Here is a 204,664-nt window from a genome sequence, read left to right on the forward strand (position 1 = left end):
ACCAAAAGGAAGCTTTAGTAAAAATGTGCTTTGATCATCATGCTAACTGTTCGTGCCGCCCTCGCGGTAGGGTATCTCTTGTTTTTATTATTACCTTGATGCTTTTTGTCAGTAATTGTAATGGCTGAAAGCCTGGCCAACCACTTAAACTTCAGACTGTTTGCCTCTCTATAGACTCGCCGGCTGAGCTGAGTTTCTTGCTCGTTTAATGATGTGTGAGCCTGGAATTTTGCGCGCGGTTTCTGTGAAGTAGTGGCCGGTGCCTGGTCCTGGTCCTGGTCGCGGTCTCGGTGCCGACTGACTGGCATACCAATTTATAATTTCTTTTAATAAAGTTGACATTCAGCTCGGCCTGCTGGTTCTTGCCTCTTTGTATTTTATTCTCTTTTTTAGCGTCTGGCCGAGTGGATCATGATCGCAAGAGCGTCGCCTCGCCTCGCCTTGCCAAAGGTGTTGAACTTCTCGCGCCTGGCATTTCGGCACTTTTTCCCCAATCCCCAACGCTTGCCGACCGTCACAGCTGCCAGCTGGGCGTCGTCTAACATATGCGACTTGGCAGCCACCCTATTGAGCAGCCCAAATGTCTTCCGCTGAGGCCATTTGTTTCATCCGCAGGACTCACCCACACACACACACACACACACACACGTGTCTGTAAATTCCGCAAATATCCGCTATCCGTTTCCTTTATACGAGATTTATTTATTGTGCTTATCAGCATGTGCAAATCTTTAAATTTAAAAAAAAAGACTCAAAAGAATTCGCCTGCTTCCGCTTCGCACATCGGTTACAGTCCAAAGCCCATCTATTCAAGCGCAGCGCTTTGACCATATTAGCACCCAATTCCGATTTCGAGTCCGTCCCGCACCACCCTCCTCCCCGCCCCATGGCTGTGTGCGTTTATCTGTTATCCAAAAAAACAAAAAAAATGTATATAAAAATTGCTTTAAACTAAGGCACTAAGCACTTTTGGCCCGGCACAACTTTGTCAAGCGCACATAACAAAGTGTTATGTGCCTTCTAACTAACAGAATGTGCCCGTAAAAATACCCTTTCAACGCACCGCAACCCCATTTCACACACCTATAAATGTACCAGGCACAGTGGTAAGAAGCTGCTATTTTAAAATTATTACATTTATATTAGATATATAATACGTAACTGAGCAGAATTATAAAAATATCCCTAAAATTTGCACATGTTTTCATCTTAATTATTTATTCTATATACCTCCATATATATACATATGCAGTCCCACACATATTTCAAGTTCTATCGACATTGATTATAGCTCCTATTATAAAGATTAATTGAAAAGAAGCATATTTAATCTTCGGCGAAGAGAGCAATTCTCCTTCGTTTACTCATAGTATTTCCTCAGATTTTCAATATAATATATCTATATACAAGTATTCCCTTTTGAGCATATTGACATAGTTGGTAACACTGTGCGCCAGGCAATGTCACCACAGTTCTGCGGGGTGGGGATGGTAGTGTGAAAAAAAGTACATTTTTCAAATGTAACGCTTTTCGTAGCATGCTTAGCGGGGCGAGTGAAAGTCGTTGCCACAACTTTTGAGTGTGTTCGTGTGTATTGAGGGAGAGGGAGAGGGGGGGGGGGGGGGGGGGAGGGATGGACAGAGACGGGGTATTAAGTCGTGGGTGTGTGGATATCATTGTAGCTCTCTGCGCTGTGTTGATTTTTATAGTTTTGTCTAGGAAAACAGTTGCAGATACTAAACCGCCCGTTTTTGTGGTCGTTTTGTTTTCTGGACCATTTGCGTTTTGCTCTTGTATTGTGTGTCTTTCTGTGTGTGTTTATGTGTGTGTGTGTGTGTGTGTTTGCATCAAGTTGTAAATTTGGCGATTAGCACCCCTTTGTGAGTTGGTCATATGGGGCAATCTAACAGCCAAAGGCTGGGCAAGATGCGCGCCGTCTGATAAGTTTGCTCAAAATTAGCATAGGCCGACGGCTGGGCCCGTGGAGCAAGGAACAGGAGCTGCAACTGGACGTGGCCAGAAAGGCAGCAGCAGCAGCAGTAGCAGCAGCCAGCGGACACTCAAAGCAACAAACGGCGATGATCTTGTCGCTGCTGCTGCTGTTGCTGTTGCTTTATGAATAAAACATTTTGGCTGGGTGAACGTGGTCCACAGTAGCAGCCGCCTCGGAATCGCAATTGAATCGAACTGCGGTTGCAACTGCGAACTGCGGCTGCAACTGCCAGCAGCAGTTGCTACAAATGTTTTACAAGCTTTTCAGCGCTTCGTTTTTCTTGTTGTTGTTGCTGTTGTCGTTGTTGTGGGCCATTGTTGTTGGTGTTGGAGCAGCAGTTCCCGGAAACAATTCAGTTTGAAAAAAAGGCGAGCGAAAAAAAAGTGCAGGCCCGGTCTTGTGCTCGCAGTCGCAACATTATGAACATGGCCAATAAATCGTGAATTGTTCGAATGCTCGAAATGTTGCATGTTTGATTTCTGCGCCACTTGCATTTACTTTATGATATTATAACCCGGACAACGTTTGACATTTGGCGCTCTTTATTTATGATAACAGCCCACCAGTTTTTCCCCACAAGCTCGCCAATTCGCAGTTTGTCAGCATTTTGTCGCCGACTTTCGTTGAAGAGTCTTTTATACTTATTTCATTTCTCTCATCTCGCGACCCAAAGCTGCAGGCGTTCATTTCCAGCTATATAACTGAAAAATTCGTCGCACGGCAGGAAATGAGTCTTAAATCTATATACATGCCCTGTAGTCGCGTAACAAGAAGGGTATACCCATTAAGAGACACGTCTTTAATTCTCTCTACTGTCAGTCAAAACCTCAATTCGTATACTCAGAAAATTACTCAAGCTGAGTAAAAGTTATTTTATTTTTATTTTTTTTTTTTTTGACAATTTTTCACTTTATCTTTTTTCTGCCTGCAGGCGCCACAGGACGGGGTTTGTGGGCGTGGATGCATCGAGGCTTGCTCGCCATCGTCGTGAATCTCACGTTCTCAAGGGCTGGGCAGCCAGGGAGAAGGGAGCCGCAAATTGGTTTAAGTGTGGCAGCAGTTACAGTGTAACTCTTGCCCGCAGGCAATAAAAAAATATTTTTATTTATGTGCATATCATATTTTTTTTAAGTGTTTTTCTAGTTGTGTGTCTGCCGGGCTAGCCCGTTAAATGAGCCGCGAAAATAGTTTCCGTCGCTGCGTCCTGGAAATTGCATGCTAACGGTAAAGCGGAAAAATTGCGAGTTTTCACTTAAGCTGTTCAACTGATTGAGTTCCGAATAGCGAAGGGCGCGTCTCAGATGTTTTCAACGTGAAATTTGTACAAAATGCAACCAATAACCTATTTTCGTTAAGTATTTCTGCATATTTTTATAATTAAATTTTTTCTATTTACCTTTGAAGAGAGTATTATAATTTGAGCATAAAATGTTTAACGGTTAAAAGGACATTTATGGCAGGCAGTAAATATTTATGTCGGAACCGGCCGAATCGGACCACTATATCTTATTTTCTTTTTCATTTTTCAACTTATCTTAAGAAAAGTCGGCTTCCCTGGTAGTAAATTCTTATTAACATATAAAATCTTATTCTACAATTGCCATAAGAATGATCGGTCGAAAAACAAGCTCTTGTGTTAAAATCATTTTCTGTTATACAAAATATATTAACCAAACTCAGAAAATACTTCTCTATTTTTCTCACATATCTACATTGCTATAGGACATTATTCTAAAAAAGTATTCAATCTTCGATCTTCTGCCAAAGATATCCTTAATTCCCTTGTAGACATTTTCCTTACGGCTGAGTTCGATGAAAATATCATGGAAAGCAGATTCTTTCAAAGAGCTTAATAATATAGTAATGCGATCTTGAAAAGATTTGGATCATAAATAATAGCATTATTAAAATAGTTAATTCCGGGCTTGGTCAATTTACCTTGAAAAACAAAAAGTTATTCCTACAAAAAAGAAACCTACTTTTTGACCGATCGTTCTTATACAGCTATACGAACCGCAGCTATAACTTTTGGTATATGTACTGCCTGCGATAGAAAGAACGACTTGTGCAAAGATTCAAGACGATAGCATTAAAAATGAGAGAATGGCTCGCATAGAATTAGACAATCGGACAGACGGACGGGTGGACAGAAGGACGGATGGGCAGACAGAAATGGGTACATTAGCTAAACTAGAATATTTATACCTACTGGAGTAGGAGATGTCATAAGAGCTTAAATATTGGATGCATTGCTTCACAGGAATAGTAAGATAAGTAGGTGCTACCCAAGCTTAACTAGATATATATTAAAATTACTTATAGAGCAAAAAATTATGTATCAAGTTATATTAACCTTATGAAAGGCGTAAAAGTTGAATTCAGACGAGATATAACTATTAAATCTCTATAAAATGGTGCCAAGTTTTATCAAGATAATAACATCAGCGAGTGTATATAAAGCTAAGCGATAGGTAGCTTAGAACTATACTCATGGGTGGAATATTTCGTATTATTATTAAAATTTGCCCACCATACAAGTTAACCAATTTGTGGGTAGTACCTGAAAGCCCACACCCATATTTGATTTAATTAAAACTCACGCACTCAACCGTTGAGAACTGGATGCAAATGAATTGCAAAAACAAACAGCTAAACAGAATCAATCAAGCGTGTCTCCATGCCGAACAGATTTCGCCCTGGGCCAGAGGTTGCGTTTATCGAGCTTTCTCTTCGTTTGATTAGCTTTCAACGGCTTCGAACTTCCGCCTGAAAATGAAAATGTTTATTAATAATTTTCACTTTTACATAACATTTGGTAGCAGCAGCAGCAGTAGCAGCAGCAGCAGTAGCAGCAGCAGCAGCGGCAGCAGCTGCTGGTTAAGTAACCACACCCAATGCGCCGCCATATGGTGCTGGGCCCGCCCCCAATGCGTTCTATGTACAGAGTAGGCAGACTATTGTCGTCTCGCTCACGCCGCCTGCCCATTGGATGCAGCAACTAAACCGGTTTATGCCCGTTTCGCAATCCGTTGGCCAATGCCAAGGAACAGCCATTTTCCAGCGACAGCTGTGGTGCCTGGCTAAATAAGAGCAGCAACTGTTGTGTCATATGTATATGCAGCATATAAACGGAGCCAACTGTCTGCGGGTTGGGTGGTCTGCGCAAGTGCTCCACTTGGGCACTTGGGAGGCAACTCCAGTTCGCTGCGTTGCTCAGCAGTTGTCCAAATGTTTGTGCACAGATGCTGCTAACTGGGTGGCAGCAAACGGAGTCAAAGCGCTGTCCAACGTATGCGGCAAGATGCTACATCAACTGCTGAGTACCGCCAGTTGCATTGATTTTTATACCCTGTCGACTTGAGTGCAGGAGAGGTACTTAGGTGTCTGCTATATGGTGGGCTTGGATAAGTGTTGCTACAGTTGTCCTGTTTGTTGATTAAATTTCCCGGTCTTAAGAAAGAATTTTCCATGTTGAGGTATCCTTCCAATGCAATTAGCACCAAAGAGTAACATGGAAGATCCAAGGAATATTATCTAAGTATTAATATTAACACTTAATTTTTCTTCTTTTTTTTTTTAAATATACTATATTCTGCGTTCACTATTTTGCTGTTCCATTTCGTAAGTGTACATATTAAGTTTGTTATCAGTGTTTTTTTTTTTTTTTTTTTTTAACAATTTTGAGTTATACATTATTTTTTGTATATACAAAAAAAGTTTTTTTTTCGTTGTTGTGGGTGTGTTTGTGGCGAGTTAAAAAATGATAGGGATAAATCATAAATCAAATTAATAATCCAAATCATTCTTGAAAATAACACTTAACAGCTAAAACGCGTAACGCATTCTAGCCATATTTGGAGTCCATCGAGATCTTGATCTCTGCGTCCTTCGCTTGTTTCTAGTGATTACGCAGCGCCTCGTTAATGACCCGCAATATCTCAATTTGCAGATCAGTAAAAGCCACGGGCTCCAATTGGGCACTGCGTATTTTCATGGCAACGGCCTTGAAGAAGGCACCGATTTCATCCTCCTCTGCAGCCATAGAACAAGCGCCCATTGGAAAGACAGCCTGACTAGATGTTGATGGCGTATTGGCCGTATTTTGAAAGCGTGTGCTGGTCGAGGTGGGCGTGTGCACCTCCAGCTTTTGTGTATATTCGCCAGCTGCTTGTAGTTGTTGTTGCAACTGCTGCTGCTGCTGCTGTTGCTGCTGCTGTGGCTCTAGGCTGCTGCCCGTCTCATTGAGCGGCTCCGACTTGGATAGGGCATTGCTCACGCTTTGCACGGCCAAATAAACGGAATCATCATTATGCTCATAGTTAACTACATGCTGTTGTTGCTGTTGCTGTTGTGTAGGTTGTTCGGGTGTTGGCGTCGTTTCCATATCCTCGTTTTCGTTCTCCTCACCCTCATCATCATGCACCACATCGCCGTTTATATAGTTTTCTATATCCATTTCATCGTAACTGGCCACGCACAGCTCGCTGGGCTGCTGCACATTCTGCTGCTGTTGCTGCTGCATTGAGGCAGACAGTTCGACTTTGTGTGGTCCCGATAGCGGCGGCAGTGTGGACATATTAAGCTGGGATGAGCTACTGGGTGATGTATCCAAGTTGCTCGACTGCGGCTCGGAATGCTGCAATGGCGATTCGGCCATATGCTCCTCAAGTTCGTGCTTGGGCAGTAGCATGTTCAGCGAATCTCCATCACTGCAATCGCCATTAAACAAATCACAATTAGTTACTCGTTTGTAAACTCCGTATACATTTAACTACTCACAGCGACTTTTGTTGAATATATTTCTGTAGAAAGCCGAGGGAATCATAGTGCTTCCAACGCGACGTGGCGTCGATATGCACCTGCGTTTTCAGACGTTTGTACTCCCGCGCATATTGGTCCCGCAGTGCCTTCCACTTCTGCCGGCATTGCTTGACTATAATTATTATAAGATATATTTAGTACAATGTTGAATATTAAAATGCACTAGAATTTTGGGCAACAACCTGGCTTCTTAAGTTTTCGCGCTATTTCATCCCAGATTTCCAGCTTTAGTTTGACATTGCGATAGTTTTGATTGCTATAGTTGTAGATCATGTCCTCCTGCTGTATCAGTGTGATCAGCTCCTTCTCAAAGTAGCTCTCCATATTGAGAAATGTGTGTATTGGATCATCGTCCTCCTCATCGGCATTCGTTTGATGATTGTGCGTTGACGATTGACTCACAACGTTGGCAGCATTTACGCAGTCCACAAACTCATTGTAAAGCGTATTCCCAGAAGTCTGATTCGGCGTCTCGCAGGTGACCGTTATGGAGGTGGTAGAGCCAATGGCATTGCCACTTGCATCAGTCAAGTAATTCCAATTGGTTTCCTGCTGTGACGGCTGCTGCTGCTGCTGCTGCTGTTGCTGCTGTTGCTGCTGCTGCATGATTTGGCTAGCGAAGAATGCGTTGATGCCGCGCGACGTATCCGGTTTCTTATCAAGAGCATCCGTTACTGTTGTCACCGTCGTTGTTGATGTCGGCACAAAGCTGCAGTTTTCCAGCAGCGAGCTACTTCGTTCCTCTATTTTGATGTTGGCAAATTTGCCGCATTCGGTGGTCAGATTAAGATTTTGGCTGCTGCTATTGCTGTTGCTAAATGAATTGTTATTGACGTTGGCCCTGCTGCTGTTCGTGGCTGTGCTCATATTGGGCAGCGACATCGACGACAAATTTCCATTGCTGTTCTGCCCGCCACGTGATCGATAGCTGCAAGTGCGCATTTATAGACACAGATGTGACATAGAAATTATGTGTCCGTACGTGGCTCAACTTACTTGCGTGAGAGCGCATAGGGACGCAGAAAGTCCAGCTCCTTGAAGTACTTCCATTTGACGTTGCCTTTGGTATTCGTTTTGGAGCGTTTAAGCTCGCGGCAATATTGGTCCCTCATGGCCTTCCACTTGGCCTTACATTGAGCATCTGTTTGTCGACAATAAACTGTTTAGCATTGATTTATAATTAAAAAGGGCGGCACAGCCATATCACCTGTCCAGCCGACATGGCTGCCAATTTCACTCCACTTTTCATCCTTGCTCTTAGTGCTGCGATAGAGCTGATGCTTGGGATTGTAAAGAGCCTGCTCCTGCGATACCATCGATATGAGGATTAGTTCCTTGGGTATGTTTACCACATTCTCGCAAAGGCTGTCCATGCTGCTGAGATTTACAAGCTGTGCCTGTGCCGCGACGCCAACCAGACTTCCCGCGTGCTGCTGCTTCTGTTTTAGCATTTGCGCCACATCCTCGGCTTTCGTCATATCCGTGTCCATGGGGCTTTGCCGCTCGAAAGGCAGCGAAACGCGTTTTATATTAACAAGGGTTTCAGATTGTTGTTGCTGCTGGTGTTCCTGCATTTGCGCCACTCCACTTGCACATGGTATGGTTTCCATTATGCGCTTTAAGATTAGTACCTGTTCCTGCGGCTCATTTTGGCGACTGGCTGTTGAGTTAATTATTAAAATCAAATGCAGCAAATCCTTGCGGCCACAAATTCTCTTGCGACTGAACAGCTGTCAAATAGCACGCTTAACAGCTGTGCGTTTGTGCTCGCTTCGTATCGATATATATCGATTACTTTTGCAATACTAAGTTACGTATATTATATGTATTATCTCTTATTTTCCATACAAATGACAAATGACAAAATAACTGTCACCAGTTTTGGAGTTTTTGTTAAACTTGATAAAAATAAAATCTTAGCTTGCGCTACCTGAAAGATCGATTAACATTCTGTTAAGCAGGCACGAGTATTTCTGTTAAGTGACCATGCAGTGCTGCAAAGTGCTAAGTTCTGAAGAGTTGGCAGCCCTCATTATTGCGCATGCGTGTGTTTGTAAAGCGCGCGCAGGTTTTGAATATTTCTGAAGATGTGTAATTGCTTTTGTCCAACTACTAATCCAATTAGTTAATTGCATTAACGTCTCGGTTAGTATCATAACAGTGTAACTTAAATATTTATTTCGACATTAGTTTGTGTTGCGACGCGTTCTTGATTGGTCTTGTGCGCTGTAACGTTTATTCGCTGCGATTTAAAATTTAATGCGCAATCATGCCGAAAATTGATCCAGAAACCCAAGGCCTCTACGATGAGATCAATGGCATGATACAAAAGTTTAAGGTTACACCTTGATAATCTCTTTAAGAATTATAAAACTCTTAATTCCATCTAATTGTTATTTAAATTCCCTAGGATGATCAAAATGCTAAGGCGGATTGCACACTGGCAGACAAATGCGGTGACATGGGCGATGTGCCCAAAATACGATTTTCTTCGAAAAAGATCTTAAAAGGGCACATAAACAAGGTGAACTCGGTGCATTTTGCGGGCGATTCACGCCACTGTGTCACCGGCTCATTGGATGGCAAACTGATCATTTGGGACACCTGGACGGCCAACAAAGTGCAAATTATACCATTGCGCTCAGCTTGGGTAATGACCGTTGCTTTCTCGCCGTCGGGCAACTTTGTGGCCTGCGGTGGCATGGACAACCAATGCACCGTCTACGATGTGAACAATCGTGATGCCTCTGGAGTGGCCAAAATGGTGCGTGAGCTAATTGGCTATGAGGGATTTCTAAGCTCGTGTCGTTTTCTGGATGATGGCCATTTGATAACCGGTTCGGGTGATATGAAAATGTAAGTTGACAACAAGTTCAGGCATGCTGGCCTATTAGGCCTGACTATTCACGGATTACAGCTGCCACTGGGATTTGGAGAAGGGCGTCAAGACTATGGACTTTAATGGGCATGCTGGCGATATTGCGGGTCTTTCATTGTCACCCGATATGAATACTTATATAACCGGCTCAGTGGACAAAACTGCCAAGTTGTGGGATGTACGCGAACAGGGACACAAGCAAATGTTCTTCGGTCACACCATGGATGTGTCCTCCGTTTGCGTAAGTTACCCAAAATTATCTGCCTATTGTTCGATTCCTTTTCGATTTGCATTTGTGGTTTCCAGTATCATCCAAGCGGTTTTGGCTTCGCCTCCTGCTCGGAGGATCAAACGGCACGCATGTACGATTTGCGTGCAGACCAACAAATTGGACTCTATGAGCCGCCCCAGAAGAACACGGGCTTCACCTCGTGCGGTGCGTGTTACCATTATTGTTGTTATGCTTTTATGCTTCTCTTTTGTGCTTCTTGGTTCGCCTTGACTTTAGACAGTTTCTAATCTGATTTTGTGCCCATTAGCTCTATCGACCAGCGGTCGCTACTTATTGTGCGCCGGCATTGAGGGCAGTGTGCACTCGTGGGATGCAATGAAGCAACGGCACACGGGTAGGTGGCAAACGTGGACGGCTTCAATTGCCATTTGACTGGTATTGATTTTCGTCATTTACCATTTTCGTTGTCTCTTTCGCCAGGCACGCTGTCTGGACATGAAAATCGGATAACTTGCATCAGCCTGTGCCCCAATGGCATGTGTCTAGCCTCGACCAGTTGGGATCAACAAGTGCGCCTGTGGCTCTAATTGAGGCACATTCCACTTTCGACACTCCACACTTGGTTCAATTTACATAGATTAATGGCATTATTAAAAAATCTTTGTAGCTTATTACTTGGAGTAACAACCACATGATATTGAGAATAAAGTGCATGAAAAATTATCACCAAAATATCCAGGATGATCGCTTAAACGCGAGCTTAGGTAAATTTGGTAAGGATAGCTAATACAGTAGTAGAGACATATATTTTTATCCAGCCAAAAATTCATTGACGCTTCATGCATGCAAGCATACATACATGCAAGCATACATGCATGCAAGCATACATGCATGCAAGCATACATACATGCATACAAGCATACATACATGCATGCATAAGTACATACATGCATGCACTCATATATGCATGCATACATAAATACATGCATGCATGCAAGCATGTATATATGCGTGCGTACATACATGCATGCATAAATACATGCATGCGTACAAAAATACATGCATAAATACATATGCATACCATAAATACATATCAACCAAAGCCTGAAAAACTTTTTTCAATCCATGAGTACGCAGAGAAGGGCAATATTAAAGGGTAGGTAAAAAGGCATAAAATTGGTATAAGAGGGCATGAGTAAAAACACACATACATACATACATGCTAGGAAATATATGCATACGAAAATACATGGAAAATAAAAAGGTACTGTTCAATTATCCATTCGAACTTATAAATCATTCATAATTCAAGATGAAAGAATTACTACGATGCCTTCTACGAATCTTACTAATCTCTGAGGATTTGATGCAATGGATATTGTGGTATATAAGACTCCAAACGTTGATGGCGACGCAGTGAGCATTCCTGATAATCCATCCATTTTACATACTTTTTGTCATGGCACATCTCCGAGTTGGCCTTGATGAACAGATCGTGGCGCAGTTCCATGTAGAATGCACGATTCGAATGCTCGTGCTTATGTACATGACGATCAAGCCATTTCATCACCTTGTGCTCACCATATGGAATAGTGGTACCGGTGCAGACAGTGCTCAACTTGATGTTTATGGGATCATAATTCTTTACTGGATTTGAGGCAACGCTAACACGTTTATTTTCCTTGCGGTCCTTGGTGTGTCCGGCGTCCATTAGTTGATTGCCAAATGTTATAACCCATGGATTATATTCCAAGGGACCGAATTGATCCTCGCTAACTTTAGTCACTGTTTTCTGCTTGCTTGACATAGTAGTCTGTTTTTTTTTTGCGCTTAGCGTCCTCTTATCTGCTTTCAAAAACAGATCTTTTTTATTCAGTTCGAGCTCCAACTGTGAACCGTCCTCTGTTCGTCCGAAATATGACATTCTGCTCCAATTAAAATCGTCTGTGGGTCTTGCTTCCGGTACGCTTACCAATTCAGGTATGTTAAGGGTTACCTCTGTTTCCTGTTTGCCAGATATCGTAGTCAGTACACTTCCTGAATTTCTTTTCGCATTGGGCTCTATCTCGAAAAGGTCCTCTGTCGGTCCATTGAAATCGACCGTGGTTCTGGCTATCGGTAAGCTTACCGCTTCAGGTACCATGAAAAGCTTTTAAGCACATATAAGTTGGAAGCAGTTCGATCCAAGCATATACACAATACCTACACAGTAAAAAATCCCAAATAAAAAAACATGCAAATTTAGAGTATTCATCTCTGTCACTCTGCAGTATTAAAGCTCAAAATGAAGATTCAGTTGTGGCCCTTTGTGTAATGTATAAAAGTATTAGAATTAGAATTTACTTTGAGTGTAAAAGTTCTGTGTGATGTGTTTTGAAAAGAAGCTTTTGCATGTTTAGAAAATTTACATCGCAAGGCTAACTTGACTAGTCAAAATCGAGGCTCCAAACCTGCTCTCAATTGGACCGGTTCGAAACCGAAAGAAATGTGATTTGCTTAAAAAATAAATTCTAATAGTAGGTGCATATATATATATATGACTTGCATATATCTAAGTATAATTGGCAGATGCCAATTTTGACTAGAAATAAAATTTAGCCCACAACTTCTATATGAAAATATATAAGTGATGCAATATTTTCAGTAGAACGGGCAGTTATAAATTAAAAAACATTTTAATTAAGAACTAAGAACATGTGATATCGAAATTTAAAAGCCGAAGTTGAAGCCAGCGAGTTGGTTCCAACCATAATCAGACTTTGATGCAGCTCTAATAAAAATAAAAGGAAAATTTTGATACGAAGAGAGCAAAGGAACAGATTTTCCGCTGCATGCAATTCAAAATAAATATATTGGTTTATTTCCTGTTAGATTTGTAATTTGAAATAAAACTAATAAAATAAATATATGTTTTTTTTTTTTAATATATTTTTTATATTTTTCTTATAAAAAATACTTATATAATTACAAAGAAATTTAGCTGCTGCGAGTTTTTGGCGCGGTTTTTTGTGAAAATTGTTTTTTTTTTATAACAAAGTAGCAGCTTTTGTTGATGTTTTTTTTTTGTTTTGTGTAGTAAATTAAAACAATCCACTTTATCATTCAACATTATCAAAAGAAAGAAAGAAAAGTGGGAATACAAAACGAGCTGTGAAAGTAGAGAATGTTGAGAAAAGACGAGAAATACGCAGGAATAGAATCAATAAAAAGAAAGATTTGCATAAATAATAGACGGAAGGGGAGCAGAAAGCAGAGCAGAGCAGAGCAGAGGAGAGGGAAGGGAGATAGATACATTTATTGCATTGTGTAGGTTTTTTGTGTTTAGTTTATCAGACTCTCGGTTGAACTACTAATGCGTCGTTCTCTTGTTTTGTTTTTGTTTTTTTTTTTTTTTGGAAAGGAATTAGAAAGAGAGCTGTGCTCTGGCCTCGGCTTAAACGGAGAAGCCATCGCCAGTGGGATCGAGGATCCAGGGATAGTTATTGGGGCACTCCATGCAGGTGAACAGACGCAGCGTCTCGCCGGGCAGCTCGCGTGTGGTCAGCGGGCAGGCGTTGGGCAGCGAGCAGTAGGGCTGACCCTTGACATCGCATTTCTCCTTCCACTCTTGGAAGTCGCGCAGCGAATTGAGCTCTGTGGGATTCTGCATCCACTGAATGACCTGCAGATTGGTCACAAAGAACACATCGTTGCGTCCCAGCATCTCCTCAATGAACTTGATCAGCTCATCGCGATACTCCTTCTTCGACTTGAGCCACGAGGCATGGAAGTGGAGGCCAAGAGGGGCGCGGTTGCTATTGTAGTGGCGATTGAAATTGTGGCGCAGCAGACGTGCGAACTGCTCGCCAGAGGCGACGTTCGAGCACGAGTCAACCATGTGGCAACCGGGCAGCGACTCATCAAAGGTGGGATCATCGCGACGATCCAGCTCATTCATAACCATCTCCCAGACGGGATGGCTACGCGATGGGCAGTTGTGGGCATTGCCATTGCACTTGTGCGGCATACGGAAGTACAGGGTATATGGCCAGATGGGCACGCGACCCAGCGAGGCGGTAATCGAGGCATCGTACACAAAGAACTGATCCGCCATCATCTCGAACTGCTTGTTGCCACCCACACGCAGGTAGGGTGCACGCATGCCAATGATGGAGCCATCTGTGATGTTAGCGAAACGCTCGACAATCAAACGGGAGCCCGCCATCTCGGCCAGCCAGTCATCGTAGCTGCCGCCCGTCCAGTAGTTGGGATCATCCTTGTGGGTCAGCGAGAAAACGGAGATCTCGTGTCCGCGACGATGCAGATCCTGCACAGCCGAGTAGTTGGTATACTTGTGCGAGACAAAGAATGTACCCTTGATGGAGCAGCCATTGGGATTCTGGTGCTGGCCATTGAAGATGTCATCGTACAAATCAATATTGTCCACATTGACGGCACCGTTGAACGTAATGGTGATCATCTGTGGCACCTGCTGGGGCTCAATGCCGCCGGGAATGCGTGTACCGTCCGCGGAGCAGAAGCAATCGGGCAGAGCGCACTGCGTCGGATCGCACTCAGGTGCACGGTTGGGATCCTCATCAACAGCTGCCAACAGAAATGCGCGTCAGTTAAGAAACTGTTTGGCCTGGGCATGCACAATTATTGTCACTTACAGCAGGCATTCTCATCGGACTCATCCTTGCAGTCGGACTTGCCGTTGCAGAAGAGCTCCTTGTCCAGGCACTCGCCATCGCCGCAGGAGAGCTTGCCATCGGGACAGATGGGCTCATCTGTCTTCAATATGGGCTGCGCCTTGCGGGGCTCTAGAGAAGTGGGTGAAGAATTCCTATGTTAGATTTTGGCGCAGGACTCTGATTTTGTTGTGGCGTGTTAGTGACAATAAATGTCTAAATTTTGAAGTGAGAAGTATACACGTGATTGTGAGGGAGGTTAGGATTGTTGTTTTTTTTTTTCTTGTTGTTGTTCTTCTTGTTCCAAAGTTCACTATATCTATATATATATATATACATCTGTCCAAGTGCTATGTACAAATGTGTTTTTTGTTTGTTTTTGTTTTGCTGGCTTGCAGACAATCGGGACACTTACTCTCTTTCTCATCGCAGTTAGTCACCTTGGCCTTCCAGTCGCAGGTCTGCTTAATAACGTCAAAGGCCAGGCCGGAGGGACACTGAATTTCTTTTAGGCCCGACCTAGTACATCTAAAAAATAAAGTTGTTTTTGTTGACACTTTTCGTTGTTGCTTTTTTTTTCAGTTTTTTCTAAACTAATTTTATTTTGCTAGCTAACAGAACTTTGGCACTTTCTTTTCGAGGAGGGTTTGGCGGAGCTTGGATTTGGGTTTGTTTTTGTTTAAACAAATGCAATGAGACGAACGTTTGGTTTTAGTTACAGATAGATACAATGAACTGTGTGACAAATGCACACACTACACACACAAGCACACACACACTCACACACACACACACACACCTGCACATAGAGATAGATAGATATAGATAGAGAGAGATAGACATACAGAACAGAGTGTTAGACATTGTGTAGGAGAGTTTTGGGTGGCACAGAGTCGAGCTCTTCGAAGTATACTTTTGGGCTCTCGGCTCAATGCCTGGCACGGACACACCCCACTTACTTTGATCGATATCGCAATTCTTAACATTCGTCTTCCAATCGCACAGCTGACGCAACACATCGAACGCCAAGCCGCCGGCACAGCGGATCGGTGCCAAGCGATTGCTGCCATCTTCTCCGGCACTGTCGCACCTTTAGTTTCATTTTTTTATTTATTTTTTTTTTTTTGTTTTTTTTTTTTTGGAGTAAGTGCAATAAAATTGTTGATGTGAAAACAAAACGAAAACCCCAAAATTATCATTATTTTCAAAGACTGCAGAACGAGAGGTTTCAGTCTAAGAATCTATGACTAAATGCTTACCTGTAAACTTCACGGCAATCGCCCTCCGTATCTAAACGGAAATATTCATCAGCGGGACGATCCGCGCACACTTCTTCAACATCAACGCCCTCGAGCTTGTCCTGATGTTGGGCTAAGAGAAGGGGCAATAAAAAAAAATTAATTAATTAATTGGATTAAGCACTTCAATTTTAAAATCTTGTGTTAACACTTTTATAATGAAAGTATTTTTTTATATTAAATATAAATACTTTATTTATTTGTTAATCATTTAAACTAAAATAACAAAGACTTTCTCTAAAAGCCGTCAAAGAATTTTTGGCAATTTTTTTACTTCATATTTGGAAATTTATATAATTTTTTATGTTTCTTTTTATATACTTATTAAATTTCAATAAATAATAACTGTTCAGCTCTATAGTTAAATGTAAATTTGTTTTTTAAAGTTTCTTGGCAAATAATTGTGGGATTTTAATGTTTTTGGTACTCGTTATATTGTCATTATTTAATTATGCGCATAATTAGTGCTAATCGACAGCTCGAAGCATTTATGGCCTGTTCGCACTTGTTTCATTTTTTTTTATTAATTCATTTTTAAGCGGCCCCGGGCAACAGCAGACCAACGCTTAACCGGTTTACTCTAAACGACTTCTAAAAGCAAAACAACTCTCGTTTTTGTTACGTTTTCTACTTTTTGTATACATCTATCATCTCGCAGAGTCGGCAAACGCAAACGAAAGGGCAAGCGAAATTGCGACTGCCCGAAGTGTAAGTGAGAGACGTCTGCTAATGGAGCCTGTTGTTTACATGGTAAGGTGTAACTGCTGTCGCCAAACTGGTTTGTGTATTGGCTAATGGCTGTTGTTGCTGCTGTTGTTGTAGCAGCAGTCGAAACACGTTTGCAGTTTAACTTAAAAGGTATTGCATAAAAAACCTGGGGAGTTGTCGCCTCCAAAAATAATAAACGGAACCAAACGCGTTCGTATCAAAAGTTGCCTATGCTAATTTTTTTATGGCCAGCTCCGGCATCAGTTTGGTCTCTTGCCACAGTTTCTTTTTCCTATTATTTGATTTTTGTTTTCGTATTTAAGGAAACTGTTCAACTTGCAACAGCACTGGATCGACTGATCGAACCATTAACTATTGCATGTTGCTAATAATTTATAACAGCTTTGACACCTTGCTATATTTTTCAAGTTTATTTACCTTGGCCAACGACTTCTCTTTTATTGATTTCTTCTTGTATATCTTTTTGTTTTGCTAATTTTGCGCATAAAGAAACACAAATATTTATTCGCTGCTTATTCAGCTGGTAAAGGTCAAGTGGGCCGCCTGCCAACGTGGCCAACTCCAAGTCTAGCTTATATCTACTTATTTATGTATGCATGATTATAAAAATAATAAAAAAAAAACTATATATATATATATATGCACTCGGATTGCTTTTGGTACTTACCAGCTGCACAGCAGAACAGCAAAAAGGTCACAATTGGCCACCAACGCGCCATGTTCGGAACCAGCGCTGGCTGCAAATCGAAGAAATCGAACAAAACTTTAAATTAGCAAAAAACCACACTTTAGATGATCACTTTTAATATATATTTAGGTTGGTATTTTATGGAGAGACAGAGATATGCATCTGTCTGCTGCTCGTATGTACTGGAAACTTTTAAATTACTTTTAGCGCTCAGCAAATGTTGACGTTGGACAGAGGTAGGCGAGTGAACAGAGGGCACTCTTCCAATACACAGCCACGCTTACACTAGGTGTTGTCCAGCAGCAACGAGTTCTATTTATTAAGCCGTGGTGTGTGCGCCATTTTGGGCTGTGTGGTGAGTTTCGAGCTAACGACGGCGCCGGCGCAACGCAGTGCAAAGCTTTTTTGAGGGGTAAACACAGTTTGAGGCTTTGTGTGGATTCCATTTCGAAAATGCCAAGGCGGCTTAAGCTTTGCCTTTGTTTCTCTGTGTGTGTGTGTGTGTGCGAAGGTGTGCGCCAGTTTGAAGAAGAAAGGTTAATTAGCTTGGGCGCAGGTGTGCGCCGCATTTGGTATGTGTGGGTGCCCGGCCGTGTCTGGAGCTGCACCTCGCCTCGCATTTACACCTTTCCAAAACTGCCAGGTGGGCAGCACTGTTCCACCAATTCCGCTGGACTGCCAACTCAGCTGCATAAATCAAATCTTCAAACATCAATCATTTAATGACCCTGAAATTGCGTCTTTGGCTCTTTATTATCTTGTTATTCTACGAAGACATGACATCTCGATTTCGTAACTGTCGTTATACGCTGTTCGCGCAAGTGAAAAGGGCATGCTCGGCTACATATTGGCATGTAATCCTATAAAAGTGGTTTGAGATTTTCTTTTTCTTATATCTGCAACATAAGCCGCAACATTTTATTATGCTAATTCTTTTCTGCATCTTGCATATTCTTGTCCATCTACATTGCCCTTATTATCTAGGGAACAGGGCATCTGTCAGTCGACGGCAAGGTTCCGCATGGCTTTTCTTTGTGTGGTACCTTTTGAACGTGTTTCTTTACACGATTTGTTGATGCCGCTTGTTTAGTTACTTTTTATTTTCACCTACGCTCGTGCGGCATGGCAATTGGTTAGACATTGTCACACCATCTGCATTTAAACGGCTCGCTTGAGCCGCTTTGCCAGTGAATTGGTCATTCCGCTCACAGCACGTACATTAAATTCTTGTTAACGTGGCTAAGACGGCAGAAAAAAAAAGGTTAATAAACCTCCTGGCGACTCCTCCTTCCAGTTGCTTCCAGCACCAAGTGGCAACACTTTAACTGTCGCTGACTCACACGCGTTAAATTTACCTTTAAGATTTTTGTTTGGTTTGTTTTTAATTTTCTTTGGCTGTATCGCGAAATCTTAATTAATGGCAAATTGATTATGCGCTTGTTCAATTTTGCAGTCCCCTTTAGTTATGTAAAGATATGCAGGCATACAAAACAGACTGACAGACGGACAGACAGACAGACGAACGGACGAAGCAAAAAGGGCTGCGTACCAACTTACCTGGCTGGAACCAGCCTGTTATTCAATAAGTTAAGAGCTCGTACGAGATGATGATGACACGATGATATGTACTCCGTCCCTCCATCCGTTCCTCCGGCTGGATGCATGCGCAAAACGCGAAGCATGTTTGCGGATATGAAACTGATGTGGGCATGTTGAGATTGACATAAATAGGGAATTTTCGAATTATGTAATACAAGGTTCATTGCCATAATTAAGCACAATAAAAGATAATGGAAATGGGTTCTAAAAATAAAAACAACTTAATTATGTGTTACATTTATTTTACAAGCTGAGAAGTTAATTTAACTTTTTGTTAACTCCAAAAATATCAGTATATTGGTTAATTCCATTAAGTATCTTTGAATCTGTGAATCATTAACATTATATATTTTAAAATTCAGTGTAATAAATAAAGTATGTCCTCTTTGGGAGCTATTCCCATAAGTCCTTATTATTTTGTCAAAACTAGAGGTTTGCAAAGACAAATTATTCCAAATCAACTTGTATCCAATTTGGAAATATATATTTAAAGTAGCTCTATAATATTGTGGACTTTTTACAGATATTTAGATACTTTTAATAATAGATTTATATTAAATTAGCTGTACTACAAGTTACATATAGTATAAATTATGATGAAATAGAGGCTTATGATCATTTCACTTCATACTTCCATTGAATCAGAGCTCAGAGTAGAATTCTTCTTTTATTAAATACAATTAGTAATAAAAATATCTGTGTTCAAAATAAATATTTGTGCACAATATTTATGCCTTTTGGCATTGCATTTTTTAAGTGAAAAGTGACAAAATATTTTGGATTCTGTTCAAATACACTTTTAGCAGTCAACAAATATTTGATTTAATTTTGACTTGCAAATCTTAAGATTTGCACATTGATCGATTGTTTTGAGTGACAAAATAATTGCTTAACAAATTATTTGAAGGCTACGTTGAATGTGAAAGATGTTGACAGAAAAACAGCGTTATTTTTCTACCTATTTGTTTATTTTTTTATGAATAGTATATATATTTTTTTAATTGTACCAGATTTTTTCCGCAGTTACAAATCAGTTTTTTTTTTCAGCTGAAACAACACGATATTTTTCTGTACAGCTTTCCTTTTGTACAGTCTGTAAACGAACTTGCCTCAGGTTTGATCTAGAAAAGAATGGCAATATATACAATATACACTTATGTGTATGTACATGGTTGCCCAGTTATTTCCTGAACTTGAAAACACGTTTGTCTTGTACTAGAACATGGCAGCAAAAAGTCGAATAAACGCTAAGTGCTGCAGACAACATGGCGTATGCGTGGTTTTTTTTCTTTTTTGCTGGAGAATTCTTGAAATTGCGGTTCATTACAATTGCATTTTAATTGCCGCAGTCAATTAACGGGTCGTGCGTCAGTGAAGGGTGCGACAGCTGCGATCCGATCTTAAGACAGTTATATATATATATATATATATATATATATATATATAGTGCTATGTGTGCGTGTTCGTCTGTGCAGAAGATGCCACAAAAAAGTTGTTTACCTTCTTTAGCAAATGTTGATTGCAGTTTTTTTTTCGCTTTTGATAGTTACAATTAATTTTAGTTGGCAACGGTTTTTACACTTTGGTGATATAATCGCCCGCATATTCGAGCAGGCTGATTATTATTATTACCTTTTTTTAATCAACTGTTAAACTGGTTTTTCAATTAGAGTGAAAATGTTGATGATGGCACCTCAAGCGTTCGACGGCATTGAAATTCATTTTTTTTTTTTTTCGACGAGTGAAAACCTTTTTTTTTCGTATGGATTTACATAATTTGAGCAGGCAAGATTGCCCCCAATCTTCGCATATGGGATTTGTATTTGAGTATTATGGCCTGGTAGACAAATGCAAGCGAGTTGAGCTAATTTTTATTTAAGCGAAAAGTTAGCAACTTACAAACATTTGATTTTTATTGAACTGTGGCCCTGCAAAATCCTTCGTTTAATCAACGCAAGTTAATTTCATACTAATTAAAGTAAATTACAAATTTAGTCGCAGCCACAAGAAACGCTAACAAAGATCATCAAGCAGATCAAGAGAAAAAGAGAAATTGGCTTTAAGAAAACTATACAAAAACGGAATTGTTAATGAAGGAAATGCTCGACGAGCGCTTCGAGCTCAAGATGAGCCTGGTTTACAGGTAAACAGTAAACTGTAAACTGTGGACTCTAAAAGAAATGCATAACCATTAAAAAAAAAACACAGACACACACACATACACACAAGTTGCATAAGTGTTAGCTCCCTTTCACCCTGAAGCTCTCCCCAAATCTATCCCAGACCAAAGCGAAGCGAGCGGATCGCAGAGATTGCTTTTAATTTATGGCAAGTGGAGAGCACTGAAGGCCCTATGGCCACGGCAACGGGGTTTCTGTTTCGATGTTCAATATTGAAATGCGAGTCGTATTTAAATATGTTTATTTTTCAATTTCCATTTGCTGATCATTTGTGCATCTGCTTCGCTTGCCTTTTATCTATCCGTTCCCCCTTAATTATGCAATCAGTGAACTTTTCAAATCACCTGTCCGTTTACCAATTGTCAACTCTGGTTTCCGATTTTGAATATTGTTTTTTTTTTCTCTCTTTAACGGATTTCATATGTATAGCATTTAACACACTCTGATTCCGTTTCTTGGAAACATGTCTGGCCACATGGAAATCCAGTTAACTGGATACATATGCCTGGCATATGACATACGTGTGTCTACTTGATGACCGGTTGACCAGCTCGAGGCTCTGTCCCCGAAGTAGGAAGCATATTCGAGAATTTGTGTGCCGAGTCGCTGTCAAGACAAGGGCGCCTACGTCAATTGGAGGTGGCGCTATGCACAGTGATTGAAAGCCTATGCAAATGCATTGAATATTGATTTATATGTTGCTTAGATAAAATGTTAATTTATGTTTGTTTCTCTGATTGATACATATGCGCATATTTTTGTAAATTAAAACAATTTGAATAAATATTTATAACCGAATTTTGTTGTTTTTAAAAATTAAGCAGTTTGGACATTATCAATATATCCAGCATTGACACATAAGCTTTACGCTTTGCCTAGTTTTCGAGCAGTTATATTACACTTTGGCCCACTGTGCGTTCGCTTTTCATGCACGATTTATGCAAAGCGTCCACTTTACAACTAGTTCACCTTAGCAAGAGTAAAAGTTTGCAAACACACACACACACAGACACACGTGTGAATACGTGACGTATTAACAACAACAGAATTTTGAACCACATCAAATGGCATAGCTCACTGTGCGTTTACAAATTGAATAAGCATATCAAGAGCATGTCTTCTGCAGCCGAATTCAAAGAATGCTAACATAAATCATAAGAGCAGAATGCCTTCTGCAGCCAGGGAAAAATTCATAGCTGATAAAAAATCACGCTTGTGAAATAGTCTTTTCAACTTTTCAAACGAAAAACGACGTTATTTTTGTTTAATAACATAGTTTTATGTTTGTGAATATGAGCGCATCGAATCTCTTGGAAACTTGTTTTCGCTGGCAATTACGTCTATTGAATATGTAAGGATTGTAATGGCAAATATAATGGCACGCAGATCTTTTAACTCTATGGAAATTATATGCTTTTTTTTTATTTGATACTTAAGATTTGTAGCAACAGTTACTAAACATCTGATTACTGAAGGCTAGATTAAGCCACGCCACAAAATTACTCATCTTCTCAGACGACATATTGTTGCTTACTCTCGGTGTCTGTCTATGCAATCACCTTGGCTGCTGAAAAAACTTAAGCATGCATCAAAATTGGCATATAAAATTTATATTATATATGAATTTAACCACATAAAAGTGTATTTATTTATTGAGTCAATTTTGTGGTGCGGAGCACAAAAAAAAATGTGTAAGCCACATCAATTTGCATGGGCACGCATATAACTTTGGTATTTCCAAGACAGAGTCGAAATTCGCAATGCTTGAAATTAATTATCGACAATCGTGTGATTTGTTATGATTGCGCAAAGCGCCAGCGGGGGCTGTCCAAAGATTCCCTATATGAATTAAGAACCTGTTGCCGGAGACCACTTCACAATTGGTGCCATATGAGCCGGCACTCATTTTGTGTGCATACAAATTGGCAAGAAAAACCGAAAAACCGAGAAGAAAAAAAAATACATAATAAGAGGATTTTTAATAAGCTTAAATTTTGCATTTTAATAAATTCATATGCTGCCCAGCAATATATATAAATATATATGCTAAGTATGGCTAATTCTAGACCGGTTGCTTCGCTTTAAAATTGATATGAAAACCAGTCTAGGAAACACTCGAAATACTAATAAAATCAATAGAAGAAAAAAAAAAACTTAAATTTACATATGAAACTGAAATCGAAACTGAAAACCGAAATCAAAAACGCGTTTTGTTATTCAAATTTTTGTTGTTTTTTTGTTTTTTTTTTTTTTTGGTTTTGTTGGGATAATACAAAACTGGTTAGTAAGTCAGTGGGTAGCGCACACAAATTGGGTTGATTGTTGGCTATACTGGTAGTTGGATATATATATATATATATAGTGGTTGGGCCGACTTGCGTCTGTTGCCAGGTAGAAGAGAGACTGTTGCTAAACCCATCTTGTGCATTATAATAGCATTTTTATGGCTGCCGCTGCTGCTCAAGATTAGCATCACAATAATCAAAATGATGAAATATACTTTTCGTTTAATTCGTTTTTAAGTTTGTTGTTTTGTTGCTTTTTTTTCGTTTTAGTTTTTTTTTTTCGATTTACTTTATTTTTTATTAGGTATTTTTTAAATATACACATACAAATTAACGTAAAACTACAAAAATGAGTATATAAAAACACAAGTTTTGTTTTGTTTGCTGTTTCTTGTTGTTGTTGTTGTTGTGTTGTGTTGTCATTTTGTCAATTTTGTTGTTCTTTTTGTTTGTTTTCATTGTTTTGTTTTGTTTTTTTTTTGTTTTTTAATAACGTAACACAGCAGACTTAGCCGAGCGCGTTTTTGTAGCGATTTAAAACGCGGCACAGTCAAAATAAAGAGTACAATATAAAAGAAGTCTTGAGTATATTGAAATAATAAAAGTCGAGTAGTTTGTAGGTGACTGTAGGAATTTGGATTGGGGCTGCTTGGATGCGGATGCGAACGCACTCTTTCTCTCTTTCGCTCTCTCACAATTGAGCTCTCTCTCTCGATCTCTCTTACTCTCTCGCACGCTGACTTAGAAGAAACCATCGCCAGTGGGATCGTTGACCCATGGGTAGTTGTTGGGGCATCTGACGCAGGTCTGCAGGTTGATGGTCTCCCCGGGAACCTCCTTGGAGGTCAGCTTGCAGGTATTTGGCACCCAGCAAGCTTGTCTGCCCTCCACCACGCACCTCTCCCTCCAGGGCTCGAAGTTCTTGACCTCGCTGATGGTACGTGGATTTTGCATCCACTGTATCACCTGTGTCATGGTCACAAAGTACACATCATTGTGATTGGCCAGGATCTCATCGATCCAGTAGAGGAAGGCGTCCAAGAACTCAGGATTGTTCTTCAGCCAGGCGGCATGGAAGTACAAACCAAGCGGTGCACGATTCTGATCGTAATGGCGATCGAAATTGTGATTCAGGAAATTGTAGAACTGATCGCCCGTCAGGATATTTGAGCAGGAGTCCACCATGGCACAGCCAGGCAGATATTCATCATTGGCGGGATCCTCACGACGATCCAACTCATTCATCACCATCTCCCACACGGCATGCGATCTCGTGGGGCAGCTCTGCAGATTGCCATGACAACGATGGGGCATGCGGAAGTACATGGTATATGGCCACAATGGTGGGTTCGACAGCGGAGCTGTAATGGTCGAGTCGTAGAGGAAGGCCTGCTCCTCCATCATGGTGAACTGATTGTTGCCGCCGACACGCAGATATGGCGCACGCACACCCACAACTGAATTGTCCGTAATATTCGCATATTTCTCAATGATAATCCTCATGCCGGCCATTTCCTTGGCCCAGTCATCGACCGTCGCATTCGACCAGAAACGCTCCTCATCGTTGTGCGTGATGGAGTGCACAGCAATCTCATGACCCTTACGCGATGTCTCCTGCACCGCGGAATAGTTGGTGTACTTGTGGGAGACGAAGTAGGTGGCCTTGATGTCGCAGCCATTGGGATTCTTGCGACCCTTGAAGATCTCCTTGTACAGCTCAATGTTGTTGTTGTTGATCGCATCATCGAACGTTATCGTGATCATCATGGGCACATCCTTGGCTGGCAAATCACCGGGTATCGAGGTGCCATCCTCCGAGCAGAAGCAGTCGGGCAGCACGCAGACGGCAGGGTCGCAGGGTGGCGCGCGATTCGGATCGTTGTCGATATCTATAAATGATGCAAAAATCCGAACATAAAGACAAAGATCAAATAAAATGCTTTGCACGGCGAAAGAAATGTATCATATAAACCGTATTAAATACCCAACAATTTTATTCTTTATAAATTCAAATTTCTTATTTAAACATCTAAACTAAAGCTGTTAAGGAATGGCTGTTAATAGCTACTTAACATAAAATGTAAATATCTATAACAGTTCTTTGTTAACTCCAGACCTATCCCTTCAAGCGGAAAACATTTTTGACTTCTGATAGTATGAATAAGGGCTCCTTGCTTTTGTAAGCAGTTCAAGAGAATTGGGAAATCTCTTAAAAATCACACGGCCGGCCTAGATATTAAGAAATTCCACATTTTTTTGGCTTATACAATTTAATTACATATATTGTTTTCGGTATTTTTTTTCTCAGCGCACTTGGGTCTTGGCTAATCATTTATATTCTGTACGGGGCGTTTCAGTAAAGTTCAATCAACTTTATGGAAAATGATTTCAAACAATTAGCTAACTGTACATGGGCGGCAGCCGGTTCAATGAACTACGTCAGGCCTGGAAAACCAATCACAAATCAGCCGGGTGTCGGGAAAACCGCCGTCGCCAAAACGCAAAGTGAATGGAAAATGTCTGCACAATTTCAGTATCTCATATATATGTATATATATTTATTATTATTTTGAATCTATATTTTTCTCTGTGTGTGCTTTTTTTTTGTTGTTGTTGTTTTTGTTGAAGCCAAGTCTTCGTCAATCAAGCGAAGAGCTCGACTTGGCAACTGCTTTGGCATGCAGCCAACGTTCACCTGGGCCAGGGCAGAGGCCCACAATGTTTAATCTATGCGGCGCTGTCTTCGGCTTTCGGTCAGCCTCAGTACACGCCCACGTGTTTGCCATTCATTAGCGGCCATATGCAAATTATATATACACTACTTGCCAGCGTCATTTGTAAGCCTTGCACTTGCATAGAGCATGGTGCTTGGAGCAGTAGCTCATCATCATAAATCAACTGCGAAAGTTTGCAGTAAAAGAAACTCTTTGACGTAATTTTTTGTTGCTTTGGCACTTGCCAAAGTGAAATGCCAACGAGACACGCAAAGGCCAAGCAAATAAAATAATAACAAATAAAAAAGAAAACACTTTTGTTTCTTTCCTTCGTTTTTCTCGTCAGGTTTTTTCTTTTCGAATCAGTTTTTGCAAGTAGGTCGAACCCGGCTTTTGTCTCCGCCTGACCTTTTATCACTCCGCCTGTCTCTCTCACTCTCTCTCACTCTCTCTCTCTCTATCCCTCTTTCTTTCACTCTGCTGACACACACACAACTACTGACTGCCAGCTGTTGGCATTTCTTGTTGCCAATAATCTGTCGTTATAGCCAAGTGTTATGTCATCGAGCATCGAACCGGTTGTGCAGCGTCGGCTCAGCCTCTGAATATTCCCTGGCATTTAAGCGACTTTAGGGTTTGTCTTTAGTTTGCATGCCATTTCTTTGTCCGCTCCCCGTTTCGCTCACATATTTGTGCTCTTGTGTTCACATTGTTTATGGCCAACAGCAAGCTAAATGTGAGCTGGCTTTACATTTCGTTCAAGAGGATGTGCACAGGCCCAGGCCGATTACGTGATAAAGTCGGCCAAGTGGCATATGAAATTACAAGTAAACAATCACGGATCTTATTGTGTTGAATTAAGAAACTCAAAAAACACTTTAACTGGCATGAAACAGTAAAGAGAATCTTGGGATTACATTCACATTCCTTCGAAACACCAGTCTTTTGCAGAATTTGTGTTATCTGATTACAATTATTCGATTCTTTTTCAGTAAGAAAGAGGAAACATTTAAATATCTTGCGCAAAGAAGAAAACAGAACGAAAAATTTGAACATTATATTGCAGTGTATAACGATTGAGGAAAGAAACTTGTGCTTACTTTCTATATTTTTCGATTTCTTGCACGCTTAGAAAAACGTTTAAGAATGTTGAGCAAAGAAGACGACAGAAAAGGGCAAATTCAGACAATAGCTTTGAATTTATGAATATCTTAGGAAATAAATAACTTTATATCTCACTCAAAATCACATAATCTATAAGACTACATAAAAATCTTGATTTCAGCAACTCTTTCAGTAAATCGTTAATGAAAGTAGCACTAAGCAGATTATTGAAAAAAGAAAATTGAAAGTGCCAGAAAAGACTGTATAAATTTATTTATCTAAGTTTTTTAAGTATTTAACAAACATATCGTTTATCATAATTTTGTATATTTGGTTTCTGCATTGTTTTCATTATCGTAAATACTGCTAAGCTATTATCCGGGGCTATCTATGCGTAACACTCGTCGCTTCACACACCTAATTGACTTCGCTTCGACGCTTTGCTGCACATTTTTGTTGATATATGGATTTATAATCGCAGCAAAACTCTAGATGGTTGCCATTTAAATTGGCTCATACTGTGGCTTCCTTATTGCCTTCGAGGCGAGCAGCGAGCTGTGTTCAGTGAGCAAGTGCCTGCATTATTCAATTTCAATTTTAAATTCAATTGTTTACAAATTAATGGCTCGCTGAGCACTTGCAATGTTGCCGCCATCGCCAACGGCTGTGAAACGTGCCAATTTTCGCATTAGCCAAGACACGATCTGCCATCTATGAGCTGCGATCTATGGCGGAGGTCTTAGAATTGAACTGCCGTAGCTCTGGCAATGGCCATTTATTTCTTGACTATTGTTTGGCATTTGATTTGCTCATTAATGCACATTTATATGCGGGCGCGTCTTGAGAAATGTCGGCATCGTGTTTTGCAAATTATTAATGTAAACTCAGTGAAGACAGAAAAAAAAAAAAATGAAGCGAAATGAAAACAAAATCAAAGCAAAAGCTAAGAAAGACTCCACTTTGTTGTTATTTAAAATTAGTTGCGGTTTTTTACGCTGGCTGCTATTTTAAAGAAATAATAAATAAATAAATAACAAGTTGCTGGCTCTTTTGTTGCTGCTGCTTTTTTTTTTTTGTGTTTTGTGATTGTTGTTGTTGTTGTTGGTTAGTCGGCTTTTTGCAATTGCTAAAAATACAGCGTTTTAAGCCGATTATGTAAGCCTAATTTACACATGAATCGAACGGGCTTTGAAACGCCTTTCGGTAGCTCGGCCCCATGCCAATAGCGGCGAAGTGGGCAACAACGGGGTAGATATACGTACATTTGCTTTGGTTTTATTTCTTTTAAGTCCAAGGTTAAAATTAATTATTGATTTATTTAACATTTAGATGTTGCATGCGAGATGTGTGTGACTTAAGCATGGCCTAACCACCCGGTCCCACTCAAAAATTTATGTATAATGAATGGTGCAAAATGCACGACCCAACCCAGTTTTGTGTCTTGTGTGTGTTGGATCAATGATGAGATCAGCTCAAAGTTCGTTTCTTTGGCATTTGCTACCATTTCACACTTGACATTTCCCATCCAAAAGAAGTCGAAGACGAAGAAGAAAACACGTATTTATAAGAAATAAGCCAAAACGAAATCTAGCGGCATTTTATGGGCTCACGATCGCTCCCTCTGAAGGGCTTTACGAAACCGGTCTATACCTGGTGCAATACCTGCATTGCACGTAGGCGGCAACCCCCGACCGCGCCAGCTCCCTCACAGACACTTGTCTGTTGCATAGTGTTTTTCTTGAGAGATTTTCAGAGTGGTTCCACAGACCGAACAGCTCCAAAAGTAATGTTAAATGCCGTCGACCGGTTTTAAGGTGCGACTCTGACTGGGACAGGCTTAAATCCACTGAGCAGCTCAAAGAAATTGACGCGCCACACAAATGTAAGCCACTAGAAATGTTTTTTTTTTCTTGTTTCTTGTTTTTATCTTGCCCGATGATGGGGTAATATCGGATTTGAAGCCAATCCTATGTAATGCTGGCAGCTTATGTCTCGAGTCTTGCTGAATCATTCAAGTCAAACCTTATGTGGCACCGGCATTACATACACTTATTAACCATTAAGCTCTCCAAGTCCTACTTATGATAATATTATTAAAAGAACTGGTATTTATTTCGTATTATTTTCTGAATGAGCTCTGTTTTGTGTTCTCCCTTCAGTCCTACTTATATGCTCCTTTCACTCTCTGTTGGTTTTTCCTCAGATTGTTTCTTGTCTTTTTCATCCTTTATCTCGGATTAATCTATCGATCTATTTATATTTTCGCTGTTTAGCTAGTTCCAAGTATTCCCCTCCATGCTCCCCACTGTGCTCTTAATTATAAGTCCACAATTTTGTACTTACCGCAAGTGTTCTCATCGGAACCGTCTGAGCAATCCTTCTCGCCGTTACAGAAAAGGCCGCGCTCAATGCAGTTGCCATCACCGCAGGCGAGGAAACCATCCTGGCAGAGCGGCTCGTCTGTGTGCAGCAGAGGCTTCACACGACGCTCCTTGTTCTTGCTCTTGCAGTTCTTCACCGACTCCTTCCAGTCACAGGTCTGCTTCTCAATATCGAAGTACAGACCAGCTGGGCAACGAATGGCTTGCAGGCCCTGTAAATCATCAGAGCAGAAGCGGAGCAAAGCATTTTAGTGTATGAAGAGCTGGGCTAGTTTGTAAGCAAACCTACCGATGAGGTGCACTGAATGACATCGCGACAGTTGTCACCCTCGCCAGCTACCAAACGGAACCATTCGCCGGCATCTTTGTCCTTGCACAGCTCCTTCTCGAAAGACTCCTCCTTCTTTGGCTCCTCGGTTGTGGCCTGACGCTTAACGCGCACTTCTTCAGCATTGGCTGCAATCGGGCAATTCGAAATTAATTGAGAAAAATTACGCAAAAAAAAAACCACCAAAATGAAAATGCAAACAAAAAACAAAACGGTTTTGAAAAGTGCAAATATTGAGGGAAAAATTAATTTAAAGGAAAAACAAGCTTTTAATGAAATTTACTGAAGCTTCGAATGAATGTTAATTATTAACACCTCAAATTTGAATAATTTGCAGTATGTAGAATTTAGTTTTAAATTAAATTTAGGAAAGGAAATTTGTAAAAATCAGCCCAAAGCTTGGCTATTTTCTTTGATTAATGTGATTTCAAAACCGGAAGAATTTCAGCTTTGCATTCGGTATGGCAAATGTGGGTTGGTTATATGTCTGTTTGGCTGGCACTTCCTGTTATATATATACAACAAAATAAAAAAAAAAAAGATATCGATATAGACATACGACATATGTAGATGCAGGCCGGGGACTAACGGCATGTCGTCTAGCTGGTTGTGCCTCTTGGAGCTTGGGGTTGGCCAAAACACGTTTGCCATTATGAAATACGATGTCACCAATACCAATGCAAAGAACTTACGGCACGGGCAGACTCCATGAGCCCAGGCCAAAAATAACAAATATAATAATAACAGCAACAACAAAATAATATATAGAAATACTTGTTGAGCTCGGCTATAACTTTGACATTTCGCAGTCACAGTTGGCAACAGTGAAAGAAACTGTTGCCATATTTGCATAACTGTTAACGGTTAATTGACAGTCGAACGGGCAAAGCCGCTGGGCAAATTACACACGACAACATACTTGGGTACATGAATTGCATGTACTTAATCACACATATTGATCGATTGCCTGTCAGAGTCAACAAATGCATTCCACAAATGTCGAATGTCAAACTCGACTTGATTCGAAACGAAGTTACATTTATTTTTTTCTTCAGCTGAATACTGAATATGCTGTTTTTAATGTTGAATCTCAGGATCTGTGCAACCCTACAGAAATGAAAGTTGTTTTGCAAGTGCAACAAGTTGTTGTTGTTGTTATTGTGGCCAGGCAATTGTCTACGCGTCCTTTTTTTTTTTGCATAATCAAGGTTACAAACAGGCTACGACTTTAATTTAGTCAGCTTTCAGTTTTTATATTTGAAGGCCAGTTTTTAATTTTTTTTTTTTTAATTGATTGACAACTTCCGCTGCAGCAATGCAAATTATTCAGACAGACCAATTAAAACAGGCCCACACTATAACTAAGCATTTTTTAATATATGTACTTAAAAGCATATTTTGTGTTTTGTTATTTTGTTTTCTATTTCAATGAAAATGTTGTGCTTACCTGCGCCAATGGCCGCCAAGGCCAAAACGGCAAAAACAACAAAGAGTTTTGCCATTTTGTAGAGTTAAAAAAACACACGCACAGTTTCTATGATATGTCAGCAGCAGTTTCTAATATTTTTTTTTTGTATTTTCACTATGTTAAAAAACACTCGAGTTGAGATCAGCTTTGAGCAGCGGCAGTAGTTTTGTCCTTCCGTTCGCTATCAAAGCTCCATTTACACTGTTTGCTACGTTGTCGCGCACAATTTCTCGAAGCTGACGCCAAAGCCCAAAACCAACTCAAATTTGCTTCTTTTATTACACGCGACGACGTCGGACGCCTCTCTTGCTGCTGCTGCTGCTGTCGATCTGCAGCTGCTGGTGCTGTGGTGAGTTTTGGAAAGCGTTCGCTAGCTTCTTTTTTTTTTTGCTTTTTTTAACAGCTAAACACAAGCACTGGCAACGGCAGGGGCGGCAACACGATCCACACTCGTGAGCTTTTTAACGGCTTTCGTTGCTCGGTCGGTTGCACAAGTGCCGTTCAAAATACGCTCGTGACTTGACTGTCGCCCAGAAAGAGAGAAGTGCGGCACGTACGCGACACTCTTTTATATGCAAAATGGCAGCCGTTGCTTGTATTGGTTGGGCTGGTGCCTGTTGGTGTCTGCCTCGTGGTGAGTACCAGCTGCAGCACACCTCTGTGGACTGCAAGTGTGTGGACAGCATTCGCTATTGTCGCTGCTGCTGCCCACTTGCTGCTGCAAATTGAATTCTTGGCTTTATGTCTGAAGCTTTGAGCGCTTCGTTGGCAAATTCCAGAAACTTATATCTGGGCGTATCCTCATTAAAATAAGTATGCTCACATAAGTTCACACATATCGAATAACTCGAATTAACAGTTACTTTTGGGTTGTATACCCTAGCGATAATACGACCGATATTCAATATAAATATATTCAATATAAAAAGGCACACTTGTCACACTTCGGACAGGGTCCCTGGGTCATATCTTATATATTTCATATAAGAATTTCTCAATACTTAATATAAGCAGAAAATTTACGATAATGATAATGAAAATAATAACAATAATATTAATAATTATAATACTAAAAATATAATCATACCCATAATTATAATCATACTACTAAAAATAACAATATTAATAATAATAATAATAATAATCCCTGATATTTATTCAGTTATGTTTAATACATTCAGAAAAGTTTGTGTTAAATTATTTCAATCAGTTGGGACCTGTTTTTTATTTTTAATAACATTTTAGAGCATCAAATTAGAGCAATAAAATGTTGAATGTCATTATCCACTTCTACCCGTTCTGCAGGCTACCTTAACTGTTTTATAATAAATTATACAATTAAATTACCCACATAAAATGCCACTTTAAAGTTCCCCCCAAATCGTGTTATTTGTATATTATTTACAATACAAAAGAATTTTAAAAATGTGTGTTAATAAAACATTCAAGTTACTTGGAATGAAAATTGTTAAATAATATCATCTATATTTAAGATATTTGTCCGACAAGTAGCAAAAAAAACATGTGTTTCTTTTAATTTGTCAAATAAAAGAGCCCAAGGTTATGGAATTATATTATCTAAGCCAACTTCTATCTCTTTGTCTCTCTCTCTCCCACTGTGGTCTATCAAAATCCTTCAGTTTCAGTCATAACGAAAAATGGCAGTTTAAAATCTAATCTGTAATGAAATTAAAGCAACTTATTGCTGCATTTTATTTTTTTATATTAATTACGTTAATAGCAAGCAAATCGAATCCAAAGAATATCGTTTAGTTAGACTGTTTGGGTGCTTGTCGCCTTGCCAATGGCAGCATTTCTTTCCATGTGGCTAACTATCGTGTCTGGCATCTTGGCGTTCCAATTTAAATCCGCTTTTTTGTCGCTGCGACCTTGATCAGTTTAAAGCCAAATTAAAAACAATAATGGCCCATAGACGGCGGTTGCTAAATGACGGTGGGGCGTCGAAAGGCGTGACGAACTGCCAACGTCGTCGCTTCAACTTTAAAGTGTGCCAAACTGTGTTTTTTTTTCTGATTTTTTTTTTTGTGTGTGCTGCTTGTCATTCGCATAAGACTAGAGACCTTTTTGAGCTGTCATTGTCTATTTCGAGTCGCATAGTTTTTTTTTTTCTATTTTTCGTGCCACACTTGACATTTGCGAAGAGGAGCAAAAAGTCAGCCAACACGTTGTTGACTAGCGCTTAGATTTACATATAAAATTAAATATCGCATAGATATTTGGCTGCCCGGTTTCCGCTTCGCCAAATCACACTTGACGAAATTTACGTCAATTGTGGAACCAGTTTTCGTTTTTCATTTAAATGTGATAAACTGTTTCAACAGAACTCCTACAAAATCATTAATTTCGTTAATTTCAAGCGAAAAGCTGCATGCAAAATTGCAGCACTTAAAACAACTTGAATCTAAAGCATTTAACACTAAATTGCTCCTTGGGGCACTTTTGACCATTTATCATGCGGTTTGAGTTCGTGTTTAAGCTAAATATATTCGTATATTTATTAAGCAAAGTGCTATTCGGTACCAGGATGTTTTGTTGTCTTAAGCTGTTAGTCTTGTGGTCTGTTGCTTTGTCTCAAAAAACCGCAAATCGATAGTGTAAATATTTTATATATTAAATATATGCACCATAAACACTTTATATAGTATTTCTTACCCAGTCTGGCAGCTGCTTGTAAACTGGGTGATTTTTTAATGAACATTTTGTCCACAATATACATAACATTTTTGCATCACCCTTAAGAGACTTAATTAAAAGCAGGTTATCCATTCACTGGCCCTATAATATGAATAAGTAGCTGTTTGCATCAACGCAGACATTCAATAAACTTCAACTGCATTAAGTATACGCATATACGCTTTGCTAACTTTAAGCTGAACAAGCTCTAGAATATTTTCTGTTGAAATATATATAAAATATACCGAAAAACAAAATTAACACTTGGTACCATAAAAACTAAATGTCTAGCCTTTACAATCTCTCAGGGCGCCTAACTTTGTTGAATATCTCTTAAATATATAATATAATTAATTCTTAGAAGCATTTAAACGACCACTTTTAGATATAAAAATCAGTGCTCAGTTAATGTTGGCCTCGAAAACATTTTAAAAGCCTTAATGGATTAACAATTTGAATGATTTAACAATAAGTTACACGAAAGCTTAGCTTAATTCGATTTAAATACGCTAGGTGGAGCCGCTAACTGGGAAAGCTCCCTCGTGCGCAGTTATGGTTTAAAATAAAGACAAAATGTACTCGAAATCATATTTAATACAATTTGTTCTACTCCAAGTGCTCATGCAAAATGTAGCTGTATCTCTGGCATGAATTTATTATTCCTTGGCAACACCCAAAGAGGCCACATTCAATTATATTGCAATTATTTTTCAATTATAGACTTTTTGTTGCGAAAACTGAAAAGTTGAAAAGTTTTGCCTGCCACCTTGTCCTTGGCTAAGTATTAAAACATAAAATGTTATGGCCTAGCAAAATTTATATATTTTTCTACTTTCCTACTTACCCACAAGAACTCGAACATATATAACGTAAATGTATACAAGTATTTTATTTAGTGCCAGCTGAGCGAAGCGGACAAATTGCTCCGATGACCTTATGTGTGCATAAATATTTCAGCCGCTTTGGCTTTAGCTAGTTGCCAGTTTCAAGAGCAAGGCAGAGTCCTTGATGTAGCAGAAAACTATTTGCAAACTGTAAGGACAAAAGCCAGCATGCAATAAAAGCTTCCCCCTCGGTCCCACTGTATCATACCCTGGGCGGCACCCAAGCACCGCTGTGGTGGTCAACAGGTTGAGGGTAAACTATTTTTTTTTTTTCTCCGTTTGCAGCGAGCTTTTTTGCTTCCTTTTAGTAGCCATGAAAATTCAATTAACAGCACAGGCGCTAATTGATGGCGCATTGAAAAGCTTTCCACTTGTTGAGAAAACCAATTGAATTGGCTCGGCCTCACGTGCTGCGCCGAGCAAAAACGAAAGCTCAAGCTCAGCACGTGCCGTGTGTGGCGAAAGCACAACAAAAACTCCCACAAATACAAATACAAACACAAACAGAAGCACGAGCTCCTCGCCAGCGGCGAGCTTTACACGAGCACGCACTTGAATTTCAACTGGCGACAACAGTTTGTTGCTTAGCCTGCACGCCAACGGACGTCCACAGCACGGAGCCGATGTGTGTGTCTGTGTGTGTATGTTCGTTTCAGTTCAGTTTTCCCATTTTCGTCTGCCGCTTTGCCAGTTCTTTAAGCAACGGTCAGTCGCGGAGCGAGACGGGAACGCGACGGGCAAGACACAAGTCGCCGTTAGCAGAATTGAAAAAAAAGTAAAACAAAAAACGAAGTAACAACAATACAAGGAAAACAACAACAACAACAGTGAAAACAAAATGGAGTTTCTGAGAATTTTAGTTGAGTGAAGTAAAGTGAAGTTAAATAAAGTAAAGTAATGCGAAGTAGTAAATATTTTAATGCCCCATAATGCAACCTTAAATTCTTGCAAAGGGGCACAGAGAGAGCGGAAGATTCTAAATGGAAGCTAGGGAATTGAAACTGTCTGAAATTAGAAAAGTCGAGAGATTAAAATGGGAATTACTCATAAGCCAGGCTGCGTAAATTTTACGCCCTGAAGCACAATTTGAGAAAGTTTCAAATCTTTCTGAAATCTAAATTTGAACCATAATAAATTGCGCTCATAAACTTTTAATTTCAAACGGGACCTTCAGAGCCTAGAATTATATGCAAATTAGAATCACCTTCAATCCGAAACATTATAGTTTTTATGGAACACGAAACTGCTTGCGAGAAACAAAGTTAGCGCTATATGGTTTAGTTCTTGCCAAAGTGCGTTGGGTAAACAAACAGTTAAAACGTGACTTTGGCCAGGCCGTGTGGAGACCTAAATAGGCTTCTTTGGCTTCACACAGGAAGCAGGTGCAAACAGGGCAAAGTCCCCACACAACTGGCTAAAGCGTGTTACCAATTGCTAAGTGGTCGACTAGTAAGCTGGCAGTGACAGTCACCAGCTGAGACATGTAATCAACGGGACCATCAGCCATTTTTGGGGCGCGTTTATCGTGACTAAGTTAAAGCTCATATTAGGGCACAAGGTCAGTGCTGAACTGACCTGCGGCTAGTTGAATAAGGTCTACTTTTAGGCCGTCCAAATATGTTGATTCAATCGTGGCTTAAGGGCAAGCTGCAGCCAAATATGGGATATGTTTTAAAGAAGTTCTACTAACTTGTAAAAATCCTATACATTTTATGCTGGTGGAAACATTTTTAAGAAAAAGTTTGTTAAACGCAATCAAGAAAACATTTACCCAAACATAAAAAGTGACGATTTTATTATGAAAACTGTGATTATCAAAAGCAACGCTGTGATTGGACAGTTTCTGATTGAAGTTTCCAATGCCTAATGAACATTCCGATGTAAATATGCATTTAAATTAGAATATCAGATTCTGTCTAAAGAGCTATAGATAGAAAGATATATACATAGCTAGATCGATAGATATATCTAGTTTTGGCGCGAATTAGCTTTAAGCCCTAACTTATGAAATGCTCAATTCGCAGGCCTATAAATATAGAGAACTTACTCGCGTGATGTATTTCAGTCTATGGACGTACGCGCTTTAAGCGTATAGCCGAGGGACACTTTGTGCTTGTGAACCAAGGCTATATGCATTTCAAATGGGCAACACTCTCGCAACAATGAAGGCAAAAGTAAACAAAAGGGGCGTGTCCAAAAAAGTAACAACAACAGTGGAAACACAGCAACAAAAGAGACCCCGCTCCCCCCCAAAAAATAAAAAGGAACGCAATTGTCGCATGCGCCACTGGGCTGGGCCGTAGTGGGGCCCAGGCAGTGGCAGGCATGCAGGCCAACAGACCGTGTACATGACGTCATAAAGCATATTAAATGAGTTAGCACGAGAGCTGCACTGCATACTTTCAGGCATGTGAGCTGCTGTCGCTGCCGCTGTTGCTGTCGTAGCTGGCAAATGGCGACACTGAAAACCCATTAACAAACGCCTAATGACGCACTCGAGACACGGACAGGGTCGCCGCGGGGGGCGGTTGGTTGGGTTAGTCAAGCTGATAATGAGAATGCTGAGAGGTAACAATTAAATGGACATGTGCGGCACCACAGCGCACTTAAACTCTTGCTATATCTCCGTTCTGCTCTCTCTCCCGCTCTCTCTCGCTCTCTGTTTTTGTCACATAATGAAATTGAAATATTAAATATTCATCTAATGCAAGAAAAATCACATCATCTTTTGCGTGCCATATAAAATGTTCAACAAAAGAGCAATTTATCAGCATCCCAGAAGTATGCTACAGAATGTGTGAACAACAACAACAACAACGACTAAAAAACAACAACAACTGTAATAACAAGAAAAGCACACGCGTGTAATTTGTCAAACGGCAGACACAGGCACGCACACACACAACTCACACACACACACACACAAGCACCTACGCATAAAACCGTGTCAGGTGCGCGCGCGTGCCTGTGCGTGCGTCTAAAAACGCGCGCGCTTTTTAACGCTTGCACTTAAATAATGGATCCGGACACAGGATTTAACCGTGTAACCTGTTAAATGGGTAAGTAGATAAACTGGCATCCTACTTACCCTGGCACTGGCAATCAGAGCAAATAATTAGAGTGTACCCAAAAATAAACCTAATAAGCCAATCAGTAATATCGAGTTGGCAAGGTAGGCGAGCACGCATGTGTGTGTGTGTGTGTGTGTGTGTGTGTGTGTGTGTGTGTGTGTGTGTGTGTGTACGCGGGGCTTATGAAGTCTGAAAAGCACATGTAGCTTATAAAATATGCAAGCCAATACATATTTTAACAGCTACATACACGCTGCACAACCAAAAAGAAGAAGGAGACGCGAGAGCAACGCATACGCGACTTTATAAAAGCCTGCGGCCAGCACTTTTATCTTTGCCTGTGTGTGACAGCGAGTGTGTGTGTGTATGTTTGTTAGCGAGTGCTGCATACCTTTTGGGCACATTTTTCATAACAAGGTTTATGTGTGTGTATGCGAAAGATTTACCGTAAAGGAAAGCAGTATGGGCCCTGCCCAGTTTTGGGTTGGGCTTTTTGCTTGACCTGATTCAGGCGCAATGACAGGCAATATCCTTACGAAACGATAAAAATAAGGTCTACCGAGGCATCGCACACTAAGTGCCGAAATGTGAGACAAACTACATGACAGACAGCTACGCTGAAATGCTTTTAAGTAAAAAAGAAATGCTTAAAGGTAAACAAAATGCTCATACACTAAAAAAGTTGAAATAAGCAGATGCGACAAACTAAAAGACAACATTATATTACGCATTGCAATTTACTTTGATTAGCCAGGCTTTCTTGGAATTCAACTGAAATAATTGAAATGTAAAAAACGCTCTTGCAAAGAGAATTTCAACAGACTGTCACAATTTAGTAAATTTTGCTTACGGGCTGAATATTACTGAATTATAAGGAACAGATACAGGTGAATTTTAGCCAGCATTATTTGCTGTGTTAGATCCTACTAAATATTCGCATTTGTTTTAAATTCTTTCTGAAGACACCAGTTATGATTTTTTTATGAATATTACGCGCGGCTTTCTATCAATCTAGACAAAATAATACGCAGCAATATTTGAATAAAATTTGCTGCTGTTTTTCAACCAAGTCTCTTCCACAAAAATAACTGCAACAAAATCCTCAACGAAATTCCAACAAAACCGGAGGCACAAAAATAGCAGCCAAAAAATTGTTTAGTGTTTGTTGTTTTTGTACTCAGCCAGTAATTAAAAGCAAATCCATATTCATTTCGTGCCTTGCACGTCGCCCCTAAATGCCACAGAGGCAGACCGCGCACGTAAGTATGCTACATAAAACGAGAAAAAAAAAAGAAAATCCGAAAAAGTGGATACAACAGAAGCAGAACTGCAAAAGACTGGTAAACGGTGAAAAGCAGGTGCAGAGTGTATCGCATGCCGCTATATGCGAAGGCGCGCGTGTGTGTGTGTGTGAGTGTATATACATGTGTGCGCCTGCCAGGACAGAGAGGACAACGCTGCCTGAGCAGCAGATAAGCCACCGGCTCACTGACTGTTTGCCTGGCTGTCTTTTATGTGTGTGCCTGCCTGCATGTTTGTTTAGCCGCCAACTGGAGAATGGGTCGATGTCAGCGTTGGGAATGCCCGGGGCTCGGGGTCGCCGGTCTTGGTCTTGGTCCTGGTCTCTGGCTATGTCGGCCTATTTGCGGGCCTTCGCTTTGCATGTTGCAAACAATTTGCTGCCATCGCGGCGAGCTCGGCTGCCAGGCAGGACTATGTCGCGGTCGCCTTTTTCCTGCCATTTAGTGCCACAACAGCAAAATGTTCGTGCGACTAATTTGTGAAAAAAATCAACAGCAACAACAATAACAACAATAACAGCAACTGGCACGAGACGTTAAAATCAACGGTTCGTGGGCCATTAAAACGGGGCCAACAAAATGCGCAGCTCGCTTGTTGTTAATGAGAAATAAACACAAAAAAAAATATATTGGCAGCAATAACAACAAGAGCAACAACAACAATAATAACATGCATGCGTACATGTGCAAGTGTGTGTGTGTGTGTGTAGCGTCACTTCAAAAGCCAAAGGGATAAAATTGCGGTAATCGCCAGCACAAAGCTAATAAAAAATTGTAAAATATTCAACAATTGAAAAAGCTTTTAAAGATCCCACATAATCCCTGCGCGACGTTCTCCACTTCCATAAGCTGGCATATGGAACGCATTGTAAGCCGCCTCCACAATTGGCGCCAGCCACCGAAAAGTATGCTACACATATTTGCCCAGAAGAAATCGCACTTTGGTTTTGCTTTTGTGCGTGGGAAACGCCACAAATAAAATGTGCACAGGATGTGTTACAAAGGAAAAGGAAAGATCAACTTGCTGTGGGCGCAAGTTATGCGATATCCATATAAAAGCGAAGCGGACGCGAGGCATTGTATTGCCAAGCAATACTTCAGAAAAGCTCTGCATAAAATCTTTTAAGCTGTTTATCATAAATCAACATATTTATATGGCACAAGTGTAAGGGAACAAACACTGAACGCATTTATATAGGGCTTACTTGAATGTCAACTCAATATGTTATTTATTGGCCACGGATACAATGTAAAAGAAATGGAGCGGAGTTTTAATTTTGATGAAATATAATTTAGTTCCTCACATTAAAGTGTTTCTTCAGCAACTCTAAAGACTCTTAAGTTACGCAAAACAAAGATGTTTTGTTTTCTCCTTTGACTGAATACACTGAGGGATCTGCTTATGGCTGCGGAGAAAATCAGCTATAAGCCGAATATGCTGACATGGCCAATTGTGTTTCGGGTGTTCAATGTCATACACGTGCCTCTTTCAACAGATATTCCATTGTCTGCCATGCGTCCTTCGACAGATAAAACCCATACACAAAGGCTAAGAAGCTTTTACGCTTATAAATAGCCAACACTTGAAGCGTTGCTCCCTAATAGATAAGCAAGGCCATAAATTACGCACCAAGTGCGAAACAAAAGTGGAGAAGACAGATCCGGAGAGAGGAACTGTAATTTACGTAGGTATATAATTAGCATGCAGATTACAAAGCAGATGAAAACAAGATAACTTTACGAGACTAGGCGGTACCCTGTATCTATTAGTCAGTTTAATTTACCCATTAGTACACGAACATAAAATTATTCTAAAAGACAGCACTGAATGTGTTATTATTTAATCAATAAACATGCCAACAAGCCTGAGGGCATACGTAAATTCTAGATAATCGCATAGAAACACACTAACGTGTAAGTATTAAGCGCAAAAAAAAAAAATAAAAGCACAATTACACAAAATATCTCCGTCTTTATACTGCATTCCTTTTACGTTATTTTTTATGGTTAAAGGGTATCAACTGCTGGAAGTTGTAAGTAAAATTGTTGTTAAAGATCTGTTACGTCGGCACAACAAATTGAATGCATCAAATTATGACCAAAAATTGCAAATTAATTGAAATGAATGAGAAACTTTGTAGGAACAAGAACAACAACACACATGCACAAACCCACACACATTAACAGTCGCATATGCGAGAAGCAAACAGCAAATAAACATTTCAATTATGTCGCTGTGGAAAAACTTTTTGCGGCGGGAGTTTCAAAAACTTTGCTAATTAAGCCGCTCTCTTGCTCGCCTCCCAGCAGCAGAGAGATAGAAGGCAAAAGGGCGCTTTGCCAATTAGCTGGAAAAAGTCTAAACAACAACGCCGGCAAACTCCAAACAAATGAGCCAAAGCCAACATAACATCACCGCAGAGCGAGTGGGGGGTGGTACGTAATGGGCTTCACGTAAGTGCACAATGAAAGGGGAACAACAATGGCAGCAGGCCATTTCCGGTAGGCATGTGTGCGCGCGGCCATCTCCTGGGGTCGCCTGCTCGTGCTCGTCGTGTGTAATTGTGTGGGTGCAGCAACAGTTTGTTGCTTTGTTTGTATATTTGCCAGGACAACGGCAATGACAACGACAACAGCGACAACGACAAGCTCATAAATTTTTAATTAAATTGTTGTCTTTTTGTGTGTGCCAGCGACACTGTACAGGAAAACGCACTGATTGCCTGTCTATCTGGCAAAGTGTGCGTCTGTATCTGTGATAGCTTAGCTGTAGATAACACACACACACACACACACACACACACACACACACACACACACACACACACACACACACACACACGCACACACACACATCGAAAGCCTGCTGTGCACTTGCCTCGATTTGTTTGCCGTCTGCCTCGAGGGCAAATTAAGTTGTTTAGCCTGCAATCGAAAAGCCCTCGAGGTAGCAAGTAACTCGATCCAGAGAAACCATATTAAATATTTATTATTGACTACACATTGGCCGTAAATAAAGTATCGTCCATTCGAGTACTATGTGTACTGCAAGCCAAGTATCCCTTCTTTCGCTTACTTTACACGCAAGCCAATCGATAAATGAAAAGCAATATTCGTTGTTGGGGCTTACAGCGTGTGAACAAATATATAAACTACTTCTAACTGAATGAAATACATATGTTTCGTATCAATGTATTTTTCGTTTTTTTTTTTTTTTAAGATACACAAAACACCTTACTAACAGGCTTTAAGCCTCAGTTAGAATTGGCCCGAACAACGCCGGGTAATTTGTTATTGAGTATCAGACAGTCTACATCGGACAGCCTCACAGGCTAAATGATATTAATACATCTATAAAATAAAGCACAAAAATTGAGTACTTACCTTGTAAGCCTTATTGAGCTTTCAACAAATAATTTTCGTTTTTCTTTATGTGCTTCAAATACATTCTTTTTTATATTGCTGCTTCTTTTTGCAACATCTTGCCCATGATCTGCATTTCATATTTTTGTTCAAGCACAAAATGATCAAGCACAAAAAAAAAAAAAAAAAAATTGTGTCACCTTCTACACAAGGCTGCCTCGCAGCTTCAACTGAGGACCACCTTCAATAGGCAGCCTTATTTATACTGCTGGCTCTTCATCTTGCCAGTTTACACACATGATCAGCATTTTATATATTTTTTTATTCAAGCACAAGAAAAAAATCTAATATATTTCAATCAACTGCACTGGCCCGCTTCAACTAACACCCAGCTTCGATGCGCACCCTCTTTTATACTGCTGGCTCTTCTTCTTGCCAGTTTACACACACGATCTGCATTTTATATTTTTATCAAGCACAAAAAAAAAAAAAATAATTTGTCACCGTCTACACAAGGCCGCCTCACAGCTTCAACTGAGGCTCAACTTCAATGGGCAGCCTCTTTTATACTGCAGGCTCTTCTTCTTGCCAGTTTACACACACGATCTGCATTTTATATTTTTATCAAGCACAAAAAATAAAATTTATATATTTGAATCAACTGCACTCGGCCGCATCGCAACTTCAACTGACACCCAGCTTCAATAGACAGCCTCTTTTATACTGCTGGCTCTTCTTCTTGCAAGTTTACACACATGATCCACATTAAATATTTTTATCAAGCACAAAAAAAAAAAAAAAAAAATTTGTCACCGTCTACACAAGTCCGCCTCACAGCTTCAACTGAGGCTCAACTTCAATGGGCAGCCTCTTTTATACTGCTGGCTCTTCTTCTTGCCAGTTTACACACACGATCTGCATTTTATATTTTTATCAAGCACAAAAAAATATTTTATATATTTCAATCAATTACACTCGGCCGCATTGCAACTTCAACTGACACCCAGCTTCGATGCGCAGCCTCTTTTATACTGCTTGCTCTTCTTCTTGCAAGTTACACACATGATCCGCATTTTATATTTTTATCAAGCACAACAGAACATTTTTTGTCACCGTCTGCACAAGGGTGCCTCGCAGCTTTAACTGAGGCTCAACTTCAATGGGCAGCCTTACTTATATTGCTGGCTCTTCTTCTTGCCAGTTTACACACACGATCTGCATTTTATATTTTTATCAAGCACAAAAAATAAAATTTATATATTTAAATCAACTGCACTCGGCCGCATCGTAACCTCAACTGACACCCAGCTTCAATAGGCAGTCTCTTTTATACTGCTGGCTCTTCTTCTTGCCAGCTTACACACGCGATCTGTATTTTATATTTTTATCAAGCACAAAAAAATAAAATTTTGTCACCGTCTACACTAGGCTGCCTCGCAGATTCAACTGAGGCCTAGCTTCAATAGGCAGCCCTTTTTATACTGGTGGCTCTTCTTCTTGCAAGTTTACACACACGATCTGCACAAAAAAAATGTATATATTTGAATCAACTGCACTCCGCCACATCGCAACCTTAACTGACGCTCAGCTTCGAAGCGCAGCCCTTTTATACTGGCGGCTCTTCTTCTTGTTAGTTTACACACATGATCCGCCATTTATAGTTTTATCAAGCACAAACAAAAAAAATTTGGTCACCGTTAACACAAGGCTGGCTCACAGCTTCAAATGAGGCCCAGCTTCGATAGGCAGCCCTATTTATACAGTTGGCTCTTCCTCTTGCGAATTTACACACATGATCTGCACTTAACATTTTTAAACAAGCACCAAAAAAAAATGTTAACTTTCACACTCTGCACTGGACCGCCTCGCGACTTTAACTAAAACACAGCTGCAATAAACAGCCCTTATATACAGCTTGTTCTTCTTCTTGCTTTCATACATGCGCGATCTGTATTTTATGTTCTTATACAAACGTCAAACCACACCATCTGCACCGGACCGGCTCGCGACTTCAACTGAAAGTGAACCCCATTTTGCAGCCACTTATATACTGGTCGTTCTTCTTCTTGCTAGCATACTTGCATGATCCGCTTATCTCATTTTTATACATACACACATACAACGCACATGACCGGCTCGCCACACATATTCAACTGAAAGTCGGCTGCAATGCGCAGCCCTTTATATACTGCTTGTTCTTCTTCTTGCGAACATACATGCAATAGAAAAAGGACTGCCTATTGGCTATGGTTTTAGTTGCAGCTGCGAGTATAAAAGCCGATCATACATGTATGTTTGCAAGAAGAAGAGCAACCTGTATTTAAAGGGCTGCCGTAAATGTAAATGTGCGTAACAAAGCTATGAAAATCAGATCATTTACATATACTAGCAAGAAGAAGCACAAGCAATATATGTATAATGGACTGTTTTAGTTGATATCGCCAGGCGGCCCCGTGCATGTAATGTAGTTGTGTGAATGTATGTGCGTAGCATGATTATGCATGTATGCTTGCAAAAAGAAGAGCAAACAGTAGGGTAAATGAGTCTTCTATCAATTTCAATAATATTAAAAAATTAAATTATAAATATTGTTTCTTTGCCGGGTTTCAAAATAGTTTTTTTCTTTTGTTATAATCGATTGATTTAATCTATCCAAAATAGGAATCTATTATATAAGCCGATTGAAAGTCTATTTGCAATTGCTCGTGATTAATTTGTTTCGTTTGTTGGCCCACGAGCTCCAACGCAGCTGTCAAACTCCTGATATTTGTGTTGTCTGCAACAGGTTAGCATCTTAGTGTGTGCTTCATGTGCTGACTTGGGAAAGGGTAGCAAACATACATACACCGTATGTTTATGTTGGCATTTCGCTTACTTGAATTATATTGCTTTATTATATCCAGTTAGCTTTGTATACAACTATTCCGTGTACCATCGATCGGTTTTACACCCATTTTGACAAATTTATGTTTAAATACATTTTATAGGTGTTTCACACATTTCGTATAATTCATCTATTCGTGGTAGAAAGGGAGTCAAGACAAGATAGCTCCAGTTTCAGATCACAGAACCATGATACCAACTGTTAGTTCTTAATTTAATGGACTTCACATTTAGATGTAAAATATAGAGACATTCAGCCAGACGGATTCATACGTTACCGGTAGCTTTTGATGTTGAAAATTAAACGTTAAAAACTAAGACCGGGAAACACCAGCTAGCATTATATATATTTGTAAGCATATTAAATTTGTAATTCGTTCTGTATCTTTTTAGTTCTTTTACAAAATTGGTATTTCGCTTGTCGAATAATGCAACAATGAGCCGTAAATAATTATATTACAATAGTCTAACAACGTTTGCGTAAGAAACTCTATTTACTCCCTATATAATGGTTTCGCTCGACACGACATTAGTTAGTTCTTCAATAATGGTTAAGGTCTATCGTCAAGTTTTAGTGCAGTTAGCACTTATCGTGTTCTTTGTGGGGCAGACGTTCGGATTCATGAAAGAACTACAGAACGAATACCCCTCCGACAATTTTATCATATCGCCATTTCTGTTAGCCGAAGGATTATCACTTCTATATTTGGGAGCGCAAGGCGAGAGCGGCAACGAACTTAAAAGTGTCATACCCAATTTTCTAGCGAACAAGGACGCGGATATAGAAGCGTATTTGTCCGAGAATCGAGCCACATTAAAGTTATCTGAGCAGGAAACATTGAAATTCGGTAATCGGCTTTTTGTGACAAATGAAATGGACATTTTAACTAAATATGAGAAAAAGATAAAGAAAGTATTCAATTCTAATGTTAATCGAGTTGACTTTAGCAACCCCAAAAATGTTAACGTGATCAATCGCTGGGTATCCCAACAAACTAATAACAAAATCACCAAACTAATTGACAAATTTGCCGGAAATGAGAAAATTATAATTGCTAGCGCGATTTACTTTAATGGATTATGGCAATATCCATTCGAGGAGACTCTTACAGAGAAGGCTCCCTTCTATTTACCAAAGGAAGGAGAAACCACGAAAGTTGTTAAGGTTGACATGATGAACAGAGTTAGTTTCTTTTTGCGAAAATTCGTTAAGGAACTAGATGCGGATGCCATATCGTTGCCATATGCCAACTCAAATATTACGATGGTTCTTCTTCTGCCAAGAACTATGGATGGCATCGGCAAACTTCTCGATCACCTCTCGGAAGTGAATATCAACAATATATTACGGGAGAGCGAACTAAACCGATTACATCTGCATTTACCAAAATTCCAATTCGAATTTACGATCACTCTAAATGATATGCTTAAAAGCATCGGCTTGAACGAAATATTTACAGAAGCCAATTTAAAATTAATGACTGACTATGAAAGTCAATTAAAAGTTGCTGAAATAGTTCAAAAGAGTGTTATAACGGTTGATGAAAGGGGTACAAAAGCAGCAGCTGCTCAAGGTTTGAATTTTAGAACATTAAATTTTTAAATACTAAAAAAATTTAATTATTTCAGAAATAAATGCATCTTTAAGGGGATATCTGGACCACCTAGAGTTCAATCATCCGTTTGTATTTTATATTATTGACGAGGAAAGAATTTACTTTGTCGGACAAGTTCGGAATCCTCTACTTAAATAAAAAACATTGGCACTTCTAAATCATTGTACTCTTTAATTCAATTCAATCAACATTCAAATATATCAGACGAACGTTTTATATGAATTAAATTAAACGGCTGTTTTAAAAGCTTCTGCCATTGGCCGCATGGCAGCTTCAACTGCCAACCTGCCTCGATGGGCAGCCTTATTTATTCTGCTGGCTCTTCTTCTTGCTGGCCTACACACATGATCTGCAATTTAAATTTTTATTAAAGCACATGAAAAGAATTTCCATTTTAATACCATCTGCACTGGACCGCCTCGCGACTTTAGCTAAAACACAACTGCAATGAACTGCCCTTTATATATCGCTTTTTCTACTTCTTGCTAGCATACATGCATGATAAATACCATCTGCACCGGACCGGCTCGCGACTTCAATTGAAAGTGAACCCCATTTTGCAGCCACTTATATACGGTTCGTTCTTCTTCTTGCTAGCATACTTGCATGATCCGCTTATCATATTTTTATACATACACACATACAACGCACATGACCGACTCGCCACACAGCTTCAACTGAAAGTCAGCTGCAATGGGAAGCCCTTTATATACTGCTTGCTCTTCTTCTTGCGAACATACATGCAGTAGAAAGAGGACAGCCCTTATATACTGCTTGCTCTTCTTCTTGCGAACATACATGCAGTAGAAAAAGGACTGCCTATTGGCTGTGGTTTCTGTTGAGGCTGCGGGTATAAAAGTTGATCAAGCAGCAGATAAAGGGCTGCTGGGACGGTCCACTGCAGATTATGGTGTAAGCGATTAATTTTATCTATCCAAAATCGAAATCTATTAAATAAACCGATTGGAAGTCTTTTTGCAATTGCTCGTGATTAGGTTGTTTAGTTTGTTAGCCCACGAGCTGCAACGCAACTGTCAAAGGAACTTATTGATCACAACTCCAGATATATGTGTATGTTGTTGATGTATGGGCCAGAAGCGAACACACTCCACACTGTAACCGCTTTGTATCTAAGTGTGTAGGCGTGTGCTGACGCCCATGCTGTGCGCTTTGATTGCCACGTGCGTTCAGGTTTTGTGGCGGCAACGGCCAGGGGTAGCAAGTGCGTAACTGTGTCCAGTAATCGGGGTCGTATGATAAATGATACCGCCCGGCAATTGCGGTCAAATAGGGAGGCCGCTCTCAAAAAAAAACTAAAATTAACATAATTTACCTTTATAATTGTGTGAGCTAAGAACGCCTCGATGTTGGTTGTGTTTGTGCTGGGTGTTGCTAGTAGCTGGTTGCTGCTGGGTAATTTTGCATGCAAATAACTGGAAATTAGTGTAAGTGCTCACTGACATGCCACACCGTGGGCGATCAGACGGCCAACTGGCAAAGCGCAGCAGGCGACTGGCACCTCGTCTACTCCAGCTCCAGCTCCAAGGTGAGCAGCAGCGACAAAGATAAACAGACAGACTAAGGCAAAATAAAGTGGCAAGCGCCTGGGCTAACGTTCCCTGTGTGAGCGTGTGTGTGTGCGCGTATCCTGTATAAAATGTGTGCGCATTAGCTTAGAGAATATATATGTTAGCTGCATCTCTGGCTGCTGTTCAGCGCTTCATAAAACCCATTAAAATGCAATAAGCGCATAAAACGTTTTAGCCATGGCGTGAGCGACTGAGCTCACATTTAAAATGTTGTAGGGGTTTGTGGATAAAACATATTTTACTATGCACATACATATGCATCTCGCCCGCATTACTTTAACTTAACGTGTAGCCAATAAATACCTATCATGAATGTTTACCTATATCTTCAATATATTACTTTTCACAATGAAACGTTTGTGTAATCAATATACTAGCTAGTGCTTATTATATACAAAATTGATTGACTGAATTGAAAGTATTATCTAAAGTATTAAAGGTTGATGCCAAGACTGTTTTGAATGAAAGAAACTGTGAAAGAAACTTTTGTGTCGTATAGCTTCATATCACAGAAGAATGGTACCAACTTTTGTTTCTTAATTTAATGCAATTCAAAAATAGATTTAAATTACAGGCTTTGCGGCTAGTTTTTAATATATTATTATATGCATAGGCAATTTGTAATTCGTTCTGTAGCTTCTTTGTTGTTTTACACAATTAGTATTTTGGTTGTTGAATAATACAACAATGAGCCGTAAATAATTATATTACAACGATTGCATAACCAACTTTTTTCCTTCCCTATATAATGGTTTCGCTCGACACGACATTAGTTAGTTCTTCAATAATGGTTAAGGTCTATGGTCAAGTTTTAGTGCAGTTAGCACTTATCGTGTTCTTTGTGGGGCAGACGTTCGGATTCATGAAAGAACTGCAGAACGAATACCCCTCCGACAATTTTATCATATCGCCATTTCTGTTAGCCGAAGGATTATCACTTTTATATTTGGGAGCGCAAGGCGAGAGCGCCAACGAACTTAAAAGTGTCATACCCAATTTTCTAGCGAACAAGGACGCGGATATAGAAGCGTATTTGTCCGAGAATCGAGCCACATTAAAGGAATCTGAGGAGGAAACATTAAAATTCGGTAATCGGCTTTTTGTTACAAATGAAATGGACATTTTAGCTGACTATGAAAAAAAGATAAAGAAAACATTCAAAACTTGTATTAATCGAGTTGACTTTACCAACCCCAAAAATGTTAACGTCATCAATCGCTGGGTAGCCCAACAAACTGATAACAAAATAACTAAACTAATTGAGAAACTTAACGGAGATGAAAAACTGATACTTGCTAGCGCGATTCACTTTGATGGATTATGGCAATATCCATTCGATGAGACTCTTACGGAGAAAGTACCCTTCTATGTACCAAAGGATGGAAAAACTACAAAAACTGTTAAGGTTGACATGATGAACAGAGTTAGTTTCTTTTTGCGAAAATTCGTTAAGGAACTAGATGCGGATGCCATATCGTTGCCATATGCCAACTCAAATATTACGATGGTTCTTCTTCTGCCCAGAACTATGGATGGCATCGGCAAACTTCTCGATCACCTCTCGGAAGTGAATATCAACGATATATTACGGGAGAGCGAACTAAACCGATTACATCTGCATTTACCAAAATTCCAATTCGAATTTACGATCACTCTAAATGATATGCTAAAAAGCATCGGCTTGAACGAAATATTTACAGAGGCTAATTTAAAATTAATGACTGACTATCAAAGTCAATTAAAAGTTGCTGAAATAGTTCAAAAGAGTGTTATAACGGTCGATGAAAGGGGTACAACACCTGCAGCTGGCAAAGGTTTGCATTTTAAAAAACTAACTATTTCAATTATTTAAGAAATTTGAATCTTTCAGAAACGGATAAAAGGGTGCGACTGGAGCACCTGGAATTTAATCATCCATTTGTGTTTTATATAATCGACGAAGAGAGAATTTACTTTGTCGGACAAGTTCGCAATCCTCTACTTAAATGAAAGAAATGAAAATAACTTTTCTCATTTTTCTTCTTCATAAATTGCATATATCAATTAAAATGCAAATATATTGACGAAGCAATTTATATACAGCTAATTAAAATATATATGCTTTTTGGGTTATTGCAAGCTAGATAATGCTATCGCACCTTTTCACACTAGAGTTTGTTTTCCCGTTTTATTTTTTTCTAGATTTTGACTTTTGCAATGCACAAAACATGCAAATTGCAATTGCAAGCTAGAAATTAAACTTGCCAAATAATTATCGTGGCTAACCGCTGTTACCACAACAATTTTACCTGCACACGTGTGGCCTGAAACTGTTCTGCGAAAAGCTAATTAAATTAATTAAAAATTCACACGGAGCGATAGAAGACATGGCAACAGCAGGGCAAAGGGCGAAGTCATATGTGGCGTATGCGCAACGTCATGACTGTGACGAATGGCGACAACTAAAAGCCAAACGAGAGACAAGCAAAATTTGCTTATACTCGCGCCATTAGCAAAATGAATTGGGGCATGCGTAAGGGGCGTGGCCGGGGCTGAGCGCCACAAATTGGCCGATTCCCGAGCGGCATTGTTTACAGCGTTGCCACGCATATTAATTGCCTGTTTAAGCAAATTAAGGCCACAAAACAGCAACATTTTTTCCCTTTGAACTTATTTTTTTCCATTTATGCTCCTGCTGCCTTTCGCTCTTATACACAATTAATCTGCAGTGCAACGCTGACAACTGCAATTGCATAAATAATTAAGAGCCAAACGGATGAGTGTTGGCTTAAACCGCAAACAAATTGACAAAGCTGCACAGCAGCTGCCCAAGAGCCTGTCGTTGCTAATTGCCGTAGCAGAAAATATCAGCCGGACCATTTGCAAAAGGATTACGGAAAGCTTCAATTCCTGGAAAAAATTAAAAGCTCCAAATACTTTGTGGCAAACGTTGAATACCCTTTCACAGAAATGTTAGCCCTTGCTTTAAGCTGATATAGTTATTGTATTTATTCAATATATATATTTATCCAAATATTTAAATTCAATTTCAACAAATTAAAAGCTCTCTCAACGCCCCAGCCTGTACTGGCTTATTGCAAATAGCTCTTTATATGATGCTGCAGTTTTTATGGGTTAAGATATAAACGGAATGGCTTCAGTTTTATGCATGGAGCTGTCAGCCGTGTCCATGTCCCGCTCTGGAGTATGGGCTGGCTATGTCAGGACCATGTAACCGACATTGTAGTATACAGCAGACTGCCGGGCGTCTGTGGCATGCATGGGCATTCATGCTGATTCTGACACTCGCTTTCAAGTATGCGCAAATTAAATTTAACAAAAGTGGGCGGGGAAATTGAGTCGAAATTAAAATGTTGAACAGCGAGCGACCACAAAAAATGTTATTTTCAATTAACCTAAGGCGAGGAATGTTACACTTTAAGTGTTGGTTGCCACATGACTCAAATTGAAAAAAAAAACAGATGCTCAAGGACACAGACACACAATCTGAACACAAATACAAATGGAAAGTCAAACATCATCGAAGCGGCAACCTTGATGAGTCCAAATGAAAACAATTAAAAGTGGCAGATAGATTTTCGACGTGTTGGGGCGTGGCAAGCAGCAATCGAACTTTTTGCGCAAAAGTTTAACTCACGTAATTGAATTGAATGCCAAAGGATGTACGGGATGTTGGCAAAGCGCAGTCAAGTGCAAGACGCAGTTTATATTCTTGCTTTGCTCAACAATATGCCAAATTGATTGTGTGTCTGTTCGTGTTCCAATGTATGAGTGTGGGCGTGTGTGTGAGTGTGTGGGTGTGTAGTGTGGAAACAATGCTTAGATTATGACCTGGTTACCACGCCATATTAGCGTGTCAAAATGACATCTACTTAAATCAACTTTCGGTCATTGTTTGTGCCATTGTTCTATAGACATGGCATAAAACGATAACAACAACTAAAACGCCAAAAGCTAAAGTCAAATGTCTTTGGACAGTTGCACTGGGTAACTGGTGGAGCGGTATTTTCGGAATCTCCTTGGTTATAACAAAGACCCTCCGGGCAATAGCAAAAACAGGCAAGCGAGCTTTCTCCAAAAAAAAAGGTTGTGTAAGTTTTGTAACTTGACATTGAGTTTATTTCAACTTATTTGAGAATCGCGGAGAAGGGCGGCTTGGCATTTTTAAAAGTTATCTTATCTGACAAAAGGTGATGGGATCAGATTGGCAAATAATCTGATTATAATTCTACAAGTGTTTTGTTTTCGTTTCATTTAAAGTTGAAGAACAAACTATTCCAGTAAATTGTATTTCCCCATATGAGCAAAAAATGGAATTCATGTTAACCACATTACGTTTTTCGTTCAATCGACCTTAAGTTTGATTTTTAACATATAAAATATAATTTAAACTTATTTCACCGCCAGCGGAAATTTCTAGTCTTACAGTTACCTCTAAGGAAAAGGGAAGATTTCAATTGTTCCATGAATGAGAAATGAGTATAAATAAATGATTTTAATTTATTCGTTGTATTTATGTGGGCTTGTGTGCGTGTTAACGAAAAAATTACCTCTTCTACGATATAAATTAATAGGAAAAGTATTTCTGTGTGGGGTACTTCTATACGATTCTCATGAATTCAAGTAAGACATACAGGTTTCCATGTATGTGTGCATGCATTTATTTTATTTATTTATTTATTATATTTTATGAAAATACACTGTATGTATATACATATGTTATCTTATGTAAATATATATCTTCCGCTAACCTGTTCTCTACTTCTTTTATTATTTCAGTGATCCTAACATATTAAAGTATTTTACACCCCTCTTGCAAAATGGCGATGAAAATATCGTACGTGTGGATGTGAATTTCCGGGTAACTACATGTTTGACTATATATTCATATATAAACAAGAATATAAATTAAGGCAAGCTGGTCACCAACAATTTTCTATTTAGTAAATATGTTTTTAATATTCACATAAATTTCACATAACATTTAATATTATGTCTGAAGAAATGTAGTAAGGTATGTGCACAAGCCACCCTCGCTAACTGTTGACAGCCTGGCTAAAATTTGGCCTTTGTTTATATTAGTTCTTCGCACGAGACTGTGAACTGACGTCTGGCCCCAGTCCCCCCTTGATCCCACGTAGTCGTGGCGACTTTAACACATTCGCATTCGATAAGATAAGAGTACGAGGGGCTAGCGATACGATAGGGTTGACAACGACCAAAGCGAACTGCGATCCGCGACGCTAGTTTATATAATGGGCAGAGTAATAAATTTAATATGCTTGTTAAAAGCATTCAGCGACGACTATTGATAAACCGGAAGGCAATTCGTCGGGTAAAGGCAAACCTTTACCCTTTGCAGGGCATCTATCTTTTGTTCTGCATTATCAATTAAAAGCCAATTTATCGTATTTTGCATGCAAGTAGAACAAGTTGTAAGCCCTAAAGTCGACAACGACTAACTTGTCTGGCAACAGGCAGTACTCGTCATTGTTGTTGTTGCGGGCATAAGTTTTTGGCAGGGCACAAAAGTCGCCTCGTGCCACGCAAAGTAATTGAGTTGCCCCCAATTCAAAGCATTGCTGTTATTGTGTTGGCCACAAAATGGTTGGCACACAACAACACTTAAGTTTAAGTGACTACTCGAGACTTTTTGAGAGCGCACACAATGGTGGCAGCAGCAGCAACTGAACTGAGGCTGTGGCAGCGGGGCAAAGGCGGCGGCAGAGTCGCCAAACTGCGTGACCGGAAAGTGTTTGGCGTTTCCGGTTGACGCAGCCACCAACGAATGAGTTGCGGCGCTGCCAACAACAGCGGCCACACCGAACGGAAGCTAACCGCCTGGACAGCAGCAACAACAAAAACAACCCGCTGCCACAAATGCTGCACGTGTTTGTGCCACAGGAAATTCGCATAAAAAGAGCTGAATGCGACACAATAATACACTGACCCTGCGCAAAATCGTATTAAGCATAACCTTCTATTCTGCATTTTTTATACACACATTTTTCAAGTTCAAATTCGCTTGAAGCAATGGAGCATTACTAATTAAATTATATTGCCAAAAAAACAGAAAGAATTCCATATTGAATTTATCAAACTTTTACTTATAATAAAATCATAGCATACTTTTTGGGGTTGTGCATATGAAAAATTCGTCGCAACTTTCATTTTAGTACTCATTGATGGACTAAGTTCCTTAGAAGAAATGAAGTACTTATAAACGTAAATACAAATAATTCCATTACATTAGCTAAAAAGAGAATTCCATTGAGTTTATAAGACATTTAATAAAAATAAAATCGTGGCATATTTTTTAGAAGTTTCCAAATGTAAAATCGGATGGACTGGTGGAAAGGGGATGGATAACAAATGTCAACAAATCTTTAAAATATATATAAAAAAAAACTCTTTCGAGATGTAGTAAAAGCACGCTTGGCGTTCAAGGAAATTATAATATTTACTTTGCAAGCAAAATCCACAATTTTATCTCTTGCCCTTGTTAAAGTATTTAGTCAGCCCGCTTATGAGAATACAGAAAAACTAAACTTTATGACGCATGAGGCAGACGGCAGAAGTAGGGAACGAAATTTGGGACAAAGCAAAGAGTTATTCTGAGTGAAAACTTGACACGTTTTCGTGGGTTTTCCTTTAGAATCGCATTCCGACCAAGTGAAACTCAATGCCAACGAATGTCACGTTTTGGTTATAAAATGTGTTAAAATGTTAATACAGGACAACAAACAGTAACAACAATGGCTGCAGAAGCCCTAAAAACGAAAGAAACCCACAAAAACCCACAAACGGGTCAATTGGTCGCCTTTATTTTAAGCTAGTCCGTGACGACGACGCCATTTCCCGTTTGGCATGTAAATTTCAAGCCGGCAAAATGTGCCTTTATATTGAATTTATACTTACTTGTAAGCGAAAGCTCTTCCATAAGGTAAACGTGCAAAAAACAAAAAGGTAGCCAATGGCCAGGCGAAAAAAAAGAAAGCTAAGTTAATTGCTTTTGCATGAAGCGGCCCTCAGAAAACAGCTGCGCCATTTGGCCGTTGAGCGCGGGCCGAAGAAAGCAAGTGAAAGCAAAAAGGTGGGCGAAAAAAAATGAAAGAAATATGTGAAACGAAGAAAATGGAAACTGTGCTACTGAGGCTGCCAGCTGAATTGGTGCTCAATTGTGCGGAAAAAATATTTCCATTGGCGCGGCCCGCGTAAAAGATGAAATACACTAACTGGCTGGCAGGTGAAGTCCTTTCAAAGTGCCTTCTAATAAACGCATGCAGGTGAGATGCTTTGTGAGAGCTTTGCTCAAAGCGTGCCAGATTTAAGCAAACCAACCAGATTTAAGCTGACCTTTTTGTAATTTATGGAAAACTTCCAGCAGCATTTACTGATTTGTTCAAGTTTCGCACGCAGCACGAGTTACTGAAGACAAAAATTGTTTGATCGACAAACAGATTGAAAATGGTAATTATCAAAATTATCAGTGAAGTTGAATAAAACGATAAAGTAAGGATATCTTCGGCTCGCCGTAAATTTAATACCCTTGTAGACATATTCCTTTGCAAATTCTTATAAGTAAACGAGGTAAAAATGCCCAGAGATGAAAAGCAAAAAGCTTAAGCCCGATGATTGCACTTAATTAAGATTAGACAAGACTCTCGCAGCCATCGACAAACTGCTTTTTAACCGTACACGTTAATCACAGGCTAATCTTTAAGCTGTTGCTGACAGAATGAGAGAAGATGAAAGCGAACCAGGTAAACATACGTGCTTTTAAAATGCCTCAGCAAATGAGCGGTTTTGCAATGGACATTTTACAAATGTGTGAGTTTCTTAACGCTTGTTTTTGAAGGGATTAAAGAGCTTAAAGGGTGTTGTACTAATTTGTTGTTTGGGTCTTCAGTCAAGCCCCAGTTACAAATTAGGGTTTGGGTGGGCTTATGCTTACTGATAGATGTCAATTGGGAGCCCTTAGACTAGGCAAACTATACTCCTGGGTCAACGTCCGATTTGATTAGCTTAACCCAACTTAATTTGATAAATTAGGGTAGGAGCAGCACAGCCAACTGACTCCCAGAGGAGAAGTTAATAGCTGCCTTAAATTCTGTTGGTTCAGGGCACGCATTCACTGAACTTTGTAAAATAATATCATGCAAATATATATGTATGCCGTACAGTAAACACAGCGTCTTAACGAACAAAGACTTTTGCTGCCCGCAAAAGTATGCAACAACAAATTTATACACGAAAACGCAATGCGCCATTTAGTAGACAAATAAGCATAAAGTGCTGGAATAACAAATACCCTGTAGAACGTTTGAATCAATCAACTTTACAGCTACTGTCAATCTACTGATTTACTTAATTATTCATAGGAAGTTAAAAGGACATTAATTTTAAATAAATATAAATATAATAAATATGTAAATTCGACATTACAAATTTTTACTTAAACGGGCAGAATATACCCTAAGTGTCGCCAGCACAGAGGGTATATAAAGCACATTGTTCGCCACACGGGCTACATAAATAATTTACTTTAACACGTGTGTGCCTGCGGATCTGTGTGCGTGCGTGTGTGTGTGCGTGAGAGAGATATATATTTGTTGTGGGCACTTTGACTAAATGGCGTGTAATAAAATTTCAATTGCTTTGTCTGGTTGGCATTGTTTGAGTTTTTCATAGAGTAGTGCAATCGCCCAGAGCCTTATCACGTGTGGCCATTCAATTAGGAAAAGGCCAGCCAAGCGGTCAGAGGGAAATCGAGCGCCAAATGTCCTTGCCCGCATGCTAATTATGCATAATTGCTGCTTATTAAATATAATTTGGGGAATCCGACAGACAAGGACGACGCCCGGGTCGCTTAGCTGTCAATATCGTACAGAGGCGGGCAGGAGTAGTAGGATTCCATGCTAGTGGCAACGGCATTATTGCGATGTCCTTGCATTCACACAGACACACTCACACGTGCTTTCTATGGCCCTGACCTTTGACATTAGCAAACTGGGAGCTGAAACCAGAACTGAATCGGCCTCGGCCAGCAAATTTGCTTATAATTCAAAAACATGCCGAAAAAAAGAATACAAATACATAAAACAAAAACAAACACTAAAAAAGATGTATAACGAGCGGCAAGAAACACAAAAAAACACGTTAAGCAAACACGATAACGATACTATATGCATGTTCAGATAGATATATATATAAATATGTGTGTCTGTGTGTCTGTGCGCAACAAGGACAGCATGGACAACAAGGACAACAGGCGACAAGGCGTGCACACACAACAAGAAGCACAAGAAATTTATTTCAATTTAAAAATATTCGTCACGCGCAACACAAAAAGCGAGTTAACAGCTCGTCCAAGCACCTCTTCCCTACCCTGGCTGGGGGCGTGGCCATTTGTATAATTGCCAAGCTTAAGAGCAGGCGAGCCGAGAGAGACAACAACTGGCTGGATCAGACGTGCAAGGAGCCCAAGTTTGGCCCGTTCGGTTTAGTTTATGCCATGACACGCTCCAAGGACGCGCCGCTAAAGAAATGGACATTATCGTGACAGGCATTGGACTAAAAAGTTTAGGGCGCTAACTGCGAAGCTGCCGTAATTGAAAGAATACCCACGATTTATGACTGCATATCAATGATATGCCGGGCCGGGCCACTCACAGCAACTCCTGCAGCCGAATCCTTGACCATGGCACTGTGAGCGCTTGTTGACATCGATTGACATGGCACAGAACAATGGCCAACCGGACGGCACACAACTATGAAGAATCAAGTCCGACTTCGGAAAACTTTGAATAAAACGCACGCAAAAACGTGCAGGTTTTTATATATCCTGAGTTTGAGGTCGAGGCTGAGGTTGAGGGTACCACGGATTGTCCTTCAATCGGCATGGAATGCAACAAACACTTGCTGGACTGAGTCGAGCACGGGGCCAACGCAGGTGAAACTACTTGCCTATTGTGTGGGAACTGTCAACTTGGTTTGTTGTGGCTATTGCTGCTTTTTGTAGACAATATATGGGGCGGTTAGTAAACTAGCCGCAGGTGGACAAGAATTTGTTATATTTTTCATATACCCTTGGAAATTCGTATACCCAAAAATGTTGTGACGATTTCAGCTAGACTTCTATCAGGACAATAAACTAGCTTACCTCTGTAATAGTATGATTTTCTTCGTTGATTTAACTTATGTTCGGGTTGCCTTTTTATTTTTAACAACACGTCTTCTTACTGCTAGTACTGTAGAGAGACTGCCTTCCACTTCTTCTCTGCAGCCGCTTTTCTTTATCGATATTTACTTATCGTACTGTTATAATTAACATAGATAGTGACACTATAATACCCTGGCTAGGGTTACCAATGATGCTCTTATCCTATTACAACTCGGCCATCCTGACAAAGAGAGCTCCCGATCTCTGTCTTTTATATGTGTATCTATCTTTATAACTAATGCTTATTGCCTATTTTCGCATCCAATGCTTAAAGTTTTGGCTATTCCAGATACCAACGTACGGGTTGCGAGATAATTGAAAGCCTTCTACATCCTTTAACAAGTATCTATCATTTTTTAAAATCTTTTCTATACTATAAGGCCCTTTATATCTTGGTATTAACTTTTTTGAAACTCCTGGTGTGCTATCAAAATTTTTTACCATGACATAGTCACCTATTTTATATTCTACTGATACTTTCTTCTTTTTATTAATCCGCTCTTCATTTCTGATTTGAGCTTCTTTTTGATATATTTCTCCACTCTTTCTTATATTTTCTAAATTTCTTTTATCACACGTGTTCACCTGTGTAAACTCTTCTAATTTTTCTTTTAATTCATCAACAACTTTTCCTTTCTGTTGTAATCCGAATAACATTTCGCTTGGAAATTTCTTTATGCTTTTGTGTTGTGTGTTGTTTATTGCATATTCAACATTTTCTATAATAACATCCCAATGTAAACCATTTTCTGGCTCCGCCATTTTTGCCATCATCGGACCCAAGTCTCTATTCAACCTTTCCACCTGACCATTTGCTTGCGGACAACCCGTTGCTATTTTAATATGCGTTACTCCCTCATTTTTTAAAAATTCATCAAACTCTTTTGCAGTAAAACAACTCCCTCTGTCCGATACAATGAACTTAGGTCTACTATACGCTCTGAAATAATCTTTTAATGCCTTAATCGCTTCTTTCGTACTTGTTGTCTTTGCTGTATATAGTCTAACAAATTTTGAAAATCCGTCAACCACCGCCAATATATATTTATTAGCCCTTCCTGCATTAATTGGTCCATAATGGTCTATATGGATCATCTCCCACGGTTTGTTTCCTTTCGGTATGCTATGTAATAGTCCTTCACTCTTACCCGTCTTGGGGGCGAAGGCAATGCATTTTAAACAATTCCCTATATGCTTTATTGCTTTTTCCTTAATATATGGGAACCAGTAACTCTTTCCAATGGCATCGATCATCTTATCTCTCCCAGCATGTCCCAACTCATCATGATATTTGTAAAGTACATGTTCTTCCATATCCTTTGGTACATAAAAAACTAATCTGCCATCATTTGTTTTTCTGTAAATGACCCCATTTCTCATTTCGAATAGCTTGTGCTCTTCTTTTTCTAACATCTTTCTAATATCTACCAGTTTGTCATCTTTGCTTTGGCAAATAACTAAATTGTCCTCAAAACTATTGGATTCAATAACTAAAATGTCCTCATAACATCTGCTTAACGCATCCACATGTTGCATTTGCTTGCCCGATCTATGCACTAACTCAAAATCGTAATTTTGTAGTTCTAACGCCCATCTAGCAATTCTCGGATTTAAATCTATTTTGTTAAGCGTTAAAGTTAAAGAGTTGCAATCTGTCATTATTTTAAATCGTTTTCCCTGCAGATATATACGAAATCTGCGTAATGCGTAAATGATGGCTAGCGTTTCTAACTCAAAACTATGATATTTAGACTCTACTTCGGTTGTTCTTTTAGAAAAATAAAAAATCGGGTGTAATTTCCTATCTTCTTTTTTTTGAAATAAAACAGCCCCAAATCCCACTGCGCTGGCATCACAATGTAGTTCTATTTCTTCTTTGTAATTATATATTGATAGTACTGGCGCCTCTAACAATTTATCTTTTAACATATTAAAACACTTAAACTCCTCTTCTCCAAACTTGAATTTCTTATCTTTTTTCAATAAATCATATAAGGGTTTAGCTAATATAGAAAAGTTTAAAATGAACCTCCTGAAGTAGGAGCATAACCCTAGGAAACTTTGTACTCCCTGAATTTTGTTTGGTATTGGAAAGGATTTAACCGCTTCTAACCCTTTTTCATCAGCCCTAACGCCTTTACTATCCACCACAAATCCTAAATATTTAACGCTGCTTTTAAAAAATTCACACTTATCTAATTTCAACTCTAATTTGTTTTGCACCAGTCTTATAAACACTTCCTTTAAGGTCTCCATGTGTTCCTTTATGTTTGTACTTGCTATCATAATATCATCCATGTAAACAATTACCTTATTATCTTTTATCATATCACAAAATATGTTATTAACAAATCTTTGAAATACATGTGGCGCAGTTTTTAAACCCATGGGCATCCTAAGAAATTCATATTGTCCTAAAGGGGTAACAAATGAAGTGTATTTAATAGATTGCTCATTAACAAAAACATGAAAATACCCGTTTTTTAGATCCAACTTTGAAAATACTGTTTTTCCGCATAGTCTGTCTAATAAATCGTCGATCAATGGTAGCGGGTAGTTGTCTCTACATATAATTTTGTTCAGTCTTCTAAAATCAATACATAACCTCATGTCTCCAGTTTTTTTCTTCACTAGTACTATAGGTGATGCATACTCTGAACAACTTGGCCTAATGATTCCATCTTTTAAATAGTCGTCTAATAATTCTTGCAACTTTTCTTTTTCCATATAAGATAACCGCCTAGGTGTACAATTAAATACTTTGTCGTTTTCTAATCTTATGCTTAACTCATGTCTTAATTTTGGCTGATTTGGCCTTTTCGCTTTTACATAAGTATTTTCAAATAAATTTTCAAATTCACACTTTGTGCTGTAATCAATATCTTCACTTAAAATATATATATTTTCTCTTTTGTTAGAATCTTCCCAACTTATTGTTAAGATATCCTTCTCAAAATTCTCTTCTAACACTCCCATGATTTCGCTATTCACTGGCGCTTCATTAACATGATTATTAATTTTAACTGCACTGTTTCCTATATCTTCTATAATCACTTTTTCAATCCCGGTTTGATTATAGATAATTTCATCACTAACAACTTCTTCACTATCAGGTTCGAGCTTAAGCTCTCCATAACTAACTATCTCATCACTAACAGTTTCGATCCCAATCACTTCATTTCTAACTATTTCACCACTAATTATTTTATTTCTAACTATCTCATCACTACCAACTTTATCACCAAGCGTTTCCGGACTAACAATTTTCTCACTAACTAATTCATCACTAACAGTTTCATTACTGACTATTTCCTTATTAACGATTTTATCATTTAACAATATAGTTTCATTTTGCTCGTGTTTGATATCTTCATCGTCCACTTTTTTTTGTTTTTCTTTGTAGCTTGTAGCTATGATATCATTTTTACCATTATTCTGGTGATCAACTTTATGCCCGTTCACAATTTTTAATGTTCTTAAATCAATATTTAAACCAAAAGAATCCATAAAATCTCTACCAAGCACAGCGTCATACCTCATAGACTCATTTGCCACAATTATAACATTAAAATAAACATTTATTAACTTTTTCTTCATAAAACATAAAATTTTTCCAAAATTTTTCAATTTACTTTCATTTAAACCTACATACGAATTTGCATCTGGCATACGCTTTACTTTTAATGGCACAAACTTTTCCTTTAAAAATGAAATAGGGCTGCCAGAGTCTATAAGGCATTCTGCAATTATTGATTTGTTAAATGAGTTACTAAAATGAATTCTTAAGTATCTTACATATTTGTTTTCCATATCATACTTTTTATTTGGACATCCTGCTATTAAATGATCCTTTGAGCCGCACGCATAGCAAGATCCTGCCTCCCGTTTGGGCTTTAAACAATCTTTGGCCCAATGGCCCTTAACATTGCAATTGTAGCAACGTTGTTGTTTGTCCGCCTGTGCTTCCTGTGCAGTTTGTTTCACTACATGGTTTCGTACCCGTTTAATTGGCAACTTTATAGCTGCAAACGCACGTAAAATTTGAGCCGGATTGGTAAAGCAATGCATACTAGCTTGAGTGCGCAAGTTTTCGCAAGGTATGCCTCGAATAATACCCTCCATTAACTCCTCTACATCAATGTTGATGTCCTGTGCCAATATGCTTTTTTCGCTAAAATATGTGGCGAACACCTCATCTGGTTTCCAAACCCGATCCTCGAACTTCTGTCGTAGTTCCGACTTCGAAAATCCTCCCCCGAAGGCCAAAACCAATTGATTTAGCATCTCGTCAATCGGAGCAATGATGCGCATAGGGTCTGCATGCAACCACTTCAAAGCACCGCCTTTCAATTTGCTTATACAAAGCAAGTGCTGTTGCATATCATTTAGTCTGTAGATCTTGGCCACATTGAAGAATTGCATTACCCATTTACGCACCTCACTTTCTCCAGTAAATTCTAATAAAATTTCCTTGGCTAACATCATCGCTCCAGTTTGGATGCAATTATTTAAGTTGCCTCCGACAGCGTTGCCACTTTCGTCGATCCTTCCAGCTGCCCCAGCGTTGCCCGCTGCACCAGCGTGATCAGCTGCACCAGCGTTGCCATCCGTTCCAGTGTAATCAGCTGCACCAGCGTTGCCATCCGTCGACCGTGGTCTTTCTTCAGTGTGACCATCCTCTAGCTGCAATAAATCGCCGACTTCACTTTCTTGCTCTCCCCCGTCGCTCCCGCCGATGTGCGAGTTGCGGTTCACCGTTACTTGAAATTCTTCTAGGAATTTTCGAGACGCTTCAATTTCGAGACGCATCAATTTCAGCATCTCGGCGCCATTTGCTATTTCTTCACGCTGTTGTTGCATTATGTTTTGCAACTCATTTTGAGCCTCAATTGTCTGTTCCTTGTTACGTTGAACTTCAAGTTCCTTTGCAGCATCGTCTCGGATATCCACTGGTACCTTATTTAATCTCGCCATCAGCTCAGTTTTGGTACCCTCTGTTGGCAAATTTAGTAATGCCAACCAACTTTTCAATGTCGCTATTGACACGTCATTTATATTTATATTTTCCATTTTGTTGTGTTTTTTTTTTTTTTTCTGAGTCAATCCCACTTCTGATATTGTAATAGTATGATTTTCTTCGTTGATTTAACTTATGTTCGGGTTGCCTTTTTATTTTTAACAACACGTCTTCTTACTGCTAGTACTGTAGAGAGACTGCCTTCCACTTCTTCTCTGCAGCCGCTTTTCTTTATCGATATTTACTTATCGTACTGTTATAATTAACATAGATAGTGACACTATAATACCCTGGCTAGGGTTACCAATGATGCTCTTATCCTATTACACCTCATAGCTAGAGCTGAATAGGTCTTCTATGCGATTCTCATGATGTTGTCTGTCTCACAACCTCTGTCTCGCTTTCCGTATACCATTTAACCCGTTTTACATTTCTTGCTCACTGTCGCCTTTCTACGCGATTTTCATGAATTCAAGTGAGAGTTTTTTTTGTTACATAATTACATAAGTTACAAGTTACATAATTTGAGCAGAAATTAAATTTTAATATGTATATAGCCTTGTTAAACTTATAAAGAATATCTTCCTGTCGAGCACTTTTCACTAGATAAGTCTTGCTTGGTTTTCAAGTTTTTTTCTGTATTAACTTTGATTTATTTTTTATTTATGAACACACATCCAACTTTAAATGAAAGTGAAAAGACTTTTTCAATTTTAATGAAATCACAGTAAACTTTTTATGGATGAATATTTGTTTGAAAAGCTATTAGAATTGATAGCTAGCCTTGGTTTCTGCTTCATCGGTTGTTTAAGTTAACCAGACCTTCTGCTTCTATAAAGAGCCATCTCCAATAACAGTGCATTACTGCTTCCGACCCGAAGGCCAGTGCCTACGCAATTGCCAAACTAATTATGAGCATCAAGTTCGAACTCGAGCACTAACTAGGCCAATCGAAGGCAAAGCTCTGACCAAATCCAATAAACCAGACGCAGCAGGATCTGTGAAGACGCAGCTGGGGCTGCAATTGCTGATTTATTTTTTCTGGATTCGTCGAAGCGTTCATCCATGTGGTAGATGCGCAGAGTTTGCCCTTCAACTTGACCAACAGCTGGCTGGTATGGGGTGGGAAGGAGCGGTACACTATGGTCTATGGCCGTGCGCTTGCATGTTGTTTCAGTCGAATGTCCTTGTCGTACACTAATGGCATCGTCGCCGTTCTTCATTCCCCATTGTCCTTGTCATGTGTTAATGTGCGACAGCCAAGGCGCGTTGCCTGCTCCGGCAAATGACGCCGTTGACGAGCTCCTTTCTATTTATGCCCTTTGGTAGCTTGCTTAAATCGAATAAAACATGCGAAATGTTTGTTTGTATGCGGCGAGTAATTGAAATGTTGAATGTGTTCCGTGTGTGCATGTGCATTCCCCTTCCGAAGGCATGATGCATCTCCTGGGAGACAACATGATGCGACCGAATGACGATGACTCTCTTGCTTGCTTGACGCTCAACCCATTCTATTTTTCTATTTTTTTTTTCAGAATTTATGCCTCTGCAGTTTTCCATCGATTTTCATCTTGCGCCAACAACAGACTGGGGATGAAAAGCCAAACATATAAAACGGATTTGATATTCAAAAAATATGCAGGTAAATTTTGTCTACAGCAATGCCTCGAATTTTGCAATAAGTTCTTTAATTTCTAAGATTTCATTTTAGAAATTTGTTAAATATTTAAGCATTATTTTAAATTTTACATACTTTATATAATTTATGCACTTTAAACTGTAAACTGTGTGTCTTAGTTATTTTTAGGGCTCGTTTGCCATAAACCGCAAAAGGCAGTGCGTAATTGTGTATCATATTGCAGCGAGCTTCAGTTATTTTCAGAACTTTATAATGCAGTTTTAATTTATGCAGTTTTTATAAATAACTAACTGCCATGCAGAGCTGCAAATGGTCAGGACACGGAGCAGCCGTCAACTATTTGCATGTTGCGGCAACTCGCGCTCGAATGCTTAATTAATTTGTTTTATTTTAAGTACTACATCATATTTAAGGATAATATTACATTAAAGGCAATTTATGATGTTAAATATGTATATATACTAAGAATTAAATATATTTTTTATATACTAATGCTGCAATGTAGCTATTCTTGTAGACAATTTCCATTCATATGCAAAATTATGAAAATCTAATCTCAGTTATCTTTAAATCTTTTAAAATGTAGCAAAAAATTAAATAAAACGAAAGTATGTCGCTACTCTATCTGCAACCCTAATGTAGCTGATGGACTTAAAACCCAACATTTAAAAAGTTGCAATACTTTTCCCTGCTCTTCGTTAGCCCTCCCCCAGTGGACGGTCGCACAGATGCAGCCCAACAACACACATAAATTGCAATAAGAAGTCGCACAAACACAAAGCTGCCCTTAAATTGAAAATAATAACGCACAGCGACAACAGCATGGGCGAAATCCCAAATGGAAAAGTGCCGACAGGTGTTTCACATAAATAAATACGTGTATATCGTATTTATGTGTGTGCAAGTTGGTGCATTGGCAACTGCGGGACAAACACAAATATTTATTGGCCACGTAGAAAAACGACAACAATAAAAACAGCAAAACACACACATACACACAAAATGTGGTCAGTTGAAAATTGGCAGCAGAAGGCAGGGCTACTTAAAACTGTTATAACACATCATGATAACAAATCGTGCTAACTTGTCGTGATAACTTATCGTGATATGTCAAAAAGTTGGCTTTCAAATTGGTCACGAAACTTTTGCATCGGGCCCTTAACTGAACATAGTCAGAATTAAGTGAATTTATTACAAATTAAAAACAAAACTGTTTTTCATTTTTGTTTTAAATAAGCCCAGCTAAATAAAAATGTTAAATTACTTAAGGCCCTTTTGGTTAGGATATATTTATTGCAATTTTTATAAACAATATTTTTTATTTTGGTTATAACAAGATCTGAAAGAAATCTCGATACAGCTCTGTTAATCGATTTCGGCTCGTTTATCTTTCTGTTGCAGAAACAAGAAAAAAGGCGCGAGCTGCGCCTAAAGCGATTCTGGCGCTCGCCAAAAACAACATCCTCGGAGGATTCGAATGGCTATGAGAGCCCGACCCGAACAAAACCAGCCAGCGATGCACAGCGTTTCAATCATCTGCACTACACCAGCCTCTCCCAGGGGTCGGGCACCACCTCATCCTCCACAGCGGCAGCAGCAGCTGCAACGGGCAATGGAGCATCGAGTAGCAACAAGCCATCCTGTTCGCTGCCGCTGCTGCAGGTGTGGCCCAGCCAGGTAGGCACAACCAACACACACAACTTCTGCTTTTATGTGTGTGTGTGTGCATCTGTCATTGTACATGTGTGTGTGTGTGTGTGTGTCTGTGAACTGTGAAATGGCAGCAATAGTTCGGATAACGAAAAATGATTTCTGTTTCACGTTCTGTTGTTTATTTTTTTTTGTTCAGCTTTTTTCTTATTGAGGTTATTTTGTGCGTTTTGTGTTAATTTCTTTACAAACTTTTTTCTCTTTCACCCCTCTACCCCTCGCCCATTCGACAAAAAAAAAAAAAAAACTCTCTGCCTCTTGTGCAACAAATACTATACAATGTGTTTCTGTATGTGCGTTGCGTGTTTGGTTTGATTTTGATTCCTGGTTTGCCGGTTTGTTTCTGGTTTGGTAGCCGCTTTTGCGCCAGGAGGGCTTCGTACAGTTGCGCCGTAACAGCGGCCCCGAGGGCCAGCGGGTATGCTTTCGTTCCAATAATACAACAAGTCTCTCTAGTTTACTCTTTTTAATACTCAATACAACTAATACTTATACTAATACAATAACTACTACTGCTACTTTTACTTCTACTAATAACAACTAAATCGTAGACTTTTTGCATGCCTCGATTAACATATATAAATATTCAAAAGTCACGAGCTTCTCGCTCGCTTTGCCCAAGAACATTTTTTTGACTAAATTGTTGTAAAAAAGTAAGCCAACAAATTAAGCCTACCCCCTACTTGAGGCTTTTACGTATTTAAACATGTTTATTAATTAGACTAGGTTTTTTTTTTTGGCCCATTTCCAAGCACAAACATTCGGGGGTTTTTAACAGAATAACGCAATTTTGTAATTTGTGTTTATTTTTATGATAGAAAATAAAATCTATTTTCTTTAGATATTTCATAGTGTTGTTTTGAATTCACAAAACTTTCTGCACGCTTTTCAAATTTATTAAATATTCTTGATTTTTTTATTATTATCATTATCATGGCCTTTTGCTACAACAATAACTACCATATGCACTAGCCTCACATACGAATCCGATTACTTATTACAAATAATTCGCAATAACTAACAACAGACAAAAAGTTTTAATAAACTTACTTAATATCAACTTTTTTTATGGCTTGTTTCTCAGAAACCAGAACAACAATATTAATTAAAACAATTTTTAGCCCGCGGAAATTAAAGTGTGTTTCGATGCATTTTATCAAGCAGAAAAGTTTTGTTTTATGGGATTAAATGAAATACATTTGCATTTTCGTTTTCGTTTATTGCTGGACACGAACTCTTGTGAAATGTTTTAAAAATGTATATTCCAACGAATTTTTATTTAAAATAACGAACATGTCGAAATGTCAATTGAAATTTAATTAAACTGTACGAAAAACTTTTCAATTGAATTTAATTAAATAAAAAGGTCACGCTCATGTTGTCCAAAATTTTGCTTGAATTTTGTTAATCCTGGCACACACACAATTTAAACATTCCAAGATTTAACTACACACCTTGTATATAAGTATATGAAACACAAGTAAAACAAATATTATTAAACACTCACCAATTCACTAAATAATTATGAAAACTGACTCCCACAGCTGCTCCCAGCACACATGGCTTAAGAATTCCCGAAAATCTTCCTAGTGCACCCAAGGAACACCCTGCGGCTGTTGAATATCTAAAAATATTTTGCCATTTACAGGACTCACCGCGCGGCGAAGCGGATGGCCAATCTTTCATCTTTCCCGCCATTGTGGAGACAACTGTCGGCAGCACCAATGTTGCATCCACCAGCAGCAACAGCAACAACAACGATAACAACGACAGCAACAATTCCGGCAGCAGACGCAGCAACAATCACCTGACACTGAGAACAGAGCGGCGCAGCTCCTTGTACTGTGATACCCTGCACGCAGGCGATTCTGGCATAGATTCCGTGCAGGCATCGCCCTCACCGAACGCGTTTATAGCGCCGCCGGGCGTACATGGACTGCCCAGTGGCCAAACGGGCGGCGGATCGTGTCATGTGTCGCCGACAAGCACGCCCACGCAGGGCTCGCCGAATCTGTCGCTGGGTCGGCGGCACATGCGAAACAGCATCTGTGTGGTGTCCAGCGGAGGAGGTGCCAATTATCGGCGGAAATCGAGTGCGCTGCTGCATCCGGATCATGCGCGTCTATTTGCGCTCCGAATGAAGCATGCAGCGGCCCTGGAGCGGGCGCAAACCTCACCGGATCAGACATCCATTGAGGATGCAAATGAGTTCCATGACAATGGGCTGGCCACCAATTTGCGTTTGTGCTCGGCCTCGTCGTCGACGACGTCGTCGCTGACATCCGTGGCAGCGGTCAGCCTGGGCGGGGGTGTGGCAGCTGCTGGTGTCGGTGGCAGTGGGTGTGGCAGCAGTGGCGGCATTGCCACCGCCAGCAGCGGCGCCTGCTCCTCCTCCGCTTATGCTGTCGGGGCGGCGGGCGCACAGCAGCGAGTCTCCGATCCTTGGCTGCAGCCACAATCCGATCGTGACTCGCGACACGGACATCAACACGATGGACGGCGGCGTTCATCGACAATGACCGCCCGTTATTCACTCTTCGATGCACTCGATCTGGAGTACGTGCTGCTCCGGGCGGCGGCGCGCGGCTCTGTGGGTCCCTACTCGCTAAGCGAGTCCATACACAAATTGACCTTCACACAGTCGCTGGCATTTCCAGCGCTGGCGCGCGGTCTGGCCACCAAGCGCCGGAGATCGGCTACGCACACCAGTTCCAGGCCGCTAAATCCGCACGAATCGGGCTTGAATACGTGCGCAAAGGTTGTAACCGCTGTGGTCCTGGTGGCCATCTCGTTTATGGTCTTTTTGATTGTGTACAAATTTGTGCGCACGTGAGGTTTGCTCCTGGCCCCGACGCCAGATTTCTCCGTCACATATCAGACGAGTCCAAGCAATGGGGTGGATGCCTCCACCTCATTCTTGTTGTCGTCCACAACGGCGGGTCGCAGTCTGGGCAAACATTTGTCGGGGTTCAGGAGCCAATTGGGCCTCAAAGAGGCCGACTTTGAGTAACACTCAGCGGAAATTGTAAAATGCAGTAACGAAAAATTTGTGATAAACTTTTCAAATGATATACAAATTTCCACACACACACACACATGCACACTCTCACACACACATACAAAATTAATATAAAAAACAAGGCTTAAAACTAGTAAAAGTTAATCGCTTGCAAGAGTTTCAATTGCAGTAATAGCATTATCATAAATAAGCATTTTAAATTTAATTATTTTTATATATAAGTAAACTGTAAGTGCTTCAGCTCGCTGCTAAAATCGCGCGTGCTCTTCAAAATCGCTAGGAAAACGCGCAGGCGTTACTTTTCGCATTTCTTAGCGTAGGAAACTTATTTACCAACAAAATATTCACTTCATTGTTTAAAGTGCCTAACTAACTAACTGTTGAGCTATAAAATGTTTGATTTCAAAAACGAATTTACCATTTTGAAAGTTCCATTATTAATTGGCAGCAGGTTCGATAAACAGTTTATAAAACATTTTCTAGTCAAAACAATTTTTAATCAAATATTTCGTACGCATATTTCGAGCTCAAAAAATTGTGCTATAGTTGCAAAGCCTTTTCTTAATACTCCTATATATATATTTATGTGGTTCGAAGTTGGAACGATTGGTAAATTTTGGTATTGAATTTCAAAACAATAAATACCCTTGAATAATAATCAATTATTTTATATAAATTCGGGACAGCAGATTTTTTAAATTGGCTTGTTTGTTAAAATTTATTCGAAGAAATTAAATAAATTATTTTGTCAAAAATATTACCAAATAATAATAAAATTTTACACTACTAAAAATTAAAAAAACATAATTAATGCATATAAGGAATAAATTTCAAATCTTTTTCAACTCTATTTTCTTATTATATTTTGGTTTATTTATTTATTTAAATTTAACGTTCTAAAAATTGTATATTAAATAGAAACAAAAACTGATAACAATGTCCCTTCCAATCTCAATACCCTGTAAATGCAATTATTTTGCTTAGAAATTAGCATAAGGCATCAAAACATAATTATATAAAATTATATTATATTGAAATCAACAATTAGATGTGCATTAAAGCTATTCAAATTTGTACTGAGTTCTTCGATGGCTACATATTTAATTAAATTAATTAAAGCGCATAAATTTCAATAATTACGGTAGCTATACATAGTTATACATTGACAAATATATCTAGTTAAATATAAATGTTTATAAATGTACATTTAAGCGGCTTAATTGTGACAAAGCACTTGCTGAATACAGAAATTAACAAAATCTCTCAAATCTTAACTTGCTGCCTTACTCTATCCAATGACAAACCCAACTCACAATTCATTTATAACTTGCTGCCTTACTTTCCTACAATTTTACAAAATAAACAACAACAAAAACTATACAGAAAAAAAAAGAGATAAATAAAATTAAAGCACACCAAAAATCTCAGAGCCTTTTTCCAATTTCCAATTTCTATGAGCTTGGCTTGAAAGTTATGCAAACGTTTTATAAAATAAACTCAAAAATGTTAAATTAAACGTTTAAATGCAAAAAAAAAAACACAAATCTGCTGGCGTAAATTTAAGTTTTTTTCTCTTTTTATATTAAAGTGAAAAACATGCATAATTTATTTGTATAATGATTAAAAGTGTAACATTAAGAATTGGTATGAATACTTGTTGCAAGGCTCGCCGAGGCTCAACACGTTAATGCATGTTTAATTAAGGCCTGTCGTTTGGGTTTTTGGCATAACTAAATATTTATACAACGCGACGCTGGCAAATATGTAAATGCAAATAAATATTAAATGTCCACAACAAAAAGCTGCCACAGCAGCACGCCAAGGCCCAAACACTCAAAAAAATAAAAAATAAACTATGGAAAATAACAACTGTAACTGAATTAAGTTTGAAACGTGCAACAATAAATATTTTCAAAAGAAATTGTTTACTTTGCTCAATTCAATCAATTCAATATCAAAAGTTCGCACTAGGCTAATTATGCTTTATGAAATGAATTGATAGCAAGGACAAGGACGTGTGTTTTCAGGGGAAAACACAAATTGAAACGACCAAGAGAAAGCCGAAGAAACAATTCAAATTAGTGGCATATACATTTTTGAAATTTCTCTGCTGATGTGTAAATTACAAATTACATCTCACTTAATTTAAATGAGGCTTCCACGAATATAAATTGTTTCAAATAGCACTTACAATTTAAACGGCTTAAAGCAAACTTTTGGCAATTGCTTGACTCGCATATATCCTGCACAAAGGTTGACGACTTGCAAGGTAAGCCATAAAATGATTGAATATTATAATAATATAATTTAATAATAACACCATATGCCAGCATATGCCTGTTGCATACAAGCGTTCAACTAGAGTCAGCCCTTTAGATACGCGAGTATAGGGTATAAAGCCCAAGCACTTTCATTTGCATAACAACTCCTGCATACTCGACGTACTTACATATATATATATATATGTAAAATCGATTTCAATAGAGAATGCAAAGTTTAAATTGCAAATGCATGAAATTGGCAAATGTTGCGGTGCAATTCACAAACAGACACGTTTAACCCAGCGGCAAATACGAGCACACACATGCACACATATCCACATATCCAGATCCAATCTCAGCCTGGACTTCTTCTCAAAGAATTCTCATCTATTATGCTTATCTCGACCCCCGATGTCCCTGTGTTTGCTGAACTTAGCAGCTTAATACCATTTCTGTGATAAATTGCTCGTCCTTGCCGGGCACATTTCCTGCCAAATCGTAATCTGAATAATTAAGCAAACTCAATTAGATTTGTCAGTAAATTAAACAGTCACAAGGCTCATATGTGCCTGTATGTGTCTCTCTCTCTGTCTGTTTGTATTTCGACCAGACTCAATGAGATGGAAGCTCTGCTCCATTTTTGCGTTGATTTGATGCCCTGCAAATGAAATTAAGCTGAAAGATGGCCAAAGGAAATGGCCAAAACAGCGCAGTTGGGAGCAGCGCAGGATTACCACAGCAGCAATGGCAAGTCTTTGCTCCGCTACAAAAACTATAAACTATATATATATATATATATATATATATATACGTATATAACTCACAAGACATCTATCAAGGATGGCTAACAACTGTCAAAGAGAAATATTTAGTTTTCTTTCTCACACAGTTCAATGGAAGGAGCTCCAACATATTCTTAAGATGAAAAGCGTATGGTATATAAAAATAACTGACGCTTCTGTTCTCTGGCGTGCCATTTTTGTCTTTTGTGCGGATCTAGTGCATAATTAAACGCAAAATAACCGCAGCACAGAGCGAAAAACAGAACCAAATGCTGCAAACAGAGGCAACATTTCAATGGCAATACCCCAGCCGGAAACGAGACATTGTGGTATACAGTGTACGTGTGCCCGTGTGTGTGTGTGTGTGTATTGAGTCACACAGACACATATATAATACGAGTATCGATGTTTTTCAGAGCTCAAATGAAACGACCATCAATGTTGTTCTAAGAAAAATATTCACCAAAGTATTTCACAAGAACCGCTTATTTTCATTTTAAAAAAGCGAATAGAAAAACTAGTTTGCTATTTAATCTAATCATATTAATTAATAATTAACCGCATATTAAAACGGATTAGTTGAATAAAGAACAGCCGAATCAAAAAGCCGAAAAGATTAATTCTTTTTGCTATTTGAAAATATAAACCTGGTTTTACAGATGCGAAAGACCAAGTCCACATTCGAACCGTGAATCGAACCACTGAAAAGTTTAGTTGGGCTTGCAGCTATGATTGAAATCTTTCGAGGCCTATGACTGAATAAGTTTGTAGGCGAAACTCAATCTAAGAATGTCTCTGCCGTATGTAAATATATGCATATGTACAAGTAATATAAATGTCCATTTTATGCGGCCTCTCCGTTTGTGTTTAGCCGACGCGGCACTTGCATTAAAAATGCTCAACATTTTTGCCTTTTGATATGGCTCGGCCTGGCAATATTTTTAGCTCTCAAGGTTGGCAAAGCGACGGATGCGAATGCGGATGTGGATGATTTGAAAAGTGGTAGGCAGCAGTTAAGCGCCCGGCACGACGTGGGTTAAGCACACACACACACACACCTACTCACATACAAAAAAAAAACACACATACACACACACACATACGAGACGCCTTGAGAGCAAAGCAAATGCAGCCACGTGGCAGGTGTTGCTGGAATTTTTGAAACTTGTTGCAAAACGGACTCTGCACCCGAATCAACCTTGACTCTGAGCATTGTCCTTGAGCCATGCGAGCCTTGGAAAATTGAAAAATTGCCGAGCAGCCAAGACAAGCAATGTAGCAATATGTATATATATATATATATTTTTTTTTTTTGGGGGGAGTGTGAATAGCGAGGCCAATTGAAAGGACACAGATATGAGTATTCGTCTACAAGTGAATTAATCTTGAGAGTAGACCCATATCAACATATTTATAAATATACTCAGTTCATAAAAATTAATAAGACTTGTTTAACAATTTAAGGTTGGACAACATTTATAAAAAGGTTTAAGTATCGAAATTTGGGAAACTCCTACACAGCTTTAGTTTCTAAGACCTTTTCACATTTCATTCACAAATAATTCAAGAAAGGGTAAAAAGACGACCGCAGCACAAAATTTTGCGTATAAACAATTTTTTGGTAAACACAAACACAACATTTTACTTGGCCGTTTGGGAGGCTGTCGTCCATATCATTGTCAGCATTGTGTGCTGCTCGTGTGTGTGTGTGTGTGTGTGTGCGTGTGTGGGGTTTGGGCTACAGAGACACATATTTTATGTATGCGCTGTGGCAACAAAACTGCCATCTACTGCTGGAATATTTATGTTACGAAGCACAAAACATGCACATGAAACCGTTGCAACAGTGCAGCAGAACAAAAAAAAAACAACAACATTGTCGCTTGTTTCCACTTACACGACTCAACGAGGCAATTGGAAAATCTTCACCGCACAAAAGTAACTGACTTGGCTGGCAAACGAGGCGGCCGGGTGAAGTAACAGAGACTACACAGCGACACAAAGTCTACCGCAGGATGCCTGTCCTGACATTTTTCGCATTTCGTGCACTCGCTAGTAAAAAGTGGAAAGGAGAGTAAAGAAGGAAAAAGCCTAATAATACTGTTTAACATCTTAAAGAGATTGATTACAACTTAACTAATCGTATAATTTAATCACTAAATAAGAAATTAATAAACAGCTGTTCCTTGCTGCAGTCAAGATCGTGCATGTTACCAAACAAGAAAGTGAGCGAGCAGTATAAATACGGCTGTCCGTTAAAGCTGGGCATTCATTTGACGTTGCGAAGCCGTCTAGTGCATTTGCATGATCATACATGTATGCTAGCAAGAAGAAGAGCTGGCAGTATATAAGAGGCTGAAAACTGCACAGCAATTTTAGTTGCGTGCGCGGGGTGGCCCGGTGAGGGTGGTTGACGTTAAGCTGCAGATCTTAATAGAATTCGAGCAAGAAGAAGAGCAAGTAGTATATAAATGGCGGCGAATAAGAGAACAGTTTCAGTTGGGCACGCTAAGCGGCCCTTTACAAATGTGTGCATTTATTAAAATATGAAATGCAGATCATGCAAGAAGAAGAACGAACAGTATATAAGCTGCTGCAAATTGGAGCTCAACTTCAGTTGAAGTCGCGAGGCAGTCCGGTATAGGCGGTGCGGTAGCGTGAATTTGAACGTGTGTGTTTTTTTATAAAAATATGAAAATTAGATCGTGCAATATGCTAGCAAGAAGAAGAACGAACAGTATATAAGCTGCTGCAAATTGGAGCCCAGCGTCAATTTGAGTTGCGAGTCGGTCCGGCTAAGACGGTGCAATGGTGTGTGTTTTTATAAAAATATGAAAATTAGGTCGTGCAATATGCTAGCAAGAAGAAGAACGAACAGTATATAAGCTGCTGCAAATTGGAGTCCAGCGTCAATTTGAGTTGCGAGTCGGTCCGGCTAAGACGGTGCAATGGTGTGTGTTTTTATAAAAATATGAAAATCAGATCTTGCGTTAATGCCAGCAAGAAGAAGAACGAACAGTATATAAATGGCTGCAAATTGGAGCTCAACTTCAGTTGAAGGCGCGAGGTGGTCGAATGCAAACCGTGAGATGTCATGAAAGTGAGAGTGGGTGTTTTAATACAAATATGAAATGCAGATCGTCCATCTAAGCTGGCAAGAAGAAGAGCGAGCACTATTTAAGCAGCCGCCAATTGGAGCTCATCGTCAGTTTATGTTGCGAGGCGGTCCGATACAGACGGGCGTGTTTGTGAATGTGTGTTTATTTTTTATAAAAATATGAAAATCAGATCATGCGTTAATGCTAGCAAGAAGAAGAACGAATAGTATATAAATGGCTGCAAATTGGAGCTCAACTTCAGTTGAAGTCGCGCGGCGGTCCAATGCAGGCCGTGAGATGTCATGAAAGTGAGTGTGTGTGTGTTTTAATACAAATATGAAATGCAGATCGTCCATGTAAGCTAACAAGAAGAAGAACGAACAGTATATAAATGGCTGCAAATTGGAGCTCATCGTCAGTTTAAGTTGCGAGGCGGTCCGATACAGACGGGCGTGATCGTGAATGTGTGTGTTTTTATAAAAATATGAAAATCAGATCATGCGTTATTGCCAGCAAGAAGAAGAACGAACAGTATATAAATGGCTGAAAATTGGAGCTCAACTTCAGTTGAAGTCGCGAGGCGGTCCAATGCAGACCGTGCGATGTCATGAAAGTGAGTGTGTGTGTGTTTTAATACAAGTATGAAATGCAGATCGTCCATGTAAGCTGGCAAGAAGAAGAGCGAACAGTATTTAAGCAGCCGCCAATTGGAGCTCATCGTCAGTTTAAGTTGCGAGGCGGTCCGATGCAGATGGGGCGATAGTGTGAGTGTATGGATGCACGTATTTGTAAAAAGTATGAATCGCAGATCATGGATGTATGCTTGCCAGCAAAAGCCTCCGTTGGAATTTTGATGCGGTTCAATGGTTTCATGGTGAGTACACAAAATATTTAATGTACATCTCTCAATATCATACATCTATGTTTTTTTTAATACATATGTCAGAATCTGTAAAAGTATACAAATTAATTTTGAAAAAGGTTGATTGATTTTAAGATTTTAGTTTTTTTTAAGAAAAAGTACGCATATATTTTATTTTTCTTAAAAAAAGAAAAAAACAATTATTTTTTCTGGATTTGGGCCATGGGAAAGAATATTTTTTATTGCTTCTTTTTAATTCACTCACGCACAAATACACACACCTGAAAGTATTAATTTCTTAGTATGATATACACCATTCTGCTTTTATTGTTTTTTTGTTTTCTTGTCTGGCCCCTGGCTAAAATCTGGCTGTGTTCTGTTTTTAATGAATTTTAAATTGCACTTCACTTGGCAAGCGGCGTAAAAACAAAATTTAATAAACAATTTTGATATGTAACTTCACGGGCAGCTGCTTACAGATACAATGGCTGCTTGCCCCCAGCAATGAACTGAGGGCAAAGACAAGAATAGTGCCGCCCTCGTTTATTTGGTAGCTCTGCAATCCACAGGTTGTCCAGGATGCGTTCTTGTTCTCTGTGCTTGACAGCTAATTGGGGGCAAGTCTCCCCTTACGACTCTTTTATGGCCGGCACACAAAAGGTCCTGTCCGCGCGGACAACAAGGGCTCCTTGTCGGCAACTGAGTTTTCGTAAGACAATTATGAAATGACCTTTTTATAGCCTATTATTACTTTTGCCCAAGTGGGGTATTGTGATTGTGTTTGTACCGGGCTTGCTCGAATAGAGGGGCTAAGCGGGCAGGCCATAATTTTATATTGGACTATATCCCAAGTGCCTCCCATTACGTCAGTAATGTTGCGAGTTAGTGCATTACATAAATAAATTAAGAATTAGTCAGCAGAGCACAGCAAAATAAATAAATTAAATAGAAATGAATTCGTTAATTTAATTGTATGCAGCATATAAAAATATGCAATATGTATGCGAAAGTGAACAGCTGTGTGTAAATCTTAATCCTAATTTGGAAATCTCTTGATAGAAATGCAAGAAGTTGTGCGTTCTTATTAATTATTTATTTGAATCGATAAATTCAGTTGGCGGGCTATTCCTAGTGGTTACCCAAAATATCGCTTAAGCTATCGCCAACTATCGATAACTTCTAACCCAACGAAGAGCTAACGCTGATTCAACAAGACGTATATAAAATTGAGTTTAAATGTTGGCATTCAACTTAAATGTAACATAAATACTTATTTTAGTATTATGATATTAGACTGTGTTTTGAATTTATTGTGTTGCCAAAAATCCCCAGCTGAAAAGTGACCCGTGAACGTTCACTAATGCAGATGAAATAACGCTCATCGCTAATAGATTTAGTTTCGATTCGATAAACAAGTTTTGCCGGCTAAATAAATTAACAAGCTTCATAAGAGCAGCATTAAAATGCAAAAAGCAACAGAAGAGGAAACATTTCAGTTACAGGCACTGGAAATACGTGAGCCAGATGACAATTTTGATCCACAGAAACCGCCACAAACGGGCGAGGAGTACCTGATGCACATGCTCTACGAGCGCAAACGTTGCCCGGCTGTCGTGACCAAACGCTCCAAAAAAATCACATATAATGTGACCACCAACGGATGCGAAATGCTACACAGCGTGAGTCGCAACAGATTTGCGAGAACTGCATGTTTATTTAATGTATCTACCTTAGCCGCCAATGCCGCCCCACAGATGTCTGCTGCCCACGCCGGAGTGGCGGGACGCTCAAGTAAAAAGCTTTAGCAAGGCGCGCGCTCGCGTTGTTGCACTGCGTCTGGAGTTGAATGCACAGCACTATGATCAAAGCATCGAGCCGCCGCTCACCACGGACGTGGACAAATGGCTGGAATTCTGCCGGACGCAGCAGCCGCTGCTGAGCACTCTGCTGCGCCTGAGCCAAAGCGATTTGGAGCTCTTGCTGGAATTGCTGTGCAAGTGGCTGCAGGAGCCAAACCAGCCGCCAGTTGAAACCGCTGAGCCAAGCACTTCCGCCGCCGCCAAGCCAATTGATTTGCTGCGCGATGCTTGGCTGGCGCGCTGGCTGTACGCCAACCTGGTCTGTCTGCATCTGCCCTTGGAGCCGCATGTGTTCAGCACCTTGCGGTATATAGCGCGCTCCTGTGTGCTGCTGCGCAACGAACTACAGCCGCAGGAATTGGAGCGTGCGGCGCCCTACAATCTCATTATAACATTGATTGCTCTGTACTTTGCCCAAACCGATTTCTCCGTCTACCTGTAAGCCTGGCCGTGTGGTTCATGTTAAATATAAGCGCATGTATTTGTACCTATTAACAAGTCTCAAACGATCTGCTGTATGCCTGACAGATGGGGCAGCTGTTCTGATGCTCGGCAGCACCACCCACAGCTGATCTGTGGCTGCACTGCGTCAGGCTGGAGCACTGACTGAGCGTATGCGATTGACTACTGAGCTGTGTGCTGCTCGAGCATGTGGAGAGCCTGCGTGGCGGCATGCGACTGCTCAGGGAGGGTGCGTAGCTGCAGCTGGAACTGCTGGCCCTGCATTTCGATTGCCTGGCATGGCACACGGATTGCTGCTTGCGCGGCAGCTCCAGGCGACTGAGGCAGCGACTCGCTACGTGGCGATTGTTTAGTGGCCGCTCCAGGTCGAGTTTACAGCGTCGGCGTTGATTGTCCTGCGTGCTCAGTTCCGCGCACAACTCCACTTTCGGCGCCAGTATGCCCGGAAAAGCGGACGTTGCCTTCATCAGCAGCTGCACGTTGGCGGTGTGGGCGCAGCTTGGTTGTGGAATTGGCGGCTGCAGTACGTCCGTTAGTCTGCCCACGTAGTAGGCCAGCCGGCGTCCATTTTGCCACAGGGTTATCTCCAGCTGTTCCGAGTTGAGCATCTGCCGCATCTGTTCCAGCGAGTTGACGCTCCTAAAGTAACCTTCCATTGTGAACTGGTCATGGCAGAGCATGGGAAAACGTGGCTCCATGGCGCCAGTGCGAAAATAGTAGCCCAATGTCTTGACAGTGGCCTCCAAATAGCCGTGTGAGCACAGCCAGACGCCCGGGCAGGTGAGCTAGAAAGTGTAAGCTTTTGATTAGGATCAAGTATTCCTTGTAAATCCAACGATACCAACCGCATGTAGCTGCAGTTCGAAGCGCATATGAAATCTCTTATGTGACATTGTGCACGGCTCCAAGTGAGATTGTCAGCTTTTTCTCAAACATATTCTTATCAAATTGGGGTTTGGGGCATTTGAGTTTTTGTTTTGGCTGGCGTGGCGTTGCCACGGGCAGCAACGTATCCAATTTCAAATATTTGGCGCCTAATCACAAAAAGTGGCAAGTGCCGCGAAAATTATCGATAACCATTAATCGACCATTTTGAGTTTTTTGTTCTGTGTGAATGTCAAAAATAGGCGAAGAAGCGCATTGATAAATACAGCTATATATTCAATTATCACACGTCAGGTTTTTGATTACTTTCGTTGAAAATGTTGCGGCAATTGTTTGCATTTCTATTGCTAGTCCAGCTGAGGGGCTTGGACTGCCAGCAAACACCGGAGGAGGAGCAAGGCGTGCGCTATGCCAATCGCTGTGAGGCCTGCAAAATTCTTGCCGCCGAATTGGAGGCGCGTCTGGGCGAAACCGGCAAATCGCACGATGTTATTGAGATCGGCTACTCCGTGGACGATGTGCGTCCCAAGAAGCGCACCGAATACCGACGCAGCGAGCTCCGTTTGCTGGAGTCCCTGGAGAATGTGTGCGAGCGTGTGCTCGAGTATAATTTGCACAAGGAGCGCACGGATAGCACGCGATTCGCCAAGGGCATGTCGCAGACCTTTCAAACGCTGCACGGCCTGGTCGACAAGGGCGTTAAAGTGGACCTGGGCATACCCTACGAGCTGTGGGACAAGCCGCCCGTCGAGGTCACCCAGATGAAGAACCAATGCGAGAACATGCTGGAGGAGTACGAGGATGCCATCAGCAATTGGTATTTCCAGCTGCAGCAGGACAAATCCCTGCAGCAGCATCTGTGCGAGGATCATGTGCTTAAGCGTCCGGAGGAGCGCAAGTGTCTCAAGGAGCAGCTGACGCAGCAGCCGGAGCGAAAGAAACAAAAGAAAAGTACCAAAGGCGACAAGCAGGAGCTGTAGCTGATATGGAACTAAGCGTGGATGACATCCCAATCAATGCTAAGCATTGCCGTCTCGTGAACAAGCGTATTTAGTTAAGCTAGAAAACTTACTCTCTGTATTCCGAATGCTTCCAAAAAACCGACTGAACCAGCAAATGTTATGGCACGACCTGCCCACTATCGATTGGCAGCCCATTAAATGTGGGCCGCAAGGGCCTTAAAAAGTAATGTCCACCGTTTGTACGACTGCGTTTATACGAAGCTTTTTTTGTATCGTGATTATACGTTTAACATGTAGTTAACTTGTAGTGTAAAAGATTCCTGAATTATTGTTCATTAATAAAATAAGCTGAAAGATTTTAATTGGTTGATTATATTTTCAACCTAATGCCCTGTTAAAGATAAATTTAACAGCAGCTTTAACATGAGCTTTGTCGCCTAGTTTGGAAGTGCTGTGGTGAATTGTCCCTGAATTATTGCTCCTTAATAAAATAAGCTGAACGATTTAAATTGTTTGCTTAAATTGCAGTTTTAAATTTTTAACTTAACATGAGCTTTGTCGCCTAGTTTACAAGCACATTGCAAATAATTGAAGTCGATTTCTCTTTGATTTTATTGCGTTAAATTTATAATCACGCTTCGTATAAATGTAGAATATGTGTTGGAACTGTGTGTGTTTGTTTTGCTCTCCTTTTTGTGTATAATAAATACGTCACGTATGTTTATAAATAAAAAATAAGTAGTTTTCTTTTTAAATTAGCATTGGGGGTTAGTTCATATGGTTGCTGCGGTTGTGGAATCACTTTGAAGTTTCTAGCAAGTGTCAGTCGAATCGAAAAGGGGAAAGGATTCGTTCCAGTCTTTATGCTTAGAGCTTCATCACGTCCCACGGATCGTCCATGTAGTGCAGAATTGCCTTCTCGTGGAGCTTGTCGCCAAAGACTTCGCGCAGCAGTCGCAGCACCTGCTCCTCAATGAACGCCACCTGATCCTGTGGACAGTAATCATCTTGGGCCGAGTGCGCCATGGTAATGGCGACGGGCGGCACGGGTAAACGCTGCAGGAAACGCTTAAAGTTCGCAAAATATTCCGCTAGCTCCTTGCTGGTGCTTATGTGATGCGGCAGTCCATTGTTGTCCGTGGTGCTGCCCGAGTCGAAGATGAGCAGCCAGTCGATCTCGTCGTCGGGATACTTGGCCTGCAGCTGCTCGGCCAGCTGGACAATTTTGGCATAGATCTGTGGTGTTATGACTGATTCGTCTGGCTTCTCCAGGCCATCAAAGCTGCGCTGCTCCTCCAGATGCCAAAAGATGCGCTTCAGTGCGTCCAGCTGCTTCTGTCGCGTCGCTGCCGTGGCACAGTAGTCCGCAATGGTCGCTGTGCCGGCCTGCTTGGCGGGCTCCACGCTTTCAAAGTGAAAGATCTCCGTGAGCTGGGCATAGCAGTTGGCATCCTTGTAGATTTCCAGAAACGGATTCGATGTGCTAAAGAAATCCAAATCGATGTCGAGCACAAAACCCGCCGCATCCTGCGCCGTCAAGAATTGCGCCGGATCCAGCGATTCGCTGTCCGCATCGTGCACCTGCAGCTGCACCGCACGCGTCTCCTGCAGCTCCTCGCTGGTGCAATAGTTGCCCTCGGCTATGAAATAGTCCAGCGGACAGTCGACACCGATGCGATCCTCCTTGTGGCCAATTTTGAAGTCGTGCTTGCCCGTGGGTATTTGCTGGCACCACGAGTTCTTCAGCCAGACGACGCGATCGAAATGACCTGCGCAGCGAGATTGGATAACAGGTGTCTCAGCTGTGATCTGGTTACAACTCACCTGCATATAAGGTGGGCATAATCCAGTTCTCGATGCTCAGCTCGTTCAGCATGATGTCCTTGTCATAGCTGGCACTGGCGGGTATATCGCGAGCCACCACCAAATCTGGATGCGAGTCGAAATGCACCAAAATGTTACGCTCCAGCGGCAGATGCCGCGTGGCCAGGCAACGATAGATGAACTCCAGCACATCGTTGTGATAGTCCACAATGAAGACGGGTATTCGGCTAAATTTACGCAGGCTGCTCTGCGTGCTCTGTGCCCGCTCCACAGCGACCAGCTGTGGCACTGTCTCCTCCTCCTCCTCCTCCTCTACCACCTCCTTCTCCTTCAGTTCGTCCACTTGGTCGTCTGGAATCGCAGCGTCTAGCGCAATTTTCTGGCGCTTGTTTGGCGGCGGCGGCGTCGCCTCGCCTTGCCCCGCCTTGCCACCCACGACGCTTTCACTTTGCAGCGGCAGCGACTGCAACTCCGCCGCCGTACTTTCTTTTTCCGTTGTATCCGATTCCATATTTGCAATTAGAATTGAGCTGCCTTTTGTTAAATCTTCAACTCGCTTGCTGCAGTTGACGGCGGCGGCGCGTGCGAAATGACGCAGACTATTTCAAAAAATATCGTGTATATATTCACAAGGCAGACGACCTCGACGCTCGACGCCGTTTGTTTTAATGCAAACAATACAAATACAGTCGAAAAACGATTTTTGGGGGGAAAAGTGGGATTGTGCCAGTGGGAGGCAGAGAGACGAGACAAAAAGCTAATGAACCCATTAGTGATGGAAAATATCGAAATTGTTGCGTATATCGATTAATTGTCGATGCTGCTCGACATGCTATCGCTACCAGGGCTACAGTAAAAGCAACAAGTGGGCAGCTTGCTGTGCTCAAAACTTTGCGGTGTGTGTATCGGCTAGAAGTTGTCTCTGCTAAAATTGGCGCAACTTTTGAATTCAAATTTTGTTTGTTTCTAGAAAATGGCAGACACAGCCAACAAATCGGTCAAATTAGAGACTCATAAAAACATATTTATATAGCAAGTGGCCTATATTACGCTAGATAAGTATACATAATTGTATCAATAATTATTTGTTAATCAGTGGGCGAAATGGTTGCGTTTATTAAACAGCTCGCCAACAGCAAATCAATATTTGTTCAGCCTTACATTTAGAGTACACAATTTAATTTCGATTGGGCAGCAAGCAAAAGCTTGCAACGCACCAATCAGCAAAAGCTCTGCCAGCCCACGCGCAGCGGCAGCTTTTCATTCATGAGTTTTTTTGCCGTTTTACGATACACACGCACACACGTGCTTATATACAACTGTACTGTATGCACACACATACATATGCATACATATAAACATGGTGCCGCTGTGTGGCAGTTAAAAAGGGAAATGGAAATCGCCCACGTTGGCATTTTTGCTGGCTGATTGGAATGCGTAAAATGCTGCCGCTGCCAACGACGCCGCAGTCGCAGTCGCAGTTGCCGTTGCCGTTACTGTTACTCACTTACGGTATATACAGCTTGGTGCGGGTGGAAATGAATGGCGTGCTGGAAGAGACGTCGGCGTCGGCGTCGCTGCTTGCGTGCCGGGCCTGCGTGGGCGAGCAATTCCGCAGCGCGTTATCAAAAGTAAAATGTACACAGGCACACAAACACACACACACACACACACTTACTATTTGGCCAGGCCAACGGGCGAGGCTGCCTCTGCTGCTGCCTCTGCTGCTGCTGCTGCGTGGGCGGCAAATTACAATATCCAAGTGGCAGCTTGGGCCGTTGATGACGGCGCACTTTTATGTGACGCCCACACGTCCGCACGCTCCACATTTGATTTTAACAAATTACGTGGGTCAACATAATTAACGGCCCTGCCAACCGAATCCGAATGCGAGTGCACCAAGCAGCGGAAGTGCCAGAAAGCAGCGCAGTAACAGCAACAACAACAACAGCAACAACAACAAGAGCAAAAGCAATTTCCATTTGAAAATTAACTTGGAAAGTTCACAAGTTTGGTTTATTGATTCAATTGGCTGCAATTGGCAATGCCCGTTTACAGTTATTGTTGTTGCTGCTGCTGCATTTGTATTAATTACAGTCACCCCGGGCAAAGGCAAAAGGAGCCCCAAGCACATTACGATCATCGTCGTCGTCGTCATCGTCGTTGTCGTCGTCATCAACTGAATTTCTCATTGCGCTCTCAATTCTCGCAATTAATTTGCCTTCAGCTTGACCCCAAAGGTCAAATACAGCCGCATTAACCTTCGTTAGCCCCTTACGGCCCAATTGAGCAAAGCAGGCGGCCACACAATTTTCTGCTCGACGCTCTACTTTAAACATCCAACATACTCATCAAATGGAAAAGCAACCAACCAACACCCAAAAGAATGAAATACAACAAAAAAGCAGAAAGAAGGCGAGGTTTGTTTAGTTAATTGTTGTTGGGTAATTGTTGGATAAATATATATATTAATGGCAGATCTTGAAAATGGGACTTTCTGCAGTTCTGCACTGCAGCCAATATCGTAAGATGGTTCATGAAAATTAATATCGTAAAAGTGAGCGAGCTAGATTGGATTGTGGCATAAACCTATCGAGGTGACGTGTTATCGTCATTTAAACCTTATGGAAATATAGAAAATTGCCAATATCGTAAGATGCTTCATGAAAATGAATATCGTAAAAGCAATCGAGCTAGATTGGATTGTGGCATAAACCTATCGACGTGACGTGTTATCGTCATTTAAACCTTACGGAAATATAGAAAATTGCCAATATCGTAAGATGGTTCATGAAAATGAATATCGTAAAAGCAATCGAACTAGATTGGATTGTGGCATAAACCTATCGTTATTCGGAACGTGACGTTTTATCGTCATTTAAACCTTATGGAAATATAGAAAATTGCCAATATCGTAAGATGGTTCATGAAAGGGAATATCGTAAGAGTAAGCGAGCTGCATTGGTTTTTGGCATAAACCTATCGATATTCCGAACGTGATGTGTTGTCCTCATTTAAACCTAATGGAAATATTGAAGACTGCCAATATCGTAAGATGGTCCACGAAAAGGAATATCGTAAAAGTAATCGATATTCGGAACTTGACCTATTATCGTCATTTAAACCTTATAGAAGACTGCTAATATCGTAAGATCGTTCATGAAAGGGAATATCGTACGATTAAGCTAGCTAGATTATGGCATAAACCTATCGATATTCGTAACGTGACGTTTTAGCGTCATTTAAACCCAATTGAAATATGGAAGACCGCAAACTGCTTTCAACTTTATTTCACATTACAAACGAAGCATTCAGTAAAAGTGTTATTAAGCCATCTAAGCGTCTTTACAGCAGATTCAGTTGAATAAAAAATCGCATACAATACGTTTCGTTCAGCTCGAGCTTGCCTGCCAGCAAATGACGTCAAAAGGATTTGTGGCGTAGGTGTCGCAAGGCGTAACGCAGCAGCACGTGGAGAAGCTGTCGGCTGGCTGAGTCATCCACCTTGCTGAAAGAACAACACACAATGAATTATATGTATTTGGCATACAGAGAGTCGAGAGTCAGTCAGTCATCTGGCCCGGTCGTCGTTTGTTTCATATCAATCGCCAGCTGAGCTGTGGCGTCATATTGGCCCACAACAGTTTAAACAAATGCCCAACAGCGCAGCCGGAACAGCCGGCTCTGGTCAAAACGTCAAAAGCTCCGATCGTCGATTGCTCGACTGGCGCCCACAAACATCCGCTGCATGAATCAGTTTGGGTTTTATATGTATCTAGCTCGCACTCGCACTCGCACACAGCCAGGAAGTGGGAGGAACGGGCTGGGGGGGTGGGGGGTATACATACATACATAGACTGTGGGCCGATGTGGCCTGGAATGCTGCGGATCAGACCGGAAGTATGCCAGTTTGTGTGCACGATATCGCAGCTGGCAAGTTCTTAATCCCTTTCGCATTACTTTAGGTCAGTAACTTTGGCGATAGTGCCACTTGTGGCAAGAGGCAGCTGCCTCCGACAGAGGCTGGTCGCAAGATAGCAACGTGCATGTGACTCATTTTATGTGGAAAGCGAATCAACTCGAGAAACTGAAAGTTATGCCTGCGCCTGACTATCGGCTTCAAGAGATACAATACTCAGAATGTGCGAATATGAAGATATATTTAATTTTGTTTATTTTTTCATTTTTAATTTTGATCAAATTGTTAAAATAATGTTAACTGAAATAGCTCGATTTGATGCATTTAAAAAGCCGATGAAAGAAATCATTTTTAATTATTTAAATAATGCAAATTTAATTAATAATAATTCAGGCATAGTTTTTACTACGATCTTTCGAATATGCATTATTTTAAATATTTAGCTTTAGTAAAAATATTAAATAGCTGCCATGGAAACAACCTCGCTTTTTTAATCAAAATTTTTAATTTTATTTTGCTATTTTATTTTTCATTTATTTTCCAGATTCACAAATGCTTTCTGGCAAAGTGTTATATAGAACTTGTTGGGTTATTTTGAAAATTTAAATATCGTCTGATTTAAGCAGCAACTCATCGTTTTCAAATCGAATAAAGATATTCTGTTCCTAGAATTCCTTGTCAGACTTGAACTAAATTTAGATATGTGTTTCACTTTCGTTTCGGTGTTTCAGTCAAGCAACGAATTGAATTCCCTTTAAGCATTTCGAGTTCTCAGAATTTTGAAACATTTGAATTTGTGAAAATGCGTAAATCAAAACGATTCACACTCAATTTATAGACTTTTGGCATGATGTTAGGTGAGCACAGGTAAAAGATACAAATATAATCGAAGAAATTAAGTCAAGCTTGGCCATGATTAGAAATTTACTATATAATTTACTATATACTAAATTGTGCAAAGAAAGGTAAATTGAAAATCTTAATTCCAACTTTGGAGTTCGAACCCGAAACCTACTTTCATTGATAAGCAGCTCGTCGTCATTGTTCGCACATATTTGGCAATAGATTAGGCATTGCGTCATTTTAACAATAGCTCAATGCAATCAACAATTGGCATAAAAATCACGCAATTTTTAATATATTGCCCAATTAAAGTTGAGCGTTTCAGTTGGCGGCAGGTGAAACGCAGGTGAGTCAGATGCCTTGCCAGCACATTAGTCAGCGGCCAAGTGCATTCGAGAACTGGCTAGCTGAAGCTGTGCAGGTGTAAATGCCGGCTTTGGGGCGCGTCCCTGTCCGGGCTGACCTTGCTTTCTTTCTAGCTAACTGGTTTCAAGGCCGTGGCAACATGGACTGCACTTTGATGTTGCCAGGTCGCGTAATTTATGCCGCAGGGCTTAACTAATTTTCAATTTTCTCTCGACTTGTTTCGAGTCCCACGCATTTTTCGCAGCCCACCTTCTATTTTCGAGGCGTGTCGCATCCCCTTTGGAAAACTGCGTGGGCTACACTTCGATTGTATAGCTTGCGGGCGTGTCTAGGGGGTTCGGGCGCGTGGGGTTTGCTCGAGCGCTTAACTGTATTTGCCTTTGCGTGGGATTTTCATTCATGAAAATATCTGTTTCGAGTCACACTTTTGCAGCTGTCGCCCGTCGCCTTTTGTCGTTGGGTACATAAAAAAAGCACGTTGTGTCTGTATGTGCTCGCATGTCTACATATATATATGTATACATATGTATGTATATGTAATGCTTGCACACATACACATGTATATAAGCTTGCGGCCAAGTTTTGCCGCTCTGCCTTCCTTTTCAAGGCAGCGCATGCGCCCTGAATGCGTGTGTGTGTGTGTGTGTGCGAGAGAGGGCGTGCGTGTGCTGGGGTAGGGGGTCTGTCGCTTGGGGCCGTTTTTGGAGAAATTTTCTGCACGCGCATAGGCATATCCTTGAAATGCTCAGGCTTGGCCCTTGTTGTTTGTTGTTGTTGTTGTTGGTGTTGTTGCTGTTGTTGTTGGCTCTGTTGCTGCCTTTTTGCAAATATCAGGGTCACGGTTATAAATTTAAACATTCTGCCAGTCTCCAAAAACGACCCTGCTGGCGACCATGTCCTTGTGCACATTGTGTGCGTGTGTGTGTGAGAGAGAGTTTGCTGAATGTTTCAACTTCATTGATGAGTTTTGGGCGCAGCACAAGTTTTTTTTTTGTATTCCCATGCCGTCTGCCAGCCGCCCCGCGCTCAACATTAACGTAGTTGAGCTTCAGCTGCCCCCCACCCCATCCACCGTCTCCAACTATTGTTGCTCCAATGGCTTCGCATTCATAAGCGCTCACTGGAGTGTAGACTACATACATATGCATTGTATTTGCACATACTTTTGCACATAACTACCTAGCATACATAAATTGTTTCCATATAACATCCCAGCGAGCACACACACACACACACATACGTGCACACTCACCCGCACTGCATATTCAGAGTAATATATTAGGCAGCTAGTTTGCGCCGAACTCAATGAATCAACACACACATTCAACGCATACCAATGCACAAAAATATCAATGAACTTTACACAAACTTATGAGCGTGTGCTGTGCGCACATGCGAGGTTTCTGCTGCTGTTGTGGGAGAGTACGAGCAAGGTAAATGGAATGAGAGCGAGAGAGAGGCAGAGGCTGTAGGGTGAGCGAAGAGCAGAAGACAAATCACCAAAGAGGCAGGTTGGAAATTTGAAGAGGCTAAATTGAAAATGCCATAAAATTAACTAATAAATATAATTTAATTTGAAAAATATGAATATTTTATTTACTCAATTTGAAAAATCAATTAATAAACAATTTGGATCGCTTTCTCTTTGAATCAGCATATCACAAGCATCAACGCCAGGCAGATCCGATTTTCTAGCGAGCACATTGTGCAAACTCACCTTCTGTTACTCTCTTTTTCTCTCTCTGCTTTGTGTGTGTGTGTGGGTTCTGCCGCTGCAGTCGTCCGCTCACTTGTCGTGTTGCTGCCACAACAATGTTAACACAGCAGGAAATTTGAAATGACTTTTGTAATTAAATTTATTAATATAATTGTCAATTTTAAGTATAGGTTATAATATATTCCGTTAAAATGCAGCACTTGATGCATTTAACTACATTTAACTACATTCAATTTTTGTTTGTCATGTCGCATTCAGTAGGTTTTTTCGTACACGACATATCTGTTGTTGGGGCTTGGAGCGTTCAGAGTTCTTTTTAACAGACTCGACAAGTACACCCGCTTAACAGTTTGATAACAGCGCACGCTGAGCAAAACACCTCACTACAGAATTTGAGAAATCATTTGCACAACTTGAGATAACATGTGCGGCACAATGACCAACAAAATCGACCCGAGAGAGAGAGAGAGACAGAGAGATAACAGTAGAGGAGAGCTTAACAGGAGAGCAACAGATTCATAACATTTTGTGAGCTGTGTGTGTTTAACAGTCTGCTTGCTGCAATGGCCAACTGTAAACAATTTGTTCGTTTATTTTTTCATTCCTTCAGCGTATCTGTATCTTGTCGCTTGTAGCCCGCTCGTACGGTCTTCGGTGTTCGGTCAGTGCGCGTTTTTTAGGCTCTGTTTATTTCATTTGCTCAACACTCAACTTCGACATACACATACAGTTACAGCGATATATTCACGGTAGTGATTTGGCGGGCTTGTGTGCGTGCGAATGGGGGCCTACAACAAAACATAAAAAAGAATTGAAGTGCGATACAAAAGCGCAAAAAACACACAGTGTAAATAAAATTTCAAGCAACTAAAGCCAAATGAGGAAAACAAATTTAAACAAATGCAATTTTAGTATTAACAAACGCTTTTAGTAGAAACAGCAGAAAAGCGCTTGGGAAATTCTACACAAAACGTAGCTGGAAAAAGATTTCATTGTAAAAAATTGAAATTGTGTTGCGCTGCTTGCGTGCGTCTGCATGTGTGCGTGTGTGTGTGTGTGTTTTTTTTTGTGAGAACGAGAAGCACAACACAAAAAGGAAAGCAGAAGCAGCAGAAATACAGAAAAATGTGCGCCAGGCAAATGAACCAACAACAGCAGCAGATGATGTAAACTTTGTTGTTGTTGTTGTAAGCCAAGCTGTAAAGTTGGTGAAAAACTTAACGACAAGGAGCAAAAACAAAAAAAAAAACTAGAAACGCTTTATTAAGAGCGTGTGTGTGTGTGTGTGTGTGAGCGAGCGAGTGAGTGCATTTGCCAAGAGCTTTTCAAGATGCCGGAAACGGAGTACGAGTGCTGCAGCAAAGAGTGGCTCCAATCGGAGCTGAGAGCCAACTGCGACGCCGCCAAGAAGCTGATCATACTCGACTGTCGCGGCTCTCAGGAGTACAGCGAGTCGCATATACGTAGCGCCGTTAACTTTAGCATACCCAGCATTATGCTGCGACGTCTTGCCGCTGGCAAGATCGATTTGCCCTCCACAATTAAATCGCAGGAGCTTAAGGAGCGCATCCAAACGGGCTACAAGCTGAGCCTCTTTATACTCTACAACGATGTGGGTGTGCCCCAGCAACAGCAGCAGCCCCCTCAGGATGTGGCCGGAGCATTTGCAATGTTCGGCAATGGAAACGATGCCACGATCAATGTGCTCCATCGCCGGCTCAAGCAGGACGGCTGTCGCGTGGTCTCGCTGCAGGGTAAGTTCCATAAATCAATCAAAACGAGCAGAGCGAAAAAAAAAACGAAAAAAAATCGCACTGCTAAATTCCTGAGCCTAGGCAAAAGTATTTCAGAAATTTACGCATACAAATACATGCTCGCAAATAAATATACACGAATGTGCGGCATTTTTAGCACGAAAAATAAGCGCACAATCAAAACAAAGTCTAAAAAAAAAACAAAAAAAAAATAAAACAATAATAAATAAATATATATATATAAAACAAATCATAATAATGCATAAAGCATGCCATAAATAAACATTTGCTCGGCTTTATGTATTATTATAAATGTTATTCTTAGTCGTCGCTACAGAAATAACAGGAAAGAATGTTGCAATCAGAGTCCACCTGACTGTGATATACCCTGGAAAGGCAATTCAACATCCACTTTGTTGACACTCAAACTGCGGGCATATATTTGCTATAGATTTATGGGATTTAACTAAAAGTATGCACAATAATCTAACGGTAAACATAGTATTCAAATGAAAAAGGAAAATGCGAAACTCTTAAATATTATATGTGAGAAGGAACTCGTCTATAAGGTGATAAGCGTAGCGCCGGGTTCTATAAATAGGCATAGACCGACAGACAGTCCGATGAGTCCCTCTCCCTCTCTCTCTCTCTCTATATATATAAATATATGGAAGTATATATAGTTTAGAATGATCTTGCAAATGGCACGTTAGAAATATTTTTGTGGCGCCTATTAAACGATTTGATGCTTTGAACTTGTTTGGGTGGCTGAGCTCTACGGCTGATACTTTGAATGATTTGCTAATGATTTGAGTAGATTATCGCGCATTGATTATATTCGTATTATTTATAGCTCAGGGTTCAGTTTGCGAACTTATTTCAATCGAATTAAATTGATTTATAAGGGAAATCTATTCAGATATTAAGATATCTCTACTCGATCTTAATTTAACACTTCAGCGGCTGCATGACTCTAGAGAAACCTCTACATGTGCTTGCGTATATATTGTATGCCTACACACATATAGATTTCGGAGGAATATATTATTATCTGACTAGTCTGTCTGTCTGTCTGTCTGTCTGTCTGTCTGTATGTCGTCTGACTCTGGCTTCATATTTATTTTTATCACTTCAATTTCCGTTCGCTTACAAGCGCCGAAATGTGCCATCCGTTGCCAGCTGTCTGTACACTGCCCCCCCTCACACCCCGCTAGACCAACACCCGACTGTTGTTAAAAAGCTTGCCGTAGCTGACGTACGCACGTTCCATTCAAAGTGTGCTAATATCGCAAATTGACAATAGGGCGTCAATAAATGGACCGGCTCTTGGTCGCCCTCATCGAAACTCCGGACACACGACTCCTGGCGGGCAGAAATGTTGCTTTCTGTTTATTCGTTTCATTTTGAAAAATTGGACAGACAGAAATTAGCATAACATAAGGTCATCCAGAGGCCGTGACGTCAGGCCCTGTTGCTGCGCCTACCTGTGCAGCATACGCAGGTAATTTTTAACGGCGTACAGCAACAGGGACAGCCAGACAAACAGCTCTATGTTTTACGACTGGAATTTCCTCGGGGCTTAGCAGAAAAACCCTCATATGACATTTTGTCAGGCGGCTAGCGGTGAAAATTCTGGCACCTTTGTCGTCCCTAAAAAGGATTTCTCAAGTGTGTCGCCCATTGTCGGGCTCTGCTAATGAACCCAGCCAAATAGTTGTAAATGGTAAATGAAATGTCTCTGAATGGTCCTCTGCTCTGCGAACAGCGGGCAGCTAATTCCATTTGTGCTGCCATTTTCATGCATTCACATTCTTGTGAATTGCCTTAGTTTTCAGTTTATTTCATGGCCAGCCCTGCATGTATCAGTTTTTGTTTTTCGTTCGATAAGCGATTTGTATTGTTAACCAACATTATTCCCGTTCAACGTTTCCATACCGTTCCCGTTTCCACTTGGCCCAGTCGAAAGTGGGGCTTATCTTATCGTGCGAGGGGGGGTTGGATCGCAACCGCAGTCGAATCCCCTTTTCTGTTCGTTGAATGCATATGCCAAATGCCATTTATTCCGGTAAATATGTATTGAAATGGAACCTGATTAAAATATCAGTTGGATATAGGCGTCAATGTATTGATTGTGATACGGAAACAAAGGAACTCAACTCAACTCAACGTATAGGGACCTTAAATAGGGAAATTTGTTCTAATTGCCCAACGACAATTGTATACTCTTTACACAACTCATAGGCCAAGTTGGCAAACTGTTAAACCGCCCTGTGTTTACCGTGCGGCGGCAACAAAGCGATTCAACAGTTTCCCTTGCAGCTCATGCCGCTAATTAACCTTGAAATTCAATTAAAACGGGCAATTATGCGGCTCTGTACTGTCTCTCTCTCTATCTCGCTCTCGCCCTTTGACAGGATTGTGTGCAAGCCAACTTCATTATGACAGCCGGATGCACTAAGCATAGATGCAGCTGATGCGAAATTCATTTTAATTAAATGCCACTTTGTATGCATTTCTCAGAATTAAAACAATTAAGATGGGGGCCAAGTGTCACAGTTATGCGAAAGAGAGCCGATGCTTGAGTGGGAGAGAGAGAGAGAGCGAGAGAGAGCAATTGCACACAACCAGCACTTGTCAAGTTTCGTAAACTAAGCGCTTCCGTTGCATGAAATTTAATTCAATTATATTTAGCAAAGTTTCAAACCCAACAATCAGTAGCATTTACGCTCCTTGACTCTTAAGCGCTCTCTCACTTGCGTTTGTACTCTCTCCCGTTCTCCCTATGTTAGCCCTAGAGCACGTAAAGTCAACGAACGATGCGTTGCGGTCGGTCTCTGCAGCCGCCGACGCTGACGCTGACGCAGCCGCCGTCGCCGTCGCCGCCGCCGCTTTTATTGGGGAGTTGGAAGTTGAGTTAAAATTATAGACAGCAGCGGCGTCGGAGAACTTGTCTGACTCTTCTTCTTTCATTTTTATAGCCAGGCGGATACAAAGCTGCTCCACTGTTCAGAGTCTGCCTAGTCTGTCCGTCTGCTTGTCTGCCCGTCTGCGACGACTTCTCTCTGCAGCGTCGACCCTTTTATAGAAATTGAACTCGGCTGCTGCGCATGCGCAGCGACGTCGCGTCGTCGCCATAAAAACAACTCTGTGGTATGCATTTCCACGCGTCGTCGTCGTCGCCGCCGCCGCCGCCGCCGCCGCATTCGCATTTTCCCCAACAAGCTCTCCAATGCATATACATATGCATGTATGTATATAGGTATGTACATGTATATGTGTACACACACATGCACGCATCGATATGTATGTATGTATTTCTCAGCTTGCGGCTCATTGGAGAGTTGTTTGCCTCATTTGTGGACAAGTTGCTTTAATTTTGTTTTTGGGCCTAAGCAATTTTCACAAGTTTTCTACTAGTGGCGCGTTTTCTTGCTTTCCACACACAACACACGTGGCATTTGACAGCCCAGCAATACATACAGCCTCCCGCACACACACACACACATACACGCACACACATACACACATACACGCACACACATACACACTCTCTCCCACGATCGTATTCGTATTTGTATTTGTATTTCCAAGGCCGTCGCTTGCCTCATTACAATTTGATGATAGTTCATCAGAAGAAGCTGCACACGTCTCCCCTTGCCCGTTCCCTCGTCCTCGTTCCCGTCGTTGCCCCTCCCTTAAGCTGCCACAACAGCTTTCAACTGGTCTGCCTTCACCGAAAAACGTAAAATTGCCAGCAAAGCAGATGCCTTTGGCGTTGGCTCATGTTGCTGCTGGGGCTTTGGGGCTGCGAACTTGCAGCAGGCAGCTACATACACGTACGTACATACGTATTCACACATACATAACCTAAAAGTCGCTGGTAAAAATTAAAATTTGTTGCACTGTGTACTGAAAGAGATAGAACCCACGGTCAATTGGTGTAACAGCGAAAAGTCTCCAATGTAGAAAAATAAATAACAGTTATGCGATATCTGAGTAAAACTTACGCACATTAAGTCGCATTTAATATGCACAGGAAAAAAAGTCTTATACTGTTTTTTTTTTATTATTGATTTTTTTTGCCTCATTCTTCACTTCCACAAAACATAACAATCAAATATAGGTGACAATAAAGTTGCCAAAAGTAAAGAAGAAAAAGAAAAGCTCTTGATTTTGGACACTGTGCGCCGCTTTTTTTTTTTTGTCGTTTTGTGTTGACACTAAAACACAAACAATAACAGCAGCAACAACCACAAAATAACTGCCCACATGCAAAATGGACGTGAGCGTGTCCAGATGCAGACAAACAGACGGACGGACGGACGGACGGAACGACACACAGCATCTCTACGTTGGCGTCTTATTAAGCAATCACACACACACACACACACACATGGCCGGCAAGCACTCGAAAAAACATTTGACAACGTTTTGGAGACACGTTGGACAGCTGGAACGGTGGAACAGTTGGTTGGGTTTGTTGGTCTGTTGGTCGAATTGGAGTCGGCCTACGGCCTGCTCGAAGACAAGAGACAAACATTTTTCTTGTTGTTGTTGACGCCGGATTTGGGTCAAAGTTTGTGTGGGTTTTAATTAAGCAGCCGCCTAACGGCGAGACCCACATTGACTCTCTGTCTTGAGCCACCTGCGATGGCGGAGGCTGAGCTCAACACACACACACACACACACACATACACAGCGCAAATATGTGCAAAAATTGATGATCGACAACAACAACAACAAAGATGGTAAAGACGACAAGCGACTTCCGGTCAAAGCGTTGCGAGGGCGTTTCGTGGGTATTTTGTGCTGCATACCTCGGCGTTCCTCACATGAATTCAACGGAAGTTTTCAGGGCGTGTGTTGCACAAAACATAAACCGAAAAGCGCAGAGACTGGAAAGAGTCAAAGAGTCGAAGAATCAGTGGCGCATTGCGAAATACAAACGATGACGACGACGACGTCGACGTCGGCGCAAACGTCTTATACCCCACTCCCTTTACCAAACTCCTGCTTGCCTTGGCGGGGGAGCTGGACGCGTAAATTGTTGTATTCTTGGAATTAGCAAACAACAAAAACATCAAACAGCGACAAAGCAGAAAAAAAAAGAAGAAAAGAAGACAACGATTGAATTTTTTTGCTTTGATTCCGTGGGGCGTAAAAGGAACAAGAAATATGCACACACACATACAACCAGACATACATACACACATACATAAGTAAAGGCGGCATCGAAATGAAATGGAGCTAAAAGCTGCTGTCGACGTCGTCGTCGACGTCCGCATTGCGCGCCTGCTTGCATAAATCTACAGTAATAGCAACAACAACAACAACAACAACAACGACAACATGAACGCATTTCATCAAAGTGCAAATTAGCAGCGTATTCCAAACGAGACAGCAGCGGCAGCAGCTACCAGAAGAAGCAGACAAACGGACAACAAGCGAGAAGAACGGGCAAGGAGACAGAGTGAACGCAAGAGAGAACCAGCACCCGACAATAATTCTGTTTGTCAGTTTCCTATGCATGTGTGCATGTGTGCATGTGTGTGACTGGGAGGTTCATGTCTTCGCTTTAGGCGAGCGGCGAATGCAGTTTTGAGCTATTGTTGTTATGCGCTGCATAAAATGAATGAAGCAAAAGGCTAGCTTTGTGTACTGGGTGAGAATGTAACGGGAATTCAAGTGGGAGAGAGCTGCAAACGTAAAATTGCCTTCAGTTTATTGAAGCGCTTAAATCTGTAGACCAAAGAAAATAAAGTCTTTAGCCAAAAGGCGGCATTTATTTCATTTGCTAACAATCTGCCCAAATTGAATCATTTCAATAATTGGAAATTCAATAACGCAATTGATATTTTCTTCGTTTGTGTATTTTAATATTTTACCGTTACATTCTCTTGTCCAATTGCTTCAATATTGCTCATAAATTCAGCTTGACGTACTTTGTAGCTTTGAGCTTTTGCAGGATCTTTGCTGCATATACGTTTTTCCGTTTTTCCCGCTTTCATGTTTTTCATCTTTCTCGCATGCAATATTCATAAATGCCAGCCCTGCCCTGGCTAGCCCCCGACCCCTACCTCCCACCTGTATTTTACGCCATTTCATTTCGAAATGGAATTCTGAGCACGTTGCCCATTGGCGGCGCATTCTGATTAACTGATAGGGCGCTCTTCTTCTTGTTGTTGTTGTTGTTGCCAGGTCTTTTGTTATGTATTGACCATTGTCCTGCTTTAGCTGTAAACAATACAACTTTGTTACCCAGCACTTGGTGTAATAACAGGGTATATATTCCACTTTTTTTTTTTTAAATTATAATTGAAGTTTACTTAAGATATGTCTTTGCGCTTTCATATTAACTAGAAATTAGCTAGGAACACATATTATGGAGTTGTAGCATAACTGGGGCACACAGAGGATATCTCGTAGTCGATCAGCAACCACTTGTTACGTATTTGCTTCTTGCGCGTGGCGCTCTCTCCCAAGGAAGTGTTCAACTGCGTCCAGTGCAAACAGAAAATCAATAAATTTGTAACCAAATGCAACTCCAACTCTATCAGTCTGTCTCTTTCTAACTTGCGTGCTGCACTTGTTGCATGCCCCGGGCGGAGAGTAAATTCATTTGAGTGTCCTAACACAGCGGCAGCAACAGGAAGCTGCACATTAAACTTGACCCCATTTTTGCGAAACTTCCAGACCAAACGGGAGGAAGTTCCCCAACTTCCCTCCAACAGCCGAAAATACTCTCAAAAGTTTGCAGATACGGATTTACAGCTGTAGATACAATTACAGTTTCAGCTACAGTTACAGATACAGATACAGTTACAGTTACAGATACAGATACAGATATAAAGATACTGTAATTTCTCTCACAGATGGGAGCGCAGTTCCAATTATACCTGCGTTCTCTGCTCTTCTCTCCACGCTTTGATGTAATTTTGGGAGCTACTGTAAAATCGTTAGTGTATGTATGTGTGTGTGTGAGGGTGTCTGTCTGTGTGTGTGCGTACTTGTGGGTGTTTTGGGGTTAGATTCGACAAACAACGTTGCCAAATTTCATAAATTGCGTAGCCTAGCCAAATTATACATAATTAATTATTAATGTGCGGCAGCTTCTAGGAGGCAAACAAATAACGGATCTCTCCGGATACTTGGCTAATACCTTGAAATTTATTTATAGCTGGCCTAGAGAACGGGCAGGACTTACGTTTAGTCTGAGAGCCTCTGCGTATTTACATTTTGATTGAATGGCTTAAGCAGTTTGATATTTTACCAGGACAGCGACAAATTTGATTAAAAAAATGTATTTTTAATGGATTGTCTTTCGGTTAACTTACCTTTTTTATTTTTTTTTTAATGTAATTGATTATTTTGTGTGCCTTGAAGACAGACATTTAAAATTCGCAACAAGTTAAAGCTTGAAAGCAGTAGCAAATTATATTACGTATACGTGATATAAGATTGCAAGTAAATGAAACTACGTATACGTAATATAAGGTTCGCAAGTAAATGGAACTACGATAAATCTTATGCTTCTTCTTCTTCGCAAGAAGTATATTCAAGATGCAACCGCTGCATGCGTCGCCTCTCTCGCCGCTTCTCACACTCGCTTGCGCGGCTGTCGATTAGCATGTGCAACAATGTAGAACGACCGCCTGGCTACTTAGTTAAGCCGACTGACTAAAATCGCGCTGCTCAGCTGCCACTTGTCGGCTTTTAATGCGGAAGCCGTCGTTGCAGCTACAGAATAGCTAAAAATTATGTCGCCCATCCGCTTAGTAGTTGCTCCCCCCCCCCCCCCCCCCCACCGCCATTTCAGTTGAATTCCCGCGCAAACTTGCTGTGCAAATTGCATCAAATTGACTAAAAATGTGGCAACGTATTCAATTCAATGCATGAATGGAATGGAAATGGAATGAAAAAAGAATAGAAACGATATGAAAGAATCAACCGAGTCAAAAGCAAATAAAGGGTATGCTCGGCTTGTATACATATGAAGTAGCTATGTCTTGTCTAAGATATGTTATCTCTGCATATTCAAAAAGTTAATAATATTTAAATTTTATTAAAGAATATGGCAATACGGTCTTTGAGTGGCATGAGTAAAGCTCTCCTCCTTTTGTGTGCCGCCTAGAGTATCTGGCAGTCGCGTTAGTCAAGTTCTGGCTTGCTCTATTACAGCTATGCATTTATTTTGTAACTCTGTGTCCGTGTGTGTGTGCAAGTCTTGTTTTCAATGCGAAATTTCTGTTTAACAAATAGTTAGTTTGCGTGCTAAGCGGCGACTGTCTCTATGTACGTACACATGCAGCTCTCTTTCGCTCTTGCGCTCGTTCTCTGTCTTGCTATTTCCGTTTCGTTTTTTCATTCTTTCGCCATTGCGCATAGTTTTTCTACTTTCGTGGCGCATTCATTCATAAAAGCATTTGGCATTTTGGGCGCCCAAGCTTGAAGGCAAGCGGCTTATGTAAAAGCAAACTCTTTCTTTCATTTTTGCAATTTATTTTGCGCGCTTCTGTGTGTGTGGGTGAGTGCTTGTATGCGAGTGTGTGTGTGTGTGTGTGTGTGAGTTTGTATAACAGGTGCACACGCCCCAAAGTCCAATAACTGCAGCAGCAGCATAAATAGCTGTGAGCCGGTTCTTGTCTATGCTAAAATTTTACTCAGCTCAGAGCTCAACTCTCCGCTCTCCGCTCTTAGCTCTTCTTATTGTCCCCGCGCCTCTCTTCTCAACTTTCCATACAAAATATTTAATGCGCGTGGGCGTTGGTTTACTTAGAATTTTGGTTTATTGTTGTTGTTGTTGTTGTTGTTGTTGTTGTTGTTGCATTCGTTTTAAGCTACGTTCAGTTTTGGTTTTATGGCCGTAGGTGGTTTTAGCGGCTGTGGCTGTTCTCTTTGTTGTTGCTCTGCCGTCCGCGTGGGCGACGCTCTTGTCGGCAGCTGCCGCCGCAAGCTGCTGTTGTAACTGCGTTGTCGACGTCAAGTGCTCAACCGCTGCACAGTGGGGCAAGACCATAACAAACCAATATTAATACTGTATAATTCTTTGAGATGTGCTAGAAATGTATAAGATATATGTGTAATAAAATGCATTAAAAATTCCAGGTAAAACTACACAAAAGCACAAATGTATAGAAGCCCAATGACTAAGAGGCATATTTTAAAATGTAGAAATCGCAAAACTGAAATAGCTGCAAGTCAATTAAAATTCACATTTTAATTTAACCTATTTGCATTTTAGCGTTCTTCAATGTTCTAAATTATGCATGCAAAATTGAGTTTTGTTTATTTGTTATGATTTAGATGCACACACTTCTGGTATAATAACAGGCACGCACTATGAATTTCGCTAAATAAATTTCAAATAACATTTCGAATGGGTTTTAGCTGTGAATTTCATGTGCTTGTCCTGGCGATTTGTGTGGCATGTTTGGCATTTTCGTACATAACAAGGAGAGGGGAATTGAATATGTATTACGCATACGCCATGTGTGTGGCCATGTTATTTTTTTGTGCTCCGTCTTCCGTCTATGCGCTCACACATCATCAGCACTCCTCCCTCACCCCGCCCTCGTCCATGGCTCATCTACCATTTTAGAAATGCAATCATGTGTTGCACAATAGCTGCGACGGACGCGTACTATAAATACATATGCGTATGCATACATACATATATCTAGCAGTATATAACTGGGTATATAGCACGTCTGGCTCCCAGCTCCATGAATGAAAAGACAACGACGACGGCGACGAGAACATCGCCTGCAGTTCAATGCTATTTGTCAATGAGTCAGAGTCAGACGGAATGGCAGGCATTATATATACTTAAAATAAAAAAAAAAAAAAAAACAACCCCACACAGATGCACATGTGTTTGTTGTATTTGTGTTCGCATTACGAAAGCAATACAATAAACACTGAAAACAAAATGAATCAAAATATAAAAAGTAACAAAAAAAAAAAACATCCAACCCGACATGGCCCCATTTTGTTTACATTTCCACAGACGCCCCAAATTTTCCAGTTTTGGCTACGCTTATTTTTGGAGCAACATTTTTTAGCTTCCCGCATAAACAAAGTGCAAACGGAAAACGTTGGGGAGGCAAGAATAACAACAACAAAAAAGTTGTAGAAAAAAGAAGAGAACAAACAATATACTGGCCGGGGGAAAATGAAAGCGTGTGCCAGCTAAAAGGCAAAAATATTAATGACTACCACTTCCGCTTTTGATGAGAAATTATTTAATGCATTGCTCAAGATTCTTATTGGGTTGAGTTTGCTTTTTGACTCAAAAGTTGTTTAGTTTCCAGTTCTTTCTGGGTTTTGCTTTTCTTTTCATTTGGCCGCATGTGAAAATAATGTCATGAGAAATTGCCATTAAGCAAAGCGCCCAAAAAGCTTCTTTACGCCCACTGCAAAAAGGCAAGTTGATTGATTTCAACATGATTGATTGACCACGAGCCACAGCCCAAGCCCACATGTCTATGGAAAATGTCAGGCTTCTGGCTTCTGCAACTCCTTGAGCATCTACTGGTGCCTGCTTAGACGGTTCCTAAGTTTCCAATTTCAAAAGTAAACGCTGGTCTGTAAGGTTTTTACCGCGTCTCTGTTCAAGGCGTAGTAGTTAAGTTTATCTTTCTCTTCACTTCCTGTAAATTGCACTTTCTCTTTAGATTTCCTGACAAAAAATTAGACAAGTTACATTTATTTGCTTAATTAAATGCATGAAAATCGTATAGAAAGGCGATTTTATATCTCCTTTGCATTCTCACTCTATCGAGCTCTCTCTCTCTCCCTCTCTTACCCTTCTATGCGATTCTCATAAGCTTAGTAATTGAAAGTTTAGCGAATTGTCTTTCTAACACTTGTTCTCCTTTGCTTTGTATATCTAGCTCTTCTCTCTAAACGCTTTTCATTTCCTCACAATAAAATTCTACAAGTGCAGCTATATTGCCTTATTTGACTACATGTCAAGCGCTTAAAAATGTGATTTTATGTATCTGTGCATTCTAACTCGCTTACTTCCTCTATTGCCTTTCTATGCGATTTTCATGATTTCGTATACCCAAGGCAGCGCCATTTTCGAACGTTTACTGTAACCGAAAACAACTGTTGCGAATAGCTCAAAGGTCGTCATCTCTTATCGCACTCTGCAATTGTCTCTACAGCCAACCATTCATATCATTTGTCTAAATTCATAATGTATGTGCGTATGTCTGTCTGTCTGTCTGTCTGTCTGTCTGTATCTGTGGTTATCAAATCCACCACACCTGTGCCATTATTGCCTTAAAGTATTGCTACAAATGTGAGTGTGTGTGTGTGTGTGTTGTGCACACACCATATATGCACATTTGTGTGTGTGTGTTGGGTTCTCTGTATTGTTTCATTGATGAGTTCACACAATAATCGCAACAACAATAACACTGACAAGAATCGCGTACAGTGGAAACGACCTTCAAAACGTGAAAAATGTAAACTTAAAATAAAAAAAAAAAAAAAAACAAATACAGAGACAAATAACAAAAAGAAAACGAAAACAATAAAAAAACAAGAAGAAAAAAAAAGGCAGCAACAAATGACACTAACAATTTGTGAGCCGAGCGAGAAGCGCAAACTACTTCAAATACATACATATCGCCTATTTATTGTCATTCCTATTGTGGTCTTTAAAACCGGATTTGTGCTAAAGCTTTGGCCGCGGTCAGCCAAGCTTACAACTCCCTCTATGAGACACCTGGTTCCCCACACACTCACACACTCGCACACACTCGGAACACCCACCCATGGCGAATGAGTTTGGGCTTTGGAATATTTGCAGCCACCGCCCACGGGATGTGCTTGTCATGCTAAGCGCAATATTTGGATTATTTATTTATTAAGGCAATAACAACAAAGCCGAAATAACATTATAAATAATACATGCAAGTTTTTACAACTGCCGCAAAAAGTCGTCGCATTTGTTCGCTTCAATACCCTGTATGCAACATATGCGTGGAGCAGGGCATGCATGCCTGAGACCCAAAATGAATAATAACTTTGAATTGAATAGGATTTATGCGTGGCATTACACATCCGATTACAGGGTATCTTAGTTTTATCTGTTTCTGTGGGTTAACTTTTCCATTCATTGTTTTTGCCACAATTGCCATTGTCGCTTATTTGTTTGTTTGTTTGTTTATAATTTTATCGTTTTTATATTTTTAAATTATATTTTATATTGTCTTCTTGCCTGGCTTATCTATTGCCTCTATTTGCCTGCGATGTGAGCGTGAGTTATAAAATAAATACATAATTTAACAAAGTGAACGAAAACATTTTTACCATTTTCGTACCGACTACGCAATGCCCTGTAAACTGTTGTTGAGAGTTGAGACTGTAAAAAATGTATCTGGTTCGTTCGGTTTCCAAAAGTAGAACTTAAGATAGGAAAGACTTTCATTCAGATTGTAATATATATTTCTTTTAATATCTTTTCGATATGTTTTTTTTTTTTTTGTTATAAATTTCTTTCGGAAGAGTTTGCAATTGTTGCGTAGATCCCAGACAAACACTTGTGCACAGGGTATTAAAACGTGAGTTAAGTAACTTTTAGCTCAGTTTGCCGCTGCTTTAACTTGAGATACAGAAACGCACACACAGATACACACACACGCCCACGTAATCATTGGAGCTGTGTATTCATTCCATTCACATTTACCTAGTTATTACTCCCCAATGCCGCCATTCCCCTGCCCATGAGAGCGGAAATGACGTAGGCGAGCTTCTGTCGCGCAAACACAGTTAGACAAGCGGTCGACTTGGTTTCCAGCTTGGCTGTGGCTGGGCTTCGTTTCGGACTACCCTTATGCGGGGCTAGGCTAGCTAACACATGTGTACAATTTGGGAGCTAGGCTAATTAATTTGCCGCACAATTGGCTCTGCGGTTGGGTTGCGCCCTCATCCCAGGCGGATGACGCACTGCACTCAAAGTGTGCCCTTTAGTGGAACGCCAATCCGTCGAACCGTGCCACCGGACACGTACGTCCGTCCGCTCGTCCGTCCGTCCGTCCGTTCGTTTTGACTCTCATGGAGCAAAACAGGAAGCGCAACACGCGCAAAAATTATGGCAAACAGCAAAACAACAAAGCGAAGAAACAATTGAATATCAAATAAATTTCTATTTATAAAATTTCTATTGTCAGCACATATTTTATGTGGAGTGGTCACAACATGTGTGCAGAAAGCACTCAACACGGCCAAACTGAAATATGGCAACGACATGCAAGTCGGCCAAGCAAACAACTGAATGCCCTTACCAAGACCAAACATTCTGATAACATTTCGATCGCATTTCAACCTGTCGAACCTTTGAAGTTTGACTTCTGACATAAATATTTTGGATTTTTAATGGAGTTAATTGAGTTCAGCTGAGTAAATAAAAATTAAATAATTCACTTTTTAATAAAAGAGATGGTTTATACGATACGATAGATATAGATATAGATATAGATATAGATATAGATATAGATATAGATATAGATATAGATATAGATATAGATATAGATATAGATATAGATATAGATATAGATATAGATATAGATATAGATATAGATATAGATATAGATATAGATATAGATATAGATATAGATATAGATATAGATATAGATATAGATATAGATATAGATATAGATATAGATATAGATATAGCTATAGATATAGTTTCGAAGTTATAAAAGTATTTTTTGAATAGACAGATAAGTTCTATGTTCACTTAAATTATCTACAAAATCATATCAAATCAAAGATCTAAGATCTATATCATAAAGCTTACATAGAAACAAGCATTTGGATATGAATCCATAAAAGCACATTAATGCGATATGTTTACAAGGGTATTTCAGCTTCGGCTTGGCGTGGCTTATGTTTTGCTATTTGCAACGGAAATTGCTATGAAATGCAGTTTTGAGTTTTGTCATGGCTCCGACCCGCCTGGAGCCGCAACTTGAAGTACTTTGGACATATTTGTGCGGGTGCCCGTGCCCTTTACGGCCCGGGCTCTCCTTCTTTCTCCTTTGGACCCGCATGTTTGGGCTATTTTTAAAGGCAACGCGGGCTACTTGATAGCGTATACAGCCCGTTGGCCCATTGGCTGATAGCTTTGTGGTTGTTATTTGCTGTGGCTTCTCTGCTGGTGCTCAATTTCAAATGCGGAATCGCATTTATAATGCGCCAAGTAGGAAATTGTAAGCTTCCGTTTTGTGTTATGACAATTCGCAGTCATCATATTGTGGCCTGCAAGCTCATGCATAAATATAGAAAGAGCATTTCCGTTTTGCCGCGATTTTCCTTTGCGTCGCGTCGCTTTGCGTCTCGTATGGCAGCCACTTCCGTTTCTAATTGGAATAAAAACAACGACGCCGACGACGACGACGACGACGCCCAATGAAAGTCGTATTTTATGAATGAGCCACTCGAACTGCAAGAATTTCACGCACGCTTCAGCGCGCCGGCAGATGGGTCTAGTATTTGGTGTGGCAAAGGGGCAGATCTGAGGCACAATAGGTGTTGTCTTACCTTGCCTGCCCATCGACCAAAAGGACACACTTGGCTAAGCATAACGAAATATTTTTTAAGCGTACAAAAGCCAAACAAAACACGACACAAACGTTGCGCATAGTTCAAAAGCATACTAAAGTTGTTGCCATTTGTATCTGTATCTAAATTTTGCATATGTATCTAAAGTTTTATATTTATGTTTCTCTCTCTTTCACTTTGGTTTCAGATGGTTTCTCCAGTTTTCGCCAAGCATTTCCGGAGTGGTGTGAGGATGATAACCAGGCGCACAACAAAGAAATGGAATCTAGTCGCAATGCACAGGCCGATCAACTGATGGGTCTTAGGTAAGTTTCAACTAGAGAATGGGCTAGATATCATTTGCATTTGCATCATTTATTATTCTGGCCATAAACATATCCTAAACAATGTTTAATGATACAAACAATATTCATTAAATAAAGGTTTAAAATCGCCCTTCTCTGCGATTCTCAACAGTTCAAGCAATGCCTATGTAGCAAGTGGTACAGAAGAGAAACTAACTAATAATAAACTTGAAATTGTTTTCAGATCGCTACGCATTTCCACGCCACATTCCGATTCGGCGTGCAGCAGCTCGGCCGAATCCTCGGACTGTGAGAGCACCACACATCATCATCATCATCACCATCATAATTTCAATGAAGCGCCCGTGGAGATAATACCCGGTCTCTTTCTAGGCAATGCCTCCCACAGCTGCGATTCGAATGCTTTGCAAAAGTACAATATTAAGGTAGGTTCACCAAATTTCATCAGCTCTAACATTTTAAGTAATTTTGATTTGCGTTTCAGTACGTGTTGAATGTGACACCAGATTTGCCGAATGAGTTTGAGGAATCGGGCATTATCAAGTATCTGCAAATACCCATAACCGATCACTATTCCCAGGATCTGGCCATGCATTTTCCAGCTGCCATACATTTTATAGGTGCGTACATAAATATGCATAAATTTTATGATTTGCTTATGCATATGATTCCCAACTTGTTTACAGAGGAAGCGCGCTCTGCTAATTCGGCGGTGCTGGTCCACTGCCTGGCGGGTGTCTCACGCTCCGTAACGGTGACGCTCGCCTATTTGATGCACACGAGGGCGCTCAGTCTGAACGATGCCTTCATGCTGGTTCGCGCCCGCAAGCCGGACGTCTCGCCGAATTTCCATTTCATGCAGCAGCTGCAGTCCTTTGAGAGCCAGCTCCGTCTGAGTCCCTGCGATGGCCAGGCCATGGATGAGGGCGGCAGCGTCAATATCATTGGACCAACCGCTGGCTGCTCTTCGGCCACGGCGCTGACTGCCAATCCCAGCCTGGTTGCACGCTGCGGTCGTGGCTCAAAGTTCTCATGCAATTGCATTGCACCCGACTGCAAGTGCATGCAAACGGGTGGCTTTATAGCCGCGCATCTGGCCAAGGCGACCGGCGTCTCGCCCGATTCGGGCATTGAGTTCGATCGCTGGACGCCATCGTCGGATACGGGTCTCAAATGAGATCAGTGTGTGGGAAAGAGTTTTGTTCTGCCGCCCAGTCAATGTCAGGATTCAACAACAACAGCATTTGCGGTGGCGGCCAGCTCGCCGCCACCCATGGCCCTGACATCCAGCAATGCGGACAACATGTCACCAGCCAGCACCACCAGTTCATCCACCTCGACTACAACCACAGCCGAGGCTGTTTCAGTTGTTGAGCTGGTGCCTGCCAGCGCTGTGGATTCCAACAGCGAGTAGCCGTAGTTTCTGGATGCGGACAAGTAGAAGCAAAACTCATTTTCCTACTTTGGTTGTCGAATACACACAGACCTAATAAACAAAAGAAACACACACACTTATCTATGAAAAATAAAATATAATATAATTATAATAATAATAATATATAATTTCTAGTTAATTTTGTAAGTCTAACAAAAAAGAAAAACAGAAAGAAAGAAAACAAAACAAATACAAAAATGTTGAAAAGCTACAAAAATATGAAGAAAACGAAAAGATTTGAAAATCATTCACACTAAAAGAACATATATAAAATATATTTATATATAATGTATACATACTTATAAATATATAAAAAAAAAACCTTATGTACATGTTTGTATTTAACTCGTAAGCCAAGTCAAAACAAGTTGAATATAAAAGAAAAAAAAATAACTTAATCATAATAAAAAGAAAAACACGAAACGCGTTATTTATAAAGTTTAAACTTAAACAACAACAAAAATCTGTTTTTATGCGCATGGCTTTTTTTTTAATTTTACTAAAACCAACGTTTATAAATTACATAAATGTATAATTGTTATATACACGTAAATAAGAATACAATTTATAAAATATATTCTCTAATACAAATACGGGAAGCCAGTTTGAATGTTACAAAAAAAAAAAAAACAAACATTTGAATTTGGCAATGAATCGAAAAACTGCAAGCAAAAAATTAAACACTAAAATGAGAAATAAACTAAAAAGAAAACAAATATTTTTTTTTGCTAAAAGCAACAAATACCAACAACAGCAATAAAAAAATAATAGCAGCAACTTATTGTTGTTGGGCTTGGTTATTTTTGCTAAGGTTTTAGAGGCGGGATTTGGCAGCCCTCCAACCAAAAAATAAAATTAACCGAATTAAAATAAGCTAGTTTTGAACTAGTTTTTAAGTGTTTTTAAACAAAACAACAAATTGAAAATGATATTCTAAATACGCTGAAATGTGCAAAAGTCGAAGAACGAACTCAGAAGTCGCAAGGCAAAGGATTCTTATGTGCATGAACTATATGCTAGCTATATATATGCCTATATAGCTAGTTATATGCAGTCTGGCAATGTTGGTACAAAATATGATCAGGTGGCGTCAACGCGAAGAACGGTTTACAAACATAATCCATAACATAAATAAATATTTATATATTACGAACAATAAATATACACAAAGAAAAGAAAAAGATGGAAAAGAAAAAAAAAAGAAACAGAAGTATTTCGAGTAAAAAGGCTGTGCGCAAAATATAAAACAAGACACAACACATATAAAATATATATGCGATTTTAAAGGAAACAAATCCATTAAACTAAATGCAAATGAAACGAACAACTTTTTGCATATATGACAAAAGATAGAGAATACAACTAAAGTTCGGCCTATGCCGAGGCAGGTTTTTGTTACGTATAATTGGGTAATTGAAATTGAAACGATTGCGTACATGTTTGAAATGCCGAAAGAAACGTAAGAAATACGATGTTTGTACAGAATTTCTTAAAATTAAAATGCGCATCAATTGGCAAAAGAAAAAATAAAATGTAAAGTATTGGTAAGTTTGAGAATCTGGCGAGCTAGAAACACCTCGAATCTGTTAGAGTTAATTCGCTGGCAGGCTTTTATGTCTTTTATGTTAAAGAGCTGTTAAATTGCTAACAGAGCAAAGACAAGGCATTATATGAAATACAGTTTGATTGTAAAAGAACTATTTGAATTATACTATTGATTGTATGCTGGAGATCTATAGATCTGTAGATCTATATTCACTTGGCAGATTCCTTAAAAAGTTCATGACAAAACAGGCTGATATTTAAATTAAAGAAAGTGAAGTCCTTAAATGGAGCTTGTAAAGGCAGCTAAAACGGAAAGAGTTCCTCCACTGTAAGTTGAAAGAGTGCACATAGTTTGCCGTATATAGCATACGATATTGGGACATAAACCAATTTAATAATGAAATTTGCAATAATTTTTAAGCGCAATCCAAGCCATTTAATTGTTGAATGCCTCAGTCAGTAAATAAATAACAAAAAAAAAAAAAAAAACAATGGCAAAAGAAAAACCTTAAACAATTTTAAAAATACATTTTAAAGTCCCAAAAGGATATTTTCGTGTGTCGACAATTTTGCAAAGTTAATAATTATTGATAAATATAATTAAATGTTTGCTGATTTAAACGGCACTCACGATAAATAAATACAAATATTAAAAAAAAATAAAAAAAATGATATATGCGACAAACATATAAAATCGAAATTGGCTGCCAGGCAGCGCGTTTGTTAATGAGTCCTCCAAAAGTTTGAGGACTTTTACAGCTGAGCGAGAGTTAGTTTTTAAAGTTATAAAAACACACACAATTTTACATATTGTACATCTGAGTGTTGAATTTTTCATCAATGTTTAGTATTTTGCGACAGTGCCAACATTTTAAAACAAATAACTATAAAAATCAATTCAAACTGTACCTTGAAAATGTCCAAAAACAAAAACAAAAAACGAAAACAAAAAAAGTTATTTAAATTATAAATTTAAACGCAATATGGCGAAAATACATTTCGTACATTTGTTGTAGTACAAGAGCACAAACTATGAGTAAATGCCCGATAAATAGTCGAACAATAAATACGAAAGTCTCCACGTAATTAACCAAGAATCAAATCGAAAATAATCTAACTAGTTGTGTTTTGCACATTTTGTAAATTTTACAACACAATCCAGTAAAAAAACAAAACAACAAAAGAATCCGCGAAAATTTGCTAATTACAATATATATATATATGGGGATATATACATATATATATATCTTTATCTATATATACACCATATACCTAATAAAACCGTTTATAAGCCCACAGCTCAAGCGATGTTTTAATCAATTTCTATTTAAATTTATTTCGTAATCGACTTTTAATTTGTTCAACATTTAATATTTAAGGTATTTGCAATGGCTTTTATTTGTTTTCGAATGATATATATATATATATTATAATACTATCATATAAAGTGAGTAGAACATCATGTAGAAAATGATTTATGCAAATTACACATTCATACAAATTCACACTGTCAAAATACATAGAATTTTGAAACGAACAGGAAACTCATGATATGATGTGACATAGAACAAGGAACAATACGTTGCGCGTTTCTGTAAATGCACAAAACGATGATGACAAGCTAAAATTAACATTTTATTGTCTAAGCGTCGAGCTGGCCTATTGCCAAATCCATTTTACAGGCCCTTGTTGAAGTACACACGATTGGGCACCTTGTCTCCAGTACGCTTGACCATATCCTTATAGAGTTCCGGCTCAAAGGTGCGCATTGTGGAGGTGTCCAGACTGCATTGTTGCGGGAAAATCGCACAGGCCGTGGGCACCATGAAACAGAGGCTGCAATTGATAAAGCAACATTAGTTTCCGCAACTTTAATTGAGGGCATGTCGTGCGAGTCACTTACAAGCAGCCCACCATGAGCGTTTGGAAGGGTGCATTGATCCATTTGATGCGCCTGTATGCGGGCAACTTCTCCAGTCGCTGCATAATGACGGGCAGCAACAACATGCCCGGCGCTGCCATTGTGATTCTCGATATGGTCACCTCGCTGATGCCTTTAATGGCAGCCAGTCGACTCTGGCCGACAACCTCGCCGTCGGCATTCTTCACCTCAATGCCATTGATGATCTCGTTCTGGCGCATAAAGGGTATATTGACACAGTTCGCTGCCGCCACAGCCGCAAAAGGCACATACCGCTGCAGAAACGGCGACGCATTCTTCGACCAGTAATTCTTGCATCCAATGGCGGCAACTAATGCCGCGGTCGTGGCCGACACAAAGGACAGGCCCAGCTGCGTAACACTGGTGGGCGAGTTGGCATTACGATTCGTATAGTTGACGACCGCATTGAAGGACTGATTGAGAAACTGCCAGAGCACCACGGCGGATACGGTGCGATAGAAGGCCAACATGCCGCCCGTAATCAGCATGCCACCGGGTACCTAAACAATGAAAACACATCACAGCATCAGTTGGCCAAGAAACTTGCACAAATGACGTCAGCATTTGGCTATATATAACGCTAGAGAGTGCGACTGCAGCTGACTGTCACGCGACTTGCCTGAAAACTCATCCGGCCGGCAAAGTTCTGCAGCTCCCCTGTATCCGGATGGAATGCCGAATAATACAGCTTCAGATTGTATTTAACTTCTTCGGGTTTCAGATTCTCCTTCTGTTTGCCAGCCCGATAGTTGTCCACCATTTGCTTGGCCTGCAGCAGGCGCTCGTTGGACACGACCACCGTGCGCGGATCCGTCATCCAGGCATAGTACTTAAAGCGACCCGTAAACGTCTGCAGATCGAACAACCGGTTCACATCGATAATTGCTGCAATAGGAAAGTGTTTACAAAAGCGGTTGAAGGTAATTTTCTTTACAAAAAAACTCACATAATTTCTCCGACATGTTGTTTGGCCTTTTGAACTGCGTCGGATTTCTTTCAGTTACGTAACAATTTGATGCCCCAATTAAGGCTGTTATCCTATCTATATAGCTGCCGGCGAGAATACACTTGAGTTGTGTGTACTTAGGGCCGAGTCTTTGTGTCAGTGCGATTAATTCCGAGCAGGTGTTACGTTCTCACCTGGCTGCTCGAATTTATGCCGTCTAATGCAGTTCAATGCTGCAGTTGTTGTTGTTTTGGCGCAGCTCCAATAAGTCACATAAATGTTGTTGTAGACGGCCAGCCGTTTGGCAACGAGATTGCGCATCTGGTGGACATTACACAATTGAGTAATTGCTCAGCTTCAATTTTGTTATATATATGTATGTATGTATCTCTATATATATACGCGCGCGCACACACACACACACACACACACACCCTTAATTCGCAGTCGCAATTTATTTTATTTGTATTGTATTATTTTTATTAACTCTTTATCCAACGGTTAGCCGGATAGTTATCGATAATCTGCAATCGCGTCGTTTTAAATAATAGCATTTTCTAACGGCTGGTGATATTTATACCATCTGACAGTTAATCAATTGTTTTGTATTTATATCATCTGCTTTATTTGGCAAGCTATGCATACATTTGCACAAATACAGGCACCTTTTTTATATTGTGATTCAACTGCCATGCACAACAAATGTTTTGTTTCCAGATAAAAGGCTTAAAATTAGCAACACCGAATCAGCTGTGCGTATAGAGAATTTAATTATCGATTCATTGTTTGCCTATTTTTATATCGATTACGCATGATTTTGCCATTCACATGTTGCAGCCGCAAAGCGTCTCTGCAGCCCTGGCGCAATCGTGTTCATATTGTTGTTGTTGCCGTTCTTTTCACTTTCGTTGCGCATTTTGTACACAAATTTCGTGCTATTTAATAAATTTGCATTAATTAACGAAGCGCTTAAGCGCAATGTAGGGTTGTGTAAGATTAAAGTGCAAGCGTAGCAAAAATGAAGTCTAGTTGCAGCGGCAGCAGATAATAATAGCATCTAGGCAGCGGCACAACGCAAAGTAAGGAAGTGGCTGCAAACCGGAAAATAGAAACTGGTCCGGGGCCGAGGACACAGAGGTTCATTGCACTTCGAGATGCGTATGCTGCAGCTTTTGTCGCTTTGGCTGCTTTGCAGTCATGCAACAGGCGCCAATATCCTGGCCGTGCTGCCCAGCGTCTGGAGATCACATTATCTATTCGGACGTCGTTTGATGCAGCAACTGGTGGCAGGCCCGCAGAACCACTCGGTAACGCTGATTAGCCCGCATGCAAGGGGCGAGGCTGATGTGGCGGCACCGCTCTACAAAATACGTGAGATACGCATCGAGGATCAGGATCTCATGCAGAACTGGCTGGACATGGGCATGAGCTTCGAGGCGGAACAGATGCACGCCCAAAGCGTCATGGAGCGCTTTACCCGTATGATCTATGCGGGCACCACAAATGTGGATCTCCTGCTATCGGATGCACAGGTGCAGAAACTGCTCACCAGCGGCGAAAAATTCGATTTGCTAATTGTGGACTTGTTTTTAAGTGATGCATTGCTTGGGTAAGTTAACAGCAGATCAGGAGCATATCGTACGGCGGAGAGAGTTTAATCTTTACCGTTCTTTTAGTTTTGCCTATTACTATGGTGTGCCCACCGTCGCCATCAGTCCCACCGGTGCCAATTCGTGGCTCAACAACATGTTTGGCAATCCCCAATCGGCCTCCCTTGACCCGAGCAACTTTTTACCCTTTACGGAGCGCATGAGTACTCGGCAGCGCATTGCAAACACACTGATGAGCACCTTTGAGCGCCTGACCTACAAGTGAGTGGACGATTTTACCTATTTAAAATCAGAACTCATATCCTTAATTTTCTTCCAGCTTTTTCCATCTGATCTCACAGCAATCGGTTTACTCCAGTCACTTTGAGGTGCTGGTGAATGAACTACCGAATTATCGCGATTTGAGCAAGAATTTGAGCCTCGCACTGATCAACTCCCATCCCGCCATGGATTACCCTCGCGCCTACTTGCCAAACATGCTAGAAGTGGGCGGACTACATTTGCGGGATCCCCAACAGCTACAAGTGCCAAATGTAATTAAATTTGTTTTAAGAGAGCGTTTCGAAACTAATCCCAGTTTCTATTTAGCATGTGCGTTCCTTTATGGAGGCCGCGCCTGGCGGCGTCATTTATATGAGCTTGGGTGCTGAAGTGCAAACAGCTCAGTTGCCCAGCGAGAAGTTGTCCACATTTCTGGACGTCTTTACGCATCTCAGGGAATTTCATTTTCTGCTTAAATGGGAGACTGAAGAGTTTATACAGCCGCTGCCCGATAATATGATGATAAACAGCTGGTGGCCACAGGAGGCTATACTGGGTAAGCTTAACCTTTTTATAGTCTTGTAATTTTGTCTCGAAGAACTCTTTGAATCTAAAAAAGCATATTCTGGTTCAGTATGAACAGCCTAGTCGGTCCGTCTGTTTCTATGCAAACCAATTTCTCAGTTTTAATGGGCAGACAGAACACAAATGATATCAAAGAAGTTAGATGTCAACAATTAGGTTCTTGTACAACAAGTTTTTTAGTTGTTTAAGAGAATTTGATAAAATTTTGCATTTGCGAACTTCACCCGAAGACACTTTGGATTGGATTATGGTGTAGAACTTGGAGAGGAAATAAGTGCGGTTTTATGCGGCTTTTTATGGTCTCTGAAACAAACCCTTGGACTATACAAAAACAGCCTGATAATCCAGGGTGCTCAGTTTACCCAGAAATCAGGTCATATTTCTTATGAACATGGGATCCACGGTCGATTCTGTTAATACCCGGAGTTCAGACTATGCTCCTTCCATATGACGAAAAACTCATCAATGGACTGTATCATATAGCTATATATAAGGATTGTCGATAAATGGTTGTTTTATAAGGATACCTGTTGGATGCTCAGCAGCTTTTTACGAGCTACACTAGTCCCTCAACATATCTGCAAACCCGCATCAAATTGGACCTCCATATAACACGGCTGTAATAGGAAGGATCGGACGGAAATCAGCTTTTGTTTTTCTACAAGGATCTTTAATCTTCATGTTACATATGATGTCATCTCTTGAACTTATTTGCCTTGCAGCGCATCCGCAGGTCAAGCTATTTATCAGCAGCTGCGGCCAGCTGAGCGTTTGGGAGTCGATTGCGGGTGATACGCCCATACTTGCCATACCCATATTGGCCGAGCAGGAGGTGCTGGCCAAGCGGCTGCAGCAGAAGGGCGCAGCGCTAACGGTCGACTACGATGCTATTGCTTATGATGCACTGCTTCACAGCATCAGGCAACTAACGCTCAATTCGAGCTATGTGCAGCATGTGGCCAGGCTGAAGGCGCGCTTAAACGTAGGCAACTCGGATGCTTCAGCCAGAGCGCTCGGCTACATTGAACTGGTATTGGGCACTGGAGGCGCGGATTTTCTCAAATCGCACGCAAACTCTCTCAACTTTTGGCGTGCCGAGGGCTTGGATGTACTATTGCTGATTGGGCTAGGCATTTTTGGCATACTGACGGTACCGTTCGTGGCCACTTGCTGTATACTGCGCAGATCCTACTACAGCCAGGCGGCGCAGGATCAACAGCAGCAACCGTATCGCACCACGCTCAAGGCCGTGGGTCGTATGCACAGCTACGGGGATCCCAGTAGCTGCACAACTCCCGGCACATCGGAGCCGTTGCGGAGGACGCGTTCGGCTCAATCGCTATCAGCACGCTCCAGCTGCTCCAGCTTTAGTTCGGCAACACCGTCAAGCAATACGTCGAGCAATTCGACAACCCCGCTCGATCTGACACCACCGCCGCCGTCGGCCACAGTCGTGCCGTCCCTGCAGCTGTACGTCAACCAGGGAGTTTATGCAACACAAAAGACATCACACGATGACCGGATGGAACCAGCGTTTTTATAGCCATGTGTATAGTTATTAGCATGGCATAACGATATATCTCTAGACTTCACACCTTACCACTATACAGACATATTTACTTATATATATGTATGCATATATAAGAAAGATATGTATTTGTCTAATATCTCGTATATCTATTAATTTAAGCATGATTTTATGTATCTATATTGGGTTGTGTTCCCAGATATTGTTTTTATGTTAGATTACAAAATTAGTTCACTTACTTAGAACGTAGCCGTGATACGACTTTAGAAATTATTTTGTGTGTTTTTAAGGTATTAAGTGTATGGTCCGACTATGTTTAACAACAGTTTAAACTAACGTTGTTACTTATTTTCTTATTGGTATGATTCTTAATGCAATTACAAATCGTTTAACGAAATTGTAGTTGATCGATCAAGGCCACGGGGAGGGAGAGGGAAAAGGATCAAAGGTTTACTAAATTGAAATATTTGTAATCATTTTGGCTGAGCGATATTGTATATTTTCTTTATAATTTTATAACTTAAGCTGGCTTCAAAATATTATATATATTTGCAAATGAAATGAACATGGTGTATGTTCGATTTTTAAGTGGGGAAATTTCTTGATAAACTTCGATTGTAAACAGTTTGTTTTATATTTAATCTTTTATTGAATATTTAAATATTTATGTTCCTGTTAAAATTGCTGACAGGAGGTTTAAATTTGGTTTCTGATTCCTAGCAGGAAACATTCTGGCAACGCTGCGCCGCCAAGTAGGCAACGGCTTTTCATAAAATTGTCACTTCTATTTTGGTAGGGCAACTCTGTAACTAGTTCCTCAATTTGATAGGTCAGATTCTATTAAACTTTGCTTCAACGAATTCAGTTTAAAGGCGTGTTCAAGCTTATTTTCGATTTTCGTTCTGATCATTATTTTCCTTATTTTGGTTTCAATCAATATCTACTTGTTTTCGGAAGTGTTTTCCTTGCATTGTTGGAAAGAAAAGTAATTGAGAAAATAAAACAAATTGAATTATTTGAATATTCAAGGTATTGAAATCTATTCATGAATGTAAATGCGAGATAGGTTTAGTAAAAATGTACAACAAGCATTTTAGAACATTCTGCTCGATTTTGGCAATTTCCTGGAGCACGAGCAACAATTAATTATAAAAAGCCCATTAAAAACGAATAACTTTTATAGGTAGCACCTTGATTTGGCGTATAAAACGAAATTAACATTATTGTTCCCTTTAATTGTTTTTTTTTTCTGTGTTAACTTTTGTTATTTCTCTTGTGCAACAAAGCAGAAAAAAACCACACCCAGCGGATATTATTAAAACAAAAAAAAAAAAAGGAAAGACAAAACAGTTTTTTGTAGCATTCAAGTGTGAGTAACAGTTAATGTTAATTATGGGCGGCGATGCCAATGGAGGCGTGTCTAATTAGCTGCCACAGCGGCGGCGGCGTCTGTCGGCCCGCTTTGATGTGCATGACGGCGTGTGCACTTCATTTAAGCCGAGTGCGCCTCAAGTGTCTCTAAAGGATGTGAATGCCAAGCGATGCGATGCCAAGCGATGCGATGCGCTGCGATTCAACGGATGCAGCCAGCGGGCCCCAACTGGGAACGGGGTGCAAAGGGCTGGCGCTGCGCTGGCACCTGTTTGCATTCAACATTCAAGCCACGCACAGAGATACACACACACACGGTCGTAGAGAGAGAGAGAGAGGTTGCATATGCTGAAACAAAACCAGGAGCAGAAACACGGCTAGAAGTATGAGTTTTGGCAGTTGTTTGCCGTTGGCTCCGGCTGGGGAATGTGTGCGGCATAGAGCATAGAGCAGCTGGTGCAATTATTCAGTTGGCTTCTCCTTGTTGCATGTTAATAAAAGTGTAATTATGCAGCACGCTTATGTGGCTGGCATCTGTGGCATAAAGGGCTGGCTGACTTTTCAACTGCAGCACAGAGTGCACTTTGTGCATTCACTTTTCCACTCCCGAAGCCTTTTTGATGCGCATATTTTTGGTTAGACATGGGAAATTTGATATGTATATGCATGGCACAGCTTCTCCCGGGCAGATTCCACAAACTAGGCGGCATAATATAAATCTTCGTTGGAGATCAAACATGCAGCTCTCAACTTACGCTGTCAAGCCTATATTATTTGCAGTCAAGGAACGCGCATATTGGCACTCTGAAGGTCGAGCGAACGCACTTGCCAATGTGGCCAAAAGGCGTAGGCCGACGAAAAGCCTGCCAGCCGGGAGCAGCATGGATGTCATGGATGTCAACCAGAAAATAAGCAGAGTCAAGTCTTGACTTTGACAGGCCAATGCATTGAAGCGCAGCCGCAGCGAAGAGACGGACATTTTGACATACCAAAGGTCTCGGGTTACCGCTGGGAACACAGATCGAAGCCGGGCCCAGGCCAGACCATTAGCGCGACTGTCAGCTGCCGGCGTTGGTGACAAATGCAAGCGGGTAAGGATTGAAACGGGGTACACTGCATCAAAGGCCCATTGACAGCGGCAGTTCTCCACACCCTCTCTGCCTCCCGTTCAGCTGCAGCATGCGCAGCGGCTTGTGGCGCCTTTGAAGTGCAAGCTACAAAATTAATTGCATGCTACATGCGGCCGCAGAGGGTGCTGCTGCAGCGACTGTGCAACTTGAGAACTGTAAATCAACAATCATCATAACTATAACTTTTCGCCCCAGACATGGACAACACCGACCGACCGGCTGTACCCTGCCGCAACGCCCTGGGAATGCTGTCAACAACATGTTGCCAGTTCTGCTCGGCTCGCTTCATTCCCTTTCAACACGTTGTACTTGCAGCACTTGACTTTTGTCATGCCAAATCCCATGCATATACAGTGAGTGGGCGTGTGTGTGTGTGGGCGTGTGTGTGTGTGGGCGTGTGTGGCCCCTTTGTGTGCAGTTTGCAATTTAATTACTTTTGAGTTATGCAACAAACAACGGCACAAAGTTGGCCAAATTCAGTGCAAACAGGACCCTGCAGTGCAGCAGGACAGCAGGCAGTAGCCAGATTAAATGTGCCCGGCTTCGAGTTTAAAATTCATAATTCCCAAAATTAAAGTTCATGTTGCGTCAACTTGAGCAGTGTGAGAGAACTGCAGCTACATATTGCGCATCTCTGTGTATCTGCAAAAACTTTGCCAGTTGTTGTTCACATTTGCATTATCGATCGCTGGACACTGTGTGCGACACACACACACGCACACAATAACAACAACAGAATTTGCATAAATGTTCACAAATTTAAAAAATATCGCATATATATACATACAGACAATGTGGCAGCTGTTGCAGCGGCAACAAAAACGATACAACAAAGTCAGGGGATACGTGTGTGAGAAGTTAACCTGAGAACAGCAGAAATCAAATTAAGCAAATTGACTGAGAGTATTACACTAGAAACTACCCTGTACCCAGTTCTAAAGCAATTTACACACATGTGAAACTGTTTGTTCCGATTGATTGACTGACTGGCTGAGTGCTTGGCGATCTATGCACTGTCAAAGCCCTCACAGGCAGCGGGCGGACTTTCTTTTCTGTAGTTACTTTACTCTAGAATATGTTTACGGGCATGGTTTTTGTATATATCCACCCATATTTGACGGGCACTTCACTGGAGCTGACAAAAATGGTTGAAAGTATTCACTGATCTCAGCACAGCTCGGGTTAGAGGGTATCTGCTAGTCTTGCACTCCCCATCTAGCACAGCCCTTATTATGTATGAGCTTGTGTTGGAATTTATACGCTCTTTTAACAAACGCATATCAAGTTGAGTTTACTTTTTTGGTAGTCTGCTGCGCTGAATAAGAAGAAAAATGATTGTTAATTACAGCCCTACTCTGCGATTCTCATGAATTTGAGTATTTTTATTATAAATATTTCAATGATAAGCCATGTTTGCTCTCTATTGTAGTTTTTCTTTGCTCATACTTTCACTCAAGCCTACTCTTCCTCAGTCTCATCTCATTTCTCTCGCTTTCTTTTGTTGTTAGAATGGAGTGTTTCTTAAAAATCTCTGGAATGCTCAAAGGGATGGCAATAAAAACTCATGCGTGAGATTGTGAATATGCAGGTGAGTACACATTTACATATATATAATTCGGATTATTTGTTAAGGATATTAGTTTAGAGGGTGATTAATAGCTGTCTCTTCTTTTCCATACATAGAATAAATTGTTATTTTATGGATTTGCCTACTCCTAAATAAAATTTAAAAAAATTTGCTTTATTTTACAAAAAGTTATTGCTTGCCAATCTACGTGATGAAATAACAAAATGTATTCAACCATAATCGATAGTTAATTATAAGTTATTAATTTTGAAATTCCCATTTGCGGTCAGCTAATGCATTTGCCACGTGTGCCCAGCTAACTGTTAATGCCGCATCGAAAGACTTGGCCATGCGATGATCTTGCTTGATTAGCTTGATCGCCCGCGCCAACTGCCAGACTGTGTGTGTGTGTGTGTGTGTGTGTGTGTGTGTGTGTGTGTGTCCCGCCCCTTCCCCACTGCAGCACAGTTTAATGTGCATGTGCTCATTTTAGCTTGGCCCGAAGGCGTCTGTGGCCTGCACCTTTTGATGTGCCGCCATCCACATCGCCAACGCGGGAACAGTCGACTGGCTAGCTGAACTGGTCAGTCTGCCTGTCTGCCAGTCCCTCTGTCTCTCTGTCTGTCTGTCCGACCCTCGGTCCGTCTGTCTTTGTGGATGTCCGCGCCACCCGTGCGAAAAGTTTGCTGTCGGCTCGCTCTTATCAACTGTCCAAAGCTTTTGCGCTCGTTCAAATCAATTTGAAGCGGTCGCCATCCGCGCACCACACACAAAGCCAGCGGGAGCAGTCGGCGAAGGGGGGACCGGGGGATTGCAGTGCGCATGCGCGGCGTTTAAAAGCAAACTCGAATGACTGACACATAGAGGGCGCTCGCGCGCCTTGCAAATGCGGGACATGAGATACTCGTGTATCTGAATCTTCATCTCCATCCGCGATCCGCCATCCGCCATCCGCCGTCCGCCGTCCTCGAATCGCCAGCTGTTGTCGGCGGCCTTTTGGCCTGAGTTACTGCCTTTGTTCTTTGCCGTCAGCGTTAAATGCTTTTTTTGCGGCTTTTATTAAATTATTATTTACTTTTATTACAAAGCGCGACGGCCGCATGGCAAATTGATGTGATATTTCAATTTGTGACGCTTGACGACGCTTCGTGTATTAATCTTTGATGTGCACATACCTACATAGTTATATCATACATATATATATATATAAATATATGTACACATCAAAATATTAATGCTTCAGTCGCTATACTTGAACTTCAAAGCGTTCGGCCAACCCTTTGCTAATAAAATTGGTCCAAAAATAAAACAGAGACAGATGCAGATACAGCTACAGATACAGATACAAGTACACAGATACTTTTGGACAGGGAGAGAGAGAGAGAGCAACTTCAAAGCGTTTTTCAGCATTGCCTCGGATTGGGTGGGCGAAGGGGTTTCTTGCTCATAAGCATAGGCAATTGAAATGCTTAGCAAGAGCGAGCGGGCCACAGATTTGCCAAGCTTTACGTTTCGCTGTTGTTGTTGTTGATTTTGTTGTACATAAATGTATTTGCTGCCTACTTAAGTTGGCAGCCCCGTTGCCACACCCCGCGCCACGCCGTCACATTTTAATTGTTGTCAACCCACACGGAGATGGACACAAAGCAGCCGCACCCAAAAGCGTCGCCCCTCTCTGCCGGCCAGTCCCTCCATTCGGTTCGGGCGGCTTTGGTTCGGTTTGGGTTCGGTTTGCGCCGCTCGACTCTGTCGGTACATGAAAAAGACATCAAAGCAAATCTTGACAGCATATATATGCCTGTTATCTGCATCTAACAGGCATACACTGAACGGCATGCATGAGAGGTGCGGGTAGCGGGGTGCGGGGCTTGTGTGTTGCAACGGATGCAGGCCACCACCAATCCCCCCTCTCTCTCTCTCTCTCCCGCTGTTCCACTCTGGGTTGACTGCTCCTTGCGGAAACTCGTACACTTCCTGCTCTTCTACGGCTCTTGGCTCGACTTGGCTCGGTTCGACTGCACTGTCCACTTTCAAGTTGCCTTTTCACTCATCCAAACAACAAAAACCTTCCTTCGTTAGCCAAACCAAATGCAACTCTCGAATAAATGTGTAAAGCATGTCAAATTGCGTACGTGTAGGCAGTTGGGCTTTCATTTTGGTCACCCGGTTGGCCATAATGAAAGTCTTGCTGGTACTAATTTGATTTGCATTTGCAGTTTCTACCCAATCATGAAATCTGAACCCTTTGACGTTCATCTACAGAGTAAAGTAAAGCTCGCCGCAATTCATAAGCTGCCCGTCTCCAATTGAAATAGAATTGGTTTATCGAGAAATGCACGAAGATTGTATACCCTTACTGAACTACGTTCGACCTATAGAAATACTTCACTTTACTTTTCAGGGAGTGCTCTTCTATACAGAGAAGACTCTCTGGGGCTGTTGAAGCTTTTAATAGCTGAGGTCTTTTTCTAATAAGGAACTCACGATAAGGTTAGGTAACATAGACGTTCCTTGAGAAACTTATTCACACCTAATCATTGGGAATGTGCAGACATGTCATATCGGCTATTAAACACCTTTAGAGTTGAGACAGGCATATATATCTTCATCATTCAGCCAGTGGTTGAGCTTTGAATGGATTGCGAGACTGCGCATGCGTGAGCCTTGAGTTATGGCAATCAAATGGGCCCATGTGTGGCCAGCACCAGAGGCTAGTAAATCAAATTTTTGGCGTGCCGTGTAAACAATGTTATAAATCAGAAAGCCGCAAGACAACAGTCAGACAGCAGCAGGAGCAGGAGCACTGAGCTGGGGCAGGGGCTGGGCAGAGGTATGTATGCTGAGGCTGAGGGAAACGCCCACGCAGACAAGGAAAACGCAGGCGGATTGCAATGCGCCAGGATGCATATGACGCATAAGGCTATTAACATATGAGACAGGGGCACGGACAGCGCCATATGGAACATATGAAGCGGCAGTCGTGGGTGTGCTAAGTTAAGATTTACTGTGCCGACAAATAATTGCAATTGAGACAGCGACAAGCTGGTTATTTAACTTCAGTCTCTGGGCGCTTACCCAAAAGATATCTCCAGCTAGCTCAATTAATTTTCGACAATTGAAATCAGACAAACTGAGGCGCAGCTATATATTTTCATACAACTTCAGGCTAACCCCACAGCGCGTTTTATTTTTGACTCTTGCTCAGCCGTTTAACAAAAAGCGCGCTTTGTTTTGGATTTTTTGTTTTTGTTGTCGCCGGCATACAAGAAAATACAAATCTGTCTGGCTTTCATGGAGACGCATAAAAAAGAAAAACAACAAGACGACCAGCCGCAAAAGTCATTAACGCCCAGTCAAAAGACCGAAAAAAATAACTTGCAGAGGGAACCAATATTAAAACACAGTGGCGGCGGCCAAGGGGGCCAAATAGGGGCTTAATAAAATTATAGATATAATATATGAGAAATTATATTATGTTTAAGCTGAAGTAAGATCTATAAGCCAGAGCTGACAAGCCAAAAAAGGATCTCGGCTCGGTGCTTTTAAGCCAGGTTTTGGCCCTAATTTTGAAATATTTATTCTATTTGTAATTTACAATTGCCCGTTACACTGAAAATATCGCAAATCATACGTATTTATTTTACACCCAAAATTGGCGTTAAATTGTAATTAATTAAATTACATTAACTATATCAATGAAAAATAAAAGTATTCGCAATAAAATTGTTAAGCGACTTGAAAAAGTTGAATTCAATTTATGAATATCGATAACCTTGGCCAGGTTAACTGTGTGCTTAGCCTTACAGTACACGTCCAAAGTTATTCATTGGCACGTATTCAAAAGTGTACTCACAAATTATTAAAAAATAAGTTTCATCAGCAACGTGCGGGAATATGCTATTCATATGGTCATAAACGAGGCATTTGAAGTGTTGGCATTGTCTCGCCGTTTCTCAGTCGGTTCGGTTTGTCTTCGTGCCGCGCATTGCACAACAAATCAATTTTTTACGTTTAGGAAATTACAATTTTTTATACATTTCGTTTTGTTTTTGTTAAATAATAAAATGTCGAAAGATGTGCCACAAAGAAAAACTTTCGAGCACACTGAAAACGCAGCAGAAAATTGATTTTCGAGTCTTGGGCCACGGACAGCTAGACAGCTGGATGAATGCTATGGGCTGGATAGATGAATATGGATGGCTATACGGAGAAACACATTCAACTGGGCGGGGGGGCGCTACTCTCTTGGATGGCGGCCGCCTCGAATGCTGCGTGTCCGCTGAGTGATGTGCGCATGGACAATGAAGCTACGACGGCATGAACAACAACTGAATGAGGCGGCAATCTCTGTGTTGTTGCTGTTGTTGTTGTTGCCCCCGCTTAATCATGTCTACCTCTCCGGCTCGGGCTTTGGGTGTATGACACCGAATGAAAAGCGTCAAAGAGCCAGCCGACGCAGCACGACTCGAAGACGAATTGAAGACTCAAACAACTCTCCGCCCCCCCTTGCCCGTGTCCGTGTCCGTGCCCGTCTCAGACGCCCGCCGCAGCAGCGGCTTCAGCGTTTAATTAAAAGGCAAAGGCGGTGGCCAACGGTTGATCATTATCCATGACAGTCAGATAATGCCCGACTCCGGAGGCTGCCACATCGCTTGGAGATTGTGTGTTCGGGCTGGGTTTTTTTTTTTTTTGAAGTTTCAGTCTGGGCTGGAGTTTGAGTTTCAGTTTGAGTTTAAGTTTCCATTGGGTTGGGCATGGGGCACTTTGGCTGTGACTGTGGCAACGCCTTCCAGTGTTTGGTGTCCGCACTTTAAAAAATTATATTTTATTTTCATTTGGCCTTAGAGCTCGCGCTCTCTCTCTATCTCACTATAATTTACCGCGAAAATGTAGCATATATTTATTTGAATATGTGTTTCTTTTTTTTTTGTTGGGGCTATCATAAAAATGCATAAATTATTTGTAGCTAGCCGAATAGAGTAACAAGTCGGAAAGCTAGTTTTTGTGCAAGCAATATATATGTGTATATATTATTTTTCAAAATTATATGGTTCAGTGTAGGGTAAATAATTTTGGGGCAAAAACTTGAAGTGTGTGTGAGAAGAAGACAAAAAACTACATATAAATTATATATTCTACTATGTGTATAGCAATGTGTTGCTTTATACAAAGTTTTCCTGGAATATTATTTCAGTTGCCTGTTTTACATTTAGAAAAATATTCCTAAAAAAGTGTCTATTAGTATATTATACAATTGCTTTGAGAACAATGTACATAAAAGATTTTGAATTATAGCTGATAACTATTTGATTATTTATATGAACACCGATTTTAAAATATATATACTTAGCTGAATTCAAAATCTTGTTCTCCAATGAAAATATTTTGGGTAATCTGTAGACAGCTTTTTTCTGATATTCAATTAATTTCTTAGCTAATGAACACAAAGTATTTCATTTTATTTATTTATTTTAAAGTTGCTTATTTATTTTTCTGTATTAATTTTCTAAACAGAAAATTCTGTAGTATTTTTATTGGCCATAATTTTATTAATTGTTTTGAAAATATTATCATGTCGAACTTGCCACAGAGATTGCAAATCAAAACAAAAATTCCCAGTCATCTACACTTCATTGATTTCCTGCTCAACTGTTGCCCATAAATTTCAATTAGTTTGAATATTTGTTGTATATTTTCAATGTGAGCGCCGATCAACAATTCGTGCATTTTATTTATTTAGCTAAATGTTTCGAGGGTGCAGCAAAGCGAAGCAACAAACCAAAATTTATCAAATAACGAGAAAGTAAGAATATCTCTGAAGTTGAAATACTCTTACAGATATTTCCATTTTGCAAATATGTGAGAAGATTGCAACTCCAAGCCGACTTTCCCATTGTAGCTATATTATATAGTTGTCCGAAGTTGATAAGAAATTGTATATATGAAGAGAGAATAGGGAGACTTACATTTCTTAATTTAGATAAGAGTAAGATATTTATATAAACAAAGAAGTTTATCATACCTACCTTTGGGCCGATCGATCCTATGGCAGTTATATTATAGTAGTAGGCCGATCCGTCCGGTTCCCACATATGCCTGCGGACAGACTTATATGAATATATCAACTCGGCTCTTGATGCTGATTTAGAATACATATAGCTTATGCAGTAGGAGATGTTTCCTTCCATGCGTTACACATTTAATGACAAAAGTATAATAGCCTTTACAAGGGTATAACAATAAAAACATTTTCAATAAATTATGAGTGGAGCGTAAATTAGATACGCAGATAAAATGGGATAGATTGCGCCACAACGACATTTACAGGCCGTGCTGCTCATTAAAAATTATTTCCCAAAATTAAAAGCAACAACTGATCGTTGTTAGAGGGACCCTAAAGAAATTATATATATATATATATTTTTTTTTTATAAGTTTTTCGACACTCGTAAAAATGTAAAATCGAAAATGTAAAATCGAAACGATGTACGCATGCAACTATTAAATAAATTAACTTTGTTGTAAGTGCTGGCCATAAATATTTATGTATATGCCTGGCCTGTCATAAAATTCCAAATTCAAATGAAGTTGTCGTCGGTCAGTTTGCTAGGTGCGGGGCGAGCCGATAGACGATTGGGGGGGGTGTGTTTATAAACAAATTTTGAAAACAATTATGAATTATCTTTGGCCTCGTCCGGCTGTGCCACGACAGGAAATTATATTGTTGGGCCATAAAAGTGACAGGCGAGCCGAACCATTCATCGAATATCCAAAGATCTCTTAAGGCTGGCTGGCAGAAACATGTGCAACTTGCCCCGTTTGATGTTTGTGCCTCATTTTCCAAATGACTTTTACGCAGAAGTCGTTAAAAATCAACGAAAATTTCCAATTAATTTTGATAAACACTCCCCTCGCATCGCTTATGCATGCATGCGCAACTCCTACCCCGAAAAAAAATTGAAAAAAAAACAAGTTACAAAAAAAAATTGTTGTTCGAGTTGTTCTATTGATTGCTTGGCAGAGAGCAAAGACCAATTGTTGCTTATTAGGCCGAAATCGTTAAAAATCTATTCAAACACTTACGCACACACGCAGACACACACACACACAGGCACAACCAACAAAAAATTGTCTACAAAATGAAGCCATTCAATAGGCTGGCACATTTTATGAGCTTTTTTCGGGCTGATTTTTGGCCGCCTTTCTTTGATTTTATGATTTTCAGTTACAAGAGTTTCCAAGAGTCCGCCTCATGTCCGGAGGTTTATCAACAAGCGATTAGGCCACATAGAGCCTCCAAATTGCGGCTGGGATACTTTTATGGCGAGATTAACGATGCCAAAAACACGCTGCCAGCAGATAAATTTTTGGTATTGAAAACAAGCGATTGCAGCGTGAGGGAATTCCGATTTTATGGCTTGAAACTCCAAAGCTAATTTGGTACTAAAGCTAAGGCTCAGAGGGTTTTTCAACTAATTCAACGGGAAACTAATCTAAGAGGCTAATTAAAATCAAATGTCAGCAGAATCTAGCATCTCCTTCAATCATACTCAATTACTTTGGTGCTCAAATCTGTCTTAACATGCATCTATAAAATTAATTAGAAATCATATAATGAAGCTGTACAGATTTACGTGACGATTACAACGTGTATATATCTGTATGGTTTTTTGTAATCTCAGAATTATAAGCCTATAAAGCTTTCTTTTCCCTATCTCTAGCAGTATCCATTGCAATTACTTGATTTTTGTAAATCTCTTAGGTCTTCAACTGTTTCTTTCAGTTTCTTTTCTTGTTTTTTTTTTTTTTTTCGTACCGAATAGTTCGCTCTCTGACGCTCGTTTGCTTAAGCAACGCCTTTCTATGCGATTTTCATGAAATTGAGTAAGCAGCTCAAACTTTAAGGTTGATATTCACAAAAACAGGGATATTAAAAAAGTTTTGTGCCTTCCCTTTCTATTAGTTTACCCCACACATCATAGTGTATTGTAGTGTGCATCTATTTGCTTAACCTGTACCATGATGGACATTTATAAAGGGATGCACTTAATTTTTATTGGTTTTCCCAACGAATATCTCTTTCGAAAACTAATTATAAAATGCCATTTAGCCTAATGAAGTTCCATCAACAAGTAAGGCCCACAGAAGCTCATCTCTGCAACACATGTGTGACAGCCAAACCAACCAGCTTTCCGTGCCTGGTTGCAGCTACGGCCCATGTCAATTAGAGTGACAGTTGCCGGGGCCAGCACTCAGTCAGCGTCGGGTGTGTAGGGATTGTAGGGAGTGCTAAAACTCTAACGCAATGACCTATCCAGCTGCAGGGCCACTCACACATACACAACACGCCCACTTTTTGCGCCTGTTTTGGGTAATTACATTTGTGAGGCAGCAAGGGATGGGAAAAAATATGAAATGACGGCCGGCGACATATGACAGACGACCATCGACAGAGGAGTGAGGACAGACAGGCTGTTCCATCAGCTTTTGTCAAACGTATTGCGAAAATTGTGCGAAATTTAACAGAACATACAAAACATAAATCAATAAGAGGCTGGCAGACAGAAAACAGAAAACTGGCCGGGAATGAGCAGGACAGACATTGAACCGACATCAATCAAAAGCCTGTAGTTGGTTAAATGAGCGTATGGAACAATCAAAAATTGCCCGCATCCCCTGTGGCTGGAGCTGCACAAAGGAGGGAGCGAGCGGTTTCAAGTAGGGGGCCAAAATTATACAAAAGAACGCCATGAAATTAAGACGACTAGCGACGGATCATTGATGCTGCTGATGATCAGAATGATAATGATAATCATGCTGCTGATGCTGATGCTGATGATGATGATGATGACGCAAAAGAAGCCAGAACAAAGGCGCTGCAGGAAACGAAACCAAAACCATAACCAAGACCAAGACCAAGACCAAAGCCAAAGCCAAAGCCAAAGAAAACCGAAAGAAGCAGCAGTCAAAAGAAACCCTTCTACTGCCCTCTGGCTGTTGGAGAGGGGTGCCAGCGATGCGGGGCGGGGCTTACTCCTTTTGCGGGTCCCGCTGCGATCGCGTGTTCTTCTTCAATTACAGCGCCATTATACGAATGCGGAACGTTTACGGTGTCGGCGATGGTGCTGGAGCCGGTGCCGATGCCGATGACGATGCCGATGACGCTGTGCGGTGCCGATGCCCGGGCCTAAGGCTGTGGGATGGAGGCCTCTGGACGCACAAAGCCGCCGTCGCCGACGATTTCTGGTACCGGCAGCTTCTCCACTTGCCAAAGACAACACTTTTTTTTCCATTTTCTCTTTTTTCTCAGTATTTTTTGGTGTTTGTGGGCTTGCAGCGTAATTCAGGATTCTGGTTGCTCTGTTATTATCGTCGGGCTTGGGCCTTGGAGCCGGGGCAAGTTTTTGGCGGCTGCTGCTGGGTAATTGCCCCGATGTCGAGCACAGCGGGCGGCGGCATTAACAACAACAACAACAACAACAAAAACAATAAGAACAACAACTGAGCTCTTCTACTCAGAAGCCAAAAAACTGAACGTCTGATCAGTGATCCTTCAAATTATAAAACAATTAAATTTCAAAAAATTCTTTGAAGTCCGAGTAAATTACATATATGTATATGTATTTGTATTAAGTTAGATCATGAGACATTTTAACTGATATTTTGTATAGTGTCTATATGAGATATAATACAAAGGATAGGATATCTCGTGGTCTAAATACATAGATCTAAGAAACGATTATATAATTTTTCGTGACTGACTGAACGATTGTGTTATAAAGCACGATTTAACCTATGTGTTATTATATTATGATAATACTTGTTTGGGCAAGGACAAGGTGCTGTATAAAAACTTATTTTAAATAGTGCTTTACTATGCGATTCTCATAAATTCAAGTAGCAAGTGTTATATTATTTACTCTATCTGTGCTGATACTTCTTGTATCACTCTTTATAATTTGATTTATTGCATTCTACCTCGCTCTCGCTCCTCATATTCCTTACATTTTTTCCTTTTAAAACACAATCATACACAATATTTAATAATTAGTCCTTTACCAAAAAAAGAAAATAAAATGATGCAGAAATTAAGATTATTTACATTTTAAATACCTTATTAATACCTATTTGTGGCTACAGGGTATAAAGCGCACTGCCACAGCCCAAAAGAGCAAGTGAAACTCTTAATTGGCAGCTCTTAAATAAATAAATGTCAATGCCGAACATTGGACTGTTGTGTTTATGAATGTTAACAGGAGCATTGCTAGTATGTTACGGTTAACAGACGCCGAGCCAGTCTTCCGCATTGTATTTATCACTTGCTTGGGCCAACAGCGGCTGCGATTTCTGTAATAATATTACAGAGCAACATGTTCCGTTTCCATGCGTCGCGCACTGTGACAGCGATAACAGCAGAAGAGAGTCAATGTTATTAACGCGCGCTCTCTCTCTCTCACTCACAAACCACTTTTTGTTTTGGTAAGCGTCGAAGGCGCCGTTAAGTGTTTCGCGTTTTCAGTTCGTTTCTGTACGCAAGTCGAGTTGGTCGTGTTTGTCCGCTAGGTAGCGCGTTGTGCTTGTCGTCTTCTTCTAGAAAATACGCGCGGCAAATGTGCGTCCTTTACAAAACATAAATAAAAACAACAACTGACTGAAAAATTGTGTTCGTAGTGAATGAAGTACGGTATGTTTAGTGTTTGCGAGAAATATTAGGCTAAAATATTTGCAATTTGTGCGGTGTGCAGCGAAAAAGCAAGTGCCGTTAAATACAAAACCGCCCCGCAACAACAACAACAACCGTTACACCCCAAAAATACGCTGTCAACATCGCAGTCGCTGTCGTTGTCGCGGTCGCCGTCGCCGTCGCAGTCAGCGTCGCTGTTCGCATTTGGAAATACAAATCGTGTTTTGCGCTTTAGCATTTTGCAGTTGTTGTTGTTGTTGTTGTTGCCGCTGTTCACTCGCCAAGTTATTTACGTCGCGTCGCGCAAACAACAACAGCAACAAAACAAAAATTTACAATTAAAATTACGCGCGCTACGTCAAAAAGTATCTGCGAGATACACACACCCAACACACACACCAAAAACAACAACTAGAGAGAGAGAGAGAGAGAGAGAGAGAGGAGGAGAGAAAGAGAAGGAACAAGTCGCACAATATGCGCAAAATTCAACTAAAATGCAGCATATCCCGGCTGTAAAAAGTTTTACGATCCAACCTTAACGCAATTCCCCGACCCGCACAGCCCCGAAATAATGCCAGATACAAATTAAGGTCGCTACGTTGCGCCGTGGCACCTGAGAGCAAGTGTATTAGTCTCAGCAGCAGCAGCAGCAGCAGCAGCAGCGGGAAAAACAACAACAAACAAGGATAACCCACCCACAAAGGCCGTAAAACATTTTGGCCAAAGCAACATTTACAGTTACAGTCGCTACAGGCTCGTAAATTGCCAGCAAAACAAAAAAAAAAAAAAACAAAAGAGAACAAAAAACAACAACAATTGTAGTTGCAACCGTAAGAGGCGGCAGCAGCAGCAGAGATGGCGGGCAACATTGTCAAATGGTGGAAACACAAGATACTCGGCGGCTATAAACAATTCTCAGGTAAGCTAAACTTAACTAAATATTTGGGCTATCCGAGCAGACAATAAAAACAAACTTTAAGATACTTGTCATTTTGTTGTAAACATGCACATGAAAGTTAAAAAACTTAATAACATAAACTTTTCGCACAACTCGAATAAAAAACACACACAAAAATGTGCTAAAATGTTGCTTTGTTTCCGTTTGACATTTATTAGAATATTTTATTTGTATGCCTTAAGCTGTGTTCACACCTAACAATAAATTGAGGCATAGAATGCTAGTATATGCAAAAATGATATAGAACAATTAGTAAAAGAATGAAACACATTTGTTTTCTTCAGTCATTGCCAAGAAATTTCGAAAAAAAACATACATTTTTGTCTATGTTTTTTGAATAATAATAATAAAAGCTTATTATAAAAGACATATTTCTAGATGCTTTGCAGAATGAATGAAACATAGGTGGAAACATTTGGTATTTTAAATAAACAAAATGTATGCTTACTTATTTGTCACATATATGACGCTTAGGCTTGTCTACAAATCCCATACGAAACTAAAAGGTTTCATTTAGGACAAGAAATTCTCAAAAATTCGATCAGATATTTTGTGATGGTCTTATGTTGCGGCACTCGGTGCTGTTGTCTATGAAATAAATTTGAAGATTCATTCAGTCAAGGGCTTCTCCCACATCCTTTTCCAATAATTACACACACACACACACACACGCACAACAACAACAAGAAAAGCAACGAGAATAACAACGGCAAATGGAAAATGTAGGCAATCGACAGAGCGTTGCGTTCTTTATCTGCAAGATACACAGAACGGGGCGGCGTTCGCTTGTGGTCGGTCGGTGGAGAAAAAAAGGCACACAAAAATAGAACGTAGAAAATCCAAAACAACAACAACAGCAACAGCAACTTACTGAACATCAAAAGAAAACGACGCACGAAAAATAAATAGAAAATGGAAAAACCAAAGAGCATCGGCCAAGTGGCCAGGGCGAGCCGAGCGGCAGCTGGAGGAGAGGATACCAAAAAGGGAGAAGTCTCTGTGTATGTACTCGAAAAGAGATCGAATTCGTGATCAATAGAACAGGGCCAGAGACGCGACGCGACTCGATTCGACTCGACTTTGCCAACTTTCTGGACACACACACAAACACAGATATAGACAAAAGCGTGTATCATAATCGTAAATATGTATCCAAGCTGGGAAAGGGTTTCCAAGTGGCGGCCAATCTTGAGGGGCGACCTTTCTGCACAAACAAAACGTCGCGTTGAGAAACATCAATCAATCAATGTGTATCTTTTTTGTTTTTTGTTTTTGTTTTCCTTCTTCTTCGTTTTTATTTTTTTGTGTCAGTTCGGTGGAAACGTTTTGCTGCCATGCCGAGCAGAGTGACCAGGGCAGGGGAGGGTAGAGGATTGAGAAGTCGGGTTACAATTACTGCATCAATTAAATGCCAGGGCAACACTTTGAACCCCAGCCAAGGATCGAGCGGGAACCCTGGCATACCACAAGCCCCCATACACTAATTGCTTGCAGATGCTGTCAGCGAGAAAGAGAGAGAAAGAGAGAGGGTGAGAGAGAGGGAGAGAGAGAGAGAGAGAGAGAGCGAATTCAAAGGAAACCCAAAGGCACGCCGAAGCATGCAACTTCAAAGAAAGCAGCAGCAAAGGCACAAAAAATAAAAACTGAAAAAAAACAACAACAACAAAAAAGCCTAAAGAGAAGAGCAACAAAACACATTGAAATGCCGAACGAGCGAGCGAAAATTTCTTACCTGTTGCAGGTAAATGTAGATAGGCTGAGGTAGAGAGTTCGAGGTAGAGGCAGCTGCTGCTATGCCACAAAAACCTTTTAAAGCCCTCACGTTGATAAACAACAACAACAAAAACAACAACAACAGCATCGAGCAGTTGTCGGCATCGTTGTTGTTATTGTTGAGTCGCCGCCACAAACAAAAATAATAATAACTGAGAGCGGCAAACGGCGTCGGCGCGTTGCAAGGCGGCGGACTCCTCCATCTACAGCTCGCAGCTCGCAGCTCGCAGCTCCATCTTCAGCCGCAGCTCCAACCAGTTCCGCGCTTCCAACTATGCCAAACATCTCGGCGGCCATACACAAAAGCGGTTTAGAGCCGACGATCGACAGACAGACAGACAGACGGACAGACAGAGAGACAGATAAACAGACAGACAGACAAACGAGCGTACGTTGTTTTGTATCTTTCAGATACACACAACACGCGCGCCTGCATTTGTGTGTGTGTGTGTGTGTGTGTGTGTGTGCCTGAGTTGAGCCGCGGGACAAGCTGCGCTTTGCGCACTGTTCAAAAGATGCGCTTTTTGCTTTAAGTTCGGCAGCACAGAGGCCATGCACTGATGCACAGTGGCACAAGAATGTTGTAAAAGGCGATTAATATTTTGCAAATATCAACCATTATTTAATTAAAATCAAACCTAGAAAAGGTCTTCTGTGAGTTGTAATAAGATCTTGTTATGTTTTGCTTAGAAGCACAAATTTATTTTCATACATTCGCATGCTATTTTTCAGCATTCCGTTTTTTTTGATCCATTAGAATGAATATTTGAGCATGTTTTTGCTTCCTGATATTCCGTTTATGCCAAATTCCCGATTTAAGATTGAAAAGACTATCTATACATTTTATACTAAAATCATAAAGTACATTTACTGAAAATATAAACCTCGTATATTTTTTTTTGGAACGAGGCAATTTAAGCTACTTTGTACCACTGTGCGTGTGGTGCGAGTTTCGCAACTTTTGCCTTAGCTCTGGCTCTGTTGTTGTCGCTGTTGTTGTTGTTATTATTATCGTTGTTGTGAATTACGGTAGAAGGCAACAGGCGATTCCAATGGCAGGCAGTCAGGCAGGCAGGCAGTCGGGCACTCATGACAGGCTCAGGCTTCAGTCTTCGCGCAGTGGTGCACTTTTGGGCTGATCCTACCAGAGCGTAGCTCTCTTTAAGCAATTTTCGTAATATTAGCCAGGAAGTTGCCGTTGCCGTTGCCTTTGTCTTTGCTGTTGCCGTTGCCTCTGCCTCTGCCTCTGCCTCTGACATGCCAGCGACCTTATAAGGCCTGGCTCGAGCAGCAAGCAGCGACTGCTGGACACCAGCTCCAACTGGTTTTGTTGTTGAGGCTGTAGCCAGGTCTTTTGGCCTGGGCCGCCAAAAACAATGCCGCCTGTGGCAAAGATAAAAAGCTGTTAGCTTGTAGCTTCTGCATTTTGCGGCCACAGAGATGGCCGGAGAGACAGAGGAGAAGGCATGGGGGCCTTCTCAATCAGAAGATATATGTAATGACTTTTTGAGGTTTTTGTTTTGCTCGTCAGAGTTTGTTTGTTTGTTTGTGTTTGTTGATTTAGCAATTGGCTTCTTGGAAATGTGCCGACAGAGTTCAATGAGCAAACACTGTCAGAGACTGCGACTGCGACGGAGACATTGACTCTGACTTTTGAGTCTTACTCGCCGCCCAATATATATGGCTTATATGTAAATTGTTAGCTCAAACATAAAAGTTAGCTGAAAGCGACAAAAAATGTCGGCAACTATGCTAGTTACTTTCAATGAATATGATGGAAAAATCATGTCAGCCAGTCAACCGGTCAACCAGTTAAATGCTAAACTTGCCCCTAGCCCCTCAACTCAGCCCCGTTGCCAGCAAATTGTATGGTTGAACGGTGTCGGTGCGTCTGACGTCTGATTGATAAGCGCGCTCCGCCTTATCTTAATAATATTTAATGCATGGCATGGCGCGGAGGCCGCTCCAAATGGAGTGTGTGCGTGTGTGTGTGTGCGTGTGTGCGTGGAGTCTTAAGGAGCGCATAGTGAAAATGAAATTGAAAATAATACAAAACGCTTTGTCGGTCATTAGCTTTGAGTGGACGCCGACGCCGTTGTTGCTGCTGCTGCCGCATTTGGGGATCGTCGAATGGGGTCCGTTGATTGTGTCAAAGCGGAAAGCCGCCAAAAATGTTGAACCGCATTTGGGCAGCGGGAGAGAGTGGAAAATCTGTCAGCCCTGGCTTAAAGCTGTGCACGAAACCAAATGGCAAAAATGGTTGCTATTTGTGCTTGTTTGATGCAATACCCTGTAAATAACGTTGCAGAGCAGTAGCTGACTTATAGACTTAGCAAATCTTAAGCTTCATATTCTAAAACTGAAACCTATAAAAAATAATATGTCAGATTATCTATCCGATCAATCAATATATTCAACTCGATTTTTTGATTTATATTATTTTATAAATCTACTATTATAGTTTGACAATTGGACACTTCTTTAAACAGACAACATAAATATATAAATATATATTTTTTATATATATTAAAGATAGCCAGATTGCAGGGTATAAAACGATGCACTCTTCATTTTCCTTTTCAACTCAACAAAATGTGGCATCAAAAGTATTCGCCAGGGAGATAAAACTAAAAGCGTCCAACAAACCAAACCGACGACAACAAAAGCGCGCTACGTGCTTGTGTGTGTGTGTGCGGGTGTGTGTGTTTGTGTGTGTTTGTTTGTGTGCTATTTGGGCGTTTGTCTGTTTTCAACATGCCTTTGTGTGTGTGTGTCAACGGCACACAGACACTTTCCGCTTTTGAAGTGGCTTTTAATTGATAAAAAGCAAAAAAAAAGCAGCTCAAATAAAATAAACCCATAGAAAAAACGGCATTACACATACGCCGTGGTGGCTGTGCAGCTGATAGCAAACGCATCAAGTGACACAGTCAGAGAAAGAGACAGAGGCGGAGACAGGGACAGGGACAGGGACAGAGACAGAGACAGCAATGGCAACGACATTGATATTAATTCCCACGCTGTTGATGCCCCATGGATGAGTGGGTGGGTGGTCGTCCCAGACCCACCGCGTTAAATGATAAAACGTGTTGCCGCGAGAGTATGGCGAACTGTAAGCGGATGGTGTGGAAGGCGGCTTTCAGTTAAAATGCAAAACTGGCCAAGTTAATGCTGAGTGCTGGTGCTGGTAAAATGCTTGACAACAGATAATGGTTAAGGGTATATGGATTGTCGGTAATGTAAAAGCTATGCAATTGAATTCAACTAATTGTTTAAATGCCCTTAAAATGCTTGCATATGCATATGACTAAAAGAATACAGCTTGGCTGAGATATAGTTTAAAGACTATTTTATATTGACAGGAGCTTTAAGGCATATCTTATTATTATTTATAGAGTTAAGCTGTTTAATAACTCGTCTCTTTATAGTAGGGCCTTTGAAAATACAGTTTTGGGAACATCAATAAATTATATAGTCTTCTTCTCTTTTGAGCCCAAATATGTTCTGTTTAAGTGTAAAATAAATTCTTTTTTAAATCAAAATTTATGCTGGGAGTTTTAAATAACCCTAGTCTAGTATTTTATGTCTTCCCAGATATAGTTTCTTGCAATTCAAAAATCAGATTAATTGAATATTGCTGAAACTTGTCATCGCTTTTGCTGCGAACCCTTTTGTAATTTGTAGCATTTAATGTGCGCAACGCAATGCTTCGATTAAAGTCCAGTTTCAGGCTATTGGGGGCCGCGCGGCGTATGCGTAACGAGCCGATGGAGTCCGCCATTGTTGTTATGATTATTTGTAATGTATGTGACGTACTTTGTGGGATGGCATTGTTCAATGCTTTTAGCATTTTGCTTTTGCGAGCGGTTTATTGTTTTGCTGGTATTTCTCTCTCTCTCTCTCTCTCTTGCCTCGATTTCTGTGCTGTGTCCCGTGTTAATCATGCTACATTGCAGGCATGCCACAATAATCATAAGAATCAACAAAAACAACAAAGGCGAAAACAACAACAAAAACATCATTATTTTAGATATTTATGTATGTTGGCGTGGTCTGCGCTGGTTTCGCCCTGCTCTATTGCCATGGCTCTTGATAAAAATTTAATGTAGCATGTTAACAAGCGAGCCGTTATGATTACACACACAAACACACACACACACACACACACACACTCGCACACACTCTGACAAAGGGGGTCCACGGCAAACCAACAATAATAATAGCAAATGGCAACTACAACAACGAAGCAATTCCAATATAAAAATTCTGCAGTCCAATTTACCATTTCAATGATGATGGCGTCGCCGACGACGACGTCGTCTCCAGTGAAGCCAAAGGCGCAAGCGGAGCAATCGACATACCCGGTCTCAGTCCCAGTACCAGACCCAGACCCAGACCCAGACCCATTCCCATTACCATTTCCATTCGCATCAACATCCGCATCCGCAATCGCATCCGAATTCGTTATAGGTGCGCCGCCGTCGCTTCAGGAAATGAATAATCAATATTCAAAATTGAAATTCTCAACAAATTGGCAAAAGCGCCGCATTATGAAAGACATCATATTGGTACTATTGTGGGCTTTCAGTTCTAGGCAGAGGCGCGGTGAGCAAATAATTGAAAATGAATAATATTTGGGGTATTTAAACAAAGCTCACTTCAAATTGGGCATCGAAATTGTTTGATTGTCGGGTAATATCATCAATTAATCATTTCATGCTCAATGTAATGCAATAGCATTTAGTTTTGAGTAAGATAATTAAGAGTAAACCTGAAACTTAAAGCTTTAATGTGTTGAAAGCTGTTGACATTTAACTTTTTCATTATAGAAGAAAGTAAATATATTAAAAGAGTGTTAAACTAGTTATAAAAGACATCATAGTATTGCTGTTGTGGGATCCTAGATCAAGGCGAGAATTAATGTTAATTTAGATATGGTGAAAAAAAAAAAAAATAAAATTAAAATAATTTAGATTTTGGAGCTAAATATATAAGCTTGAGCCTGAAACTGCACCTGTCAAAGTAGTTCTTTATGACTTCGCTCTTCAGTAAAGAGTCTAGTTGAACAAATTCTAGACTTTGCTCGAATATAGGTATGTGTTACGGAACTAAAAGAGCCCCTAGCATTACTAATAAAAGCACATTAATGATATTTACACCATATTATACGCAATATGGCCATTGCCCCAAGCTCTGTGAGACTTTCATAAATAATTATTATGGCGTATAATTTATTGCACAACAAAAAACAATAACAATCATCATAATGACACGATACACACACACACATATGCACACACACACACACACACACACACACACTGCATTACATTAATGTATTTGTAAAGTTGAAGCTGCTGTTTGTGGGCTGACGAAAAGTTTTAATCGCTTCGAGCTGAAAATGTTGTGTAGAGGAAAACTCCGTCAAGGGCTTTATCATACATTCAACTCGCTATCGGCGTGGAAAATCCAACAACGTCGTAAATTTGTAGCGCCAATTAATCATTTTTTGTTTTTGTTTTTGTTTTAAAAGCAATCTCCCCAGCAGTGTGTGGGAGAGGGCGTAAAAGTTTTAATGCATTGCCATTGCAGTGTATTAAATAATTGATGGCGTGTATCTGGCAGATACATTTTTTAAAAGCCAACATCAGTTGTCAATTTCAATTCATTTACGCCAAGAGAAATATCTCTAGCGAATGGGCAACAAGTGCAAAATGCGAAAGCGGGTCAGCCACAGTCAGCACAAAAAGCATTCGCACTCGTATCCAGGGTAATGAGCACGCGCACAGCAGTTGAATAGAGGAGCTGGGCTGCCGGACGTGGAGGTATGGCAGCTCGTGCCTTTGAATTCATTAAAGGGTATATCATAAAACCGGTCACCGTGCAACGTTTACAGGTCAGTGCGGCAAAAGGCAACAAAGATGCCAAGACCCAGGGCCAGAATGATAAGAATGCTTATCAAACAAAAAGGTCCGAGAGGGCCCCCACAAACAACAGAAGCCCAACGATTTTTATTGCTTTGACAAATGCTGAGGGTATATACAGTGTGAGCGGGTTACGATGATATTTTCCAAGAATTTTGAGTGTTATTTATGTTTGTACAGTTAATTTGCATCCCATTGATGTCGCGCCCGCTCATTCACAGAAAATATGTTGAAAGACCCAAACAGCGCTGAGAGGCTGAGAAAAAGGTTGAAAATATATTTTATGCGTGCATAATTAATACTTGAGCACCAGAAGGCGAGAGAGAGAGAGAGAGAGAGAAAAGTGAGAAGTTGGGCAGTTAAGCGGCTTCAGGCTAAACGGAAATGCGGCATGAAAGATTCTTTGAATACCGAACTGAAATCCGGGACTCACTCGAACCCAACCGAACTGAACCGTACTGCTTCTAAGCTGAGAGTTGAGAGCTGAGAGCTGAATCGACATCTTTTTCATCGGTCGCCGGTCTTGGCCATTGTGTGTTCGGGCTAAGCTGGCATTAAATTTTCATGCTTTAAACAGCGGCTCGAAATAGGCTTAGGCCTGTGCGTGTGTGTGTGTGTGTGTGTGTGTGTGTGTGTAAGAGTGGACGTGGACCCGACCCGAATGGTTTTCACTTGAATTTCTGTCGGCGGCCATATAATTAAGGCGCACACCGGCAAAATATGAGTGCAACACTTTGAGCCACAGCGTAAGGAGAACCTGCAATTTGCCAGTGCCAAAGCCAGTGGTAGGCAGCAGGGGCACATCAGTGCCCGAGTCCGAACCGAAACGCCTGCACGATGCTCATTAAAAAGCAAGAAAACAAAAATAACATACATACGAGCATAAAGCCCAGCCAGGTTGGCTGCCGGCTGCCTGCGTGCCTTCCGCTGCAAACCTGACCAACAAATTGCGGCATGCTGCCCCCAAAAGTGCCACAGTTAATGGGCACCAAACAGCATCTCCCAGTTTTACTTCACAGTTGCCCGCTTTTCGCTTGCCGCTGCCCGTTCCCCTTATCCTTGGCCCCTTGCCCGAATCCTTGTGTCTGTGTTAATTTGATATGCTGCAGGCTGAAGGAGCCATCGCCATCTGTCAGTTGTAGTTGCAGCTGGAGTTGGACCCTAGCTGGCAGAGGGTAGCTTGACATATTGATGGATTTTTTAAAGGTGTCACGAATACTTATGTATAAAAACTCTGGGGAATGTAAAAAGTAGTTTATTGCACATATCTGTAAATATTAACAATAATATTAAATAACTCATATTTCCAAATCGATATGAATTTCCATTTGGCGCTCATAACAGTAAAGTTGTATGTTAAGTTAACAGAGCTCTTAAAATCGGACAACTAACAGCGCGCATGTTATCGAACTTATATTTTGTAATATAATATTATCTTTAATTTTTCTTTAGTCTCCGCCACGCGATAAGTTTCGAAAACTTTCTGGGCCACCCATGTAATCAGATCTGCGAGTGCATTGCACTAAAACTTTACAAACACAAACATTACACACAAAATGCAATTTGTTTAATTAGTTTTCGTAGAAAGTTTTTCCCAGTCGAACTCCCTATTCCCCCATTATATATGTCTGCATTATGTCCTATTCGTTTCCGGTTTGAAATAGTTTAGTAACGCGCCGGCTGAGTGAGATACTCAGACACTTCGGACACATGGCCAATCGTCTCGCTTGGCATATTAACTGTCAGAAAATGAGGGAAAATTCCACGAAATTGGCGACCCGGGCCACATAATTCATTTTACGAGCGACTGCGAATGGCAACAACAACATTTTGACGTATATGAATTGATCATTATGTAAAATTATGATTTGTGGCGTTCAAATTACAAAATTTGTTACATATTCTTGCGCGTAGGAAGTCGCAGCTCGTACGCATGGCCGCCTCCTGGCCCCCCAATAGAGTCCCCGCCTCCGCCCCCGTTCAGTGCTGCCTGGTGCGCCAATTTCAGCCAACCACAAATCATTTTTCTTTTTCGTATATATATATGTTCAGCGGGTTATATGACTCGTCGTCGCTTGGTGCGTTATAAAAATTGACTTTTCGCAAAACGATAAACGAGAATTATTGCGCCGCTTGGCGAGCTCGCAAAGGGGGGGAATATCACATATTTACGCATAATTTGTGTGGCCCTCATTCGGGCAAGGCAACATAAAAATAGTCTAGGGGTAGGCCAAAAATATTCAAGCCACATGCAATTTGTTGACGGCATAGTGTATGCTCGTGCTCTACAAAAAAAGAAAAACCACTTCCTTGAGGTGCTATAAAAAGCGGGCAGCTGTACGAGTACGAGCGGATGCAGCTAAGTTGCCGGGAAGTAATGTCCAAGAGCTCTCCAAGTTGTAACTAGATACAACATTATACAGTTTGTTACATATACTTAACTTTAATAAAAAGTGCAGAAAGTCAATTTTACAGTTTGCCATAGTTCCTTTCTATACATCATATTTGTTTTATCATAATACTCTCTATTATTTTTATGAAATTTCTGTCTATAATATTTCTAAATTTTAATTTAATATCACATATATAATTAATTTGCTAATTAAAATCAGAATAAACTCTTAAAAATTTCGTACAAATTCCAAATTTTATACTAGATATTTTTCTAAAAAGATATTTTAAGTGTTAATTCTTTCTCCTTTGTAGGTAAAAACCTCCTGCAGTTTATTTAGTTTTCGCTAGTCTCGAATAGTTTTTCCTTATAGCCACTAAACACTGTGGCAGCAACAGTTTTTATGGGTATTTGTGTGTGTTGTTTTTTTTTTTTTTTTCAAGACAACTGCGCCTAATTATCAACTCGGGATGAGTCGACTTTTCGGCTGCAGAGATACGGATATTCATGGCAGCAGGCAGAGCCAAAGTCTCATCGTGAGTTCTAAGAAAACCTGACACATTGTTAGCAGCTATAAAAACGTCAGCAGGCAGACGGGCAGACGGACAGACGGACAGACAGGCAGCCAGGAGAGTAGAACGCAGTCAGGACACATGGCGAGCAATCTTTCAGTATGGTTTTTGGGATTTTCGTGGCAACAAACAGCGTGACACATGCACAAAACTACGCGACTTCGTTGGCGACAGGGCTAATGACGGGAAGCCGAAATGACGGCTGCGTCGTGTGTGTCTCTCTTCAGCTGTTGGCAGGGGGTATAACGATGACTACCCCTCGACTGCGGACTGTGCCACGGCGATGCAATTGATTTATATTGTATGTGTGTGTGTGTCTTTGAGTGTGCGACGCGCAGTTAAAACTTCCGCCTGCATAGCTCATAAACCGCATGCACAGCTGCTCCAAATGCTGTGGCTCCTCTGTACGCTCCCCCTCTCTCAGTCTCTGCCTGCCTATAATACCCATCCATTAGCATTGCTCGCCTTTGATATAAACCAAAGCTGCTGGAGCCGTACTTCCGCTCACAGCACTCATGGCCAGCACAATGCCCACCTGATAGGCAGGTGTTGTCCGTTATGTTCTGTACTCTGTACTCTGAGCTCTGGTCTGGCCCGGTCTCTGGCTGTGCCACTTGCTTCGGACAATTCGAGGAAATGCTTTGGGTGTGGTCGCTGCTTGAGTTTTGTTTCTGTTTCGGCTTAGGTTTCTGCTGCCAGCGCACTAAATTTCAATTGCCTCCAACTGAAATGCTGGTTACGTTGTAAAGTTCTTATTAAGCTGATTTGCCGTCCAGTCTGCCGGGCTTGACTGAAGTCAGCTGCTAGAAAGAGACAGATGGATGGATCGTTAAAGTTACTTTGATGTACATGTACAATACTTTAATGTCGCTTGATTGATTTGACGAGCCTCTTGTCATATGGCCAACTAAATGGAAAGGACAGCTTTTGTGGCATATCGAAGGTAATGAAGGGTGGTATAGATTCTAAGCCCTAAATGGAAATGTAATGATACAAATTGTTTATTTGATTAAACTTGTCGAAAGGTAACATTTGAAATATGCTGCTTAACAGCTGCTCTACTTAACAGACAACTGTTAGTGAAAGAGCGCTAAGGGTGTAACAAATCTCATGATTATCTTATTAATACCTCAATATCATTTAAATAATAAAAATGAAATAAACTTTAACTTCAACAAATAATATACAAATAATAATTAAATATATTCAAATAAATTAACATAAATGAAATTTGAATTACCTGGTGATAAGATTTCTGATAATTGGAATATTCTTAACCCAAGAAAACTTTTGGTAAAATCGCGCTAATGGCCTTGCTTAAGAGTTAAGAATTCCTCCAATACACATTAGAAATCCTCGATCAATTTTATTCCTTAAACTTCTCGTGGCTTGTGTTGTTAGCACTGATTGCAATACTTTGCATACAGTGAGAACTTCTTAAAGTGAATGCCATTGACAGACTTTGGCGCATTTGCTGCTGTCGCTTGCCACTTGCTGTCTGTCATTTGTAGAATTTATGACTTGTTGTCAATGAAATGCCACCCAGAGCGTTGCCATTGTTGACACCACACACACACACACACACACTCACATGCACACACACAGCGACATTGAGACATTGGCATCGCATAGCTGCGCATCTTTCGCTGCCATTTTCAATTTCATTTGTGCCACAATTTAAAATGCAAAACACATGGAACAAAGGGAGCCAACACCAGCACCTTCTTCCTCCTGTCTCGTGTTGTCAGCGCTGGTGTCGTCTCTTGGACTTTGACAAATGCCGCAGCGTTTAGCTAGGTGCTAATGGGGCGTTGGTGGTCGCTTGTCCAAACCTGGACGTGGACGCTGATCCGCAGAGTCGACGCCGCTCGCGTTTATTGAAATTGATGAGCGGCCAAGTACGTGGCAGCTTAGCTTAAATCTACCCCGTCGTCGGGCCTATGCCACACAGTCAGGCTCTGTGCCAGTGCCTGACTCTGACATTGATTGATTGTTCGGGCAGCGTAATTTATATGATTGTATTAGGGAGTTAAGCGAGCGAGCTGATGGTTCAACTGGATAGGGCCGAGTGGCACACAGATCCCCTAGTTATTAATAGTAGTTGCCTGCCTCATTGTTATTTCAACAACAAATTTCGTCGAAAAATAGTTTTCGTTCATAAAATATGTGCGTTCGCATTTCATTTTTAATGATCCCAGCGGCAGCAGCAGCAGCTCCTCCCCCTATACTTTCCCCACAGCTTAAGCGCTGAGCTAAGCAGTTCAACAAGACCGTTAATAAAAAAAAATAACAGTAATAAAATGTTATTTATGGAAAACCGTCGAAACGCATACACTTACAACAGCTTTTACACTAACTTCTCGAACATACTCTTATCATATGCTGGACATGGCCAATATAAGTTCGAGTATGTTCAAGAATGTTTCCATTATTGATTAAAATTAAATTGAATTATCATTATCATTATCATTATCATTATCATTATCATTATCACTGTCGTTATTAATATAATTATTATTATTATTAATATTATGATTATTATTATTATTATTATTAATATTATTATCAATATCATTATTATTATTATCATTAGGCAATTGATTTCATTTGCATATTTAAATTTTATATATAATAAGAAACATTTAATATGTATTAAATATTTGATGCAAAATTGTATTTGTATTAAATAAAAGAAATTGTAATTGTGCCTAGTAGAATTAAGTAACAAAATGCTGAGGGCCGAGGAAAGTGTATTATGTATGTACCATGTAAAAATGGTTACCAAAAATATTTCCCAATAGAATTTCATCGAGCTGCGAGCATTTTCCACAAAATTTGATACGGAAAATATGTTGCAGTTACCGATAACAAAACACGTACGGAAACCACAGCCAGCAGGAGCTGCTATCACCCTTCAGCATGCCTCGAGCACCTCCCTGTCGGGAGCTCCACAGCAATCCTTGCAATTTGGTTTGCCGGCAAAATTTGCATTTTATTTATGGCTGACGTTTAGCGTGCGGTGCAGGAGGTGAATGTGGCAGAGGGGGAGGCAGCAGGGGCCTGCCGGGTAGATTTTCAATTTAGCAGCTGCTTTAAAAAGTGGCGCTCACATTTTTTTTTTCGTATATTTTTTATTTATTTTTTATTTCTTTTTTTTTTTTTTTTTTGCTGCACTAACTTCATTAGGCGCGGAGCTGCAGACTCTTGAACTTCCCCGCTGGCAGTTCATCTGGGGTGCTGCCCCGTGGAACTGTGGCACCGGCGAAAGTTTAATGTCTTTTCTGGCTAATTGAGTAGCCGGACGGACAGCTGGCGGCAAGGCGAGGCCGGGGCCGGGGCCGGGGCGACTTTAGGAGCGCACGTAAAAAGGCGCTGCCAAGTCATGCATCTAATTATGAAACAGCACTAAAAAATAAACTTAAACTTCAAAGCTATTTACTGCATCGTGAGTGGTTCAGTACTCTATAGAAGAGATTGGCGGGGAGGTTTCACTGTCTGCCTCTGTGTTAGTCTCTGTGTCGGTGTCTGTGTCTGGGTCCGTCCTTCGCTGTGTCTGTGTGGTGTTAAACGCAATTAACGGTTACTTCAGCTGCTATACGGTTTCTATACGCGGTCAGCCATTATAGAGCTGCAATGCCAATGGCCAAGGCAGCTATAAAGCATAAATATGTATGTATATGTATGCATACACGTGTTTATATATTTGTAGTTCCATTGAATGGGCTACAGTGCGAAAAATATGACTGCAAAGTGAAGGGTTAAGTGAATGTAGTAAATAAAAAAGGAATTATTTTGTTTTAATTTACCAATTATGAGAATATATGCAGCAATTTGCTTAAGTTTTAAAATTCTTTTTTTTCTTTATTTCTGACAATATTTAAATTACATTTTTTTAATAAGTTTTATTGTCTGATCTGTGTGACAAATCGAATGTCAAACAATTGAAGAAACAAACTTAGTCCAGGTAAAGCTGGGTAATACCCGTATTCGAAATATTGAAATCTATTAATATAATAGATATATGTTTATACAGTTAATTTGCCTATTACTGCATCTGTCAATTTGCTGGCCATCTATTACGTAACTTCTTATATATATAAAAAAGTTTCCTCTATTCATGAATCTTTAAGCCAAACGAGGCTACATTTTTAATGTGATTCTGTAGCTTTTCCCATTTTCTAATTCATCATGGAAACGAAGCCATGAAATAACTGCTGCGCATTCCGATTAATTGAAATTTCTTCAATAATCTCTTTTAATTGCTTTTGGTGCAACTGTGCGTTAGTTAAAGCCAGATACTAAAGCCTGGTCTCTTGCTAAGCTGGTTGGTTCATTGAATTAAGATAACGGACATGCACATCTACTTAGTAAAAGTTCGGCGTCAATTGCTTCATTGCCTTTAAGCCAATCTACCTGTAAATACTATACGAGCTGAGTTTTTCCTAACCCAAGCACTTTGCCGGCTCACTGGGAGCAGCCTAACGGCAACTGCTGCCCCATCCTGCTTGGCCCTGGCGCCATGCAGGCATCTGCGGGTCCGTCCGTCCGTCTGTTCATCTGTCCATGTGGGGCCAAATGGCGGCCACATAGCGCCCATAAAATTATACATATAGCTGTGTCTCCATTGGGCAATCTGCACTACGTGGACCACAGTCAGAGGCGAACATACACCAATGAAAAGTTGTTGCGGTTCTCTTTGCAGCTGTATCTGTATCTGCAGCTGTAGATGTAGCTGTATCTCTGCCTGTGTGTAACTATTTCAAGCTGTTGCCCGGCAATTAAACTCTGTGTCTGCATTTTTTGTAAATTACCAATGCCATCAAATGAAATTAAAGCTGCCGTTACGGGCTCTACATGGAAGTGCACGGAGTGGTTGCAGTGAGGGGCAAGGTTCGAGGGGCCAATCCATGGCTCGGATATTTCCGTGCACTTAAACACTTAACGCCATTGTTTATACACTTGAGTGCACTCGGTCTCGCCGCCTTTTGATGTGGTGTGAAAAGTCGCCGGGCAAACAACAAACACAACAAATACTTTGCACACACACACGCACACACAGAAAGTTTGAGACATTTTCTTTTTTAAGAAACACGCAGCAAATCGAAAAAACATATCCGTAGCAATGCTCATAAGTGTTCAACTAAATGGAAAAGCATTTCTTTTAAGCATTGGCAAAACAATAAAATAAAAGACGCTTATGCTCAAAGGAGATTCGAGCTCCTGCCACTTGCCCCTTGCCACTTGCCACATGGCGTTTTGTGGTCCCTACACGTCTCGATTCCCAGCTTCGGCTGTCCATAATGAAGGTATTGTGATTGTGCGAAGCACAGGAGTTTTCCGAGTGCCTCTTTGGGCGTGAAAAGTGCCACTGAAGATTTCCGCTAAGGCGCACCGAAATGACTGCTTTGGAGGGGGCGTGTGGGCGTGGGCGTTGTCATGGCCAATTTGAGGCAAGCAATTTTGGCGTTAACGAAAAGCTATAGAGATAGCTGTTGGAAATGCGTACTGTGTGTATCTATTAAGATGCATGCATCTGGCTAAGTGGCAAGGAAATAGATGGCGATGCCAGGCGACAAAAATGGCGATTTCAGTTAGATGATAGCGGAAAGAATTTATTATATCTGAATGGCAATTAGCTTTAGGTAGGGTATTAAGTGCATTTGGTTAACAATTCGAACACCTTAGCAGGCTTACGTATAAATACAGAAAATATCAAACCTTAAATCTTTTACAATTCAAAATATTCGCATAATAGGGAATAAATAATATATAATTTATTTATTTCTTAGCAATTCATGAAACTATTCTAAGTTAAAGTTATTTTATATAAGCAAAGTTGAATTTAATCCCCCAATTTAAGTTAAATATTTTGATATAGATACGTGTTCGTGCAACAGCCATTTCGACATTCTTGTCGGGTGTATCATCAAACTGGGTCAATTTAATGCCATTTTTGTGGCAACAACCATTTACTAAGCACCACGTTTACTTTGCTCTGGCAGCAGTCGCGCCAAAAGTGAAATGCCAATGTAGCCAATTATGGCCGTATCCCCATGCTTCTGCCCATGCCCTTAGATCTTGGTATTGCCGCAACCCTCATGCCACCTATCGGAAAGGTAGACGCCAACTGCTAACAATGCAAAGCCTCTAACACGAGCAACGGCTGTCACATACTTTTTCCTCATTTTATTTTTTTGTGCTTATTTCGCCTTTTTGCTGTTATCTAGCTAGGATCCTGCATCCTGCAAGGTTCGCCCCAGGCAACAGCTGTCAACCAGGTTACGTGTGAGCAAAGCTCTGTAGAAGGGGCTTGGCTTGGGGTCTGGCATAAATTTAACCCACGCCACGACAAGAAAAAGACAACTACGTGGAAGACAGGGCTCCAGACTCGGGCAACACATGTGTTGTAGCCTAATTCGATTTCAAAGCACACCGAATTAAGCTAGCTCCTGAGGTTTTCCTTTCAGAGTGTGAGAGAGAGAGAGGAGCAACAGAACAACAGAGCACCAAAAACAGAAAAAAGACAAACATAATACAGAAACGCAGCCACATCGATACGTGCCTGGCATTTGGCATCTCGGATTAATTTCATTTTGTATCTGGTATCTGGTATCTGGTTGGGTTGAGCTGAGTTGGCGGGTGGAGGACGTTCCTCTGTTTGTGTTTGTTTTGGGCTCTTGGCGCAGCGAGCTGGTCGGTCTCTCAATCTTAGGCGGGGTCGTGTGTAATGGCAGCATTAATTTGAATTGCATAATTTATTCCGGAGCAGAAGAAAAGAAATTAAGTCAATGGCCCAAGCAAAATAACATAAGCATGAATATCGATTACAAAGACAAGCTCAATGGGCAATGGAGCCCAAATGGCATTCCCCACTTAGAGAACTTAGAGTGCCAGGCCATGGCCCAGACATGTCAGAAATTGTTGTCAGACTGCGGAGACAACCCATTTAATTGGTAAAATTCAACACGTACGCACATTTGTATTCATTTTTGGTCTCATGTCTCTGGAAATTGGATTAAAGACATTAAAGACTCTCTTCTCGGCGTCTCTACGCCTCTGCATGGCCATTGTCCAACGCATTTAGCACGGAATGCCAAAGAGAGAGCCAACCAAATGAAGTTGGTTAGTATGCCATATTCGTATGGAGTCGCTTTATTTATAACATTAGCGCATATTAGGCCTAATGGGCATAACATATGGCGTGGGCGGAGCGCTACATATACAGAAAAATGGGTCAGAGTCGGAGGCCAAATTGTTGTTAACGTTCTTGTGACAAGGCAAATGTGATCAAAAGTTATGCATGCGAATCTCAGGAATTACGAGTGCATATATTCGCACTTCTAATGTAAATGAAGAGTGCTAAACAAAGCGAAATATGTTCGTGTAATAGAGGAAAAAGGCAAACAGGCGGAAAACAAAGTAAAACTTATGTCAGCTTGAGTTGAAAACTAAAAGCTGCAAAGGAATTTCAAAACACAGTTAAGACATATGGCACATGACATGGCATATATATACATATATATATATGTGTGTGTGACCTAGTGAAAAGGGCTCCAATTCCGGGCTAGGGTCATGCTTTAACAAAGTTTTGATAGTTACAAGATCTGCCTGAGAATTAACTCTACTAGCCCTGATACTCTATATAACAAGAGACCTTAAAACAGTCTTTAAGTTATTTTAAACAATATTTTTATATTTTCTTGTTAGCATAGCTCGTTTTTTGTAGAATCAAAGTAAACTCCCATATCACAATCTCTCAGCATCATCGTAATCTAACTCATCCCTTAAATAGCTGCCAGCTTTTCCATTTCCTCCCAGCCTTAAAATCCTTTGTTTTTGTTTTTTTTTTCTTTTCACTTCCATTGAAATCCATTTAAGCATGGCATTGAGTAGATACCCCGTCTATAAGAAATTCAAGCTGATTAAATAAACTGATTGATGGCATGCCTGATTGAAGATTTCATTTTCGGTTGTCATGGAACGCCGCCCAATACAATAGCCACACTTGAAAACTAATGCAACCCTTCTCTTCTTCTATTTGCAGGTGTGTACCAGAGTAGCTTAAAGCTTATCCTTCTTTGGAATGTGACTCGGGCAACCCTTAAAGATGTCTGCGACAGGGTCTAGGGTTTTTTTCGGGGGTGTGTTGCACGCTTTTCACGCTTTAACAAACTGGCAGGCGACAGGAATCTCAGCTTGAGCGAACTCCGCTCAAGAATATTCTTAGCATTATAATCGCATTAAAGCGATAAATGACCGAAATCGATTGAAGTAAGCAGCAAGCAGTCGGCAGCACTTTTGCCTATTTAGTTTTTCCACCAAAATCTGTGAGGGTGACTTTTGGCAGCCGCAAAAGCCACACCGAAAATAGTCACGTACGTGTTTTTAAAGCAACCCTTAGTCCGCCCACCCATACCCAAATATCTTAAACGCCCCCAAATTAGAAGAGCCGCAGTGCCAGACTGTCGGGAAATATGACAAGAGGCGAGAATTTGCTATCGCTGGCATTGCAGGCGGCGCTGGCTGCAGCGGAAATGGCCACGTTGAGCAACCCTCCAAAGGGGGTTGGATACGGATAACGGCCCCCTGCAGGGCCTTGCAGGCCGCAGTTTGGGGTTTGTCTTTAAACATTTTCCATTGGATTTTGCAGTTTATTGTGTGAGTCGATGACGCAATGCGTCTTTTTATTTTATTTTATTTTACTTTTTTTTTTTTATTTTGGCTGCAAAGGGTTAAGGAAATGCGCCATAATTAAACGCAGGCAGTAGAGAAACCTAGGCGCACAAACACACACACACACACACACGCCCCCTCTGGACATTTGGAAAGTTTCCTTCACACTCTATCAAGTTGCGACTTCCTTTTGCTTTTCAAAGTGCAAACAAAATTTATTTTCCATTTAGTTTTTATAAAGCGCAAACAGCACAACACAACAAAGAACAGAATTTACAAAACACAAAAGTTGGCGAAAAGAAAAGCAGCTAAGGGCAGAACCCAACAAAGTTCAATCAAGTTAACTTTGTTGCCAATGCCAGCGACGAGCGACAAAAGCCAAGCAAAAGTGCCCGGGCCCGGGGGTCTGGATTGTAAGCAAAAGTTCAAAGCCAGCCGGCACTTTTGACTGAAAGTCGTGGCCGATTTGACCGTGCCAAGCCACTGAGCTTGCCCAATACGCCTGCCCGCAGACCCATTCCCCGTCATAGTTACTGCCCCCAGGGTCTTATCACTCATCTCAGCAACTGGCAACTGGCGCAGGCTGCCTGCCCGAAGCCAACCCACTTAGTTCAATCAAGTTTAAAGCTATGCAAGTTCGAGACACTTTAACGTGCCACACGGACCACGAGCCATGGCCAAGTAATGCGGTTTAGTGGGTGTCAATTTGTTAGGTTTGTCACGTTCTGCCTGACGACAAAGCAAATAGCTCATTTATGCTGTGAAACTATGAGAAAACTAACGAAAATGAAATGGCAAAACAAAATCAAGCTGAAAGGATTTGAAATGATGAATGTGGATCAGTTCAAACACTGACAAGTTAAGCTTGAAAGATAATTTATCTGTTGGGAATATATACTCTACTCTGTTATTCTATGATAGATTCATCTGTTTCTAGCCGGATAAAATATCTAATAATTTAATTAAGAAGAGTATAACTCTTAAAAGAGAATATCCACGACCTTATATGTGGCATATATTTTCTTGGTCTGTGCAAAATATTCTCTCCGCTTTCATCAAGTAATGTTCATGCGTTTCGGCCATGGCATAAACTGTCTCTGTCTGGTTCTTTTCAATGTTGATCCGTTGATCTGTTTGCCTAAAACAGGCGCGAACTATTTACTAAGAAGGGGGCCTATATAAACTCAGGTCGTTGTCCTGCTCAACCTTATATGCATTCTTAAGGTATACCTCTTAATGAGCCTTAGGGCACAGCACATATGAGAGATGAGTATATACTTTAAGCACTTACCGATAGTTTTCAGAGTTTACCTTTTGCTTTGGCAACTTTTGGATAATTCAATGTGAAGCATTTCAAGTATTTCATTCGGCAATCAGCTGCTCAAAAGCGGCTGCTCAGCGGTATGTTAACTATCTGGCAAAGTCTTGGGAAAACAATTTCAGTTGCCCGCCCAATTCCACCCACTCGGCCTTTAAGTGCTTCATGCTTCAGCCAAGAAGTAAATGTTGCAACTGTGTTGAAGTTTTATAATGAGCCAAGCAGCAGCTTTGGTAAATGGGTCAAGTTGTGGTTGGCTACAATATGGCGCTGGATGGTGGCCAATGGACGGACCGAGGATTCGGAATTGATTATTGCTCTGGGAATATTTGCATAGCACTTTGGTGCGTCATGCGGTCGACGTGTTTTCTGGCCTGTGTCAGGCAATTATCAGCAGAAAGAAAATCAATTACCAGACTGCACTCAACGTGAAGAGCTAAACGACTTCCGCCAAAGAACTTGTCGGCGCCTTAATTGCTAGGCCACAGAAAAAGAAAGAAAGAGAGGAGAAGTGCGATAGAGAGAGAGGGAGAGAGAGGGGTAATTGTAAACGCTGTTTGAAAGACGGGCGACCCTTTGCCTAAAACGGAAATCATGTTGTGAACGCGACCAGCAAAAACAACAACAACTACATATAACTCATAAATATCCATCCAGACGGCGCGGACTTGGGTTGGGGCAAGACAAAAATATAATGACAAATCAGAAAAGCAACTCAAGAGGAGCCAGCTGGACAGCAATCAGAAGAAGCTGATGAAGAGGCTGTTCCCTTGCATTCCCTTGGCGGCGCTGCTGAGTCAGAAAATAATGGAAAACAATTTGGTCTCGGACAGCGGGAAATGGCAAAAGGAAAGCTTCGTGCCACGATGCCAGCGAGACGCAGTCGCATATAAAAGAAAAGCTACGAGCAATAACAATTGAATTTTCAAACGCCGCTTATTGTTTTTCCGGCATGACAGAAGAAATTGGCTGCGCCTTGTTAAAATGCAATCAAATTGAAGCCGAAGCCCACTGAAGTCCGCTGCAGACGGGCCACAAATATTTTCTTGTGGCCTGCCTCAAATGCGGGCCAAGAGCTAACTCTGGCAGTTTGAGTAGCCAGCCGAAGCGGGTTTAATTTTGAATCCATTGGAGGCCACAACAATTCCCAAAAAACAGCAGCCACAAAACAACAAAAGCAGCAAACAACAAAGCGACTTGCACAGAAATCAACTAAGAATGCAGCTGCTCAAATTGGGTCTGTGCGACGAAGAGATACTCTTTCAAATAGTTTTCAAGAACAGAAGATAGTATCACTCGTGCTTCACCTATTTTTCTTTCCTGTGAGTGGAATCTTCGAAAAGTTCCCATTCGTAAAAGCAAAAGAATCTGAGCAAAAGTTCTTGCATTAGGATGGGACAACTTGTGGAAAACTATTGTGAGACACTTTTGCATTTTTCAATCGATCTATTAGGAACATTTTTTCACTCCCTCTTACTCTCGCACAGCCTCCCCTCTGACTTACAGTTTAATCTGTGACTGACGCTTTAATTGAGCCTTTAACTAAGTACAGGGTATACGGGCTTACACATGTATAAAACACGATCTCTTCGTCGGCACTCGAGTGCAACGTGGCATGGAGCTGGCATTGGGAACGGCTGTGTGAGGCTTGGCTGCCTCTTGGCTACTGGTTTTGCCGACAAGCCACAAAAAAACTTTACTCGCCAAACAGTAGCCCCGTTGTCAGAGCCCCAAATCCCCATGCCCGCTCCCGCTCCCGTTCCCGTGCCCGTTCCCATCCTGATCCACTGCCTGCACACATGTGTGTGTACAGCTTGTCGCATGTGTGCCCCGGGTCTGACTCCAAAGTTTTGTACGTAAATCTCGGGGCTTTTTAAATACGTGCTACGTGCAGCGAGTGCGACTGGAGAACATGGGGAACGTGCTGCGTGTTGAGTATTTGTTAAAAAAAAAAAAATAAAAGGCAGAGAGAAAAAAAAAATAAAATAAAAATTTTTGCCAAGAAGTTGCCGACGCGTCGTCGGTTGACTTTGTCATATGAAAAGTAAACAAACGGCAGGCAAAAGGCTACAAAATCGGCCCAGCCGTCAAGAGAGGGAAAGGGAGAGAGAGAGAAGGAGAGAAAGAGAGAGGGAGAGAGAAACAATTTGAAGTGATATGCAGTGGCGTAGTTTGAGTTAGGTAAAGTTAGGATTGAGGCAAAAGCTCTTGCTGTGTCTGAAACAGAAAATATGAAGTATACGCCCCTTGAATCCACATGAGGTTGGGGGCAGCAAATATGCGTTATGTGCAACCCATTGCAACAAATAAATAATAACTAAATATTGAAAAGTAAAACACTTTCCTTACTGCAGCTTCTAAAATTAAACATTTAAGCTATTTGCATTCTGTGCTTTAATACGATTGAATTGTTTAATAGAATATCGAATATTCTCTTCAAGTGCTTAGCAGCAAAATTTTAATATAAATAAAGTTTCTCATAGAAAAGTAAAAGTTCTATAAATTGAGATTTTTTATGAATCAAATTTACTCTCAAAGCGTTCAAATGTTCGACTGATTACTGTACATGCTTTTAGGCAAGTTTTTTCATTCAATCTTTTAGCTTCTATAGAATCTCAAATCCCTTCAATTCCGCTATTTGCTGCCGCCACTGCATTGCTGACTTTGTCACATAGTTTCTCAGACAAACTTCATATTAACTCCTTGTGAGAAGCCAACACGTAACTTCTCAAGCTTCTACTTAACGCAACCCCAGCTCCTCAAAGCCCCTCTAGGCCACATCCATATATATGCCGGGCACAGTCGAAAAACAGTTAATTACAGGCAAGTAGCTTACTGAAAAATGGCGACAATGGAGCCGGAGCAATAAAACTATTTTATGGCCAAAGTTTTTGGCCCGCCAGTGCAGAAGTTTATTTAATAAAAGTTTCGGGCGAGAGTGCTTTAAGAAATCAAATATGTGTAGAGACAGGGAGGTGTAATAAATGCAATCAGCTTATGCAAATCTTGTTGATTTTTTAAAATAATGAAAGGGGCGTGTCCCCAGCCCGCAGCCATCGCATGAATAATAAACGTGCCAACCGATTGCAACTGCTCCGACTGCTAATGTAATTGCAATTCGAGCCAAACATAAAAACACGCTCAAGACAAAGCCCAACACAAGCAAATGCGAAAGGACAATGCCAGGAGATTGCGCATATTTTCATAAAATATTTAGCCAAATGGTCGCCAGGTTTTGTTTTCGGCTCGCAGACATTCGGATTGAATGGCCAAAAATATAATTTGACGCAGTTTGCGCAAAAACATTCGGCTCGCTTTTGTAGCATTTGCTTGTGTGCTTGAGGTAATTGCGCAAACAAATCTCCGACTATGAAAGAGGGCGCAAATTGGGGAAACTGCGTCCACTCAAGTGCCGCTTGCAAAGTAACAACACGAATAACAACAATAAATCGGAAATTTATATAAATTAGAAATTGAATACAAGTAAATTAATTTCTTGAGAAAATAACACACAAAGTAATTTTTGGCTTTGGAGCCTGTTAAGTTCGAAATTTTTCGAATGGCTGCCAAATGTGTTAGACAGCTGAAAATACCCTATTTACAAGCAGGTCTAACTTACTAGCAATTGTATTAAAATATTTCCTTTAAATGTCTAGGATATAGTAAAAAATTTGACTTATTCAACCTAACTAGTTTATATCCTTAGGATAGGAGGAGTCTTTATAATTGACATGTAACTTGTAGAAATGTATAAACAAATTTGGTTGGTAGAAGGCGACATAGGGTATTCCCTAGTCGATCACTCTCGACTAGAGCATTCTTCATTTCATTTTATTAATGAAAGTTATTAATAGAATGTATTTACTAAGAATTAAAATGAAATGCAAACACTTGTTTATATCAAACACACGATTCCCAAACAAAGCATTCGTCGAATTGCGAATTGATTGAGGCAGACAGAGAGCGAGAGAGGGAGAGATATATATAGATAGAGAGAGAGAGAGAGAGAGAGAGGCAGAGAGTGGGATAGCCAGCATGCACTTGAGCTGCATTTCAGCTGACAGCAAACAACAACAACAACAATAACGAGGGAAAACAAGAAAACTGAATGAACTGTCTGCGTGGGCAATTCAGTTGTTGTTTGTTGTTGTTGTTGTTGTTGTTGTTGCCCCTCTCTTTGGCAAATGAATGAGCAATTTATGCGTGTGACGCATTTCTGCTCTCAAAGTCAAAGCCGAAAAGTAAAAACAAAAACAACAACAAAAACAAATTATAAATCTTCAAAGCATTCTTGGCCAAAACAGTTGGGTTGTTTTGGTTTTCTTTTTTTATTTTGGCAAAAATAGGAAGACAGCTAACTTAAAGAGGAAGCTGCTCGCTCGGATATAGTGTGCGGGGGGAGGGGTGAAGGACGGGCGGGCAGGCCTTAGCCAAGTAGTTGGCAGATAAAAGCCGCTATAAAAACTGTCAAATAAACATCAAAGCGGATGCGCAACGCTTGACATGCTAAAATATGCTTTATAGTCATGCGTAGCTGTGTGGGTAATCTCTGCGTATGTGTGTTTGTGTGTGTGACTCTGTGGGAGAGGGTGGGAGGGTGGTGGGGCATGTTAATGGTCGTCGGGTGACAGTCGTCGGGAGGTGCCTACAGTAGCGGGGCGGGGGGTCGGCTGTAATGTGCCATGTTTATATGTGGGGCGTTGCCAATGCTAAAGTAATAGCACATGCCATAACATAACACAAAACATTGATGGCTGCGAATGATAAAGAGACTGAGTTGGCCCAGTCCCCGCAGCACTCGAGCCAGAGGCGTACCGCAACAGGGATGGGGGCAGCCACACAGTGCGGGCAGGGTGTTAGTTAATTAAAGTCAAGCATTTTACATGCAGACGCTGTCAAATTTCGAAAAAATATTAAATTAAATCAAAAATATATAAGAATTTTCCCATACGAGCCTATTAAAATAATATTTAATTACAATACAATATAAATAATAAAATGTATATAATGTATTCTTAAGGTGCCTAGCTTAATGCTTTTACACATGCACATGTATTTGTTGCTCTGCTGCTACGAAATGCTTGTCACATCGTGTCAAAATGAATTTCAATTTCACACTTCCACTTGACAAAACAAAACCCACCGCTGCCCCATCAATCCCTCTGACAACGCGCTGCTGGCCGCGACATTTGCTCTAGGGACTGGCGGGAGGGCGTGATGGCGCGCCCACGCGGCTGTTCGTCTCCCAGTTGCCGCCCAGCAGCCAACTTCTCCGCCTACTCGCTGTGCTCCTACTCCTCCCGCATTTGGCAGCTCCTTTGGCACATTAGAAAACGTGACAAAAATTTCATATTGATGTCTTCTTTTTTTTTTTTTTTTGGTTTTTATTCCCTTTTTTTTGTGCTTTTTTGATGATGCTGCTAAAGGCAATACATAAAATTTTCACACACAGCTACAAAAAGAAAAAAAAAAGAAGAGAGGGCGAAAAAATGTGTGAATTAGGCGCAAAAGTTGAAAGCAGCGAATAATTCTGTTGTAGATACTCGTATATTTTATTATAGCGTACCGAATGCTTTTGAAGTGTCGGCAAGAATGCGTGGGCAGGGCACCTACACACACACACAGACAGGCACATAAGAGGGTCTGTGGGTGGGTATTCACATTAAGTATATGTATATGGATCGCAAAAACAATTTTGGAGTGCATATGTCACAGCGACAGCTCCCGACGTCTGCGGAATGCAACAAACGACACGCTTCAAGCTCATAATTTGTAGGGTCTTCGTTTTTTTTTTTTTTATGGCGAGACTGGGCAGATATTACCTTTTACTCTCCCACTGCCTCACCTTCTAGCTTGTATGCGATACGAGCGCATTGTGCGTTACATTTTGTACACTTCTTTTCTGAACTGAATTATTCATACAAATTTGTATCTTTTATCGCTGGGCGGCAGCTATGGCATTGCAGGTGGCCATAAAGAGCTGCGGAAAGATGCGAGCATATTTGTAATAATAGCAGAGCATAAAATTCGAGATATTTTGTCGCGCGCTGCTGGCTCAAATTTCAGTTGCGGCTTTGGCTTAACTTTCTGCGTCTCCCTCACTCTCGACCTCCCTCTCTCTCTCTCTCTCTCTGTTTAGGCAGACTCTTTTTACATGGCCATAAAAGGGCCAACAGACAACAACAATAAAAACAACACAATAATTTACGTAAATGCCTAGGCATACGTTTAACTATATGAATATATATGTATGCATACTTGTATGTACATATATGAAAATTTATGATATGTACTCGTATATGTATCTATTTCGAGGTTCATGCGACAGGTTGTCATTGTAGGCGCCCGTATACAGACTGGTGCCGTTAAAGAAAGTGTTGATTATCATTTAGAAAATATAAAAAGTGCCATTAATTAATTTAGGTTAGTTCGCTAAGGCTATGAAAAGAAATGCATGGACAATCGCATATGTATTCATGTTGTATCCCACGTCTGGGAGCAAATGGTTCAGTAAATATATGAACTTCTTAAAAGAGAGCTGTTAATAAAGTTAATTAATGAAAAACTGTATAAACTATATTATATATAAATTTCATAAAAATAAAAACAATATATGCCTACATAATTTAAATTGGGTTTCGGCCAACAAAGATATGTCAAGTATTTAATATTAATTACCGGCAGCCAGTCTGTAATGGATTAATTTGTACTAAATGTGCTGTTGACTGTTTGATTAATCTACCCTCGCAAGCATCTTTACGCAGACTCAGACAAACAATATGCTTACATTCATTTCTACATATCTTATCAAGAGTCTCTTGGCTGTCTCTGTCGCCGTTGTCTGTCTAAGTTGTTGTTGCTGGAAATTGTTACTGATATAAAGTACATGCATATTTACACAATTCGTCGCAGCTTCTACGCTTTAGCAATCAAATTACAAAAGCAGCAACAACAGCGCAAAAACTGGAACATTGTTTGATTGACATTTGATTGACAAAATGCCTGACGAACTGATAAAATGCCAAGCGCAAGCGGCCAAATGGCGCCAAGCAAAAATAAAAAACAGCAAATAACAACAAAAATTTGCCTACGATAGAAAATTAACGCCTTTTATTTAATATGACCGACAGCAACAGCAGCAGCAGCAGCAGCAGCGACTGCCCCCAACAACAAAATCTGCCCGTTGGCTTTAATATGGCGCGGCAAAAGCCAACCACAACAACAATTACAACAACCTTCACTCATTATGCCGCTCATTCATTTTTATTGTTGTTGTTGCTGTTGTGGCAAGTTTAAGCGCGCTGTTTGTACTTAATTTCCGTTTGTGTGTAGCCGCAACAAACTTTGGCGCAAAACTTAAATAAACCGCAGCAGGAGAGGCCCCAAAAGCCGCCTTCCAATCAGCCCAGCCCAGCCCAGCCCAGCACAAGCACGCACAATACTCAAATACACACACTCAGATACAAAATGCAATGATACAGCAAGAATAATTGAAAATCTCATCGATACATTGAACCGTGCATACACTTACTAAACGATTCTTAAATATGTGGAACGGGTGAAAAATTTAACAATTTGCTAAGCAATCATTTTGGCTAATTGGTATAAAACTGGTTAAGAAGAAAGTTACAATGAATTTTCTTACAATAGCTCGTAATTAGTTCAAGTGAGATTTGGTTAATTGCAAGCCCAATGCTAAAATTTAGCGACCTTTTGTAAGTTGTGTGTCGATAACTAAAACAACAGATACACACACACACACACATGCACAGATATGTACATATATCTGTGTATATGTATCTATAGGTAGTTTGTACATTTTATATGGCCAGCAAACCCGTTTCGGAACACGTTGTGCGGCAAGATGAAGGCCTCCATAAGCGACACGCGCTGAGCCCAAACAGAGCTCAGCTCTTGGCTTGTAGAAGAGTGCCGAGAGAGAGAGGGGAAGAGGGGGAGGGCGAGTAGAGGAGATTGTTGGCTAGGGATTGTATACTATATCATATAAAAGGCACGCTCGATCTGGCCGACGACGACGACGACGACATTGTTGATGTCGGCATTTGTTTCACTTGATTTGTAACATTAACATTAAAGCAAAGTTTTCAAAATGCCGACAGACGACGTCGGCGACTACGAAGCGGCGTCGCTTTCAATCTTGGCTAAAATGCAACCGACCCCCAACCACAACAACAGCAACAACAACAACAACTGCAAATCGCTCACATATTTAATGGTACCCTTGGGGAAACGCCAACATCGGCGCACGGATGACGTCGCCGTGAACTTCATGCGCTGATAAGAACTGAGACGCCAGCGATGAGGAGGCGACTGCGACGGCGACTGCGATGTCGACTTCATCGTGTAACTGTTTTCCCATCGATTATCGGCGTTTAATTAAACCTGCCCCATTCCACGGCGCAGCGATAATTGCTACTGGTATTTAGCAAGCGTTTCCGATAGCGCACCGTAACAAAAACAACAAACAGAGAGGAAGAGAGAGGTAGATGGGGGGAAGGGGGGGCATTAAAATATGGTAACAAAAAATTGAGGCAGATTTCTTTGGCTGATAGTGAACTATTTTTTGTGCGCCTTTTGATTTTTGCCGGCCTTTGCGCCGTCACCAGCCACGATAAGTGCCTTGCCAAATTGTGGTTGTAAATTATCAAGAGCCCCAAAAGAAAAAAAAAAAAAAAAACAAAACAAAAAAACGAAAAAAATAATAATAAAGGAAACACTTGATTCGAGTTTATTGTGTGCCGGCTGCAGCAACAAAAAAAAGCCTAAAAGGGGGCTAAAGCGCTATCAAAGTCTATAGGTTGTTAGCCATTAAGTGATCGGACAGTGATCGGCCAGTGATCAGCAAAAGAACAAGCCGCAATTATAATAGAATGCAATTAAAACATTGCATTAGTCATGCATAGGCGATTGCCTGATCTGTCTAGCAAGTTTGAGTTGACTTTTCACAAACAAGACATATTTATTTTATTAATATACTTTTACTTGTTCTTAAAATGCTACCTTTTGCTCGCAATAAGCGAGCTGCATTGTTGGGTAACGCACAGTAAAAACTTGAATAAGCTAAGGTATAGCAGAGAAAAGCATAAATAGTTGTCAATACATCATACTAATTTCATTCCCTCAAACTCACTTAAAGGTGTTTCAGTGTTGGGTAACTAACTCAAAAGATTGTTAGCAGCTTACTTTTCAAACAGTGTTGCGTTGACAAGGTTGAATAATGTTAGGTAAAGCCCCAAGCTGTCTGTTAACTAATGCTATTACAAGAACTGTATTTTTCTGACTTCTTGAACCATTTAGAAATTTACATCACTTTTATCGGCATTTGTGAGTTTTACATGGTACTTAAACTATAGTATCATATTTCCCAGGCATTAAGTGTTTAACGTTTGATTAGTTAATGCCGTTTTAGATATACATTTTAATTAACTCGATTTAGTAGCCATATAAATAAGTCTTAAATATTTTTAAACGATGGGATTGCAACGCTTGAATGTAATGCCACCTGTTCTGCATACGACTTTATATTGGATTTCATGTTAATTTTTTGTTTTATTACAGCGATTTATAATATTTAAGTTCGAGCATTTAACAAATTATGCGCATTTTTGATTTGCACTATAAAAGCCAAAGGCAAACGCCCAAAACCCACTCACACATGCCAATTAATTATGCAAATCCTCTGACCACATTGAAAACTAATCTACAGCATCTGAATTGTTTTTTTTTCTTCTCTTTTTTTTTTGTTTTTCACTCTCGATAAGAAAATATGTTAATGAGAATTTATGAGCACACAGTGCCTAAACGTACCCAAAAATGCTTTGCAGTTTCACTTCTCCCCGCCGCCTCCCTCTCTCCCCCCCTCTTTCTGTGTGTGTGTGTGGTATGCCTTTAATTGAGTCGAGCGCTGAGGCACATTACTCATACGCCACGTACGCCGCAAACAACTTTTTGATAGATAAGCCCCGAGCCGTGACGTTCATTTATCATACGAAATTCATGAGGCTGCTGCGTCAAATTTCAACACAGACCTCGCTGACCTCTCAGGTACGCCTGTCCAAAACTTCACATAGATATACTTATATACCCCACGGTCTATTAGGCAATGTGCGTGTTGTGGTCATCTAATGGACTCGAGTCGAACGTCCAGAGTGGTCCCAGGCCCGTTCCGGCTGCTCATTTTCATTTGCTGGCTTTTCAGCATTTGCGTAATGTATAAATTCAATTCAATTATACATATATCAGATATACATGGGCTTTATGGTTCACTTTGTAACATTAAGCTAAAATGTACAAGAAACCCAGGCTAATCGTCTTCTTTGGTAGGTAAACCAAGAGCTCTTAAGTCTTGAAAGAATACCAACTTCTGAAAACCTCATTTGCTGGCAGATGAAGTTTCAAGTTATATAGAGTATTTGTAATTTCACATGACGCCTGTTGCCGCTCCAATTGATTTTGCGCCTGTAAGTACATACGATATGTATCTTTCAGAGTGGCTTAGGCCAAAGTTAATTTGCAAGGCGGCATGTTTCATATCAGACGCCGAAATGCTTTCAAGATGACTCAACAACAACATGTTTCTTGTGCTAGTTGTTGTTTTTGTTGTTGTTGTTATACGTTGGTCGAACCACTTGAGAGAAAAACATGTTCTTTTTGGTTTATCTTGGCGCCACGATCGTCGGCACCGGGCGCGGTATTTGCTCAAAAAACACAAAAGGCGATAATTAAACGCAAAACAAAGCTGGCCGAGAACAGACACTGAGAGACCCAAAGGCAGAAACGGAGGCCGAACGCGAAGACGAAGGCGAAGACTCGCACGGCAAGCACATCAACTGGTCGGCCTTTAATTAGAAAAGGTGTAGAGCCCAACAAAAGCACACACACGCACACAGCTCGAGCCAAAGTTGCCTTTTTTGGGCGCGCAAAGTGCATAAAAAATGACGACAGCTAATGAATGTCGGACGGAATCTGAATCCGACTCCGATGTTGGCTTGGCGACTCCGTGAAGCCGCGACTCTGCTGCCAGCTGCTCGCCAGCAATTTATTAGACAGATGATGTGCCAACAAGGCAAAGTTTTCAAAAAACGAAAAAAAAAATTAATAATAATAATAAAAACCAAAAAAGACATAAACTAAAGATAAACTTCATAATTGTGTCTGTGTGGCCAAGAAAAACAAAAGTTGTTCTTGTTGTTGCAGTTGCTGTGGCTGTGGCTCTAGCCGTATCTCGCATGTAAGTGTTAATGAAGTTAAGTGTTTCTGACGCGAACGACCAACAGCAACAAAAAACAACAAAAACAACAATTAATGAGAAGTCGCATACCAGACAAAAATAACAACAAAAAAAAAAAACAAAAAGCTACGACGAGGGCGAAACGCACAAAAATGTTCGGGCCACATGATTAAGATCAACAATAGCACAAAAAAAAAATAATAATACGAAAAAAAAAATAAAAGAAATAAAACCACAGAGAAGAGCACAGCGCATGGGCCAAAGACCAGCAAGTATCTTGCGGATAGCTCAAGGCAAACTAACTACAAGTTGCTGTCGGCTGCCAAGTGAAACTTAAGTCCAAGTTAATTGAAAGCTGACAGATTTCCTCGAAAAAGGCAGTATCTGACAGAATAAAAGGGCACTTGATTAAATGTGAATTTTAAATGGCCAACACTTCATGAATAATTGGTATAAACTATCTGAAAGATACTGCAAAAGTAATACAAAATAATGTTATCTCTCACCTTTGTATTTAGGCAGAGTATTTTATCATTGGTTATTGGGAAAAGGTTTTTGATAATTGTCGATTAATTGGATAATTAGATCAGATACAAGTCCTGCACTTATTGGTGTATGGATAAAGCTTTGTCTTAACCAAGTAAAGTCTTCTGCTTGAAATCTTATTTAGTAGCCAAAGTTTTCCAAAGCTCGTATACGTATCGTGGCACTCCACATTTACTTATTTTCAATTTATTATAAATTGATTTTAATTCAATAGATTTTTACTCTGCATATTTAGAGTAGATTTTCTTTATTTAATTAACGCGGCTTAAGGATGGTTTCTTGGTTGAAGATTTGAATGCGTGTTTCTATTAACGAACGTCTTGCTGCTTAGCTAAGAACCAAAGTGCATTTCATAATTAGAGCCAGATAGCCCAGAATTCCATATTTTACACATAAACAAAATCAGGTCAGCAGGTGATTCGGTAAACAATGGAATCCACTTTTCGAGTCGAGCTCACTGCACCAACAATAGTTTGCCGAGCAACAACTCATTTTCTCCGGCACTTTGGCTAATTGTCTTCAATTGTCGTCGACTCTCGGCTGGGAAATAACAAAGCATCTAGCTGGGACTCGTCTGCATAATGCTTATGCAATTAAAAATCATGTCCTGCCGCAGAGCCCGCACTCGAAAGAGTGAAATGAGAAAATGGGTCAGCTTTGCGGGCGCGCGGCGAGAACTGGCAATTTGTGTTCCACTTAATTAATTAAAAGGAGTAGAAGCGAGGCAGGGCAGAGGTAAAAATAAAGCAGAACCCAAGCGTAGACAGCGAAGAGCAGGATAAGCGCGACTCAAGTTTTTTTTTGCTGCGGCTTACGCGGCGTATGAGTAATGAAATGGGCAACACTTTTGTCGGGCCCGAGACCAGGGACTTTTGTGGGCCGCGTCATTCTGGATATTGCTTTAGACTTTTCAATAAAAAACCAAATACTTTTCGGACGACGCCGGCGACGGCGGCAACTTCTACTGAGCTGACGACGTCATTAATTAGGAATTCTCTCGGCGCAGTCGCCTTTCAAGTGTTTGTCTGGCTGCTGCGCCTGGTCGCCATCGTTTTGTGTTGGCGTTGAGGCATAAAAGTTTCTTAGTTGTTATTTTTATTTTTTTAATGCGTTTTTGTGCAAATTGCAAATAAATGGCTAGCAGCCGCCGCCACAGTGGCAGCCGCAGCCGCAGACAAAGTCAAAGGCAAAATGTGCCGCCAAAAGAAAAATGCCCAACTGCCAAGCAGGGAGGGGCTACGGGACTGGGGCACAGCTTAGTTATACAGTCAAGAGAGTGGGTGAGGGGGGACTTTAGATAAGCAACAACAATGTGCAACTGTTGGATGCGACGTCAATTTCATGCCACTTTGCATTTTAATTAAAATGTATCTATATCTGGTTCTCAACGTCTCTCTCCCTTTCTATGCTTCTCGCCCACAGTTCAAGAATGCACCACAGACTCAGAGGAGCTAATGTATCATCAGGTGCGCGCCTCATCCTCGTGCAGTGCGCCGCCAGATTTGTTGCTGGTCAGCGAACGTGACAATAATATACAACTGAGAACGCCCGTGGTTAATATAATCACAACGCCTCCCGGCAATGCATCTGGCGCGGCCGCAGCCAAACAGCAGCAGCACCAACAGCAGCAGCAGCAACAGCATCTGCCACTCCAGCAGCAGCAGCAGCAGCAGCAGCATCATCATCATCATGTGACCCGACATCAGCAGCAGCAGCAGCTGCAGCAGGACATGAGCAGCAGCGGCAGCCACAGCAAACACTTGCGCATCAGCAGCAGCTCCAATGGCAAGCATGGCAAATATGTAAATATGCCACAGCAGCCCGAGGAGGATGTGGTAGATGCGGCAGCGGCCATGCCTATGCCACATGCAACGCATCCGCAATATTCGCGACATTTGCATCATCACAGCAAGGAGGAGCGCATCCGTCTGGAGGTGAGTTCATAGATTGCCTGATTGAATCAAATTGTGTTTAAATTTCGAGCTCTTAAATAAAATACCAAATACCAATTTAATTCGCTAATACTAAATCAGATTTAATATAAAGCGTGTTCTATAGAACATTAAAGAAATTGAAAAAGGTTTTGATATTGATTTGAATATTATTGAAAATGAGTTAATTAGATTCTTGTAGACATTGAGTTTCCCATAAAATAAATTGATTCATGTTTGTTTATGAAACTCACTCACGTCCAATAAAACAATCAATTTTATGAGTCAGTCATAAATTGCAAGCTGAAATTGGTTCCAATTACAAATGCTAATTATTAAATATAAAGTTTATTTGTTTATAATATATGCGCACATTTTACAGCATTTGCAGCTTGTTGGTTCTGCAATTGAATTTCTGATTTGTTAAACAAATTGCTTAGTTGTTTTTGTTTTTGTTTCTTTTTTTTTTTTTTTTTTTTTTTGGTGATTGCCAGGCTCTATATTATTTAAATTATGTTTGGTTTTACATTTTCAATTGACCCCCAACCAGGTGCAAATGTGGTTTGTGTGCTTGAATTGCGCTTCAGTTCTTTTGCTGCTGCTGGTCAAGTTTAATCAACTGGATGTTGTTGTTGTTCTTGTTCTTGTTTTTGGTTTGTTTGTTGTTGCTGCCGTTGCCATATTTCATGACCCACTGGGCAGCAGCACATAAACTCAACTTTTAAATGTGCTTTTAATTAAAATTTCAATGGTTTGCGATACAAAAACCGACAACAACAACAACAACAACAACAGCAAAGGCAGCTAAACATTTGCTTTGGGGGAAAATGTTTAATTAACACAATGTAGCCGGCAATTTTCAATTACCACCCACTGTAAGAGACATTCGCCTGTCTGCAGGCCAAAAAAATATCAAAACATTAAAATTCAATAAAACCCATTAAAAGCGCAGAAAATACAACAACAAACCAACCAAAAAAGAAAACAAAAACACAGCAAGAAAACTCGCTGCGAAAGCACTTAAAGGCAATTAAAAATCTTCAAGCCAAGTAGCTAGAAATTATATTTATTTCTCGCTCTCGCACGAGCGCGACTCCTGCTCTGTTTCAAGTGGGCGGGAATGGGGTGGGTGCAGTGCGGAAGTGTGGCTGGTTGTCGCTGCCGGCACTTTATCAATGGCCAAAAGTGTGAGGAGCAGGGAGGGCGGCGCTACTCTGCTCCGCTCTGCTCTGCTCTGTTTCATTTCATTGTTTTTTCTTATTCTGCTGCAGTTTCTGGCGCAGCGTGCGATAAATTAAATATTTAGTCAAATTATGGCCACAATTTTCGAATCTGCTTGCAGACATTATTGTTGTTGTTGCTTGGTAATTGCTCTACTTGTGTTTGCGGCTGTGCCTCACACACACACACGCACACGACACTCCCACTCGTGCTGAGAGTTGCCCACTGGGTTAGCAAAAAGTGCTGCATACTTTTCGGCGGGCGCTCTAAATTGTTTGTTGGCTGTTCGTGTTTCTACGCGCCGTTCTGTGGTTAAATGCTACAGTAGTTTTTTTTCTTTATTTCATTTATTTTCATTTTTGCACTTTTATGCAGCTTAAACAAAGTTAAGTATTGCACTCTATTTGCATTTGTAGCACTCGCTCAGCTGGCTATATTTGTGAATAGCTTCAAAGTTATGTGCAGCTTAAATGGCTCTGAAAAACTTTTAGTTGTGAATTATCTCACATTCATTGAAGCAGCTGCTTCACAAAAATATTTTAAGAGTTTTTATCGGGTAGATTTAGGTAGTTCATATTAAATAAAATATCAGACCAAGCTTTTATTTGGGATGAAAAATCCAAATCCTTGTTCATTTAAAGTCTCTGAAAAATCATTGAAATAACCTCAACTTCAACTTCAACTGACATCAACTTTTTGTTATCTATCCAATATTTTGATGCGAATAGGAATTCACCTGCGATGTATCCGTGGAGGGTGGCAAATCGTCGCAGCCGCTGCAATTTTCATTCACATTCTATGATCTGGATGGGCATCATGGCAAAATAACAAAGGACGACATTGTGGGCATTGTGTATACCATATACGAGTCCATTGGCAAGTCCGTGGTGGTGCCCCACTGTGGCAGCAAGACAATTAACGTGCGCCTCACCGTCAGTCCGGAAGGCAAATCGAAATCGCAGGCGGCGGCAGCTGCTGCGGCGGCGGCGGCAGCAACAGCAACATCCACATGCATCAACAACAACAGCAGCAACAACAACAACAACAGCAGCAGCAGCAAACTGAAGAAGCTGCCCACAGGGCTGGCGGCCATGTCAAAAACAGTGAATGGCGTGGCACTAACAACATCCGGCGGCGCACGCCGCCAGCATCGGCATCGACCACGCAAACTGATTAAGTCCGATGACGAGGACGATGACAGCAACAGCGACAAGGAGAAGGAGCTGGCAATAGCTGCCGCTGCTACCGCTGCTGCTGTCAATGCCGAGCACCAGCCCAGTGGCAGTGGCAGTGGCAAGCAGCCAAAGCCCAGATATCTGAGGAACAATACTAAATTGGAGCAGTGCTGCAGCGGACAGGCACAGCCGGCAGAGCAGCACACGCCGGACAATGGCCACAATACCTGCGAGAATATGCTGAATCTCAAATGCTGCAGCGGTGCCTCCAACAAGGAGGCAGTCGATGTCGTTGACTGTCCACAGCGCTCGCAGCGACACCAACACCACAGCCACGATGTCTACATGAAGCAGGCCACACAGCGCGTCAAAATGCTGCGCAAGGCGAGAAAACAAAAGGTAAGCACAAGCTACACAAGTGAAAATCAAATGCCTTAACTCCTGAAGCAGACAATGACTGGACTTTCACTGAACAATCAAGCAATATTCGACAGATGGAATTAGGCAATATATTACCAGAGATTAGATTGAAGTATTAGCAGGCGTAAAGTAGGAGTTAGGTAGATAAACAGATTAACCAGGCTTAATGTGCCATGTTTTTTCAAATGAGCATCGCCTTTCTATGTGATTCTCATGAATTCAAGGGATTAAAAGCAATAAAAAAGTTAGAGAGGAACAGAGATAGAAAAGAGGAAGCAAATGGAATTTAGAGTTTCAGATTCCAAATCAGTTAAGACATAGATGTGGATGCTTATAATAGTAATAAAAAACTTGTTCGTACTTGAGTTACAGACAGACGAACAGAATTTCAATTGTAACATTTTAAATCAAAAATAAAATGTACAATTAATTAGATTTGGCTGTAAAAGATCGTTTGTCAAGCAAAAGAACTTATCACAGAGTTAGTCGAGATTCCAGAAAATGTTGCTCTTTTGATTTCTTATGCATTATGTTGACTATTTATTTGCATAGCATTTCTTTAAAATATTATTTCAATTTCTTAATTTTAATTTGTTTGTACTGTTCTTTTCGTTTTTGGTTGACTCGCTCATTACGCACGATTGCATCACTTCGCCCATCCGCGACCCGCCATTCAGTACCAGGATCACTGCCTCGAAACGCGTCAGCGCAGCCTGTCCGTGGGCAACGACTCCTGCTGGCAAAATCGCCACATGCAACAGCAGCAGCAGCAGCAACAACAGCAGCAGCAGCAACAGCAGCAGCAACTGGCCAGTTCGACTCATGGCCAGGCTCAGAAGAGCGCCTCGTCCTCGCCACCTTTGGGCGATGTGATGCTCGATGGCGTCCAATTGCGCCAGCCACGCCCACAATCGCTGCTGACCCAGCGCAAGTCCGCCGAGTGCTGGAAGTCGGCGCTGAATCGCAACGATTTGATAAGCATCATCAGGGAGAGCATGGAAAAGAATCGCTTGTGTTTTCAGCTAAATGGGTAAGAGTCAAGCAAGCACGTCTAAGAGGAAGGGAAAGAAAGGCAATTATAGAAATAGATCATAGTTGCACTATGGAAACAGACTTATGATTTAAAGTGCACTCAAAGGAAACCAGACGGATATAACAATTGAAGATCTCAGCCAAAACAATTCACATTCAGCTTTGGTTTTGGGTAAAGTGGAAAGTCTTGAGTCAAGTGCAAAAGGATGTCATTTTCAATATCTTAATCTTTTTAAATTGTTTTTTTTTTTTTTAAATCTTATTATGGTTCATACCCTTCCGTTATTATATTTGAAGTAGCTTGCCTAAAAGATATATATCTTCTTAATTTGAGTACTTTTACTTATTAACTGACGTCAATAGATAATATTAGGCAAAGGGAAATTCACATAAATGAGAATTAAAAGGAAGCTTTAATTTAATTAAATTTTTTAATAATATTTTCCTGTGAGATAAGGCAAATCTTGCTTGAATCAAGTTTTAAAGTTTTCAGTTTTTTTGGTTTTCAATAAATAATTCCTTTTTTATAAACCCTTTAAATTTGTAGCTAAGAGCTGCCCAGCTTAAATTAAGTTTATCGCGTATTAGCTCTCATTTTTATTACGTTTAATTTTTGTATATTATTTAAAGGCGACCTAAGATAACCCAGATCCAGCTTGCTAATTAAAACCTTGTTTCTTTTGTTGTGTTTTGCAGAAAACCCCAAGCAAATGTGAGTCCCATACGGCAACCGGCAGCACAACAACAACAACAACAACAGCAACAGCAACGCCAACGCTGCAATACCGGATCGAAAATTCCGACGCTAATTGCGAACCACAGTCCGCAGAGCGCCCAATCGCCGCTCAGCTGCAGTCCGCCCACGCAGCAATCGCCGCTGGCCAATCATATCGAGGCCGGGCACGATACGGTCAACAGCAGTCTCTATCATCCGCAGCCGCATATACCCATCTACCATCAGCAGCTGGCCATTAATCCGGCCGTGGTGGCCGCCCAGCACAGCCACAACAGCGCCCACAACAAGCTGAATCTGTGCGGCTACGATTCGTTTCTGCATGCCACGATTTGTGGCGGAGGCGCCGCTGCCCACTCGCCGCCAGCCACGCCCAGCAATGTGGCCACCGTACAGCCCATACCCAAGAAGAGCAGCAGCCACAGCAAACAGCAGCAGCAGCAGCAGCAGCAACAGCAACAGCAACAGCAACGCAGCAGCAAGGATTACAAGAACTATGGCAATCTCATCTATGCCAAGCTCAGTGAACAGTTGCAGCAGAGGGAGCGGGAGCAGCGACGTCAGCAGCGACACAAGCTGCAACAGCAGCCGCCACAACAGAAGCCCACGCGGGATTTGTGTCGTCCGGCTACAGCTACGTCCAGCTCCAGTTCGGCGGGCTCAAAGATCTATGGCGATGCCTTGGAGTGTGCACATCTGCTGGCCAGCGAGGAGGAGGAGCTGCCGGCCAGTCCAATGCTGACCAGCACGCCCAGCAAGGTCGTCTCCACGGACACACTGATCGATCTGAACGACGAGGTGGGCGAGGCTGTTGCCGAGGTTGCTGCCGTGACAACGGCCAAGGATGCCGACGAGCCATCGGCCCAGCTGGCCGCAGACGTGGATCTGGACACGAGCGCCTCCAGCTCCATGATACATCGCTATGTGCACGAGCACATACACCATCACTATCATCACTTCAAGGAGCAGAACGATATCTAAGGACTGCAGACCATAAATGTTGCTTATGTTTCTTATGATTAATGTAGCGCAATTTGTAATTTAATTAGCATTTTACTAAAACCCAAGATGATATTATTTCTGCTTCAACGTAGGATTCCGCTAAATAGAGTGGATCCCAGACTCAAACATAAAATCGAATCTGAACTTCATGTCCAAACTTTTAATCTATAATCCCCTAGAGCTAATGTTAAGATTTTTTGTGCGCCTTCGCCTTAGCAAGAATTGAAAATTGAAACATTTAAAAGCCATCGATTGCTTCGCTTATGCAAAAAACAGCCTAGCAACATATCATTGCAGTACTATGTGTATAAACAAAGCAAATTAACATAAACAAAATGAAGAAAAACCCAACTATTGTTTAGTGCAAATTATTCACTGAAAACTAAAAAGAAAAAAAAAAAACAAACATATTTGTTGTCTATTATATGAAAATTTTATGCGCCGCTTTTATGTGTATAGAGAGCCACATTTGTCTATAAATATTATTATTATTATTATTATAATTATAACTATTATTATTATTATTACTGTAATTCTTGTGGAATTATGGCCTCCATTTAGTTTAGCTATGGACGCGTTTATTTATGTACTCTTAAAATAATATTTAATTTGTAAAAGCAACAACAACCCAACAAGACACGCAACAATGCAACAAAAAAACCATAAATTATAGTTCAATTATCATTATTTTTTTATTATTATTATCATAAATATTATATTATTTTTTTTTAAACGTTTCATCAATCAATCAATCGACAAACAAGCACAACAACAACAAAAATGCATTTAACTCTTATTTAAATAAAAAAGACTGATTTCCAATTAAACAATACATTAATTATCTGCATATAAATAAATACACATATATATATATATATATAAATATATATATATATATATAAACACACATATAATAGAAAATTTATGAGAAATACTAAATAAATTATTGAATTGCTAAAATTATGAAAAAAAGAACGATTGCATATTATTTAAAAGGCTTGAATAAACTACAAGCTCTCACTAAAGTTGATCAGAATTAGATAAGTTAAAATATATATGTATTCCGAATAGATTTGATTAAAAACATATCTATTTCAATGCAAAGCTAGTTTCTTTGCTGAAGAAACTTTTAAATGGAGTACCATTACTTCAAACTTCTTTTGTTATATATTTTCGAAATTCTGCCCTTTGTACTGAAAATATTGCAAGCTCTAGATATTTTCATAAACAAAATGCGGGCTACAATCGATCTTTGCCCAAAAGTGCAATCTACCAAATATGGTTAGATAATTGCCATGGGCCAAAACAAACTTATTTATAGCTGGCAGCTAGAACTCTTTAATGGGTTTTGCTTATAAAACCCAGGAAAATATGGTTCAGTTAGACTTTCGGTTTAAGGAATAGATTGAGACCTTATGATTCGGTTCGGCTTGAAATCGAGTCGTAATTACAAACTAATTGAAATTATGAATTAATTCTTTTAAACTGGCTATCAAGAGAACTGAATGCGCCCAAGAATCAAATATAGTTTCATAACTTCGAACTTCCCAATCTATTTAAAAAGCCAACTGCACTTTGACCTGGCAAAGAACGGAGTTTTGATATTTCTTCCATAAATAATACACTTTCTTCACTTTTTATACGCATAATTGAAATGTTGCCTCGGCTGAATACTAATTAATATGTAAGCTAAAAAAAAAAACATTAGTGAGAGCGAAACGGAGCTGAGAAAAAAATAATGTAAATTGTGAGCAGAATTGTGTACTAAGACCAGACATTGTGTATTGTTTGGTTGGCGTGTGCGCCTCGGCCAGAGTCTAATAATAAATCGTCGTGCGCCAAGTGACAAGAGATGAAGATTGAGATCCAACAGAGCCACAGCCACAATCAGAACAAGAACCAAAACCAGAGACAGTCGAAATTTGTTTGCTGCTCAGTGAATTTTCAAACGTTGCGCATTACGCAAACAGGCGCAGCAAATTCTTGACTGATTCTCGTGTAGTTCGAGTCCGAGGATGAGTCCACCCACAGCCTGTGCCTTCTGTCAATCGCATGCCACACAGCTGTGCGCCGGCTGCCGCAGCGTCGTCTACTGCAGCCGGGAGCATCAGAAGGAGCACTGGAAGCGTGGCCATAAACGGGAGTGCAAGTGCTTTGAGCTGAGCTCCAATGAGACGCTGGGCAGGCATTTGCGCGCCACGCGGGACATTAAAATGGGTGAGCAGATCATGCGGGAGGCGCCGCTCGTGGTGGGCCCCAAGGTGGCCTCGGTGCCGCTCTGCCTGGGCTGCCACAAGAACCTGCTGCCGCCGGCTAAGCCGGCCCAGAATTATTACAAATGCAGCGCCTGCACCTGGCCGCTGTGCAGCGCCGAGTGCGAGCAATCTCCCTACCATCTGGCCGAGTGTCGGCTCATGGCTGGGAGTAACTTTGAGTGCAAGATCAACTACAAGGCGGCGGAGCAGGAGCACAAGGAGTCTGCCTATTGTGTGATCATGCTGTTGCGCTGCGTGCAACTGAAGCTGGAGAGCCCGGCGGCATTTGCCCGGCTCTACGAGCTGGAGGATCATCTGAAGGAACGCCTGGAGACGCCGCTCTACCAAGTGCTGCGCGCCAATCTGATTACATTCATCAAGACGGTGCTGGGCCTGAACAACTGCTCCGAGCTGGAAATCCTGCGCATTGCCGCCATCCTCGACACCAACGCCTTCGAGCTGAGGCAGCTCGGCGGCTGCGTAAAGGTGCGCGGCCTGTATCCGGGCGCAGCCATGTTCGCCCACGACTGTGTGCCCAATATGCGGCATCGCTTCGACGACGACATGAACATTGTGTTCCTGGCCAAGCGGCCAATTGCCAAGGGCGAAGTCCTCAGCATATCCTACACCCAGCCACTGAGGAGCACCATCCAGCGACGGGTGCATCTGAAGCAGGTCAAGTGCTTCGATTGCGCTTGCGCCAGGTGCGAGGATCCCACCGAACTGGGCACCTTTGCGGGCGCCCACGTGTGCGGCAAGTGCAAAGTGGGCAAGGTGGGCTATTATATTAAACTCTAATTATATTTTATGAATCCATATTTTTCGTTCAGATCATCTCAATGGATCCTTTACAACTGGCTGCCAACTGGAAGTGCGAGGTGTGCAATTTGAAGAGGAGCGCCAAGGAGTTCCTGACGCAGGATGCGAAAATAGAGCAGGAGCTGGAGTCGCTGGATAAGACAACGCCGCTCAGCCTCGAGGATTTCCTCTATCGCCATCGCGTTGAGCTGCACGAGACGAATACGCACATTCTCCAGGCGAAGTACGCCTTGACCCAGCTTTATGGCCATGCGACGGGCTTCGCTATGGATGGTGAGACATAATTAAATGTTGTAAAATCTACTATAATGTGAATCCCTTAGAGCTAAGTGAGAAATCTCTAAAGCGCAAAGTGGAACTCTGCGAGGAGCTGTTGGAGATTTCGAATCTCTTCGATGGCGGCTGGAGCATCTTTCGTGGCAATTTGCTGATCGAGTTGCAGGAGACAGTTTTGGCACAGGCCCTGAGCCTGGAGAATGCCAGCGAGTGCGAAGCAAAGCTTAAACAAGCTGCCGAGCTCCTGCAGGAGATATCAAACATAATGAACAATGAACCGGAGATGCAGCAATTGCTGGCGGAGCGAAGACAAATGTTGGATGCGGCAATGGCACGCTATGCAGTTGGTGCTGAATAACTAGAAAATCGACACAACAAACTTGTTTTATTAAAATCCATTATTAACATATTTTTTAACTGATAAGGCATATAGTTTCATAACCGCGATTCTTCTTTTGAATCTTTGAAATGGTTGGCAGCGCGACTATCTTTGAAATGGTTGGCAACGCGACTATTGTGAACTAGCTGCATCGCTGAGTGCGGCTATTGACCGACCGCCACATATTATCGAAATACGCCCAGTCGGGTGGTTAATCGTCTGGCCGCCACATAAAATCGATATACAATGAGTCTTTATTTTGCATTCATCACTTAAAAGAATTTCACGTGTTGCACGTGCTTATACAATTTTTTATTAATATTGTGTGTTTTAAGCAATTAAAATGAGTGCAGCTATAGCAGAAAATCAACCCGAGCTCACGGAGAGTATTGCGGAATGTACGGAAAAGTCAGATCAGCCAGAATCGGCAAGTGCAAAAAGTGCAGAGGTGGAAAAAGCCGGCAATGAGTTTGCTTATTTGGAACGCAATGAATTTACATCGGAAATCTATAAAATTGAAGTGAAGAATATGGGTTATTTTGGCATTGGGGTAAGTTATTGCTGAATAACAAGAGGTTAGCTTATTAACTTGCCGCTGCAGGAATTTAAGAAGCTGCTCAAAAATACACTGAAGTTGGACATGACCAAAATCAAGTCACCCACACGCAAGGAGTTTGCCTTTGTGTGCTTTCGCAGCCAAGCAGACCAGCAGCGCGCCCTAGAAACGCTCAATGGCTACAAGTGGAAGGGAAAGATCCTTAAAGCAATGGCAGCCAAAGCATCCGCTGATCCACTGCACAAACGACGCGGCGAAGAGGATGCCGGGGAAATCAAACCAAAGCGCCAGCGCACTGCCGTGGAGGCCACGTGCCCGCTAGCTGAAATGCCCTACGAAAAGCAGCTTGAACAAAAGACGGAGGAGATGGCAACGTTGCTCAGAAAATACACCCAGGAGCTCCGTCGTCTGAATGCTGACGCGAAACCGCATCTGGATAAGTTTCAATTTAAAGGTGTTCTGCCGTCGCCCACTGTCGATGGCTATCGGAATAAAAACGAGTTCACTGTGGGCAAAAACTCGGATGGAGAGATTGTAGTTGGTTTCCGTTTGGGCAGCTACAGCGACGGTTCCGTGGAAGTAGCCGAGGTGCAGCAATTGCCACATTTGCCAGCGCAGGCGAAATGGGCGGCGCAAAGCTTCCAGCAGCTGGTCAGGCAGTCAAAGTTTCAGCCCTTCAATCCTGTCGGTAACGTGGGCCACTTTCGACAGCTGATGGTGCGCAGCTCCACCGCAACAGGCGAACTAATGTTGGTAGCTGGCATATACTCATCCAATTTGAGCGAAACTGAGCAGCAAGAGCTGCAGACTGAGCTTAGGACTTTTTACGAGCAGCCGGAGCAGAATAATACACACAAATGCACTTCGCTATACTATCAGGATGTCAAGCATCGTGAGGCGGGCCAAATGGTCAATCCTGTCACACATCTCTCCGGCAGCACACACATTACGGACACCATACAGGGGCTTCAGTTCCGCGTCAGCCCCTTGGCCTTCTTTCAAATAAATACAGCCGGAGCAAATGTTCTTTACCAGCAGGCTATAGATTTGGCTGCGCCCAGCCGGGACACAACAATGCTGGACATTTGCTGCGGCACTGGGACCATTGCCTTGGCCTTTGCCAAGCACTGCAAACAGGTGCTGGGCGTAGAAATTGTACCAGATGCCATCAAAGATGCGGAATACAATGCACAAGAGAATGACATTAAGAATTGCAAATTCTTTGCTGGCAATGCTGATGACTTTATAAAAAGCATGGTGCGGGAGGCTTTGTACGGACAGGAGCCAGGCAAGCCAGTGGATTTGATAGCTGTAGTGGATCCGCCGCGTGCTGGACTGCGTAAGTTTAAAGTAAAAGAAAATTTGCTAAGAATTAATATTTTTTTCGTTCTATTACAGACAATCGTTCCATAGCCGCCATACGCTCAGCGAGTGCCATCAACCGTCTGGTCTATGTTTCCTGCAATCCCAACAGTGCCAAGCGTAATTTCATAGAGCTGGCTAGACCGGAGTCCAAGCAGTACAAAGGGGAGCCCTTTTATCCCAAGACAGCCGTAGCTGTCGACATGTTTCCACACACAACGCACACGGAGCTGGTCATTTTGTTTGAGCGTGAAACCAAGTCAACAGCAGCTGAGTCTGTGAAAGGAGACGCCACAGCGGAGGCAACAAAAGAAACCAATGAATCTGTGGTGACATCAGCAACGTGATGCTGACGGTACAGTTGCTCAATTAATATATGACCACAATACATTATCACTGATAATCACTTTATTGCAGGCCTCTCTCGCCTAGCGCTCCTCTCTCTCTCGCTGCTGCTTATCACGAGGTTGACATCCATCATCGGCTCTTTGTGCGACTGCGGCTACGAGTTTTATTGTTTTAAATTGATTTAATTGTATTTACGTTGTTCCGGCGTCTGGTACGACAAAGTGACTTCCTGTTTAATAGTTTAAGAACTGTGCTGAACACTTTTCTCAGTGCACGTCAGTTCTTGGCGGGAGCTTGATAAGAAGTGATTGCAAAAAAGTGCTAAGCGCGTGCCTCCACAAGCTGCAACTCCTAAATTCGACAAAGACTTTAAAGTGCTAAAAACAACAACCAACTTCCAAGGCCAACATTAATTAGAGGCTCAACGATTTCTAGTGGTCCCCACGCAAGAATGTCTGAACAGGTATGCTATTTTATATTAATAATAAAATAGATTTGTTTTCTTATTTATATACTATATGTGCATATATGTTCTCATTTTATTTGTTCTCGTTAATTTAATCATCAATGGAGGTTAAGCAAAATGAGAAACGAATCAGAATCCGCACCTTTGTTATTTAAATATGTATTGCCATGCGCAAATGCAGGTAAAATAAGTACATGCATATAGATTTAATCAGCATTAGATGTAGAGGCAGTAATGTCTTGACTATTTCCATGAGCACGTCTATCTCGATGATGGCTTCAAGCCAATCTGGTACATGACATAGTTACATTCTGCGTTTCTGCAATGTCCATGTTGCTGTGCGTCCATCTGTCCGTCAGTCCAACCGTCAGTCCGTCCATCCGTCCATGCGTCAGTCCTTCCATCCGTCAGTCCGTCCATCCGTCAGTCCGTTCGCTCTACCTTTCGTCCGTCTGAGTAAATTTAGTTAGTCAGAAAAGATGTTAAGATTATCTTTTACAGTTTTAAGTGCTTGCTGAAGGAATTTAGAATTGACGAACTGCTTTAATTTACATCTATTAACAAATTAAGCTGGGTAGTATATTTTGGGTTGTTCTTGGATGGTGAACGGGTATTACGCAGTCGGTTGCACCCAACAGCAACACATTCTTGATAGATATTTATTCCATTCACGTATGCGTTCAGCAGCTGTTTATTGTTTTGCTTTGTAACAAGCCGTTATCTAAAAGCTTTCGAAAGTGTAAACAAATAAATATTTTATTAATGCAAAAAAATTAACAAAACAACTTCTGAACGTGCCTTACAACATGTTGATGCAAACAAATGTCCTCATACGTAGTTTTGAAATAAACTGGCGCACGTAGTAAATATGGCGTATGTGGGGTATTTATGTATGTATGTTTATGTGTGCTCACATACATACCTACATGCACAGTTGAGAGAGCTGAATAAGCGCTGCAAAGTGAACTTTGGACTTTAATGGGGTGTTTGTCTACACAATGATTTAAAAACAAAGCAAATAATGCAAAGGCAGCAGTAAAATGAAATGAAAACAGAAAAAGTTTAACACAAATACAATAAATCAAATCAAAAACGATCGAAAGCTGCTTCGATGCGAGTCACACGCAAAGAAATGGGAACAAAACAAGGAAAACAGAACAAAAACAACATCAAACATACGCATGTACATGCAAAAGTTATCTACATACACATGTACATATGTCTATATTTATGTTTTGGGGCGTGCCTGGCAACATACGCATATATTCGCTTATAAACTTATGATTACGATCGTTGGCCACATAGAGAGCAGACCTTGGCCGCAGAGCTTTGAATTCAAAGCAATTTGCGCACGGAAAAGCTCTCGTGTCGAATAAAGCGCTTGTTCGCGGTTGGTTGCCTTATCAACAACGACGTAAACAAACAACAAGGAAAACAATGACCACACAACCGACGTGAACCGGTTTGCGAGAGCCACACAAGGAGAGCAAAAGCTTTTGAATGCTCAAAATCTCATTTGGGGAGGAGGGCTCGACCACGCCAGAAACGTCGACGACGCCACACACACAAGCAAAACTTTACACGTGCTCTGCAGCAGCGACGCCGACGTCTGCACACGACCAACACGTTTCTGTTTGGAGCAATGCATGCTTGGAGATTGGGCTGCTGACTGCTCTCTGCCTCTCTATCTCTCGCTCCCACATTTCGTTGTTCTGTTCGAAGCGAGCTTTTTAACATTTTTGTAGTGCAAATTAAGTTTACAAATATTTGTACGTTTCACGTATACTCTATAAGCAATTGAGGCTGCACCCTGATAATCTGTGGCTAGCATGACGCGTTAAATCTCGGTAGCTAATTGCCATTATATTAAATAACATATTCCGGCGCAGATATTGCTTATCACTTTTTGTCAAGCTTTGAGGACTTTAAACTCAGCTACTCAAAAATTAATTAAAATTAATTTGTGTTTTTTATTTTTTATTTAATGATTGATGTGAACCAATTAAGGCGCACCATATGTCCCCTTGTTATTTAAACAATACTTTTTTTTTTATGGAAATCGCGTGTGCTTTCTTTTCCTTAATATCTCTCTTTGTTTGTATATTACACTTATCTTCCAATTTTGAAGAGCATTGTAAAGTCAGCTAGGGCAGACGCGTATACACGTTTTATGAAGTGTTTTTGTTTTTGCCGACTGCTGAGGCCAACAACATTTTTAAAAAGCCATAGCAGCAACTGTACCCCCGAGTCGAAATTCAAAACAAACCCAACGCCAACGTTTATGTCGTCGCCGTCGACACATACACAATGAAAACTGGCAGCAAAAGCTCTGCGCCGCACGAGCTGTTTACGATAAAAAGAATTCGTTTAAATTGCGCGCACAACAAAAGCGCTTGGAACAGTTGCGACTGCAACGTCGGTGCGACGACGACGTAACGTCTAGAGCGTCCTAGCTTCAAACAAAACACAAAAGGATACCAAAAAATATAAAAAACTACAATCAACAAAAAAACAATTAAAAGAATTTTTCAAATACCCCAGTACAAAATGCTAGCCTAGCTAAACAAAAAAAATTGCGCATACGCCGCGTAGTGCAAAAAATACAATACAAAGCAAATCCAACTGTGATATACAACTTTTAAGTTCTTCGTCAAATTATTCGTTGGGACCCCAACTAACTGTGCTATTACCCCCAGCCAGCACATAAAACATGTCCGTTCCAATGTTATTAACGCCGTTGGAACCCCAGACGCCAGATGAGCACATGCAAAATGTAATTATAAGTAATTTATTTATTTTAAGCCTAAGCCAGAGAGCGCAACGGGATCACATTGACGTCAAGTGTGCATTTTGCAATTGCCTTTGTTTTGACATTTTGGTTAAACTGAAGGTCAAAAATTGTTGTCAAATGCCTTTGCTTTTTGTCGGTGCGAAATACTCTTCTGTTTTGGTAAAATCAATAAGCGCTAAACTGTAATATAAGTCGCTTAACATTGCGAAGAAATAGTAATTGATAGTGCTTAAAATATGAGCTAAGAATTTAGTTTATAGCTACATAGAATCGTCGAACTTGTTTTATAACCCACTTGAAACTATAGTAGGCTTCACTCGCTGCTAAATATATTTGATATCTTCTACATATATTGCGCACATAAACAGGAAATTGATATATGCAATTGGCAGCTGACTCATCTACAAATTTAACCCCTACGATGTCCGCCCCTCATTTTCATAAGCGCCTCCTCGTCGAGTTGCGTGTAAAAGCTTTGCAAATAGTGCCGCATGTTGCAAAGCAGGCTGTCACGTGTCCATGCCCCAGCTGCTGTTGCTATCGGGTTTCAGAGTATTCGGCGAAACTTGGCTACAGAAGTGGCTCTCAATGTACATCGATAAGATTGCGATTTATTAGATTTACAAGCCTAATCTAAACACTTAATTTACCAGGCACTCTTAAATGTGCCTTGATTCTTATCAATGCAAAGAAAAAAAAAAATGATGCTTAAAGTACTATTAACCCTTGAAAACAGAAACTGCTAAGCAGATTCTAAGGAACTAGCCATATTTCATGCATGTAAATAGCCCAAAACGAACATACGAAAAAGAGAAAGCTTTTGACATGAAATTTCCCATAACAAAAAACATATGAGTGCCAAAGCTCAACAGCGCGAGAGTGAGAGGAAGCGGGAGAGCACATGGTATACAATTCTGTTGCCAACACGTGCCACAGCAATAAAGACGAAAAATAATGTAATTAGCTTGTAAATTACAAACAGTCAAAAAAAAAAAAACCTATTTAAATCGAATAGTATTTCATATTTACCCCCCTCTCTCTCTCTCTCTCTTGTTTGCATTCTGTTCTCGTCGCTGTGGCAGATAAGGCGTTGCCAAATGTTATTTGGTATATTTAAACGTTGGCAAGGTTGCGCTAATTGTGCCAAGACCGTAACGGGACTGAGGTGAGGAAAAATCACAAAGAACATGCGGAAAACTATGCATAACTATAGGCCATATACTATGGCACGATGTACATATACTTGGCATAGTAAATGCCAAACCTCACAATTTTCATCTCGAAATCTCCTGCCAGAAATTCGTTTAGCTGTTGTTGCTCTTTGTTTCTTACGTAGATTTGCGTATTTCGCCAAAGCATTCGCTGCTGTCGGCCCGTTTCGAGCTCTTTCATTGCGTGGGCGCTCAGTTCTGGTGAAACTGTAATAAATAAAACGAAAAAAAAAAAAAAGTTGATCAAAACAAATCGCGACCTTAACACGTGATCCAAATCAGTGCGAGCAAAAACAGCCTTTAAATTATTGTCACATTTCTGAGTTAAGCCACTTTAAAGTTGCATAAATTTTGAATTTTTACCGTATTGGTTGCTGGGCGACAGCGGCCAGGTTGCTTAACAACAGCGCCGGTGACGTCATGAAGCGCTGCTTGCAGCTACAGCCACAACTACGCCACTTGCGTGCGCAGCGCGCGCGTTTTCATACGCAGGTAAATCGCGCGTTTAAAAACGCACGCAATTGCAGCTGTTGATAAATTATTTTTGTTTATATGGAAAATGTCATTTCAAGCGAAGTTTGACATTAAATTCTTACATTTTAAAATTTGAAGTTTAATATCAGCATTTTTTTCAATTTATTCCATTATATTCTCTGACATCTTATAATATTTTTAAAATATAGATAAGGCATGTTCAAAATGGGTTAATGCTCGATGTACGCACACGTGCTAAATAGAAATGTTTACGCTTATACTAAATCAGACTAAGTAAAATGAATAGAATATTTAGAATCCACATATATGCGTGTATGTTTCTATGGATCGGGGTTCATTTGATTAACCAGCTGAACTTGTGGCCGATTAGGAGCTGTATAAACATGCGCCTATTCTCTATCTCGCTGATCTCTTAGGGGGCAACACGTGATTTTGTTTGCACTTGCGCCAAAGTCACGAGCTGTTTAAACAGCGGGCGCGACTTAAATGCGTCTGATAACCTGCGATCTATTTTCATAGAGTCTAACTGATTTCGCTGCTAGCAGAGCTTCCTTATCAGAGGGAGAGCGAGAGTCTTCACATCATATTTGAGCCGCTGCCCGCCGCTTTTCGCAGTCAGTTTCAGTGTGGATTTCATAGTTGTCGCCATGCTGGGTTCCCTATTAATCCTTGGCATTGTCGTCCCATCTGTCTTGCAGTGTGCTTCGTATGCGGATGCTGCGGCTGCTATCGCTGCCTCAAACTATGCTACTGGCAACGAGCTCATCGAGGCGGCCCCCTCCACCAGCTGCAAGCCCACGCTGAGGCAGTTCAATGTACGGCTGCAGGCGCCTTTGGCGCCAGAGGAGCAACTGGCTCTAACAGGCGACGCCAAGGCGCTAGGCGAGTGGCAGCTGTCGCGCTGCGTGCCCCTGGATCGATTGGATGACCTCACCTGGCAGACCAACGTGCGGCTTCAGTCGTGCCGCCAGCTGGAGTATCGATACTTCGTGTACGTGGAGAATGCGGCGGGCTACAAGCAAATACGTCGCTGGGAGACGCACTTTAAGCCGCGCGTGCTGCACGCCAGCATGGAGGAGCAGTGCCACAGTCCGCTGGATGTGTTTGGATTGGCCAATGGGGATGAGTCGACGCCTCAGGTGCATCGCGGCTGGCTGAACCATGAGGCAATTGTGCAGCTTAAATTTAATGGCGAGAAGATGTTCCAAGTCCATGACATCGAGACCTTTGATCCGCAGCACGTTCAGCTCAAAATTGTGCCCGTCGAGGAGTCTCCTGGACTCGTTGTGGAATACACCAAACATCTTTATGGCCAGAGTCATCTGCAGCTGCAGCCGGCGCATGGCGTATCCTATACCAAAGGCGACATTGTCATCTTTCATATCACCCTGCCACTGGATCGCATGATGCATCAGAGTTTCCGCCTGGAGTGCTATGGCCTGCAACACGAGCTCCTTGGCACCGCCAGCCTGAGTGCTGCCCAGTTAACGGGTAGCGAGGGACTGCTACAGCTACACATCAAGTCCGCCCAACGGGCTGACGAGACGCTGGCCCGCTTGAGACTGCCCTACGTGCTGGTCCAGCCCTATCAGTACTCGCCGCTGGACTTCAAGAACACCTATGCGCACTACTGGCCACGCAGCTGGCCCAATCTGGATGTTGGGCATCGCGGCAACGGCAAGAGCTACATTGCCGAGGCACCGCTGGAGCGCGAGAACACGATTGCCTCGTTCCTAAGCGCACATGCACATCATGCGGATATGGTTGAATTGGATGTGCACTTGACGGCCGATGGGATACCCGTGATCTATCACGATTTTGGGCTGCGCACCGCGCCGCCGGGCAAGGTGATCGAGAAGCCCGATCAGCTGGAGTATGTGCTGATCAAGGACATCAATTATGAGCTGCTCAAGCGGCTGCGCATCTTCTCGGTGATCAATGGCAAAGTACAGGAATATCCCGCACACAATGCCGAGCCACGTGTCGAGCATCGCATCTTTCCCAGACTGGTGGAGGTGCTGCAACAGCTGCCCAAATCGCTGGGCATCGATGTGGAGATCAAGTGGCCACAGCGGCGACAGGGCGGCGGCTCCGAGGCGGAGCAGACCATTGATAAGAATTTCTTTGCCGATCGTGTGTTGCACGAGGTCATTCAATACGGTTGCGGACGTCCCCTGATCTTCTCCAGCTTCGATGCGGACATGTGCACAATGCTGCGATTCAAGCAGAACCTCTTCCCGGTCATGTTCCTCACCCAGGGCGAGACCAAGAAATGGCAACCCTTCAGTGATCTGCGCACGCGCAACTTCATGGCCGCCGTAAACAACGCGCAGGCCTTCGAGCTGGCGGGCACTGCGCCCCATGCGGAGGATTTTCTGGGCGAGAATGCGGTCCACATGCTGCAGCAGGCGCGTGACCTAGGACAGATTGCCGTCATCTGGGGCGACGACTGCAATTCAAAGGAGCGCGTCAAGTATTTCACAGAGATTGGAGCAACGGCCACCTGCTACGATCGCAGCGATCTCTATATGCCGGAGAAGAAGCAGAGATCGTTCTTCAATTCCAGCTCGCTGCTCGCCGAGTTCGAGGCTCAATGCAGGATGTAAGGGGAGGGAGGGCCGAGGGAGGGAATGGGTCCGTCAGGCGGGTAATCATAGTCTAAGCACTGGGCTGAGCTCACATCCAAAAAAGAGATTCAAGCTTAAAATATGTAAATAATTTATACTCTTGCCCAAAATGTAAATAACTAAAAAACAAAACGTAGCAATTAACAAATTGATATTTTCTAATAATCTATGCCAATGTGAACTCAGCTTAAGTCCAATTGAAGCTATATTTGTATTTTGATTTAAGCTCACAAATTGTTTTTTTATATTTATTAATACTATTATATATTCAAATTTGAAGCGTAGCAGAAAATTGTACAGAAAAGGCGTGCTCAGGGATGGGAACAATGATAGATGTATAGTAAAAATTCTATAAAATGTAAATCAAAATTAATTTTCAACTAAAGCTAGTAGGTCAAGTGATATCCAGTTACCGATCTTTTATCGCTAATACTCTATTTATTTTTGCACTTTGTTCTGCAAATATATAATGTTGAAACAAAAATAAAACTAAAAGACAATGACAAGAAAGCAGAGAAAAATGCTTTAAAAAATAACTTAAAAGAAAAAAACAAAAACAAAAAAAATACCTCTTACAATATGTTTATGTGCAAAAGCGTTTGCAGAATTGTATATTATTAAAAGTACAATAATTTTTCAAGCGTGTTTTATATAAATTCACAGCTATTTACAATATTTTATGAAGAGATAAAGATTTAAGTATAAGCACAAGCAACAACAAATAAATAAATTAATGTATTTTCAAATACGGAATGTTAAAAGATTAAAAAAAACATGGTATAATATGCAAACAGCTCTAAAACGAACTCGAAAGAACTGTTGGCACGTCGAAGATTTAATACCCTACTAGGAGAAGGAAAGCTTTATTTTCAATAAATATTGGATCCAAACAATGAATAATGAGCTTGCTCTGAAGAATAAACAAGTTTTCCATATTTGGTACTTTCATGTATTTGATATGTAAAGTTCGCCATAAAAATCGTAAATGCCAAAATTGGCCAAGAAAACCTGAAAGAAATTTGATTTTCCTACAAGAATGTAGATATCGCCGGATCATTCCTATGACCTATATATTATATGGAGATATGGGAACCTTGCAGTAAAGATATAAGTTGTTGGAGAAGTTCGCTTTGTGGCGTTACAGATTTGATAACGAATAAATAATACCCTCTATCAGAGTATATAAATACCACCAAAGAATATTTAGAGCAACAAGAATATCTATCAAAACAATTCAATTGAAGTACAATAAAAAATTACCATAAAAATACAAATCATTTTTACTCAAAGCATATGGAGCAAGAGATACAAAAGGAGAGAGAACGAGAGAGAGAGAGAGAAGAGAGAATCCACATACCACACAGTCATTTACAACATTCGATATGCCATTATTTAATAGTCTCTGACGAATTCGTAGATCCATAACAAACTCGAGAAGAAACATCAGAAATAAAATGAAACAATTCAGCTACGACTTAATATTCTATGGTCAATTATGGAGCGGCTCATTTGCATGAAGATGGAGGCAATGTTGACAGCTTATCGCAGCCTGAGGCCCAGTTGGTATCTATTTTTGTGGTTGATGTGTGCCTCAGCTCTGGTCTTGGGCCACGCTTGGAGATGCTCGTACAAAGAGTTTCCAGTGGACGACGAACGGGTGAATGGGTCTCGATCTTCAGCCAGATAAGCAAATTAACGTTCATGTTACAAATTTCGTGTATCTGTGTATATATATATATATAACATGTAGATAAAGAGCACTTGGTGGATCTTCGCCTCGTATCCTCAGTCAACCAACAGATGCTTGTTTGAAGAGCGTAAGTCTCCGAGCTGCCAAGAATTATTCGCTTTACTAATCGGCTGATTTTGTTGCAGTGGATCTCTACTGGAGCCGCATCACCTGGACGGACTACGACAACTTTGCCGTGGAGTTGCATTGCTCGTTGCCCTGGTTTCGACCGCAAAAGGTGATTTATACGCGTGCCAAGGAGCCCAGCGCACAGGTGCTCGATCAGGTGGAAAACTATCTGAACAGCGTGGATTTATCTTGGCGAGATTTCCATTTGGTGAATAAGTCGAGTTGCCTGAATCATACTGGCGAGCCCATTCAGCGCTGGCATCTCTCCAAGTATATGCATTTGGACTATAATCCGCATTATGTGAAGCCCCTGGTAATAGACAAGAACATCTGAGCAGCTCTCTCGAACTTTCTTTAACATCTGGCCATTTGCATAAATGCCAATTTTACGGGGCCAACCCGATTAGTTTGTGGCGACTTATTAATCAAGCCCAGAGAGCCCACAACTAACGTCCATGTACACTGAGCAAAAAATAAAGGAACTTACAAAAAGAGAAATGTTTACACGAGTGCTTGGAAAGTGGTAAGTGCTAAATTTTTTTTATGTTATACGATATTTATAATAGAAATATTAACAAAAAAATGAAATTAGAAACAGGTTGCAGTTGGGTTCAATATACTGCGAAATACCTGTTCACAGTCAAAACTGGCTACCCGTGAATTAATTATGCGATTTTCGGTTTTATTTCCGATTTCTTTTTACTTTATTCGATTTTAAGAGGTGATCTTCCACATTCTTATTATAATCTTAACACTTTCATGGACCCGGGTATATCTACATTCTAAAGTGTAATATTAAGTCAAACTTGGCATAAAAAAGGGGAGACGGACAGCTCGAATATATTAGTTTCTTTTTTATCTACTATCTACTCGTATCTACTGTGCTGTAAAGTTATCTAAAAGCCTGCTGAGCTTGGCTGCGATCAACATTGATTTGTTGTGGGCCATCATTTCTCTCAGTGCAATTACAGCTGATTTACAGCCACAAAACTATGCTGAACATTTGGAAGTTCTTTCATTTGATCGTCTGTAAGCGCCGGGTTAAGAACTCATCCAAAAAGAAGAAGAGAGTCTCCGAGTGGGTTCGTCATAGCCAACGCGTCGCGCTGTCCGCGTTTCGTGGTTGAAGAAAACAAGTTTCTTTATTCGAGGCGAGATGACGCTGCCGCTTAATTTGGAGGAGAAGAAAAATGTATCGAGTGCTAAAATCAATTAGCATACTCTATAAGATCGCTTTGTTGTGGCCATTGTTTTGCACAGCGGCAGCCACAGTCAGCCCCACGCTGAATGGAACGTCTGTCTTAGGTCGCGCGCAGCTGCAGGCGCAGGCCTTCAAGCCATTTCATGCTGAGCGGCACGCACAACTAACCGGACGTAGTTTTCTCTGCTTGCCCTTTTTTCGTGTATTCAATCTGGAGCTGCGGCCGGGCCAGCAGTTGGCAGCGGATGAAGAGATCGCCGTTAGCGGGGATCATCGTGCGCTGGGCGCCTGGAGCATTGCCAAGGCGCTGCCATTGCGTGCCCAGAACAAGCAGCGCAGCAGATGGTATTTGCGACGTTGGATATGCGCCAGTCATCGTGTCTATTATCGCTATCTCGTCTACACGCTGGACGCGGCCGGCGAGCGTGTGCTGCGTCGCTGGGAGGGGCAGCAGGTGCCGCGCATGCTGCAGACCTTTGAGATTTATCGCTCCCCGGGCGTGGACATTTTCGGCGAGGCCTATCCGCGCTCGGTGGGCGGCGGGCACTTGCTGGAGCCTGGCTGGCTGCAGCGCGAATATGTCATTGAGCTGAAGTTCGTTTGGGAGCAGCACCTACAAATCGCCGGGCTGAACAACCAGGAGAAACTGCGCCTGAAGCTCCGATCGCTCAGTGTGCTGGATAACGCGCTAATTGAGGTCTCGCGCTATGCCTATAATCGTTCCTCCTTCCGGCCGCAGAGCCGGCTGGGCGTCCGTTATGCCGCCGGCGCCATAATCATCTATCGCATCAGCCAAGCGCTGGATGTGTCCAATGCCTTACGGCTAGACATATACGGCCTGGATGGCGGCCAGCTGCCCTTGGGCGAGGCCTATATAATGCCCGAGCAGCTGCGCGGCAGTCGCGGCATTCTGCAGCTGCCCATACAGGGTCAGCTCACACAGCAGGTCATCGGTCAGCTGACGCTGCCCTACTTGGTGGTGCGGCCCATGCCGAATGCAGCTGCCAGCAATTTGCGTGTTAGCTTTCAACGGTACTGGCCCAGCAATTGGCCCACCCTGGACGTGGGCAATCGTGGCCTGGGTACCAGCTTTTACCAAACAAGCAATCAGCTGGTGGAGAACACCATCGAGAGCTACCTGGCCGTGCCCAGGGCCAAAGGTGACATGGTGCACCTGGACGTGCAATTGACCAGAGATTATGTGCCTGTCGTTTGGCGTGGCTTTGGCTTCTTTACCACCAAGCAGGCGACCACACAACCCATAGTGGATCGCTTCGATTTGCGCCATGTGCTCATCCGGCAGCTGAGCTACGCCGAGCTGAAGTCCAGCCGTGTCTTCATACTGAAGAGGTGGTCCCTGCAGGAGTACACACACTTGAATGTGCGCAATGTTAGCCAGCCCCAGCGGCTATTTCCCAAATTGGATGAAGTATACGAGGCGCTGCCCAAGTCTCTGGGCCTGATCGTGGAGATCAAGTGGCCGCAGCTCATGGCATCGGGCGTGATGGAGTCGACGCAGTCGCTCAACAAGAACGTGTTTGTAGACAGGATTATAGAGGTCACAGCGCGTTATGGCTGCGGACGCCCGCTAATCTTTGCCAGCTTCGATGCGGATATATGCACCATGATACGGCTGAAGCAGACGGCCTTTCCGGTCATGCTCATGACCACGGGCCGCACGGACATTTGGGATGCCTATATGGACCTGAGAACCCAGACTTTTCTGCAAGCCGTCAACTTTGCCGAAAGCGCCGAGCTGCTCGGCACGGCGACGCATGTCCAAAACTTTCAGCACAAGCAGCAGCTGGTGGACTTGGGTCTGGATCTGCAGCAGGTCGTCTTCATCTGGGGCAGCGATCTGCAGGATGTACAGGAACTGGAACAGTTTCGTGCCAGCGACGTGACTGGCCTCATCTACGATCGCATCGACCGTGTGGGTCCCGCCCAATGGAAGCGTGCGCCCTTCTTCCAGGCCCCGCAGCTGCTTGAGGTGTTCGGCGGACAATGCGTGGCCATTGGCAACTCGACGACGGTGCCGGGCGCGAAGCCAACGAAGCCCACGATCTGGCCCAAAATGCGAAAATAAGTAAGTTTCTTTCCATGATTCACATATGGCTAACATATGGGAGAATACTTATTATAGTACGGGGACTGTTTATTGGAAAACTTGGAAAACAACTATCTCCGACACTCCGAAGTCTATATACCCTTCAGATATCTTGCTCAAAAAACTATTTTTGTATACAAGCTATATTTCCGCACGATTGCTTTGTTAGGAGTGCTGTAATATACCTGGCCGATTTGATATGGTATGCATATGATATGTCGAGAGCAATTCAAAATATTAAAGGACAAACGCGTGTTAAATACATGAACTTTTGGATCTATTATATATATATGGCAGCTATATAAGAGGAAGAGCTGCCTTTGCGTAGCCTAACTCTTGACCATATCATTGATAAAAAACACAAAATAAAAATTAATAAAATACGCTCGCATTAGAAGCATGAACGAGGATAAGGATAAATTCTGCGATTTGTAAGTGGTGAAACAAAATATGTTTGAGGAGCGTTTTGTAGCTGTAAATTGATCTCAATATGGTATAAAATGGTTGAGTAAAACTTAAGTAAATGTTATTAAATATACTTTATTTATACAAATATTAATGAGTGTTATTTGCAAAACGCGCACCAGGTAGTCGTACTCCTCCATTAAACCCACTAAAAATAGACACTAAACAAGCATTCAGAGGGATCCAACAAGGAGATAGAGAGGGACAGAGTGAAGCAAGGGAGAGCGGAGCGTTGGGACTTTTTCTATCCGGATTAAAAATTGGAGCAGTGGGACGCACTGTAGACCTCCATGAATTCACCCGAAATACAGGCACTGCCCACGCCCATGCTCATGGGCTGGCAAATGCCCGGCACTTTGCTGGTTATCTCAATGGTGCACGCCCCGTGTCCATGTCCATGTGGATGCTTGTGCTGCTGCCCGGCAGGTGGCAGCTTGATAAAGGATGCTTTATTGTTGATACGGGGCTTCTGGACCGGCTCATCGGCGAACTGCAGCCAAGGAGGCGGCAGTGAATGATGCACGCGGGTGGTCTCGACGTTCTCGTCCTGGTCCACATCTATCGGCAGCTCGACGGCCTCCACTTCGACATCATCATCGACTAACGGAAAGGGTGTGTAGTGCGTCTTGGCCTTACTGCTCGCCGGTTCGCTGGTGGCGACGCTCAGCAGCTGGGGCGCCAGCTCCAAGGCGTTGGCAATCAGAAGGGTTGTCGCACAGCAGAGCAGCAACTGCAATGAGGCCATGCTAGTGTAGCTGCTGGTTGATGATGATCCTTTGCTCCTTTTTGCTGCTGTTGCTGCTCCTTTAAAGCTGCGGGCCTTCTGCTGTTCCAGATGGGAATGATGCTTGCCAGGCACAGTGCCTCGGCTTTTATAGGCTGCCATAATGCTGCAATTGCGCCTGGTCAGCTTAGCTGGACAGTCAATGAACCCCGGGCGCCATGTCCACAATTGAAATTGAAAAGAAGCCACTCAAGTAAAAGACACACACACACACACTCGCACACAAGTCGTAATTAATTATAGTTGAGTATACGTCCTGTAAGCCGGCAGGCAACTACAATGGCAAGGACAATGACAAGAACTTGGACTCCTTGTGGTGCTTCTCGGAGAAGGCAACAGCCGAGATGATGAGAAAATTGGAAATCTATTCCGATGCCTTTCCCATTCGCAGCATTCTATTTGATTTCATTTGTGCCGCTGCCGGTGCCCGCTGCCGCTGCCACTGCCATTGCCGCCTTCCTTTTGTATTTCCGGCAATTATTTTCGACGATGTGCCAATATCGCTAACGACAGCAGCCGGCGGCAGGAGACGCGCTAACGACTTCATAAGCAGTGCCAGCCATCTGATTTCCATTTGATTTCAATTCGAATGTACATATATAGCCTAAAAATTCTGCTGCTCAGGCTCGGGCGGAAGTAATGCCGACGCCATTTTTAAAAATGGCGCACACGTGTGCGACGTGCTTATGGCAGCTTTCCGTTCCAAATGACATGACAGCCACTCTAACAAGCCTAGTCAATGTCAATAAACAGACAGGCGAGCTGCCATAGGGAATATTCTTATGCAAACAGGGCTGGGCACGAAAAAAGGTAAGCTTTTTGCACAAACATGAGAATTCACAAAAAAGCAAGTAAAGCAGCTTATAAAGCGAACGATATTGCGTGGTCGTATCCAGAACTTCTGAGTCATAATAATCATAATAATAATAAGGATAATAAGAATAATATTTATAGAATCAGAATAGAAATCATTAAGACAATAATATTAATATTAATTATAATAATAGTAATTAATTTATTAAGTAAAAATTTAAAGTTCAGCTATTTCGCTGTTTTTTACTTAATAAAGTAATTATTATTATTATTATTATTATTTGTATTATTATTATTATTTTTATGATTCATAGTTCAAGGTTTCATTTCACTGTTCAACTGAATTAATTCAGAAAAATGTTTAAGTACTAAATATTTGCATACCCTTAGGGTTTTCTTTATTTAACCCTTAGGGTTTTGTTTATTTAAATTGTGGAATAGTCTAGTTTAAGGCTATGACTAAACTGGGCTAGTGAATAAACTATTGCGAACTTCTTGATTTAATTCATCCCTGGTAGGTAAGAAAGCAAGTAAAATTGTTTCGGTCGAGTTCTGACGACTTTGCAGCACTCTCTCCGACATTAAGTAGATTTTCCTGATTTGGATAATAGGAAAAAATTATAGAAAATTATAGATTCTTATGATCTATTGTCTACCATAATAGTTTTTGGGGTTTTCAAATATATAATAGCTGGGTTTTCTCGGCCTAGCCCGATCCCAGCCTTTGATTTAAGTTTTAGACATAAGATTTCCACCCATATTCCGCTCTACACTTGCGATGTTATATATTTATTCCATTCGGAACTAAGTGTAAGAGCATGAGGGAGGAATACCATGTCGATAGACGGGCTACCTCAAGTGCTAAGGCAATACGCTTCATATACACTTTTGTTTCCATGCAGATGGTGGTAGGAGATAAAGACCTGTCAATATGTTGACTGTATATGTTCTCCTTAACACGGTTAATTCAATTTGCTGATTCGTCGAAATTTTGGAGACTGCGTAGCTAAAGGCAGCACGTAAAAAGAATTTAAATGCTCTGATTTCGGCATTGGGTATACTGCAGGGTGCGTTGGCAATTCAATTTGATTAGAGCACTTGAACATAATGGATGGCATCGTTTTGCCTGCTGCCCCAATGAGAGTTGGACGTGGCCGTTAAGCAGCTTAACCCTACTGCGGTTCACCTTCATTTCCTGGCGCCAGACGAACTAATTAAACGCCTTTGCCTCAGACTTGGCCTTCGTCGGTGCCCAACTAATTAGAGCAGCTGTCACAGGCGGAGCAAAGCGTTCGGCGCACAAATAATTCAATTAAACTGCTCACGAACAGCAGCCAGAAATGTGCAGAAACAACAGCAAAGGATGCCAGGACAAGACAGCGGCAGGAGGAGAGTGAACGTTTAGGCAACGCGAAAAACCGCATATACAAACCGCAAACCAAGGCCCAAGTCCTGGAAATACCAGAGTACCAAAATGCCAATTCCAAGATCTAATATGTCATAGAATTAAGTTTGCTTGTCGTGAAGCAACCTGAAGGGGTTGGGCTTAAATTCTGCGAATAATCTTGTGTGGAGCACAAAAATCTGCAATTAGACGAGTTAACTAAATCCCCCTACAGTATTAGAGCTGATCCGCGATTCCCTTCATTGCATATATCAGGTTATAAATGCCCCTCATAACATGGATCGCTGCTCGATCCTGGTGCTCCAGGCACCCATTGGACACGCAGTTTGCTTCGTTGATGCAAAACTCTTTAATGTACAATGTGGCGAATGGAACATGCGTTGCCATTGGTGGAATAAGAGACCCAGACGGCGATTGCGTCATGTACAGACAGTCAATTGGGGGCACGCATTGTGGCGTTAGATCCTGCAACGCTTTCGGCTGCATGTGCGAAAAACGTCTGGTTGCGGCCTCTGAGACTTGTTTGGCGATTTTTGGAAAATCCATCACTCCTTGGTGGAAATGGTGGTAAATTGGCGGAAATCATTTGTATGACAGTTGTTGCTTGTTTACCGTTCGATCAGTTTCATAGCTTTTTGAGAACATTTATTTTATGCGTGCCACGCATGCATATATATATTACAAGAATATATGTATGGGTATAAAATAAACTAAATCCTGCTACATCGTGTATTCGTGCGTATATGAATGAATGTATACATCCCGTTTGCCTATCAGATCCTTGTGCTAGTTTAATGGGCATAAGATCCAAATTTACTGGAGCTCTTACTCCCAATGCCTGAGTTAACTGCAAAAAGAAATTGAGAAATGGTGCTTGAGGAACATGGCAACGCTTAAAATACAACTGCAAACAGCAGCTTGGCTGTGAGCTGTTGCAGTCGAGAGCTGTTGGGCTGGGTATGAGTTTCGGGGAGGGATCTGTTGGCTCAATTAAATCTTTCACGCGCCAAAATGCTTGGGCACGGTCAACTTTTTGGCGTCGGCAACGTTTTAATTTGCATTAAAACGCGAAAGGGAAACCTGCCGGGGCAACTATTAAACTAAACTTACGGAACCTTGGCCATAAGTTTTTCGGGTTCATGTTTCGTGAGCTTGCATACAAATGGGCCAAGAAGCTTCCCACTGCTCCGCCCTTCCCCCCGGACAGCCCGGACAGCCGAACAGCTTGGCTGGCATTAAGGCTTTAATAACTTTGGCCGCAAATCAAAGTCGCCTACAGCGAATCGGCAAAAATTGAAGGGCCAACAAGTTGCCGCATTGCGTGCCGGCCATTTTTTTTATGGCTGCGCCATTTTGTCAAATGGCAGGCAATAAAAAATGGCCAAGAAAAAACGCTTCAACAAATGTCAAACAGGCATCAGCTTAGCCGGTTTGCATCTAGACTTTCTTTGCTCTTAACCCAATTATTGCGGGTGTTTTTTTCTTAAATATTATTAATTATTATTGAAATCAAGATTATTAATAACAAACATTTATCATACTTCAGACATAAAAGAGCTAAAAATATAAGTGCGTCTCAGACTTAAGCAAAGTCAATACCTTAAGAACTTTTCAATTTGATTTATTAAGATTTTGTTCATATTATTTTTTTGCCATTGAGATTGGGCTTGCAATTATTTACATTTATTTTTATACCCTTTACCCATAACAATGGGTTATATAGATGGACCAATGAGGAATGAATGTTGTTAAATTTAATGTTGTTTTTAAATAGGCTCATGTTTGTTGGACTGCGCGCTAAATACGTTAGTTAATACTAAATACTAACTTAATAAGTAGTTGCTAGGCTTCAACTCCTGGGTGGAGCTGAAGATACTCCAATTGGACACTTTAATGCGGATGCGTAGAATACTTTAGATATACCGCCGGGAGGCATCCATGTATGACTGATATTAATAATATGAATACTGAAAGAAATTAATGCACGTTCATAGGCTTCTAGTGCTTGTGTTCTACTACTAAAAGGGTTGGTCTACTACTAAAACTAAAACGAAGTTTATTGAAAATCAGGGCCTACTCTTAGGCATAGCGGAAATGCTCGATCTAGCTTAGGTCCGACTTTCTGTCTGTCTGTTTATATGATTCAAAGATTCAAAGAACTTGAGTTAAAGTGCACAGGTCTTTGGAAGAATGCTTGGAACGGAAGCTCGTTGCCAGGTGTCACCACCAGGTGACAAAGGTGAACTCTTTAAATATTACGCGTACGTAATGGCAACTGTCTAAGTGACCCAGTTACTGAGCAACCAAATTTGAATCACAGGCTACCCTCTCAACATAATAGCAATAAAAAACACCTCTATTAATATTAAAACCAAGTCCGATGTTATTTCACAGCTGATGTTATCGGGCGTCCGTCAATGGGTTAATGTCACTTTGGTTGGATAAACATTACAAAGAAATTTTTATACGGGCTTATTCCGCAGCTTGTTTAAATGTACTTTTAAAAAGGATTTAATTTGTATTTAGTCGGAGACAGGGGAGGGCCGTGTAGCAGCTGCCACGTGCCACACATGCATGCCACACGGCCGCAGATGCTACACCTTTACACATCTTCCCTCTCTCTCCCTCTTGTTCTTGTGTGGAGTGCCACAAAACTATTTAAAAATTAATGCAACTGAAATTCGCCTTTTTCGCGGCAGTTAAGCGGGACATCAGCTAAGGGTAGACTGCGAATCGTTGAGGCACATGCAACGGCTGGCACGTCCATGGGCTGTGGGCGGGGCCCACATATTCCGTGATGTTCTTTGCAGTCCTAGGTTGAAGGGTAGCAGCAAGCCAAAAAAACTTTATAATACTTTTGGCCAACACGAGGCGCAGCATAAACTTGGCCTGATCTGGCTGCGGAAGTGTCTCAGAAATAAAAGTAATGCTGATGAGGCTGAGTTGCGGCTGCAACTACGCGGATAATTTATATGCAGCAGACGCAGAAAATGAGTTTTCGTTTGTAATTTTTCTCCTTTGCCTTTTGCACTTGGCATAAATCAAGTGGATCAAGCATGGGCCCCAACTGCATCATCATCAAGCCAAGTTCAATATTATAGCTCATAAAGGATTGCGCCTAGAGTCGTTTAGCTGGCGTGTTAAACAAGCGCTCAACATGGACTTAAACTGCCCCGAACTTTTTAAGGCCCATAAAAATGAGAGAGAGACCTGTGTAAGCTGCAGCAGTTAAGCAGATAGGCCATTCGACATCCATCCCCAGCGACTGCGTCCAACGGCATGTAATAAGTGCGGGCTGTAACAAGAAAAAATAATATTGTGGGGGGTTGTTTTGGGCTCATGTCAAATCAAGCCATGAAAACTTTAATGGCGTCAGCCAACGTCAACAAATGTGAGAAGGCGTCGTCTGGGCAACAATATCAAATGGCCTTGACTTTAGGGCCATCAAAGAGCAGCCAAATGGAGTCTCCATGGGGCAGCTGTTGGCCGAGACTGGGTCTTGACTCTTGGTCGAAGCCCAAGTAAGCGCCCAATTGTTTGCTATCCTAAACAAGCACAACTCTGAAGGCGCTTAGTTAGAGGGAAGTGGATGGGAAAATTACGAAAACTGTGAAATAGTTCGCAATATGCATGGAAAATTACAATTGTAAGAAGAACACAAAGTTCTAGTAAAACATTTATAGATCATGGCCTTATTTTGTTGGCGGCTCGGTTCTGGGTTTAAGCCAATGCCCCACCTTTAACCATTTCTATACCCTGAACCCATCATAAATGGATAAAAAGGTTATCAAATATTTGGGCAAATGTATTTATCAGGCAGAATCTGCGACCAATAGGCGACTCGATCTAGCCATGTCCGTCTGTATGTCTGTCCGTCCGTCGGTCCGCATGTATGAGCGCAAGGATCTCATGACCTCTAAAAGCTAGAGACTCCAATTTTTGAACGTGGCTCCTGCAGGTGCCGGCGCACTACGAAGATGCTTTGGATAATCGTTAACTTTCCCTTTGAAATCAAGCAATATTGATATTGTTTTTTGAGCAAATCTTTTAGGTCTTAAGAGCTAGAGTCTCCAAATTTCGGTTGGTCTCGCATGCAAACGGCAAACGGTTGGTAGCAGAGGGTTGAGGGTATCTCTTGGCCGGGAACTCCCGACTAAAGCATCTTACATATTTTTCGATGCTTTGGGGCACAGTTTGTTTGACTTGAAGCTCGGTTTAAAGTGAAGCATTGCGCTTCCCTTTAAAACTGCTTGGCAAACTTTAATAAATACTAGGCTTCAACTTGCTAAATTAAGTATACGTCCAAAACTTTGTTTTAATAAATTTACTTTTAGCTGCTTAACGAGCTTATTGTTGACAGTCCCATTTGTTCGTGCTGTCAGCAAATAGGTTTATGCTTTAATGACATATGCCGTTTAATTAAAGTCATTTATTTGGCTTTCAGCGCTGGCATAAATTAAAATAAATTGGCGTAAATAAAAATGATTTACTGTGCGACGCGCTCAAATCTCTGGGATGCATCGGTAAATAAAATTGCCCACAATTAAAATGCGCTGCTGCGGAAATAGCTCACAAATATTTATTATGAATATTGTTTTTGTTTTTTTTGTTTTTGTTTTTTATGTTTATTTATGCGTTTATTTATTTGTTGTGCATTGTGGTTATTTCTTGCAGCGATTTTTCTTTATTTGTGGCAATCAATTTTGTGGCACGTGACTTTTTAACTTTGTGCAACAAATCGTGGCATGCAAGCAGCTGCATATGGCATCTATAGCTATGGGCAATCTCTCAGACACTTTAAGCTAGGCGGACTTATTGTTGTATTTTATTTTTTATGAGTGCCTGCAACCAAGTTTGGACATGGGCTTTTTTAATTTGTTCGCCCGGCAAAGTTTTTCAATTTAAAATTTTCTCTAAGTCGCACATTTAATATACAAAATGTGGCTGCTACGCACACCTGTTTCCCAGTTTTCCTCTTTCCTTCGTTTATGATGCGGGCAAAAGTGGCGGCCATTCAATAATTAAGTTGACGCCAGGCGGAAAACTTTTAACACCCGTGCGTCCATCACTTTCTATGCCCTTACGGAAGGCATTTGCCTGCACTGAAGCCATGTGTAACATGCACGTCCATGTTTCAATATCAGAATTATAGAGGAAATATAAAGGTGCGACTGGTAGATACCCTGTCCATAAGTGCTTGCTAGGCTTAGCCAACATTTAAGCTGCTTTGCTTGAGAGTTTTGTACTTACCAAAGGTTATGCTGGCTAATGGGACAGAGTCACGACCGAAAACCCATTGGCCACAGTTATTGCAGCTGTCCTCAATCCCTTAGCCATTTGTATCCCACTCTTGACCTAGAGCAAGCGACTTTTGTTTGTTTTTCGTTGGGCTTAAGGTATCTGGTTTTTATTTGTATAACCTCTTTCGCTAAGTAAAAAATGGAAAAATGCTGCAAAGGCATTGGGCAGGCCATGTGCAAACTTATTAGAACCCAAATTTTATGTAAACTTTCTGAAAATTTTAAGCGCCATCGATTAGAGGAGTCTTACAAGATACAGAAAATACAAGATACTTATTAAAGAAACAACAATAGGTTGGTTATATGAACCGATCTGACTGATCGATTGGATGAGACCTACGCAATCTCCTCCAAAGTCTAATTTCATGTTTCTTCAGCAGACGCCTGCTCAGTTTAATTTTTGTACACTTTTGTTTTTAATTCGTTATAATTCTGTTGCAAACTTGGCCCCTGAAATAAAAAAAAAACCCACAAATTTATTTAGTATTTAATTCATAAAATGAATAGTGTTCGTTTCTAATCCTCTTGATAACCCAGGCGCTTTGTGTTGTATTTCTTGTTTGATGCATAAAGCGAAAACTTGTTTGTTATTAGTTTATTCGCTTCTCCCACATTTTGTTATTCATATTTCTGTGGGCCAACCCTCTTCTGAATGCCTAACTTTCTGACTAGCCTTTAAGTAGTTGTTAAGTGCTTGAAAATAGTTTATTCTTCTTTACTCTTCTCTTACTTTATAAATATATTTTTACTTCGCAACAAATGCAAATACACAAATATATAAATTTTGTGTCTGTTTCAAGCAAGCCTTGTATTCACGTAGCTCTGTTTAAGTACTTTAATGAATGAATTCTTTTTATTTGTTTTATACGAGAGACTCGTACAGTCGAGTTCCTTTAACTAAGCTTGCTTTTAAGAAAACCTTTGTGGAGCTCATTTGAATGTTTCTTGTACAATTAGCGAGCAAAGCTTGTCTTATATTTTAGTTTTGTTTAGTTTTCACATCAACTTATTAAAGTTCGCTCTTGCTTTGATATGTCAATGATAACTTTTACTGTTTCAATTCCTCTGTCTGTTGAAAGTATTAATACAAGGGCAAGTGTTTTTTATTAAAGCACTTAATATTGCATAAATCAAGAACTGGAGCTGTCTTTTTTTGCTTGCTCAACAGTTAGCCACGGAATGATAACGTTTATGTCCTTGCACTTGTTGGCATTTGTCCTTGCCGTGACCGCTCTCGACTGGCTTTAGCGCGCAAATATTTCTTTATACTATATGGTATTGCCTTTTCTATATCTTAATATGCGTTTTTTTTATCCCGCATGTTTGTTCACGCACACATTGAAACAATTCAAACGTGACGCGCATTGGCAACGCGACAAACGTGGCGTATGAGCGATATTTTCCTTTGGTGTGCTCCGCACTTTCACTTAAAGCAGCTGGCAAATTTTTCAACTTTGAACCCTGCACTTAATTTTTTATTAAACACAATAATCTGACGCCAGCCCGAGCTGCGTGTCCGTTGCATGTCAACGCATTTGATTGACGAGGGTGATTTAATATATACGAAATGAGCAGGGAACTGAAAACGGGGAATAGCAAAAATAATGAAATGGGTAACGAATTGGGTAATTCACTCTTTTCAACAAAAACGTCAGGGACAAGCACCAAAAAAATTGTAAATAAATAAACAAACCTTCAGTCTTATGTGTATGCACAAAACTCTAAATACACGAATCACTTGCAAACAAACTATAGAAATATAGATACAAAATAAATAATTATATAAAAATGTTATGCTAAGCGTTTTCTTAAGTGCTTGCTTCCTATAGATAGTACAACTTTTTGATGTGGGTACTTGTAAAAACAGAGAAGAGTTATGCTCTCTCTGTGTCTTGCAGATCAAAACTCATCAGCATAAGGGTCTAGATTAAAGTGACACTTAAGCTCTTAAACTTACTCTGCTTTGCAGATCAAACCCTTTCTGAATAAGGGCCTGAAGTATGCGGCCCCTAAGTTGTTATATCGCAAAAGGCTGTCTATGCTTGAAGGTTGTTTATATAACAGCAAATTAAGTTGGGATGAGTAGATTTAAATACCTTCGCATAAGCAATAATTAATTGCAGTAAACACTTTGTTACTTTAAGTAAACAAATTTTGAGCATCCAGCATAAAAACTAAGTAGTTTTAATTCGAAGCAAAACCTAATTTAAATATTTGATGTTACAAAGTGTCCTCTCATGCATTGAAGCCTAACATAATGCCATAATGCCGTATAATATCATTATGCTGACATCAGATGCGTCGTGAATTTGTAGTCATCCAGTCGGAATAGACGTATCATAAGATAATTACGGCATCCAAGCAAATACCGGAATCAGGCATCGCCTAGCTTTAGCTTTTGGCAACCGCTTCCTGTCATTTCCGACCCTTTGCTCAAATGTCGTGAGGGGAAAAAAAAGGAATCAAATTACCCACAGGCAACGGCAACAGCCTCCTCGATTTTTCCTTCTTTTTTTTATTTACCTCTCCCATGTCGCCGAAATCGTGTTTGTTGCCTCAATTAATTTGTGCTTTATGTTTTTTACTCGTATGACAAACTTTTTGCTGACATTTTGGTTATGTTTTTGTTAAATTTACATAAAATTTCGCATACAAGCTGCTGAAATGTGTGAAATTGTGTCCGTTTAAAGGGACGTACACACATTGTGAGTACATGCCCAATAAATCAGAGCCTCATTGAGCCTAGTTAGGATCTCTTTGCATCTTTAATGTAAGGACTACATACAATATTTTTACTAATGAAGTCATTTCACAGTTCAATGCCGCTAGAAGCGTCGTCCTCTTCAACAAGTATATTATATTTATTCCTTCATCTTTGCCGGCCATGCCAGGCATCCAGTGGATGCTCCTGGCAATGCTATCCTCGAAGCCTGGCTGGCTTCGTGTCTTATTGGCAAAACTGATTTAGTCACGTTTCCGATGGCGTTTTTTGCTTTGCTCGGGCTATTGCCTTTATCGTGATTACTTTCCTTCTTGGCTAACAAGTTGCCATAGAAAATTTGTTCACTTTTAGTCTATGCTGGCACACATATGGTATGTGTGCATATAAAATTACTTTTACTATATCGGAGCTATTTTAATTAAGCCAAGCCGCATGCACATGGCAACACCACAGTGCCCCGAGGCGTATGCGCAATATGAAAGGGATGCTATGGAAATAATAATAATAAAAAGTGAAGTGTATAAAAATGCTGAAAACATTTCCTGGCGTGAAACGAAGGGCTTCTGGCATACATCTATTTCTAGGAATACCCGAGTCTCCCGGGTGGCACAGCGAACTTTTTTATTAACCATGGAATCTTGTCTATCCACACAAGCGCAAAACCCTCGCCTGCTCACATACATCACACGCGCACATACATATATGTCTTTATATTTGTGCATATATAGACGCTCTGACATTTTTTAGTTCTTGCACAATATACGCACGTTGGACCACAAAAGCATGCAGCATATTTTTATGGCACACAAATGTCATAATGCCATGCGGTATTTCCGATGCTTGTCCCTCTCCTCTAAACAACTCAGCCCGTAGGGTTTGCAGTGTCATCGATGTTCATTTTTATTATACTCTGCCAAACGCAGAATGTTGGAAAAGCAGGACGAGTCATAACATAAAGTCAATAAATAAATCTGAGCATAAAATTCAATATTCTCTATTACAAAATTTGAGTGTTTGTTAACAATTTTAGAATCTCGCTTGCACAAATAGTTTCGAATTATCTTTTTATTCTGTTGTTCCATCGCGATCATACATGAGAAATATTTTAATTGAGCGAACTTGGGATAAAGGGCAAAATTATTCTTGCTCAAAATTCATGTGAAAAACGTACTCAAATATCTTATATACAAGTAGATCACAATTGTCCACCCCCGTAATTCGCTCAAATCTCATCAGATTTGCACGAGGTTTGGTTTTTTTCTCATGATTTGACCTCTAGATCAATTTGGCATTCAAATCTGGCAGCATGATTTTTGATCGAAATTCATGTAAAAAATGGTAACCTCAAATGCCTATATATCCTATATAAACATGCATTGCCACCTTTATAACTCTGTCGAAACTTAGCCGGTTTTCATCAAGTTTGGTTTTTTGGTCTCTGACATCTAAATCTGACAAAGTTCTTTCCTTTCCTTTCGATTTCCTTTAAACTTATTTTCAAAGCTCTGCCTCCGATTGGCGTATAGCCGCTAGTACTATATATCGCACAATTTACAATGCATCTCAAGTTACCTTCGATGCTAGAGGCTCCATTTAAAAACAAGTGCTAAAATTGTTGGAATTACTTTTCCTCATTGCTATCGAAACTTCGATTCGATTTTAGTTAATTAATTTCATGATTTCAGAGCATTGTTGAGTCGATCATTTTGTTGAAACATATTTTCATTTGTTTGCCTTCGGGTTGTTCGCCTGCACGTTTTCAATGCTGTTGCATACTTTCGTGCGCAGGAAACATAACAAAGCACACACACACACACACACACACACACATCCAGATTTCAATTGGGCGTGTGTGGCCGTGGCAGAGAGAGAGAGAGAGAAAGAGAGGGAGAAAGACAGTTAGCCACCACAATTGTTGTTATAGTTGTTGTTTGTTGCTTTCGCCTAGGAAAATATTAATTAATTTTCCATTTGGCGCATTATTAACAGGCACCCACTGTCGAACAACGACTGGAAAGTTGGGTCCTCTCACAGCTGCTGCTGCTTCTGC

The 204,664-nt window shown here is 41.0% G+C and overlaps 23 protein-coding genes and 2 long non-coding RNA genes across 31 annotated transcripts; 14 read left to right on the top strand and 11 right to left on the bottom strand.

The window, feature by feature from the left end:
* Nucleotides 1-5,843: 5,843 nt before the first annotated feature.
* LOC6622981 (putative uncharacterized protein DDB_G0271606) lies at nucleotides 5,844-8,567 on the bottom strand. The gene is made up of 5 exons (XM_002047521.4): nucleotides 8,022-8,567; nucleotides 7,811-7,955; nucleotides 6,997-7,742; nucleotides 6,773-6,926; nucleotides 5,844-6,702 (listed from the first exon to the last, which is right to left on the bottom strand). The coding sequence occupies exons 1-5, from the start codon at nucleotides 8,422-8,424 to the stop codon at nucleotides 5,892-5,894; spliced, it is 2,259 nt and encodes a 752-aa protein (XP_002047557.2). The 5' UTR covers nucleotides 8,425-8,567; the 3' UTR covers nucleotides 5,844-5,891.
* A 425-nt stretch (nucleotides 8,568-8,992) lies between these two features.
* Gbeta76C (guanine nucleotide-binding protein subunit beta-2) lies at nucleotides 8,993-10,647 on the top strand. The gene is made up of 6 exons (XM_002047522.4): nucleotides 8,993-9,152; nucleotides 9,225-9,670; nucleotides 9,732-9,933; nucleotides 9,999-10,128; nucleotides 10,232-10,318; nucleotides 10,405-10,647. The coding sequence occupies exons 1-6, from the start codon at nucleotides 9,084-9,086 to the stop codon at nucleotides 10,509-10,511; spliced, it is 1,041 nt and encodes a 346-aa protein (XP_002047558.1). The 5' UTR covers nucleotides 8,993-9,083; the 3' UTR covers nucleotides 10,512-10,647.
* Nucleotides 10,648-11,140: 493 nt separating this feature from the next.
* Nucleotides 11,141-12,305, bottom strand: LOC6622149 (uncharacterized). Its single transcript, XM_002047523.4, has 2 exons — nucleotides 12,131-12,305; nucleotides 11,141-12,073 (listed from the first exon to the last, which is right to left on the bottom strand). The coding sequence occupies exons 1-2, from the start codon at nucleotides 12,176-12,178 to the stop codon at nucleotides 11,273-11,275; spliced, it is 849 nt and encodes a 282-aa protein (XP_002047559.2). The 5' UTR covers nucleotides 12,179-12,305; the 3' UTR covers nucleotides 11,141-11,272.
* A 609-nt stretch (nucleotides 12,306-12,914) lies between these two features.
* Nucleotides 12,915-17,657, bottom strand: verm (LDLa and CE4_CDA_like_1 domain-containing protein vermiform). Of its 2 annotated transcripts, none has more exons than XM_002047524.4 (6): nucleotides 17,511-17,657; nucleotides 17,289-17,358; nucleotides 15,854-15,965; nucleotides 15,554-15,684; nucleotides 14,577-14,726; nucleotides 12,915-14,508 (listed from the first exon to the last, which is right to left on the bottom strand). In XM_002047524.4, the coding sequence occupies exons 2-6, from the start codon at nucleotides 17,338-17,340 to the stop codon at nucleotides 13,358-13,360; spliced, it is 1,596 nt and encodes a 531-aa protein (XP_002047560.2). In that variant the 5' UTR covers nucleotides 17,341-17,358; nucleotides 17,511-17,657; the 3' UTR covers nucleotides 12,915-13,357. The 2 variants fall into 2 exon arrangements, with proteins under 2 accessions (XP_002047560.2, XP_015030632.1); XM_015175146.3 differs by lacking the exon at nucleotides 15,554-15,684 and adding an exon at nucleotides 15,010-15,122 and having other exon boundaries at nucleotides 17,511-17,656.
* Nucleotides 17,658-23,585: 5,928 nt separating this feature from the next.
* serp (chitin deacetylase-like protein serp) lies at nucleotides 23,586-31,910 on the bottom strand. The gene is made up of 4 exons (XM_002047525.4): nucleotides 31,348-31,910; nucleotides 29,862-30,028; nucleotides 29,535-29,784; nucleotides 23,586-25,262 (listed from the first exon to the last, which is right to left on the bottom strand). Exons 1-4 carry the CDS (start codon nucleotides 31,400-31,402, stop codon nucleotides 24,115-24,117), a joined length of 1,620 nt encoding a protein of 539 aa, XP_002047561.1. The 5' UTR covers nucleotides 31,403-31,910; the 3' UTR covers nucleotides 23,586-24,114.
* Nucleotides 31,911-35,524: 3,614 nt separating this feature from the next.
* On the top strand, nucleotides 35,525-71,179 carry LOC6622095 (lateral signaling target protein 2 homolog). 2 transcript variants are annotated; one of them, XM_032434654.2, is made up of 6 exons: nucleotides 35,525-38,005; nucleotides 53,549-53,630; nucleotides 65,544-65,650; nucleotides 67,049-67,324; nucleotides 67,713-67,775; nucleotides 69,006-71,179. In XM_032434654.2, the coding sequence occupies exons 3-6, from the start codon at nucleotides 65,645-65,647 to the stop codon at nucleotides 70,188-70,190; spliced, it is 1,530 nt and encodes a 509-aa protein (XP_032290545.1). In that variant the 5' UTR covers nucleotides 35,525-38,005; nucleotides 53,549-53,630; nucleotides 65,544-65,644; the 3' UTR covers nucleotides 70,191-71,179. The 2 variants fall into 2 exon arrangements, with proteins under 2 accessions (XP_032290545.1, XP_002047562.3); XM_002047526.4 differs by lacking the exon at nucleotides 67,713-67,775.
* On the top strand, nucleotides 46,097-47,338 carry LOC116650590 (serine protease inhibitor 42Dd-like). The gene is made up of 2 exons (XM_032434655.2): nucleotides 46,097-47,138; nucleotides 47,194-47,338. The coding sequence occupies exons 1-2, from the start codon at nucleotides 46,112-46,114 to the stop codon at nucleotides 47,316-47,318; spliced, it is 1,152 nt and encodes a 383-aa protein (XP_032290546.1). The 5' UTR covers nucleotides 46,097-46,111; the 3' UTR covers nucleotides 47,319-47,338.
* On the top strand, nucleotides 49,542-50,844 carry LOC26531109 (serine protease inhibitor 42Dd-like). The gene is made up of 2 exons (XM_032434656.2): nucleotides 49,542-50,583; nucleotides 50,640-50,844. Exons 1-2 carry the CDS (start codon nucleotides 49,557-49,559, stop codon nucleotides 50,756-50,758), a joined length of 1,146 nt encoding a protein of 381 aa, XP_032290547.1. The 5' UTR covers nucleotides 49,542-49,556; the 3' UTR covers nucleotides 50,759-50,844.
* On the bottom strand, nucleotides 62,128-64,336 carry LOC138911151 (uncharacterized). Of its 2 annotated transcripts, none has more exons than XM_070208623.1 (2): nucleotides 62,809-64,336; nucleotides 62,128-62,731 (listed from the first exon to the last, which is right to left on the bottom strand). In XM_070208623.1, the coding sequence occupies exons 1-2, from the start codon at nucleotides 64,059-64,061 to the stop codon at nucleotides 62,626-62,628; spliced, it is 1,359 nt and encodes a 452-aa protein (XP_070064724.1). In that variant the 5' UTR covers nucleotides 64,062-64,336; the 3' UTR covers nucleotides 62,128-62,625. The 2 variants fall into 2 exon arrangements, with proteins under 2 accessions (XP_070064724.1, XP_070064725.1); XM_070208624.1 differs by having other exon boundaries at nucleotides 62,787-64,336.
* Nucleotides 71,180-78,680: 7,501 nt separating the features above from the next.
* Nucleotides 78,681-79,744, top strand: Gem2 (Gemin 2). Its single transcript, XM_002047527.4, has 2 exons — nucleotides 78,681-79,058; nucleotides 79,114-79,744. Exons 1-2 carry the CDS (start codon nucleotides 78,843-78,845, stop codon nucleotides 79,678-79,680), a joined length of 783 nt encoding a protein of 260 aa, XP_002047563.1. The 5' UTR covers nucleotides 78,681-78,842; the 3' UTR covers nucleotides 79,681-79,744.
* LOC6623016 (spermatogenesis associated 6-like protein) lies at nucleotides 79,730-80,737 on the bottom strand. The gene is made up of 2 exons (XM_002047528.4): nucleotides 80,546-80,737; nucleotides 79,730-80,485 (listed from the first exon to the last, which is right to left on the bottom strand). Exons 1-2 carry the CDS (start codon nucleotides 80,591-80,593, stop codon nucleotides 79,730-79,732), a joined length of 804 nt encoding a protein of 267 aa, XP_002047564.1. The 5' UTR covers nucleotides 80,594-80,737.
* An 83-nt stretch (nucleotides 80,738-80,820) lies between these two features.
* Nucleotides 80,821-81,909, top strand: CNPYb (protein canopy b). The gene has a single exon (XM_002047529.4). It carries the CDS (start codon nucleotides 80,903-80,905, stop codon nucleotides 81,563-81,565), a length of 663 nt encoding a protein of 220 aa, XP_002047565.1. The 5' UTR covers nucleotides 80,821-80,902; the 3' UTR covers nucleotides 81,566-81,909.
* Nucleotides 81,910-82,141: 232 nt separating this feature from the next.
* On the bottom strand, nucleotides 82,142-84,124 carry MESR6 (misexpression suppressor of ras 6). Its single transcript, XM_002047530.4, has 2 exons — nucleotides 83,372-84,124; nucleotides 82,142-83,316 (listed from the first exon to the last, which is right to left on the bottom strand). The coding sequence occupies exons 1-2, from the start codon at nucleotides 83,880-83,882 to the stop codon at nucleotides 82,415-82,417; spliced, it is 1,413 nt and encodes a 470-aa protein (XP_002047566.1). The 5' UTR covers nucleotides 83,883-84,124; the 3' UTR covers nucleotides 82,142-82,414.
* Nucleotides 84,125-90,807: 6,683 nt separating this feature from the next.
* On the top strand, nucleotides 90,808-110,321 carry Mkp3 (Mitogen-activated protein kinase phosphatase 3). Its single transcript, XM_032434620.2, has 5 exons — nucleotides 90,808-91,970; nucleotides 106,732-106,849; nucleotides 107,073-107,274; nucleotides 107,334-107,469; nucleotides 107,536-110,321. Exons 1-5 carry the CDS (start codon nucleotides 91,547-91,549, stop codon nucleotides 108,024-108,026), a joined length of 1,371 nt encoding a protein of 456 aa, XP_032290511.1. The 5' UTR covers nucleotides 90,808-91,546; the 3' UTR covers nucleotides 108,027-110,321.
* An 881-nt stretch (nucleotides 110,322-111,202) lies between these two features.
* On the bottom strand, nucleotides 111,203-113,304 carry Sfxn2 (sideroflexin 2). The gene is made up of 4 exons (XM_002047532.4): nucleotides 112,718-113,304; nucleotides 112,391-112,656; nucleotides 111,733-112,271; nucleotides 111,203-111,665 (listed from the first exon to the last, which is right to left on the bottom strand). The coding sequence occupies exons 1-4, from the start codon at nucleotides 112,731-112,733 to the stop codon at nucleotides 111,506-111,508; spliced, it is 981 nt and encodes a 326-aa protein (XP_002047568.2). The 5' UTR covers nucleotides 112,734-113,304; the 3' UTR covers nucleotides 111,203-111,505.
* Nucleotides 113,305-113,584: 280 nt separating this feature from the next.
* On the top strand, nucleotides 113,585-120,742 carry Ugt316A1 (UDP-glycosyltransferase family 316 member A1). Of its 2 annotated transcripts, none has more exons than XM_015175853.3 (5): nucleotides 113,585-114,326; nucleotides 114,394-114,588; nucleotides 114,647-114,860; nucleotides 114,916-115,144; nucleotides 120,711-120,742. In XM_015175853.3, exons 1-5 carry the CDS (start codon nucleotides 113,872-113,874, stop codon nucleotides 120,725-120,727), a joined length of 1,110 nt encoding a protein of 369 aa, XP_015031339.1. In that variant the 5' UTR covers nucleotides 113,585-113,871; the 3' UTR covers nucleotides 120,728-120,742. The 2 variants fall into 2 exon arrangements, with proteins under 2 accessions (XP_015031339.1, XP_002047569.1); XM_002047533.4 differs by lacking the exon at nucleotides 120,711-120,742 and adding an exon at nucleotides 115,896-117,262.
* Nucleotides 120,743-131,289: 10,547 nt separating this feature from the next.
* Nucleotides 131,290-172,840, top strand: nkd (naked cuticle). The gene is made up of 5 exons (XM_032435237.2): nucleotides 131,290-132,372; nucleotides 166,283-166,794; nucleotides 168,741-169,586; nucleotides 170,285-170,637; nucleotides 171,336-172,840. The coding sequence occupies exons 1-5, from the start codon at nucleotides 132,309-132,311 to the stop codon at nucleotides 172,351-172,353; spliced, it is 2,793 nt and encodes a 930-aa protein (XP_032291128.1). The 5' UTR covers nucleotides 131,290-132,308; the 3' UTR covers nucleotides 172,354-172,840.
* A 732-nt stretch (nucleotides 172,841-173,572) lies between these two features.
* Nucleotides 173,573-176,141, top strand: SmydA-2 (SET and MYND domain containing, arthropod-specific, member 2). The gene is made up of 3 exons (XM_002047535.4): nucleotides 173,573-175,403; nucleotides 175,460-175,721; nucleotides 175,772-176,141. The coding sequence occupies exons 1-3, from the start codon at nucleotides 174,390-174,392 to the stop codon at nucleotides 176,080-176,082; spliced, it is 1,587 nt and encodes a 528-aa protein (XP_002047571.1). The 5' UTR covers nucleotides 173,573-174,389; the 3' UTR covers nucleotides 176,083-176,141.
* A 128-nt stretch (nucleotides 176,142-176,269) lies between these two features.
* On the top strand, nucleotides 176,270-178,574 carry LOC6623076 (tRNA (uracil-5-)-methyltransferase homolog A). Its single transcript, XM_002047536.4, has 4 exons — nucleotides 176,270-176,653; nucleotides 176,705-177,998; nucleotides 178,058-178,376; nucleotides 178,439-178,574. The coding sequence occupies exons 1-3, from the start codon at nucleotides 176,447-176,449 to the stop codon at nucleotides 178,366-178,368; spliced, it is 1,812 nt and encodes a 603-aa protein (XP_002047572.1). The 5' UTR covers nucleotides 176,270-176,446; the 3' UTR covers nucleotides 178,369-178,376; nucleotides 178,439-178,574.
* Nucleotides 178,575-178,689: 115 nt separating this feature from the next.
* On the top strand, nucleotides 178,690-186,371 carry LOC6623067 (glycerophosphocholine phosphodiesterase GPCPD1). 3 transcript variants are annotated; one of them, XM_015175854.3, is made up of 2 exons: nucleotides 178,690-178,832; nucleotides 184,031-186,371. In XM_015175854.3, exons 1-2 carry the CDS (start codon nucleotides 178,821-178,823, stop codon nucleotides 185,936-185,938), a joined length of 1,920 nt encoding a protein of 639 aa, XP_015031340.1. In that variant the 5' UTR covers nucleotides 178,690-178,820; the 3' UTR covers nucleotides 185,939-186,371. The 3 variants fall into 3 exon arrangements, with proteins under 3 accessions (XP_015031340.1, XP_002047573.1, XP_032291370.1); XM_002047537.4 differs by lacking the exon at nucleotides 178,690-178,832 and adding an exon at nucleotides 181,223-181,608; XM_032435479.2 differs by lacking the exon at nucleotides 178,690-178,832 and adding an exon at nucleotides 183,208-183,329.
* LOC116650763 (uncharacterized) lies at nucleotides 178,872-179,912 on the bottom strand. The gene is made up of 3 exons (XR_011416532.1): nucleotides 179,758-179,912; nucleotides 179,634-179,685; nucleotides 178,872-179,563 (listed from the first exon to the last, which is right to left on the bottom strand). It is a non-coding gene; the product is annotated as an uncharacterized lncRNA (long non-coding RNA).
* LOC116650764 (uncharacterized) lies at nucleotides 182,284-183,322 on the bottom strand. The gene is made up of 2 exons (XR_004303813.2): nucleotides 183,201-183,322; nucleotides 182,284-183,044 (listed from the first exon to the last, which is right to left on the bottom strand). It is a non-coding gene; the product is annotated as an uncharacterized lncRNA (long non-coding RNA).
* A 746-nt stretch (nucleotides 186,372-187,117) lies between the features above and the next one.
* LOC6623078 (uncharacterized) lies at nucleotides 187,118-188,306 on the top strand. Its single transcript, XM_002047538.4, has 3 exons — nucleotides 187,118-187,616; nucleotides 187,710-187,776; nucleotides 187,835-188,306. The coding sequence occupies exons 1-3, from the start codon at nucleotides 187,455-187,457 to the stop codon at nucleotides 188,149-188,151; spliced, it is 546 nt and encodes a 181-aa protein (XP_002047574.2). The 5' UTR covers nucleotides 187,118-187,454; the 3' UTR covers nucleotides 188,152-188,306.
* Nucleotides 188,307-188,461: 155 nt separating this feature from the next.
* LOC6622141 (glycerophosphocholine phosphodiesterase GPCPD1) lies at nucleotides 188,462-191,663 on the top strand. The gene is made up of 2 exons (XM_002047539.4): nucleotides 188,462-191,104; nucleotides 191,162-191,663. Exon 1 carries the CDS (start codon nucleotides 189,008-189,010, stop codon nucleotides 191,102-191,104), a length of 2,097 nt encoding a protein of 698 aa, XP_002047575.1. The 5' UTR covers nucleotides 188,462-189,007; the 3' UTR covers nucleotides 191,162-191,663.
* Nucleotides 191,664-191,677: 14 nt separating this feature from the next.
* Nucleotides 191,678-192,420, bottom strand: LOC6624702 (uncharacterized). Its single transcript, XM_002047540.4, has one exon. It carries the CDS (start codon nucleotides 192,333-192,335, stop codon nucleotides 191,844-191,846), a length of 492 nt encoding a protein of 163 aa, XP_002047576.2. The 5' UTR covers nucleotides 192,336-192,420; the 3' UTR covers nucleotides 191,678-191,843.
* Between the last annotated feature and the right edge of the window lie 12,244 nt (nucleotides 192,421-204,664).

This window comes from Drosophila virilis, chromosome 3 (assembly GCF_030788295.1).
Source record: "Drosophila virilis strain 15010-1051.87 chromosome 3, Dvir_AGI_RSII-ME, whole genome shotgun sequence".
In the NCBI taxonomy this organism is placed as follows: domain Eukaryota; kingdom Metazoa; phylum Arthropoda; class Insecta; order Diptera; family Drosophilidae; genus Drosophila; species Drosophila virilis.

Bases quoted from the DNA above. Each gene is read 5' to 3' on its own strand.
- LOC6622981 (XM_002047521.4), bottom strand. From the start codon at position 8,424: ATGGAAACCATACCATGTGCAAGTGGAGTGGCGCAAATGCAGGAACAC. The intron at 7,743-7,810 runs GTAAGTTGAGCC...GCGCACTTGCAG, and splicing joins CCCTATGCGCTCTCACGCAA to CTATCGATCACGTGGCGGGC. The intron at 6,703-6,772 runs GTGAGTAGTTAA...TGGCGATTGCAG, and splicing joins TATATTCAACAAAAGTCGCT to TGATGGAGATTCGCTGAACA.
- Gbeta76C (XM_002047522.4), top strand. From the start codon at position 9,084: ATGCCGAAAATTGATCCAGAAACCCAAGGCCTCTACGATGAGATCAAT. The intron at 9,153-9,224 runs GTTACACCTTGA...TAAATTCCCTAG, and splicing joins GCATGATACAAAAGTTTAAG to GATGATCAAAATGCTAAGGC. The intron at 10,129-10,231 runs GTGCGTGTTACC...TGTGCCCATTAG, and splicing joins CACGGGCTTCACCTCGTGCG to CTCTATCGACCAGCGGTCGC.
- LOC6622149 (XM_002047523.4), bottom strand. From the start codon at position 12,178: ATGAATACTCTAAATTTGCATGTTTTTTTATTTGGGATTTTTTACTGT. The intron at 12,074-12,130 runs GTAGGTATTGTG...TGTGCTTAAAAG, and splicing joins TATTTGGGATTTTTTACTGT to CTTTTCATGGTACCTGAAGC.
- verm (XM_002047524.4), bottom strand. From the start codon at position 17,340: ATGGCGCGTTGGTGGCCAATTGTGACCTTTTTGCTGTTCTGCTGTGCA. The intron at 14,727-15,553 runs GTAAGTGGGGTG...CCACTTCTCTAG, and splicing joins GAATTGCGATATCGATCAAA to AGCCCCGCAAGGCGCAGCCC. The intron at 14,509-14,576 runs GTAAGTGACAAT...TTCTGTTGGCAG, and splicing joins GTCCGATGAGAATGCCTGCT to CTGTTGATGAGGATCCCAAC.
- serp (XM_002047525.4), bottom strand. From the start codon at position 31,402: ATGGCAAAACTCTTTGTTGTTTTTGCCGTTTTGGCCTTGGCGGCCATT. The intron at 30,029-31,347 runs GTAAGCACAACA...GCCCGATTGCAG, and splicing joins CTTGGCGGCCATTGGCGCAG to CCAATGCTGAAGAAGTGCGC. The intron at 29,785-29,861 runs GTAGGTTTGCTT...GATGATTTACAG, and splicing joins TCATTCAGTGCACCTCATCG to GGCCTGCAAGCCATTCGTTG.
- LOC116650590 (XM_032434655.2), top strand. From the start codon at position 46,112: ATGGTTAAGGTCTATCGTCAAGTTTTAGTGCAGTTAGCACTTATCGTG. The intron at 47,139-47,193 runs GTTTGAATTTTA...TAATTATTTCAG, and splicing joins AAAAGCAGCAGCTGCTCAAG to AAATAAATGCATCTTTAAGG.
- LOC26531109 (XM_032434656.2), top strand. From the start codon at position 49,557: ATGGTTAAGGTCTATGGTCAAGTTTTAGTGCAGTTAGCACTTATCGTG. The intron at 50,584-50,639 runs GTTTGCATTTTA...TGAATCTTTCAG, and splicing joins AACACCTGCAGCTGGCAAAG to AAACGGATAAAAGGGTGCGA.
- LOC138911151 (XM_070208623.1), bottom strand. From the start codon at position 64,061: ATGGAAAATATAAATATAAATGACGTGTCAATAGCGACATTGAAAAGT. The intron at 62,732-62,808 runs GTATGATATGGA...CAATAATTGCAG, and splicing joins GCAGGATGTCCAAATAAAAA to AATGCCTTATAGACTCTGGC.
- LOC6622095 (XM_032434654.2), top strand. The intron at 67,325-67,712 runs GTAGGCACAACC...CTGGTTTGGTAG, and splicing joins TGCAGGTGTGGCCCAGCCAG to CCGCTTTTGCGCCAGGAGGG. The intron at 67,776-69,005 runs GTATGCTTTCGT...TGCCATTTACAG, and splicing joins GCGGCCCCGAGGGCCAGCGG to GACTCACCGCGCGGCGAAGC.
- Gem2 (XM_002047527.4), top strand. From the start codon at position 78,843: ATGCAAAAAGCAACAGAAGAGGAAACATTTCAGTTACAGGCACTGGAA. The intron at 79,059-79,113 runs GTGAGTCGCAAC...TATCTACCTTAG, and splicing joins GATGCGAAATGCTACACAGC to CCGCCAATGCCGCCCCACAG.
- LOC6623016 (XM_002047528.4), bottom strand. From the start codon at position 80,593: ATGTCACATAAGAGATTTCATATGCGCTTCGAACTGCAGCTACATGCG. The intron at 80,486-80,545 runs GTTGGTATCGTT...TACACTTTCTAG, and splicing joins TCGAACTGCAGCTACATGCG to CTCACCTGCCCGGGCGTCTG.
- CNPYb (XM_002047529.4), top strand. From the start codon at position 80,903: ATGTTGCGGCAATTGTTTGCATTTCTATTGCTAGTCCAGCTGAGGGGC.
- MESR6 (XM_002047530.4), bottom strand. From the start codon at position 83,882: ATGGAATCGGATACAACGGAAAAAGAAAGTACGGCGGCGGAGTTGCAG. The intron at 83,317-83,371 runs GTGAGTTGTAAC...CTCGCTGCGCAG, and splicing joins TATGCCCACCTTATATGCAG to GTCATTTCGATCGCGTCGTC.
- Mkp3 (XM_032434620.2), top strand. From the start codon at position 91,547: ATGCCGGAAACGGAGTACGAGTGCTGCAGCAAAGAGTGGCTCCAATCG. The intron at 106,850-107,072 runs GTAAGTTTCAAC...AATTGTTTTCAG, and splicing joins GATCAACTGATGGGTCTTAG to ATCGCTACGCATTTCCACGC. The intron at 107,275-107,333 runs GTAGGTTCACCA...TTTGCGTTTCAG, and splicing joins TGCAAAAGTACAATATTAAG to TACGTGTTGAATGTGACACC.
- Sfxn2 (XM_002047532.4), bottom strand. The intron at 112,272-112,390 runs GCAAGTCGCGTG...TTCATTGTTTAG, and splicing joins CCGGCCGGATGAGTTTTCAG to GTACCCGGTGGCATGCTGAT. The intron at 111,666-111,732 runs GTAAGTGACTCG...TATCAATTGCAG, and splicing joins ACGCTCATGGTGGGCTGCTT to CCTCTGTTTCATGGTGCCCA.
- Ugt316A1 (XM_002047533.4), top strand. From the start codon at position 113,872: ATGCGTATGCTGCAGCTTTTGTCGCTTTGGCTGCTTTGCAGTCATGCA. The intron at 114,589-114,646 runs GTGAGTGGACGA...ATTTTCTTCCAG, and splicing joins TTTGAGCGCCTGACCTACAA to CTTTTTCCATCTGATCTCAC. The intron at 115,145-115,895 runs GTAAGCTTAACC...TTTGCCTTGCAG, and splicing joins GCCACAGGAGGCTATACTGG to CGCATCCGCAGGTCAAGCTA.
- nkd (XM_032435237.2), top strand. From the start codon at position 132,309: ATGGCGGGCAACATTGTCAAATGGTGGAAACACAAGATACTCGGCGGC. The intron at 132,373-166,282 runs GTAAGCTAAACT...TCTCGCCCACAG, and splicing joins CGGCTATAAACAATTCTCAG to TTCAAGAATGCACCACAGAC. The intron at 166,795-168,740 runs GTGAGTTCATAG...TGATGCGAATAG, and splicing joins AGGAGCGCATCCGTCTGGAG to GAATTCACCTGCGATGTATC.
- SmydA-2 (XM_002047535.4), top strand. From the start codon at position 174,390: ATGAGTCCACCCACAGCCTGTGCCTTCTGTCAATCGCATGCCACACAG. The intron at 175,404-175,459 runs GTGGGCTATTAT...TTTTTCGTTCAG, and splicing joins GCAAGTGCAAAGTGGGCAAG to ATCATCTCAATGGATCCTTT. The intron at 175,722-175,771 runs GTGAGACATAAT...TGAATCCCTTAG, and splicing joins GACGGGCTTCGCTATGGATG to AGCTAAGTGAGAAATCTCTA.
- LOC6623076 (XM_002047536.4), top strand. From the start codon at position 176,447: ATGAGTGCAGCTATAGCAGAAAATCAACCCGAGCTCACGGAGAGTATT. The intron at 176,654-176,704 runs GTAAGTTATTGC...TTGCCGCTGCAG, and splicing joins TGGGTTATTTTGGCATTGGG to GAATTTAAGAAGCTGCTCAA. The intron at 177,999-178,057 runs GTAAGTTTAAAG...GTTCTATTACAG, and splicing joins TCCGCCGCGTGCTGGACTGC to ACAATCGTTCCATAGCCGCC.
- LOC6623067 (XM_032435479.2), top strand. From the start codon at position 183,258: ATGAAGCGCTGCTTGCAGCTACAGCCACAACTACGCCACTTGCGTGCG. The intron at 183,330-184,030 runs GTAAATCGCGCG...TCTGTCTTGCAG, and splicing joins GCGCGCGTTTTCATACGCAG to TGTGCTTCGTATGCGGATGC.
- LOC6623078 (XM_002047538.4), top strand. From the start codon at position 187,455: ATGGAGCGGCTCATTTGCATGAAGATGGAGGCAATGTTGACAGCTTAT. The intron at 187,617-187,709 runs GTGAATGGGTCT...TATAACATGTAG, and splicing joins TTCCAGTGGACGACGAACGG to ATAAAGAGCACTTGGTGGAT. The intron at 187,777-187,834 runs GTAAGTCTCCGA...ATTTTGTTGCAG, and splicing joins CAGATGCTTGTTTGAAGAGC to TGGATCTCTACTGGAGCCGC.
- LOC6622141 (XM_002047539.4), top strand. From the start codon at position 189,008: ATGTATCGAGTGCTAAAATCAATTAGCATACTCTATAAGATCGCTTTG.
- LOC6624702 (XM_002047540.4), bottom strand. From the start codon at position 192,335: ATGGCCTCATTGCAGTTGCTGCTCTGCTGTGCGACAACCCTTCTGATT.